This window comes from Anser cygnoides, chromosome 1 (assembly GCF_040182565.1).
Source record: "Anser cygnoides isolate HZ-2024a breed goose chromosome 1, Taihu_goose_T2T_genome, whole genome shotgun sequence".
NCBI classification, from domain to species: Eukaryota; Metazoa; Chordata; class Aves; order Anseriformes; family Anatidae; genus Anser; species Anser cygnoides.
The window spans coordinates 109,564,270-109,852,627 of NC_089873.1; positions in this window are offsets into that span (position 1 = coordinate 109,564,270).

The window sequence follows — 288,358 nt, forward strand, 5'->3', positions numbered from 1 at the left end:
TAACATAAAATTGCCTAAAATTCATCAAGCAGAAAACTCTGAGAACAACTGTTTGGGAAGGAAGTCTCCTCATGAAATGTAATATTCACTGGATCTGTATAATGTGCTACAGAATTCACCTATCATGCTAGGACTCTCTCTGTTGATGTGAATCATCGAATCAATCGAAGTTCAATTCAAGTTAGCTGAATTACATTATTGTTATTATGACAGCAGCAGAAAAAAATCTTTGTTTTATTAATAAAAAAAAATAAATTAAAAAAATAAAAAATTGTTTCATTAATAAAAAATATTTGTTTATTTTGCTGGTAAAACACCTGTGAGTCACAAAGTTTGGTTATAGGTCAAGTAGAATTAAGATTTAAGCAACGACTCTGAAACAACCTTGCCAATCAAGTTTGTGGATGACTGAATTCAGGCTTCATGCTGTAGAACTTGAGATCTTTCATGCACAAATCCTCTGTCATTAATACTCGTGTAACTTACTTATAAAGAAAGAGCAGACATTTTTGGAGTTTGGAGGAAAAGTGTTTGTTACAGAGAGTGCTCCTTTTGATGTTTATAGTGTGGAAAAAAATATTATAAAAAATTTTAATAGCAATTATATAATATCTGTATTTGTGTAATATTAAACTTTTTAAATATTTCATCAGCTTACATATCTTATATAGTTCAAAATTTCTCTAACTTCTATATTATACATTTTTCCCAAATTTACTTGTGAGTGTAATGTGATTTTGTTCACCCAAACAATTATTTTAAGATTTGAATGGGATACAGAAAAAAAATGCATCAGAGAAAACAGTTAATTGTAACTTCTTTGATATACTTAAGAGACAGATAAGTGGGTTTGTACTCAGAGTAATTTATGCCTGGAAACATTTGACCTCACACATTTGAAGGGAATAAAAGCTCAGTTGTTCAGAGTTAAAAACTTGGACTACCATATTTTCCTGACATGAAAGATAAATGGACATGGCCAAATGATAATTGGTGCTAATTTATTTATTTTCTACTTTCATTCTTCTCCTTTGCATCCTCTCTTCCTTCTTTCCAAATCTTGAAACAGTCTAAACAAGAAAATAAATATATATAATATGTAAATTAAAAATGCACTATTTCTGCAAAAATGGTTGCTCTTGGTTAAATATTAAACAAAACAAACAAAAAAAATCACTCTGAAATGCTGTCAGCACAGGTTGTCGAAAGAGGCTATGAAATTACCATACTTTGAGATATTCAGAATGACTGGATAAGAACCTGAAAAACTTTCTACGAGAGTAGTTATACAAGATTACATCCAGAGATCATTTCCAACCTACTTTGAAACCTACATGGATCCTATACAGGCAGTTCTTATCAGTGCACTGGGCTTCCATTGACATCTGTAACTGAGCTTCATTCCAAGCAGAAGTCACCATCTCACTAATGATTACTGACAATCTCTGTAAATACACGACAGTATTGGTTTGTCCAAGACAAGAAGTGCTTCTATGACCTTCTATTAATGGAAGTATTACACTCAACATATTGTTATGGATAGGAAGCTTATTTATATACATATTGTTTTCTTCCTTCATACATATACATATATGTATACTTACACATAGATATTATGTACTTACAAATGTAGATAACAATTTACATAAAATTGTAATAATCTAATCAAAGTGCAACAATTATTAGCCCGGTCATGGTACAGTTACTTGTTCAAATTCTACAGAATAGCCTCATTAATAACAGTAGCCTTAAAATGGTCGTACAGAAACATATTAATCTCTACCGTTTTTCTCCAGTGTTACGCTCATCTTTCTAAAGGCCCTCTAGGTCCCAAGGCTGACAGGGCCAGTTTTCCTAAAGCAGAGAGGTGGGAACTTCATGGTGTAGGTCCCTTCATTCTGGTTCAATTTGGATTTCTTTCTATACACTTTGTCATTCCCACCTGCACCCTTGCCTCTGCTCCAAAGGAAGAGGTGAAAGCTGCCCCAGTATGCCTTCCCCCGACCCCAACCCCAATGCCCTTGGTTCCAATTACCCTTCAGAGTTGGCCTGTGTTGTCAGCCCCTTCCCTTACCACGGCACTCACAGAGCTGAAGTTCAGGCAAGCTGGGCAATGAGCACTTGGCCAGTGGTAGCCCAGCCATCACCTGAAACCTCACATAGCCTATGAAGAACAATGGTAAAAACATATTTACTGGTCATATTTACTGGAGTTTGAAATATTTTCCTGCTTAGAGGAAACATCAGTAGCTTAGACAAATTTTCAATATGCATCTGAACATATAGATTTGTCTCCTGAAGCTGAACACTCCAAGTTTCTTTACTGGTTGCAGAGGTATGAGTTCATATATAGCTCTTATAATAGAGTCACTGCATCATTATCTATATTCACTATATCTGAGGAATTTTGACCTATTTCAGACCTATCATTTTCTGTCTGACTTGGCAGAAAGTGGCTGAGAAGGTTAAAATACATTTGAAAAGACAAACAAGCACAGAATGATCACAAAATGTTACTTCATGAAGCCACACTGAAAATCTAAAATTGTGATTTCATACTCTAATCCCCATTTTAAAACTTATTTTCAAAAAAGTGGGGGACATTACCTTATTCAAAAGCAAGCTTGCTGTCTCAAAATAAATGCTTTTTATCAGTGTGTATTTAATCAAATAATGCAATCATAATCTGATTTTTATACAATCATAATCTGTTTTGTGACTGTTAATACTTGACATTCAAGCTTTGTTCTATATTGTTCTCAAATTTCTTTAGGAAAACAAGATCATATCAAAAGATATAGAAGCACCTGTAACATATGTCTTAATCTTTTTATTACTTTTTTTTTTTTTTTTACACTTCCTTGGTGTCTTTACATCTATCACTTTTTAAGCATTTCTACTACTTTTTTCAGACTTCTACACTGCAGCATCAGCAATGACTGATAACCAGCATGGAAAAGAATCAAACATGGAATAAGTCAACTATCTGAACTGCAGATTTGCAGAGAACTTAACTTTAAAAAATGTAAAATCAATAAAAAGATCTGATGGGCTAGGTAAAAATCCTTCTGAAACAGAAGTTCTTCAAATTGTCTGAATCTGAACTTTTAGTTCAGAACTGTCTTGACATAACTTGAGAAGACTTCTTTTTTGTTCAGGACCATTTTCTTATTTTGACTTTTCATATTCTTTAATCATTTGAAAATTCAATTCAAGACCTTATGCGATCTAGCATAATAGAAAATCCTATGTCAGACATCAGAAAAATCAATATGAAAATATAGACGTCAAAATCCACACCTAGATCATGTTCAGTATGAGTCAAAATATGCTCAGTTATCTCATGCTTTCAAGTACTGTGCAGGAAAAGTATAATTACACATCCCATGCAGTAAGATAAATGCGTTAATTGAAAAACCTCAGGAGGACTGGGCTGCAGTGAGCCAGGTAATGAGGGTGACTGCAGTACCACCAGCCAAGCAAGGACTGCTGATCAGGGCAAGTGACAGCAAGCAGGTCCTCTAGCCACACAGAGTTGTCCACCACACAAATACAAAACGACAAGCAGATCCAGCTAAGAAGACTAGTGAGTGAGCCTGGCCTGTCCAGAGCCATGGCTGGGCACAATCTGCCTGTGAGACCAGAGCTGAAACAGGGCTCATGTGCCCCTGGGAGGGGGACTTTAAGGAGGTCCCAGATGGGGGCCACTTAAGGTAATACAGGCCTGCTGCTTCACTTGGGGATTCAATATTGCCCTATTTACACACTTGTGTTGCTTATTTGAAGTAATCCTTAAAGAATCATATATAACAGTGTATATATATGTGTATATATATAGTTAAATATGATTACTGTATATGATAAATATTTCCTTATAAGAGATGAAGAAAGTTTGGATTTTTCTGCCTTTATCTTACTTTAGAAATAGAAAAAAAAAATCAAAACATATATATAGTAAAGAAACAATCACTGAGGAAGACAGAGCTATTATTTCTGAAAAAAAAAAAAAATAATCAAGTTACGGGTACATTCAGAGTACTCTTCTGAGTTTCATAAATATACAGTTATGTGGCAGCTTTCCTACAGTGAATGGTCAAAGAATTTTTGGTGTTACATGTACTATAAGTGCAATATATCTGGTCAAAGAAATAGGAAATCGAAATATTTCCATAAGGGAAACTGATTTTAAGAAGTAAATTTTGAAATAATGTTTACCCAAAAGGCATAACCACAAATCAGAATATAGCACCTGCAGAGTAACTAGTAAGAAATTATTCTAAAGCAATATTTGTATTCCTTGCTATATTAAGTTCTACAAGTTGTTTTTCTATAGTTTACAGACTCATTCACATAAAAATCACTCCTTATTAAAGAATTAGAATGCATTTCCATTAATAGCAGTAGAACTGAAAAAGCAAAATAATAATAATAAAATAATCCCCTAGGAAACATCTATATTGTCATTCAAGGACTATTTATGCAGGGTTAAAAATTTACATTTTAACTATTGCAGATCATTTGCAAAATACATAGGGAGTAGCTTTGACATGCATTCAATGAATGTACAGTCAATGTGACAAAATATAGGTCAATGGGAATGTTTTCCAGGAAAACAAATTGCTTACAGAAGAGTTGATTTATGAAGTAGACCATTGTGAAATTTAGAAAAACAATTGCAATGCAGAGTAATGACTCTAAAATGCAACAGTGTCTTACATCAAGTTAGTGTTTATCGAACTATATCACAACCTAAGAGAAATTACTCCAGATTTCTCAAAATGAAAGAAAACATCGAAAAGGAGAAAGACATAGATGGTGAGTGAAGATAGAGAAATATAATATAACATTTGAAAAAGAAGTTATAGATTTCTTCTTACAAGAACATGAAATAGAGTACCAAATCCCTTTTTAAAAATAGTAATAGAAGTACTTTCAAATGCATTTACTTTGGATTGAAAAATTTATATTGAAGAAATGAGGAATAATAAATTCAATCCTGAAAAAGGTTGATTTCTGTTGTAATCATGATTGTAAAATTTACTCATATAATACTGCAATGAAAAAGCCGGACAAAATAACATTATGATTATTTAAAGATTTAAGAACAAGTTTCCTTCATTTGGCTTTAGGGAGAACTTACCACTTGCTGCGAACCACCTTGAACAATTATGGCAATATGAATAACTTTCTATTCCCCCATTTTCCACAGAATTCAAAATTCTTCTCATATGATTTAAGACAAATATATATATATTATTTTTTTTAACTTAGGACTGTAGTATTTTTATATTTATAAAAAAATCCTTTATAACTTCTCTTCACAGAGGTACACCTTCTTAGAAATTTGATTACTATATAACCCTCAGGCCCAATGGGAATAGTACTCAGTTCCACATCTCTTACTTGCAATGAATCCATTTTAATGTGAATATATTCAAACCTATTGATATGAATTTCGAGCCCTTGCTCAAGCCTGAGATTTAATTAATGCCCTTAATTAACTTATAGGAACTCAAATTAAACTTTATTATAAAGTATCCTCCTTCCTACCATTTTTCAATTAATTAATTTCAATTAAGTTTTTACAGTCAAAAGAGAAATCAGGCTGAAATTGATAAGTGGTCATAAACATTAAAATGGGAGAATTTTACAATTTTGTGTATTGTAAATAAAAGATTTGAATTACATATACAATCATTGTTTCTTGTTTATTCTTAGTACCTTTTTACTGCAGAAAAATCTGGGGCTTGTCAGTCATATAGAAATAATATATCAAGGAATAATCTAGAAGGCAGAAAATATCTGATAAACTAATTCAAAACCATGGTTCCCTTTTTCTAGATAAAGGTAGAATAATATAGAAACAAAGTTTCCAATTTGGATCGACAGAACTGAACAGAAGGTTTCAAATATATTTTTACAGAAAATGTCCATAGTGAGAAAACAACAGATCAGTTCTGTGGCAACTAAATCACATCCTTGGTTGCCTCAAAAACAAATTGTATAGCAACTGCTGTACTTAAGCATGAACTCTAGATATTATCTCAAGAATTTATGTCTCTAATACTGTTCCACAAAGGCCTTTATTCAAAGAGAATCACAGAATCACACAGAATCACAGAATGTTAGATATTGGAAGGGACCTTGAAAGATCATCTAGTCCAATCCCCCTGCCAGAGCAGGAACACCTAGATCAGGTCACACAGGAACGTGTCCAGGCGGGTTTTGAGTGTCACCAGAGAAGGATATTCCATAACCCCCCAGGCAGCTTGTTCCAGTGTTCTGTCACCCTCACCATGAAAAAAGTTTCTTCTCATATTTAAGTGGAACCTCTTACATTCCAGCTTGCACACATTGCCCCTAGTCCTATTATTAGATGTCACTGAAGAATGGAAAGACACTTTTGTAAAGTTTTTCTAAAACATATTTTCAATGTTGTAGTCCTTTTCCCCAACAAAATGAAGTTATTTTTTTCACAGTTGTCACGTAGTAAGAATATATTTTAAGAACATGGTCTGTTGAAGAAAGAATGGCTTGAATGTAACTACCGACCTTAGGCTGAATATTTTCATTAGCTTTATTTTTATTTTTGACTTTATAGCAAAATCACCTAGAATGTAAAACCTTCTTTCTTCTTCTTCTTCTTCTTCTTCTTCTTCTTCTTCTTCTTCTTCTTCTTCCTCTTCTTCTTCCTCATCTTCTCCTTCTTCTTCTCCTTCTTCTTCTTCTTCTTCTTCTTCTTCTTCTTCTTCTTCTCCTTCTTCTTCTCCTTCTTCTTCTATTATTATTATTATTATTATTATTATTACATTTTAACCTCCAGAATGTATTTTCAATACAATAAGCTACATTTTTGTATCCCTTTACTCAAGGTTGTCTCGAGGCAGGCAATCTGTAATAGCAGAGGTTCAATTAGTTTTTCTTCATGTTATCTATATTGATTATCATTTACTCTGTCTTTCTAGTGCTTTACATAACTGTTTGTTTAGCATTAAATATTAATAAAACTTTTTTTTTTTTTTAACAAACAATCAATACTTGGATCATCACACTATCCTTCAACTGTCTACCCTTTAATTTATTAGAAATGCTATTTTCATTCTTGACTATACTGGACTATTTAATAATTAATGCTGATTATCAGTTATTTTCTGTACAATTTCTTAATTGCATTTAAAAAAAAATAAATAAATCCCTTGAGCTTTGAACAAATAAAGCACTATTATTATTATTTGCCAAAATCATTATTTTTTTTTGATAAATGTTTCTAATGTTTTCACCTTCAAGAAACAGAACCAAGTGCAAATTGTTTTCTGGTCTTTGACTAATTCTTTCATATCCACTGTAAGCTTTTGGCCTTGGAACTGTACTTGAGTGTACTCAAGTATTGACAGATCAGAAGTGTTATCATGACCACAGCCCCAGCTGTGTGCTGGGGAACACAGATGTTCAGGAAGAGGTACACCTCTCACCTCAGCTCCTTCACCTCTAACCACCTCATGATATCCTCCAGATGAAGGTTCCTGTCATAGTTGTTCATTTGTTCATCTGTATGCATTGTCTTCAAGGATATCCAACACTAGGGTGTGATCCCCATTTTCATAAACTGGGGCTCCACTCATGCCCACCAGAGGAACTGCTCAATTCCTCAACTTCATGCTGTATACTGATGTTTTTCTTATGGCCAGAACCAGCAGGGGTGGTCTAACCTCTTGCTGTATTTCTGCTTAAGATGTAAAGTGTAGCTGCAAAGCACAGAGCCAGTGTTTTATGTTGCAGTGAGTTATGGCCAATTAGCTGATTGGCATTTTTTCTGATCATCTGTCTAGTCATAACTTCTCAAATGAAAGTATGTGCCATTGGTAGAGACAGTTGTCTCAGTATATTGGCAAAGTCAGAAGAAACTATTGCTGCACATTGTGACAGAGTTGAAAACTTAAGCTTAGGTCAAAACTGATCCATAATGAATTGAGCTGTCCTGAAAAGGAAGAAAATGCTATTCTATAAAGAAAGTGTTTTGTTTTGTTTGGTTTGGCTTGGTTTTTTTGGTTTGTTTTTCCTAAGTCATTTTCCCCTCTCTTGGCTAATAAATATTTGGGAAAGCAAAAATTGTGTGTCCCATGCTTTCTTTTTTAATTGCAGCAAGCATAGTAACAGAGGATCTGTAGCTAGCTTTGGTGTAACAGGTAATACAGTTAAGACAGTTTGGGATGAACAATACCAATATGTGAGTTTTTCCAGTCATTAGAGAATCGGTTTTGATCTATAATCCCTTTGTCTGGAACCAGTACTGAAATTTTTGATGGACGCTCTGTGGGATAGCATTAAAATTACAGCGTTGATCTCTGTGTAATGTTCACTCTCCGTTATTAGTTCTCAGTTTTACCTCTGAAATTCTAAGAAATATATAACAGCATGACTCAGTAGAAAAATACACCTGTAACTGTAAAGCTCACTAGATTTCAATTGAGTGCACCCTCAGCAAGTTTGCTGACGACACAAAGCTGGGAGGAGTGGCTGATACCCCAGGGGGCTGTGCTGCCATTCAGAGGGACCTCGACAGGCTGGAGGGTTGGGCTGAGAGGAACCTCATGAAGATCATCAAGGGCAAGTGCAAGGTCCTACACCTATGGAGGATTAACCCCAAGCACCAGTACAGGCTGGGGGATGACCTGCAGGAGTGCAGCTCTGCAGAGAGAGACCTGGGAGTCCTGGTGGACAGCAGGCTGACCATGAGTCAGCAATGTGCCTGTGTGGCCAAGAAGGCCAACGGTATCCTAGAGTGCATATGGAAAAGCATTGCCAGGAGGTCAAGGCAGATGATCCTCCCCCTCTACTCAGCCCTGGTGACACCACACCTGGAGTGTTGTGTCCAGTTCTGGGCTCCCCAGTACAAGAGGGACATAGAACTACTGGAGCAAGTCCAGAGGAGGGCTACAAAGATGATTAGAGGACTGGATCACCTGTTGTATGAGGACAGGCTGAGAAAACTGGGCCTGTTTAGCCCAGAAAAGAGAAGACTGAGGGGAGATCTCATCAATGTGTATAAATATTTGAGGGGGGGAAGGGGGGGGGGGGGGGGGGGGGAAGGGGGTGTCAAGAGGATGGACCCGGTCTCTTTTCAGTTGTGCCCAGTGCAATGGACACAAACTAAAGCACAGGAAGTTCCGTCTGAATATGAGAGGGCACTTTACTGTGACGGTGACAGAGCACTGGCACAGGTTGCCCAGAGAGGTTGTGGAGTCTCTTTCTCTGGAGATACTCAAAACCCACCTGGATGCCATCCCATACAATGTGCTCTACGGGATCCTGCTTGGCAGGGGGATTGGACTAGATGATTTTCAGAGGTCTCTTCCAGCCTCAGACATTCTACGATTCTGTGATTCTGTGATTTTTAATTTAGAAGGAAACATTTTGATCATCTAATTCACACATCAGGCACACATATCTTGTGCTAGAATTTGTTCTTTAGAAAGACATTTACAATTGATTTAAAGACATCTTCTGACAGACTGCATCTCTAGATATGTTTCCCCAAGTGACTAATTACCTTCATTCTTCATGAATAAAGAGTCACACTCAAATAAACAATACTTTGTAAATATTGTAAACAATACAATACCTTTTAAGATTTTGATTTCAACAGAAAAACACGCTAATATACTTGATCAAGCAGGGGATGAGAAAATAAACTTTTTTTTTTTAAATCAGTAGGTAAATAATCCCATGTATACTGTTTTTTGTTTGTTTGTTTGTTTGTTTGTTATATTCTGTGAATATATATAGTACTTAAATATTTCAGATTGCAAATGCAAGGAATGACTTGCATTTCCTATGGCAGTGGGGCTGGAGTTAGATGATCTTTAAGGTCCCTTCCAACCCGAGCCATTCTATGATTCTATGATTCATTCTATGACTAACACTGGACATTCTTCAGAGAACCTGGGGAAATGGGTAAGAGATCTTTGAATCATAGAGTCATAGAATATCCCGAGTTGGAAGGGACCCACAAGGACCATCAAGTCCAACTCCTGGCTCCAGACAGGTCTACCCAAAAATTCAGACCATGTGACTAAGAGCATAGTCCAAACACTTCTTAAACTCTGACAGGCTTGGTGCCGCAACTATGTTCCTGGGGAGCTTGTTCCAGTGCATGACCACCCTCTTGGTGAAGAACCTTTTCCTGATATCCAACCTGAACCTTCCCTGTTGCAGCTTGACTCCATTCCCTCAGGTTCTATCACTAGTCACTAAAGAGAATAAATTGGCACCTGCCCCTCCACTCCCCCTCATGAGGAAATGAGAAAAAGGTAATCTCGCATGAGAATAAACCAGACCAAAGATGTCTCACTGGATAAATATATTAGTACCTAGTAGACTAGTTTAAGATACACACAAATACATAGCTATACCCATAGACTTAATCAAATATGCATACACAACTGTACTAGGCATTGTTGCATATAATAGTACAGGATAACTTATTTTGTTCTAGAAACAATGCTTGTATGACTGGTACATGCTGAAACTTCATGTTACTGTGCTCCCATTCTTCCAGACTCTACATATGTGGAACAGAACTTTTTTACATGTAAGTAAGAACATTTTGTCCCTTTCCCCTCAACCCCACATTTTTTCCACACATCTTCACAAAGGAAATCACAAAGTTCTCTAGTACAGGAAATACAAACTTTAGAGAAGTCCACACTAGGAAAGATAAGACCTAAGAACTATTATTTTCTAACCATATCCTGGAAAATTGGAGGAGACAATGTGATTTCCTTTAATTAGTACTCTTTTCTTGGCCTTGTAAATAATTAGAGGGCTAAGATCAAGGCAAAGTCAAAGCTCTACACTCAGTGTAGCAGGTAAATCTTTCTGTGCATGATGTCAGCTGCCTTTTTAAGGATTATCAATAAAAAGTGCTTCAGAAATGAAACCATATATACATTTGAATGTGGTTTTTACTTAGGATATTAAACTGTGTGTGTGTGTGCGTATGTGTTATTACACAAAATGGTTCATCCCTAGTTACTTGGATACCAGTAAGTGAGTTTAAACAATATTGTCCCTACTTCTCATTTTTACAAAAACATTTGGAAATAAGAGGGAAATCTTTTTATTTTCAAAGATTAAAATACCAAGATAGCACAGTAATTACTCTTATTGATACTTAGCTAGATGGTAATGGTAAAATTGGTTGCCTTAATATATATAAATATATACATAGAATGTAATGTATTTGGGTATTTGTACACGGAGGTCTGCCTATTCATCTTTGTTGATACCTTTAGCAAAAATAAAATGTAATCAGATTCAGACATTTCTATCTTTCTTAAGTTATAAACAAAAAGGGATGTTTGGAATCTTTTCATAACATATTTCATAGATTTTCCTCTCTTTTCCCCATTCTTGTATTTTCATTTAAAAGTATACATTTTTTTCCTACCTATTACAAAAAATGTCAAGACAAGAAATCCCCGGATGATACTATGCCAGAATACTCTTCTGTACCTGCTGAGCTGTAGTACTCATTGGTCATCTCAGATTTCCCTATTTTCATTCTGTGTTATTTTTTTCTTGATCATTCCTAGTCATCTCTCTTTTTTCTTTTATCCTCAAGTCCTGTCTATATAAGTTTGCATGGTTTAGAGGATTTGGATCACTTATCTTCTAAAATGATTCATTAGTATTATAAGTTCAGTCAAGTTTGAAACATTTTGGAAACTTGCAAAAGTTTATACGAATTCAATTTCCCAAGCCATATCTCTTTTCTTTTAATAAACAGAAATCATGGAATTTTGATAAACATTCATTAGCTACACAAAACAGTCAAACTAAAATAATAATAATAATAAAAATTACATACTATTCAGTATATGTTAAATTACTTACTGTAGCTTTTTCATATTTGGGCAGAAGTTTGCCTCAGTCTTCTTTGAGACAAAAGAAAAAAAGTATTCTAGTGATCAGGGAAGATAATTCCTTGACACCAGCTGTTGACAGCTCATGCAAATAAATAAATAAATAAAATATGTTTGTATGTGCCTGTATATGTGTGAGTATACAGTTCTTGGCATTTGCTTTAAGTACATCTTGAAACCAAGAAACAGATAAAAGCCTGCTTCATACAAGTAATACTATATATAAAATATTAAACCTGGGTGATGCTAAGAGATTATACATCTGTTTTATAGATTATAACTTGGAAATCAGTAATTATGATTAATTGTTCTTGCAGTGGGCTGACCCTTGTCTCTAATATGTCTTTTTCATGGATAATCCTTTTTTTTTTTTTTTAATAATAATAATAATGATTGACTAGCTGAAAATTATTAAAAAAATCTATGTGCAGTTATTTATCAGTAATTTATCTGTTTCAAAGACAACAAATGATCCCATGTAAAACAAATAACTTGAACTTGAAAAAATTGATAGAATTAAAAACAGCTAAAATAGAATGACTCCTTAAATGCTTCTAAATGCCTGAATAAATATTCAGATACTTCTCTGCTCAAATTATTAACTAGCCAGAGATATCATAAAACTGAAAAAAAATAAAAATCTAAATTGATCAGATCACAGGTTAATTTTTAATTTCACTAGACCTCATTTGTAATAAAGATGCAAAACTGGATGATGAATATCTGCAGAAATATGCTTTTGTAATGTGAGCCACTCTGTAATATAAACTAACCCTTTGCCAGGTGCTTGGCATTGCCCATTACAAACTCTTGTCTGTTTATACTTTGCACCCATTCTCACAGGAAACTGTTTTTTTTTTTTTTTTTTTTTTAAAGAAATACCAAGTATTCCAGACAAGAAGAGCACCAACAATGGAAAGTGATTTGAAATATAGCATATCCTTTGACAAACTGAAAGATATAGACTATGACTGTGATGATAATTCTGTTAATTTCTATTTTGAAGGAAAAACATAAGAACATATGTAGTTGAACAAAGCATTTCTAAATTTGCCAGTGAGTATTAACAGGCATAACTACCTCTGAAATTCAAGCTGATCAAGCATCACTTTGATCTAGACATTCTGGATTCAGTCCCCATGAGAAAGTATCTCATTTGAATGTTTCACTCAGAGTTAAATGCTTCTGTATTTGACATGCAGCTTTTAAATACACAACATTTCTTCAAGAAAGGTGATTTTTTTTTTTCCCCAGCATTTTAGGATATGATCCTGTGACACTGAAACCAGTACATGTACTGTTTTCTAAAATAAAAAGCATACAAGGTTTGCAGCCGTAAAAACAAACCGCAATGAAGTATTTCTTCTACTGAAGTACTTAATGCCATATATTCATTGCTGCTTCCTTGTTCTTCTAATATTTCTAAATATTTAGTACAATTTATTGGAAATAACAAAAAAATATTCCTAAAAACTAGTATTATTGTAAAGTACATACAGACATTGGCTTTTGTTTTAAAACATTGTAGCTAGGTGTACAATTAATAGAACTTTACTGGGCAGGTGCTTAATATAACATAAAAGAAATTACCAAGTTGACTTCAAAGAGACTAGTAATAGGTTCACAAATCGCTTCTCTGTGAAGACAAATAATTATAAATTTTAAGAAACATACTGTTAAAATGACACAATTGTAATGACATCTCTGTAGGTGGCTCATATCATGCACTGTTTTAAATGCTATTAGGAATGTAATGGCAGCATTTGCACAATAGGCCGACACAAGGATGAGGTAGCATAATTGCAGCATCACTGAAGCATGAATATAGACTAATTAACAAAATTGGAACTGCTGCACTCATGCTCACATTTCATCTATCTTATTTCATTTACTTTTACATGCTGTTGTGGTCACAGAATTGCTGTGTTTGTTGTCTGAATATTGCAGATAATATTGTCCATTTGCTGCCTCCATCTTACTGTTTATTTCTGAATGTATCAGTAATACAAACAGGACTCCATTTTTTGGAGCCCTCTCCTCTAATATTTTACTACAAAATATACCATGGAAAGTGAAGTTTCCCTTGCATATGCAGAATGTTTGTACTTATGCATAAATAGATATATACAAACAAATCTCTATACACACATATTTACATACACACATCTCTGTTTTTTCCATACTTTGCCATTGGCCTACTGCTGTTATACAGCATGTGTGTGTGCATGTATATGTATACATATGCACACATATGTGTATATGTGTATGTACACACATACTCTCATATGAATCACAAACTGTTTTGTGTATGTTTATACATAACAAAGGTAAGTCAACAAGGCAACATGCAAGGATAAGTACAAAAAAATAAATAAAAATAAAAATAAAAATAAAAATAAAAATAAAAATAAAAATAAAAATAAAAATAAAAATAAAAATAAAAATAAAAATAAAAATAAAAATAAAAATAAAAATAAAAATAAAAATAAAAATAAAAATAAAAATAAAAATAAAAATAAAAATAAAAATAAATACCCTCCAGGAAATTTAATCAACTAATTACAAGCTATGACAGACATCTGAGGAGGAAAAAAAAAATAAAGTATGAAACAGATATTCAATATTAAGACATGGTGATGTGCACAATAGGTGGTACACAATTTCTGCTCATGCTGCAGTAGAAAAAGCAATGTTTGCCACTGATACTGCTTCTGGAGATGAATGTGCTGGGATACACTAGAGAGCGTATTATTTTTCTTTTCTGCAGTATGCGTAGTGCCACATCCAACTCTAAATACATCATTAATTGTCAAATGTGGGGAAAAAACAGCCAGGGATATAAACAGTCAAAAGTATGTTCCTGGAGTTATGCTATTCTTTAACTTATAGATTGTAAGTGGTGCTAAACAGGATGTTTAAGGTCTAAGAAATATACATCCTACTAAGCAACAATTACATTTTGTTTTTCAACAAGCAGTGGACAACTAAAGCATTGCCAGATTTCTCATCTGCCTTAGGGAATATGAATCTGCATCATCAGTAGTTAATTTGCTGATACATTCATTTAATATTTCAGCAGAGACCTCAGTGTTGTTCTCAAGGAATTCATTTGTTCTAGGCTTCAGCCTAGACTTCAGATATCTCAGTCTGTTACAGATATTGTCTATCTGAAACCTTCTTGAGTGAAAGAAACCACTTACTAATCTTTGTAACTTTTCAGCAACAAAAATGTGATCCTGTATTGAGTTAATAGAAAGATTATTCTTAGGGTGTAAATCATTATAAAGAAGAATTTGGGATAAAACAAAGAAATTAACACCCACTGAAGGAAAAAAGGAAACAACCACAAACAAACCAATCTCGTATGGAAGATCTGTTTCATAGATCTATATAATCTATATTATATCACCTGTAAGAAACAGGTAAAGCCTGTCTTTGCATTAGTATTGCTGATAAATCCAACCACAGCAACACCGTGTGCAACTGGAAAAGGCACACATGAACAGTACTGAATATTAAATTAAATTAATAAGATAATTATACACATTAACTCTGCTCATATTATTTTTTAATGGTCATCATAATGCCTAGGAGAGAAGGTTAGTTATACCATGTGAAATGCTTCTGGAATTTAATAGCATGCGTTGCCATGCAATAACTTAACTAATAACAATGGGTAAGCACAGAGGGCCTTGGGCCTCTGCAATTTTCTGCTTTACCATTTGCCACAGGTTGACTATTACTTCGTGCTAACTTTTGCACTGTATATCCCCGCTTGTGTATCACACTGGATTCTTCTTCATATTCCCAGAATCAGATTACATAACAAATTGCAGAACAGGGAGGGCTATGTGGAATAAATTTGCCAGACTAGTATAGTTGCTTTACCTAGGATTAATTCTGGGTTTTCTAGTAGACTCTCTGTAGATCTCTCATTTCAGATTTCAGTCACCGTCTGGTCTCCTGTTGGGGATTTAGCTTTCAATAATTCTGAGAAACTTAGATCATACAAATTCTTCTATTTTCACCTTTTCTGAATTTTATGTTTTAAAACTTTTTTTTTTTTTTTCACATCTCATTATATATGGATTCTATGCTAAAAATATACATATAAAATAATATACTCTGAATTCTCCTCTTAGTGTAATTATGAAAAATATCTCTTTAGAACCAGTTATTGCTGGACATAAATATATTTACTTTCTGTCATCAGCATCAGTCATCAACTGCTTACAAACACAGTTTGAGGCTTCCTTTAACTTTCTTTGACACTCATTATATTTTTAAATTCTTTTGGCTATCATGAACCTTTTGAATCTCTATTTTTCCATGTTTCAGTAGATAGTTTATTCATGATAATCTATGTTCAGAAATCACTCAGCCAAACATAATTAAGGTCTATATCTATTAGTAATAAGTTTTGTTAGATCAGGAGTAGGACTCGATGATCATTGTGGGTCCCTTCCACATCGGGATATTCTATGAGTCCAGTACTCCTATGATTCCAGCAGCATGGTGAAACTTACATATAATCAAACAGTCACTACAAAAGAACTGAAACTCTTTTTTCTCAGTTTTACATTAAATACAGAATTAATTTCAAGACAAAAGGCTAATGTGCAGGAAAGTCTTTATCCTTGTGGCTAGGACAGTCCATGAAAATGCTTTTGAAAACGATAATTGTAAATGCTTGAAGGAAGGTTTAGTAGATAAATATTTTCCGTTTTATTAATTATTACATACATATGTTTTAATGAATGTAAAATTATTTTACTTAATTTCTTTTACCTCTATCATGTTAATGTTGCTGCTCTACATTAACACCACTTTGAAATCATACCATGAAAGTAAAAGACATAAGTGTTATTCTTCCGGACATATAAGGAAAAATACTTAATGACGACAGAGACATGGAGCTCCTGGAGTGAGTCCAGTGACGGGTTACTAAAATTATTAATGGACTGGAGCATCTTTTAGAGAGCCTGAGGGAGCTGGGCCTGTTCAGCCTAGAGAAGAAGGGCTAGGAGAGATCTTAATAATGTGTATAAGTATCTGAAAGGAGGATGTCAAGAGGATGGGGCCAGACTGTTCTCATTGGTACCCAGTGATAGGACAAGAGGCAACAGGAACAAACTGCCACACAGAAAGTTCTGTTTGAACGTAAGGAAAAATTTCTTTACTGTAAGGGTGACTGAGCACTGGAACAGGTTGCCCAGAGAAGTTGTATCTCCATCCACGGAGATACTCAAAAGCCATTTGGACACAATCCTGGGTAGTATGCTCTGGGGTATTCTGCTTGAGCAGAGAGGTTAGACTAAATGATCTCCAGAGGTCTCTAACAACATCGATCATTCTGTGATTCTGCGATTCTGTGAATCTGTGATGAAAAACACAAATAAATCAGTGGCTGTGAAAAGGTCTCTTTATGACATTTATAGTAACATGAATTCAGTTTTCTTGGATGGAAGACATTCTCTTCTCAAATGAAATTCACTTTCAAAAGGGAAGAGAGGTAAAATAAAACAATCAATCAACCTAAACCATTATTTTTTACTTCACATATTGTAAACTATAAAGTGTAATGTCAATATGTTCTGCTTGTTCTGCAAACAATTCTCTGTTCCCACTCTCATGTAACAGTAGTGGTATTTTCTGGAGTTGAGAAAGAATTTTCCCCATTTTGAGAAGAATTATGAAGCATTTATTCCTTTGGGAGGGAGGAGAGAAATTCAGTTCAGAGCAGCTTTGATACAATTTGATGAGCTTTACTAAGGAGCTCAGCTTACTGAGAGAACAACAGCCTTAAAGAACAGACTCAGGTCCTTCTGCACATCCAGATACAACATAGATGTACATCAAATGCAGTCCTTTCCATAGTATACTCACTGAAATGATCATAAATTAAATTGCATGGGGGGATAAAAAATGTGACCTTGCCAGTATTTATTTTAGAATAATGTGCTGTATCTTGTATTTGATGTGAAACTTGCTCAGTGAGGCAGTCTGAAACACTTTTTATTTGTATTATTATTAATAAAATTCACTGTGGTATTGAAGACGTATACACTGTTGACATCTCACTTCACACACATATTAAAGGATTGTACTGGATTACACTCACTGCCCAAATCTTGAATGAGAGCATGACTATAAATTACAACTCAATATGTCATTTGAATCTTACGTCACTAGAATAGCCTGCAAGGTGAGTGGGGTCTTACTATCTACAACAAGAAGTTAGATGAGATAGAAATCAGTGCTAAGGGATTTAATCTCCCCAACAAAACACAGTTTTTATAAAGGAAACTGAGTAATAGCAAAATAAAGTCCCCAGGCAAATTCTAATCTCTACTGAACTACATTATGTGAAGGTCAATCAGTAGGGAAGTGAGGAAATAGAACTGTGGTCTATAGGGACACAGAGATACCACTACAATAGCCTCTGAAATTGCAGCAAGTTATTTAGGTCACAGCAGTAGAAGAGAAAAACTTGACTTGAAGAATCAGCTATGGCTCACAGTAAGAACCACGATAATGTAGGCCCAGTAATTTCATGACTACACTGTTCAAATAAGCATCTTAATGTCTACTATTTCAAAGGATTAAATTGTTTAAAGTGAAATGATGTACCCAAGAAAATAAACCATATTGCTCCTAGTTTCTAAGCCGGTAACATCAGAAATATGAAATGTGAGTCTAGTATTTGAATAAAACATTCTTGTTATAATTCCAGTGTTAGTTCTCTGAATTATATCCATGTCTCACAAATATTCTTCCAAAGCTCCTCTTCGAAGGGACACTTATGATTCACCACAGTTTTAGCATGATTCTCCTGGTCATTGCTCATACCAACTACAGTTCTACATGAAATCCCAAAGGATTTGACACCAATTTAAGAATATCCCAGACAAAAACGAATCAGTAAATATTTGACTTACTGTCCGACTTGAGCTTGATATTTTCTCTTGAAAGTTAATGAGATACACCTTATGGTGGCAGTCTATTTTTCTCTAGGATACAGAGAAAAACATGCACATATGCATGGAGCACATGTCCATGTGCTCCACATATCCAGGAGCACTGGCTTAGTAGGAGGACAGAGGACTTACACAGTACCCTCTTGGAAGGAACAGACACTGGATGAATCCATATTCCCCAGCTATACCTACTATGTTGACTCCACAAAAATTCTTGCAATTCTTTATCTATTAAACTTCATTTGTATAAGCTCTGATAGAATGGATTTTAGTTTTGCATTGGAAGGGTCACAGAATATATCTTTCCACAGAGCAATATATTTTATGTTAAAATAATTAGAAAACAAAAGAGGAAATTTATAAGTAGCATCTCCTATTTAGAACTGATTTTCTGAAATAGACTTCATATTTATTTATTTATTTTTAAGTTAACTAGTTACCAAGGTTTTTACAACTCTATACTCACCAGTGGTTCTGTTTTCTAAATCACCGCTATTAAATTGCTCTATATCTCGTTATTCAACGTTTTCTCTGGACAATTACTTACTTGTAACTTTAAAATTGTAAAAAAAATAAAAAAATAAAAAAAATGCAAAAACAACAACAACAAAAAAACCACAACACCCCCGTCCCCCCTTGCGCACACACACAGAAACATATTTAAAATCATTAGCTGCTTTTCCTTGCATGGCTTTCCATTGTCTGTCTCCACTCTCTGTAAATACTTTGGGATCTTTCCTCAACTACACTTCTACCTCAAACTCTATTTTCAAGCATGCATTATTAGCAGGTTCTCAATATAGAATTCTTAAATCTGTTCTGGTTTTACACAGAAAGTCCTCTGTCAATTTAGGAATATAAAACCACAAACTAGATTACAAAAAAAAAAAAAAAAAAAGTCTTTGCTAAGATGTCCTGGCCAAAACACCTTGTACTGCAAGGCATTGATCTCCACAAACTGAAACATCATATGACCTTGTTTCTCTCGTTGGATAACATAGAGTACCAAACACACATGTTAATATAATCAATTAAATTATTTTACTGCATAAAATTAATGGGATAAGGACAGAAGACTTTATATATATATATATACACATATATATATATACATACACTAATAATGGAAATTTTGCCATCTCCACCCCTTGCAATGATGTCGTGAGTTTATAATCCTGGTCATAAGAGAATAAATGTCAACAAGGGAGAATGAGTCATGAATTTCATCAATTCATCCTCTGTATTTTCAAAGATTAGGACAGGTGTAGGTAAGAACAGTAAAAAAGGACTGTGAATGGCTAGCCTCTGTGAAGAACAGCATATTTCAAAAATATGGAAAGGAAAGAGATGGCAGACACTGTGTGGTATATTGACCTCAGCAGGTAGGTAAACTTCCACCCAAGCAAAGTGAGTTGCTTGCTTACTCTCCCATCAGTGGTATAGGAGGTTAGATTTAGATTAGACATTAGGAGGAAATTTTTCACTGTAAGGGTCGTGGGGCATTGGAACAGATTGCCAAGACAAGTTGTGGATGCCCCATGCCTGGAGGTGTTCAAGGCCAGGCTGGGTGGGGCCTTGTGCAACCTGATCTAGGAGGTGGCATTCCTATGGCAGGGTGGTTGAACTAGGTGATCCTTAAGGTCCCTTCCAATTCAAACCATTCTATGATTCTATGATTCTATGAATCACATTACAGCTGGCAACTGCCAAAGACATTTATATTAGAAGGTAAGTTAAAAATGACAGCTTAAATATAGTTCATTGATAAAATATGGGAATGATTTAGTAGAAGATACAAAATGTTTACAAACTATTACCTTTGTCTTTTAAAAAGAGATTCCTTATTACCAAATAAGGATACTATTTCATTAACTCAAACCTGGAAATTATTTCTTTGGAGGTATTAGTCTTCAGCAAGTCATTCTTGTAACAAGCATACACAAAAGCTTTTTAAACAGTATGATTTGAAGCAATACATATCATAAATCTGAACTCTACTTTTAAATTCTACAATAGTTGGAGCAAAGACAAAACCAGTTAGAAAGCAAGATGATGCTAGGAGGTGGCCAAACCAGTATTCAGGCATTAGGGAGATCTGTTATTATTATTTTTAACACATTGTGGAGAAATCAGTCTATGTTCTGCATGATTGATGCATTACATCATCCAAAACACTATGATACAGCATGTCAAAATTGAATTTATTTTTTTCCTCATGTAAATTATAATTTTATTAAACACACACCCATAAAAAATATGTAAGATCACTTATTTAAAATTAAATTAATTAAAAAAAATCAGGCACAGAAAGCCAAATCAGGTTGGCATGCTTTCATATTTATGAATTCCTTTTCTTCCTTGAGAATGTGATTTGATGATTTTTTTTGTAAATTCCCAGAAAACATAAAACTGAAGAGTTGCTCAGAAGTATTATAGCAACTATTATTTTTCCACTAGTATTAGTTTAATGTACTGTACTGCTAAAGTCAGGACTGTAAATGGCATAAGAAAAACTATTGGCACGTATATGTTCAACAGTCCTATGAAAATGCACATGCTATAAAATATCATTTTGCTGTATGCTAACGATGTAGGAGTAACAAAGTCTTAAATTTGTGTCTCACTGACCATATTTCATATTTTCAATTGTAGTCAATTCTTTCCTTTTGTTGAACCGGATTTTTGAAATCAAACAAGAATCCAGACATATTAGGGGTGTCAGTACCAGTAAACATGTTTTTCTTATTCTGCTGTTTTTTACATTTCTTGATTTTGAAAAAAAAATAAAATGTTGTGACAAAACATCTTACAATAAGACTGAATATTTTTCTTTATATTTCTAACTACTGCAGTAAACTAATGAATTATATATAATTTAGTTTTGTAAATCAATATCATTCCTTAGACTTTTCATGGAATTATGCAGCATATATACTGGAAGACATCTTCATAAAGTTGCAGACACATTTAATTAATAAGACTGCTGAAAAAAGTTACACTATTGTAAGCCCTCTCTCTGCTCAAATTTGCATCTATTTCAGCTAAACTGAGTATTTGAAACCACAAACCAGAGAAACTACAGTTAAATAAATAAATAAAGTTATTTAAGCAAGTTGATATACTGTATATTTATTGTTAAACCCAAACAACAACAACAAAGTTTCTTTGTGCAGTTTTGCATTGAGTTAACTAAACTTAGGTTTTGGTTCCTTCTTTCACCCTTGCTTTTATATTTTGTCCAATGACTGGCTAAAGTAAAATACATACTCCTATGTATCACTTATCTAGTTAGGTACTTCAATTGCTTAAATATATTTATCTTACTTGCAGTTCTTTCTCCCCTTTACTCCTTTTTACCTGTAAAAGTTGCATTTCTTCCTGACACGAAACAAAACCTATCCTGTGGAAGAAAAGCCCCTCAAATTACAGTAACTCTCATCTCACACCACAGCATTTTGTTCCTAGCCTCCGACATTTCTCTGGAAGAAATGAATCAGACCTCTGAAATAGCTCATTTAAGGTGTAATGAGACACAAAAAGAAAGTAAGCAGTAGAACCTGGCAGGAGAACAACCCCAATTGCAATTCTTCCCAATTCCTCTGACAGAAACAACTACACTGCCAAACCCAGTGCCAAGTATCTGCATAGAGAGTACCTAGCTGAAGGACATCATCAACTAAAACCCAAGCAACTGCTTGAGAGCCTCACCCTCCTATCTCATCTATCGATTTCAACATTTCTGCAATAGATGGTAGTAGACACTGACAGGAAGCTCACAGGGCAAGCTAAAGACACGGAAATTGCCTAGCAATTATCATTTGTGACCTAATGGATTTGACTTGGGGAAAATCATCTTAATTTCTTGCTAATTAAAATAGATGTGGGTAGTGAGAAACAAGGAGATAAACATTAAAACAGTATCTTTCCTCCCCTATTTCCCATGGTCAACTTCACTGCTTCACTCCTGACTTTTCTGCCTCCTGTAGCTGAATGGTACAGGGGAAGACTGGTGTACGGTTACAGTCACTACACAATGTTTTCTGTCTGTTACTCCATCCTCCTCACACTTTTCCCCTGCTCCAGCGTGGGCTCTCCATGGGCTGCTGTTCTTCACGAAAAAAATCTGTCCCAGCATGGGGTCCTCCAGCACCTATAAAGAATATTTTCTCCAGCACCATGGAACAAAGGGAGGATTTTATGTGCCTTCTCCTTCTTCTCCCACCTTGGGTGTTTCCTCTGCTGTTTCTCACACTTTTTTGTTACTTCCTCTTCCCTCTGTCTAGCAGCCTGTGTTCCAGGCTGCCCTCGAGGCGAGGCACCGCCATCTTGGCTGTGGGGCCCGGACGTGCCCTGCGGTGGGGCCGCTGGGGCCGGCTGGGGCTGGCACAGGGCAGCCCCAGCATTGCTTCACGCAGCAGTTCAGGAGCACCCTCCACCCCCACCCCTCCCCACCCCCCAAAAAAACAAAAACAAACAAACAACAGAAAAAAAAACTTGACACTTAAATCCTGTAGAGATATTTAGAATTTGACTTTCCTGGTCTCACGAAGCTATAGAGGTTTCAGAAACAAAATTTCGGAAGGCAGTTGTCATCTGGACACAGAACAACGCAGAGCCAATGCTATTGTTTTTTCTCAGATAAATGTTTTAGTGGCTGCCTATCAGAGCTGCCATCTATATCAGTGCAAAGACAAAGAACCACTTTTATGAGCCCCACAGATCAGGACGGCACATTTTCAGACACGAAATATTGCTACAAAATGTATTGGACTGCTGGGTCACATTAAAATCTTGACAAGAGGGGATGCTATCTTTGTGATTTTTAGTCACTCAGTGGAGGGTTCAGTCCCCAGACCCTACTGAGCCTTAAACTATAGTGGGATACTTAAATCCATTGCAGCACTTTTGTAAATCTAGTTCTGAAGCTTCTCAGCTATATTTCAAATTTCACTGTTTTATGATCTTTAATTCTGGAAAGTTTTGTCAGCTGGAAACAGGCAGAGAACGTAAGGAAGTCTCAGGGAATTAGCTTAACATGAGCCTGTATGAGCAGAAATAAAGACATCTTCAGTGTTTGCAAAAGAACGAAGTCCTACAAGAGCTAGTTGTCCTTTCACTGTACACATGGAGCATGACACATGTAAGAGTCATTCCCAATATTTAGGTTACATTTCCAAGGACTTTGAATACTATTTCACTACTAAAACTGCCATGAAGGGGAAGAGGTATTCATTCTTTGTGGTCAGGTGGCTACCTGATTAAGGAATTCCCTGGAATTTAATGGAAGCTCTGTGGGAGAATTTGGACAACTTAGCAAGAAGGTTCCAAAGGCACTGAGGATTCACTGACATGCTGCCTAATGTAGACAGCTGGAAAAGCTTGCAGCGTGAGGGAGGAGCTGACCTTTCCCAGAAGGAAGAATGTATATCACTGGCCTCTTTTGAAGGCAGTGGATAGTTTCAGGCTAGTTGTAATTGCCCTTAAATTTCACAAAAAAAAAGTTACAATAAATAATATGTAGCTAAGCTATTTTGGAAGTGGAAACATTCCGTTTAAAGTTGGCAGATTGAGTCACCATTTCAAAGGGAAAACAAAAGCTTATGGTGTTTGAGACACCGTCCTCAAAATGGGAATGAAGGGAACTTCTTCCAACCCACTAATACGTATAGTATGAATACAATACTATAGTATGAAAATGCAATAGAAGCACTTGGTCTCATCTTGCACACTGGACAGATTCTGATCATTCACTTGGCAAAAATGGTGCTATGAATAATACTGAGCAGATAAAAGCCCTGCAAAGCTCTGGGAGTAAGTCTGGAAGCAGTGCAGGCAGAGTCCTAAGGATGGAGAAGGCAACAGATGCTTCTTGCAAATTAAAGTATCACTAGGTGTAGCTGTGTCAGCAAGGGGGCTTTATTTTTCTTTATATCTACAAATTATGTTCCAAGGAAAACTATAAAACAAGGGGAAATCTATCTCACAGAGAAAACAAAGAGCCTCTTCAGACGTAAGTTCTGTGGAATCTTGAGCAGGACAAGTGAGAAAAAATCACAAACAAAAATAAGCTGTATAAAGATTTCAAAACGGGGAAACAGGATCATTTGCAATAAGAACACAAAGCGCCATGGTGAATTAATTTGTTTAAATTTTATGTATCTGTATACTAATGAAAAACAAATTTGTAAATAAACTGAAGGAGTTGAAAGAGCAAATTTTTGATCAAAACTACTACTTAATTTGCCAAATAGATTTATCAGGATAAAGACGTGACTAGATTATTAATTTCAAAGGACAGAACTTGCTCATGTAGAACAGGAAGGGGAAAAAAGAGTTTCATTAAAAATTAAATATGCATGTTTGCTCCATGGTTCAAAATAAGTAGGGAGACAGCTTGAAAGATGTCTGGTTGCTACCATGCTGTGGACTGATACAAACCAAATCAAGAAGATTTGGTTAGAATGAGTAATTGTCAGAATCATTTAAAACACATAAATTGAGGTATATGGAAGACTTTAACAAGAAGTGGAATACAGGACAGCCCAGACATATTTTGTTGATAAAAAGGTTCATAAAGAAACTGAACGAGAAATTCTTCACGACTGAAGTCTATCTAGTAAGAAGGACATTGTGCAATGCAATCTGAGTGAGAATGACTATGAAACAGTATGAACTGCAACTTCTGGAAGGGGAAAGAAGAAAAACAAAAAACATTGGACTTTAAAGAAGGACATCACAATGAATCTTAAAATTGGTAGAAAATGACCTGTGTGAAATAAATGTAACCTGTTGTGTAGTTCTTCATTCTGGCACACAAGAACAAGCTCAGTTCCCCTAGATTCTGCATGACTACTTCAATTTGAACCCCAATCTGGCAGTCCAAGAAAAGTCAGTCAGTCAGAGTGTACAGTGATCTATGTCTCCAAATAATCAATACAAATAATCAAGCTGTGTAATGTAATAGATGGAAGTATTTACAAGAAGCATTAAAAGAAACACAGAAACATGAAAGGTCTGAGAACTGCTCGCCCTGCTAAGGAGCTGGGGACGAATGAGATTATTTCCTGAGATGCCATATTTTAAAAATTAGATCTTGGAATAGAAGGAAAAATATAGAAGAAATCCTGAAATACATTTTCTTAATAATGACAACAACAGAACAACAACAGCAATAATAATATTGGTAGTAGTAATAGTAGTAGTAATAGTATAATGTCCTCCACAAATTAAGGAGACTATTAGGGTAGCAGAGTGACTTGTTATACATGCAGATTCTAAGCTAAGATTTCATTAACATATGCAATATCCATTTTTTAGAGTTCTCTTACATGAATCGAACAGATCCATGTTTAGCTCCTCAGTGATAATTTATTTGCATTTCTCCATTCATGCTTTATTATCTGTTTATGCTTTCGTTATCTATTTATTAGAGCTTTGCTGAGAATTAGTTCATTTTATATAAATCTTTTGGAGGCAAAATTTCAGCTATCCTTAATGCTTAGAGGCAATTATTCAAACATGTTGCCCTATGGCTAACAAAGCAATTACATGTGAGACCTACTTAATATGTGTGATAAAGTAATCTGCCACTACACAACAATTGTTGCATAGGCATTCAACAGTGAAAGAATCTAATCATAGTCATCAAATTATGCAAATGGCAGAAGTAATGACTGAAGATGCTCCCAAAATGAGTATTTCCAATTTTAGAATAAGCATCCTAAGTGAACTCACATTGGTTTTTGGAACTGGATTTCTCTGGAGGTGGTTGACTGGTAAATGTTAAGTTGCTGTCACCATTTTCAGATAAGAAATAATGCTAGTGTGTACATTTTCTTAGTCTCTATAACCCCCTTAAATGTGAACACATAAACTGTCTCAAAATTAGTTCTTTTGGAACGTTTTTCTTATGGTCTGCCTATTAAGTAGTAGTCAGCAAGTGAGCCAGCAAATTCTTGGTTAGTCAAAAGAAACCACTGATAGTATAGCCAATAGTTGGACAGCATAGTATAGAAAGTATAGCCAATAGTTGGATAAAGCTAAACTGCTTTGAGATAAGCAGACCCAGCTGAAGAAAAATGAGAGCATGAGCACTACAGAAGATGTAAGAAGGCGATGTTTCATGGTTTCATATTGAAAACTACATCTGTAAAACCTATATTCCAATTCCATGAATTGTTCTCATGGCAAAGCTTATAATGAGAACAGCAAATGGCAAACATAAATCAATTTTCATGGTTAGGAAGAAACAAACTTCACTTACTCCCCTAGCTTTCATGCTGCTTTCTTAGATGGTGTACAGTCATTCAGGAATTTCAGCTGAAGTCCGTGGCTCAGCTTGTGTGAAGCTGAGCACAAGTATTTGCAGCATTTTGCAGGGACAAAATCATAAACAAAAGAATTGGGGGAAAAAAAAATGCAAGTGTTTTTTGAAGAGGACTTTTTGGGGAGAGAAAGCGTGAGAGTTAAATTATTTTTTCCAGACTTCAGTTTCCTAATTCTAGTAAGACTTTAAAAACTGGCACAGGAATATGATTAGTACGGATCCTCTTTTTTTAGTTCAAAATCATGTGATTATTTTAAAATATGCTACACATTAATGAACTTGCAAACCAGAGCAGTAATGAAGTAAAAGTTACAGAAATTGATTTTATTTTTTTCCCCTTGCCTATATGGGGATGATGGATAGCCTTTATTTCTTTGGCTTTATTGTTCACTGTGTCTCTTTGAATAAATGCTGAAGACCATAGTAAATTAACATCATATTTGCAGAACTACTTTCTGAAACTAAAGGTTATTTGGATGTTAGACTACCAAAAATTTCCAAAAGGGCACTCTCTGTCTCTGTTGTCTAGATGCCAATTAAACTGAAATTTATCAATTAGTTTATGTTCAGTATGGATCCATTCTAATCTGACAGAAGCAAATGCCTCCTTTCTGATATATAATTTTATGAAAGGAATTTGTTCACAGTGCAGAGATATTTTGCATACCCAGTTTACACTGTGGCTTTCTTTGGCATGCTGCTACATTAACCTTTTAGTCTTATCAGTGAATACTAAAATTGTTGCATCCATTAATAACAAATAAAACCATTTTGTCCTTCATTGTCAAGGAAATAATGTAGGATCACCTTGAATTCATGAACTACCTTCTTACAACTCAGCTATGTCTCGATTATTCATTATACATACAGAAATGCACTTGTTTATGAAATCCTAATGTGATGTCTGACACTACACTACCTTGTGGAAGCCCTTACCTTGTCCTAAGTTTAAGAACTTTAAGAAATCCCTTAGGTTTAAATGCCAAGGAAATACAACACTGATTTAAGAAGAAAAGCATTTCAAAAGAATAAGTAATAATAAAATAAATCTTTATTGCAATATAAAAACAAACAAACAAACAAACAAAACAGAAATGTCAAGGCAGAAAATGCTCTCCACCCACATCAATTACCTTTTAAAAACAAAATCAAGAAAAGACTTCCTAACATCTTCTGTGCTCAAATACTCATTGTTCTCAATACAAGGAATTTCTTATTAGTTATACATTACCTTTTTACTGAAGGTTTCTAATTATATAGGGTCCCAGAGATGAAATGACATAGATTTTCTAATTTTAGATAGTGTGTAGACCACTACCAAGATATGTATATGGGATGTGATGTGAGATATTAATTGCTTTAGACATAACAGCTGCAACCATGATCTTACTGATCTCAGTGCTATACAAACAATCATGGCGTGAGGTTCTGGAAGGTGGGAAATAAAAGTTGGAAAGATCTATGCATTATGAGTCTTTCTGTGCTGATATTAAGAAGTCAGATAAGCATTAGTACCTGATTTACAATGCTGCTGCAAAGCAGCTTTCTAAAAAGCTCTTGGGTTTGTACCCATTATAATGAAACATACAGTATATCTGGAGGATATACTAAAATCAGATCCTATCAGGAAAACACTATTGGAAGTGTTTTTTACTGACATTATCAGTATCAAAGAGATGGAATTTAAATAAATATATAAGTAAATCCAGTCAGCTCTTATCGGTTTGCTTACATACAGGGTTGTAAATATGTATCTATCCTGAATCTCTTTGTGGCTGAGTAGGCTTGTGAGACAGACACAACAGATCAATAAGCAAATAGATAATTTTTATAAACAAGTAGAAGAAACTAATTCAGAATATAATAACAAGCACAATAATAAAAAATCAGTTCTGTCTATTAAACACACCCAGTATCATGACTTTCCAGTTACTTTATCTTTTCATTCAACTATTGCAGGGTCCAGAAAGGGAGTTTGAAAGTCTTGGTTATATATGACTTAGAATAAGCAGCCACTAAAACAGAATCTTTGGTTTAAAAATATAGTAAAGAACTCTACAGATCTCTCTTATTTTCTGCATTTCCCTCCTTCTGATATTATCATCTTGCAACATATTTTGGGCAATAATGGAATATATTTCTCATAACCCCAATTTATATGTATGCATACAGTTACAAAATTCATATTTTTTCTATGGGTAATCAAAGAGATTCATGAGGTCTTACAGACGATTCCCTTCTATCAGATCACTCTTGAAGTATGTTCTTCAGCCCCTGCCAAAACTACTTTAATGATGTTTCCAAAGACTAGCTAACTTTGCCATATGAGGTATTTTCTCTTGGGTTTCTACTTCAAATTATTCTGGATCATTTTGCTCAAAGGGATTTTTCTTTCTGCTGAACATATTTCCTGTAGGAGTATATTTCATCTGGAAAAAAAAGAGGGATGATGGGAACTTTGTTTTTTTTTTTTTTCTTTTTTTCTTTTCAGTTTCCTAGTATTTTGAAAATGACAACACAGAAAATTAAAAGAAAAAAAAAAGATTTTATTTATTCCTCTGGCAATAACAGCTCATCCCCTTCACTGTAGATCTAGCAAGTAAATAAAGTTACAAATAAAATTTATAAATCTTAAAAAGCTTCACTCAAGACTGTCTTTAGTTAAATTTTTGGCTCAATTTTTCCAGCTGCTACAGCCATTCTAAGCTGTTTAATCAGTGAAAAGAGACTACAAAAATTAGGAAAACTGGTGACTTAGATGAGTGGTTCTGCTCATACCTATTTGTACTTCACTATAGGAGCAGTCAGTGTACCCAGGAGAAAAAGTAACACAAGGAAATATAATAATTTGACAATTAACAAATTTAATACATATATTGTGTTAATGCATCAAAATAATATTTTAAGTCACATAAATAAGACTGATGACTGTCAAAAGCCTTGATTCTCCACTGGAGACCTGAAAAACATGTTTTAATACACTGCATGGAGGCTTATTTCAAGACTGTACCAGTCTATCTAAAGGAGTACAAGCAAGGAGCTGTTAGTGTATGCCTGTGTCCTATAAGGTCACTTGCACTTCTGTTTTTAATTGAAGTCTGAGCAGTGGACTGAAGTTAGCAATGTATTCTAGTAAGCCTTGAGGTCAAGAAAGATTAAAGGTTTCGGTTTTGTTTTTGTTTTTAAAAAGACATTTCTCCTTTTTCTTAAGTAAGGAACATATAAACTGAAACAGGTTATATTACCTTATTTCAAAGTAAGAAACTAAATAACTTAAAAATCAATGAGACAACCTTCTTTTCTTATGGCTAGTTGTGCCTATTTTTTAGTTTAGACCAAAATTGGAGCTGGCTTTGGGCTCTCCCCAGATTTTAGCCATTTGCTTCAATGTGTAAAGTATTTCTCATGTCATTATCACCTGAATTTAAATGAAAGTCTACTCTTAGACTTTAAAAACTTGACTGAATACTGCAAACAGAAGCAGTAGAGAAAGTGTGTCTATGTAGCTAAAAACCTTATTATTCTCCGTTACCCTTCATTCCTAGCCCTTGAAATAGCAATATTGGATTGAAAAGTTGATCACACTGAAGATGTGAAGAAACTTCGTTTTCTTAGTCATCTTAGAGTAAGCTAAAAGCAAATGACAAAAGTAAAAGACAAATATAAATAAATAATAAAAAAGAAGCTTTACGTCATATAGCACTGGGAACTATGAGTTAAAATGGTAGACAGACATAATAGTATCTATTTAAGAACTCATTAATATAGGTATATTTCTTCTAATCTGCTTTCTAAGTTGCCTGGATGGGAGTCCATATAAAATTTATAATTTTTACTTAACTTCTTCTGAGAATAACTAAGCAGTTCTTGCTAAGTTCCAGCAATCATCTAAGCTTAAACAGTGCTCAGCTATTCCTGCCTGTATTCTTTTCTAGGGTTCCGTCATCATAGTTTTTTTGGTTGATTGGCTGAGGGTTTGGTATTCTTGTGTTTCTTGTTTTTTTTTGGTTTGTTTGTTTTTTGGTTGTTGTTTTGTTTTGTTTTTGAAGGAAAAAAAAAAGGCATTTTGTGTACTTCTTAAGTACATCTTTTTTAGTAGAGACATTCTTGGTAGAAATAAACAAAAGGTATATAGAGAGACGTTTTCACAGAAGTTAATTTTATTAGTGACCCAAACTCAAGAAGATGTTTAGTGAAATAGAGGCTAGACAAATAATTAATGGTTACCTCTACTATTTGTGAAGGATATCTGAGTCACCAGGGATAGTTGTCTGCAAAAGAACTTCAATGCATCATAAAAAGGCACTGCAAGAGCAGGATCAGTCCAACCACATTGTATGAGTAGCTATGACTATCCTATCATACCAACTGTCCTAGTCAATTGCCAATTTTACCTTGACTTGAGGGATGCCAATCAATTATATTATAATTTTACATCTACTCTCACTTTAGCAGGGGACTGGAGTTTCATTCAGTCTGAGCTTCTGTACTTAGTTTCATTGCTCCACTTAATATCATGCATTACAATTATTTCTAGAAATTATTGCAAGTATTATAAAGAATGATCTCTTTCTTGTTGTATGATTTTCTTTCACTGAGAGGTTTTCATTTGTCAACAATAAAAAAAATCTTAATTATAATTTATTTAGGGGAAAAATTGACTATTCACAAGGCACAAGGCCTAATAAAAATGAAACAGGTAAATAACGTCATTACTTAAGTAGGAACTACTTATTACTTTACAGTCTTCTGAAGATATAAATAGAAATATACAAATTTGGACAAAAATTATTTGCTTTTTAGTTTTTTGTTTTGGTTTGGTTTTAGATTATTACTTTCATGCACATAACAATTTTTGGTTTAATTTCTAGTTGAGCAAAAAAAGACAGAGCTAGATTTGTTCTCTGTGTTGATGGGCAGTTTTATGTAAAATGTTAGATTAATGATAGGTCTGGATGCTCAGAAATACTGGACACTATTTCAGTACCATACAATAGGTACTTCACCTTTGATTTCCATACAGCATTTTGCCTGATTGCCTGATGGCAATCTCAAGCTGACAATTGACTCACTGTATGGATTTATCTTCTGATGTCAATTTGCTGTAGTTACAATTGTGAATAGCATGTACCTTGAAGATGGATCTTATGAAGGGTCTCAGCTTAATTTATGTAAAATGTCTCTTTCCTAGCATCATGGTGAGGTCAACAATGAATATATGCATAGACCTCTGAAATGCATTCTAAAGGTATTATATGAGCAGGAAGTCCGTTACATGAATCTTGTCATTGCAGCTTGAATCAAGCACAAAGCACTAAAGAGTTTCTTTAGTACCCTCACAAAGGAGAATATTTTGGCATACACTTATGGCAGTTGGCAATAGATATTTTATTTAGGATTTTAGTGAACGTAACTTTAATTTTTTAACACGGACTAATAATTCTGCATTTTTTTAACACTATATTTCCTACATAATGCTTCAGTTCCCCTTGACCTTAACTCTCTTGCCACAAGGGTCAGTTTATAAATATTCTATGGTAGTCTGTAAAAGAATAGATGTGAAAGCATCTTCATAATTTCTGAGTAACTGGGCTACCTAGGATAGTTTAGGATATTTATTAAAGAAAGCTTTTTCATTTATAGGTGTTTTATAATTCATTTTTCTTCTTGTCACAGAGAACTTCTTTTCTTTTTTGAAAACCCAGTATGCTACATAATAATGTTTCTATTCAACACTAAAAAATAATATTATGATGTTTATAGGCCCCTAAAATCAGCTCTGTTGGATACATGTCTAACATTTTTTCTAGTGAAAGAGAATAATTTCTAGAGTTACATTTGTTTTTAGTAGACAACATTTGTCTGTGAGTCATGTCTCAATTTGCAATCTGTTCTCCTTCCCATAAACAAATGCTTTAAATGTGTAAATGACGCAAACATTTTGAAGAAAACAAAACAAAACTCTCCAATCTCACAGAAATTATATGATCTGTAAAAACTACAGGCAAAACTTTTTGGCTGCATTTCCTGAGGGTGTTGAGTTGTTTTTATTGCTTCTGAGTGTAACTGAGTCCTTTCCTCCATTGAGGTACTGATAAATCCAGTTTTACAGCATATCATTAAAACACCTGTAGGCAATATATTCACAGCTCCCAGAATCAATACTTCCACTTACCTATAAAACCAGTGCTTTTAAGTTGTTCTTCACAGTTTCCTGAGACATGGGACAGGGAGGAGGAAAGCAAGTAAGAGCAAGAGCAGGCAAACATACAGTCTTCTGACAGTTATGGGATCTATTGAAAGGGCTCTTAAAACATAATGAACACCTTCATTTCTTATATCTTGCTTCTGCTTTGTTCTGCAAAACATTGAAATCTTTTACAAGAATGAAAGACTTTCCCTTCTGACATAGATTTCTTGTAAGGAAATTCTTGTATTTTAAAAATGATTAAAAAAACACCATCACACCTAAGAAAACAAAACAAAACAAAACAAAACAAAAACGTTCTGACTCAAGGAGATATCATTTTCTGAGATCCAATAAGCCTGATGCAGAGTTGTTGCATTTAATCTTCTGTGCACCTTATCTCACAGTAAACTCAGTGTAATATAGGTAAAGTATATCAGTGAAGGTTTTCCACCCCCATTCCCCTTCCTCCCCCTCCCCTCCCCCCCCCCCCAATATAAAGGCATAAAGGCTACAACAGGCACTATCATAATTAGATACCAGACTTATTTTTTTATATATATATATATAAAATGGGAAGAAAAAACTACTTAGGAATTATTAAACATCAGAAAGTAAATGGTTTTTCTGCAACCTGCATAGCACATTCTGGTAACAAACAACAACATCAGCAAATATTTTCACATTTCCTTACACACAAACAGAGTCATTAACTTAAAGTTAATGTTGCTTGAATTCAATTCCTATCAACAGGCTTGGCAGAAAAGCAAGGAAAATTAAAGTGTTAAGCCATTCTAACTCCAAACATGCTGGGTAACTGGACAACAGTAGAAAGGCAAATGATCACTTTTTTCCCCCTTCCCTGTAGAAAGGTACAGGTAGCTCTCTAAGACTAATGAGATTTTTCTAACTCAATAAATGGGAGAAAAAATTAGAATAGAGTGGGAAATCTAACATTTAGCTCACTATGTATAATTAATAAGAAGGATTAGTGAAGCTAAATGCTTAAAGCAAATACATACAACATTGCAATGGACAATGTCAAAAAAAAAAAAAGTCCTTCTGTAGCTGCCAATTTTCACCTATTGCTTCCAATCTTTTAAGATTAATGTTCCTCCAAACATCTTCTAAAAGGGAAAATATGCACAACTCTACTCCATGAACATATGTACCAACAGCATCCCACTAAGAAAACAAAAATGACTGCTCGGGCCAAGCACCCAGGTTTAGACCCTTTATGGACTATGCCACATTGTTCACTGCCAGCAAAAAGAATTGTTATCAAACAGTTCAGCATAAAATAAGAGGCCAGTTGTAGATAGAGGCCACTGCAGTCAGGAAACCCCCACTGCTTTAATGCGTTTGGTCACTAATAGTTTATATTGGTCCTCTACTGCAATTCTGCAATATAAGCAAAATTCCATATTCTATTGTTTCCAGACTTTTAGAGCTCCCATTCTAGCAGCGCACGTACTTGCACTAGCCTAGGATGAGCTAATTGCATGTCAAATGTGCAAAAATATCTGTGAGGAATAAAATAAGCTTCAACTTGTTCAAACAGTACAATATTCACGACTGGAGTGCTGCAATGCCTGGCTATCGGCTCTTCAGGAGGGACAGGCAGCACAAAAGGGGTGGTGGCGTGGCTCTCTACATTAGAGAATCTTTTGATGTTGTGGAACTCCAGGCTGGGAATGATAAGGTTGAATCCCTGTGGGTTAGGATCCGTGGGAAGGCCGGCAAGGCTAGCATCCTGGTGGGGGTCTGCTATAGACCGCCGAACCAGGATGCGGAGACGGATGAGGAGTTTTATAGGCAACTGACAGAAGTTGCAAAATCGTCGGCGCTTGTCCTCGTGGGGGACTTCAACTTCCCGGACATATCCTGGAAACACAACACGGCACAGAGAAAGCAGTCTAGGAGGTTTCTGGAGAGCGTGGGAGATAGCTTCCTGACGCAGCTGGTCAGTGAACCTACCAGGGGTGGTGCCCCGCTAGACCTTCTCTTCACAAACAGAGAAGGACTGGTGGGAGATGTGGTGGTCGGAAGCTGTCTGGGGCAGAGTGACCACGAAATGGTAGAGTTCTCTATTCTTGGCGAGGCCAGGAAGGGGACCAGTAAAACTGCTGTCTTGGACTTCCGGAGGGCTGACTTTGAGCTGCTCAGGACGCTGGTTGGCCGAGTCCCTTGGGAGGCGGTTCTGAAGGGCAGAGGAGTCCAGGAAGGCTGGGCGCTCCTCAAGAAGGAAATCGTGATGGCACAGGAGCGGTCCGTCCCCACGTGCCCAAAGATGAGCCGGCGTGGAAGAAGACCGGCCTGGCTCAACAGAGAGTTGCGGCTGGAGCTTAGCAGAAAAAAGAGGGTTTATAATCTTTGGAAAAAAGGGCGGGCCACTGAGGAGGACTACAAGGATGTAGCGAGGCTGTGCAGGGAGAAAATTAGAAAGGCCAAAGCTCATCTGGAGCTCAACCTGGCTACTGCCATTAAAGACAACAAAAAATCCTTTTACAAATACATCAACGCGAAACGGAGGACTAGGGAGAATCTCCATCCTTTACTGGATGCGAGGGGAAACCTAGTTACTAAGGATGAGGAAAAGGCTGAGGTGCTTAATGCCGCCTTTGCCTCAGTCTTTAGCGGCAATACCGGTTGTTCTCCGGACACCCAGTGCCCTGAGCTGGTGGAAGGGGATGGGGAGCAGGATGTGGCCTTCGCTATCCATGAGGAAATGGTTGGCGACCTGCTACGGAGCTTGGATGTGCGCAAGTCGATGGGGCCGGATGGGATCCACCCGAGGGTACTGCGAGAACTGGCGGAGGAGCTGGCCGAGCCGCTTTCCATCATTTATCGGCAGTCCTGGCTATCGGGGGAGGTCCCGGTTGACTGGCGGCTAGCCAATGTGACGCCCATCTATAAGAAGGGCCGGAGGGCAGACCCGGGGAACTATAGGCCTGTCAGTTTGACCTCAGTGCCGGGGAAGCTCATGGAGCAGATTATCTTGAGGGTCATCACGCGGCACTTGCAGGGCAAGCAGGCGATCAGGCCCAGTCAGCATGGGTTTATGAAAGGCAGGTCCTGCTTGACGAACCTGATCTCCTTCTATGACCAAGTGACGCGCTTGGTGGATGAGGGAAAGGCTGTGGACGTGGTCTACCTTGACCTCAGTAAGGCTTTTGACACCATTTCCCACAACATTCTCCTCAAGAAACTGGCTGCTCGGGGCTTGGACTGGCGTACGCTTCGCTGGGTTAGAAACTGGCTGGATGGCCGGGCCCAGAGAGTTGTGGTGAATGGAGTCAAATCTGGTTGGAGGCCGGTCACTAGTGGAGTCCCCCAGGGCTCGGTACTGGGGCCGGTCCTCTTTAATATCTTTATCGATGATCTGGATGAGGGCGTCCAGTGCACCCTCAGTAAGTTTGCAGATGACACCAAGCTAAGTACGTGTGTCGATCTGCTCGAGGGCAGGAAGGCTCTGCAGGAGGATCTGGATAGGCTGGAGCGATGGGCTGAGGTCAACTGCATGAAGTTCAACAAGGCCAAGTGCCGGGTCCTGCACCTGGGCTGCAACAACCCCAAGCAGAGCTACAGGCTGGGAGATGAGTGGCTGGAAAGCTGCCTGGCCGAGAAGGACCTGGGAGTATTGGTGGATAGTCGGCTGAATATGAGCCAGCAGTGTGCTCAGGTGGCCAAGAAGGCCAACGGCATCCTGGCCTGTATAAGAAGCAGTGTGGCCAGCAGGTCGAGGGAAGTGATTGTGCCCCTGTACTCGGCTCTGGTGAGGCCGCACCTCGAGTACTGTGTTCAGTTTTGGGCCCCTCGCTACAGGAAGGACATGGACGTGCTCGAGCGAGTCCAGAGAAGGGCGACCAAGCTGGTGAGGGGTCTGGAGAACAAGTCTTACGAGGAGCGGCTGAGGGAGCTGGGCTTGTTCAGCCTGGAGAAGAGGAGGCTCAGGGGCGACCTCATCGCTCTCTACAGTTACCTGAAAGGAGGCTGTAGAGAGGTGGGGGTTGGTCTATTCTCCCACGTGCCTAGTGACAGGATGAGGGGGAATGGGCTAAAGTTGCGACAGGGGAGTTTTAGGTTGGATGTTAGGAAGTACTTCTTTACCGAAAGGGTTATTAAGCATTGGAACAGGCTGCCCAGGGAGGTGGTGGAGTCACCATCCCTGGAGGTCTTTAAAAGACGTTTAGATGTAGAGCTTAGGGATATGGTTTAGTGGAGTACTTAGTGTTAGGTCGGAGGTTGGACTCGATGATCTTGAGGTCTCTTCCAACCTAGAGAAATCTGTGAATCTGTGAATCTGTGAATCTTTTCCTGTGTTTCAAAGAACAAACAATCAATTATTAATGAATAATTATTTAAAATAATAACACTTAAATACTTTCTTTTCTTTTCAATATTCTCCTACACTTCTTAAATTTGATTCAATTAAATTTTTGACTAGTTTCCATTGTGATGAACAGATTCTATTTCCAAAAATAGCCCTCTGCTTTGCATAGGCCTCATGTTGAAAATGCTGCTTAGAATTCCAACCTAACATCATACCTTTGAATTTCAATATGAGATGTCTGCCTGAGGAAATATTCAGCTGAGGGGTCAAATGATCTGGTTTGTCTCAATCAGAAAGCATGCTCCTTCAGAAATTTGGGGTGCTTAATGGGTAAAGCAAAAAGTGTTTCCCTAGGTAGTTCTTTCTATTCTACATAGATTTTTAGGGCCTTTAAAACTGGACTTTCATATTACACTTAAAAAAATATTTACAAAGCTTTGGATAGAATGTAAACTTCTCTGGAAAGAATACATACACAGCCTCAGAATTAAATCTGTTCAGGAGAAATGTGTTTTTAATGCATTGATTTTTAATTCTATGGAGTCAAGTGTAAACAATCAGTCAAGATTGTTTATATTTTTATATATTTATATATTTTTGCTCTTGCTTCTATGTGAGGAAAAAAGATCATGATACCACGATCTGGCATCTTTTTTTTTTCCCCCAAGGGTTTTTCATATAGAGGTTCTGTAAGTGTTTGTTTAATGTAACCTATTACACATTTTGACATTGTGCATGTGCCTGTCTTTAGTTACAAAGGTGTTTACTAGTGGTTGTTTCATGTGGGCTTTTGCAATGCTACTATGAGCAGGTTTGACTGACATGATAAAGTCTGGAGGTTAAAGTGATACTCTTTCCAACAGAAAAAGGGGCTCTTGTGGAGCTGAAGGTTTCCCAAGTAACTGAAATGGCATTTGTACTCTAGTTAACTGTCAAATCGTTCTGAACAGGAATAATGCTATCTAACCAGATGGTTATAATGCATATTGATGGACAATGATTATGTATGTACAACAGTTGGGGTTGTTGAAGATTTCACTGTCCTCAGCCAGGAGGATTAAAATGACAATCCATCCAGTGCTTTCATGCATAAGATTAGGAGGATAAGGTTTCCCTTATGCTTCATCTCACAGCTACTATGGATTAATCTCCTTGCCACTCTGTCCTCTTTCACAGCAGGTTGGCAAGCCAATGTTATCCACTGACATTCCAGTTAAGCACACCAGGTAGTAATAAACCATGTCTACTATATTCATCAAAAAATACTGGTCTTCCCAGGAGTACTAATTTGAATTACAGAAAAAAAAAAAAAAAGAAAAAAGAAAAAAAAAGTTATGAAAGGCAAACAAGAGACTGATTATTTTAAATTTCCTCAAGATGCTCATAAATTAATCAGAAATACAGTCTGTTCTCAGAGAATGTTCTAATTTAATTTTATTTCAATACAGTGCAGTATCACGATTGAGAATACGGAAGAAAGTGGAAATAATATAGTCATTAATGCATTAAAGCAGACCACATTTTAAAGATCAGCTCATCTGATTTTGCTAACAAAGTTTGGTGATACACATGTATTAGTGGATGTATTGATATTATTTTTTATCTCATAAGTGAGACTTGAAGGTATGTTGTTTAGAAGATTTGAAAACTAAAGGTTTTGCTAAAGACTGGGACATCTGAACGACAGATAAAAGAGATGGTCCAGGAACATGTGGAATAGCTTTTGAACTTCAGAGAATCCATATAAGTTTTTGTACTACACAGGAAATTACTTCCTTTGTCAGCTCTTTACAGGTGCAAGTATGACTGATGCTATCAATATTCAGAGACAAGAGAAGAAATATAGAAGTAAAACAGAATGTGATCAAGAAAACTATCATACTCTGTCTTATATTTGCATTCAAGAGCTTCCAAGGATATTAAAGGTGGACCATAGAGACATAGGAAAAAACAATGCTATGATATCAGAAGACCAACACAACCAAAATGGTAGGCAAGCAAGAGGGTACTGTTAGTGTCATTGCCTGTAGACCTGATAAGAATACTGTTAGTATCAGTGAGATAAGCATCTAAGGATAAAAACTAAAGTGCATGGACCTGCAGTCTGTCAATAGGGGAAAAAAAGAAACAAATTTTAGAAGGGTGCTTTACTTACTGTCTGTATACACTGAGGAAAGGAAAAGAAAAGATAGAATCCTAACTGTTTTTTGTTTTAAAGACAGGAAGATTGAAACTTCATAGACAGAAAAAAAAAAACAAAAAACAAAAAACAAACAAACAAAAAAACAAGTATATACTCAATAAGGTTTCAGGAAGAAAATTAGATCTAATTTGACCATGTTGGCCTTCTGGGACAGAGAGAGAGATTCTGAAGACCAATAAAATATAAGATTGAACATAAGGAATATGAAAGATTGATAAGTTTAAGATTAATTTATTTAGAAGTGGAGTTTAAATCCATGTTAGCTAGTGGGCTTGTTCAGGAAGAACTTGAAAAATGAAAGGAGATAGTAAAAAATTGATATGAAGATAAAAAAAAGAGAACTATTAAAAGACATAACAATAAAATTCCAGAGAGTACAGAATATGAGTGAGGAAAAATAAGTTATTTTATCAAAAATAGATAAAATTAGAATTGATTATAGTCTTAGAAGTCTGTGTGACAATGAGGCATTTGAGACACTGACACGATAAGTTTTGATGACATAAACAAAGAGATAAGTTTGTCTCGATCATTAAGCAGTGACTACTTTATAATTAGCCAGTAATATCAGTAACCTCAGAAGAGACATGGATATTGGCTGCAAAAATATGACTTAAGATATGTGGAGACTATTTATCATGTGATTGACAAACTATATTAACCCAAAGTCATTGACAACATAACAGTCAAATAAGCAGATTTTTCTAAGCCATATTTAAAGTCACTGAAAATGTTTAACTGTTTCATATACACAGGAAAGGAATTAGTGCATAAGAAACAAGAGATACATTTGTATTGAGTAGATTGAGATGAGCAGTAGTTGATTGGAGATGAGCAGATTTCCTTCAACCTGCCTATACTGCAGTTAATCTTATGGTAGATGTCTAAAACATATCTGATGAACTATGTGAGAAGTGACAGCTTTTCTCTGTTGACTAGACAAGATATCCAAAATCTATCTCAAATATAGGGGTTTATGATGTAGATTTGTAAAACTATCTTAGAAGAATTTCCCTGTAACTATTTACAGATCTTTTATTGTTAACCAAACAGTAAATATATGAAGTATTTGAAAATTTAAGGAATTAAAATTTAAAAAGCATCTAAAAGATAAATAAACCATTCTGCACTGTCAATCTACATTTGCTACAGGGACATCAGAACAAAATAGCTTTTCTTTTCATTTTTCCCCTTTATTGTTTTAAGTAAACCATTTTAATGAATTTCCAAAGTGGCCAAAGAATAACTTCTTCCTATTTATTTCCATAGCACACTCTAAAAACAGACAGAACAATCTTCCAGTCTAACTATTAAATTTATATAAATGTAAATTTAATCTGATAAAGATTAAGAAATAGCTTTATAATTGTTTTTATTCATAAAGCAGAAAGAGAAGGGGTGCAAATCTGCAAGCAACAAGTTAGTGCTAGAAAAGCATGCAAGGAAACACAGTAAACTGGTTGACCTAGCAGTAGACAGAACGTGGCTACATTAAAACAGAGTTAAGCTGTTGGTCAAAATATAAAAAGGCAAAATATTTATTAATTTAGTGAATTAAAATCCCTGTGCACTATCTGAAGCTCATGATCATATGAGAACTCATCTTGTACAGTAGTCACACATGAGTAAATAGGTAGTCACACTGAAAAGACAAACTTTGTAGCAAGATGTTGGAACACTCAGACTTAAAAGGTTAAAGTGCATAGCTTTTTTTTTTATGTCCTTTTTTTTCATTTTTAAAAACTCGCTTGATATTGGCTCTAGAATTTGACTATATATATATTAATTTCAGTGAATTCTACAATGAAAGTAGATAGTTGAGGAGATAAAGAATAATAATAAAAACAAAAATAGCAATGGATGATTGAACTAAGAATAGTATTGATATGTTAGAGAAATATCAGCAAAAATCAAAATGCATCTAGGGCACATACTGAGCTCACAAGTAGGGCTGAAAAGTCATATAACAATAAAGACAAAACTAGAATAGCAAATAAATAACTGTTGGCTTGTTGTTTGTTTGTTTGTTTTTAAATAAGGAAATCAAATCCTAGAGGAAACTTAATTTTTGTCCATATTCAACTTTCAAGAAAATTCCCCATCAATCCACTGACCCAGGGTATCTCCATAGCTGACATTTTATTTTTAATCATTAGTATTCTTACTTTTGTGCAGGCTAGCTTTAAGTTTATGATTACAGACATCACAGAAAAAAATGGAAAATGGATGTGAAATACTGGGAGATTTCCCAGGAAATATTAAGGGAAACATAGCAAATAGACAAACGCTTTACCAAAAGAATGGACAACTTGGCTGGTCTACAAGATTTGAAATTGCAGCACATAATGCTTGCCAGCATTTCCCTCTTCCCCAAACTAAAGAACAACTATATATAGTTTTTTTGTTTTCTCTTTAGAACAAAAACCTAGTTTTTCTACTACTGTAGAATCAAGCATGAAAGTAGAAAAATTATTGAAATTTTCACTTCTCATATAATTCCTTTTATTGGCTTCGAATGCTGGCCTAATATTCACTTTGAATCTTTCAAATCTTTAATAATCTAGTAAATTCAAGAATCTAAAACATAGCTTTTCAAATTTAAACAGTGAATTTATTAAACTCTTCAGAATGGAGAATTCTTAAAATACAGGAACAATACTATGAAATTCTGAAAAATTACATATTTTATATTTTATAGGGAAAAAAAGTTTTGTCTTTCATCTCTGTCTCCACATTATGTAAGTAGGTTGGCCTGAGACACCAGTTCTATTAAAACAATCTTCCAAGTCCATGGTAATAAAACTATGACAGTGGAATATATGCCCTCTTTCATATTCATTCTAGATTACTTCCCTTCTATATCCTCATTCCACGTTCAGAAGTGATGATCTCATTTCTTTGTCACAGTATTATCAGGGGTGTAGAGGCATGGGATATGAAATATGGGGAAGTTTTATTTTTGCTTCTGTGGTCTGCATTGTTTAAATTTATTTTTAAACTGCACACAAACATCTTGTTATGATCTTCATAACAAGACATGATAGGTATCAATAGGAGCTCTCTCCAGGCTCCTCTTTTACAATGAGCTGATCAAGTTTATCCTGCACCAAGGACCTGTGCAACACAACACAGCCTGAAGGCTATGTGGGACCATAGCACATGCCTACTTATGCTAACTGTTGTGTGGATCGCTAACTCCTTGCTGTACATTTGTCTCCTAGTCAGGATCACTATGTTCCACCCTTTGCTCCATATACAGTTTATCTTTCCCTAGGATATTGTAAAGTACAGATTATATTAATCACATACAAGTTCTCAAACCCTAAGTACAAGGTCCAATTGATCAGACGTGACTTGTTCAAGGTAACTAACTCCTTGAACATGCCTTCTGCAAGGCTACCAATGCACCATAGCACTATTCTCTGCTATATAAGTAACTTAGTTGAAAATAATTTTTAATATAGCATACATAAATGTGTGTATAGCACATACACAGAAGTTTTCTCCTAATTTACAATAGAAAATAAAGCAAAGAAAAAGGTTCAATCATATGTATATATATATACACATCTACTAAGACCTACTCATTTTTTAAGTTTCTGACCATACCCTGCCAAGTTCATCAGGAGATTTATCTGTTTTTAGGTTTTAACTGACTGTGAGTTGAGAGCATACTGTGAAGGATCTCCAGTAGAATAACATTCTATACATTCCTCTAATTCTCACTAGTATGAGGTTTTAACTGAAAATGTCATCCTTCCATAGATTTCTGATACGCATATTGTGAGAATCTGTCAGTAGTAACAAAAAAGATGTAAGCACCTCAAGGTAAGACCATGCAAAGAACACAGAGAGAAGAGAAGGTGAGGTTCAATCTGTTTTTGGAGACTGCTTATTAACCAATATCTGAGAGATGTAAGGGCAGTTTTTACTCTAGCAGCTAAAACAATACCCGTAGGTCAAAATTTCCCTTGCAGAACAAGAAGTCTTGTGAATCACTTTACACAGGTTTTCCTGAGTATAAGGTATTTTATAAAAGCAAAGCAGAGCTCTGTGTGAGAGCTCCTCTGTAACTGAAGACAGAAGCTTGGATATACCTGTATTCAAATAACTGTCTGAAACAAGGAGAAACTGTATGATATGCTCTATTTTTTATGATGAAAGAGAGCAAATGCAAAGAGGGAACAGCTAAGGTAGAACTAACACAACAAAAATGCCTGAAGGTGGAAAAAATAATAGAACAGGACAATGTGTTTTGATAAAAATGGTGTGTGTGGGGGGATTACACCAGTACATTCATCAGCGAAGGGGTGATATGGTCACATATCACACAAAGTTCATATGCAGTGATTTGCCTATAACAAGGGAGTTGTTTAGCAAGTTCTTGTTGCAGAAAATATATTTGTTTATATTCAGTATAGGACGTACTTGAACATAGGAAATATTTCAGCTAGAAATATTTGATTCAAAAATCAAATAGTGCTCATATATCGTTTACAGACTGTGAAGTCTTACTGAACTTGTAGTCCACCTTTCTTATTCTCTTGTTCTTTTGTATTACAGTATAGCAAAACTCATTTCCTGTTGTTTTGAATACAGAACAAGGATGTTCTTGTCTGTGACATGTGAGAAGGCTATGAAGGAAAATACACTAATAACTAGATAATAGTCTGAATGTATTTGTCTAGAAATAATAACTGTATAGTGTGATCCTGAGTGACAGAAAGGTGGAGGAAGCAGTGTAATGAGGGAAGGTAAGAACTGACTATATTTTTATTTGTTTGCTTTCTTCAAGGAAACAATTTTAATTTCATTAATTCTAAAATGAAGTCAATGTCTAAAAGGCACAATGAGAGAGATAAGATACAGGAAGGAGCAGAAGACGACAAATTGTAATAGAACCATTCATTGTTAAAAATAAAAAGATTGTCTTTCTTCAGAGAAAGGTATATACCTTTTCTCATTTCAGGTATTAGTTAACAAAATTTAGCAGAATTCTTGTTTCCGAAGCTGCTTACATTTCGAGCTCACATTTACCTGCTTGCAATCTGGGTCATTTTTTTTTTCTTTTGTTATATTTACATATATTTCACGAAGAAAAAATATATATATATATATGGCACTGAAGCACTTATTTCATAAGGACTGATAAATACTAATAGAATATTTATCAAAACACGAATGAAAGTTAGTAGATTTGTTTTTGCACCAATACAAATCATTTATTCTGTTCACAATAAATATTTTTGTCCCAGTCACCAGGGAAATCACACCCAACTACACATCAATGGTCTGAATACCAGTTCTAAAGAGAGAGAAAAAGGGTGTTTTTTTAAAGTTGTGTTGGGAAAAGATGTAAGACAAAATCTGAATATAGAATTGTTGTAAGGAATAGAGCTCAGACACTACTTTCAAGATCCTTACATTGATTCATGCACACATGCAAGAATGAAATCCATGCCTGATAAAATTCACAATACTGATTGGCACTGAGAAGAAGAAACACTGGGCATTTTGCTAAATGCCCAACCACCACAGTTCAACAAAGACTTCCAGACAGAAAGAACTGTACCCATTTATACCTGCAGAGGATTTGGCCTTGGCTGACTACACAAGCTTTTCTGGTGAAGAGAAAATCTGTAATATTTGGTACTGTGATGCCATTCACAAAATATAACATGTAAAAGGCTGACTTTTAACAGTTTCATTACAGTTGTAATAGCTCGTATTACTGTTGAGAAAATAAATGCCAGGAGTGTTGTTTCCAAAAAGGAGGCTATACCTCTTATGCTATTGCGAAACTGGAAATGCTATTGCAAAAAGTGGAACCGCGATTTCAACTGCATGTTCTTTTAGTACAAATCATCATAACTGCAATAATAATTTGAGTCAGTTCTGTTCAGTGTTACTACAGCCTGGTAAGAAACACTTTTCACTTTTCTTTTACTGTCTGCACGATTGCGCTTCCATATTTAAACATATATTGCTACTATATTCACTACTTTTTTTTCTTTTTTGTTTTTTTTTTCCCGGAAGAGTTTGCAATTTATTTCCAACAGAACACTGTATGCTTTCAAAAACAAAGAGTTTACAAGATTTCAGTATGATTTGCATAGCCCAGTATCATAGGTACAGTCCAGTCCTTTCTACAAATTGAATCCTAATACTTAACTGCACTAAACTGGTTAAAATATTTATAAAATAATGCTTCCTTATACTTATAAATAATATTTCATTATCATCTCTATAATTACGCTGAATTTCACTATAAACATCTAAATTTGTAGAGGTCCCATATTATGCTGAACAGTATTTCTCAAAGTAATACCTTAAATCTAAGCAAACAAATTTTATGGCTATAACTCTATTGCTGTTTACTATCCTATATGATTCCAGTATTACGGAATGGTGCATTTTTCTTTCTGCAAGAAATTTATAAATTTACAAAATCAATGCCTTGTCTAATATGTATATACATACACACATATACATATATATGTTATATATGTATATATATATATATTTACCTATTTTATCTTATGGCATCTGATTAATATTTCCCAAACTGAATATGAAGTCAGTCATGAATCCTCAATATAAAAATTCACCATGACTTTCAATCAAGACATAAGGAACAGTTAGAAGAGCCTTACTTTACAGATTTGATTTGCCAAATAAGCACAAAAACTGTCACTTAGTTAGCAGACAACATAATCTTTTTAAAAACTTCTTTTTAGGGTAAAAACAACAAAAAAAATCCATTCCTTCTTTAGTTTTGAGGAATCTAAGAGGAAAGCCTCAAACTTTTCTGCATGAGATGACAAAAGAATTTGTTCTCTACTGTGCTATCAGATTTTCACTCCATTAATTTGCTGTTCCAGGAGTGCAGTAGCGTTTAGAAATCTTTTTCTTTTCTAATTGAAATGCAAAGTACAATCTTACGTGCTTTTAATAGGATTAAAAGGTTTGTAATTCCCTCCTGCCTAGCTGGGTAATTGTACAGATGTACGTTAGTTATTTGTTTGTTAGTGTTAGTGTCTTCTGCTGGTTCTGCTTTGTTTACTTGGCTAGATATTCTGTGTTTTGAGGTTGGGGACTGGGGGACTGGTTCACATGAAATATTCAGCTTCTATCATAAACCTTAAAAGTAATAAAAATGTTAAAGAGTACTTTACCTCAACTTCTGAACATTTTCCTCAAATCAATGATTACATGTGAATAAACAAGCTTATGTGCAATCTTAAAAGTATATATTTTTGGAGGCGATATGGAAATAGAAAGATAGGTGATTGCATATTATTTCCAGTTTCATTGTTGTAGCTATGATAGTGTAAGAACTATCAGTTAATCTGTGGAATTAGATCGCTTTCACATTTTTATTTTGGTTTTCTTTTTATACTGACTTTAATGACTTGAGTCTGATCAAAGGCACCTAAAGCTATTATGTACCATTGTTTATATTAGTATCTCCAGGCTATAGTTTCAGTTTAACCTGAGCTAGGGTTGTTTCAGTTGGCACTGAAATTTCAATTTCAATGACAGCTCAGGATCAGATTTCAGAATCAAACCAAAAAGCAAATACCTATTTATACATACTTTTCAGTTTTTCTAAAGTTGGTGGTTTGGGTGCTTCATTTTATATGTATTTAATATACAGCCATTTACAATGGAGCCTTGATGACAGCAAGTGCTAAGCAGCTACCAACAGCCACACTTCTGCAAATGATTTGCAGGTCTCTATACATAAACATAAGCACATTTTCACTTATCTTTATATTTGGAATAGGTCACAGAAAGACTACTTAAGAGTTCAGCTCTTGGGGGAATTCATTACTTACTCATCTAAACAAGCCTGTGTTTTCCTACCATTTTAAGGTAAATCTCTGCTACTTGATGTATTTGTTGTGTTTGATAATACTGAAGAATTTGATGAGAAAGAAAGAAAGGAATGAATCATTGGAAGCTATCCTATATCAGGTTTAGAAATGAGTTCTTCAGAAATCATCCCTTAAAAGACTGTAATCAGTGGGGATCATATAGTACTTAAAATATATAGCTGATATAACTTGAATGATCTATCAATCAAATAAGTAGGACAAGGATAGAAACAAAGTATTAAATAAGACTGACACAAAATCTGGAGCCAGTGCAATAGTCCAATTTTCTTTATCATGTCTAAAACAATAGTATATGATCTAAAGGAAAGTACTTATTCCATAGCAAACCAAATCGTAACAGATATTAATATGAATTTCTTTTGTCCAGTTCCACATTTTCAGTTGACTTATCTTTTGTACAGAACCTTTATCTTAACCAGAGTACCAATAAAAATCACTTTCTTAGTATTCATATAAAAGTTTTTATTCGGTGAAATTATAATTTCAACAAAAAAAATGTGGTCAGTACCTTGACTGTTTAATCATGGCCACTGTAATACATATATATATATTTGTCTTTTATCAGTTTTGAATATCTTGACTTTTAGTTTTACCGAGGACCTCCTTGGATCTTCTTGTTCTTGTACTATGGGTGAGAAACAGCTACGAAGATTAGGCAAATGACTTTTATTGTTCTCCCCTGAGCACCAGCCATAAGCCATGTTATTCTTTCATGACATTAACCTTTAAATAAAATGAAGTAACTTTGGCACTGTATTTTCCACATTTCCCCACAATGTTAGTTGCCTTTCTTCCAGTTGCTATTTCTTCCAGTTCTATTTGTTTTGGAAAAGGGTCATTGAGAATTCACTTAACATTATGTAATATGAGATTTTTTTCCTGTAACAATATAACAACATTTCCTTATTATTCTTCTTTTCTGAACAGAAACTAGCAACTTCACTCTTTGATAATGAACAACCTTGTTATTATTGTTATTATTATATACCAGAATTAGCTTGTTTTTATTGAACATCCTATCACATCACTGAGTGCTTTTTTTCCTGAGCAGTTACTGTTAATTTACAATTTAACATTTTGCATGAGTTATTAAAATTGTCTTGTCATGTGGATTACCTTGGCTAGTACTGAATTTAATCTGCCTTCATGTTGACAAACTAAGTAATGCAGTAAACGTGCCTCAGAGCACACAGAGGAAAATATTTACAGTGTAAGAATATGCTATGAGTACAGCCACATTTCTGATAATAACCATACTCTAAAGACCATTTAACGAGTGTTTGCATCTACAGGATATAAATGCATTGTAGCAAAATTTTAATCATTATTGGAACTGAATGACAGGTAAAGTGAACAACTGTAAGAATGAACTGATTGAGAACATAAAACTATTCTCTTTCTCTAGGATCAATGGTATTTTAACATACAGGAAATATAGTTTATCTGAACAATAGCAATAGATGCTTACACACAAACACATATAAGTGTATAATGAATGTGATTCATATATACTCTTAGAGATATATCTAATTATATGTTGTTGGAAAAGGCAAAAATAGGATGAATAACACCTGAGCTATCTGTCCAGAAACTCTTTAGCTATTTGTAGAGAAATGCTGTTATTTTAGGAAAATCACATAGGATCATAATTTCTGAGCTGAAATATTATATTAGTTAGAGTACCATTTATTTGCTGTAGTGTTTTAGATGCTTATAAAACTAACGTGCTTTTTATGTTGTTGCATTTGTATATTTTTCACAAAAGAAGAGAAAAAGTGATTTTTGCCTTTGCGGTTAAAAAAAAAATATTTATTTTCAGTGGGTGGAGAAAGCAGACTAAAACTTTAACAGCAATTTGTTACTTTTATCTGAGGATCCATAAAAAGACAGTTAATGGACTTACAGCATGAAAGTTTAACTATAAGGATCTAAAAGTCAAAGGTTGTTTTTATGTTTATGTCTATGTTGCAAAACGATGTTAAACTCATCCCCAAAGGAAATAACTATTAATCATCAATAACACTTAAAGAATGTATATTTTCTCATCAGAAAGTAATGGTTCAGTGCCATGTAATTTAAGCCCATACTGAATTACGTAACATACCAGTGACAGATATTCTTTCCCTTTGCTTATTCCATTTACATGATATATTTATGAATCTGTATCTTAGTCATCTTTGCAATTTGGAAAGAGATTAAATATCTCTGCTTCTATTAGGAACAGTAACCCATTGAAAACCATTTAGAAATAAAACACTACTTGATACTCAATCACAGGTAGGAATATTGGCCACAAACAGCAATTATGTTTAATTTAAATCATTTCCTTTGCAGTTGACTGTAGTTCTTTTAAATATTGAATTTAATAATAGTCTTCCACCTACTAAATCACATACTTATTTCCCAAGTTAGAACGTTCGATGGCTTACAAAATATAATTATTAAGTAGAAGTACATGTATCTAAATTTTAATCTTTGCGCACCTTTCTGAAAAATGTAGATGCATATGTAATGATGTTTGATTAGAAATAACAAGTTGCATACAGCATATTTTTTCAAAGAACTATTTCCTTCTCATTACCTACTTCTGAATATATAATATTTGAGTTATATTATAGAAATGTGAGAGACAAATTATTGAAAATGTTGAACATAACAACACAAAAGAGTTTATCAAACCACTTTGGACAGAAATTTAGACCTTTCCACAGATTTTTTTTTTTCCCTGTGAAATTTACAATTTACCTGTGAAAAATCAAATTCTCCATTTAAGAACTATCTTAGGCACAAATTAAATATTAAGAAATAAATAGCCCTCTTTATTATTTTGGAGAAACTTCTGTAAAACTGTTTCATATTCACACTCTGATAAAATCCACAATCTACAACTATTCGATATAAAATATGATCATGAACATTATTATGTACCATCTCTGTTTACTCACAAGTTCACATTAAAGTGTCTTAAGAAACATACTATTCAAGGAGAGATCCTTATCTACGATGGGAAAAGATAATGACACATCCAAACTGTAATTTACTACATAACTACATAATCACGGCATCTCGATGAATTTCCTGAATAAAAAATGTGTGTTTTCATGATAAAGAGATTTGACTTCTCATTCTTCTATTTGATGAAAACTATTGTGTTTGCTTGTTTGCTGAGGTCTGCAGTGGAGGTCTGAGGTCTGCTCCAGAACAATTAATTCTAATCAGCCAGAGATGGCTTTAAAGAACAGATCCTCAAATGATACTAATGAACATACTTCAAGGAATCGAAATCATGTATAATTGATTTTCCTGTACTAAAAATCTCTGAAATGATCTAATTATTTTTCAAATGTTATACTATGCATTTTGCCCTTAAGCTCTATTTGCTGTTAGATACAATTTCTGAAATTTCAGAATTAAAGTTTGTAGAATCATGATTCTACATGAATCCAAGATCTATTTCTTCAGTTAAACAAGGAACTTAGAGGTGAAAATTACAGAACTTTACTCTTAGTCCACCTAAGATATTATTTAGCCTCATACCTTACTGAAGCTTTCTGGTTAAAAAAGTCAGGCTGTCACTTAAGCTATCTATCAGCAAATAGAACAACACATAGAAATAGTGATGAACACAGAAATTACTATATTATTAATATGTTAATCTAAACATTTTAAGGATTAAAATACATTTAAAAAGCTAAACTGCTATTCCAAGGCAAGAAAATCAAAATATTTGATATTTCTCTTCTTTTCTAGCATATTGACATACATTTCCAAGGGAACTATTGAGGATTTAGTGACTCACTTGGACTGAAAGTTTGATGTGTGATGTTATGTTACATGTAAAGCTGAAATCAGACCAACGGAAGGATGTGCAGAATTTTTTTTTTTAAATTATATTTCTGAATGCAAAAACTGACTGGGGTTTTGGTATTTTTTTTATTATTATTATTATTAATCAAACCCTCAGAATTTTATTTGTTTTTTCCCCAGAGCAGTTTTTAAACAAAGCAACATGCCTCAATAATAGGGAGTATACATGGAAGTAACAGTTGTCACTGGTTATTAACTCAGTACTGAGGAATTTGCCCTATATTTTTTGGTGGACTGATACCTGGAACAACTCAAGAACCCTGCTCAGCACATACTTTAGAATTTTCTTACACTGTAAGAACATTCTACAGACTGAGTGTAACGTATATAGTGCAACAACTCTGCATACCCGGACAAGTCAACAGAGAACAGGATTGTTCACTGAAATTAACAGAGAAGACTAAAAAACTATAAGAGAAGGGAAATAAAAAGGCAAGCCAAAAGATGAGACAGTGCAATTAACAGTTCGAATTGAGGCAACATTCATTCTTCATAAAAGATTCTTATATGCCCCATGAGAATAATCAGGTTGTCACCAGCTCAGCACTTAGGAGAGCTGCATCCTGTATCTGTGCCAAATTTTCAGTGCTTCAGAGGATGATGAGTGCTCTCCCTCTTTTCTTCCTTTTGAAGTTATATTATATACCAAGGAGGAAGAAAAAATTCCCTGAAGCATAGAATTACCATGATACAGGTTTGATGCAAACAAACATAATTATAATGGTTAACACACATACACAGGTAAAACATTTATATTAATTGCAATACACAGTCAAATGGATCGTGGTACAGAGAAACTCAATTAATAGTTGCTGGATTATTATTCTCCTTTCTATTTTTATATTCAAGTATTTCAAGTTTATTGGTGTTGGAGAGGATCTGACTACCACATGTAATGACATTCACTTAAAATTTCCAAAGCCACAACAAGTTAGAACAATGTCATTCTTTCTCTAAATCACCATTAATCCAGAGAATCTTATTAATTCTTCCTGCTTGGAAATAGTATCAAAGGAAAGAAAAAAAAAAGAAAAAAAAAAAAAAAAAAAAAAAAAAAAAAGAAAAAAGAAAAAAAGGAGAGAAAGTCTAAGAAATTCTTGGAGGAATATATATTTTTGATCAGACATTTTTAAAAACGCATATCCTTTTTTTAAAATGAGTGCCTGGGAAATTATATACTCAATAATAACTGTCAAATGGTCCTAGTTCTTATTTTAAGACTAAGGGGACATACTAATGTTAAATATATTTGTCTCTGGTTCTGAACAAATCATTCTTCTCTTCTGACAGAGTAATACTATTAGAGTAATATGCTCCTGATGCCTAAGCTGCATCTAACTGAAACACTGCTTATTACTGTCAAGAAAAGCAGTATTCAAATGTATATAATTTGTTTCAGCTCTGTCATCTAACACAGTATGGAATGCAAAGTTAGTGTCTAATGTGGAAAATGTAAATCAGACTATAAGTAACTTTTAAAAAAGCAAGCATAATGAAAGCAATTTATGTATTGAACAAGCATTAATTTCACAGTGCTGTTAAACAAATAAAAGAGAATCTCATTACATGAAAATACGCCATTTGCAGATAACTTCTTTTTATTTATTTATTTATTTACTTACTTATTTTAATGTGAGGTTTGTAAAGGTGCAGAGAGCTGCCATAGCCACTTTATACATCAAAACCTTGCCAGGATCTGTTTATATGTTGGTACAGACAAAGTCCTACCATCCATAAAACATAAATCACATTTCCATTGATTTTCTTGAGGTAAGATTCACCTGAGAAAATTCATTTTATCTGTAGACAGTTATATAGGGAATTCCTGAAGTGGAGTGGCTTACATAGATACTGGTACCAGCTGTTCCTGCCTTCATCTCTGTTTATCACCTCTTCAGTTCTGGCAGTGAAAGTATTAGCTAACCCAGCCATAGCCTGTACATCTGAAATTATTAGGATTAAAAATCAGAGTGGTTGCACTGCCTGGAAAATCAACATCTGCAGAATCATGAGGTTTGAAGAACAAGCCTGGGAATCCCTAGAGTTGGAGAAGACCCCTGGGGGAGGAGAAACCTCATCTGTACCACAGGGCCATGAAATTCTCAATGCATACTTTGAGCAAAAAGTACCTACCAGGACTGCAGGTAATCTGTAATCTTTGCTTTAGTAAACTAAAACGTATGAGGCTAACATACAGCTTCTCAGAAGTCCAGGTAGGAAGCCAAGGTCTGGTCCCAAAATACCCAGACTGCAGACTAGTCTACAGCTACAAATAGGGTCCCAATGTATAACCACTTTTAGATTGTTATGGAGTCCCTCCCAAGCAATGAAAACCTTGCCTGAACTTTGGCAAACTAGAGTGTTTCTGTGAACCATCTCAGCTTTTAATTGTTTTGTTGGGCATTCTCGACCAGCTGCAGTTATTCTTGTACAATTTGCCTTCTATTGATATGTAAATGACTTTGATATTCAGCTTTAAATACCTTTTTCTAGATACTCATAGACTACACGTTTAAGAAGTTTACTAGGAATTCCTTTATGACATTATCCATCACAATTATTGTATCACACTTTGCAATTATACCTTATAAATGTGATTGCATGTATTTACACTACTTACGTAATTAAAGATAATTTCATGAATTATGGAAACACAAGAAGAGCAACTAAGTTTTATTAAATCTGCAAAATACAAATGGCCTTAACTGTGGGGTGAAATGATTCACAGAATCACAGAATAGTTGGGCTGAAAGGGACCTTAACAATCATCTAATTCCAAATCCCTGCCATGGGCAGGGATGCTTCCCGCTATATCAGATTGCTCAAAGCCCCATCCAACTTGGCCTTGAACACTTCCAGAGATAGGGCATGCACAGCTTCTCTGGGCAACCTGTTCCAGTGCCCCACCACCCTCTGAGTAAACAATTTCTTCCTAATATCTAATCTAAACTTACTCTCTTTTCAATTAAATTTATTTCTCCTTGTCCTATCACTACACTCCCTGACAAGAGTCCTTTCACAGCTTTCCTGTAGGCCCCCATTAGGTACTGGAAGGCCGCTCTAAGGTCTCCCTAGAGTCTTCTCTTCTCCAGGCTGAACCCCAACTCCCTTACTTCCAAACTACCTTACCATAAGCCAAACACTATATTAGACGCATTAATAGTTAATTTCACAAAAATGAATTTCTTTCATTTACTAAATCTACTGCAAGCTTTTCTATACAGAATAGTCTTCTCTCCTTGCAGTCAACTCTGTTATGAAGAGTTATAAATATAATGTCAGGCACAGTGCTTAATTCTGTGAAAATTTCATTCATATTAGTTACGTACTTATGTTATAATACTTATGTTAGTAACAGTGTTACTAATTAGGAAAATCTACTACTTCACACACTTTCTTAAAAGAAACTGAATATAATTAGAAAGCATAAAGTTTATTGTCATATAATTGGCATTCTTTATCCACTTGCATCTCCTGTAGTCAATTAAATCATAACAATCCAGAGGAGAGTAAAAAATATGACCAAATTGAGCATGGCAGTATATCCTATACAGTGATTGTGACAGTAACATCTATAAGGATAAATACAGTCATGAAAGTTTTAAATTGGAAAATGTTCACTGTGATAAAAGTGAAATGTCAAGCAATGTCTTTGATCTCCTTTCTAATGTACAGTGTATTCATGTTATGTTCCCATAAGTATGAGGGAATGAAAAATCCTTGTGTTTTCTTAAAACGCCATTCATTATATTTGTAAGTCTTTGTGGAAGCACAGAAAACATAGTGGTGAAAAAATGCCATCAAATGACTAATGACAGAATTTGGTCAAAAATACTATAATCCTTTAGATCTCTGTCTCCAAAGAAATACATACAACTAAGAAACTTTGTATGCTGAGATTTTTTTGGAAGGGATTTTACTGTTCCCCCTACTTTAATCTTCATTCAACCCCTTGTCTTGTATATCCAAGTACATCACCAGTCTAGTCATACCTAACCTTTTGGTGCTGCTTTTGTAGATGAACTCTTCTAATACTGTTAAACACACTTTGACTTATGGACTTTGAGGAGTCCTCCTGAACAGCAACAGAAAAAGAATATTTGTGCAAATAGTCTGTTTACTACTATGACACATCCCCTAGCATTAGTGGGGAGAAAAAAAAATAAAATCCCTCCATCTTTAAATGTTTTCTAGTATTTTTCCCAGGCTACAGAGCATTAAATAATTCTGGCACCATACTTAGAACAAGGCATTTTTTCCTCCCAATAAAGAAATGAATGAATGTTCATATATAAAATTTTTATTTTTATCAGGACGGAGATTAGCAATAAGTGGCTATTTTTCCCTTTTAATTAAAAGTTTTATTTCCTAGTATTTTGATTCTAGCTGTATGATAGGTAATTCTGAAAATATTTTAACTGTATTTTGTAAATAATTTTAATGCTAAAATAGTGAAGGACTTGAATACTCTCTAATCTCCAGTATCTCTGTCAAGAAAGTTATTTAATGCTACTAAATGTAGCGGATATGCAGTAACATACCAAGGATTTAGCATAAGAATTAAAAAATCACTAGGTAAGAAGAATATTTTTGAATAATGTCAACTGCTGAATTCTGGGACAGGCTGGTATCATACAGCACACATTACAGAATCCTGATGCAAAATGCATAAATCTGGGAAATAGTCTGGCTAAAACATAGGTGTGTGATCATTTCTAACTAATAGAAAGTCAATACTTTTGTCCTTTCAATTATAATAAATACAACTTATAACATGAAACTAAGTCCACATGAAGCAGTACATCCTAAATAGAAAACCACAGGTCACAATATACAACATAGAATTGAAAATAAGATCCTCACCATGTTAACCTTTTCCTATAAGAGTAAAAGATTAGAGGACTAAATGAAAGAGATTTTTCCACTAAATATCTATTGTTGGAAACAAGAACAAAACACTGCTCAGCTGTGAAATATGATTTGCAGAAAACACAAAGTACAAGTACAAAGGTATATAAACAATGCATCTTTAATGAAGGCATACATAGGCAGGTTTTATCTGAATCTACAAGAAGTTCTCCCAGCTCTTTTCAAGTACCTTTAAATTCTAATTGAGCAGAAATTTTTGCTGACCTGCTTTAACTGTTTTATCACACTTATACCCTGACCAGGCATATTTAATACCAGAGGTGTTTACTGCTACAGAAGCTTGAGAGGTTCTTGAAGATTCTCTGAAGCAGCAGCTGTAGAAAACACTAGCAGATAAAGCAGATAAATGAAGACTCGAGAAAGGCTCTCAAGTTATTCAATCAGCAGTGAAGTTGCTTTTATAAATTATATGCGTGCTCTGGAACAAGACAGAAGTGATGATATCTATTCTACAGGTCAAAAATAAAATAAGAATAAAAAAAAAGTATACATAATCCTAATAATAGTCAACTGGAGGCTAGAAGTAGTATTTCTGAAATACTAACTGAAGGAGAACTAGGTGACTACGTTAAAAATTATCAAGCAGGTACACAAATGGTTCCTTTGAAACAGGCATCATGTAAAATAGCAGGCTGTCAGGAGATAAATCTATGATAGCATTTAAGGACATGACAATAAAATGATAACATAGCCAAAGCTCACTTATAATTGCCAAATTGAGTTATTCAGTTATTGATGCAACAATGTTCACTGTCAGTTTATTTTTCCTGTTGTCACCCTGTCTCTCTGAATGATCTCTGCTATCTTTTTGACTTTTCATGTGGTAGGAAGATGTTAGCAAAGAGTAACTACAATGTTTTTCACAAATCATTCAATTAAGGGATCAAATATTTGTATCTGTTTTCTGTAGAAATATATATATATACATATATAAATACAGGAAGAGATTACTGGAGAATTACCTACTGTAATAATTTCCTTATTGAGACAGAAAACAATGTTATAATTGCAAACATTTTCCTATATTTTTACATTTTCTGAGATCAAATCCTTGGTTGAGTAGTTCCAGTTTATATATTGTTATGGTATCAATGCCATAATATATACATATATTTAGCATCAATCAATCAAATATATACTTTAAACTTCAGTTAGGTGTCAATTTCCTGTTAAATGTGCATTTATACACTCACACACATATATATATATTTACATATATATATATAGCTTTATCAAAAATCTACTGTTATCAACTCCCTCATCTTTAGCACTGTGTAGTTTGTATTTCACATATTCAACAGAAATAAATTCCCATTTATTGAAAGTAGGCATATATCTCATGCTTCATATATAACTTTTCATTTCAAGCAATATTTAAAACTTATAATCTTCATATGTCATGATCTTCACAGAAATAATTATCTATAATTATCAGATCTGCCCCAGTCAGGGAAACTTATCTTTGCACGGTTAAGATATGGAAATCAGGCCCTATGTGCCCCTAAGATCAGATACATTCATGACTTGAACATTGTTTCATAAAATATATGAGACTAAAGATTTTAAAAATGAAACATTTATTCCAATGTCATGTTCAGAATAGTATTGATCAATAACCCAATCAGAGTAGACAGGACTCAGCAGAAAGGATCCAGAGTCTACTGTATCCATTGCCTTGCTGGATTAATATTTGAACCATCAGCTAAATTCCAGACTGGTACATAAAAACTGCAAGCCATTATAATCTGAATGATATTTAATATGCGATATGGAGATATCACTCGGTGCCCAGTATTTTTTACAAGTATCTATATGAAGAAAAAAAAAATCATAATCCCAGCTGGCATTTCTAAGGCTATTCTAAGACAGACATTATGAAAGAATGAAACATACTGATGTTAAAGGCTTTTATCTGGAGTAGATAGTTTTCCTTTAAAATTCCAATGTCATTGTGATGATTGCAACTCTGATCATACTTTATCTAGTACAAAATGATTGATGCCACGTTAGCTACCAGAATGTTTAAATCTAGTTGTTGTCAATTCTTTACCCTCACAAGGTGATCCTTCTAAGTAAGCAAAAAGAAAAATCAATCAGTAAGCATGGAAAATCATAGTCATTTCTGTCCATGATGTAACTTCCTAACTTTCAGAGTTATTTTTAAACATGAAATTCACTTACATGAGCTATACAACATTCTTTCCTTGTGAAGGATCTTCAAAAGCACCTAATATGACATATGGAACTAACAGTAACAATAACTACTGAATATCAGTTTATAGAATATGTGTGTGTTTTGTCTTTGAAAAATGTTTATGTCATGTGGTTTTATTAAATAGGTAGCCATTTCTTGGTTTCCAGAAACTTAAAATGTTGCAGCACAGAAGGATTCACACTATCCCTACAAATCAAGAGAAAGGAAAACAGTGATGGCTTTCAACATGAACGTCATATGAAAGTATTTTACCTAGACTGACAACTATATGACTTTCAGCCATTTGATGTCATTAAAAATCTATGAGAAAGTGGTTGTATTAAATGGTTGTATTAAGTACTCCACACTCCAGTCCATCAGAAACTTTTTCTCCTGTGACTCGTGGTAGCTTGTGCTATGTTTTCCGGTGCTCATGTTTTCTGAAAGCTGTAATTCCCAACAGCAGTTGCAGAAAGATTTAGCTGTGTATTAGATGATAGGAAGCCATAAAGCTCTTAAACTGGGGTAGAAAAGTTATAGCTAAGTATGTTAAAAAAGTAATAATAATCATAATGAAGAGCATTTCAAACACTGTATTAATTGCACCTTTCTTACAAATCTGATAGAAATCTCATGATATAATATATGACATATAGCCAATAAAATACAGTTAGGAAATAACTAATCTCTGACAAATCCCCATGACTTCCTCAGGTACAGTGGTTTGTTTGTTTGTTTTTTTGTTTGTTTGTTTTAAATTTAGAATGCTTGTGGCCTGATGTTCACACTGCTAAGGAGTTGAGTATGCTAGACATCTAACATATTGCTAGACAACAGACTTGTCAAGTTCAGACTGCCAGTATTATTATTGCACACTTTTGGAGAGGTGTTCTGTAACATTTTATATTTCAAAACTAACACAAGTATTTTATTATTTCTAGAATCAAGCAATTGATTCAAACAATGCAAGCAGCATTTTTTCCCGAAGAGATAGTATGTTTGTGGTTATTTTCTCCCTTTTACTCTCCCATTTAAAGTTGCGTCCTGATACCAAGGAAACCACTAGCGAAAATTCTGGCTGCAAACTGTTTAGTCCTACTGTTTGGTCCCAATCATAAGGAGTAAAACAACATATTAAAAGAGCAAGAATAAAAAATTCTGAACATACAAGGTAACTTTTAATCTAACTGGTAGAACAGTAATAAGCATGAGTTTAATCTGCATACCACTTAAAACTGCAGGTTGATTGAGACAGAATTAAAGATGTATACAAATCTTTAACAGTGAAGTTTAAAATCAGTAAGAAATTTGAAACAGAACAGATGATAGAAATGTTGAACATAAAAAGAACAAATACAGAGCACATGTCAAGAAATTCTAAACACAGTTGGCTAACAGTCTTTTGGATAACCTAAAATCCAAATTTGTTGAGAGAAATGCAGCTATGCAATCAAGTAGGAAGGAAATCATGTATCAAAATGTATAAATTTAAATAAACTTAAATCATGCCCAATCATTTTTCCTTAGTTATTAACTGGAAATACAATACATAAAGGTATATCATCTTCCTGAAATTCAAGAATGTTAGGTTTTATATTTTGTATTATGTCACTAATTGATAGATTGAAATTGAAATTGATTCTGATGTCTAAAAAAAAAAAACACAAAAAAAAAACACAAAAAAAACACCTGAGTTTGTAGGCTGAGTGTGTGCTGCAACAATGAATGCAATTACAGTTTTTACAAACAGGAGTGAAAATAAAGGTAGAATGCCAATGAAGTTCCAGGTAATGGAAGATAAAAAGTACCTTATGTGCTAGTATCCATATATATATACTGAATTTTGAGACAGTCAGATATACTGAATTTTGAGACAGTCAGATATACTGAATTTTGAGACAGTCAGTTTTTACTTCAAACAAGTTTTGTCTCTAAAACTGAGGCTGTCTGGGAGAATAAATTATGAAATTCCCTCCAAAGCATACTATATCTCAGTGGTGTTGCTATTAGCCACTGAATGGGGCTGCTGAGATAAACCGTCTTTTGATATGACTCTCTGTGCAGTGAAAATAAATTAAAGTTTCATTTTCCAGGAATTATCCAAAAATTGCATATGTGCTATAATAGTCTCAGATTTCATTATGTAATAATTGTAGAAAAATAGTATTTTTATCCCCAGTTCTGAACTATGTGCTTTGAATAGAGTGGTACTTTATTCCTAGTTTTAGCTGCCACGACCTATCTACATCTAGCAAAATTCACAGTATCACAGATTTCTAGGTTGGAAGAGACCTCAAGATCATTGAGTCCAACCTCCGACCTAACACTAAGTACTCCACTAAACCATATCGCTAAGCTCTACATCTAAACGTCTTTTAAAGACCTCCAGGGATGGTGACTCCACCACCTCCCTGGGCAGCCCGTTCCAATGCTTAATAACCCTTTCGGTAAAGAAGTACTTCCTAACATCCAACCTAAAACTCCCCTGTCGCAACTTTAGCCCATTCCCCCTCGTCCTGTCACCAGGCACGTAGGAGAACAGACCAACCCCCACCTCTTTACAGCCTCCTTTAAGGTAACTGTAGAGAGCGATAAGGTTGCCCCTGAGCCTCCTCTTCTCCAGGCTGAACAATCCCAGCTCCCTCAGCCGCTCCTCGTAAGACTTGTTCTCCAGACCCCTCACCAGCTTGGTCGCCCTTCTCTGGACTCGCTCGAGCACGTCCATGTCCTTCCTGTAGCGAGGGGCCCAAAACTGAACACAGTACTCAAGGTGCGGCCTAAATTTAATTGTTTAATTTTAATTTTAATTTAATTGTTAAAATTTTATTCTGCATGGAGGGCTTGTGTGAAGACTACAATGAACTTTTAAGATATCTCTAAGTAATTTCATACTTAACCAAAATCGTTCAAAATCTCTTCTTTTCTCTAATTCAACCTACAAGCACCTGCTAGATGGTTACTAATCTTTCCTCTGAAATATCCAGTATATCTGGTATTATATAGAGAAGATGGAACTAGAGAAACAACATTGAACTGAATAAAATTTTACTTTGATTCAGGGTGGCAGTTTACATATTCAATGTTACAAACTGTTTTGACCTAAAACTGTAGTTATCAAATTGAGGAATTATAATGAAAGCCTTGTAAAAAGTCTCAGTATAAATACTCTTATAAAAGTTTTATCAATAAAATGTAAAACATTCCACTTTGTATACCTGAGGATATTGCTTGTAGTTTTTATGATGAAGATTGCCATGGTTTGAAAACTGAAATGGCTATTATAGTTCAGAAATGGAAATCCACCTATTTCAGTGTAGAAAGGAGCTTATAAACAGAGAAAAATGAAGGTCTTGTCCACATATAGGAACTCAACTTCTTAAAAAAGAGGCATGACTTCCAGTTACCAATATGTACACAGCTCCACGATTGTTTTGATCAAAACAAACAAACAAAAAAAAAAAGTAGATATATATAAAAAAGGGAAAAAAAAGTTGAACATTAAACCCATGAAATAAATAAATAAATAAATAAATAAATAAACAAATAAATATTACTGTAAGGGGCATTTTCATTTGAAGATAAATTAGTGAAATGCTGTGGAACTCAGTATTTTTCATTACTCTGAAAGCAAGAGTTTTATTTAATTTCTTTTTTTAGAGTGGTTTCATATTCATATTTAGAGTATGTTTCATATTCCTTTATAATTTAATTTTAAATATATGTTTCCCTGGGAAAAAAAAATAATTATTTTTTTTTATGAAGTAGTTCATCTATTTACTGTTTAGCATTAATTCCACTAGTTTTATTTCTTTTCTTCTAATTAATTTTGTAAAGAAAAATGCCAAGCATTGTTATCTTGCTGCTAAAAAATGTGTATAATTAAAGTTTAACAGATATACATTTTTGATATGTTCAATACTTAAGTACTCAACAAAATTAATCTAATATAATCATTACATAAATATATTTATCTACAGACTGAGTACATAAAAATGCCTCTGTTAATCTGTAAAGAAATACATGTGAAAATTAAGAAATGCTTATTCACAGTTTTTATCTAACTTGGCTCTTCCTTTACAACCCTTGCTATACAATGAAGAATCAGGTACTGTAGTCACTAATTTTTCCATATAATTCAACATTATCATGTAGACAATCATGGACATACGCAATGATAGAGCTGTTCAGTCAATGAAAACCTGCCATTTTCTAATTTTCAGTGCTTCAGTTTGTGATTCGATTCTCATCCTTTCCACTGAATGAAGGTTTCCATATTAACTCCGCAATCATTTCATTAAGGAAAATGTAACTTACATGCAGCACAACACTTCCCACAACATGAGAAAGATTTGAACCATACATTTTTACCGCTGCAACACAGAAATCTTTCTGCTAGCTACACGACTGGCTATCAGAGGCAGTGACGGACTTTGCCATAGCATGTTATGGCTTAGATCTAAAGATGCTACATTTTAAGATATATGGGATGATTTTAAGGACACGGTCCTGTTTGCTCAATGAAGTAGAGGGAAAAGGGATGTTCTTGTCCTTTTGCAGAGAAAAGTGAGTTACCGAAGTGGAAGTTAAAGTGGAAGTTGTGAAGATGTCAGAATCCAATACTCCCTTACCAGGTTCTATTAGATATTCCACAAGTGGAGGAAATAATGTTTAATATAAAATTTACTTATTGGAAGATAATTGATGTTACAGACATTTTGATTTAGAAAAGTAACAAAGTAATGTACTGAAATCACTGTACAAGCATAATATTGTCGTTTCAATATGTTGTCGGATCACAATACAAATGTGGTTCCCATTACCTGTCTATACATGCTTACCATCATGATGCTGGTTGTCTCCAGTCACAAGGAAGGAAGATGTAGGTTGAAGCCAGCTGAAGCCCATTGCTTTCTTTGAATTTCTTTTGTGAGTTCAGTTTTTATACTCCATGTTGAGCTGAGCCATGTGTTCACTGCCCCTATCCTGGTCTGGCTAACTGGGAGACAATCACACGCTTAAAAAACTCAGGGACAAACACAGCACCAAGTGATGCATACAACTGCTGCTGTCAGTTTGTCTAAAGCAAAGACCACCCTCTGTTCCCCTTTGTGTTGAGACAGCTTCTTTGTAGTCAGTCACACCTGCTTTCCTGGGCTTCACAGGCACTTCACCCTTGCCCATCCCAACTGAGCCTTCTTCCATTTGTAGGGGTTTATTCAGTGAGGCACAAGCCACCACTAGTGTGTTAATCACAGAACTAAAGCCCAAGTTGGGTTTTCTTCAGTCTCCTACTGTGAGTGCTGTAGATTTTTAAAGGCACGGCATATACTGAAATGCAAAACTGCTCAAGCAATTTGTTTTTACTTTTCAGCAAAAGCTCAGTAAGTCTAAAAATGAGCAAATGATTTTGGCAACTTCAGTGTCTTCTTCCCTGGAGAGAAAGAAAAGAGTATTTCTGAATGCATTAAACTCAGGTTAGCTGAGTTTTAATTTCATGGAACACAGCAAAAATTATTTTATGTCTGATACTTGCTTGTGATAAATATCAGACACTAACACAAACAAGGTGATAATATTCCTTAACAATAAAAACAAAATAGTTCTAAACAGGAAGCTATAGAAAAACTACATACTAGAAGTACTAAATCTTTCTACATTACTTTGCCACCAAGATTGATTAAGCATAGAAATATTTTAAAGAGATGAAATATTAATTTGTATTAATATGTCAGATTAATATTATATTGGTTTGAAGTTTCTTTGAAAATTATTTACAAATGTCTTACAACCAAAGTTTGAAGTTATGCAAGTATAATAATTTGGTATCTTATTCATGCAGAAGACAATTATTAATGACTTGCATTACTGCAGTTAAAATGCATAAAGTCAACGTTACTTATGAATTTGAATGTACTCATTTTCCAAGTTAAAGTTATCGCATATAAAAGTAAGGGAGGATTTAAAATTTGTTGAGAGAAATATATTCAAGAGTATTAATATTTAAAATTGCAAGAGAATTATAATATTTCAGAGACATTAGAATCTATCTAAACACCTATTTATTATATTTTTATTACCATCTCAGTAATCCAAACATAAGAACAGACTTGAAAAATATTTTACAATAAGCCTTTGTTTACTATATGAGATCTTTTCTAGCTCTTCATCTGGTAATGTCACATCTGTTACCTGAAGAATGTATTTCTGTACTTCATCAGAAACCTCAGCATTCCAAATTCAGCCACCACTCTAAAAGCACCTCAACAAACTTTTTTTTCTTTTCTTTTTTTTCCAGATGGGACCTCTTGTGTGCCAGTTTGTGCCCATTGCCACTTGTCCTGACACTGGGCACCACTGGAAAGAGTTTGGCTCCAACCTCTTTGCACACTCCCTTCAGGGGATACTGTCTATCAATATAGGCATTGATAAGATACCCCTGACCCTCCTCTTCTCCAGGCTGAACAGACCCAACTCTCTCAGCCTCACGTCATAGGACAGATGCTCCAGTCCATTGATCATCTAACGTTTTCAGTTAAGAACTGGATTACATACATTTTAGTTCTGTTCATAGTCATTTGAATGTGACTAGTTGTCATAGCAACTCAACTTTCACAAAATCCAGCCTAGTTTTCCATTAGGAGTATCAGGAATCTAGCATGAAATCAGTGTAAATAAAGAAGTATTGGGAATGAATCAAGTTCAGCACAAAGGTCTGAAGTTTTGGATTGCTGGGCCAAAATAATAGCAATGAAAGAAGTCATCTTCAGCTCTATTCAACTGAATTTTGGGCTTATCCACATTAAAATGGACATGTAACTGCAATAGTCAGCAATTTCTGCATTGTCATAGTTTCGGCTGGAATATAGTTAATTTTCTTCAGAGATGGTGTGTATTGGATTCTTAATGAAAATAGTGGTGATAACACATCAGTGGCTTTAGTTGTTGCAAAGCAGTGCCTACACAGAACCAAGGACTCCTCTGCTTCTCACGCTGCCCTGCCAGTGAGGAGGCTGAGGGTGCACAAGAGGCTAAGAGGGGACACAGCCAGGACAGGTGACCAAGACTGACCAAGGGTATATCCCATACCATATGGTGTCATGCTCAGCAATAAAAGCTGAGATAAAGGATGAAGGGAGAGACATTCAGGGAGATTGTGTTTGTTTTCACAAGAAACTGTTATGCATGTTGAGCCCTGCTTGCCTGGAAGTGGCTGAGCACCTGCCTGCTGATGTGAAGAAATGAATAAATTCCTTGTTTTGCTTTCCTTGCACACACAGCTTTTGCTTTACCTAGTTGTGTTGGTTTTACCTTGATGGGCAGCCTAACTCCACCACAACCACTCTCTCACTTCTCCTCCTGAAAAGAAGTGGGATAGAAGAAGAAAATATGTTGGGGGGAAAAAAAGAAAAAGAAAGAAAGAAAGAAAGAAAAGAAAGAAAAAGAAAGAAAGAAAGAAAGAAAGAAAGAAAGAAAGAAAGAAAGAAAGAAAGAAAGAAAGAAAGAAAGAAAGAAAGAAAGAAAGAAAGAAAGAAAGAAAGAAAGAAAGAAAGAAAGAAAGAAAGAAAGAAAGAAAGAAAGAAAGAAAGAAAGAAAGAAAGAAAGAAAGAAAGAAAGAAAAAGAAAGAAAAAAAAAAGGCTCACAGCTTGAGATAAGGATAATTTAATTAAAGGGAAAAGGAAGAGGGAGAAAATAAACAAAGGCTGCATAGAAGCACAGAGAGAATTAAAAAAAAAAACCTCTATATCCCATCAACAATCAATGTTAGGCCATGTCCTGTGAAGCAGGGTCTCAATACTCATAGCAGGTGTTTGGGAGGACAGTGTTTTCATAACAAGAGCCCCCCCCTCTCCTTCCCCTTTCCCACCTTTTATTGTTGAATGTGACATCACATGGTATGGAATATCCCTGGTGATGTCCCCTCCCCACCTCTTGCCCACCCCCAGCCTACTGGCTTTGGGGGGGTTGGAGAGAGTCTGGATGCTGTGCCAGCATTGTTCAGCAATAGACAAAACATTGGTGCAATATCAGGGCACTTGTAGCACTAGCTACAAGTGCAGAGCATGGCACTACATGGGCTGCTGCAGGGAAAGTTAACTCCATCCCAGCCAGATCCAGTAAACTAGCCTTTATTGACATAAAGAAAATATGACCCATGAGTTCTCACACTTTTACCTTTCCAATTCTCTCCCCCATCAAACCTGAGGAAAGTTAGCAAGTGTCTGTGTGGTGCTTAGCTTCCTGCTGGGGAAGGCAGCCAATTAATCAAATAAAAGACTAACTTAGATTTCTCAAAGCATGCCCCTAAGAGGAAAATAATTGAGTGTTTAATATTTGCTATTTGAACAAAAAAGAAAGGCCTATGTTGTTTACAAGTGCTTATCTATTTTGTAAGAAACTCTTTACTGCTTAGTATTCAATTTCCATTCAAGATCTGTGTTGACAGATTAAGAGATGTAAAAGTGTTAGCATGGTCAGTGCACACTGGTGACCTCCATCCTGCATGAACAAAAGAATCATCACTATTTCCAAGAAACAACATATCCCAGATCCATTAAATGGCCTAATCAGAAGAGCTTGTCTTCTCTCATAACAAAGACCATTTCTAGTTATTTTTGTTGTTGTTTCTAGGGAAACAGACTTAGGAATTCTGGGAAAGAACAGCTGTCACTGTGCCCACCCTCCTATACAACATCTTCTGTAGATGGCTGGCTGAGCGAGCTACGGGGGAAAAGGCAGTTCTGTCCCTGAGCACTTCCACCACAATCAGGGGAAATGCTGTGAGAGTCCAACATGAGAGCTTATCCAGAAGCAGTGAAAAGACCTTAACTCCTCTTGATGGTTTATAATGAAAAAAAAAAAAAGATATCTTTCCTATCTAAACAAAAGCACTAAATTGCTGTATACTTTTTAAATAATCATCTGATATATTGCTTTATGAGGATAAAATTGCTCCAAATCAAAGGAGTAACTGAAGTGAAAGTACCACTTCAGTTAGCTTATCATGTCCACTACTCTGTCAGATGCATTTTCTTTGTATCTGCTCAAGAAACTGGGATTTGACAAGAACTATGTAGGCATTGCAATTAATTTCATATAGGGAAAAAATACATATTGTTGTATTTTAGGTGCCTGGTAAACTAGAGACAAAACAAAAACATAGGTAAGTATTACATAAGCTGGGGGCAAACACATTGGCTATGACAAACAGATGAATTCAGAAAATCAAGCATTCTGGCACAAAGGACTGAACGCTACCAGTTTTTAAATGTATCACAAACATTTAAATATATAAAGCATTGCATGTATACAGAATCTACAGTAATTAGATTTCAGCTTCTCTGTAACATTCCTGACGTTGGCAAGCAAATAGTACACATTCCCTGTGACTGTAATTTGCGTGATTTTCTTTCTGAATATGCAATGACCAAACATTTTAAGACCATGCAACAGTAAACATGGGACTAGACAATGACCTTTAGTGACTTTTGAAGCAAGGCACTCTGATGAACATATACTTTATTCTTAACTAGGTGTAATAATTCTGGAGTAATACACCTGCATGTAATCATTACTTATTTAAAGCATAAAGTAACTAGACTCAAAGAATCATAGAATATCCCGAGTTGGAAGGGACCCATAAGGATCATCAAGTCCAACTCCTGGCACCGCACAGGTCTACCCAAAATTTTAGACCATGTGACTAAGTGCACAGTCCAATCGCTTCTTAAATTCAGACAGGCTTGGTGCAGTGACTACTTCACTGGGGAACCTGTTCCAGTGTGCGACCACCCCCTCGGTGAAGAACCTCTTCCTGATGTCCAGCCTAAACTTCCCCTGCCTCAGCTTAACACCATTCCCGTGGGCCCTATCACTGGTGATAACGGAGAATAGGTCACCTGCCTCTCCACTCCCTCTCGCGAGGAAGTTGTAGACTGCAATAAGGTCCCCCCTCAGCCTCCTCTTCTCCAGGTTGAACAGGCCCAGTGACCTCAGCCGCTCCTCAAATGTCTTACCCTCTAGGCCCTTCACCATCTTTGTCGTCCTCCTCTGGACACTCTCCAACAGTTTAATGTCCTTTATGTACTGTGGTGCCCAGAACTGCACACAGTACTCGAGGTGAGGCCACACCAGCGCAGAGTAGAGCAGGACAATCACTTCCCTCGACCGACTAGCAATGCCGTGCTTGATGCATCCCAGGATACGGTTGGCCCTCCTGGCTGCCAGGGCACACTCGTGGCTTATATTCACCTTGCTGTCAACCACAACCCCCAGATCCCTCTTTGTGAGGCTGCTCTCCAGCATCTCATCGCCCAGTCTGTACGTATAGCCAGGTAGCCCCATCCCAGGTGCAGGACCTGGCACTTGCTCTTGTTAAACTTCATGCGGCTGGTGATCGCCCAGCTCTCCAATCTGTGCAGGTCTCTCTGCAAGGCCTTTCCACCCTCATCCAAGTCCACAACTTCTCCAAGTTTGGTGTTGTTGGCAAATTTGCTCAAAAGGCATTAATGTGATACAGGAAGGAAGGAAGGAAGGATGGGAAAGGATGGAAAAGATAAATTTCTAAGGTAAACTCTGAAGAGAGGTAATTGGCTTATCAATTGGCCACAATTCTCAGATCACAATATTGAATGCATACCTTTACTTATATGTTCAGAAGCACCAAAGAATGTCAGGAGTGTTGAAATACAGATATAGTACTATAATTCAGTAAATGCATTATGCAAATGTCAGCCCATCAAAACCTGTGCCAAGTACCTACCAACATAAAAACAATTGCATAAACTTTTTAAAAAATATATTTGAATAACAAATATTTCATTAAAAATAACAGATCTATCTGCAACTAGCATATTGTATTACACAGTTTGAATATCTCTCTTAAAAAAATTACCAGGAAAGTAAATAATTTTCCTAAGCAAGAACATTTGTTGATTGAACGATTACATATGGAAAAGTTAATTTATTAAATATGTAACAAACATAAAATATATTCATTGAATGATAATTTAAAATAAATGAATTAAAAAATAAAAATTAAATGTTTAAAAAATTCATAATTTATATTAAAAAACTCCAAAATATCACTTGACTATGTACTTATTTGGAATTTTTTCACATAGTTTTCATTGGAGTAATAAATGAATATTCTCCAACATGCTAATTTGTTTTTAATCCATTTAAGAACATATATTTTTTATCAATTAATTCTTATATGTTCTTGTTATATAATACATATAATCAACATATACTAATATGAAAAACATTGGATTAATGTAAAACAAATTGTTTTTCTCTGAGTTCTTTTTCCCTAAGTATTCATGACAAGAAGTTGGATGGTTCAGGTTGCTGTGAATCCAAACACTTATTTATATGTTCTATCATATCTGGGGTGAACCTCACTGAGGCCTTTCAGTACTTAAAAGGGTCTTATAAGAAAGATGGAGGACTCTTTACTCAGGAAGATAATGATAGGACAAGGGGATCTTAAACTAAAAAAGGATAGATTTAGACTAGACATTAGGATGAAATTCTTCACTGCAAGGGTGGTGAGGCACTGGAACAGGTTGCCAAGAGAAGTTGTGGATGCCCCATTCCTGAAGGTGTTTAAGGCCAGGCTAGATGGGGCCCTGACCAACCTGATCTAGTGGGTGGCATCCCTGCCTATGACATGGGGTTAGAATTAGATGATCTTTAGGGTCTCTTCCAACCCAAGCCATTCCATGGTTCTATGATAACTGACGACAGTGTATTTCTACCCAACGTTCTCCCAAACTGGGAAAATAAAAATTTATGAGTATCTTTGTGTTGGATCAACTAAGCATAAGGAGTATAATTTTATTCCCACCAACTTCACTGACTCTAGCTTTGACAATTTACAATGCAACTGTTGTCCTCATGAATTCTGCATGTGATTAGATATTTAATCATAAAGTTATAGACAGAATGTACTTGAGCAACTCTATGTACTTTTCTGTTGCACTAGGATAGCATTTATACTCAGTTTTCTGAGTTATCCTTAGATTTTCTCATAATTTCTTAATATGACCACCTGACCCCCCCCCCCACACACACACATATTTTATGGTTGTTTTTTTGTTTGTTTTGTTTTCAATAATATTTCAATATCACTATTTGCATTTTTCTTTTACTGGAATGGCTATAGAGAAACATTGGGAAGAAAAAAGCATGTGTTTTAAATCAGCATAAGGAAGGTAAAGGACAAGCTATTAGATTTTCTTTCATATTTACAGAAGAAAAAGAAAGATCTCTTGGCAAATCCAGTCTAAATATGAGAACTCATTAAATCTTCAATGAGCAATTGCTATGCTAAGAACTTTGCATCGATAATTAAATCAATTTGTGATTTAAGGTCAAAAAATCAACTGAATTTTAATGTATTGTGTATATATTTAGCAATGGATAACTGAGACAGATGTTAGTTGATAACAGATGCTAAATTATTCTCTCTTTTTATAAGACATTTATAAAAGACAAACAAAATTAAATGTCAAAATGATAGAGCTACTCTCAGTTCAGAGATACTGGCCTCCCTAAACTCATTAAACTGAAAACAACAGCTAGAACAGGTGTTCATATAAGTAGGATTTAAGTTTACATTACTGAAAATAATAGTATTTTTTTTATTATTATACTCAGATGTTCCAGTATGTCTACTGTTTTCTTCTTGAAACTAAAACGTATATTATGTTCTGTGGGATATTTTATACTAGGTCATTTAGATCAGTCTGTAAGCAGTTGATGTTCCAGCTTCCTCTTCAATTTCTATTTGGATACTAAGTTTAATGATAAAATGCTCAATGAGTAATTAACTCCACTCACTCCTTTGGGGGGGGGGGGGGAGGGGGATTTGTGAAAAAATGTATAAATAATATCGAGGAGAAAAAAGGTAATGAATTTACAATTGCTCCTGATCTATATAATATGTAAGCATGTGGATTGCACAGATGGAAGACAAATATATCTACGATTATTAGAGGTATTAGAGGGTTAACCTCAGCTGGCTGCCTGGTGCACTGGTTGCACCTTCTATAGCAAAAACACAACTCTGTTTCTCACTCTGGTGCCCACCAAACCAGTCTCTCACTCTCCCTTGTAAGCAGGATGGTGGCAGAAAACAATACGCAAAAAGTTCATGGACTGAGATAAGGACAGGGAGATCACATACCAACTATTGTCATGGGCAAAACAGACTCAACATGGGGAAAGGTTAATTTGATTTACTGGCAATTAAAAACAGAATAAGAGGGTAAGGAAAACAAACAAACAAAAGCAACAAAAAAACTAAAACTGCCATTCTCTCATCTTCAATTATTCCCAGACTCAACTTCACTCCCTCATTCGTGGCTCCTCTACCTCTTCCCCCACACCAAGCAATTTAGGTGGGGTGGGGAGCAGAAATTACAGTCAGTTCATTACAGTTCTTCTCTGCCACACCTTCCTCACACTTTTCCCTTGCTCCTGTGTGGGGTCCCTCCCATGAATACAGTCCTTCATGAACTGCTCCTACAGCTGTCTCTATGGGCTGCAGTTCTTCAAGAACTGCTCCAGCATGGGGCCATTCAACAACATACAGCCCTTCAGAAACACACTGCTCCAACATGCGTCTCCCACGGGCCACAGTTCCTGCCAGAAAAACTGATCCTGCATGGGCTCCTCTGCAGGTTGCAGCATTCTTCAGAACATACGCACCTACTCCATGCTTTACATTTTTATTTTATTTTATTCCCCTCTTAACCACTCCACCCACCCACTTCAAGAGAAATAAAAGTATGCTCTCATGCTCTCATCATAGACTTAAATAAGTCTTCAGTTTCTGCTCTGTTCCATAGAATCTATTCTGTAGCTTTGGGCCCTAATATCCTATGAATTGAAAAAGGGTATGTTAGGAGATCAAGAGATCATCTGGCTCCATAGGCATCTGCAACTTGGCAATTTATTAAGTTCTGTCTATCTCAGAGGAAGTATTTCCTAAGAGAATGTGGATTATATACATCAACAGCTCATCTGGATCTGAAATTAAAAATCTAACATCACAAGATTCATTCTTTATGAAATAAAACTCTATCTAAATTACTTATGACAGGTTTAGATTAGAACACAAAATAAGTTTGTTATTGCAAGAGAACAAGAAAAAGAATGGCACAATAAGCAAAAGAACTGGAAAAAAATACACAAGTCAATTTATATTTGCTTTACCTAATGAATCTATATTGACAATTCAATTTTTAGTTGATTGAAATTTTACAGGTTAAATTGTCTTACAGTTTAGAAGACTTTTTGTGGTTAAAATGACTAAAATAAGGAAAAGAACCTAAAGACATATAGCAGCTGTTTGAAAGCAGAAAATTTTTATTAGACTTTCTAGTAAAAACCCTGCAATTTTTCATTCACAAAACTTAACACTTTTTTCCTGAAAAAAAGGGTAGTTTTGGACCAAAAACATTTTTCAGGTGCCAAATAAAATTTCAAAAGAGAAAGAATTTATTTCTGTATAGTTACATTTATGTTGTGGTAGGCAGGCATAAATGTACATTTATGTACATTTATAGTTACATTTACCTATACTTACAGAAATAGTATTTAGCATTATTTTTGAAAATAATTTTTAAAAAATTGAGTCATGTTTCCCATATCCCAGTAAGTAATCAGATGGACACTTGAGAGTTAACTGTTCTTTTGCTCTCAAATTGTTCTGTTTTGTTTAAATAATGCAATATTAACTGGCCCTCAGATTGGACAGCTTTATCACGGCTATTATGAAATGTATAAAGCTGAGTACTTGAGCAGCTCAATTAAAAATCCCTAAAAAGGGAGATGCATATGAGAAGGTGGTGAAATACTGTTTCCTTTTAAACTTTGTTCTTTCAGAAATCATAAAAGTATTTTGATTTCCTTGTTTGTTTGGTTGTTTTTTCATTCCCTCCATTTTCATCCAAATTGATTTTAATGCTTAACAGTCCAAACCAATAAAAATGATGCACTAGACTGAGAAAATCTGTAAATGAGACAATGTTTACAAATACGCTGCTTTTAAATGCTGCTTCTTGTGATTTTGAGATTATTTTTCTTTGGTCATAGCTATGTTTTCAAAATCAGAAATTGCTAACAAAATGTGAACAAGCAGGGTCATTCATTCAATACCTCATTTGCTTTAGGGACAGAAAGAAAATATCACAAACTTTTCTACAGGTTTGGCTAGAAGCCCTGACACTCAGCAGTACACTTGACTATTTTAAAGCTTTTTGATTAAACCTGCTCAGCTGAATTAAACCTTTTCCCTCCACATTTTTTTTTCTTTTATGCATGTGTATATGATTGTCAATAGAAGCCAAAATGTCAACTATGCAGCTACATATATTCCAAGACAAAGGATATTCCATTTCTCTCAGACATAAAACTGTGGCATAAGGCTTTTTCATATTGCCTTCCAAATAATACACTTCCAGTTCTGTGGCTTCTCTTTCTTTGATCTTTTCTTTTAATAAGATCCTGAGGAAAGGAACTATAACTCCTGCTGTGGTTTGGATGGGGATCTCAGCCCAGTGGGATTTGTCTAAGAGATACAGAATCACAGAATCATCTAGGTTGGAAGAGACCTCCAAGATCATCTAGTCCAACCTCTCACCTAACACTAACAAGTCCTCCTCTAAACCATATCACTAAGCTCTACATCTAAATGTCTTTTAAAGACCTCCAGGGATGGTGACTCAACCACTTCCCTGGGCAGCCTATTGCAATGCCTAACAATACATTACAGACATTTTTATTATGAATTTTATAGTTAGATAAATAGGTAGATAGTATTACTTATAATACTCTGGTTGGCGAAAATAATTTATAGCATAATCATTAATTTTAATTACATGTTTATTCAAGAGACAGTCTGTATTCTTGCATGAGTGCAAAAGATATATTGAGCTCATGTGCAAGGAAGCCACAGGTCAAAACAACAGCCAACTGGGATATGTATGCAAAAGAGAGAAGTAAATCAGTCTAGGCTATAAAACACCTACTTTCTGCAGAATTTTACCCTGGGTTAGTTCACTGATACAGTTACCGCAGGACCTAACATTAGTGACCATAAATACATATGTTTGCCTCTGTGGGTGGGGGAACAGCAGTGATTACTGGCTATTCAAGTGTAGTGCATGTGGCATACCTTGCATTCAGTAAGGCTTCATCACCCATAGCACTCTCCTTTGGAAGATGAGGAGGTATGGACAGCCAGTTGCACTGAAACTTGGCTGGATTGCTGGGCTTCGTGGTCATAACCAAAGCATTTAATGTTTGCTGGCAGAAAGCAATGAGCAAAGTAGCCCAAGGGATGGTTCTTGGGCCCACCCTGTTCAGTATGTTCAATATTTTCATCAGTGACCTGGATGATGACAAGGCACCCTGAAATGACTCTAAATTATGGAGAATGACTGACAATAAACAACGGAGCTTCAGTTGACAGGGACCTTGGTAAATTTGAAGACTGAATTAACATAAGCATGACAATGTTTGTCAGTGAAAAGTGCAAAAGGCTACGCCTGGGGACAGCCTAACCCAGTGCCTAGAAACTGACTGGATGAATATCAGCCCTGAAAGAAGAAATGTGGACATTATAGTAGATGCCAGGCTGAACAGAATATTCTGAGCTACATTACAACACCAGGAGATCTAGGGGAAACTGCTGTCACCTTCTACTTAGCACTGGTGAAGATGCCTCTGGAACATTGTTTTGTGTCAATGCTGGTTCAAAATGAATGTTGAGAAACTACCAGCGGTCCTGCAGAGGACTACTGGAATTGTCAGAGGGATTAAGCACAGGAGAGTATGCTGCCTAAGGTGTCAAGATAAACAACTGCACACTTTAACAATATGTACTGATAATTACTTAATCATTGCTGTTGCTTCCTTAATGTATTTTAATTAAGTGCCTGAACCATTTGTTAAAACATGAATGTACTGTTAAAAATTTAAATCTGGATTTATTACTTAAAGTACAGCTAAGGGTAGAGCTACAGTGATTATATTAATCAATCAGTTGCACACTAAACCTCAATAAGAGCTTACTAATACATATGCAATGAGGGTGATACTAAACAAAAATAATTGCTTTTTTTTTAGAGTATAACATTTACCAGACTTATATACATAGAATCATAGAATCATTAAGGTTGGAAAAGACCTCCAAGATCATCTGGTCCAACCATCACCCTACTACCAATGTCACCCGCTAAACCATGTCCCTAAGCACCAGGCCCAACCTTTCCTTGAACACCCCCAGGGACAGTGATGCCACCACTTCTCTGGGCAACATGTTCATATATATAGCCTTTGAATTTGAATTTGAAAAGTAATGTTTTATGTTTTGATGAACTGAAAGTTCTCTCAGATATGACCATTAATTTAGACACCAGATTAGAAATACAACCTTCAGGAAAATTCTAGGGAAAAATGCCTTCCAAAGAGCATACCTATATTGGTCAGCAGCACATATACAGCTAAGTTGGTGCTGATCAAGGCCTGTAAATTTACACAGTAGTACCCCTCAATCTTATGTTGTTTATACAGTTTTCAGTTAAAAATAGGCCATTTACATTAATTCTATACTGAGGTCACTTTTTAACAGCCTACCTACAGCAAAATCAATGCTACATAAACCAGGCTTTCTACATTTATGTTGTAGGTAGGCCCTAGAAAATACAGAACTAGAAGTTCCTGTGTACTTCAAACAACATTTCTTCACTCCTATAATAAACTACAGAGAGCTAGTTTCACACTGAGTATAAATATTACCTAGAGAAAATTTGAAAACTTTCATTAATTTATAGTTTCAGAGTGCCCTCAAAGAGACAAGATGAGACAACATGAAAATGGCTGCCAAGATCAGATTTCCCTGGAACTTCTGTATATATATTTTTTCCAGATCTTAAAAAACATGACTTTTAGGTAATGAATCCAGTTAGGATATACCGTCCTTATACAGTCCTTATACAGTGGACAAACTTCAGGCAAATCTCTTATATAGCTTTATAAATATCATAGAATCATAGAATGTCTCGGGTTGTAAGAGACCTTAAAGATCATATAGTTCCACTCCCCCTTCCATGGGCAGGGATGCCACCCACTGGATCAGGTTGCCCAGGGCCTCATCTACTCCGGTCTTGAACACCTCCAGGGATGGGGCATCCACAACCTCTCTGGGCAATCTGTTCCAGTGCCTTACCACCCTCTTAGTGAAGAATTTCCTCCTAACCTCTAATCTAAGTCTCCCCTCTTTTAGTTTAAAACCATCCCCCTTGTCCTGTTATTATTTGATTGAGCAAAGAGTCACTCTCCATCTTTCCTATGTCCCCTTTAAGTACTGAAAAGCCACAATGAGGTCCCCCTGGAACTGTCTCTTCTCCAGGCTGAACATCCCCAGCTCTCTCAGCCTCTCTTTGTAGGGGAGGTGTTCCAGCCCTCTAATCATCTTCATGGCCCTTCTCTGGACCCGTTCTAACAGATCAACATGTTCTCGTGCTGGGTGCCCCAGCACAAATATATATCTTGAGTAACGCCTAATAAAAATCTAAAATGCAAATTTTGAAACACAGAAACCAAATGTGTTTTTTTTTTTTAAAAAAAGAAACAAATCTTGTTAATTTTTTTTCTTACAGAGAACCAAATAACAGAATTCTCCTAGAATGCCTAGGTTTAAATGCCCACTAAAATAATTTATTCATCAATACTTCAAATATCAACACTTTATTAAAACAAAAACAAAAAAAACCCTGAGGAACACTTTGATTTAAACTTTTAGCAGGATATGTAGATGCTTTAGTGCTCTAAAAACACAATCTAAAAAAAAAAAAAAAAAAAGAAAAAAGAAAGAAAGAAAAAGCTTCTACAATGTAAAATTCATAATGAATTTTGGATTTTCAGTTCACCATGATCAGGAAAATCTCATGCTTAACTGTCATTGATTAGAGGAGCACTAACAGATCCACATCTTTATTGTTGAAATTTCTAATGCATCTGTCAGAGCATATCATCACAGATGTCCCACTTTAAAACTTTACCTCCATCTCATTCCAGAGATCAAAGGTGTAGGTGTTTGTCTGCAAGAAAGCCCTGTATATGACAGTCGTGCATGGTACACAAAACACATACTGATGGACTCACACTTTCTATAAAACTGTTGTTCCTGTTTTAAATCACCAACAAAGAGAAAAGTGCATGTATTTAGGGAGGGAGGATGCTTATGATACCTCTCTTAAATGCAATTTATGTACTTTCCATTACTCTTAGGGTCTTCTCCGTAAGGGAGAGGTGGGGGGAGGGGGGGGGGGGGGTGAAGGTTTGGGGGGGGGTGTCAAAGGCTGAACATTAGTGTTGTGGCCCCCTAGCAACTTCTCAGCTATCTTGGTCCAACACAAGTCCTATGCGTTTCCCTGGTACAGCTTTAACAAATCACACAAGGAACATCTCACTTAAGACTATCCAACTGCTAACAGAGCAGTTCAGTCATCCTCTTCAGTGTTTCTACTAACATTAAGTTGGTACTACAAAAAAGTAATAATTTTTGCCCACACACCTACTTGTTAGAAACTGTTGGCATGCATCTTACCTAGAAGGTTTTTACATGGCCTAAGGAGCTCTGTCCCTTGAAAAAATATGTGCGACTCCACACGGAAGATAGCAGATGTGGGGCTCTCAGAGGATCGTTCTTACAAGTCCTTCAGTTCTAAAAAGAAGTTAACACTTCCAGCTCACTTTTACAACAGATTTAGGCCTTTCACTGTGAAAGATGTTACAACTCCCATCTTTAGGCACTTAGCAGACCTCCTGATTTAAGAATATCATGGAGAAAGCAATGCCTCGGCCCAAGGCCCCTTTACTGGCCCTAAATCTTTGTCTGTTTGGTCAATGAACATTTAAAGAGAGCAGGACAGCTCTCTCTTGAATGATGAGCTTTGTACACATAATCAAAGAATCTAAATCACTGTGTTTCAGTAAATTACCACAATTCAGCTAAAGCTGCGAGACTTGGCTACACACTTTTTCTTTCAGAAGTGTCATGCTTGTTCTTCTCTGAGAACACATATGGGAAGTTACAATTGAAACAAATCATTTCGGGATTTGTAGGTGGTTTAAACCACCTTTTCATTCTTATTATGCCATAATCATACTGAAGTATTTCTTTATGATTTAAAACTGAAAGTTGAATTTTTTCATTGGCATAGTTCATGGTGATAGACACTTTTCTATATAATCATTAAGATATAAATCCCGACAGTCAAAAAAAAAAAAAAAAGTAAATAAAGTAAATGATCATGTTATCAAATGCTTACCAGCACTAGTACTGTACTAACCTTTTTTGTTGATTCAATGACCAATTCACAAAAGATAGATAAAATTTTCAGTACACAAAAATACAATATTTTGACACAGAAAGCGTTTTTTCTAGGTCTTGTTTCTAGTATATTTAATTCTATTTTTTATACTTATTTTTATACTGGAGTTTCAAAGATCAAATGTTATTCTGAAATGAAAGCCTAAGTATTCACTTATGAAACAGTAAAATTGAAAAATAACTCTTTTCCTCAGTTTTGATTTTTTTTTTTTTTTTTTGGTCAGACAATACCTCCTGCATTTAAACTTAATTCATAATTTGTTTGATTCCAAATCATTTTAAATAAATAAATTATTGAATATTTTCTTTATATTTGTCTAATAACATATTTAAAACAAAAGTCTCTTAATCCTTTACTGTAAATTCAAAACTTTTTAAAGTTAACTGCTTTGAAGTGACAGAAATAAGTACTTATCTTGAGGAACTCTGCATATATTAACATGAGTATTTATCCACTTTTTTATACTATTTTGAGTTTTCATTTGTAGTGAAAGACCACAAGTGGGGTGTATGTTAAGGGGAAAAAAAAAAAGAAAAATACACCCTAAGAATACAATAACCTTAAACTCTTAGGTTAACTGAGTGGCAAACTGTCAGACAAACTCTTTGTAGAAATACTCAGGTTTGTGTTCAATTGTTACACCTTCAAATCACTCCTATTTTTGTAAAGAAGTTTTCACAAAAAAATAAGCAAAGCTTCAATATTATTTTAGTACTTAAAATAGATTCAGAGATGAAAAGCCCTGCAGTATCACGGCAATGAAAAGTAACACAAGAACAACCAATTCTTGAAGCCTGGCATTTACGACTATACACAGACAATGTTTTATTCAAAACCAGAAAGATAACAGTAATGGATATAAACTTGTTTTAGAATACAAAAAATTCAGTCTGAATTTTTTTTTTTCTCTGACACTACACAAAGAGAGAATCTGAACTCCAAAAGGACGAAAACGTTATACCATAGATACATTTCTTATGATTGCATAACAGCTGATTTCTTTTCCTAATTATTTTATCAGGGTTATGCTGGGGTAATTAAACAGTTTACAGATTCCCCGCAGTCAAGCATTTTTGACATATTGTGGAAAGAGTAATAGTTGGCCTGTACTGGTTATTTAAAAATCTCACAATCAACACAACTTTGTGCTTTTATGTGGACCATATTTTTGAACATTTTATTTCTTCTTATTAGTTTTGCTCTACCTTTATCTGTTATTTACACAGCTCGTCCGTCTCCTGTCTGAACTTAATGTCTATCTTATCAGAAACAAGGCACAAGCAAGAAAACTGTACTATTTGTGACAAATTTTCTCTCCTAAATACCAGAGAAACTGGAAATATTATTTTACTAATACTATTTTGTGTCTTTATTAATATTTTGTCTTTTACAGTACCTTTAAATCTTTTAAGGTGAAGCCTAAACAAAAATGAGAATATGAGAAAAATAAGTTATTTCTATAACTGTTACAGAGAATGACTCATACGACTTCATACTTTTCCTCTGTCCACTCCAATGAATTTGGTCCTAGTATATGGCTTTTATACTACATGTTCTACTTACAACACCAGTCTTTTGTTACAGAAAATAAAGTCCTGATCCACAAAGGCAGCTCTCAAGTTTCCAAAATTGGGGATTATTATTATTATTATTATTATTATTATTATTTACATTTGCAGCTTTTATAAATGTCACTCCAACAAAATAACTTTATGAAAACACACATTCATCTCTGAATGTGGCAAAAATTTTAGAAGAGCAAGAGTGGTGAAGTAAACAGTGACTGCAAAAGGGGAAACATTATCCTCATATTCAAAAAAAGAGTAAAAAAAGAGGACCCAGGGAACTACAGGCTGGTCAGTTTCATCTCTGTGCCTGGTAAGATGATGGAGGCAATCCTCCTGGATACCATAAGGCATATAGAAGACAGATTGAAGAAAGTGAACATGGCTTCACAAAAGGTGAATCATGCCTGACTAACTTAGTGGCCTTCTAGGACACGAGTGACAGCATTGATGGACAAGGGAAGAGCAACTGACAGCATCTACCTCATCTTGTGCAAAGCCTTTGATAAAGTCCCATACAACATCCTTGTCTCTAAAGTGGAAAGACATGGATGTGATGGATGGACCATTCAGTGGATAAGAAATTGGCTGGATGGCTGTATCCAAAGAGTTGCAGTCAATGGCTCAATGTCCAGGTGGAGATCTGTGACAAGTCGTGTCCTTAACAGGTCCGTATTGACACCAGTACTTTTTAGTATCTTAATTAGTGACACGGACAATGGGATTGAGTGCACCTTTAGCAAGTTTCTGGATGACCACAAGTTGAATAGTGCAACTGACACTCTAGAGGAAAGGGAAGCCATCCATAGGGACCTTGACAAACCTTAAATTCATGCAAACCTCATGAACTTCAACATTGGTTGGAACAATCCCAAACATCAGTACAGATTTGGTGACAAATAGATTAAATGCAGCCATGTGGAGAACTTGGGTGTACTGTTGGATGAAAAACTGAACATGAGCCATTAATGTGTGCTTGCAGCCCAGAAAGCTAATCATATCTTGAGATGCATGAAAAGAAGTATGGCCAGCAGGTCGACAGAGGTGATTCTTTCCCTTTACTCTGCTCTCATGACACTCCATCTGGATTACTGCATCCAGCTATCCAGCTTTGGGGCCCTTAGTACAAGAGAGACATGAGCATATTACATCAGGGCCACAAAAATTATCAAAGAGCTGAAACACCTCTCCTATGAAGAGAGGCTACGAGAGACTGGTTGTTTAGCCGAGAGAATAAAAGGCTCTGTGGACACCTTCCAATACTTAAAGGGGGGCCTACAGGAAAGTTGGGGAGGGACTTTTTAGGAGTGTATAGTGATAGGACAAGGCATAATGGTTTTAAGTAGAAGAGAGTAGATTTAGATTAGATAATAAGAAAGAATTTTTTTACTATTAGTGTGTTTAGATTCTGTAACAGGCAGCACAGAGAGGTTTTGGATGCCTCCTTCCTGGAAGTGTTCAAGGTCAGGTTCGATTGGACCTGATCTAGTGGAAGGCATCCTTGGCCAAGAAAGTGAGGGTTGGAACTAGATGAGTTTTAAAGGTTGCTTCCAACCCAAACCGTTCTAGGATTCTAGGATTTACTCTTGTAGGAAGTAAAGGAAGAATTAGTCAGCAATCCAGGAGTCAAAAAGAGATGATGTAATGAAGAGAAATGAACTATGACATTATCCTACTTCACTTGTTTTGTTTCTTTCAGAAAATACTGGAGTATATTTACATTTGACAGAGTGAAATTGGATGGCTGTGCTAACATATGCTGAGCTGCTTGTGAAAGAGAAGACACGTCTCTCTACATCTCTACAGATAGGTCTAAGCTTTCATCAAACCATTGCTAACTTTTCTGCAAACAGAAAAACAAACAAACAAACAAACAAACTAAAACGGTTTATCAGAATTCTATGTGAAAGTTGAAAGTTGAAACAGACTTTTGGGTTGTGTAATTATTATTTTTTTCCACCAATTTATCAATGACTTTACAACTGTATAGCATTAAATTGCTTAAATGCTTCTTAGATGCTTTTTCCATTCTGGTCAACAGCAGTTATAAAATCATTTTTCCAAGGAAAATCATAATTGTTGTATTTAGATGAAGTTGAAACAACACTCATTCTGTCTTTTTGATTTTCCTGTTGTAGACTGTCTTTGAAATGCATAGCTTGAGGCACAGGGAGTCTACATCATGAAGATTTAAGCCTATATTTTGCACTGTGCCAACAGAGTAGCAAGTTTTTTCATTTGCCATTTCTTCCTCCTGCACAATTTCACTTGATGGGAACTTAGAACTTTTCATATTGTAAATTGTCAACCATTCCATGCTTGCATAGCCACAGGATTTTAGAAGGAACATTTTGAGATCTTTAACTCCATATACAAACAAACTAGAAATTATTGTGAAATTAACTAATTAATTCTTTTCTGTGCAAAAACAATTTAAATACCTACTTCAACATAAATAATGATCTATTATGCTAAATAATCCATATGTTGATCAGGAATATTATAAAAAAAATAAACAAGTCCTTAAAATCTAATGGTTAATTTAATATTCAAAGCATCAATTAGTTTATTTCAAAATAGCATCTAGCACATTTGGATACAGAGTTAAAGAACTAAAAAAAATAATTTGAAATATTGCTGTAGCACATTTAAAATTACTACAAATGTCTTCTTTGGTCTCTCATGCAGATAAAACTCTCTATAAAGGTACAAAATTACAACCAACCCAACACTCTTATCTGCAAAATTTACAAAAATGGCTTTTTATTCCATCTCAAGGACAATGACCATCTAGTTTTATATAGATATATATTTTAAAAGCTATTTTTAAAGGGCAAATAAATCACTTCATTCAATCTACTACCTCAAACTTGCCAGAAGTTTGTAAACCTTTTTATTTTAAAGTAAAACTAATCCCACCGAATCTGAAATGCTAAAGGAATAGTAAGAAGAAATTAAACATGAGTTTTGGAGAATCTGATTTTCATTCTCCACAGCTTGATCAATTTTTTTTATATTACATTAAAGACTATTCAAATTAGTCATCAAAATGCAGAGTTACTTCTTTGTTAATATATTGTGGTAAATCATTCGTATAAATACCTGTTTTTAGCATATTTGTGGAAAGAACCGTCATTAAAAAATACACTCCAGTAAGAGAGTAATGTATTTTTGCTATATGCCCTGAATATTTTACACTGGTTTTCTAAATCCTTTTACAGGGAATCTGACTGAAATCAGTTACCCTGACCAACTGGGATAAGAGGATGCCTACCAGAGCTGTGGCAGCACTGGTGCAACAGAAGATGTTGTATTTAGCACAGAACACCTGCTAAAACAGAAGTGACCACAGACCCATACCAGTGTAGGATAAGGTTGGCGTTGAGGAGGGGCCCAAGCACTTGCAAACTTGCAGATTGCCTGCTGCCAAGCAGCACTTGTGACTGATTTTGGCCTGTCCTTAGTTTCCACTGTTCGTATAAGCCTTGTTTCCTTAGGGGAAAAGAAAAAAAATGGATGGAGGTATGGAGGTTCTGGTAAGTGTCTCATCCTGCCACATAAAGATTTCTCCATGAGTCCTAGGAGACAGATTCCCTCTACTTCTTCAAATTAGGAAGCCAGGAAGAGTGCCACAGTAAGGCAATGTGACAAGTAAGACAATTTGTCTTCAGGACACTATTAAATTTTATTTACTGAGGCTCAGAAGGCAGATGGTTACAGACTTTGGTATGGAGCAGAAAAGTAACTCAATTTCAGTGTGATCCTCCTGTTATCGTTCTAGCATGTGAGCAGTAGCATATGCTGCTTTAAACCTTTCTGTCTTTGGATCCATACAAACAGATGAAGTCAAGAGGAAGTAGAAAGTTTAAATCAATGGCAGCAGCTTTTTGTAATCTGCTCTCCCACTGATAGGTACAGGGGACATTGAATAATAAGCTGTAATGTAAATTAGTTCAACAAGGGGAAGAGAAAAGTCCTGCACCTGGGCAGGAAAAAACCCATACACCAGTATTCATGGGGGACGACTGGATGTAAAATGGCTTAACAGAAAAGGATCTAGGGGTCTTTATGGACAGAAAGTTGAACGAGAGCCAGAAACGTGCCCTTGCAAAGCAGGCTAATGGTGTCCTGGGCTGCATTATGAAGAGAGTTATCAGCAAGTCAAAGGAAGTGATCCTTCCCATCTGCTAGCACTGGTGAGGACATATCCAGAGTACTGTGTCCAGTTCTGGCCTCTCCAGTGCAAGAAAGACATGGAGCTACTGGTGAGAGTTCAGCAAAGGACAACAAAGACGACAAAGGGACTGAAACATCTCTCCTATAAGGAAAGGCTGTGAGAGCAGTGACAGTTTAGCCTAGAGAAGAGAAGGCTCTGGGGAGATCTTACTAACGCATACAGATACCAGATGGGAGAGGGTGGAGTCAGGCTCTTTTCAGTGGTGTCCAGTGCCAGGACAGGGGGCAATGGGCACAAACTAGAACATAAGAGGTTCCATCCGTACGTCAAGAACACTTCTTTACTGTGCAGGTGACAGAGCACTGGAACAGATTGCCCAGAGATATGGTAGAGTCTCCTTCCTTGGAGATCTTCAAAAGGTTCCTGGACATGGTTCTCAGCAACCTGCTGTAGGTGTCCCTGCTTTAGCATGGGGGTTGGACTAGATGATTTCCAGAGGTCCCTTCCAACCTTAATCATTCTGAAATCCTGTAATTACAGAATCTTTAATTTGTTCCCTTTCCACAGATAAGAGCAAGCCAATCGTAAGACCCAAAAGCTTGAATGAAAATCAAAGAAGCAGAAATCTGTTATTTGTGTGGTTCATATCTCTACAGGTCATTAATTGTAGATATATTTTTTTGATTGTAGTTATTTTGGGGTTGTTTCTTAGCTTTGTCAAATCAGTGATGGTCTCTGGCTCTGTTTTCAGATTGCCTCTGCTTCCTGGGAAGGTCTAAGGCATCATTCCCGCCCTTGGAATTAGCTATGTGTAATGGCTTAATGTTGGACTGCAGTCAGATGCCCACCCAGATGCTTGCTCACACTCCCTACTCAACAAGAGGAGAAAATAAGATGAAAAAGCTTGTCGAAAGAAAGTCAGGAAGCTTACAACAATTACTGTCATGGGTGAAAAATACTTGATTTGGAGAAACAATTTAACATATCGCTATTTAAAAATAAAATAAGATAGCAAGAAACAAAGACAAAAACTAAACCACCTTCTCCTCTGCCACCTTCACCACTGCTTTTTCCCAGGTTCAATTTCACTTCTTCACTCCTGACTCTACTACTTCCCTACCCCAAGTGGCGCAGGGGGATGGTGCATGGGGGTTGTGGTCATAACAACTCCTCTCTGCTTCTCTTTCCTTGCACACTTTTCTCCTGCTACAGCGTGGGTCCTTTCTATGGGCTTCCCGGAAATACTCCAGTGTGGTCCATCTGTGCTTAAGCACCCAGATCACCTCCTGCCCTCCTCCTCCTCTCCCCTTGCTGTCTGTGCACGGCAGCTCCTCACACCGCTCCCCTCACTGCCCCCTGCTGCGCAGTGTTTGCCCTCCCTTCCCCAGGCTGCCCCCGAGGTGAGGCGCCACCATCTTGGCTGCAGGGCCCGGCCGTGCCCTGAGGTGGGGCCGTTGGGGCCGGCTGGGGCTAGCACGGGGCAACCTCAGCTTTGCCTCATGCAGCAGCTCTGCAGTGCCCCTGATGCCAAAACCTTGACACCTGCATTCAGTACACCATAAATTATTTTTTTCTAATTATGTATTATTCTTCTATTGTTTAAGATTTTAAATATGTGCTTGTTGCCATTTTTTTCAGTTATTTATTTTCATTAGTAAAAAGGCGCAAAGGAATTTTTGGGGGGAATTCTCCACGTTACAAGTAATGGCAAATGAAGCAGAGTTGTTTGTCCAACTATTAATTGCATTTCAGATTTCCTTTTTACACCTTCTCTACTTTAACCTCCTGTAACTTGAACCTTCAAAGCTTCCTGCAGGTTCCTGAATGTTCAAATTTGTGAAACTATAGTAAAGGCAGTAGTTGGGGTAGTAGTCCCAGGGGTCTCAATCTTGGCTCTGCATTTATACACACAGCTGATAAATATAAATCACTAGATAAGTAGGTGTCAATGAATTCTGCTTTTACACAAATAAAACCAGAAAATCTGACTAACAAACAAACTATAAGCATCTAGTAGAGCTATTGAATGAAATCTCCATGGTTCCCAAATCTTTCATCCCCAACTTTCTGGGAACAGAGAAACCGTGGGTATTTGTGCTCCTTGTTTATCAAGGCTCAGGCTTCAACTAGAAAAGTGACAGGAAATGTTTTTCTTTCTAAAGCCCTTCTGCAAGCATAGAGTTGCAAAAGATAGCAAAATTTTCATTTTCACAACACCTTTAAGAATAGTGGCATCTCCTTCAGAGATAGAAAACTCAAAAGCTCAGTTTTTGTATGATTTTTTTCAATATTCTGTACATAAAATACTGCTGAAAGATAATATCTTTTCTTACATATCAAACTATGCTTTTAGCTTTCAAACATGGGTAGATGCTTATTCACAAAAAGAAAAAAAATCCATCTCACAGAAGATCAGTTATGAATTTTAAAACATCTGGGTATAAAATCTGTTCACTATTTTTGTGCAAAACAACTTTACATTGAGATCCTGATTATGCCAGTGATAAATTACTGAGTAATATTTGCAAAGGTGCATCTGTAATGGCAAGAACATGATATAAGATACAGAGATCTCTATGAAAGACAAAGACCTGAGCTTCTCCTTTCTTTGAACCTAAGGGAATGCAATTTTTTTCCCTTAGGAGATGCAAGATGAATAAGAAATCACTATTACAGGAAGAAATAGCAAAGCTGCTAGCAGAAATACAGAAGTCACATGCTCAGAGAGTTCTAAATTCACTCAACAGCCTATCTCTGATGTATGGGGTGCCAAGTCTACTGTATTGACACTTTAGGCTGAATGACCTCTGTGGATCCAAATGAAAATAGAGTACAGTTTGCACATTCTACTGTTCACCCAGTGATGCCTTTCCTTTAGATAATTATTCTGGAATTAAAATGGCCAAACATACTAGCCCACCCTCTTACAATAAAATCCAACATTGGAGGAGATGACAAAGTCCACAGAGATGGAGGGAAAGCTAGCAGTGTAGAAGAGCTTGCTTATTGGCCAACTAAAGTCATCATTTTGTTAAGATACCTGCTCAATTACAGTAATCACACAGTACAGAATTATGTTGAGCAGCTTTGTGTACAGGTGATATATTTCAATCTGATACTTATTACATAAAGATTAAGAACTGTAAGTAGTGTAAAACAGCATTGACATTAAAGGAACAGAAGTTATCCCTACAGATAGAAACAGGCTATAATAATTTTTTGGATATTATTCAGTTCTCTGAGAGACTACATAACAAAAATTGAATCCTCATTTCACGTTAAAAGAATTACATAATTAAATTATTAATACTTTTACAATTTCATTCCTATATGAATTTTAATCACAGAATCACAGAATCACAGAATCGTCTAGGTTGGAAGAGACCTCCAAGATCATCTAGTCCAACCTCTGACCTAACACTAACAAGTCCTCCACTAAACCATATCACTAAGGGCTACATCTAAACGTCTTTTAAAGACCTCCAGGGATGGTGACTCAACCACATCCCTGGGCAGCCCATTCCAATGCCTAACAACCCTTTCGGTAAAGAAGTTCTTCCTAACATCCAACCTAAACCTCCCCTGTCGCAACTTTAGCCCATTCCCCCTCGTCCTGTCACCAGGCACGTGGGAGAATAGACCAACCCCCACCTCTCTACAGCCTCCTTTAAGGTACCTATAGAGAGCGATGAGGTCTCCCCTGAGCCTCCTCTTCTCCAGGCTAAACAACCCCAGCTCCCTCAGCCGCTCCTCGTAAGACTTGTTCTCCAGATAGCTCACCAGCTTCGTTGCCCTTCTCTGGACTCTCTCGAGCACCTCCATGTCCTTCTTGTAGCGAGGGGCCCAAAACTGAACACAGTACTCGAGGTGCGGCCTCACCAGAGCCGAGTACAGGGGGATAATCACCTCCTTAGACCTGCTGGCCACACTGCTTCTTATGCAAGCCAGGATGCTGTTGGCCTTCTTGGCCACCTGAGCACACTGCTGGCTCATATTCAGCCGACTATCAACCAGCACTTCCAGGTCCTTCTCCGCCAGGCAGCTTTCCAACCACTCATCTCCCAGCCTGTAGCTCTGCTTGGGGTTGTTACGCCCCAGATGCAGGACCCGGCACTTGGCCTTGTTGAACTTCATGCAGTTGACCTCAGCCCATCGGTCCAGCCTATCCAGATCCTCCTGCAGAGCCTTCCTTCCCTCGAGCAGATCGACACATGCACCTAACTTGGTGTCATCTGCAAACTTACTGAGGGTGCACTCGATCCCCTCATCCAGGTCATCGATAAAGATATTAAAGAGGACCGGCCCCAGCACTGAGCCCTGGGGAACTCCACTAGTAACCGGCCTCCAACTGGATTTGGCTCCATTCACCACAACTCTTTGGGCCCGGCCATCCAGACAGTTTTTAACCCAACAAAGCGTACATCAGTCCAAGCCACGAGCAGCCATTTTCTTGAGGAGAATGTTGTGGGAAATGGTGTCAAAAGCCTTACTGAAATCAAGGTAGACCACATCCACAGCCTTCCCCTCATCCACCAAGCGCGTCACTTTGTCGTAGAAGGAGATCAGGTTCGTCAAGCAGGACCTGCCTTTCATAAACCCATGCTGACTGGGCCTGATCGCCTGGTTGCCCTGTAAGTGCCGCGTGATGACACTCAAGATAATCTGCTCCATGAGCTTCCCTGGCACTGAGGTCAAACTAACAGGCCTATAGTTCCCTGGGTCTACCCTCCGGCCCTTCCTGTAGATGGGCGTCACGTTCGCTAGCCTCCAGTCGACTGGGACCTCCCCTGATAGCCAGGACTGCCGATAAATAATGGAAAGCGGCTTGGCCAGCTCCTCCGCCAGTTCGCTCAGTATCCTCGGGTGGATCCCATCCGGCCCCATCGACTTGCGTTCATCCAAGTGTTGTAGCAGGTCGCCAACCATTTCCTCATGGATAGCGGGGGCCACATCCTGCTCCCCATCCCCTTCCACCAGCTCAGGGTACCAGGTATCCAGAGAACAACTGGTTTTGCCGCTAAAGACTGAGGCAAAGAAAGCATTGAGCACCTCAGCCTTTTCCTCATGTTTTGTAACTAAGTTTCCCCCCGCATCCAGTAAAGGATGGAGATTCTCCTTAGTCCTCCTTTTTGCGTTGATGTATTTGTAAAAACGTTTTTTGTTATCTTTAACGGCAGTAGCCAGATTGAGCTCCAGATGAGCTTTGGCCTTTCTAATTTTGTCCCTGCACAGCCTTGCAACATCCTTATAGTCCTCGTGAGTGGCCCGCCCTCTTTTCCAAAGATTATAAACCCTCTTTTTTCTCCTAAGCTCGAGCCACAACTCTCTGTTCAGCCAGGCCGGTCTAGTTCTGCGTCGGCTCGTCTTTGGGCACATGGGGACAGACCGCTCCTGAGCCGTTAAGATTTCCTTCTTGAGGAGTGCCCAGCCTTCCTGGACTCCTTTGCCCTTCAGAACCTCCTCCCAAGGGACTCGGCCAACCAGTGTCCTGAACAGCTCAAAGTCAGCCCTCCGGAAGTCCAAGAAAGCGATTTTACTGGTCCCCTTCCTGACTTCGCCAAGAATAGCGAACTCTACCATTTCATGGTCACTCTGCCCGAGACAGCTCTCGACCACCACATCTCCCACCAGTCCGTCACTGTTTGTGAACAGAAGGTCTAGCGGGGCACCTCCCCTGGTAGGCTCTCTAACCAGCTGCATCAGGAAGCTATCTTCCACGCTCTCCAGAAACCTCCTAGACTGCTTTCTCTGGGCTGTGTTGTGCTTCCAGGATACGTCTGGGAAGTTGAAGTCCCCCACGAGAACAAGCGCTGATGATTTCGCGGCTTCTGCCAGCTGCCTGTAAAACTCCTCATCCGTCTCCTCATCCTGGTTCAGCGGTCTATAACAGACCCCCACCCAGGATGCTTGCCTTGTTGGCCTTCCCACTGATCCTAACCCACAGGGACTCAACCTTATCATTCCCAGCCTCAAGTTCCTCAACATCTAAACACTCTCTAATATAGAGAGCCACACCACCACCTCTTCTGTGCTGCCTGTCCCTTCTGAAGAGCCTATAGCCAGACATTGCAGCACTCCAGTCATGAGAGCGGTCCCACCACGTTTCCGTGATGGCAACCAAGTCATAGCCTTCCTGCTGCACGATGGCTTCCAGCTCGTCCTGTTTGTTGCCCATGCTGCGTGCATTAGTGTAGATGCACTTCAGCTGGGCCGTTGCCATCTTCCCCGGCTCTGCCATTGTTCTTACATATAATTGTGATTATTCATGTATTTTTCTTTCAATGCACGTTAGTACACAAGATATACAGAGAACACATTGAGAGAATAATTTGCCCCTTAAATGTGCAAATCCTATTACAATATTTGTCTAAAGGCTAGATTAATACTGAGTTGCTGCTTTTGCTAGCTCATCATAATTTTGTCAGTGCATATACTTGAACTATGAGAATGCAAATGGCTCACCCAGAAGGCACATGTTATAATGGAGTCTAGTTACTTTTGAGTCTTCAAATATGTTGCAAATTTCAAAGACAGTTCCCACCTAACTACTTTATCAAGAAAACGACGAGTTACTAAGTCTTCATCTACTTAAAATAATATTTTTTTAAAAGGATGAGTAGTAAACCACATTACATTATTTAATTTGTACCTAACTGGATCATAATCGTATTTAATTCTTTTTTTTTTCTTTTACATCATCTAATTATTTCTAAGTGAATTTCTTATGCAAAAATATCCAGAACACCCGTTGTTTATTTTGATAATGAATTCCACATTATCACTTCTTTCCATATTCAGTCACAGAAAGTATCAAAAGAGAGATTTTTCTATCAAGATACTTTTCTGAAAAGATTTTTTTGTTTGTTTTGTTTTTTGTTTTTTAAACATCATTTTAGCACTAAGTTATATGTGGTTCTGTCTTAGGTGGAGACATCAAAATTCAACCTTATTAAGTATTTCTCATACCTTCATACCTTATTAAGTATTTCAAAAATTCATCTGTCTACCAGGTCTACAAGCAGGTAACAAGTCTGATACCTACACTGGGACAGTATCAGATGGCTCAAGAGCTGACAGAGACTTTTCTTAAAGACTCACCCAGACTGTGGATTCAAGTTAGCAAATGTAATCCAAGCCTGCATACACCAAAAGTAATGATCAACTATGGCTAGCTGTAAAAAATGATAACAGCTTTTGTGAGGAAGTTGAGGGCAGAGAGGATATGAAAAGTTTAATTCTAATTACATTCTTGTAATCTTGACAAGACTTGTACTATGCATGAAATGTCAAAGACAAGATCACTGCAAATAATTAAAAAAAAAAAAAAGAGATAATATTTGGCACTGTTATTAATACAATAATTTTGGAACACAGACCAAAGGTAGTCCTAGTGCTGGCCAAACATAGCCATGACAATACAGTACTGCACATGAGCAATTCATCACAATACTTGGGATGAAATTTGTACTGGCCTGGGTCTAGTAGCAGCATCTTCATTATGTTACAGCGTACGTTAAGATACATCTTGAGCTAACACTAATTATTTAGCAAATAAAGATGTTAATGGCACAGTACAGAGATGCCCTTAGATAATATATGCCATTTTAATAAACATATGTTTCTAAGCCCCTTTAACTGTCAAGATCATGCAAATATCCAACTGTGCATACATAAGACACAATAGCCTGATTCACTTAAATAAGTCTGACATGGCTACACAGACTTTTGTGGTGTTATACTTATTTCCATTACTTGATGGCCAGAAAGGCTCAGCTATCTTGTCTTGATTTATTCTGGATGTGCAGACACCAGAATAACTCTCCTTTAAGCATTCATCAATTAACAACTAATTATTATGCCAGATGGGTCTGTATTGGCTGGTAACTCCCATGTGCTGAAAGTTTCTTTTGTATCATATATGCCACAGTAATACATCTATGGTTTTCATATCTTTGTCAGGGTGTAATCGGCATGTAGACAAATTGTTCTGAAATATATTCTGATGGAATATATTTCTTTCCTGGCTTTTTATCATGCCACATTCAAGATAAGAAATTCTGAATGCCATCCCGGAGTATTTTGGACTTTTATATAAAAACAGTACATGAAAACAATGTTTATGTTGTGAAGTCAAGCATTTCAAAATTAAGTAATAATCAAGATTATGATCCATTTTGCAATTTGATTTCAGTTTCCCTGTTTGTTGATGTTTTGATGTCATTTTTTACTAATAAGGTACTACTTTTTTGTTTGGTTGGTTTGGTTTGGTTTTCCGTTCTTAGTGAAATGTGTTTTTTCATTCAGTGTGGGCAGAGGTCCTACAGAGGATAGGGATTCTCTGACCAATCTGAAGCTCTCCCTTTCATTCCTCAACCTTGTCCCTGCTATTTTTACTTCCACTTCTGCCTATTCTTGAGCGTCTTCCTTGTACAGTACCAAGCCTCATACACACCTTTTCCATTTCTGCCAGGGTCACTCTGCTTCATCCTTTTCAGAAAATAAATTAGAAATCAGGAAATATGGACAAAATCCTGCATCAATCATCACACAATCGTTACATAATATTCACACAATTTATTTTGAACGTTAGCACAGACCTATGCTTAAACCTAAATTTGCCCTAAATCTAACAGCAGCAAGAGACATACTTGTGTTTAAGTGACCTTGCATGCACTGGACTATCATGGAAGAGAAAGTTTGGGAAGCGTAGCTGTGTACAGTGACATCCAGGCAGAGTGTGACATGCCTGGTCAGGCCCTCCCAACCACCTCCCACAACACATTGTCAGAGTGGCTGTCTGTCTGAATTTAAAACAACAAACTGGGTGGCTGATGATGTTAAGCTCTAAATACGCTGGAGTTTTTTTTTATGGTCAAAATAGAAAACATCGTGTGTGCTGAGCTGAGGATATATTGCCAATCAATTAATGTTTTAACAGTCTAGTAATCCGTACTATTAATTGTCATTTACAATTACATTAGCAGTCCAAACTAATATAGAAAAGCTCTGTTAAAAACACCCTTAAAAATGTTATATCAGAAACCTAACTAACATGCGATGCTGATCTCTCCAGTGTCCTGTGGGTCCTGTGGCTGATGGTGATTCGTTTTGTTTTGTTTTGTTTGTTTGTTTGTTTTAGTAGTAGTGTTTTGGTTTTTTTTTTTTTGGAGGAGAGTTGGTTTGGTTAGTTTGGTTATATATTCATTGCTGTATAGGAATGCAAGAACTTGTTAAACAGGAGTCTTCAATGTAGATGTTGCAACACAGAGTGGAGGATATGTCCTTTTTCCATATTTCTGGTGTTCCTGTTAGCATGTCATGCTCAATGTTTCAGGAAAGAGCCATTAAAATTGATAGGAAAATAAAACAACCACTATAAATGAAGTTTCTAAATAAATATTTTAGCTGCTAGGTAGAAGAAACAATAGTACATACAAATATTAGAAGTATTTTAATACTGATATGTAAAGCACTTCTCCAGAGTCAGAAAAAAATATATATATAATAAAAAAATAATAACTATATAATAAACATTTAACTTCAGTAAAGAGAAAACTAAAAATTGCCCTCCCCCATCCACCCCAATGAAAAAACAACATAAAAAAAACACCCACTATGAAGACTGGAAAACATACAATGGAATGATCCCTTTTCCCTCTTTCATTTAGCTTGGCATTGTCACTATGGACCATGCACCTTCATGCAAAGGTTCATCTTGCTGCTGACCTCACACTTCTGTAGCAAGTGGCACATGACCGCTACAGAAGCCTTGGCTGAGTCTCCTGTCAGGTCTAAGCTCTGCTGGAAAGAACCAAATAGCACACTGGAGTCTACACGTATATATTCAGGATAAAGAAAGCCTCTACCAAGAGAAAAGAGAGACCATGGAAACAAGCTGAGGCTGAAACATGGAAACAGGCTGAAGCCCTCATTGAACCTACTTGCAAGGGATCAGATCCTTTCAGGTCCTATGCTGTATTGCCAGACCCAAGAATTATGTCCTATTAGTCCCATGTTCAGTTTGAAAGGTTAATCTGTTTAAACTGTTTAAGGACTAAATGGCTGATATGACTGATGAATGAGGAAAAATTTCTCAAATTAGCTAAGAGGGAGAAAGAAAAACAACAACAACAAACACACACACACAAACAAACACACACACACACACAAAAAAACAGAGAAACAGTTCCTTAGTTAGACATATATTAGACTGATTAAAATTTCAGATTGAGAAAGATGAAACCCTAGCATATTTGGATCTTTGTTATTTCTAACAGCATGGAAAGATTTTATCTGTTCTTCTTATTGTCCACGTAGAATAGAAGCAATGAAATGTTTACAGGAGACATTAGATGTGATCATTTCCATATTAAATATGGGTATTAACTCTCTAAAATGTGATTTCAATAGCTATTTCCCCATCTAAGTAACTGGCTTTATAATTAAAATATTCCAAATAAGTTTCATATTTTAACTTAATACGCATGTCATTTACTGGCTTGCTACTCAGAAGGAATTTTTTTTTTTTGAAAAAGTCCTTTCAGTGATATCAGTTATTTTCTCTGTTTTATATTTTCAGTAGTCCTACTGAAGGCAGCTAAAATAGTGGAGAGTCTACTCTCTGACTTCAACACTTGTATATAGAAAGATGTTTTCATTTACTTGTTCACACAATGCAAAATAAATAAATAAATAAATAAATGAGAGCAAGGAAATATTTGTCACTGCCATCCTTTGTATATATTTTCCTCTATAGCGTGCTGAAGTTTACAGCAGCACTGATGTTTAAAGTGTTTTCTCTAGGGATGTCAAAGACCTGTGTGCATTAAATGATCATGACACAAGTTTAATTATAATCATGGTGGTAGAAAGAGTCTATTCTAGTCTCCATTCTGTGTTTCTGAAATTTAAAAAATAATTAACAAGATTCCAATATAAATTATACTGAGATGGGAAGAGAAAACAAGCCTCACTGCACATGCACAGAATTGAGCATGAACCCATTGCCAACTATTGATCCATTAGAATTAGCCTTTGTAACTATAAGCAAATATTAATTTAATACTTCAATAATTTGTATCAGTCTTTGTGATCCTGTCTCCCACCTCATCCTCCACAGTTGTAATTTCCTCCCTGATTAATTCTTTTCTTTGATAATAATGAAAAATCTTTTCAGTTATGGTTTCCATTTCCATCTATAGCAATTTGTATTCTGTTACTTTCAAATGACATTAAAAAAAAAAAAAAGTTTCTTATTTTTTAACTATGATACTGAAAACTTCAGGTTTTTCAAGTATTAATTTTTATTTTTAGGTATCCATCTGAACAAATCAGTCTGGTTTTGATCCTTTTATACTAAGGCTTGTATTGCTACAAATTACAAAAGATTTATGGTGGGTTTGTTTTGTTTCCTTGCTTTGTTCCCCCCCATCCACCTCTCACCCCCCAACGGGTGGTTTTTAATACATCTTAGATTCAGGAAGCTATGATTTCATAGATTGGCTTGGATAGAAAGGGACCTCAAAGATGATCTAGTTCCAAACCCCCTGCCACAGGCAAGGACACCACCCACTAGATCAGGTTGCCCAGGGCCTCATCTACTCTGGTCTTGAACACCTCCAGGAATGGGGAATCCACTACCTCTCTGGGCAACCTATTCCAGTGTCTCACCACCCTCTAAGTGAAGAATTTCCTCCTAATCTAAATCTCCCCTCTTTTAGTTTAAAACAATTCCCCCTTGTCCTGTTATCCAATTGAGCAAAGAGTCATTCTCCATCTTTTTTATAAGTCCCTTTTAACTACTGAAAGGTTGCAATGAGGCTTCCCTGGAGCCTTCTCTTCTCCAGGCTGAACAGCGACAGCTCTCTCAGCCTTTCTTCGTAGGAGAGGTGTTCCAGCCCTCTGATTGACTTTGTGGCCCTCCTCTGGACCCATTCTAACAGGTCCACATCCTTCTCGTGCTGGGGGCTCCAGACCTGGATGCAGTACTCCAAGTGGGGCCTCAGAAGGGCAGAGTAGAGGGGGACAATCACCTCCCTTGACCTGATGTCCACCCCTCTTTTGATGCAGTCAGCCTTCTGCACTGCAAGCATGCACTGCCAGCTCATGTCGACTTTTTCATTCATCAGAACCCCAGAATCCTTCTCCACAGAGCTTCTCTCAATGAGTTCTTCTCCTGGTCTGTACTCATGTCCAGGATTGCCCCGGCCCAGTTGCAGCACCTTTTACTTTGACTTCTTAAACTTCATTCGGTTCACTTGGGCCCAATACTCAAGCTTGTCTCCATCCCTTTGGATGGCATCCCTTCCTTCTATTCTATCAACCGCAACACTCAAGTAATGCCTGGCAGTACCATATTTTTATCACTGAAAAAAATTTTGCTGCCACCTATACTACTCTTCTAAATTCTTTAAAAGGTCTCACTTGATAAGACATTGTATAAAATATGATACTATAAAGGCAGTAAAGGCCAAACGGATGAGCGGAGTTCTGCATGAAGGTTTCCTCCACTAAATATATTTAAAACAATAATTCAAATGTTATACAAAACAGATCTTTCTCCTCAGGCAGAATGTCAGATATTTCTGTATCAAATAGTTATAATATATCTGATTATATAATTACAGTTCTTCTAGGACATGTTGATAGATGCTTAGAAGAAAAGGAATACAAACCCAGTGATTTTATCTTTTTAGGCACTGACAATTTACTATTCTGGCTCTCCAGGTTTGATTTTTAACACACTGGGTAGGACAGATGTATTAATTGTTTGGAACTGCTTGGAATAGTAGTATTATAGAATGGAATTATTTATTTGTTGTGTTATAGAACTATTTATTTGTTGAAACTTTGTCTCTTTTTCATATTTTGTCTCTGTGTAAAACATTTGAAAATTCTTTGCATATACTTTGACACTTCTATTCACAGCAACTACCCTTAGCTCACTCTAAACTCTTGTGATTTTAGTTTTGTTGTTGTTGTTGTTTATTTTTTTATTTTTCTGCTTTTTACAAGGCAAGCCTATCTTTCATCTACATGAAATGAAAAACATGTTTGTATAGATTTGTGATGATTAATTCTAGCTTAAGCTCTAACAAGCTTTTCTCATTATTGGTACATTTATAGATGCACTTAACCCATCTTTGTTCTCTGATTTTAATAACAGATTTTCCATTTGTCAGAGGGATTGAACAAAGGCTTCCCTTCCTCTGCCTGAAAACCTTTTCTCATAAAATATACAGGAAATAAGTTATCTCCAAGATTTGTAGCCCCCCCCCCCCCTTTTTTTTTTATCTGAAAGAAACTGATCAAAAAGTTACTAGGAGGAGAAGTGAGGAGAAGTAAGAGAGAGACAGACAACCATGCTCTACAGATCTACAGATGTGCTGTCTCAGTTTAGTTTATTACAGTACACTGAATTTAAATTTGAGTGAATGAAGTAGTAAATCTTATATGTAGCCTGTATACCAGTGTTGTGGGGTACAGTGTGTCTGGGGTACACCAGATATTTTCAGCTTTGCATTTTTTCAGGTAAGTACTATAAGTTTTACAGCATCCTTTTGTAATTTTATATTTTCTACAAGTTCAGACAAAGAGTAAATTATGGGCAGTTTTGTCCATCTGTAAGTGTAGAATTGTTTCAAAAATATTCTTTTCCATTTACAAAGATGAGAAACTTAATCTGACAACAGGAACAGAGGGTAAGCTTGATGATTAGAAACAAGCAATCATTATGACATGTTTTAGCTTTTGAAATATCATCTGAGTAGGGTTCTTGGTAAATATGGCTGAAAGAGAATCTATTGCACTGTGACAAATTAAATGACCATTGCTTTTCTCAGAATGACAGATTATTTACAGAGCAATCTCATGTCCTGGAGTATGAAATTACTATAAATTGTAGTGTCTGTTATAGTGGTCAGTAGCCAACTGAACTATTAATAGCTATAAATCATCCAACACAACTACCAATATCTACAAATTGGAACAGTCATTTTTTCTTACAGTTTCTGTTTTCAAAACCATATTATACTGCTCAAAGTCGAAGTTCAAAAAAGTATTTTACATAAAATGTTTCAGAAAGACATGCTTCAGGAAGTACACACATAATAATGAACTGACCTCTCCATTTTTACTCTTCACCACAACTGCAGGACTGGTTGTACTTCTGTCTTCTTTTTGATTTCCTGGAATGCAGAACATCAGGTGTCTGCATTCTTGCCCCAAGAAGTATCCTTCCAGATTATTCAAGGACGTAGATTTCATTCTCCATGCTGCTTTCCATGGACAAAGATCTTCGCTTTCTCTTTTTAAGCTTCAGCTACATTTCTCCTCGTTTCAGAAGAAAAATAAATAAATAAATAATAAAAAAAAAATCATACATTTAACGTAAAATGTAGCATTTAACACACAATGACATTTGGCATACAATAACCATAGCATGAAGATAATTTTATTTTAACAATTGAGAAATATAATTTTAAGTTTAAAAAGGTAAAAAAAGGTTCAAAATTATTTATAAGCATGCTAAGCTTTAAGCAATTTTCTCACAAAACTAGATTTTCCTGTTTTCTCATGACTTGTCAGAGAAAACTTACATTTTTAGGATCTAAAGGGCTTAAAATCTAAATTAGACTATTTTGGCTACAGATTATCCTGCCCTTCCGTAAATCCTATTGCTCAATGGTTTTATCAAGCTTAACTAAGTGGAAATGTCTTCCATCTCAGACTGTCTGTCTGAATCTTCAAACTAAACCCCTTGAGAAAACGTGTCAGTAAGAAAGTCATTTAACCTTACTGGTTTGTAACTGGTCAGAGACAGAGCTTGCCAGCTGGAAGAGCATGCATGAGTTTCTATCCCTCCCACTGATAAGCTTAAGCAGCAAGAGAACACCCCTTAACGTGAAGTTCTGTGGTCACACCCTTCCTCTCTGATTTTGTCATGTCCTCTTGTTACTCTTACCTCCTACTGTGTGATAATTCACTATAATCTGCAATGCACCTATGTATCTTTCAATAAGGCTCTTTTATACAAATTTGTGCATCGTCTTGTCCAGATTTGGAGTGGGGTCTTACATTTCCAGAAAAAAAAAAAAAAAAAAAAGACAAGGTTTATTTACTTATGTTTCAAATGTGTCAGTAATACCCTTGCAGTACCTAAATACCACTAAGATGAGCAGTTTTCATTCATGTATCTTTGCTCCCTTCTCTACTAAGGAAAACAAAGAGAGATAAGCTCATTAGATATTTATTATCTTCTTTAGAAGAACTGTGTGGTAGCTTTCATGTCTTACTCTTATCCAATCTTGCTTTACTTTGAATTTATATCAGCTCCGCTCATACATTATAGGATGAAAACAACCTCCATAAAAAACAATAACATTTTTTTGTTTGTTTGTTTTTTATGAATAGAATAATTATAATGTTATCCTTTTGCTACAGCTACAAGGGTAAATTGATGTCACATGTTAAAGCTGAAAAATGACCTTTTCAACATCAGCTTGACAGGATTCACACTCAGGAATAATATTTTCTTTTGTGCTTTAAAACAGGTTTAAAACAGGATTTCAGGGTGCCCTTTCCCCACTGCCCTAATCATATGTTTGGACTGCCAGGTAAAATAAGAAACACCAAAGACATTTAATTGAGTTCAACATATCAAAACATCTTCAAGTGCCTGAGCTGACTTGTTTATGAGTGGCTTGGGGATCTTCATCCTGTTACAGAGCCAGGTCAGCAAATTAAGAACATTAACAAATGTATCCTTTTTTTTTCTATATATAATCCACTATTATATCCCATTGACTGCTTTCTGGGAACCTCAAATGCATCACTATATGTACAGTATAATTTGGTAATTTACTTCAATTAGAGCACTTAATAAAATATTCATGAAGGTGGCCTCTTGTTGAGATAGACCATCCATTTGCTTAAAGACAGGTCTGTAGCACTCACAGGTATAATCCATTAGGCAAGCTAATTGACATTTTGACCAATAGATTTTTCATGACCTCTTCCTATGAATCTTGACAAAGGCTACTGGTCAAAGTATCAATTCTCACACCTGCTGGGTGACACCTACAAGTAAATGAAATGTATTTTTAATAGAACACTCTGTCTAAGTGACTGTATCTCAATAAGTAGATACTGCTATGAATATTTATTTAGTACTGTGTTTAATGGAACCTAATAGTGAGGGACATTTACATTACAAAGAAGTCAAGCCCTATTAATTATCCAAAAACCACCACTTACATTAGATTGCTGGGAAAAAAATGTTTTTGCTACAGTTTGCCAGATTTTTATCTACCATCTGATGATTTATTGATATTAATAAAGTGAACTGCATGGCAATTTTTGTGGTACAAATATAAATTGCAAGTATGATAAATTTCTTATCTGAATTAAGCCATGATTCAGAATACTTTTCCTCTTGTGTTTATCTTTAAGTATTCATGCAGCATCTGAAACTTTGTATGTGAAAGTAGGGTTATATCTACACAAGCATAGGGTCTTAAATTGGAAAGTACAAAATCTTACCAATATACTTTGGCTGCACTTTCCCATGTTCTAAAAAATAATTCATTCATTTAGTTGGAGGGACAATTACCGTCATCTAATAGAGTGTATAATCTTAAAATTTAAATTCTGGTAGTCTCAACTGATTATAGCACCTGGGTTCCTTTGCCAAGAATAGGAAGTTATCACTATTTCTGTATATATCTGTGCAGATCTTATTGTCTTTATTGCTACATGTGCCATCTATGCCCAATCACTCCCTTAATCAAAGGATTACAGGGAATCCAGATATGTCTGCAGGAAGTATCCTACAAGTAATGTTGAGTTATGTAGAAAATTAACTAATTTTATCACATAAAGCTTTTCTTTCTTTCTCTCTTTCTTTTTTTTAAATGTGGATGAAGTAAGACCAACTGTAAAAGAAAACCTTTTCTTAATCCTAAAACACGTTTTTTTTGTGTGTGCAGTTATTAGCAGCATTCTTTATCTGAAATGATGTTAAAAATATACACTTACTTGAGTTTACACTGAGTACTGAAATAACACCACCATTGCATGCTTTATCGAGACTATCAGAAAGTGTCTTTTTACATGGCACTACATTTCCCCAATTACAATACCTTGACGGCATTTCCACTGCAGAAATATTTCTTTTCCATTTAGATGAGGTAACGGATGTGTGTGTAGGGTCATTCAAGAAGTGTTTACTTTCTGGAAACAGAACGAATAAATATGTATGTTATGTACATGGAAAAAAATATATTTTCCATATTGAATTGCATATACCAGCAACTCTTGAACAACTAATACTGTTCATTATAAGTATACAAATATTTCATTTTGACCTCCTTTTATTAAGGAACCCTTAAAAACAGAGATCAGCAACTTGAATTTCTCTTACATAATGAGATTCTCAAGTGGGTGGAATATGCTGGAAACACTATACAGTTCCCTTTCCCATGTGACTAAGTGGGAAGGGGAAAAGGGAATTCAGCTCTGAAGGAAGAAGACTCAGAACTTAGAAAAGGGGTTCACAGCTGGGAAAGGCAAGAAAAAAATGAAATGCAGGAATGAATAGAGAACAAAAAGGGTGCTGTGATACAACAAACAGGGTATGAGGGCTCTAGGGAGAAGACAGATAAGAGAAAATAAGACAAATCTGAAAGAAAACAAATAAACAAATAAAAACCCACACCTCCAGCTGACAGTAAAAGTAATGGAATATGACCTGTCTGAAAAACAACACTTCAGGAAGGCAGGAACAAAGACAGTTTTGACCCAGTTATTTCTGATTTCCAAAGTTTATAACGGTTTTAGTTGTCTACCAAAAGCTACAGAAGAAGAGGGAAGGGGGTTGCACTGTTTTCCTGTGTCCCAAGATTTTGTAAAGAAACTATAGCTCAGCCCTGCAGGAAGGAAAAAAAAAAAAAAAGTCTTAAACTTTTACAAAACAATAATAAAAAATACTTCATAATTATTTTTATGGAGAATTGTAATCCTAGGATCCTTGATAGCATCTTCTCCAAAAAGAATACTGAGATCACGGTACTCCGACAGTCTTTTTGAAAGCAATGTGTGTGCTAATTTACTCTCTCATACCAAGTGGAAACACAGCTGGGTGATGAAAGAATAATGTTAGCATGGCTGCTCTGAGGCTTTCAAAACTGACCATTCAATAGAAAATATTGATTATAAACCATTTCTCTGGGTCAGCCACTGAAATTTAAAGGGTATTTAATTCTTTGCATTGCCTCACACTAAAGAGACAGAGACAGATATCCTGTGTTTTAAGCCATCTATGGATATTTGTAGCTTGATAACATTAGCAAATTATTTTGGCAATGAAACACAGTCAGTATGACATGACAGGAAAAGAAAAACAACTTTTTTTCTTATCATAAACTGCAAAAATCCGTAAATGTACAAGTCAATGCTTGCTGTTAAATTCAGCTATAATACTTTTGAAGATACTATGAATATTTTCAAAAACATTTTGATAAAAAAGCAGAGGTCATGGCATACACTTCGGCTCTTTATAGACTTTAGCAGTAAATTTTAACTCATTTTAAATTAAGAAGGTGTGTAATCCAAATATTTTTGTCAAGAAGTGCATTAAATTTTCCTGTAAAGGCTATTAATAGGATTCTATTCATAACAGTATTTAAGTAAAACTATAAAGTGTTGTGAAACTATGTAGTTAAAATAAAATGCAACACTCCAATTATTACATGTTTAGGTGTATGTGTACACCTTTCATAGTATCTGGCTTTGTGTTTACGTAGACATATTACGTCATTACGACACATTACGTCAGCTTATCCTAATAGCTTAAACAATAAGCACTACAGCTTCCATACAATTAGAACTTACAAATTATTGCCTTAAAATTGAAATCTTTTTGCTGTCATTTACAGCAGTTAACAAAAAAAAATCAGTGACAGTTCATATGGTGCAAATTGCTCAGATTCTTTTTCACAAAACTACTCCGTCCACTTTTAATATATATTTATATGTAGGAAGAAGGAAGTTGATAAACAGTATGAGTTATTTTAAGATAGAAAAATAGGACTAGCAAAGTGTTAATTAACAGAATTGGGTTGTATCTGTGGAAGCTTATATGAAGTCCAACATTAACATTACATTAGTTCACCATGATTAACTGTGTTCCACTGAACCCTGGACACTAATCATCCTCCTAAGAGTGAAACATCTCTTTTAACATTCATGAGACGTTAAAAGACACTTTGAGTTTACAGTTACTGTTTTTCCATTCTGAGTGTTGCAGAACAAGCACTCATTCTCATCATTTCAGAGTGTAGATGGGTGCCTACTTTTTTGATGTGGGAGAAAGTGTGGATCAGGTGTTGCCACCTAAAAGAGAAAAAAAGTAAAAAAAAAAAAAAAAAAAATAAGAAGAGATCCCTGTCACTTAATTGTCTGGCCCTCAGACTCTAACTCTGTCCTGTAGAGAGACACAGAGGAATCACTGCAGTGATCAATATTGCATCATAGCAGCACCTGCTTAAGCAATTTCAAACCAAGGTGTTGTGACTGTGTCACACTTTTTAGGGGACTATGTTTCCCTGTTGAAATTTGCAAACAGGAGACAGTACCATTAAATCCTAGAAATATGTACTTTATTTGGGACTAAACATTGATAAAATCTGTCATTTCAAACACTTATTGAAGTCACAATTGTAATACTTAGGATATGAGGTGAAAAATTTGAGTTAACATATGTGCTAGCCAATGAAGTAGCTAGGCATGCTCATGTACCTGTGGTATTAGACTGAAAAACAACAAATTTAATGGATCTATCATTCATAGTAAAATACATGTACACGAAATCTGTCATGAGACAAGGACTGCAAACTATAGTTAGTTCTGTGGACATGTCACGTCAGTTGTATATTAATGAATCTAAATTAATTATGAGTTCTTGTCTTCCTGTTTGTTTGTTTGTTTCCATTTCAGTTTTATGTGAATGCTGTTTTATAGTTACTTGTAAGATATTTTAGGTACTGATCTTTCACTGTTCAATATAGTAAAGCCACAGTTCCTAGTGAGATCTTTCATACAATACTGTCTTAGAATGGCTGAAATTTATCATTTCATTACAGAGCTGTTTCGGTAAAAGGAATATTTCATTACTACTATACATATCTGATTAGGAATGCAAAAATTAAGTATTCAACTGAAACTGATTTCCTTTAAAACAATCAGAGTATCTTCTGTCAATAGAACTTGAGGTTTTGATTAATTTCTCATTTCAGAAGAATATCTTTATTTTCATAAATTTTTCATACATTATATTTGGGCTTTGAAAATTTTAGGATGTTGGGGGAAGAATGCCATTTAAACTCTATTATTTTAAGATTCAACAATTTTACACTTTATTTTTCAGATTTTAAAATAATATTTATAATATACTACTTATTTATTTATTTACTTATTTATTTTTCAGATTGACATAAGCAAACAGGAGGTTTCAAGGTAATAGATGAGTGGGACAGAGAAAGTTTTCAGAAGAATTCCCAGGACAGAAAAATTTGTACCTTTTTATAAGGAAGGAAAATTACTCTTCTAAATATGTATTCGTTAGTTTACATTTCAAAACTAGCCAAACGAACAAATAAATATAAAAGACCATCTCTTTCACTACCCACAAGTCCTCGTGGACTAAATGAATAGCAAACTTTTTTGGTATTTTTGTAGATAAAATCGATAATCAAATGTAATGATTTTGAAGTCCCTTTTTCAGTTGATTTAATGGCCACTTTCTTCTCTAATATTGTCCATGAAAGTACAGTGAAGGCTGTCAAAAATGTATTTTCTGAGACATTCTAAAGTTGATTTTGATGAACTCTTCATCATAATGAATAGTTTTATAATATATACCACTTCTATTCTAGAAGCTCAGTACAGCTCTATAGCCAAAATATATTTGAATGACAAAATTAATGATTGTGTTTGAAACTTCAAAAAAATTTGCTCTTCTCTCAAAGCCCTCCTACTTTCACCATCTCAAGAGCATAAGCTCCATGTTTACCTCTCACTGTCTGCCAGCAGGCAAGAACAGAGACTTCTTGTTTCTGGTGCAGAGCTGCCTGTATGTCATCAAGCTGGTGTACCTCTAGAACAGAACTGGAAAGTGCCCTGCCTTTCATAGAAATTTAATAGTCTAATCATCTCCCAGCTTAGAGCGACACTATATAGTCTGAGACAATTTTTTTGATAAAGGAGGGACAACTGACCGGTGAGACCAACTACACTTCTTTCCCATAAGTGACATTTTTATCATAAACAATTCATAATATAATAAGCCAGTTTTACTCAGTAACTTCTGAGCTACCTCTGATTATTTTTTTTAATTTATTTTTTTCAATTTCAGGTCAAAAAAGCTTTGAAAGATTAAGATCCAGACTGATAAAACAAGATTGTTATCCTAAGTTTAGAATTTAGCTACATTTAATAATGTCAGAATCATTATTTCTCCCATTGATAAGACAATAAATAAATAAATAAATTAATTAATTAATTAATTAAAAAAAAAAAGGAAGAAAAAAAGAATGAAAAGGAGAAAGAAAGATTCCAGTAAACCGGGAACAGGCTGCATAAGTCTGAAGTTTAGAGGAACACAAAAATCCTATATTTTTTCTTGTGAACACACTGTGTGAACTGGGATTGGTTTAAGAAGTACTTTAGTTATTTAGTTCCAGTTTCTGGCCTACTTCCATCAAAAAGTATATTGTTGATATGGCCTGGAATGTCAGCTCTCAGTTGATCACCATGCTTTAAACTCAGTGATTCAATCAAGGTCAGAGTTGTCGATCAATATTATTATTATTACTCACTTGAAAAGCAATATTTTTGAAAAAAATGCTTTTGCTGTATTCTAAAAATTTATTTTTTTCTCTTCAATACTGGAATTAAAGTTCTAGATTTCCATGCACATACCATGTTTCTTTAGAAACTATTGTTCTTAAGGTAGGTCAGTAACTATATGAGCTTCTCATCCCACGGGTTACACTTTGAGGCTACCCTGAAGTGAACTGTATTTTGAAATGCTTTGTACTTCCTTTGTTCCTTGATTTATTTGCATTTGATGAGACATCATCAAGGGAGTGTTGCCTTCCAAGAAAGTCTTAAAAATATTCAAATATCCAAGAGTAACTTTCTTCATGGTTTTGAATCCTGGAAGTGGCACAATAAGAACTGCAACTGCTACATTTTGCAGGTCTCTAATATGATTTATTTTTCAAGAAAGAGGGTCCAAATATATCTAAATACATTATCTGACTTTTCAAACCACGACTCCCTACCACCAAAGTACCAGAACACTTAATAGCTTAACCCAGAACCCTCTGGAGTTGATGAAAACATCCAGTGTAGCGTCATCCATTGGAAGATCAGGTCCATTCATCCACTGTAAAACATTTCAAAGCATCCTAGAGAAACTGAATAGAGAACAGCTTTAAAAGCACACTGTTATTAATTTCTGTTTCCAAGTTGTCCTGTATAATCCCACTATTTAAAGAAACAAACAAACAAACAAACAAAAAACAACAAGAGCAACTAAATACAAAAATAACAGTGTTCTTAGGAGTCTCCTAATTATTTCGTGGAAGTGAAGTATTTGACTGAATCCTTTATATGATGGATATGAACGGAGTAAAAGAAGATTGCATCATAAACACTTCTCACTTAAGTTGAATGAGAAATAAACTGGATACGAGCACACTCTAGTTGGTTCAGACTTCAACAGGTTCAACAAAATTAATAGCGCTAAGCTTTCCAGATGAAGAATTTGCCATGTTTATGTTGATTGATAGCTGTGAGTTCATACCAAGCTCAAAAACAAAAAAAAAAAAAAAAAAAAGACAATACCTGAGTAGCATCATACAGATGAATGACAACTATGCAGATCAATCAAAGCAATACCTCATTGCTCATGAGACAATGATGGGAACTGATGTTGTATTTGACAGATTCAAAGACATCAACCCTAAAACAAGCACAGTTCAGTGTAAAAGCATTAGCCAGCAAACTGCTCTGCTGCCTGTTTGTAGTCCCTCAAGACATAAAATGTGATGTGCGCCACAGGGCATAGGACAGATGGGTTCTGGGATGTTGCAGGCTACACGTAGTAGAACTGACATGCTTCAGCTCTTGAGTAAATTTCCCTTTGTAAATTAAGTTTGGATAAAAACAAATATCTAGTGAAAAATACTGGACCACCAGAAAAAACAAACCGAACCAAACCGAACCGAACCAAACCAAACCAAGCCAAACCAAACCAGACCAGACCAAACCAAACCAAACCATAAAAGCATGTGGCTGAAGAACTGTTCCAAACAGAGTAAAAACTATTTGAGCAAGAATTCAAGCCTTCTTATTATCTTGGTGGAAAATATTCAAATATGGGGTAATATGTGACCTGAATAATAATGTGTTTTCAACAGACCAGTATTTCTACATAGGAGATGGTTTTGATATTGTCAAGATTTATAGGTTTCATGAAGAGAATGTTCCTAATTTACAAGGTCAATATCCTCAGAGAGGCTTAAACAGATTATAAAATATGTCATTATTATTTTTCTTTATCATCATTTGTTATTTATATAGCATCATGCCATCTGCCAGAAGGATCATAGACTTATGATAAAACAAGTGATGCTAACTAGTGCCCTTGTTGACAAGTTCAGCAATGACACAATCGGATAAAGAAAGGAAGATACTGAAACGTTTTTCTGCTCTTTTAATTACTGGAATGCCAAAAGCACACCTTTATCAGGAAAGATAACATCCTTAAGGAAATAAATCTCATAAAAGAGGATTCCTCTTTTAAAGCAAAAGAAATCAAAAAAGAAGTATTATTGCATCATGCATATGTAACAGTGCAGTGAGAAAGTTTGTCTGTTATATAGAAGTTAATCCAAAGGTGTATTATTCTTATTGTCAACCTTGTACTTTTATGACCTTTTAAAGCACTGTACAATTATATAGGCTAGGTTATGAAATAAAAGCTGGACAAAAAGGAATTGCAAAATACTCTTGGCTTACAAAGACTGGCTCTGAAGATGAGAACTGAAATTAAAGTAGCAGAGCAGAGAAAGAAGGAGGCTTCCACCTATGACAATCAAAACTGGAGCGGGGCACATTCTGGTTAAAATTTTTGGTGAAACACGTAACCTTTGCAAGACTGCATTTTTCAGTCAGAAGTGTACATTCTCTGCAAAGAAGCTTGCTTCTAATAGAGAAAATTATGATGAGTTATTCTACCCCACCCTACATTTACCTCATCATAAATGTCAATATTTTATTTTATTATTTTTTTTTGGTAGGGAAGGGAACATAGATTTGGTGCTGTGTTTGTACTAACCAGAATTTCAAAAATTCTCCTTATGGCATCACCTTCTAAAGCTTCCCTGAAATTTAACTTATATTTTGAGTTCAGGTCTTGGATTTGTTCATGAATCAGATCTATCCTTAGCTATATGTTTCAGTAAGTGGAGGAAAAAGACCTACCCCTCTTCTGTCATCTGCTTTTTTGCTTTGTTTTGTTTTCTGAACTGTTAAGCAGGGCATTAACTCATTTTTTCTGCCAAAACTTCTTCTTGTTTTTGCTATATTTTTTCTTACAGCACTGATTTAACTTGATATAAATTCAGAATTACGCTTCATTGAACATTAGTTAGTACACAAATGAAGGATAATATTCAAAGTGACACTGAAATTCATTATACTGATCTCAGTGCTACAAACATAGACATGAGTTGTTCCACTATATCAATTAATCAATTTACTAAATAGTTAAAGCATGCAAATATTTGCCAGTAAAAAAAGGATTGTGTTAAAATTGTTTCTTCACATATTCTAGCAAAATGCTTACCTTTAATGCATTTTTGCTAAAACATGGGCATTTCTGTCATAGATTGCTTTGGCCAAGAAAGCTCCTTCACAGGTTTTTGAGCATACAGCTTCCAGTATCAGTAGCTATGGGGAGACTCCTGAGTTTACAGTCTCTCTAGGATTTGGAAGAGTTTAGCATCTGGCCTAGAAAACTACCAAAACAAGTCCTGGCCAGATACCTGCATAATGTCGCTCCAGAGAATTAGAACCGATTGCAGGAGAAATATCGGATTTTTGAGAGATTTCAAAAGTGCAAAAATGTACTTTGTGCACACTATGAAAAATGAAGATTCATGTGCATGTACATGTGCAATGAAATGTATATGTTTTGAACTGACTTGTAAATTAAAAATCAAAGTTAAAAAAATGTGCATATTGTACATATTGAAACAATATTGTACATATTAAAACATATTGTACACAATTGTACATATTAAAAATGTGTTGTTTTATTTCTGCAGTTACTATTTAGTTGTAACTGTTTATTTGTAACCTTTTAAAAAAAATCCTTCTACTTCAGTACATCTACTTTGCTTGGCTTCATAGAAAGTAATGAAGCCTAGAAATATAAAACCTCATTGTAGATATTTTCCATTAAAAGTTTGCTGAGATGTTACAAGAAAACATCTTGTGGATTATGTCAATGGATCAGAGAGCTTTCATTGTATACACCTAAAAAGCACTCTACTATTGCATCATTTAAACTTAAAAAGATTAAGCTGAAACACTTCAAGAGCAAAAGTTAATACTGGCATTTTACACTTTTTACAATTTTTACTTTTCTCTTGAAAATCCACATTATCTTTTGTTTCTGTGTAGTTGCTTGCTTTCCTATTCCTTTTTGTTTTGATGTTTAGCATGTTTCTCCAGAAGTTTTTCATCTTAATGAATATTTTAAGTACCTGCTTTGCTTTGGCAAAAATATTTATTCATCAGGCAACTTCTCCTACATGCAGAGAGTCTTAATTATAACTTTTCCCATAAACTTTATTTGGCTTCTTAAAATCAAAAATCCTTCAGTAAACTGTTGTATTTGTTCATATCAAAGGCTTATAGATACAAGCACTTCATTTTTTAATCTTAAATAATCTTTTAACTCTAATATATCTCATGCCCTTTTGTCACCCAACATTCCTATTATGGAAATCCAATTTTAGTATGAGAGTATGCAATATTAAAAAGAATCACATATTTTCTCCTACTCAGTATTACTAAGGATATAGAGACACAGTCTGAACAAACATCAATATGAATGGAATCATACCTAATTAAACTAGAGATGAAGAAGATAATATAATCCTGTTTCTAAGAAACAAGGAACATTCTCATTGAAGCTTTGTTACTTTCTTATGATCATGATCATTTTTAAATACTTAATTGCAATCATTTACATTTATACTGGAACATAAACCTTTTCTCTGTAAGAGGGTGCATTACAAGTGAAACTTCTACTCTGATTTAACTATTTCATTAGATGACATTTTTGCATTAGCAATACTGTCATACCTCAGTATGCGTGAAGAGTTTAAGTTCTAAAAGTTGACTTATAAAGTCTTTGAGAATGAGGTGATGAAAATGTTTCTCCTGAAAACGAAAGTGCTACTGAAAATGTTGCTGCTGCACCAATATTTCTTTCCACCTGTAGTCACACAGGTTAATCTACCACAGTGTCTTCAAATGACTGTCAATTGGCTTTATTATTGTTGCTGTTGTTGTTATAATTATTGTTATTATTATTTTCCTTAGCGTGTATTTTCTGCTGAGAAAGCCCATAAATGTCTTTTCAACACATAACTCTGTAAGCTGTTTTCTTTTTGTTTGTTTCTGTGTGCATTTTCCTGATATTTGTCCTTCTTTTTTTAATTTATCCCCCAAACTTTTCCTTTTAATTCATATTTACTCGATATAACATATATCAGTAAGCAAGAAGATAACTTCATGAGAGGTTTGAAATAAACTTTTGCCTTGAATAAAATCACAATTTTCACTTAGCCTTTCTATTTCTTTTCTGCTGTAGACTAGAGTAACTAAAGCAGAAGTGAGAAGTATTGCACATCATAACAAAATGTGTCTGGATGGAAAATCTCATCTACAGATGTGACTTGTGAAACACATGGTATATTTGAGTATGATACTTATGAACTATAATTACAGTTTTAAATGCTATGCTTTTATTGTAACTTCTTGTGTTCTTATGCTCTTTCCAGGTAGGTTTCAGTATTTGTAATTCCTACTCTGAAGCTATGGAGAGTTAAGGCCCTTCTCATCTACAAAACTGGCTTAAAAGATGTAGCACAAATAATGGCAGTATGAGTTTTTCTTTCTGTGTCATGCAAGGGTCTTTTGTAAGGGTACACACCCAGATATGTCTTTTTATTCAGAAATTTTCAATTAAGAGACTATCTGTACTCTACAACACATTTTCTGTTGTGGACAGTGGACATCATGTGATACTGGTCCTGGACTTAAATTTGGTCAAATAACAACAGCTATTATTAAACAAACCAACCAATCATAGATCAAATGGCAACTACTAGGGAAAGTGCTAGCTTCTGTGTGTTGAATTTAAATACTTTCAAAAGACATAAATGATGTACTAGCTGGCAGACACTGCTCATTCTCCTGAAATTGCTTTTTGGCCATTGGCAATTTTTCTCAAGCATTTCCTCATTTCCCTGCTCCAGCTGTTGTAAAGGTTGCCTACGGCTTAAAGTAAGCTAGCTACTTTTGGAACAGAAAAGTTAGTTCTCTTTTCTTCTGTCTTATAAAACAGCATTCTGTGATATCCAAGTAGAAACAAGTGAAACTGAAATGCTAAAAGGCTACTGTAAAAAATCCGTAATAATAATAATAACAGAAGCTAGTATTTCTCATGAGATAAACACACTTTCAGAACACAAAGCTAAAACATTCTGCTTGAGCCCAAATTAAAGTCCATGACTTTGTTTTGTCATCATCTCTTCTTTTGGTTTTCTTTGTAATTAATCTGATTTAACATATAACAAACCATAAAATGCACCAAATTACAATTTGAATTTAAGTTAAACTTTTCTACTCAGTTTTAACTTTTTTCCATTACATTAGTTTATAGTATACACTACCTGGAATGTGCACCTATGTGAGAAAGAAGGCTGCTTATGACCATACAAGATCCTCTTTTTCCTGACCACAGGCAGACAGAATTTCATTTATGTAATCTATGTGTAAGATTTTGTCTTTTTCTGTAAAGAGGGGAAGAAAAAAAAGAGGTAAACCTGCTGCACATAGTGATAACAAAATTGTGAAGGGCTAGGTTATCTAAGCAAGTGTGTTTAATGTGCCAGGAACTAGATGGATGTGACTTGATTTTACTTTGTAAGCTTCTGAAAAGGTGGTTCTGAATGACAGATCAGTCTATATCTCTTGTACTTAATACTTAAATATATTTGCTTAGACACAAGCTTTCCAAAAAGGGTACAAAACATGAAGGCATCTGAGAAGAAAGCAAAAGAAATGTTTGACATTTCTGCTGATAAATTTAACTGAATTTTAAAAAACAGCTGCAAGCATGAAAATGTCTTTCTGCTTTCCATGGAAAATTAAGATTCAGACCATATAGTAATCACTTCAAATATGAAATTAAAAAAATAATAATAATGAAATTAGAGTTTTTTACTTAAAAGACTCTTTCAAAACTGTCACTTAAGATGTAATCTTTATGGCATTAGATCCAATTAGTACTTATCACTATCTACTTAGCAAAAAACTTCATTCATATTACCTGTGATAATAGAAGATGTCATATACTTAACAAAACAAATCAGCAGTAACTATGACTGGAATGAGAAAGTATTTAGCGTCTTGATACAGTATGAAGGCGCTGTCTGCAAGTCCTGCTATGAATAAGCTACTACTGATCAGCCTTTACTTAAAAAACGACCCTGACTCTAAGATATTGCCTATCATTTCACTATACTTGATTTCCAAGAACAGCACTTTAGTCAATTGCACATGAACTTTTTAACAATTAGACAAACAAATAAATGACCAAAAACAAACAAACAAAAAAAACACTATTGCATTGGTAATTGGTAATTCGTAATTGGCAATGGCAAGGGTTCACAATTGGCATATTTTTCAAAACGTAAATTATTTATAATCATTTTTCTGTTTCCATTTGTGTCACCCTGGCTTTTCCAATCTCCTCACCTATGTTTTGGTAATCCGGGAAAATTTCCCTGCTAAGGCTAATTCTTGGCCCCTCAGTTCAAGAAGGACAGGGAACTGCTTGGGAGAGTCCAGCGCAGAGCCATAAAGATGATTAATGTAGTGGAGAATCTCCCTTATGAGGAAAAGCTGAGGGAGCTGGGCCTCTAGATTGGAGAAGAGGAGACTGAGGGGTGACCTCATTAATGTTTATAAATATGTAAAGGGTGAGTGTCAGGAGGATGGAGCCAGGCTCTTCTCAGTATCATTATCCAGTGATAAGACAAGGGACAATGGGTACAAGCTGGAACATAGGAGGTTCGACTTAAGTATGAGAAGAAACTTTTTCATGGTGAGGGTGAAGGAACACTAGAACAGGCTGCCCAGAGGGGTTGTGGAGTCTCCTTCTCTGGAAGCATTCAAAACCTGCCTGGATGCGTTCCTGTGTGACATGATCTAGGCGTTTCTGCTGTGGCAGGAGGATTGGACTAGATGATCTTTCTAGGACGCTTCCAATCCCTAACATTCTGTGATTCTGTGATTCTGTGAACAGAAGAATTACTGGTCATCTGTGTAGAGTCACATACTCTATATCATAAAAATAAAGTTTGCTGATAGATAGAAGGATTTTGGTGCCTTTGTTCCTTTTTTTCTTCCCGGAATAAATCAGTGTGATTTCTACTTTAGCAGAAGCAAGTGAGAATCAACAGCTAGACTATTTTTAGCTTGTGAGCTCTGTTTTTGCCAAGACAATGGCAAATATGAAAGGCTAGCCTTACACTTTATTTGGGAAACACACTGGTAAAGCAAGCAAAAGCAAGCAAGCAAAATAACCCTAAACAACACAGAAATGAATACAAAATACCAGCTGTAGAGTGACAAGATTCCACTTGTCTCTTGTGGCGGTAATCCTTACCCTTTGGTTCACATCACTACAGTCCAGCTACTTCTTTGTCAGTTTAACCATCTTCCCCAGCATGTTCTTTCCACCACCTTTTTTCTCAAAGTACTAATCAAAACATTATTAACCCTCTGTCTGAATCCTTCTACTGCCTTTTTGCAATGCAGTATGAATGGATGGTTTTAAATAGGACTTACGTTTTCCAATTTTGTACCTATATATATGGAAATATACCTTTCTGTGTAAGCATATGTATTGAAAGTGCAGCTCAGGACCTGGATAGGTTCATGATCTACAAAAGTAGACAAAGTAATGATTTTTGAAATTATATCTATAAATTATACAAGGAGAAACTGCTAAAAACAACACATTAGCATTGCAATTTAAAACATGTAAAACACAAGGCTAGACACAAATTAATAGCACGAAGCAGTGTCATGATAAGAACATGTAATTTCTTCCACTTTATCATCACTCAGAACTGAAGAAGAAAAACAGATTTTAACATTATCAAGGGCTGCCTAGGCTGCTGTTGACAGACTAGTTGACAGACTGCTGGAAGTCTCCCCATCACATTGATCTGGGAACTCTTCCTGTCCCTGCACTGTAAGAATACGTGTATGTGTATCAGCTGGCCATATAGCTATGCTCTGCTCATGCATCATGAAACACAAAACACCTACATACAAAATAAACCCAAGTCAATACATTATAGAACTAATGAAAAAGGAGATGGTGAAATGATCTACAAATAACACTTGCGGTTTGTTATGAGTGAGGATTCCTGTTATAATATTACTTATCAGCCTTCTGCCCACTATCCATATTGTGAATAGCTTTAGGTGTTTAATAGTCACTGCTTTGAAGGATATCTTATCTTTCTCCTTCTCATGAGTTATTGTTATTTATCTGTGTGTAATCCTTCTATTTTCATGTGCATACATATATATATATATATAAGCACATGTACGAGCAAGTAAAATCCCATTATATATGTGAGCTCCACTAATATATCTAGAAAATAGTTTCTACCTTAACATATAGAAGGGGTCTACTTGAGCAACCCACATAAAATCAAAGACTGAACCTTTAACTTTGTACCAATAGATTTCTAATCCTGGTGGAGGCATTGCATATTACTGTGATTGAAATGGAAATATCTTATATGATAAGCCTTTTCCAACAGCCATTAGATGAAAACACCTACATACAAATTTTATGGTCTTTTAAGTGGGAGACAACAGTCCATTTTATCTACACCTATAGACTTTTGACAGATAATGATCGCTCTTAAAAATTAAGCTATTCTTTTGTGAATTTGCTCTCTAGTATGTTGAATTATTTGCCCACTGGCCTCTCACAAAAACTGCTACTTGGCTGACTATTTCAAAAAAAAAAAAAAGTCACAATATCAAAATGGAAATTAATATCAATTTCCTAAAGACCTATGGCTAAAAGCATTTACCTAAGTGACATTGTCCCCAAAGGTGTTTTTCCCCTTTAATTAACCTAATATTTAATTCCTAGAGTTTCACTGCAGATAATCATGATTATCTATTAGTCATGCAAAAATAAATAAATAAATAAATAAATAAATAAAATTGTTAGACTCACCCATTCTATTTTCTACTGGTAAAGGCAAATCAGCAAGCAAGATGACAAGAAGTTTCATAAAGATATAGCTCCAGACAAATAAACAACCAATGCACCTTAATATATATATACATTTTAAACTCCAGTGCATTTCTCTGTTCTTTTAGACAACTGGTAATTCAGAGCCCTATTCATTACTCTTAAGGAACAAGAAAAAAAAAAGTGTATGTTTCCTATCATATTTGATCAACATTTAAAACTCAACACTCAGTAATACTTATTGGAAAAATGAGAGGTGCGGAGTTCCCTTACCTTGTTTGACTGTTGTGATGAGGTTTTTGACAGAACAGATATGAATTTATCATACATGAAATTAGAATTTTTCAAGCCTTTCAAATATTTATGTTCTATTTGTAAATTAAATGAAGTTAAATAAAATTATCTGATATTTAATTAATAACAATTTAAAATCTACAATAATATTCCTGCCTGCACTAGAAAAAATATACTGTTATACATTCTCAAAAGCATGGACCTATAGTGTACCAGTGAATCAAAACTATTAAACAACTTTAGCATTGTTACATCCAGACAACTGATCAATTGAAACTAGAAGATAATCAATTATGGTCATATCTTTTTCTTTTCAGTTTTGTCTTGTAAGCAACATGACATAAATCTTATTTTGCTTTCTAAAAATCCATTTCTTTGGTGTTATAAATATCATGATCATGATCACTTACTGTCAAGTCTATACAAAAATGGGGAGCATATGAGAGTACATTTACTACAGTGACATTGGCAAGATGTATAAAGAATTTCTAAAGACGGATTACATTTTATCTGATCATTCAGCTATTTACCTTGTATCATCCTCTTGTAATTTATCACTACCATAATATCATTTATGTTCACACCATGACACTTTACCAAAAAATCCTGCTGCCACATGCATCTGTTGATGGCAAATGCATAGCAGACATATTACTGGACTGATATTCCTGATGTGGGTGGAAGTGATCGTAATTAGTTTTCATTGTTCTAATTGAAAATGCTTTAGGTTAGAATTTAATCACATACACCGTAATTTTAAACAAAGAATAAATTACTGACAAAACATTTTTTTAAAGATCAGTTCAGAGTGAAATTATTCATTTCATAAATGTGCATTATTTTGCTATATATATATATTTTTAAATAGAATACTGAGAGGGACACTCCACTAATCTGTATATGTTGATGTAGATACCAGCAGGGATCATATGTGAAATACAAGAAAAGTAAGAAACCCTTGGTATCTATTAGGCTAGAGCCAACGTTGCCTGACTTTGGCTTAAGTATAATTGTAGAATATATTTACACAGAATATATCATCACACTGTTGGATAAAAGCTTAATAAAATTATTTACAGTATTCAAGTAAACTTACTTGAACATGGCATGACAACTTAAAATTATGAAACTATTACTTACTATTTTTATATTTAAAGTGTCATGTCTTTCATGGAATTTGAGTATATAAAAATATGAAAGATGGTGAAAACATGAAAAACTCATGGCAACCATTTTTAAGTAGACCACTATTCTACTTTACACACTTTGCTAACAAACACAAACTGCAGTGTTATCTTTACCAGCTACACTTTCCAAAGGCTTCTTTATAATAAAAGATGACAAGGTTTTATATACTTGGTTTCAGCATTTCTTGGAAGTGTTCTGGGAAGACCATTACTACTGTATTAATTCAGTAAATAGTTTCCACATTACGTGATCACTCAAACTAAACTAAAGAGTTATTTTTTTATATATCCTTTTCTGATTTGGGGAGCACCTCAATTTGTAAGATTTACTAAAAGTTAGTGAAAAAAAAAAAAAAAACAGAAAAATATTAGAATGATTGTGTTACACAAAGTGCTCTGGAGAACATTAAAATAATCCCCACTGATGCAGCTAAAAGTTTCTTAACTCTCTTAGAATACACAAAGTGGTTATTAACAGGAAAAATAAATCACCCTTTTGGGGAAGATAATGTCTAATTGAATGAGAGCAGAATTTTGTAAAAATTAAATAATACAAGAGAAAAAAAAAAAAACAATTTTTCAATTTGATTTTTAATTTACACTCCATTACCTAAAGGACGCTGTGTCCATAACCTAAGTAATGGTTATGTTAGAACTGTCCAATTCTTCACTTTTAAACTCCTTTCAGTTATGATTGCAATGTGTTCTGTATCAGTCTCCTGCTTGCTTCTCCTCTGACAAGCCTCCTCCTACAAAGACTTACAGGAGAAGAGTGAGAAATAACAGCTTGTGTCAGTGTAATTACTGGGAGAAGGCAGTGTCATGGTTATAGAGACACATTCCAGATAGAGATCAATGGAAAATGAAAATGCTGGATTTACAGCAGTTAGGAGAATATAGAAACAGCATAATGAATTCTTTTAAAAAATTTGAACAAAAATATTCTTTTGTAAAATTTGAATTGAAAAGAAGTTATTCAAGTCATTCTATCATTTCTTCAATATCTTTTTGTTGTTGTTGCTGTTGTTAGTTTAAAGTCAAAACAGTGGTCTGAACAGGGTTAGAAGAGGAACAAGGGGAAAAAAAAAAAAAGTGAAGTCAGTTGTTTTGCTGCTAGAACTGAAATTAAAACATGCAGTATGTGTAAACTGCTCACAAGGGTTCACAGGTTTCCCTTAGGTTTATTTTGGTAAATACTGAGAGGTGAAAGAGAAAAAATTATGGAGTGCAGGAGCGACATAATTTAAGGTAATATAGAATCATAGAGTCATAGAATATCCTAAGTTGGAAGGTCCCCACATGGACCATAAGTCCAATTCCTGGGTACTCATAGGACCACCAAAAAAATCAGACCATATATCTAAGAACATTGTACAAATGCTTCTTGAATTCTGATTGGCTTGGTGCTGTGTCCACTTCCCTGGGAAGCTTGTTCCAGTGCCCAAAGACCCTCCTGGGGAAGAACCTTTTCCTGATATTCAGCCTGACCCTCCCCTGTTACAGTTCCATGCCATTCCCTTCAATCTTGTTGCTTTCCTCAGAGAGCAGAGCTCAGCGCCTACCCCTCCACTCTTCTCCTCCCCTCGTGAGGAGGCTGTAGGCTGCCATGAGGCCTCCCCTCAGTCTCCTCTTCTCTAGGTTGAACAAACCAAGTAACTTCAGCTGCTCGTCATACTTCTTCCCCCCTAGACCCTTCACCATCTTTGAAGTCCTCCTTTGGACACTCTCTAATAGTTTTTTTGTACTTTTTATACTTGGCACCCCAAACTGCACACAGTAATCAAGGTGAGGCCACACCAGCACAGAGTAGAGAGGGACAATCACTTCCCTCAACCAGTTAGCAATGCTGTACTTGAAGCACCCGAGGACACGATTGGCCCTTTTTGGCTTCCAGGGCACACAGCTGACTGATATTCAACTTGCCATCAACCAAAACCCCTAGATACCTTTCCATGGGGTTGCTCTCTAGACTCTAGCCCCATTGCAGTACAATTTTTCATATGCAGTTTTGAAACTTAAATAGCCCGAATCTCTTTATGTTGGCACAAGGTAATTGTAGTCAATATAGCTGTTTGATTTCCATCAGTAGAAGGTCTGGCCTATTTTTCTTCTTTGTCAGCAATTTGCATATACTTGGAAATAGAATATGAATCACTGTTTTTTTCCTTGAAAAGCCTGGCTGAAAATTTATAAAACACAAGACTATATGAATTAAAACTTACATGTACACACACAAATACATGCAATTGCAAATACTACAGCCTTATCTTGGAAAATCAAACAAACAAAAAACAGAAAAAGTTAGAGATGTAGGTTTTAAGAATAGAAGGAGCAAAATCAGAAATCCCCAAATTTCTATTTTGATTTTCTGTGCTCTATGCCATATGACATTTTTATCAACATTTTTCCATATTGAGTACACCTACACTTAGCATGCAGTGTGTTGAACCATTCTCACAAAGAGCCAGCCACCAAACAAGACAATATACCTGTGTAAGGGAAAAGAAATTAAGTAATTAAGATTATACTAATAGAATATCCTGTTTTCAGCTGGGATAAAGTTTGTTTCCTTTCTAGTAGGTTGTATGGTGTTGTGTTTTGGATTTAGGATGAGAATAATGTTGATAATACACTGATGTTTTAGTTGTTGCTGAGCAGTGCTTACACTAAGTCAAGAACATTTCAGCTTCTTGTGTTGCCCTGCCAGGGTTTGGGGAGGCTGGGGGTGTACAATAAGTTGGGAGGGGATGCAACCAGGACATCTGACCCAAACTGGCCAAAGGGATACTCTGTTCCGTATGGCATCATGCTCGGCAATAAAACTGAGGGAGTTGGCCCAGGGAGGGAGAGGGAGACTGCCAGTGCCCAGGGACTGGCTGGGAATCAGTTAGTCAGTGGGTGGTGAGTAATTGCATTGTGCATCATTTCTTTGTATATCATTGAATATGTACATCATTGAATGGTTGAATATTATTGTATATTATTTTACAGTTATCATTATCAATATTGTTACTGTTATTATCCCTTCCTTTTCTGCCCTATTAAACTGTCTTTATCCCAACCCACGTTTTAACTCTTTTCCAGTTCTTTTCCCCTTCCTTCTTGGGAGAAATGAGCAAATGGTTGTGTGTTGCTTAGCTGCCTGCCAGGTTAAACCACAACACAGAGCATGCTAATGTGACATCCAGAAAGCTACAATGATTTCTCTGTGTAGTGTTATGGCATTCTCAAGGCTAGCTCTTATGTTTTTACACTGGCCAGAGCAGCCATGAGCTTGCACTCTCAGTTTTAATTTATGGCTCCTCTTCTTATATTTCATTACCCCTTTCCCCAGCAGAACCTCTGTTGCTTTTAATTTAGTTTAACCCTCAGGTGAGCCTCCCATCATAAACAGTAACTCACAGAACAAGCACACTTTCTGTCTTTGCATTGTTCATAACATGTCTATTACTTCATTGTATAGCTGTTGTTTTTCCTTGAGGTTGCAATGATATCAGGCAGAGGCCGTTCACTACTTTGTTAGTCTATTCCTAACACACTAGTCCACATTTTCTTGGTTTGTCCTTATGCACAAATATAATGTGTGATTTATCATCATGTTTAGCATTGAAAAGAAAGCTCTACATCTTATAGTTGTTTGGGCTTCTGCATCTCCACTTTTCCTTCCAATAGTTCTTGATGTATTTTATAATGTGAACACTTATTCAGAATAAATAAATAAATAAATAAGAAAAATAGACTTTGATGTTCCCAGTAGTACAGTTACAATATTTCACAGCGTCACTAAATAAGCAATGTTCTGAGTTGCCTGTACATTCATTGCTGAAGAAAAGTTATTTTTCTTTTCACTCTAGAACAAACCATAAAGGTCTGTTTAACTGATACTGAACCACTTTGCTTTTTGAAAGAAAATGATCAGAAAATGACATAAGAGTTTATAAACTGTATTTTTCCTCACAAAGCCACTGTCTCCTTCATAGCTAATCTTTATTAAAAGACATATTTCTTAAAAGGAGTAATATTCACAAAGCATTTCCACAGAAATATGAAACAACTTTCTGTTCTTCATAGTGGTTTCCACAAGACTTCCCTTTCCTTGGTACAACAAAAAAATTACAAATTCTGTGTTAGTATTGCATTGTAGCACCTGGAAGATTCCTACTTATTATAAGGTACTTGTTATATTAAATACTGCACAAACACAAAATGGTATTCTTGCCTATATTGCCATCTGATAGATGTTTTCTGAACACATAAGACTACTACCTCTGGAGCAATTAGCACAGTTCATAAGCATAGAAAACTAATGAAGAGTCGGCAGAAGAGAATCAAACAGAAACAGATGACAAAACTCCTGTGAGCATAGCTAGTGATCTGGAAACTTAAAAAGAATTTTAAAAGGATCACATAGAATCTGTACATACAGCTCAAAGAGATTAGTTCATATATTTTTATTGCTGTAGAACATAAACTGAAGAAACTGATATACTAATAGAACATAACTGACAGAATATAACTGATGGAGCATAAACTGATAGAACATAAACTGAAAAAAGTGGATCTTTGTTATTACTTTCATAGAAGCAAGTAGTTTGAGGGTATATATTTTTTTTTGCCTGTTTTTAAAGAAAAAAAAAAAAAGAAATTCTTAGGTGGTAAAATATTTCTCTGAAAACATACACAAAAGATTCAGTAGATTATCATACCAAATAAGAAGAGGAAATAAAACTGAGAATCATGTGAGCTAACTAAATATATATGATGGAACTGAGAAACAGCAATAAAATCAAGAAATAACAAGAAGTTGAAAACAGTAGAATTATAAATTATAAATTTATATGAATTTAATTATAAATTAAATAATATAAATAATAATAAATAAATAATTATAATTATTAATTATTATTAATAATTACAAATAATAATAGTAATAGTAATAATAATAATAATATAAAGAATTATAAACATTGATTCAAAAGGTGAAAACAACAGTCCCTGCAAGAAAGCAATACTTGTATTCAGAAGGCTGAAAAAGATGAGGCTTTGTCAGAAATCAAAGTGGAATACAGGCAAACATCCAAAAATGTTTTTTGTTGAGTTTACATAAGAAAAGAATATATATAAATTTTGGAGCAGTAATGAAGTTTGAAGATGCTGTGAAAAGTACAAATAACATACAGATCAGTAAAAGCTGAACTTTATTCAATACGGTCAGCTAGATTGCCAAGTTGGAAAAATGGTAACTGTAGGAGAGGAAGCTAGCAGAAAGCAGTAGAGGGATGGGGGAAAGGATGAAAAATTAAATCACAATTAAATTAACCAGAAAACATTAACTATTTTCATGTCCATGAATCATATTACATTCCTGGAAACATTCAAATTACATGGAAATGCTTACATTTGTAGTGCAAGTTGGCACAGTGTATACACCCCGGGGAAAAAAAAAAAAAAAAAAAAAAAAAGAGCTAACTTTATAGTTAGAATGAATCACTTCAGAATAAATGAGCTCAGTATTAAATGTAAGGGGGATGGAGCTTTTCATGATTCAGGATAGGAGTCAGAGGACACAGAACTTGTTCATCTGTATACTGAGTACTTGCAGGTTTAGACAAAACTGGTTTACAGATTCGTCTTATGAAAACACAGACCCTAAGAATGTCAATAAAATAGATTATGAGCTGTTTCTTGGATGCACTATTTCTATGCCATAGTGTTTTCAAAAACTGGAAGAAAGGTGTTCTATTTTAACTTCTGTAGAATTCAGGAATTTTACATGAGATTAATACTCATCTCAATTTTTAGTGAATTCATGCTTAAATTTATTCATTGTTTTTTCAAATGACATCATTATAGTCTGAAGAAAATTATAGAACTAGGCTTCCACTGAAGCAGTGTAAAATCCATTGCAGGAAAATAATATCCATTGGCAGCAAGTGTGCCCATGTAAAAATCCACTAAAGACTCTACCCAACCATTACAATACTATCAAGAATAGACACTGTGTATATTGAGATATTTGCCTGTCAAATAAGTCTGAAAACCACAGTTCACTGTTTTCCTACAGTCCACATATATATATGAATTATTTATTATAAAATAATGATTTAGAAAAAAAAAATCAAGCAAAACTCAGAAGCAGTTGTGAAAACAAAACATGAAAACATCAAAACATGAAGGATGATAATATTTTCAGGTAGAACACTTCACATACTTGCAGTTTTATAAATTATTACTCTTTAAAGTTGTTTCAAAAATAACTTTTTCATTTGTAGAATGATAATTTAAAAAAAATATTTCATCATTTTTGAGATAGTAAATTAGTTGAAGTTAATTCATGAACAATTCCAGTGAATCAGCTAATTCCACTAACTATTTGTCCCTTATCAACTCTCTTGGGAAAAAAAAAAAAAAAAGAAAGAAAATAAAAATTAACAATAATCTTTGCATTTTGTATTAAACTATGGATTCTCCCACACTGAAAGGTTGGTAAAAGCCACTATTGGTTTGCCAGAAGGAAACAACAGAATAGGCTTTCTGAAAATAAAGTGGCTTCTGTACATATAATCACAATGTTCATGTATATACAAAATCAAAAATACAGGAAAGTATAACCAATGGTTATCATATTGGAAGAATACACCAACTTTTAATTAAACATTTGAAACTGTATGTATAATTTTATTATTTTACTCATTTGAAGATAATTGTGCATTCACATATTACACAGAATCTGGAAGAAAATATTTTAATTTGTTCAGTTGGTATGACTAAAGGGTATTTTCTAGGAGTTTTGGATTTCTTTGGGATAACAGGATATGATACCATATACCATGAAAATAAAAAGTCAAAGGAACCTCAACGGCTCCGTTAGATAACCCTCCTGCTTTGAAGTAGTATTTGCTGCCATTAACAGTTATGGCTGAGGTCCAGTTCTGAGTGGCAATACAAAAGTGCTTGTGGAAAACTGATGCACATAGATTTTGGACAAGGGCCAACCAAGGTAGATACATTTCTGGAAGATGAAGCTTTAAGACTTCAGGAAAAAGAAAAAAAGAGTGAGAGAGACGAGAGACCTACAAATTAAGATGAATCTGGTCTCCCTCAATCTGATAGGATTCACGCTTAACAAAGGGAGTTGATGTAGGTTCTAAAATCTAGCACAGGTCATTCCCAGGGAAAAACAAAACAAAACAAAACCCACAAAAAAATCTTCACCAAAAAGCATATCTTGTCATTCAAATATATTCTTTTTATTGATTATCAGTCAAATATGTTTTGCACATTTCCCCGTTAAAAATATATATACTCAAATCAGAAACTGATGAAATTAAATGAGCAGTATCTTTGAGTAAGAACTGTACAGAGTGCATTCACTTTTTTTCTTTTTTTTTTTTTTTGTAACATGCGTCCAATAGAATCAAAGTTTTATGATTTATTTTCATATTTTTTTCCAGTAAAAGAAAGAACATGACTGTGAAGGGAAGATATATGAGACAAATTTTTGGACTCAGTCATGTGAAAAAACAATCTGCAACAGCAAAAAAAAAAAAATAATATATATATATTATATATATATTTGAAGGTATGTTTTGCTGAAAAAAACAGTTATGACTGTATGACTGTGGGACTTTGTAATCAGAATCTCATATACAAAGAGATAGTATATATTATTTTTGATGGAGATATTTTAAGCATTTTAATATTTTGTGGATATTTTTGTACATATTTTTTCTCTTGTGTAATGTATTTCTACAAGTTTTGTTCATAATTATGTTTTTGGTAGCATCTGATTTCATGGAAGACAAGAGAGATGAAAACAACTTGTTTCATTCTTAAAAAGAGGATGTTCAGAAGGTCCACTGCAAAAACTGTTAAGATTTTTTTTAGAGCAAATTAGCTTATTGAGGTTGTTCATTACAAGTCCCTTGCATTTTAAGAGCAAAATATTTGTTCAGCACTTTAACAAACAAAAATAATTAGGCAAATTTTCTGCTAGTGCCAATTCAGAATCTTATAATTATTTAAAACTCACTATTGCTCTTACAAGAAAAACAGAATCATCATCAGACAGACTGCCATAAACAGAATGTGTGTCAAGCAGACCAGAAAAGTGCTAATTAATGTTAGGAGTACACAGAAAACCTTAATTTATTTTATTATTTCAGTTTAGTTTAGTTTAGTTTAATTAAGAAAAAAATGTGAAAATATTAAGCAACAGTATGTTCTGGATTTCTGGTAAGGAAAAGAGGACAGGAAAATCACCAAGGTGAAAAAAAAAAAATGATTTGAGTGAAGGAGTTAGAACACTGCCATTTCACTTTCAAAAATATTGTCAAGCTGATATTTCCCATCCTCTAAAACAAAACAAAACAAAACAAAACAACAACAAAAAAAAACTATCAACATTTGAAGCAATAAGGGATGTTTGAATATTAGTAAGATATCAGAAATGCTTATTTTGATTTTGAGGGGATTTCATTACTGGTCTTTCAGGAACAACTCATGAGGAGACTGGAAGATCTTTACAATGGAATGTAAAATAATAATAATAATTTAAAAAAATTTGAACAAGCAAGTACCATATGTAAATAAATCTCTAAGTGGCACAGGATGATATTCTATTTATTTAATGAAAAATAGTGAAATAATTTCTCTAGGGTGTTCTGGAGTATGGTTTGATCATTTGTCCTTGAAATATAAAAATATATTTACTTACAGTCACTAAATGAAGGCTTACAGAAAAATGATCAAAAGATGTAAAAAAATAGCAAGTGTACAAAAAAAAAAAAAAAAGAGAGAGAGAGAAGCATTTTAAGAAAGGCATATTAAAAAAATTTTCATGTTCTTTGGACACCAGTGGGCAGGAGGAAGTCTGAAGAGAGTTCATAACTTATTTTAATCAATGAAACTTAACATCCAATCTCAATGAATCATTTGCTTTATTTCTCATAAACTCTACCTTTACATGTGTCCTAGAAAATTTAATTCAATTAATGGACAAATACTGTGACAACTCTTTCCAAAACCTGGTCTTACGTACCACATTGTCTGAGAATGGTTGACATTGGAAGGGATATCTGGAGGTCATTTGGTCCAATCCACTGCTCAAGCAGTGGAAGATAAGGACAACAACAAAGAGGCTTCAAAATTATTCTAATGGAAGAATTTTATTTCTTTTTCAATGAAGTTATCTTCATAGTAACATCAATCAGCTTCTCATAAAGAGGAATAAAGTCATAAAGCTCAATGGTTTTTGATATGGTTAATATTTCATCATTCTTCTTCTGAATAAGTTTGTCAATTCTGAGACATATTACTTTCTCTTCCCTGATAGATAAGCCACAATATATCATGAGAAATATACTGCCTATAGAAACTTAGTTCTAATGAGACAATCAGTATCATCTTTTAAACAAAATATTCTGGTTTTGGAGGGCCAAAACATTCCAATGAAAACTTATTTTCATCACTCCTATTAATACAATCTTTTCCCTTCATTCTAGTTAGCAGAAATTGTAGTGGGTTTCAATTTGCACTGGGGAAATTGAGTTTATTTTGACTCAAGATGAAAAGGGAAAGGGATAAAATTGAGTCCAGCGGAGGGCCACAAAGATGATATGGGGCCTGGAGCATCTTCCCTATGAGGAAAGGCTGAGAGACCTGGGTCTGCTCAGCCTTGAGAATAGAAGACTGAGAGGGGATCTTATTAATGTTTACAAATATCTTAAGCGTGGGAGACAGAGGGATTTGGCCAACCTCTTTTCAGTGGTTTGTGGGGACAGGACAAGGGGCAATGGCCAAAAAGATGGATCACAGGAAGTTCCACACTAACATGCGAAAGAACTTCTTCACGGTAAGGGTGACGGAACACTGGAACAGGCTGCCCAAGGAGGTTGTGGAGTCTCCTTCTCTGGAGATATTCAAGGCCAGTCTGGACGCCTACCTGGGCAACCTGCTCTAGGGAACCTGCTTTGGCAGGGGGGTTGGACCCGATGATCTCTTGAGGTCCCTTCCAACCCCTACAGTTCTGTGATTCTGTGAAAAAAAGTCAGAACGTTCAGAAGATAAAGTCAGACATGGTTTTACAACATGTTTTCCAACCTACTTTCTACATGCAATTTTTTTTTCCCACTGCATTGAAAAAATATGAGCGAAAGATAAATCAGTCAGTCAAGAAGAGCAAACATTTACCACAAATAATGAAATAGCAGTAATGGTGACTTGGAAAAAAAAATCCCTAACTGCTTGTGGTTTTGGTTGGTTGGTTTATTGGTTGGTTGGTTGGTTTAATTTTTTAAGTGGTTAGCATTTTAATGATTTACATTGAGGATATAAGTATACACAAATGTGTAGGGTATCTTTGTATGCTGTTTTAAAGAAGATTTACATGGTAAAACATTGTCTTACTATGTTTGTGATTTTATTTTTTATTTTTTTAATCATTTTCCGGGACTTTTACCTGTGTCTTGTGTTAATTGCACATCCACACTCAGAAAAAGTGACAGCCAAATTTCTACAAAATGTCTTCTGTCTATTACAACAGAAGTTTCACATATCTGCTTCAGATTTAGTGTCTTGGATGTGGCTATCACCAGATAATATGGAGAACAAATACTAAATAAATAAATAAATAAATAAGTCTTGACAAGATAATAATAATAAAAAAAGGTTTTCTATATATCCCTGACATTAAAATCAACTTTTAATTTTCAGAACATTTGGAAATCTTTAGTCTTTCAAGGTTCTATTGTATTAGCAATTCTAAAATTAATATGCTGGCCAGATTAAAATATTTATTTCAAGTTCTACTTGTCACTGTTCTATTTTCCTTAAATCACGCAGAGCAAAAAGAATACAGCTAAATGTATCTGTATAAAAAATACAATTAATGTAACTGAAACCATATAAACTTCAAAAGAAAGAAGAAAATTTCTGATCTTCCTTTTTTTTTTTTTTGATAATGTAATTCAATTTATTATCATGACAGCACTTTTGACTTCAGTTACAGCAGAGCTGAAGACAACATAATGTCTTCAATTTAAGAATAGGACAGGGAACAAATGATAATTTTTGTACTTCCTTTCTTTTTGAGCAACTTGCTTAAAAAGTAGTGAAATTAGAAGACATAGAAAAAGAAGGTAAGAGTAAAGTTGGAAGCATGTGACATCCTAGCCTTCAATCGTGTTTAAAAATCTTCATAAAATTTTGCATTCAAAAGAAGAGGCAATACTGTGCAATGTAAGATTTTAATTAGCAAGAAATCAAAACATTTGAAAACAAAGATATGGTCTTTCAAAGTTACCTCAAGAAAGAAAAACAGAATACAAGTTTTAATTTGTAATAGATTTATCTTCTCTTTTTAAAAAATAAACAAACCACTCCCAAACCCTGGGAAACCATGATCTCTCTCTTGAAATCATTACATGCAAATCCCCCTGAAATCGTATTCTAAATCAGGCTAATTATGTTTGCATGGACATAATATCCTGCCAGAGATTGCCTTCAAAGAGGTGTGGGAGGACAGCAGAATCATTAAAAATGGCACACTGAATCTTTGCCTCATTAAAGTATCCATCTTTAGCATCTCACAAGATTGAGCTGACATACTTTTAATTTGCTATTAAATCTACAGCCAATCTACCTATCTCATGTACTTATGAAAAGCAAAAGTCCGAATATTAGCTTACCTTATATCATAGCCAAGCAAACATAAAAATAAAATAATTTCTCTGACTCTGTGAAGATTTTTAATATCTCACCCACAACAAAGAAGAATTAATGTTTTTGTGGTGCTTTGGTTAGCAATATAGATTTCTGTGACTAAACTGCATTTTCTACTTTGCAAGGATGGTCCACTGGTCACTTCATTAAATATTTGCAAAGTGCTTTGTAAAAGCCGCATGGAAAGTGTGATTCTTGAATTAAGCAATCAAGTGAATAACATAAGATTTACCTCTATTCCCGGCAGAAATATTTGGGAATTAATTTTTGTTTGCCTTTTATCATGGTTTTCAGACATAAAGGTGTTCAGGACTGCGAGTATCAGGAACTGCACAATGTCACAACAGGACACAAAAGCAATGTTTTTTGTTTTTTGTTTTCCACTGGCTATCTATTAACTACAGGGTTTCTCTAGTTCCATATCCATGTTTATATCAATAATCTATTTTTGCATCAGTCTTTACTCCACTTCGAGTTTGTATTCCAGTTGTCTTCCGTGTTCATGTAATGATTATTTTGATTGTTAAAAATGAACTGAAAAGGTAGAATTCTGAACCTTTTTCAATCTTCTTTTATCAAACTTCATACAAGTATTCATCATACTTTGGCGTTCAACCAGTGTTTAAATTCTGTACTTATCTCAGGCAAGGACAAATGTGGAGTGTGTTAAGTAGTTAATAACATTTTAAATTCCTCAATAATCAGCTTTCTTCAAAATTTTATGCTCATTTCACTCTTTCTTTGCAAATGTGGACAGATTATTTTACAGTTTTCCTTGCAACTATAAAATTAGAAAATTATTCAAGTTAGGCTCATATCCAGAAGCAAAGTATAAGATCAGCTTGGATACCAGTCATAAAAGGACAAAAATGTTACTTAAGGAACATTGAATTATAGAATCATTTAGGTTGGAAAAGACCTCTAAGATCATCTAGTCCACAGAGAAAAGTTAAAAATAATTTTATAGTTTAATTTGAAAACAACTAATGCAGAAAATTGTTAAAACAGTACTGTCCTGTTTTAGTTGCACAGTGTCTGAAAGAAAAAGAAAAAAAAAAAGGTGTTAATATGAACAGAAACAACAACAAAAATATAAAGTACAATCAAAGAAGTAAATTAATATGAACGCCTGCCCTTATGACGAAGAAAAAGAACACTTCTGAAAGTATTCAGAACTGATCACCTGCAGGAACAGCATATCTCATCTTGCATTTCATCTGGTGTATCCTTAGCATAAGGACAGATCAAATGCCAGTGCTTTAGAATTTTTTTCAAAATATTAATATTTTTTAATTCAAAAATTAAGATTTTTAAATGTTTCCCCTCACCAGATCATATTATCTTCTTTCCTGATTTCTTTAAGGATCACTGAAGAAACTAAAAGTTTGGCATCTGTAGGATGAATATCACTCAGAAAAAGTGGGGCAATCTAAACCTCTCAGAAATGGTGTCCTATGATACATAGGCTTAAGGAAAATGGATTTGGCTGTGCAGACCTACTATAAGGAGTCATTTTACACCTCTGAATATCTAAAATAGCAATAGCTGGAAGAGAAGATACTGGACTATTCAAAGAACAGAGGCCAATCTGCCTTTGTCAGGCTGCTGCTGCAGCCCTGAGAACCACACCAGGCTTTATAAAATGCTTGTTCAGGCAACTGTCAATAAGATGTGGAGTTTCTCGCTTCAACTCATTGCTTCCTAGTGCATAAAGAATGCTTCACATTCTGCTGCATAAAATTCATGTTCTACTAACATGAGGTCTTTTCTGGTGGCTCACACAGACAGGCTTGATAGACTGTCTACTGTTTAAGGTGAGCTACAGCTTACATTTCTGTGAGCAGCAGAGGAAAGAAAAGCTGAGGACTAAATGGCAGGATATTTTTCCCCCACAGCTGGAGCATAATATTTTGCCACTACTTTCTGTGTTACTGCTTTCCTGTGAAAAATTGTCTAGATTGCAGAGACACATTTCCCAAGCGCTAGAATTAATCAAAATCAGTTATAGAAATAAGCAAAGGAGGAAAGGAAACAGGCTTATAAAATGAAAGCAGGAAAAGAAATAACTTACTTTCTAAACACCTTTTTCCCTTCTTCATTTCCTTTCCTTTGTTTTCCATAAATAAATTATTTAATTGCACTTTCTCTTTGTTCTCTGGACAGTCATTTTCTTCCTAGGATTCACCTATGATTAAGTTTTACGTAGGGCAAGAGGCCAATGTGGCTGTGGACAGAGCTGCCAGCAAAACTACCAGCCTATGAGGAAATGAGAGAACTTTGCATCCTCCTTTGGACCTGAGCAGAACAAACTGCAATATCCGTTTACACCATCACTTGCATTAAGCATCAGAAAAACGTGGTTTTCTGTGTTCTTACGAACAAACATCACCTTCTTGGGTATGGAGTAACTACTCAATACTCCCCAAGGAAGAATTGACAGGTTCTACTATCCTCTGCTGAATTAAAGTACTCAGAAAACAGGAACAAAATATTACTACAGGAAAAGAAAAATATTAGTATAATATTTTGGTAGGAAGGAGGAGGAAAGGGAGGAAAAACGTGCCTATCTTCTTATTTCAGGCAGAAATAAAGAAAGCCACTCAAGATATAGAAATATATCAATCATAAGGGCCCGGACTTAGCAAATATCCTTATTTTGGAAGGGCAATAAGGCAAGTATCTAACTTCAATTAAGCTGGGGCTTAGCCAGAGCTTTTAAATTAAAGATGTGTTTAATTCCTTTATTCCCTTCATAAACTGAGATAGTAATTTTTCTTTGCCAGTTGTATACGTATATATATATATGTATAGGGTGGACACTACAGCAGAACGGACAACTCCTGAAGGAGTCAGAAGTTGTCCTGAAGGGTCAGACTGTCAGTGCTGATTCATCTACTGAATTCCTGCAAAACTATTTTATTGATACTAATATATTTAATATATTCCATAATGTAGTAGTAGTAGTAGTAGGTTCAATTTTTACCTTTTTTACATTTTCAACCTATAATGCTGTTTCAGACATTTAGTCTTTGAATATTACACAAAAATCAATCATCTGTGTGGTATGCTAAAGGTTATATGTTCTTCCTTGGGTCAGTACAATTTAATGCTGACAACAATTAAGTAGCCATAATGTCTACTTTTTCATTGCCTGTTATTTTTACTAAGTAGCATATTCAGAGGGCATTTATTACATTTAAATTCATTGGCTCAAAATACTCTCTAGAGACTTATCTTTAAAATAATATGCATATTTTCCACACACAATTGTAAGGTAACACTGCCCTCTTCTGCCAAAATAAGATGAATCTCCTTAGAGACAGGCTATTTTTTTGGAAACACAAACTAGATTAGAGCAAATTAAAAATATTACTTTATATATAAAAATAAGAATATGTGTTATGTTCAAACAGCATATTTTGAAATGTTTCATTTTTTGTTTGTTCTACTCAGCCAGTAAAATTCTTTTTCCCTATTCCAAGACACATTTTAGAGCACTTACAAACACAGAGACATATTGCAAAGGTTCTGGTTAATAAACAACCAGACCAAATTCTTTAGCTGCTTTCCTCTATGAGTAGGTGTACATATGGCAAAAATTTCACAAATCCAAGGTCTAATTTTTTCTTTAGAGATTTATGTATTGCAATCTCTCATTTATATAAGCATGTTATTTTTGATACTTTTCTCCATTTTCCTACACTATGCATTTATTTTATTTTATTTATTTTATTTTATTTATTTTATTTTATTTTATTTTATTTTATTTTATTTTATTTTATTTTATTTTATTTTATTTTATTTTATTTTATTTTATTTTATTTTATTTTTATTTTATTTTATTTTTTATTTTATTTATTTTATTTATTTTATTTTATTTATTTTATTTTCATTTTTTAGGGCAGGGAACGAGGTGTGCTTAAGATCTTGTGCAAACCCAACAGTTTTGCTAAGAATTCTGTACAAAATTTTGTTTTTCCGAAATAGAATAATATTGCATTTTTCAATTAAAAAATATATATATATTCCATTTTCAAAACTTGCATCCTTATCTTTTATCTATCCTGCCTTGAATAACCAGTGTCTAAACTGTGTCACTAATACTATTAGGTGCTTGTATTTAAAAACAACTGATCTTTTAAGACAGGGATACTGTACTTTAAAAAATAAAACCACTGGGAGATTTAATTCTGTAGAAACCTATCCAGGGCCCCATGCTATCTGAAAGATCTATACAGCTAATGCAATTTGGCAGTCTTCTTCTTTCAAACCTACCATTCTCATCTTTTCTTACTGTAGGAATTCCTACATGCTCATGTAAAAAGCAGCAATTCTTTGCTACTCCATTCTGCTCTTTGAAATAAGAAACTGAAACTACGACCAATAAACTGAGTTTTAAAGTTTTTTTTGGTCTGTTGTCTTCTGCAACTATTAAGAAAATTATTCTGTAAGAAGAATCATCTTTGCTCTTAGAACATCAGTGAACCTCTGTCACTGAAAAGGATGCCATATTCCATATTTCAAGTTACATAAGATAATCTATCAAAAAATATATGTATATATAAAAGTATCAGAAAAAAAAATACATTAATTACCTAGTTAGCTTTTTTTTTTTTTTTTTATACTTAGAAAGATAAAACAATATTAAAAAGACTAGCACTGGACAATTATTTTCTGGTCCTATTAGTATTTCGGTAACAGAGTTATCATTGCAGCATTCAACACAGGTAGAATAAAACAGATTCACTTCTTTTGCTGAGCAAAAGAAACAACAACAATCAGTTTTACAGATAAAAAAGTATGCTTGAGATGCCTTTTAAAAAACATGGGAAAACCAAGATTATATGGAAAAATTCAATGATGTAAATGATGTAAATGTAAATTCAAATATTTACAAACTAAAAATTAAATACATTCCCACATAGTTTGACACGCAACTTTATAATTTTCCAAAAGACAATTTTCCTACATTACTGCACCAATTTATTTTTGATGCCAGTTGTATCTCATTTCTCAAAGACTTCAAATTTAACTTCACTTAGTAAAATCTTTGAGACACACCTCTTTGGTTCAAGATGTTCTAACAAAGCACCTCATATTCTCCAAAAGAGATGCTTTTCATAAACCTAACCTGTCTGCAGATGTTAGGTTGAAATTTTGAAAATTAAAATGGAAGTTTGTCACAAAGAAAATGCCAAGTTCTGTACTAAAACATATATTTATATTTAAATATTATATAAAGAAATTGTAATTAAAAATTCATAATCATAGAATTGTAGAATTGTAGAATCATAGAAAACCCCAAGCTGGAAGGGACCCACAAAGATCATTGAGTCCAACTCCTGATTCCAGACAGGACCACCCAAAAATCAAGCCATATGTCTGAAAGAGTTGTTCAAATGCTTCTTGAACTCTGACAGGCTTGGTGCTGACCACTTCCCTGGGGAAAAACCTTTTCCTAACATCCAACATGAACCTCCCCTGTCACAGCTCCATGCCATTCTCTCGAGTCTTGTTGCCATCACTAGAGAGAAGAAGGGCACTTGCCCCTCAACTCCTCCTCATAAGGTCTCCATTCAGTCTCTTCACTAGGCTGAAATAAGTGATTTCAGCTGTTCCTCATACGTTTTCCCTTTTAGACTGTTCACCATATTTGTAGCCCTCCTTTGGATACTCTTCAGTAGTTTTATGTCTTTCTTACATTCTAACACATTAAACTGCATACAGTGCTCAAAGTGAGGCCACACCAGCACAGAGTAGAAAGGGACAATCACTTCCCTCAACCAGCTAGCAATGCTGTACTTGAGGCACCTGAGGACACGGTTGGCCCTTTTTGGCTTCCAGGGAACACTGTTGACTGATATTCAACTTGCCATCAACCAAAACCTCCAGATCCCTTTCTATGGGGCCGCTCTCCAGCCCCTCATCATCCCCCAGTCTGTATGTATAATCAAGTTTGCCCCTTCCCAGGTGCAGAATCCAGTACTTGCTCTTGTTAAACTTCATATTGTTGGTAGTTGCTCGGCCCGCTAATTTGTCCAGATCTCTCTGCAAGGTCTCTATGGTCAACACCTCTGCCTAATTTAGTATCATCCACAAACTTACTTAATATACCTTCACATCCTGCGTCCAGATCATTTATGAAAACATTGAAGAGAACAGTCCCTAAAATGGAGCCCTGAGGAGCCCATTAGTGACTGGCTGCCAGCCTGATACAACCCCATTTACTATAACCCTAAGCCCCTACCCATCAGCCATCATATATTATGTATTTATCTAGGTGTATGCTCGACATTTTGCCCAGAAGTATACTGTGAGAAACAATACCAAAAGCTTTGCTGAAATCCAAAAAGATTACATCAACTAGCTTCCCTTGGTCAACTAGGTGGGTGACCTTTTCATAAAAGGAAATTGAGTTTGTTAAACAAGATTTTTTCCTTGTCAACCCATGTTGACTCTGACCAAGGATTGCGTAGTCTTTCAGGTGTTTTTCAATAAATGCCAGAATAATTTTCTCCATAATTTTACCAGGCACTGAAGTAAGACTGACAGGCCTATAATTATCAGTATCTTTTTTCTTGCCCTTGAAAATTGGAACAAATTTTGCCAGATTCCAGTCAACTAGGACCTCTCCAGATTCCCAAGAGTATTGAAAAATTATTGAGAGGTCTCACGATAACATCAGCCAGCTCTCTGAGTACCCTAGGAAGAATCCCATAGAGCCTCATAGACTTACATGCATCCAGCTGGAGCAGCAAATCCTGCACAAGTTCGGGGTTGGCTGGGAGTTTATCATTACCACAGTAACGGTCCTCCAACTCAGGACTCTAGGAGTCCCAGAGCCCATCACCTGGGTTGAAGGGAGAGGCAAAGAAGGCATTAAACGTCTCTGCTTTGTCTACATCCCTGTTTTTGATGTGACCGTATTCATCAAATAACAGACCAATGTTTTCTGTGGTCCTCCTTTTTGTTGCTAATGTATTAAAAATAATATTAATAATACCAAAAAAAAAAGGAACATGTTTGATTTAATTTTCATAAAAAGCTCAATATTCATGCTTCAATCATGAATCTAAACACTTTTTCAAACAACGGTAAGCAAATGAGTTTAACTGAGTATACACTGAAGCAGGTAGTTTCAGGCTGATCTAACAAGCCAGGGAAAAGCCATTTCAAATCTGTTTTGCTTTTAGCATGACTTTTTTTTCCCCAGATGTTTTCAACCTACTCCAAAATACTTGAATAAAATGACAGAATATTCCTTCTACAATTTTCTCCATATAATTTTAAAAAGTTGCATTTCTTCTGGTTGCTCATGAGAGCCCTGTGAAGCACAGATTACATATTTTTGGAGAGCTCTATAGAGAGTAAATGCAGGGCAAAGACTGTCTTATTTTCCTGGTCTTTCTCTTTGTATCCTCCGAAAGTAGTGGGACTGTATTTACCTCCTATAGTTTCACAGTGGCATTCATTGCTAGATCAAAACATCCCTTCTATCCCAGCCCATCATAGGATTATAGTGTTACAGAGCTATATGAGGCCAAGGAAACAAATTCTGGAAAGGATATCATATTCTCTCTTCTAAAATTTGTCTCCTATTACTTATGTCCGTTAATGTAAAAGCTTCATTAACCTGATACTCTAGCAGGACACTTCCTGGTATTGGCCAATGAACAAATTATGACTGACACCTGAATTAGGATAAAAGCAACATAGATATCATCCCTATCTATACCTTCCACACTGGACAGAATAGCAGCTGTTTAATGGAAGTTATGTCAGAAAGGTCTAAGCAAACCAAAAGCAAAACCACAGCCTTATGATTCACCTTAAACACACTAATGAATCACCTAAATAGGGTAAGAGACTGTTTGAACAGTGTTAGACAACAACATTGCTATTCTGTGACTGTTTGGACAACGCTCCCAGACATACGGATTAATTTTTAAGGTAGTCCTGTGTGGAGCCATGAGTTGAACTCGATGATCCTTGTGGGTCCTTCACATATCATATTCTATGATTCTATGACTACCATTTCCAAGTTACTGGCTTTTACAGCTTTACCCCCAGTGGTCCTCCCCCCATCCCCTCACCAGAAGTACAATTCAAAGATATTCAGCAAGGAACTACTGAAACCTCAATAAGAGACATTCAACTATTCTATAAAGTATGCTTTTAAAGAGAAGAGGCTAATGTGCAGTTTATTTTAATGCTGAAAATAATTGTACATGATGTTTCAAGGTTTCTAAAGTAGAAAACCATGAGTGCTCTGTTCAAAATTCCTAGGGAACAAGTGCCATCTTTCTAGTAGTGTACTTAGCATTTATATCTAAAGTGTAAAACATTTCTAGAATGTTAATTCTATGAAAAGTTATTCTTTGTAATACATTCCTTGAAGAATATATTTGAACCCAGGAAAAACAGAAGAGAAACCCAAAATCTAAAGAATAAAATAAGTCTTGTTAGTGCAACTTTTTCAGACAAACTTCTAAGGATAAGGATTGTAGAACTGCAAAGCATGACAGCAATAATTGACAAAATAAATTGATTTGAAATAGCTAGACAAAATATGGTATACAGCCAGAGAAATGGGGAAACTATGCTGTAGTAGTGAGGAAAAAAAAAAAAAAAGAGAGAGAGAGAAAGAAGAGAAAGCTTCATGTAAATCTGGAAAAGCCTCAGATTCCAACCTGAGAAATTATTTAGATATTTGAGGAGCTGGAGAGCACAAAGACTGTCTACAGATGTATATATTTTTTCAACTATACAATGCTTTCAGGTTAAGAAAGCAAGCAAACCAGGACATGTCCAACTCTAATCATCTAAACAAATTCTATCCATTGTAAGGTCAATAGGGAAAACTGCATAAAAGGTAGATAACAATAAACACACTAACTAAAAGAAACAAAACAGTACAAGAGATTGTGCCCTTTTTTAGCTTGTTTTGTTTTATATAACTTTATATGTGTATATATATATATATATGTTTAATATAACACCTATTTCAACTTTCCATAATGTCTGCTTAAGGCATGACTGAAAAGTTTATGCTGTTTCCCTGTTCTTAAATGTTAGACTAAAGAAACAGAGTAGATCCATTTCTAGCAAACAGGGAGACTGGAAGGTACTCTTGCCGAGGCGACCGGCTCCGGGGCAGATGCGTGCTGCAGCGGAGCGCGGGATCGGGACAGGCAGGGCTATTTTTCGGGCATCGAGCCTATGTGAGGGAGCCGCCAGGCACCGGCAGACCTCGTGAGGGAGGCTGACGAGGCGTAGGCGGAGCCAGCAGCGTCAGCGACAGCTCCTCCCCCCGGCCATTCAAAGGCAGCCGTTAGGGAGCGCGAGCGACCAGGAGCGCGGCGAACAGGGCCTGCAAACAGGGAGTGACGCGGCAGTCAGCGAGGCAGTTAGCGCGGGCAGGGCGGGCAGGAAGGGCGGAGCGCTCACACCCGCCAATAGGGACAACTCCTCCAACGGCACTCTCCCGTCAGCTGGGCTGCGATGGTCTCCACCAGGCACGGTGCTTTCTCTAGGAAGTCAGTACACACCCAGACCGACTGCCCGTCCAAACATGCGGCAGTTCAGGTCTCCGGATGCGGGGAGTGTCTGAGCCTCTTGCTGCCATCGGCGGGGGGCAGAGAGACTGCTTGCGTGAGGTGCGAGCAGGTGGACGACCTGGTCCGCATGGTGGCAGAGCTCAAGGAGGAGGTGCAGAGGTTGAGGGATATCAGGGAGTGTGAGTGGGAGATAGACTGGTGGAGCGACTCCCTGCAGGACCGGAGGGAGAGGGACCAGGGTGAGACGCTCCAAAGGGGGGTGGACCCCCTGCCCTGTCGCCATCGGGCAGAGGGAGGGGACCTGCGAGTTGAGGAGGAATGGAGACAGGTCCCTGCTCGACCTCACAGGAGATGCCCTCCCCTTCCAGTGCCGCCTTCCCAGGTGCCCTTGAACAATAGGTTTGAGGCCCTGGAGCTGAAGAGACCGGTGGGTGAGGATGAGGTAGGAAGCCTACCCAGGAGGATGCCTGAGGTGAGGAAGTTGACTCCACGCCTCAGGACTGCCTCCACCAAGAAAGAAAGAAGGGTGATTGTTGTGGGCGACTCCCTCCTCAGGGGAACGGAGGGCCCTATTTGTCGGCCCGACCCCACACATAGGGAAGTCTGCTGCCTCCCTGGGGCCAGGGTCAGAGACATTACCAGGAAGCTTCCAAACCTGGTTCGCCCCTCTGACTATTACCCGCTTTTGATAGTCCAGGCTGGCAGCGACGATGTTGAAAAGAGAAGCCTCAAGGCTATCAAACAGGACTATAGGGGGCTGGGACGATTGGTGGAGGGAGCGGGAGTGCAGGTGGTGTTCTCGTCCATCCCTACGGGGGAAGGGAGAGGCACAGAGAGGACATGGAAAGCTCGCATGGTTAATAGGTGGCTCAGAGGCTGGTGCCAGCACAGAAATTTTGGGTTTTTTCACCATGGGGAGCTTTACTCGGCACCCGGCCTGATGGCCCCAGACGGGTCCCTATCTCCAAGGGGAAAACGGATCCTAGGCCAGGAGCTGGCAGGGCTCATAGAGAGCGCTTTAAACTAGGTAAGAAGGGGGACGGGGCTGAAATAAGGCTTGTTGGAGCTGTGCCAGGGGGAAACAATGGCTAGGCCAGGGAAGAAGGCGATGGCCCAGCTGAAGTGCATCTACACTAATGCACGCAGCATGGGTAACAAACAGGAGGAGCTGGAAGCCATCGTGCAGCAGGCAGGCTACGACTTGGTTGCCATCACGGAGACGTGGTGGGACCGCTCCCATGACTGGAGTGCTGCAATGCCTGGATATCGGCTCTTCAGGAGGGACAGGCAGCACAGAAGGGGTGGTGGCGTGGCTCTCTACATCAGAGAATCTTTTGATGTTGTGGAACTCCAGGCTGGGAATGATAAGGTTGAATCCCTGTGGGTTAGGATCCGCGGGAAGGCCGGCAAGGCTAGCTTCCTGGTCGGGGTCTGTTATAGACCGCCGAACCAGGATGAGGAGACGGATGAGGAGTTTTATAGGCAACTGACAGAAGTTGCAAAATCGTCGGCGCTTGTCCTCGTGGGGGACTTCAACTTCCCGGACATATCCTGGAAACACAACACGGCACAGAGAAAGCAGTCTAGGAGGTTTCTGGAGAGCGTGGGAGATAGCTTCCCGACGCAGCTGGTCAGTGAACCTACCAGGGGTGGTGCCCCGCTAGACCTTCTCTTCACAAACAGAGAAGGACTGGTGGGAGATGTGGTGGTCGGAAACTGTCTTGGGCAGAGTGACCACGAAATGGTAGAGTTCTCTATTCTTGGTGAGGCCAGGAAGGGGACCAGTAAAACTGCTGTATTGGACTTCCGGAGGGCTGACTTTGAGCTGTTCAGGACACTGGTTGGCCGAGTCCCTTGGGAGGCGGTTCTGAAGGGCAGAGTAGTCCAGGAAGGCTGGGCGCTCCTCAAGAAGGAAATCGTGATGGCACAGGAGCGGTCCATCCCCACGTGTTCAAAGACGAGCCGGCGTGGAAGAAGACCGGCCTGGCTCAACAGAGAGTTGCGGCTTGTGCTTAGCAGAAAAAAGAGGGTTTATAATCTTTGGAAAAAAGGGCGGGCCACTGAGGAGGACTACAAGGATGTAGCGAGGCTGTGCAGGGAGAAAATTAGAAAGGCCAAAGCTCATCTGGAGCTCAACCTGGCTACTGCCGTTAAAGACAACAAAAAATCCTTTTACAAATATATCAACGTGAAACGGAGGACTAAGGAGAATCTCCATCCTTTACTGGATGAGAGGGGAAACCTAGTTACTAAGGATGAGGAAAAGGCTGAGGTGCTTAATGCCGCCTTTGCCTCAGTCTTTAGCGGCAAAACCAGTTGTTCTCTGGATACCTGGTACCCTGAGCTGGTGGAAGGGGATGGGGGAGCAGGATGTGGCCTTCGCTATCCATGAGGAAATGGTTGGTGACCTGCTACGGAGCTTGGATGTGCGCAAGTCGATGGGGCCGGATGGGATGCACCCGAGGGTACTGAAAGAACTGGCGGAGGAGCTGGCCGAGCCACTTTCCATCATTTATCGGCAGTCCTGGCTATCGGGGGAGGTCCCAGTTGACTGGCGGCTAGCCAATGTGACGCCCATCTATAAGAAGGGCCGCAGGGCAGACCCGGGGAACTATAGGCCTGTCAGTTTGACCTCAGTGCCGGGGAAGCTCATGGAGCAGATTATCTTGAGGGTCATCATGCGGCACTTGCAGGGCAAGCAGGCGATCAGGCCCAGTCAGCATGGGTTTATGAAAGGCAGGTCCTGCTTGACGAACCTGATCTCCTTCTACGACAAAGTGACGCGCTTGGTGGATGAGGGGAAGGCTGTGGATGTGGTCTACCTTGATTTCAGTAAGGCTTTTGACACCATTTCCCACAACATTCTCCTCAAGAAAATGGCTGCTCGTGGCTTGGACTGATGTACGCTTTGTTGGGTTAAAAACTGTCTGGATGGCCGGGCCCAAAGAGTTGTGGTGAATGGAGCCAAATCCAGTTGGAGGCCGGTTACTAGTGGAGTTCCCCAGGGCTCAGTGCTGGGGCCGGTCCTCTTTAATATCTTTATCGATGACCTGGATGAGGGGATCGAGTGCACCCTCAGTAAGTTTGCAGATGACACCAAGTTAGGTGCATGTGTCGATCTGCTCGAGGGAAGGAAGGCTCTGCAGGAGGATCTGGATAGGCTGGACCGATGGGCTGAGGTCAACTGCATGAAGTTCAACAAGGCCAAGTGCCGGGTCCTGCATCTGGGGCGTAACAACCCCAAGCAGAGCTACAGGCTGGGAGATGAGTGGCTGGAAAGCTGCCTGGCCGAGAGGGACCTGGGAGTATTGGTTGATAGTCGGCTGAATATGAGCCAGCAGTGTGCCCAGGTGGCCAAGAAGGCCAACAGTATCCTGGCCTGCATAAGAAGCAGTGTGGCAGGCAGGGCTAGGGAAGTGATTGTGCCCCTGTACTCGGCTCTGGTGAGGCCGCACCTCGAGTACTGTGTTCAGTTTTGGGCCCCTCGCTACAGGAAGGACATGGACGTGTTCGAGCGAGTCCAGAGAAGGGCGACCAAGCTGGTGAGGGGTCTGGAGAACAAGTCTTACGAGGAGCGGCTGAGGGAGCTGGGCTTGTTCAGCCTGGAGAAGAGGAGGCTCAGGGGCGACCTTATCGCTCTCTACAGTTACCTTAAAGGAGGCTGTAAAGAGGTGGGGGTTGGTCTGTTCTCCTACGTGCCTGGTGACAGGACGAGGGGGAATGGGCGAAAGTTGCGACAAGGGAGTTTTAGGTTGGATGTTAGGAAGTACTTCTTTACCGAAAGGGTTATTAAGCATTGGAACGGGCTGCCCAGGGAGGTGGTGGAGTCACCATCCCTGGAGGTCTTTAAAAGACGTTTAGATGTAGAGCTTAGCGATATGGTTTAGTGGAGTACTTAGTGTTAGGTCAGAGGTTGGACTCGATGATCTTGAGGTCTCTTCCAACCTAGAAATCTGTGATACTGTGATACTGTGATCTGTACACAATTAACCAGTCAATGTAAAAAGAAGAATTTGCAATTAAAGTTCTTTCTCATAAATAGAAATCCTTTACATAGCATGCCTTACAGCACAGTGGTAGCACACAAAAGTAAAGTTGCTAGTTTTAATAGGTCTCCTAAAATTACTGCATCTCAAAGATCAACATTTTCATTCCTATTGTATATTAGCTTACAAACTTAACTGAACAATTCATGTAAACTTTGTTACCAGCTGGACTGAAGATATTGATACTGAGATATCTTTTATACTTACATTATTCAAACACACCATTTTTTCCAGATTACCATTGGACTGCATATTTTTTCCCCATCAGAATTTCTAGACAAGAATTAAATTTTGGAAAACATGTGCAGCATTTTATTCAGGAAGGCTCCTAATCATTGATATTAACTAGAGCATGGAGGAATGGTTTTAAATCAAAAGATGATAGAAATAGATTAGACATTAGGAGGAAATTCTTCACTGTAAGGTTAGTGAGGCACTGGAACATGTTGCCAAGAGAAGTTGTGGATGCCCCATTGCTGGAGGTGTTCAAGGCCAGACTGGATGGGGTCTTGGCCAACCTGATCTAGGGAATTTTCCTGAGTGTCTGAAAGAAAAAGAGAGCTTATATCCAGTGGAAGAAGAGACAGGCAACTTGGGGAGAGTACAAGGAAGCTGCCAACATATGCAGAGAAAAAATCAGGAAGACCAAAGCACAGTACAAGCTCAACTTGGCCACTATGGTTACAGATAATAAAGAATGTTTTTACAAATATATTAATGGCAAGAGGAGGGCCAAAGAGAATCTCCATCCTTTACTGGATGCAGGGGGGAACATGACTACTGAGGATAAGGAAAAGGCTGAGGTTCTTAATGCCTTCTTTACATCTGTCTTTACTAGTCAGACCACTTATCCTTGGGGTACTCAGCCTCCAGACCTGGAAGTCTGGAACGGGGAGCAGAAGAAACCTCCCACACTCCAAATGGAAAGAGTTAGAGACCTGCTGCTCCACACGGACTGTCACAAGTCCATGGTGCCAGAAGGGATCCATTGAAGAGTGGCTGAGGGAGTAGGTGGATGTGATTGCTGGGCCGCTTTCCATCATCCATCAGTGATCACAGTCATCTGGAGACGTCACAGATGACTGGAGACTTGCTACTGTGATGCTTATCTATAAGAAAGGTTGTAAGGAGGATCTGGGGAACTACAGGCCTGTCAGCCTGACCTCAGTGCCAAGAAAGGTGATGGAACAGGTCATCTTGAATGCAATCACACAGCATATGCAGGACAACTGGGGGATCAGGTCCAGTCAGCATGGGTTCATGAAAGGCGAGTCCTGCCTGAACAACCTCATCTTCTTCTACGACCGGGTGACCTGCCTGGTGGATGAGGGAAAGCCCGTTGATGTAGTCTATCTAGACTTCAGCAAGGCCTTTGACATGGTCTCGCATAGTATTCTCCCGGAGAAGCTGGCAGCCCATGGCTTGGACAGGTACACTCTTTGCTGACTTAAAAACTGGCTGGACGGCCATGCCCAGAGAGCAGTGGTCAAAGGAGTGAAATCCAGCCGGCAACCAATCAACAGTGATGTTCCCCAGGGGTCGGTGTTGGGGCCCATCCTCTTTAATATCTTCATTGATGATTTGGATGAGGGAATTGAGTGCACCCTCAGTAAGTCTGCAGATGACATCAAGTTGGGGGGAAGTGTCAATCTGCCGGAGGGTAGGAAGGCCCTGCAGAGGGACCTGGACAGGATGGGTTGATGGGCAGAGGCCAATGGGATGAGGTTCAGCATGGCTAAGTGCTGGGTCCTGCACTTTGGCCACAACAACCCCATGCAACGCTACAGGCTTGGGGGAGAGTGGCTGGAAAGACATGCAGAGGAAAAGGATCTGGGGGTGTGTCCTGGTTTCAGCTGGGGTAGAGTTAATTTTCCTCCTAGTAGCTGGTATGGTGCTGTGTTTGGGATTTAGGATGAGAATAATGTTGATATCATGGTGATGCTTTAGTTGTTGCAGAACAGTGCTTACACTAAGCCAAGGACTTTTCAGCTTCTCGCTCTGTCCTGCCAGCGGGCAGGCTAGGGGTGCAGCAGGAGCTGGGAGGGGACAGACCCAGGACAGCTGACCCAAACTGGCCAAAGGGGTATTCCATACCATCTGATGTCATGCTGAACAATCAATATGGGGGGGCTGGCTGGGGCGGGGGGACTGGTTGCTTGGGAATAGGCTGGCCATCAGTCAGTGGGTGCTGAGCAATTGCATTGTGCGTCACTTGTTTTGTACACGCTATTATTACTACTATTATTATCAATATTTTCCTTTCTTTTCTGTCCTAATAAACTCTCATTATCTAACCCACAGGCTTTCATTTCTTTCTGATTCTCTCCCCCATCCCAGAGATGGAGGGGGGAGGGTAAGCAAACAGCTGTGTGGTGCTTAGCTGCCGGCCGGATCAAACCACAACAGTTCACCAGGACAGGGTGCTGATTGATGGTCACCTGAACATGAGCTGGCAGTGTGTCCAGACTGCCAAGAAGGCCAACAGCATCCTGGCTTGTATCAGGAATAGTGTAGCTAGCAGGACCAAGCAGGTGATCATCCCCTTGTATTCTGCTCTGGTGAGGCCCCACCTCGAGTACTCTGTCCAGTTTTTGGCCCCTCACTACAAGAAGGACATCAGGGCATGTCCAAAGAAGGGCAATGAAGCCCAATGAAGTGAAGGGTCTCGAACGCAAGTCCTATGAGGAATGGCAGAGGGAAAAGGGGTTGTTTAGTCTGGAGAAGAGGAGGCTCAGGGGAGACCTTATTGCTGTCTACAACTACCTGAAAGGAAGTTGTGGGGAGATGGGGGTTGGCCTCTTCTCGCAGGTAACTAGTGATAGGACTAAAGGGAATGGCCTCAAGTTGTACCAGGGGAGGAAATTAAGAGACATGTCTTCTCAGAAAGAGTAGTCAGGCATTGGAACGCAGCAGGGAGGTGGTATCGTCACTGTCCCTTGAGGGTGTTCAAGGAGAGGTTGGACTTGATGCTTAGCCACATGGTTTAGTGGATGACTTTGATAGGGTAATGGTTGGACCAGGTGATCTTGGAGGTCTTTTCCAGCCTCTAATGATTCTACGATGTGAGCATATTCTATGATGTAATTACCACGTCTTGGGCCCGGTCTTGGGCAGCCTGCTCTAGGTGGCCTTACTTGAGGAGGGGGAATGTCCACATTCTCCCACAAAATGCTGCACAGACAGTCACAGACATAGTGTATGGTAACATGAGCAATTTATTGGCATCTGCATAGGCTGAAGCTCCTGGATAGAATGGACTCTCTCTGAGAGTCTGGGTGGTCACTGCATGGCTGCTAACAGCTGTCTCTTTTGCACTGCTGGGGAAACTGGTGTTGTGCAGCTGCATCATGCGGCTGGTGAAGCTGGCCGCGGCCTACTCCATGCTCAGGAAGTTTTCCAAGTTGTCTAGCTGCACCCAAGCGTCGGCTCAATGGAGAGGGTGCTCTCAGAGGCCTTGGCCAGCCTGAGCTTGCAGGAGCAGCGAGAAGGTAGCACCATCGGGCTGTAGTGTCGTGACTGCAGCAGAAGCTCCCGGGTTGCTTTCACCAAGGTCTGGAACCAGCAGGTGGTTTCCTCCACTTTCAGGTAGGAGCTGGTGCAGAGGGTGCATAGGAGGCTCGGCTCCTGCTTTTCCCTCAGCTCGTCCTCAAGATGGTGGAGGAAGCACAACATGTCCCCCACCAGCTGCTCCCTCACGCAGGTGCACTCCAGCTCCATGTGCAGGCAGGAGTTCCTCGCTGGCATCTCCCCTGTGGAGTCCAGCCAGGTGGAAGGCGTGCCTGGGGGGTGGGGCTCAGGGGCACGAGCAAGCAGCAAGGCTTTTGGCGATGCCCAACACAGACAGGGTGAGGAAGATCGACATAGCTGTGGCCTGCAGAAGGTGCGAGCTGCACTCACCAATGGCCCAGGCCACAGTGTGGTGGCCCTGCCTGCTGATGGTCGTGATGACAGCTCCCCCGTTGTGACTTGTCCTCTGTGCTGCCACAGGTACCACAGCCGCAGCATAGCAATCCTCCTCTGTCCTGTCCTGTCCCGTCCCGTCCCCTCCTCTCCCTTCCCCTCCCTTCTGCCCCCCCACCCCCCCCCACCACCACGGCCCCCCACCCGAACACACACTTCTATATTTTCATTTCTTCTCACAGGCAGTTCTGTCTTCACAACATCAGGATGCACACTTGTTACTGGGAGAATGACCAAGCACTGGTACGGCCTGCTCAGAGAGGTTGTGGAGTCACACACTGGAGACAGTCAAAAGCCATACAGACATGGTCTTTGGCAGTTAAATTTCCCCACAAAGAAACTTAATTCTGTCCCAACCAAAACCATGATAGAATGCTTTAAACAAATGTTGTTTTCTTCATCTATTGTTCATAAACTAGAATTATTTCTACTGCTCATTAAAGCAGAGAAAATCTGAATATGGTATTTTACAATGCACGTAGCCAATTGGTGAGAATCCACAGGCTGCATGAAACACACCATGTTCGCTTGTTATTCTCCTCATAGTTTCACAGAGAGAAATACAAACAGTAAGATGCAGGTTTTAGGATCTGCTTTGGTTTTTACTCAAATATATTAAAAAAATATATGTTCACTGACTCTGCTGAGAATGATCATGGACAATCAGACCCAACATTTATGAAATGCTTTCTGTTAATAACTTCTTCATAAATCTTTGATGATTAGGTTTTTCCACCTCAGAAAATTTGCACAGCTCCCCACGGGGTATGGGACCACAGCAGCATAATAAATATTACTTCAAATCAACTTCCAGAGGCAAAGTGGTGCAATCAACAGGGTGCTAGATGGGGACAAGTGTATCAGTTTAATTCTTGCATTGCTATTGGCCTGATGGGTAACCTTGAGCAAGACACTTCACATCTGTGTGCTCCTATTAATCTTTCAATCTATTTAAATTGTAAGGTCTTCGGGAGGACATTGTTCCTTCCTTTGTGTTGGTATGGTATTTAGCACAGTAGGACCTGCTGTAATGTGCTGCTGTTGTAATTCATAAAACCAAATAGCTAATACAAAAAAGCAAACAGTTCTAACAGACCATACAGAGTTTTGCAATTACTAAGGACAGAACTTGACCCAAGGGATTATTAGGTTTCTATTACATAATCAGATTCAGACCAGACATTTTACAGGCAAAGTTAACCCTCTCTGCAAATAAATTTAAAAACATTACTCTTCTTATTACCATATTACATTAAAAAATGCCTAGAAAGTAGTGTGATGTCTGTCACCTCCCCTTTTAAGTTTATATTCTAAGTTAACAAACCAAAAGATTCCATCTTTTTCCCTTCTCAGCTATCAGACTTGATAGTCAAATTAGGACTGAAAATCAAAGTAGATTGTTTCTGTCTAAAACGTAATCAATACAAGTAATTGCTGCACTTTCAGCACACTTGACATGCAGTCTACCACTGCTAATCATTCATAAGCTAGAAAATAAATTTGTGATCCTACCATAACAGCCCTGTATTGCTAATAGCAGAAGGTGATACTAGAACTGACAGAGAGGACTCAAATATTCCTTTGCATGCACACACTGTTATCTTTGCAAGGGTATCTGTTGTGGTTTAACCCAGCTGGCAGCTAAACACCACACAGCCGTTCGCTCACCCTCCCCCCTCCCTCTCTGGGATGGGGGAGAGAAACGGGAAAGTGAAGCCTGTGAGTTGAGATAAAGACAGTTTATTAAGACAGGAATATAATAATAACAATAATAATAATAATAGTGATAATGATAATAGTATTAATAATAATAATGTGTAAGAAAACAAGTGATGCACAATGCAATTGCTCACCACCCGCTGACCGATGCCCAGCCTATCCCCGAGCAGCCGGCCCCCCCACCCCGGCCAGCCACCCCTATATATTGTTTGGCATGACGTCAGATGGTATGGAATACCCCTTTGGCCAGTTTGGGTCAGCTGTCCTGGGTCTGTCCCCTCCCAGCTCCTGCTGCACCCCCAGCCTGCTCGCTGGCAGGACAGAGCGAGAAGCCGAAAAGTCCTTGGCCTGGTGTAAACACTGCTCTGCAACAATTAAAACATCAGCATGTTATCAGCGCTCTTCTCATCCTAATCCAAAACATAGCACCCTACCAGCTACTATGAGGGAAAATTAACTCTGTCCTAACTGGAACCAGGACAGATATCCACCCCTTATTCCATACCATTTATGTCATGCTCAGGTTACACTCTTTCCAATACATTCTACTTAATCACCATTTTCATCTATGATATATAGCAATCATGGTAGTGATGACATACAGTATTATATAATAATTAACATACTACAATTCAACTCATGGGCTATTCTCACCCAGTATCAAATCCCCTTGAGGTACACACCGGACCTCCCCATTCTTTTGCATTACCCACCAAGTGCATCCAGGTCCCTGAGCAAAAGCAATTCCACGAATGGGTTTGCCTTTTCCTGAGGCAGGAGTAGCCCAGACTGTTTTACCCAGCATGTTTCTTACGTGCACTACAGGAACTTTAACCCCTTCTACAGTGCGTAACAGGTTTGATTGGGCAGGTCCAGCTCGGTTGGCAGATCCCCTGGTATTGACTAACCAGGTGACCTTTGCCAAATGTGTATCCCAATTTTTGAATGTCCCAGCACCCATTGCTTTCAGTGTAGTCTTCAACAGTCCATTGTATCGTTCAACTTTTCCAGAGGCTGGTGCATGATAGGGGATGTGATACACCCACTCAATACCATGTTCTTTGGCCCAACTGTCTATAAGGTTGTTTCGGAAATGGGTCCCGTTGTCTGACTCAATTCTCTCTGGGGTGCCATGTCGCCATAGGACTTGCTTTTCAAGGCCCAGGATAGTGTTCCGGGCGGTGGCATGGGGCACAGGATATGTTTCCAGCCATCCGGTGGTTGCTTCCACCATTGTAAGTACGTGGCGCTTGCCGTTGCGGGTTTGAGGGAGTGTGATGTAATCAATTTGCCAGGCCTCTCCATATTTATATTTCAGCCATCGTCCTCCATACCAAAGAGGCTTTGACCGTTTGGCTTGCTTGATTGCAGCACATGTTTCACAGTCATGAACAACCTGTGCTATAGTGTCCATGGTCAGGTCCACCCCTCGATCACGAGCCCATCTCTATGTTGCATCTCTACCTTGATGGCCTGAGGTGTCATGGGCCCATCGGGCTATAAATAATTCACCTTTATGTTGCCAGTCCAGGTCCACCTGAGCCACTTCAATCTTAGCAGCCTGATCCACCTGCTGGTTGTTTTGATGTTCTTCAGTAGCCCGATTCTTGGGCACATGAGCATCTACATGGTGTACCTTTACAACCAGGTTCTCTACCCGGGCAGCAATATCTTGCCACAATGCCGCAGCCCAGATGGGCTTGCCCCTGCGCTGCCAGTTGTTCTGCTTCCATTGCTGTAACCACCCCCACAGGGCATTTGCTACCATCCATGAATCAGTATAGAGATAGAGAACTGGCCACTTTTCTCGTTCAGCAATATCTAAAGCCAGCTGAATGGCTTTCACTTCTGTAAACTGACTCGATTCACCTTCTCCCTCAGCAGCCTCTGCAACTCGTCGTGTAGGACTCCATACAGCAGCTTTCCATCTCCAATGCTTTCCCACAATACGACAGGACCCGTCAGTGAACAAGGCATATTTCTTCTCATTTTCCGGTAGCTTGTTGTACAGTGGGGCTTCTTCAGCACGAACCACCTCCTCCTCTGATGATATCCCAAAGTATTTGCCTTCTGGCCAGTCCATAATCACCTCCAAGATTCCTGGGCGACTGGGGTTTCCTATTCGAGCCCGCTGAGTAATCAGTGCAACCCACTTGCTCCATGTAGCATCAGTTGCATGATGCGTAGAGGGGACCCTTCCTTTGAACATCCAGCCTAGTACCGGCAGTCGGGGTGCCAGGAGGAGCTGCGCTTCAGTACCGACCACTTCCGAAGCAGATCGAACTCCTTCATATGCTGCCAATATCTCCTTTTCAGCTGGAGTATAGCGGGCTTCAGATCCTCTGTATCCCCGACTCCAAAACCCCAGGGGTCGACCTCGAGTTTCCCCAGGTTCTTTCTGCCAGAGGCTCCAGGTGGGACCATTCTCTCCGGCTGTGGTGTAGAGCACATTCTTTACATCTGGTCCTGTTCGGACTGGCCCGAGGGCTACTGCATGAACTATTTCCAGCTTAATTTGTTCAAAGGCTTGTCGTTGCTCAGGGCCCCATTCAAAAGCATTCTTCTTACGGGTTACTTGGTAGAGCGGGTTTACAATCAGACTGTAATTTGGAATATGCATTCTCCAAAACCCCACGACACCTAGGACAGTTTGTGTTTCTTTTTTGCTAGTTGGTGGAGACATAGCTGTTATTTTGTTGATCACATCCATTGGGATTTGACGACGTCCATCTTGCCATTTAATTCCTAAAAACTGGATCTCTCGTGCAGGTCCTTTAACTTTATTCTGTTTTATGGCAAAACCGGCCTTCAGAAGGATTTGGACTATTTTCTTCCCTTTCTCGAAAACTTCTTCTGCAGTGTCACCCCACACAATGATGTCATCGATGTACTGCAGGTGTTCAGGAGCTTCCCCCTGCTCCAGCACAGACTGGATCAGTCCATGGCAAATGGTAGGGCTGTGTTTCCACCCCTGGGGCAGCCAATTCCAAGTATATTGGACTCCCCTCCAAGTGAAAGCAAACTGTGGCCTGCACTGTGCTGCTAGAGGGATGGAGAAAAATGCATTAGCGATATCAATTGTGGCATACCACTTGTCTGCCTTTGATTCCAGTTCATACTGGAGTTCTAGCATGTCCGGCACTGCAGCACTCAGTGGTGGCGTGACTTCGTTCAGGCCACGATAGTCCACTGTTAGTCTCCACTCACCATTAGACTTTCGCACTGGCCATATGGGACAAATAAAAGGTGAATGAGTCTTGCTGATCACTCCTTGGCTCTCCAGTTGACGAATTAGCTTATGGATGGGAATCAGGGAGTCTCGGTTGGTGCGATATTGCCGCCGGTGCACAGTTGTGGTAGCGATCGGCACTTGCTGTTCTTCAACCCTCAGCAACCCCACAACAGAAGGGTCCTCTGAGAGACCAGGCAAGGTAGACAACTGTTTAATGTCCTCTGTCTCCAAGGCAGCTCTGCCAAAAGCCCATCGGAACCCTTTTGGGTCCTTGAAATATCCTCTTCTAAGATAGTCTATGCCAAGGATGCACGGAGCATCCGGGCCAGTCACAATACGGTGCTTTTGCCACTCATTACCGGTTAGACTCACTTCAGCCTCCAATACAGTTAACTGCTGGGATCCTCCCATCACACCATAAATACAGATGGGCTCTGGCCCTTTATAGCTTGATGGCATTAGAGTACATTGTGCACCGGTTTCTACTAAAGCCTTATACTTCTGTGCGTCTGGCGTGCCAGGCCATCGAATCCACACAGTCCAATAAACTCGATTGTCCCTTTCCTCCCCCTGGCTGGAGGCAGGGCCCCTCTAGTCCTGGTCAGAATCTTCGTTTCTGTGTTTAAAGGACTGCCTGCTGGAAGTTGGAGCAGCAAGCTTTTCAGAGAACCCCTTTTTCCCAATTGTTTTCTTTTGCAACTCAGGTACCCGTGCCTCTAGGGTCGCAGTAGATTTTCCATCCCATTTTCTCATGTCCTCTCCATGGTCACATAGGTAAAACCACAGGGTGGCGCGGTGTGTGTGCCCACCATATTGTCTTCCTTGCATAGATGAACGTTTACCCCTAATAGCTGAGACACTGGTTTGTACAGGTGGGGAGGAAAATAATCTCTCTTCAAGTTGGTGGATCTTTTCAGAAAGTTTCTCCAAAGTATTCTCTTTTAGCTGGTGGACACTGGTTCGTTCAGGTGGAGGGGAAGATAATCTTTCTTCAAGTTGGTGGATCTTTTCAGAAAGTTTCTCCAAAGCATTCTCTTTTAGCTGGTGGACACTGGTTCGTTCAGGTGGAGGGGAAGATAAATTCTCTTTAAGTTGGTGGACCTCTTCAGAGAGTTTCTCCACAGCCGAGACACAGGCCTGTAGGGAAGAGGAGAGATTTCCTTCGTACTGCCGGAGTAATTTAGCCACGTCATTCACTGGGGGATTCTCCTCCGCTTTCCAGGCTAGTATTGCCAATGAGCTGGCATATGATGATGGTGCACTCTGTACAAACTTCCGCCACATGGGTGGTGTACACCGGACTGCATCTGGATCTGCGGATGTTTGTGCGTCGTCTAGGTCCTTATAAATGACTTCCCGTACGGCCAATTCCCTCAGGTACTGAATTCCCTTCTCCATGGTGGTCCATTTGCCTGGTAGACATACAAGTTCTTCCTTGAAGGGATACCTTTCCTGAACAGCTGACAGGAGACGCCTCCAGAGGCTGCGAGGTCATGCTCCATCTCCAATTGCTTTGTCAATGCATGCGTCCCTAGCAAGGGATCCCAGCCGCCTGGCTTCCTTGCCCTCTAATTCCACATAATTGGCTCCCGTGTCCCAGCACCGGAGCAGCCAGGTGACAAGCTGCTCACCTATACAGCGACCAAAATCTTTTCGCACATCTCGTAGCTCACGCTGGTATAGAGTCTGGGTAGTTACTGTTGATTTTTTGACATCCTCATCCTCATCTTCAGTCTCCTGCACCTTTGATGGCCCAGCCTCGTCTTCACTATGCCCAGACTTAGCAGAAGACTGTCTGCGTTCTAAACGACCTGAGCCTCTATACCATTTTTTCACCTTGTCTACAGGGGCAACTTGCACTGCTACAGCTCGTTTCTCTAACCCAGATACAGGGTCTGCCACAGGGGTTGGAATACCCTCTGCGGGGTCAACTTGCACTGCTACAGCTCGTTTCTCTGACCCAGACACAGGAGTGGGAGCAGCTGCAGGAGCTGGAGCTGCTGCAGGGGCTGGAGTGGCTGCGGGAGCTGGAGCTGGAGCGGCTGCAGGAGCTGGAGCGGCTGCAGGAGCTGGAGCTGGAGCAGCTGCAGGAGCTGGAGCGGCTGCAGGAGCTGGAGCTGGAGCGGCTGCTGGAGCTGGAGCTGGAGCGGCTGCAGGAGCTGGAGCGGCTGCAGGAGCTGGAGCGGCTGCAGGAGCTGGAGCTAGGTTGATAGTAGCATCAACTGCAGCTCGATAGGCACAAGCCAGACCCCAGCACGCTACAGTGATTTGTGTCACTTTGGAACTGCCAGAGTCATGACACCTTTTTTTCAAGCATTCTGCCAGCTTTTTAGGATTTTGCAGTTGTTCAGGGGTGAATGTCCAAAACACTGGAGGTGACCACTGCTCTAGAAACCTGCCCATATCCTCCCACACTCCCTGCCACTCGCAACTATCCCACCTCAAGACAGATCTCCGGATGAGATTCCTAAGTAGTTGTTTAACCTTCAACAAAACCTGAAGCGCATTCAGGAGACATAACAACAAGAGCAGGCTGGTCTGAGTATCCCAAGGATATTCAACATCTCGGAGAACCACCGTAACCAGCTCGGGGGATAAGAGGGTGGTGAAGGAGAAAGGGAGAGTGAACAGGTAGGGAAACATGTCTTCCACTGTCCCCTTCACAGATTGGCTCCCTAACGAAAACAGGCAATAGGTGTAATTGCTAATAGTTTCCGAGATATGGTTTCCAAAGTATAGAGTCGACGTCAGTGCTGAGTACAAATACCAGGTTAGAGTCGTGACCAGATATTTCATCATTTCATAAGCCATTGTTACACCGCACAGTACCATAACAATCTTAAACCAGGGCCCGGAAAGGATAAACAGTGCAACAGGGAGCACATACAGAAAGTAACGCGCTATAAAACTCAATTTGGAAAACAGGCACAGCAGACTTGAGATTAAGGCAATCAACATCGTGACTAGCAACTATTAAGCAGGTCCAATACTTATACCAATTTTAGTTTAACACACTCTGGTCAAATTTGTCGATATCTCAACCCTTCGAGCCCCACGTTGGGCGCCAAAAGGACTGTTGTGGTTTAACCTGGCTGGCAGCTAAACACCACACAGCCGTTCGCTCACCCTCCCCCCTCCCTCTCTGGGATGGGGGAGAGAAACGGGAAAGTGAAGCCTGTGAGTTGAGATAAAGACAGTTTATTAAGACAGGAGAATAATAATAACAATAATAATAATAGTGATAGTGATAATAGTATTAATAAGAATGTGTAAGAAACAAGTGATGCACAATGCAATTGCTCACCACCCGCTGACCAATGCCCAGCCTATCCCTGAGCAGCCGGCCCCCCACTCCGGCTAGCCACCCCTATATATTGTGTAGCATGACGTCAGATGGTATGGAATACCCCTTTGGCCAGTTTGGGTCAGCTGTCCTGGGTCTGTCCCCTCCCAGCTCCTGCTGCACCCCTAGCCTGCTCGCTGGCAGGACAGAGCGAGAAGCTGAAAAGTCCTTGGCCTGGTGTAAACACTGCTCTGCAACAATTAAAACATCAGCATGTTATCAGCGCTCTTCTCATCCTAATCCAAAACATAGCACCCTACCACCTACTATGAGGAAAAATTAACTCTGTCCTAACTGGAACCAGGACAGTATCCAAGGAGGGCAGTTGGCCCACATGACAGAAATATATTGACAGTGAGAAGCTGCAATTTTTATATATAGGCCTGTCACTTTTCTCATATATCCATAGTTAAAATTAGCATACAAAACTCCATATAGCACAAGTTGAATGCCACTGATAGCAGAGAAGTCCTGCAGGTTAGACCTGCTTTAAGCAGAAAGTATGCAAATCATTCTCAACATACTTTCAAGCCTAACTGCCTAATAGCAAGTATGAAACTAGTAAGAAAGAGTAGCCAAGAGAACCTACAAAACTATAAATATATTACTTGATTTTTTTTAAATTTAATCCTATTTCATCAAGATACCAAAATGCTACCAATTCATTAAATGTTGATGTCTTATTTAGAATATCTGTTCTTACAAAATGCAAGAGGTATTTCTGCTTAAATTGTAACAAAAAGAACCAAAGATAAGCTTATCTGAATAAATAGAATGGCAGTGCTAAATAAAGAAGTGCTTATTTACTTACAGAAAATGCAGGAAAAAAAAAAAAAAAAAAACATACTCCAGAAACACAAAATTAATATCTGGCAATCTTCATTTTAATTTGTCAGGAAAAAAAAAAAAAAAAAAAACTTTACATATATATACTTTCAGAACTGTTCCCGCAAACCATTAACTTCTAGTCAACCAGTTTGGTTCCTGATACTGTTCATTACGTGCATAAAAGTTTTTTTCAAGGACTATTTTTTAAGTGCTTAAGAACATATTTTTCATATTCTTCTGAATTATTTTGCTGGAATTACAATTTTAACAGTCATGTATAAACAGCACCCATACAAGCAGTTTCTAGATCACACAGCAGCATCTGCAAGCTCAGTTTTGCTTTGTGCTAGTCCACTCTCCTGACTCCTTACTTGGTGAAAATGAGTCCTACAAAGATAGGAGAGACAGGGAATTAAAAGCAACCAGAAAAATACCATGGAGAAACATTCTGGCATACACTGAGTATGGAAGCAAGCTGCTGTTCCTCTGAGTAAACCTTTAAGATGATCCTGTTGTTTTTGCTTTTTCTGTCAGAATTCATCCCTTACTTTAGGCTTCAAGTTTGAATATACTTTTCCTAAAGTTTAAATATTTTTTATCTTCATTTTTGTTTTCTATGAAGGATGAATAAAATTCATTAGACAGCTAGACAGCTACCTTTTCTCATATGACATTTCATCAAAAAATACTTTTTTTCATATTTGATTATTTAGATGCAATCTTTTGCAATCTTTGGTTGATTTCTCTGCCTTTTTTTTTTTTTTTTTTTTTTTTTTTGAATGCTTCTGGGCTACCAATCAGTAAAAATAACCATATTAAAGTTCCATATCCATCTTTATATAACACACTGGTACTCTTCTTTAAAAGGTGTCTCAGCATATACAGTACAGCTACACTGTATTTTCTTTGTGGTTAGACATAGACATAGAATAGATGTAGACACAGAATGGCTGAGGTTGGAAGAGACCACTTGAGTTGATTTTGTGCACCCCTCCGTGCTGCTTTCCATCTAGTTGGCACCCAGCATATACTGGTGCATGGGGTAGTTCTTTGCTGGAGAGTAAACCAAGCATTTGAAGACTTTTTTCACATATGGAATTAGTTCTCAGCAATCTGATCTAAGCTTAAGTTCTCTTTTAAATGTCATAGAATTTTCCTGAATAGTATAAAGACCTTTTTCTGTATCCACCTGTAAGCTTTGACAGCCAGAAGTAGAAAACCTCATCACACTTCTATGAGACCTGAAATTTTCTTTGGGAAAGATACTAACTTCAGGTTGTAGGATATTTGGGGGGTTGACATGTATTAGAATTACAAGAGCTTTTTAGAGTTTCTAAAACTAAAGTAGCTATTATTTCAGTATTGCCACTAGGCAACAGATTCTATGTGGAGTTTTTAGACAGCTTTCATAGTTTGAAACTGTAAGTTCTTCTTTCTCTCTTTCTTTTCTTTCTTTTTCTTTCTTTCTTGCTTTCTTTCTTTCTCTCTCTCTCGCTCTCTTTCTCTCTTTCTCTTTCTTTCTCTCTTTCTTTCTCTCTTTCTCTCTCTTTCTTTCTCTCTCTTTCTCTCTTTCTTTCTTTTTCTTTCTTTCTTTCTTTCTTTCTTTCTTTCTTTCTTTCTTTCTTTCTTTCTTTCTTTCTTTTTCTTTCTTTCTTTCTTTCTTTCTTTCTTTTTCTTTCTTTCTTTCTTTCTTTGTTTCTTCCTTCTTCCTTCCTTCCTTCCTTCCTTCCTTCCTTCCTTCCTTCCTTCCTTCCTTCCTTCCTTCCTTCCTTCCTTCCTTCCTTCCTTCCTTCCTTCCCTCCTTCCTTCCCTCCTTCCTTCCTTCCCTCCTTCCAAGTTTTATAACTATCCTTCAACTTCCATATCACCATGATGTTCTGTAACATATACAGCTGCTTGATGGAAATTTTCCAAACGAAGAATTTGTTACTGGTTGGTACTGTTCCCCAAAGTGACCAAAAGAGTTTCAGCTTGATTATGTGACTACTTTTGTGATTTTATCCACTCTTGGACAGTAATTGCTCTAAAGTATTAACACTTTTTGAACTGGATTGCCTACCCAGTCTCCTAGAAACATAGCAAAAATGAAATGAAATATTAAACAAATAATCCTACTTTCTCGCTGCGGGTATTTCAAGTTATAATATGTGTATTTCTTATTAATATTTGTAATAATTTTGACCCCAAATACTCTACTTTCTATAAATTCTGTAAATATAAAGACCATATATTTGCAAATATAATAATTATATATATATATATATATATATATATATATATGATTATAGGAAGAGTTTCAGAGTATGTTTTCCAGCAAGGAGACAACAAGATCATCTCTGTGTAGAAGCACTACAGAAAATATTATATTTCTATACTGTAAGTTCATTAAGTACAAGTATACTAACGTCCTGCAAAAAATTTTTTTGGGTGAAATTCTGATCTTATTGAATTAATTATTTTTTTCTTCGGTGGAGCTCAGATATTACACATTGACTGCATGGGTTTTGTTTATTACAGTGGATTTATCCATGTAAAAAGTAGTTCTGAAGATCAGTCTATTAAATAAGGATATACAATAACTTATTCAGTTATTGAAGATAGGAATTTATTCTGGTGCAATACTGTCAGCTTGTCGCTACTTTACAACAGGCAATTAAACCCATATAAGATAAGTATGAAATTCATAGGAAACAAACTCTGTTTAAACATCAGTGATTTCAAATGTTTTAAGAACAGTGCGCACAGTTTGCGAGTATTAAAAGAACTACTATTCTACAGCATATAAGCAGACCCTTAAGAAAAAAAAATAATTTTAAAAAATATTATTTCTACTAAATTTTGTATTACAATAGAACTAAACATATTTCTGACAGGTAAATAACAGGCACATCTTGAAATAAACACCTCCCTTAAAAAAAAAAAACAAAAAAAAACAAAAAAAACCACTACTGTTTATGATTGTAATCCGATTTTTCATACCCAAACAGATTGCAAAAAAAAAAAAAAAAAAGCTTGGGTAAACCTTCAGACAACATCTGATTAGCTGGGTGTCTATGCACTCTGAAGCATTTGACCTTTTGCCTGTCATTAGCTTACAACATCTTTCCCCACCATGGGAAACAACAAGGGGCCTATAAAGATTTCCATCAGCAGCACTGAAATCATTCCCTCCTCATGCGATTTCTCTGATTTAATGGCCATAGAAAGTTCCATGAGGTCATTAAACCCCTGTAGTTTCTAGAATCCTTCAAATGCCACAGAAACAAAGATTCTACAGACCAAATAGTTACTCATTATCCTCAACTTCTCTGCTACTCAAGTCTTCCTTTTAACATTGCCAGGATGACAGAAAATATTTCCTCTGCCCCAAAACACCTTCTTTTACATGTCCCTGAAAGTTTTAATAAACCATCCATTACCTTCACCTCATACTAGAAAGAAAAAAAAAAGAACTGACTCAGTTAATGTGATTAGGTTCATGAAACATCTACAAAACGGTCACATTATTCCCACTTTATATGCAGAATTACAGCTGTTTAATTTTTGAACAAGAAATAGCAGGTAGTGTTATTTTGTTGTTATTACGACTATTTCCTATTCTTGGGATAGTACATAAACTTCAAAATGAAGAATAATGCAATCAAATAGCAAGTTCAGTTCTTTTCATATGAAGACCTGTATATGAGAACTTTGTTCAGGCTAAATTCCCTTTAAAACACTAACAGTTCTTCAAGATGAAGCATAATTCCCCTTGTCAAATAGAAGCAAGATGCAACAGGTAAATCTGTATTAGTTCTTCCCACCACCCCTGTTACGATCACTTTCCACGCTCTTTCAAGAAAAGAATGTTACTACTAACAGAAATGTTAAAGAAATCCAGAAATCATAAGGTGGAGCTCGCTATATGAACTTTCGGGACTATGTGTTCATACAGATGAAAAAGAATGTAAATTTTATATATACACACAAACAAATTTTCCTGTTCATAGACATTGAAAATGCATGCGTTTTGCTCAACTGCTTTGAAAGTGTTACTGGCATATCAGTACTGGACAAATTTGGGATCTGCTGGCAGGTGTATTCTTGTGGGAGACCCTGCAGTATCAAGAGGCTCCAAAAATACTTTGTTTGACATTCTAGTGCTCAACATTATTGATAATGCAGCAAAAACACCAGAACTTCAAAATATAGTTTTCAATCCTTCCTTCTTTTTAAGGTCATCTTGAGCTGCAAATGTTGAATGCAAACAATTATTAAATTTCAAAATATTAGGCATATTAATCACTGAAAAGGCTAAGATGTAACTTACATAAACTGTATTGCAGCAATACAGATGAGACAGGCCTTGTAAAATAGCACTTTGTCAGTTTTTCCTCTGCTAAGATTACTACAGGAGTCGTGGGTTTGCTCCAAAGAAAACTAACAGCTATAATTTATCACTCTTTTATAACTAAAAATTAAAGAAGTTGTCTTACTTCAAGAAATCAGAAAAACAAGGTCAGATGAGCCAAAGATATATTTTAAAAGATAATATTTAAAAAATATATATATATTAAAAAAATAAATAAAACAAGTGTTCCTGTTGCTGCCTTGTGGTGGCCCCTTTTTTTCCTCACAGCACTCTCACCCTCATCTTTCAAAAAATCAAAGAGAAAACGTACACATGCCTCAGAGATTGGTTATGCTAACTAGATAAGCCAGCTGCTTGGCAGTGTGGTTGTATATGAGGCATTTCCATCAGGAAAGGGGGCCAAGTCTGAGCAGCACTAGGCTTTCATGTTGTGCTCCTTGGGGAGCCCCTTAGTGTGCACAGTCGAAAGGTGGCTTGGAGGTAGAGCAGTACTTCTGTAATGTTCCCATCTCCCCACAGTCTTCTTCCTTTGCTGCCTCAAGCAAATGCAAGTGAAGACTGAAGCCATCGTTTGAAAATCTTTACTACAGCACATATTTGAAAATTTGCATTCATATCAGATATTCCCCTAACTAGAAAGAAAAGCCCTAGAGAAATTATTCTTGGAGAAGAATAAATGAAACAGAACACAGGTTTATATATAAGGTTATATGGTTTACAAATACTATAATACTCAATCATTTGGTATTTCCATGACAAAATGGTAAGAGGAAGTCTGTATGTTTTGAGGAGTTGCTTTTAATAGGCTTTACTCTGTATTCAAATACTGGGTTGAACTTATTGTAAATGTCTTTAACATTGTAGAAAAAAGGAATGAAAACACTGTCTTTTCATCCCTTCTTTACAGTACTGTTTATATGTGCTCAGCATACACCTCCTTTACAAAGAAATACTGTTTATTAAGAGGCACTGCAGGCTTTTTCTATATGTTTTGGTAATAACATCAGGTACAGTTATCATTATGTGTCTTGTTTTACCTTAGTAGGTTTTCACAACATGTCAGCATAGTTTTATGACCTTACAGTGATAACATGCTTAACCTGTTCTGGAGCAAAAGAACACTGTTATTTAATTTCAGCACTGTTTCCACTCACCTGATTAGAAATTCAATGTATTTTTATATATTGCACATATACATCCATATCTGTGGAAGAAATGTTATTCTAATAATATTTTTTCTTTAACAATGAAAATATCTTGACACTGGTCAAAAGACTGACTTAAAAAAAAAATAATGTTAATAATATATACGAACTTTCAATTATGTTTTAAAAAATTACATATATATTTAATCTTTCTTTTTGCCTTTTCCTGTTGCATTTCAAGTCCTGATTACTTGCAAAATTCAATAAAGGACATTGGCAGCCTCACAATATCACTCACACTGTTGTTGTGGTTTACCCGGCAGGTAGTTAAGCACCACACTGCCATTCACTCATTCCACCCTCTCAAATCCTCCACCCGTGGGATAGAGGTGGAAAAAAAAAAAAACAAAAACTTGTGGGTTGAGATAAAGATAGTTTAATAGAACAGAAAAGGAAGGGATGATAATAATATACAAAGCAAGTGATGTACAATGCTCACCACCCACCGACTGATACCCAGCCAGGCCCTGAGCCATGGCAGCCCTCACCCGGCCAGCTCCCTCTATATTTATTACTCATCTTGGCACTGTATGGTATGGGATACCCCTCTGGCCAGTTTAGGCCAGCTGTCTTGGTTGCGTTCCCTCCCAACTTCTTGTGCATCCCCAGCCTCCTCACTGTCAGGGCAGCATGAGAAGCTGAAAAGTTCTTAACTTAGTGTAAGCACTGCTCAGCAACAACTAAAACACCAGTGTGTTACCAACATTTTATTCTAAATCCAAAACACAGCACCATACCAGCTACTACAAAGAAAATTAACTCTATCCCAGCTGAAACCAGAACATCTGGTAATATTCCACTTATTAGTAACATTTTGTTTTCAGCACATGGAGTCAAATTCTCAAACTTCACCTTAGGGATGCACAGTCTTCTGTACATGTACAGAGAGAAAAATAAATAAATAAAATAAAATAAAATAAAATAAAATAAAATAAAATAAAATAAAACAAAACAAAACAAAACAAAACAAAACAAAACAAAATAAAATAATAAAAACTCACAAACTGCAGGAAGAGACTTCCAGACTAGTAATGGGAAATGTTTATCCCAAATCTGCATATGAAAACTTACATTCACCTGTAGAGTTTATGAAGGACTGTAGAAGAGTAATTTCATGTATTAAGAGAAGGAACAACTACAAGAGGAAAGATGGAGTCATACCAATAATACCATCTTAAAGGGAAAATAAATAAGGTTTTGATGTGAATACATGCCAAGAATACATTCTCTTCCACAGGGAATAAGAGTTTTTCTAAGATTTCACTTCTCACGGATTTGCCTTACCTCCCTTTATTTTTCCTGCATTTAGTTCCTGTCGCTAAGGATGTGTTATGATAAAAGTAATTTAAAATATATTAAAGTTCCTCCCTAGTACCTATTTGACCTTATCTGAAGGTCAGTACATTGCCAGATTGTTTCTGTACATTTATAAAACCACAATTTTTTTTCTGATAACAGAATATAAACACTGTTAAACAGAAGCGAAAAGCTCAGGGCTGTCTGTCTGTTAATAGCACCTTTGGATATACTGACAAATTTTCAGAAGACATTGTGTAGAGCTAAGCATTAATGTTGCTACAAAACAAACAAAACAAACAACAACAACAAACAAAACCCACAGGCTGTGTAATTACCTTAGTGTAAAAGTCACGCATGAAAATTAGTAATCCTAGCAAACTATCTGCCAAATTGGAAATGTCAAAATATGTGAACTCAAAATATGTGAACTCAGTACTCAAAATACACGAACTTCTTTACTGATGTCTAGCAGCAACACAGAATGTTTATCACCCCAAGACGTAACATGTTGATGGAAAATTTCCATGCTACAGAGAAGTAACTTTGCTGTGTAAATGACCCAGTGAAAGGCATGTGACTATATCCTTTCTTCTTCCATTTCCATAAAGGTGTTGGCATGCAAACAATTTTGCAAGACTGGTATTGTGACAAGACAACAGATTTTTCATTATGGTACTTGTTCACCACTTGGCTTTCCTAAATCTCCTACGTTGTTTTGCACAGTACACATAGTGAGCTTTAACGTGCACATAATATCCTATCATATGTACTTTGCGTGATACAATGATGGTTGTAGATCATTGATTGTTTTTATTGCATATTAGAGATTCAATACCGTACTCAATGGTTTTAATGTTAAGAGAAATGGAGGCAAGAACTACCTTATTTCACCTTGGATAACACCCTTTTATTTCAAGTACTTAAACTGTCATCCTTACTCTAATAGTGTCCCTGACACCCCTCCCCCAGTCCTTCTCTCTGTGATGTAAAATGTAGTTAAAGTAGACTCAATCTACAACCCAGATCATTTTTTATATTGCATTTTTACACTCCTTTGTACGTATATTTGTATAATATATAAATTTAAATATATTTTTGTTTAAGCACTTCCAGGTCCAAAGAAAGCAGGCTGTCAATCACCAAGCTAAATGAGAACATATGGGTATAATGGTATAAAGAAATGGCCATCAGCTACCACAGAGCAGAATGACGTTTAACAAAATGGCAGCTACCTGCTGTAAAGGGTGGTGCCCAACCATAACATGGTGGCCAAAATAAAATGGCAACCCCATGTATGCAAGAGAAGAGTCTTCCTGTTCTGATGGGTGTCACCCTTCCTGGAAGGGTGGTCAGGCATTTCAGGCAATCGTGACAGAGCATGTGACCAGAAGAGAGTAATGGCATGCATTGAATCAGGATAGGTTATCCATTGGATAACCGGAAGAGGATAAATGTTCCCTGAGGCTGCTGGGACAGTGCAGGTTTTATGCCAGAAGGTGCGTGGTGGGACACCTGTCCCTTCTGGTCTTGTAGATGGGAGGTGTAGCTAGGTCTAGCTAGTGCAGAACATCAGAGGAAGCTGCCTATGCCATCCTCGTTGTACTGAATGCCTGAGGGGGATACAGAGCACTTCTATTCTGCTGTTGCTTGGAGACTGGAGAGACTCTAAAGTACCTGAGATGTCAGGCAGCAGAATCACAGAGGTTATCTTAAGTTTACACTGTCTAACACCCCTAAACAGCCAAAAAGGTGTATATAAAGACTCTCTTATAAATAAATAAGTAAGGTATGGTTCTGTTAATATCTGTGCCACAGGCCTAGCAGTCCCATTTATATTTCCAATTGTCAGAAAAGGGGAAGTTAGCCTTGTGGCCTTGGTTGGTGTTGAAGTCAGCATCAGTCCCTTTTCTTTAGCACAGCCAAGAAGAACAACCAAACCCTGATCTCCCTTTAGAAACAGAATAATATGAAGTCTGATGAGAAGCTCTAAGGAGCTCTGCACTGAGTTCTCTAGAGGGTAGTTCACATTACCTAACTGTAGGTAGACTTCCTTCATCTGATATTAATAATATTAGTTTTCATGAGAACACAGATCCATTGATCAAATTCCAAGCCTGAGCAGCACCTTGCTGCTCCAGAGGAGGACATTAGTATTTCTTAGTATTTGCATTAAGCAGTAAAGCACCTAGAAATCTTAAAGCAATCAAAAATAAACCCCAAAATATACAAGTTTTCTATGTATTTTTAACTTTACCAATACTTTATTGTTACATTCCAAAGCCCTTAACTGCTATACAAAAGGTCTAAATACATACATAAAATAGGTCTCAAGACATAAAAGGTAATCATGAAGTTCTCGTGTAGCTAGAAAAGCCAGGAGAACATTCTCCCCAGACATCATGACAAAAGTACAGAACCTTAGAGAAGTTTGTTCCTTACAGATGCATGAACAGACAAACTGAGTCAGGTGAGGACTCATCTCTTTGGGAGAGCTGCATGAGACACAGATGAACAGCCAGCATCTTGGGGACCTAATGAGAGCTGGGCAAGCTTAGAGAAAGAAAAACAAATATGGCTCTGGACCGTTGTTTAGTAGATCCTTCTTTAGAAGATCCTTCTTTAGAAGATCCTCTTCTATAAATGGGAAAATCATCTTTTTTGTCTAATTTGTCTAATAAGGAAGGCACAAACATGCTGGGGTGGGTCCAGACAAGGGCTATGCAAATGGTCAAAGGGCCAAAAAAATCTCTCCTATGAAGACAGGCTGATACAGTTGGGTTTGCTCGTCCTGGAGAAGAGAAGACTCCAGGCAGACATTATTGTGGCTTTTCAATACTTGTAGGGGCCTTATTAAAAAGATGGAGAGAAATATTTTACAAGGGCACATAGTGACAGAACAAGGGATAATGGTTTTAAATGGAAAGACTATGGATTTAGATTAGATATTAGGAAGAAATTCTTTACTATGAGGGTGGTGAGACACTGGAACAGGTTGCCTAGGGAAGTTGTGGATGCCCCCTCCCTGGAAATGGTTGAGTCCAGGTTGCATGGGGCTTTGAGCAACCTGGCCTAGTGGAAGGTGTCCCTGCCCATTGCAGGAGGGTTGGACTAGATGATCTTTAAGGTCCCTTGCAACCCAACCCATTCTATGATGACTTTCCTGACTAGCAGTAACCAGTCCAGAACTGATTATCAGATATGGAATATTTGGATTTTTCTGTGTTTACTTGTTAGATAAATCCCACCCTAGATATTGGGGAGGAAAAGTTAAATGCGCTATAATGCAAGGTTTTAGGGGTAAAGTCTAAACAATGGAAATTTGCAATGTTATTTTTCGCATTTTTTTAAGCATAATCACTTCATTGGTTTTTCTCTCTTCCTTTTTCCCCTTACAGAAAAACTCTTCATGCTTTTATATAACACTTTTACTCAAAAATAAATAAATAAATAAATAAATAAATACATAAATAGACTGAAGGCCCATAAACTGCAGAAGAAGTAGAGTGTAATCAGCTTGTGAGTTCTTTCCTTAGAGCTTAGAAAATTGTTCCACAGCTCTGAAGTAGCTGCAATCAGACAGAAGCTGTCTCCTTAAGCAAAAACTCCTTGAAAGCCAGAACGCTCTCTACATGATTCTTGTGAACCTAGCAAGAACTCCCTCCTCCCACGATCATCCCTCATATTTTGTAGAGATTAAAACATAGCACAAGAAAAGAGACAAGGTATTTAAAAAGAAGGTGAAACTCATGTTTAAGGTCCAAGTGACAATGAAATTAAAGTCAATCTGACGTTGTTGAACTTAACCTTTTTACTTCGTTTGCATAGCATTTTTTTTTTCAAATTTGCAGCTACTGGATGAGTTTGTTTTCTACCTCTCCAGTTGCTAACATGAAGAAATGTTCATATTACCTTTCCAAGAGTGTTCTGTATGATTGCAACAATTTTGCAGAATTGCATTCATGATGAAGTCAGTAGACTCAAGAAGAGTCAATTTCTAATCACTTGGCTTGCCCTGTGTGTTCTCTTTGGTTTGCCAGAATACTTCTAAAGAACAGTAGGATAGAATTTCTATCTATTTCATCTCTAATTAAGTATCTGTTTAAAAACAGAAAAAAGACTTTTTTATATTCAGCCACAGGTCCAGACTTTGTGAGTTAGAACATGGGCAGAGGGATGGGAACACAACAGTTGCCTTCTTATAAAGGCAGGTCAAACCTGGGAATTTATTTTCCTTTACCAAGAAGTCTTGAAACATAAATTCCCTGCAACCTTAAAAAGAACAGAAGCAGATTTGTCACAACTAAATGGAATAAAATTGTATGTCCAATCAGTTACTTCTATTCCTTTTCTAACACCTTGTAGCAATAAATAAATAAATAAATAAATAAATAAGCTTAACCAAAAACGTTTTAACTTTAGTCCTATTTGAATCCAAAATGTTAAATGCTTATTTCATTTCCACAAATAAATGATCTTGTTAATCAAAGCCATAAATTTGTGAGAATTTAAACACAAGTAGGTTACCATTTGAAAATGTAAAAGTTTTTTGTATAACCTTTCACTATATATGATGAAATTGTAAATGGGGATTTTACTTGGAAACTACATTCATTGACGATAACACAGTTACATGTTTCTAATGAAGGCATAATGAAGACATACCTTTGTAGTCTTCAGTTAATCACAAAGATTACAGAGGGCAGTGGAGGAACGTTATTCTTTAATCAGCCTTCAAACAGTACTAAGATCATTGCTTATTTTGATTACTGTCTACCAGGGCCCAGACTGTCAGCCTTTGCCTGCTGTCTAATTGCAAGGATTAATCAGCAGTATGGGTTACACCACTTGGCCAAAAGCCATATTCATGATATTCTATTGTTACATGACCCATTTGTAAATTAAGTTGATTATTTTTTTCTCTGATAGGAAACCTCTGAGAAGTTACCATCCAAACTCAGAGAACGACAACCCTCTATGGTGAGTTTATCATGACCACTTGCCAGATGCATACAGACACATCCCCCTCACTTCTGACACTCCTCTTCACTCCTTCATCTTCAACTGTTCTACCTACTCCCCCATGAGCAGTGCAGGGGGATGAGGAATGGTGGCTGTGTTCAGTCCATAACAACTCCTTTCTGCTGTTTCTTCCTCCACACATCACACACTGTGACTCTCCATGGGCTGCAGGGGCATCTCTGCTCCAGTACCTTGAGCACCCCCTCCTACTTCTCCTCTCCCCTTGGTGTCCAAAGGGCTGTTTCTCGTAGTTTTGTGGGGTTTGGTTGGTTGTTTTTTTTTGTTAGTTTTCCCTGTGATGGGGCTGTTGGAGCTGGCTGGAACCATCTGTGTCTGGCATGGGGCAGCCATGCCTTCACCTTACAGAAGAGCTCTTCAGCCACCCTCCACTCCCAGGCCCTCAAAATCTGCACCCTATACAAAAATGAACATGTGATTTCCTCCACTTCCCTCTGGAAACCCCCTTGGAAAGGATGGTATGTATGTAAAGGAGTCCCACAGAAATTATACAGTGAAAAAGAAGTTGCAGTAACATTAGACTATGTGATGATTGAATTGCTGAAAAGAATAGAGTGTTCCTGTGCACAGGACTTTTATCTTTTTAATTTAAAATTTGAATGGACAGTATTTTTCTTGAAGTAGCTTATTTTTTTGTAAAAGTTGTAGCTGTGGTTGGAACAGACTATGTAACAAGTTGTTTTAAAATGGTGATGTATGACTAAGTGGAAAGAAAGGAAAACATTTAAAATACACATAGAAAAACACACAATGCTATAAATATTTCTCTAAGAGAAACAGGTATCTTAATACTTGCTTACTTTATAGGAGTTAGGCACCTTTTGCATAACTTTTGTAAAAGGGATGGCAGAGGAAATAGTTTGCTACCCTTCTGTCCACCCTTCTATCCCTAGTCCCCTGTGACCTTGAGAAATCTCCTGAGGCAAGTACAAGGATCCATTCCTGTCTTTTCTCAATTCAGGGCAGGAATATGTATCATCCATGACTACAGACTATATAGCTCAAGATCCCGGGATATTACTAATTTTCAGAAATACTTTTTTTTAATTCTAATCAAAAAAAGCACTTTAAAGAAATCAGACACTAAAAGCAAGGGCTTTTTCAGAAATACCTGGCAACTTTGTCACTATGAAAATATCTACCACTGTATTATTTTCTTACCCAGTACCTGTTTTTCTTCATCATTCCACACTTCCACACCAGTTTGGGTGGTGAGTTATAGACCTAGTCGTAGGCAGTTTATCATTTGCATATGATCCTTGGAAGGACAGAAACAGAAAAAAAATATATATATATCACTACACAGATTAGGCAAGTCAGTTTTCACCATCTCAAACTGTCAGCCTCAAAGCCTCAGCAAAACTAGTAGAGCTAACCACACACAAAGGGTGAAAATATTGCAATAATAGCCATCATCTCAGGTTTGCTATCTCCCATCCAGAATACAAGGCAAAAAGTATCTATATACAGAAATATGCAGTCTGTATGAGCCACAGTGGTTTGCACTGGAAGCTTCTTGATTCAGCATGAATAACAAGAACTTTAAAGAACTGGATTAAAAATCAAAATGAGTCTACTAGACTGACATACTTAGCTCCGACCATGGGCCTCTTCTGCTTGCATATTCAGGACAGCCTTCAAGGTCATAAGTATATGCTCTGTATACAATTTTTGTTTAACAACATTTCTGGAGATATGGTACTCTTCTGCTGTTCCCGTGGAGGAAAAAATGTCTGGAAACTGAAATTACTTGTGTTTAGTAGTTTCTGCTACAATAGTGTAAGACACTCCCAAGGTTTGAGGCTGTGAACTTCCATGTTGCAGTTTTCTTTCCCAGGGCTCAAATTTCTTCCGTTTTTCAGTTACCATTAAAACAAGCAAGACCTGGCAACAGTATTTTACAAAACCAAGATAATTGCACTATAATGTGAACAATTTGAGATATACACAAAAATAACACTTTAATGCAAATTTCTCTTTATTTTTTATATTCTCCTAATCATTCACTCTCCATTAGCGCTCTCCTGCATGAAGTGCGATTCCTCTTCCTCCACTTTGTTCTCTTTTGATCCTTCACATCTCTTCAGTTTTCTCACTACCTGGGTTTCATTACAAAGGCACAGTCAGAAAGAGCTATTTTTTCGGACAAGAACAAGCTAACCTGTGGACTTCCTTTTGAATTGAAAATCACATGGATTAGTGTTATTAGTGTGTTATAGTGAACACTGGAATGCATCATCCAATATGGAGTACAAAACAAAGTATGCACAAATAATCCATACTTTAACATATATATGCTAAGACATGACTGTTAGGTAAAAATATATACTAAAGTTTGTTACTTATCCAACAGTCACTACTTGTTGATTGCCACGCCATAATGCATAGCTAACCTCCAAGAAATACTGAGTCAGACAAGAAGAAATTTGCTTAATGTACTGTAGAAGAGGTATCTTGGTAGAAGTCTGTTAACGTATACAGTCCAAAACAAATTCCAAAGTCATGAAAACCAAACCACCAAAAAAAAAATAAATCTCCTCCCTCTTCCTTCCCTGCCCCCCCAAACCAACAAAACCACAAAATCCAACTTTAGAAAAACCATGAGACATAAACATACTGGTAACTATGTTCTGAATTCATCCTGACAATTGAAGAAACTAAAAAAATATCTGCTGATACTTTGTCATCATCAAATAAGGCTTGATTTCACACCCTTAAGCTGGGATTTATTTTCTAAACAGAAACTTTGACACTAACATTTTTCACATATAAGCCCTAATAAACATTTAATTAATGATTCTGATAACTGATGAGGCAGTTGATGAGCTCCAAAGTTAACTATCTTCTTCAGAATTTATGTAACTGATTAGGAAAAAAACTTTGGGCAGAAATGTTGCCACTCTTACAAGTGATAGGTTATTTATCACAAACAAACACATGCAGACTGTAAAAAGTGAGATTTAAAAAAAAAAAATGTATTATGCAGCATTTACTGAGAGAAAGATAACTGAAGAGTTTAAGCTTAAATTCAAGGAATAAAAAATTTCCAAAATGGAAAGAAACAATTTGATACTCAGCAGAACACATGTTGGGGAATAAACAAGCAAACAAACAAACAAACAAACAAACAAAAAATCCTAATATATTAAAACTGTGATCTTTGAAGAGAAGAATTTTCTATAAAATTGCATATAGTTCTGAATTGCTATGGATATTAAAGCCAAATGAAGAAGCCAAAAAGATAAAGTGAAGCAATTGTTAAAAAGGAAGGTTTGTGTATGTCAGACTATGGGAATTCATGTCTGAAATGTATGGCCAGTTTCCAGTACAGTTAAGTTTATTCGTGAGCAACAAAAGCAGAAGTTTCTTGAGAATACTTAAAATCTATAGTTTACAAATTAATAGGTTTTCAGGTACACGTAGTTCAAATTTGTTAACAGATTTGAAATTGCAGTCATCCAATAAAAACACCATGTACAAACTCATTGCTGCCGGAAATGACTGTGTTTTTGTTTGTTTGCTTGTTTGTTTGTTTGTTTTATAGAGCAAGTCAGATTGAATAACTAGATGTATATGCAAAATATAACTTCATATATTTCTTTAAAGGGGTTCTTTCCCCTTCTGAAAATTACAATCATTGTCACACACAAATGAATATGCAGATATAAACAGAAATCAGTCTAACTCATTGCATTCTTTGCTTACCATATACTCTCTGTGGTACATGTGCAAGGATTCCCTAGGGGTATACAAGGTTAGTGCCAGTACGGACAGGAAGCATTCAATGGAAGAATTAAATCTTAGTTGTAACTCATTACTCATTACAAAATCTTAGCAAACACGCTTTGTTGCATAGTATATTATCTTTAGCTTGCATAACATGCCTGACAAACCTGTGAGAGTAAATACAGAAGAGTGAAAGTAAATATTTTTTCTACTTACATCCAGATTCACCTTATTATGTGCTGTAAAACCCATATATCCTCCTTTTCACAATGACATACTGCTGGTATTGTATTCTCTTAAAATTTGTTACTCTTTTCTAATTTTCTGTACACTTTCTGAACATTTTTTTTATTATTTCAGAAAGCACTACTCATTCATGACAAACAATAAGCAACCTCATTACTGAGCTCTTTCTGGATGGACTGAATGCCTGTCAAGTACGGCTTTAACTGATAAAATGTGTTGTCATGTCCTGAAAAGAAAAAAAAAAAAAGAGATTGGCATCCTTCTACCTTGCTCCACAGATCTGTCTGTTTTTACACTTCTTTTCTGGGGAGGGATGGTGCTTGAAAGCACCACTGAATTTCAAAAATTGGAGATTTACAAAACAATGAACTAAAAGTAAATGGAAAAATGTTACCCAAAATAGATATAAGCTGTATTACAATTTATATGATGCTTTTATCCATTGAGTAAATGAACGTCTAGGAAGTTAACTGTTCCAAAATGATAGAAATACTATTCCTATTAGCAAGTCTGGACTGCACGAAGTACAGTAATTCTGAAATGAAAGAATATGAGCTCTTGAAAATAGTAATGATACACAGAAAAATTACATCAGTTTTTAACACTAAGCTAAATAAGCATAAGCGTAACCACGGTGAATATATTCAGATGTACTGAATATATTCTAAATCTTCAGTGAAGAAATAGAAAAGTCACATGTTTAAAAAATTTTGAAAGAGTCAAAGTATTGAAGGACTTAAAAATACTTAGTTTGTAACAATCTTTGTTATAGAACTGAACTTGCTATTGGGAACGGGTGTGATTTTATGTGCATTGTTTGATGCTATGCATAAGTTTTAACATATTCAGATAGTTCAGACGGTTTGAATAAAAAAAATGATTTTGGAGACAGAGAAGAAAATATTTATAGTAGTCATTATAAAGCATGGTTTTTGTCTGATAATAGAAATACAAGTCTTATACAAGTCAATAGAAATTACAAGTCTTACGAGGAGCGGCTGAGGGAGCTGGGCTTGTTCAGCCTGGAGAAGAGGAGGCTCAGGGGCGACCTTATCGCTCTCTACAGTTACCTTAAAGGAGGCTGCAGAGAGGTGGGGTTGGTCTGTTCTCCCACGTGCCTGGTGACAGGACGAGGGGGAATGGGCGAAAGTTGCGACAGGGGAGTTTTAGGTTGGATGTTAGGAAGTACTTCTTTACCGAAAGGGTTATTAAGCATTGGAACGGGCTGCCCAGGGAGGTGGTGGAGTCACCATCCCTGGAGGTCTTTAAAAGACGTTTAGATGTAGAGCTTAGCGATATGGTTTAGTGGAGTACTTAGTGTTAGGTCGGAGGTTGGACTCGATGATCTTGAGGTCTCTTCCAACCTAGAAATCTGTGATACTGTAATACAGCTTTTTTATATAACATTATGACCAATATTAATCTAACAACAACATATGGACTGTCAGCTTTAAAAATTATAAAGAACTCTGGAAATGTGATTTAATCTTACATGATCTCCATTGCTATTATTATGTATTTGATGGGAAATCTAGAAAAAGTTAGAGGGGGAGATATTTCTGTTGTTATAGAAAATAAACAGTAAGTAAATGCAACTTAAAGTTAGAATTAAAGTTGGTAGCATATTTAGGGTATCAGTTTGTAAAGCACCTAGTGACATGGCACTTCTTAAATAAAAAATTGGGAAAGCAAGGGTAGAGCAAACAAAACTCAGTGTTATTTTTATTAGAAAAATAACAATGGTAAATTAATCCTGAAAAAAAAAAAAAAACCTACTTATCCCACAAATCGAGACATTACATCAATAAGAAAAGGATAACAATTTTGTGAAGCACCACTGTCCTTAAACAGTTAGAGGATTAATTTATCATTTAATACCCAGTACCTTATTGCTACCATGATGGACAAAATTAACACTGAAAGCACAGATTGAAATTTTGCAGATATAATGCAGCTAACAGCAGTTATTCCTTCCACACATACCTTCAACTATTACTACAGAACTGGATGTCAAGTTAAAGTTAATCAAGATTTATACAGTTTTATAAGAATTATGCTTACAGTGAATAAACACAGATTTATAACTTGTTAGGACGGCAAGAACACTAAAATGTCCCATGGTTTCATACACTTATGTTGAAACTGTGTTGTGAAGAAGTATTCTACACTGTCTACTCCAATACAGAATTTTAGCTGGAGCATACTTTAGCAGGGATTATTTACGAAGATGTTTCTGAAGAGGTTAGCTATGTTACAACCAGTACATTTTGAAATGAAAGTGATGTGAAAGAGGTAGGTTTGTAATCACTGACTTACAAAGGCAGATCTTAACAGCTTATCTAAGGTTTTTTCTGGCCTTCACATTTTCTGGTGCTCATAATTGATAACTGTAGTAGAGGTATAACAGGTAGAGACAATTCAGTATTCAAAAACCAATTTGGAAATTAATGATATTGTTTGGACTTCTGCATGTAGCTTTCTAAAATGTAAACATACGTAGCTAAATGGTCTGCTGATGCACCAACTGGGAGAATATTCATGCACAAAACATTGGGAACATGAATACAACCATATTGCTTACTCCTGGAGATACATATCTACATTATAGATCAATTATACAGATATTTATACCAACAGGTTTACTTCTCCAAAATAAATTGAACTTTCACAAGCACACTAGATTCACAAATTGAAACATTTCCACAGACAAAAAACAAATGAATGAAGATATTGATCACACTTACACTGATAAAAACACACACACTACATTCATTTTTGCACAGCTGAAAGAGGGGAATTGATTCATCATAAACATATATTTGCCTTGGAATTGTTTGAGGGCAATGGAGTTTCCAAAGAATTAAAATATTAATAACTACACTATATTATTAAACAGTTTTTACTGTGAATGCTTCAGGTAAACGCAAATAAATATCGGCTCTGGCTTCTGAGATTAAGATATAGGAAAATAATAACAGTATAAAGTAAAATAATAATTTAACATTTCACCTCAGTGAGTTAAGGGTACATATCCTCACCCTGACTCAGAGACATACTACAAGTATTTTGACACAAACGCAGAATCCAATCTAAGTTTAAACTGAAAGAACCATGCTGTGTGCAGATTCAACTAATTAAAATTTTAAACATAGCTACCCTATGATCTGTAAAACATTTTCAATCAATGAACTGTTCTAATTACATCAAATGCTTTTATAAAAGGGGTTTTAATTGCAATCTACTTTAGCTCTCTGTTGGTTAATACATTCACATGTAACGAATGTAAATCATAATTAGGATATCTGGATTACATGGCCAACACAGAGGTCTCAACCATGCTGATGTTTGCAAAAAAATTATCTTTATCTCTACTTAAGGAGACTGGAGATATTTTTAAGTATTTGGTGAAATTTTATTCATGTTCTGGTTATTCAAGGGTATTGTTCTTGTGTTTCAAGGGTAAACATTCAATAAAATAAATAAATAAATAAATTAACAGAGTCATAGAGTCATGGAATGGTTTGGGCTGGAAGGGACGTTAAAGAACATCTGGTTCCAACACTCCTGCCATGGGTTGGGAACCTTCCACTAGACCAGGTTGCTCAAAGCCTCATCCAGCCTGGTCTTGAACACTTCCAGAAAGGGGTAACCCAAAAATTTCTGGGCAACCTGTTCCAGTGCCTCACCACCCTCACAGTAAAGAATTTCTTCTTTATATCTAATCTAAATCTACCCTTTTTTCAATTAAAACCATTATTCCTTGTCATATCACTGCATAGTACCTCTTTAGGTACTAGAAGGCCACTGTAAAGTCTCCCTGCAACCTTCTTTTCTCCAAGCTGAATAACGCAAACTCGCTCAGCCTGTCTTCATAGGAGAGGTGCTCCAACCCCTTGATGATGTCTGTGGCCTTCTTCTGGACTCGTTCTAATACTTCCATGTCCTTCTTGTGCCAAGGGTCCCAGAGCTGAACACAATACTACTGGTGGGTTCTCACAAGGGCAGGGTAGAGGAGGAGAATCACCTCTCTTGCCCTGCTGGCCACGCTTCTTTTGATGCAGTCCAGGATATGGTTGGCTTTCTGGCCTGCAAGCACACATTGCCGGCACACATTGAACTTCTCATTGACCAACAACTCCCCCCCCATCCTTCTCAGCGCTGCTCTCAATCCATTTATCACCAGGTCTGTACTGATGCTCAGGTGGCCAAGAAGGCCAACAGCACCCTGGCTTGTATCAGGAATAGTGTAGCCAGCAGGACCAGGTGATGTCCTCTCCCCACTTATTGCTCATCCCCAACCTACTGGCTCTGGGGAGTTTTAGAGAGAGTCTGTATGCTGTGCCAGAATTGGTCGGCAATAGGCAAAACATCGTTGTGATACCAATGCTGTTCTAGCTACAAATGCAGATCACAACACTACATGGGACACTGCAGGGGGTTAACTCCATCCCAGACAGACCCAGTACAGACATGTGGCTAGTGCTTTTGCTGGTGAAGACTAAGGCAAAAATGTCATTGAGTACTTCAGCCTTCTCCATATGCCAGATGACCAGGTCTCCCATTTCCTTCTGGAGAGGGCCCACATTTTCCCTAGTCTTCATTTTACCACTGATGTAGAAGCCTTTCTTGTTGCTCTTGATGTCTCTGGCCAAATTTAATCCTAACAGGGCTTTAGCTTTCCTAACCTGACCCCCGGATGCTCTGACATTGTCTCTGTATCCCTCCCAGGCTATCTTTCCTTTCTTTCACCTTCCGTAGGCCTTGTTTTTCTCCTTCAGTTTGGACAGGAGCTCCTTGTTGATGCAGACCTCCTGGCGTCTTTTTCACAAACTTCCCCTTTGTTGGAATGCGTTGCTCCTGAGTTTGGAGGAAGTGACCTTTGAATATCAACCAGCTTTCTTGGGCCTCTCTTCTGTCCAGGGTTTGTCCCATGGTACTCTACAGAGCAGATCCCTGAAGAGGGCAAAGTCACATCCCCCAGAATCCAGTATAGTGAGCTTGCTGTGCTACCTCCTCACTGTCCTCGGGATCCTAAACTGAACCATTTCATGGTCACTGTTGTCAAGGCTGCCCTTGAGCTTCAGATTCCCCACCAGCCCCTCCTTGTTAGTGAGAATGAGGTCCATTTTGGCACCTCTCTTCATTGGCTCCTCCACCACTTGGAGAAGGAAGTTGTACTGTTTCAGCAAAGGCCTCGTAGAAGCACAGAGAGAGAAGAAGGAAAAAAAAAAAAGAAAAAAAAAAGCAGTTAATCTCTACTTCCCATCAATGGGTGATGTTTGGCCACATCCTGGGAAGCAGGGCCTCAATATACATAGTAGTTGTTCAGGAGGACAGACACTTCCACAACGAGAGCACCCCCCTCTATTTCCACTTTCTCACCTTTTCTTGCAGAGTGTGACACCACATGGTATAGAATATCCCTTTGGTCAGTTTAGGTCAGCTGCCCTGGTGATGTCCCCTCACCATCACTTGCCTATCCCCAGCCTGCTGGCTCTGGGGGGCTTGGAGGGAGTTATGCGGTGTCAGTATTGTGCAGCAATAGACACAACACTGGTGTGATACCAGTCCTGTTCTAGCTACAAGTGAAGAGCACAGCTGTATGGGCTGCTACAGGGAAAGTCAACTCCATCCCAGCCAGACCCAGCACACTATAAGAGTTTCTGTTTTGTTTTGTTTTGTTTTTATTGTGTATTTATATAACATGATGTCACCTCAACATTTGTGATCTTAGATGTTACCAAAGAAAGAATCCTTTCTTCTCTGTTATTATTCTTTTATTGCAGTGGGTGTAGGAGTCAGCAACAGAGAAGAGGAGATATTGTGAAAGATCTATAGGTCTTGTATGTATTATAGGTATTGTGAAAGGCCTATAGCATGAAGACCCTGAATATGACTTTATTGCTTGACTAGTGCATTAAACATCATCTAATTCAAGGTTGATTGAACTTGACTGCTTGGTTTTTAAGAGACACTTAGTTTTGATTGACCAAACAATCTCAAAAAAAAAAAAAAAAAAAAAAAGATGACTCCTGTTTATGCATCACAACTCAAAGAAAGACAAAATGTTACAGGCTTGCAGAAATCAGTTCATCTGACATGATTGAAAAGGTGTTACAAAAAGTGTGGTCAAAGACTGATTTATATCTAAATAAGACTCACAAGCACAAAATGCTTTGCCAATTTTATCACTGCCTTTTCTGCTAACTCCTTGTCTAGAATTCTAGGTTCTATTTCAACGGTTCAAAGATCAATATGAAATAAATAGTTTATTAGTCTCTTGCTAGTGTATCTCTCCTCCCTCATTTTAACAATAAAAGATTATATATTGCTAAAAAATGTGGACCATACTTTTATTATGTAATTTTTGGGTAATTCCTGTCAATTTACAGAATAAATAATACAAAATAAATTGACTCATTGCTCAATACATTAAGCAACTACTGTATTTTTTCCTTATACACACTTACGCCTCCGAAGTTTTCAGAATTTTTTGATACTCCAATATACAAAAAAGACTTAATGGGACTTAGAGCACTTGTAGTAATTTACTGATATTTACAGTATAATGTACAACTATGCTCTTCAAGCATCATTTACCTTAAAATTCTATAATTTACAGGAGTTTCAGTTTCTTAGTAATAAACAGATATGGTATTGTTTTGATTGTTTGAAAAGGTCATAGAGAAAAAAATATATACATTTTTCTCCTAAATAAATAGTTTATGTATCCTTTTGAGGCCTGTATCAGAATTTAAAAAGTTAGAAAAGGAAGCAACTTAATAGAATGAAATAGAAAGAGTGCCAGTGTGAACTACAGAAAAAATAAAAATAAAAAAATAAAAAAATTAGAAATAACAGATCTTGCCTACAACCTAAAAAGAGATGAACACAGTAGATTTACCTTCTTGGATACCTATACTGATACCATTGAATTAATCTTTCCCACAGAAAGATCCACATGCTTGGATTTGTAGAGATATTTGAGATATTTAAGGTATTTGTAGAGATATTAGAGATGTCTGCATGGCCATCAGACAGATAATCCCCTAAACATAGCCAACATTTTCACAGAATGTGACTCCATAACAAAAAAGAGCACCTTTACAACATTTGCTTTCCCAGTAACCTCAGTGACTGAATATGTTTGCACAGTTTGGGTCCTCATGTTAGCTTAAACACAAAATATCTTTTTGATGAGAGGAGGAAGATAATCCCTCAGACACCTAGTCTTTTACTATATCATTTGTTCTACATTGTTGAATGGTTCTGGTTCTACTCACTTGCTGTGGCATCTTCGCTGTAGCAACTTTTGTTGAAGATAAAACCAACTACTCATCTAGAAAATATACACAGTGACAACTGTCTGAATAGAAATTGGAAGTGATGACAAATTCATCTATACAAATTATGGGAGTTTGAACATGAAAGATGAAAACAATTATGTTTTAAAAGCTGTGTTAATTTATTCCACAATTACAAACCCCATGTAAAAAGTGAGGTAAGTTGGTTCGTTTTTATTTGGTTTATAATGCACAAAACCTTTTCTATAAGGCCTGTGTTCATATGAGATGAACATGAATAATTCTCATTAAAAAAAAAAAGAATACTGTATCATATTTCTTAATAGCAAAGCTTTACATGACTCGATGCAGTAATGCTATTCCAGCCATAAATCACTGTTTTTCTTTTTTTTTTCCCAGAAATATAAGAAATATCAGGAAAAAAAAAACATTAATTTGCCATAAAGGTGAATTATTTATAAAATTTAGTTAAACAAATATAAGATGTCAAGAACCTTTTCAAGTGTATTTTTGATGGGGTAATATAAAACCCTCTCTTTTTTTTTTTCTTCTTGTATTAGTAAGATAAAACTTTTTAAATCAGAAACACATATTTTAGCATTGGTAAAATATTTATTTTTACAGTCTATCAGATGCAGGATAAAATCCCCGATGAAATGATGGACATCATCCTCACAATCATGTTAGCTTAAGTTTTAAGCTGAACCCAACCCTGAATTACCTAATCATCATCCTACTGCTTGCTTCTTTCTCTCTTGGCTGCTAGTCCAGATATGCAGGTCTGGAGACTCATACATTTACCAGGGACTTGACCTTACTTCAGCGGTATTTGCAGGGGCCATATAGGCAGTGCAGGGCAGGCTGGTTTGGTTGTGCCTTTGACTCAAGCATGACTGGAACAGTCATCCCCAACACCTTAACACTCTGATCTGGTTGACTTTTCTTTTGACATTGGTGAGAAGTTATACCCTAAAGTTGAGGCATAAGCACAAGAAGAGCCTGTCAGAGAAGTGCATGCACTTGATGTAGAATAGAAACTGGAATGATCTCCTTACCTAACACAAGTTTCCTAAGCATAACACCAGCACTCATAGAAAGTCATCCTCATATTACAGGCTACTTTGACTGGTCTTTTGTGGTGGTTTTACTTGGGTGGGCGGCCGAGCTCCACCACAACCGCTCTCTCACTCCCCCTCCTCAAAGAGGAACAGGGAGAAAATACAATGAAAAGGGCTCAAGGGTTGAGATAAGGACAGGGAGATAACACAGTAATTATTGTGATGGGCAAAACAGTCTCAGCATAGGGAGATAGTAAGATTTATTGCCTATTACTAACAAGCTAGAGAAGCGAGAAACAAAGGAAAGAAACCAAAAGCATCTTCCCCCCCATCCACCCTCTTCCACCTTCTCCCCCCGAGCGGCGCGGGTGAATGGGGGTTATGGTCAGTCTATAGCGCTTCCTCTCTGCAGCTCCTTCTCAGTCACTCTTGTCCCCTGTCCTGTGGGGTCCCTCCCACGGGATGCAGTCCCTGGTGAACTGATCTGGCGTAGGCTGCCCACAGGCAGCAACTCTTCAAGAACTGCTCCAGATATGGGTCCGTACCACGGGGTCAATCCCTCAGGAGCGAACTGCTCCAACCTGGATCCCCCACGGGCAGCAGCTCCTGCCAGGTCACCTGCTCCTGCATGGTCTCCTCTCCATGGGCTACAGGTCTGGCCTGGAATCTGCTCCAGCAGGGGTATTCAACAGGCCGCAGCCTCCATCGGTACAGGTCCACCTGCTCCACCGTGGTCTCCTCCATGGGCTGCAGGGTGGAACCCTGCTCCACCATGGTACTCCGTGGACTGCAGGGGGACAGCCTGCTCCACCATGGTCCTCACCACAGGCCGCAGGTGACTTCTGCTCCGGCACCTGGAGCACCTCTCCCCCTCCTTCACTGACCTTGCCACCTGCAAGGCCGTTCCTCACTCCACTCACTCTCGCAGCTGCTGTGTGGTGCAGCAATTTTTTTTTCCTGTCTTAAATATGCTCTCACAGAGGCGCAAAGCAACATCACTTATTGGCTCAGCTCTGGTCAGCAGTGGGGCCGTTACCAAACATGGGGCAGCTTCTAGATCCTTCTCACAGAAGCCACCCCTATGGCCCCCTGCTACCAAAACCTTGCCACGTAAACCCACTACACCTTTGTAAAAACCAAGTATTAAATTCTTACATAAAGGAAAACCTTCTTTACTGGAGTTATTTAGGTGTTCAGATCTCTGCTGCATTATTAAAAATGTAAAAGATCTGTTTCAAAAGATGTATTTTAAATACACTCAGGTGTTTAAAAGCTATATTTTCAAATTGTTTTTAAAAGAAGTAAAGACACTGGCACTAGATATATGAAGAAAAAAAAAACAAGCATGTTTTTAGATGTTCAGTAAGACTGAAAGATGATGATTTGGGGTATTGACTACACAAGTGCCTTTACTGAACTGACTGCAATACCTATTATTTCTGTCATTAGAGCAAGCATGCATTACAGTTTAGAAGCTGAATGCTCATCTGATATGCAATATATTGCTTCTGACAGAACATACATGATCTTTTATGGACCAGAGCCTCAAGAGAAACAGACGATGTGATAAAGGAATACAGGGCAATGAAAATATTAGCAAATGTAAACCTTTACAGAAACTTTAGCCTCCTTCCATCAGCACACTGAAATCAGTTTTCTTAGACATACAGTAAGCAAAACAGTGCTGAATGCAAGAACCATGTTCCCATTGCCCAGCTGAGCACTTCCACCCCTGCTTCCAGGAAAGTGGTAAGAGTCTGAAGACAATGGCTTTCAGAGCATAAAGACCACTATAGAACAAAATTGGAGGAAAAAAATAAATAAAAATAAAACAAAACCAACAAACAATAACAACAACAACAAAACACCTTCCAATAGCTTCTCTCCTGGTTTTTAAAGGAATATGCTAACACAGACAAAACAAAAAAACAAGCACAAGATACTCCAATATGTTTTCATTACTGACAGAATTCTTACCCTGAAAAGGCAGGAATAGATTTGTGAGAACTGGTACCCCTGAAATTTGATTTGTCTTTAGATCCTGCTGCAATAACTTCAGCTTCCATCTCCTCTAATCCTGCCTTCTGCACTGTCTTTCTTTTACTCTGTACCTCAGAATTGTTACTCCTTTTAACAAACAAGATGAGCACAGAGCTGCTGCACAGGCAGTTTCTCTCTCTCTCTCTCTCTCTCTCTCTCAATCTCTCTCTCTTTTTTTTTCCCCGATATTGATTTAGGTTAACCACACACTTGAGGTACAATAGGATTTTGTAATTAATATGTCAAAAAGTTTATTTTACTTAAAAATCAGCTTTCCTTCTTGAAGCAATCAAGATATTTATTTAAAACTTGTTTGCACATTTATACCTAAATCAAAGTAGTGGAGAAGGGGACAGTTTGTCTCTCCTTTCTGCTAATTTGGGAACAGTATTTGAAATAATTCCTTTGGTGAATGATCATGGCAGAAATACATTCAGGCTGATCATTGTACCCGTTTGATCACTAGGACCTTGTCTGGGGTTCTCTTTTTTAATTCAGCCTTTCTTCAACTTGCACGAAATCTTTTTGAGTTAAAAAAAGAAAGAACTAAGATAAGACAAATGTCTGTATCTTGACAGATATCAATAACCTATATTGAATTTAGTCAAAGTAGTCTAGGAAAGGTGCTTGTTCTGTTATATTTTTGTCTTTGTTTGTTTTGTGGTGCTTTCCAGAACAGAAGCATAATGTGGGAGAAATTTGTTGAACTGATTTTTACAGCATGCTTTTGTGCAAAGTTTCAAAGATGATTTAATGAACAAAACCACTTAAAAGGGAATTAGTAAAATCTACTCCTTGTAAAAGGTCAAGTGAATTTCTTTACACTGGGCTCCAGCCTTCCTCAGTATTGTTCTATCTGATCTGTGTTGTAATAGTGTGACTTCTCTAATTGTTCTATTAAGAATCCGTTTAGATTCTGGGGACCTGCTGCAGGTGGTTCCATCATAAAGCTGGATCATGGCATTCATAGGATAAAACAAATACTCCAGAATTTTTATTATGACAATGGATCCTTGAGAAGTAGATTTCATACCTTGATATGATTACCTTGGACTATGACTCTAGCTATCTTCAAGTGAGTGTTGTAATTTTTTCAGCGGCTGTAAACCAATACTCTCCAAAATCCATAGACTCTTATGATTTAAGCAGTGTTTAGATTATTCAGCTCTTGAAATTAATTCCTATATAAATTATGTCATGTACTGAAGAATCCTGATTACTTTATCCATCCTGAAAACTCTGTATTTCACATTTATTTTATATGACTAGAGACATTTTCTTCCCAGCAATTTATCATATATCTTTCTGTATATGAAACAAGCCTGGAGGTAAAAATTCCATGCTGTATTTCTATATAGATCACAAACAATGCAGAGTGCGCTTTAGGAAAACAAGCTGCGAGAAAGCTTTAACCAAGATGACAAAGATATTATTTTCATTCTGTGGCTGTCAAAAGTGTTGCCAAGGTTTTCAATATTTTCAGCTCATTAAATAATATGATTATGATTTCATCCCATTTCCTTGAATTTCCCTTGACAGGAAGAAAAAAAAAAAAGATTAAATAATAATAATAATAAAGACTCAAAACAGTGACATACACTTACAGAAGAAACAGTGAATAGTAAAAGCCATATGCATCAGAAAATGTATCTACATGACATATTAGAACAAGAGCCACAAAGATGATCAAGGGGCTGGAGAACCTCTCCTGTGAAGACAGGCTGAGGGAGTTGTGGTTGGTCAGCCTAGAGAAGAGAAGGCTCTGGGGAGACCTTACAGTGGCCTTCCAGGGGACCTACAGGAAAGCTGAGAAAGGACTTTTTGTCAGGGAGTGCAGTGATAGGACCAGGAGTAATGGCTTTAAACTAAAAGAGGGCAGGTTTAGATTAGATATGAGGAAGAAATTATTTACCCAGAAGGTGGTGAGGCACTGGAACAGGTTGCCCAGAGGTCGTGCGTGCCCCATCCCTGGAAGTGTTCCAAGGCCAGGTTGGATGGGACACAAAGGAAATGGGAGGTGTCCCTGCCCATGGCAGGGTGGTTGGAACTAGATGATCTTTAAGGTCCCTTCTTAACCAAACTCAAATCATGATTCTATGATTCCATGCACAGGTCAACAAGCAGATATGAAACTTACACCTGGCTATGTTATGATTTGAGAGGATTCAGTGTAGTCAGGATGCATGACATAATATCTGTTTTTCTTAAAATTGTCATACTCTTTTTGATTATGTTTTCCAACACAAGGGTGTGTTTCTAATTGTTATATATATATATATATGTATACATATATACACACACACAGAGAATTACTGTACTGCATTTCAGAAACAAGAGGACAGAAGACAGAATATAAACCTTGCCTGGAAGCCAAGTTATGTTACTGATTGTTACTAAAAGTAAAAGTTGAAATTTAAGTTTATCTTGACTGCTCTAATGCTGTTCAAAACAAATGCCTAGGCACGTTGTTTATGAAGGAAGCAGTCTGGTTAATTTTGATACGTTCCCTTGTATTTTGTATTGTAATGTATTTTTGTTGTTGTTGTTGTTGTTGTTTTGCTTTTTATTATTATTATTATGTAACTGCAGGTATCAATTTCGTAAAATAAAAAATGCAAAAGTTACCACAGGGAGGAAAGGAGGACGAGACTAAACGAGACTAAGATCCACCTGAACTGTGCAATACTATACACTAGAACAGGGAGATTGAGTACATAGATCCTTAAAGGGTTCAACAGCAAGTGTTTGCCAGCTCTACTTCCGATACATGGAACATGGAACTGGAATGTTGAAGATTAATACATTCATGACAACATACAGCCTTTTAACCATTCATCATTCATTAGACAGTTCTGAAAGAGACACTTTGAAGACTCAGCTGCTCAAGTAACGAAAAGATTGTTTATGCACATTAGTTCCATTCCATATATAGATATAGAAATAAATATGCACACGCATAAATGTGCTTGTGTGTAGATATGTACAGAGCAAGAGACAGAGAAAACAAATGTTACATTTCAAAAATTACTTATGCATGTTAAAAAGCAAACACAAGCTATCAGATTCATATAGAGAAGTGCTGTCAAAATAAGTACTGTTTTAGTTATTTTCAATCTTAAAACAGCATAACTTAAAAAACTTACAGGAAAAAAAATAGGCCAAATTTTGAAATGGTTTACATTATGAAAAGACACTCAAACTATGCAGAGAGGTGTGGAATTTAGCCTGTCTGATGTCTACTTTTAGGTTAAGAATAGAAGAGGGCAAGTGCGTTTCAGAGAAAATGTACAAGTACAGTTTTTTAGTACATGCTCATGATAACACCAAATAATTTTTAACTAGTTTTTGTGGATTTTAAGCTAAGCATCATATCCCATCCTGATATTCATTTTCTCCCCTCATATTCTTCAATTCTCTTTCTGTTATCTATGCCCTAATTAGAGGCAGAATGCACTGGAGTGTGAACAAGTACAGATGGCAAATCAAGCAAAACAAAAACTTGAAAAACTGCCTTTGCCAAGGAAGTCCTATTAACTCATGTTTACAAATTGTACAAAACAGAACCATATAAATAGCACTTCCCCCTACACACACAGATTTACATCTACATAACCAATCCAGTAAAATGAAGTTTTGTAAAAATTCTAAATTATAAATTTAAAAAATTGAAGCTTGTAAAAGAGGATGGCTACAATATAAATTATTTTTAGGAAATATTGAAACTTGTACAGCAAGTTTTCTGTTATTGCTTTTTTTGTTTGTTTTATTTTGTTTTTCAAGAGAATTATTGAACAATTCTGGGGAATACTGAGAAATAATAGGGTTCAAAAATAATGTCTGCTTTAGGAAATTTATGGTTCAGTTCAGATACAAAGTAATATGACGTGTGAGACACTGATGGTTTTCTATGGAAATAGGGGAAAAGATAAAATAATTTTACTGGAAGATTATTTGTCAATGAATTATTTAAGAAGAGATAGTACAACATAAAACACTGAAAAAGATACTCTTGGCTAAAAGGCCATCCTTCAACACTAACCCTTTCAAAAAAAAAAAAAAAAAAGGATGAGTAAACCCATATTTTTCAGTTGTGTCTAATTTTATTTTCAAGGTCAGAGACACTGCAAGGACGGGGCAGTGACTAGAGAACAGGTGTTTCAGCCATTACCACAGAGGATTCCATGAGTGACCTTTCAGCAAGTTAGTTATTAGCTATGAATGTCAGGAATGATCCCTAGACCTAAAACATTTGAGATTCCTTGTATAACTTAGAAAGAGTAGATAAACCCTCAGGTTCTTTTCATAAAATAGAAAGCAAAATCCAAAATCAGTGTAGCCACGTCAAAGATGGTGAAGAAGTAGAAATTTTAATTAATCATACTTTTATGACCTGGTGCCAACTAAGTTTTTAATTTAGACTGCCATAGATGAACTGAACTTGTAAAGGGTAAAAACTGGCAGAATTACAGAGACAAAAAAAAGTTTAGGAAAACCTGGTTTCTTATTAGTTATTCCACAGTAGTCTCTCTATATTCTAGACTACTAATTATCACAAAGAATTCAGCAGTTTGTGGAAAGTCAGATTAGAAGGAAATCTTGGAAGAGCAAGAAAGGGAGCATACGTACATGTTTTCTGTTTCCTACCTTTAATCCATTTATCTTTTTAGAATGAATGCTTTTTGGAAGGAAAGCTAAACCGATTATTACAAAGCCACATGGAGCATATTAAAAACTAACAGAACTATGGCTTCCAGGACCTACAGAAAATTTAAAAAAAAATAGGCAATTAAAAAAAAAATGTTAATATCGCTTATTTCCCTGTAGAAATAATCTGTAATAGTTGATGTCATAGTCTAGGAATAACTTTTAAAATGGCAAAAATTTCCTATATAATTAATAAATTAATAAATTAATAAATTAATAAATTTCCTATATAATTAATTTTAGAGTCCAGAGAAGGGCAACGAAGCTGGTGAGGGGTCTGGAGAACAAGTCTTACGAGGAGCGGCTGAGGGAGCTGAGGTTGTTTAGCCTGGAGAAGAGGAGGCTCAGGGGAGACCTCATCGCTCTCTATAGGTACCTTAAAGGAGGCTGTAGAGAGGTGGGGGTTGGTCTATTCTCCCACGTGCCTGGTGACAGGACGAGGGGGAATGGGCTAAAGTTGTGTCAGGGGAGGTTTAGGTTGGATGTTAGGAAGAACTTCTTTATTGAAAGGGTTGTTAGGCACTGGAATGGACTGCCCAGGGAGGTGGTTGAGTCACCATCCCTGGAGGTCTTTAAAAGACATTTAGATGTAGCCCTTAGTGATATTGTTTAGTGTAGGACTTGTTAGTGTTAGGACAGAGGTTGGACTAGATGATCTTGGAGGTCTCTTCCAACCTAGACGATTCTGTGATTCTGTGAATGCTATAAATAATTTAGCTTTTATGCTTTGGCCACAACAACCCCATGCAGCACTATGGACTTGGGGGGGAGTGGCTCGAAAGCAGTGCAGAAGAAAAGGATCTGGGGGTGTTGGTCAATGCTCACATGAATATGAGCCACCAGTGTGCCCAGGTGGCCAAGAAGGCCAACGGCATCCTGGCTTGTATCAAGAATAATGTAGCCAGCAGGACCAGGGAGCTGATTGTTCCCCTGTACTCTGCTCTGGTGAGGCCATACCTCAAGTACTGTGTTCAGTTTTAGGCCTCTCACTACAAGAAAGACATTGAGGCCCTGAAGCATGTCCAAAGAAGGGCTACAAAAGTGGTGAAGGGCCTGGAACACAAGTCTTACGAGGAACGGCTGAGGGAACTGTAGCTGTTTAGTCTGGAGAAGAGGAGGTTCAGGGGTGACCTTATTGCTCTCTATAACTACCTGAAAGGAAGTGGCGGGGAGCTGGGGTCCGCCTCTTCTTACAAATAACTAATGATAGGACTAGAGAAGATGGCCTCAAGTTACATGAAGGGAGGTTTAGTTTAGAAATTAGGAGACATTTCTTCTCAGAAAGAGTAGTCAGGCATTGGAACGGGCTGCCCAGGGAGGTGATGGAGCCGATGGAGTCACTGTCCCTGGGGATGTTTAAGAAAATGTTGGACATGGTGCTTAGGAACACGGTTTAGTGGGTGATGTTGGTGGTAGGGTGATGATTGGACCAGATGATCTTGGAGGTCTTTTCCAAGCTTAATGATTCTGTGATTCTATGGTACAGGGGAGCATTGCATTCATTCCTAATGAAGAAACAACATTTTGTCTGTGTACAATTTGTATTATTGTATTTTTCCTCATGCTACTTTGTACAGGTCTTAGCATACTTGCTTTAAATATATTGATACAAAAACATATGCATACATACAACTTTAATGCATGTAAATATTCCTATTATTTTTCCAATAAATGAAGTGAAAAGTGTTCCTATTTGGTAGTAAAAGAAATCTGAATTCTTCAAAAAACCTTTTTTGCTACTGTAACAATAATGATTTTAGAGCTGAGCATTACCCAAAGATCTATGTCTAGTTCCTGAATCTAGGCAACAACAAAACCAGAGGAAATTTGTCAAGTAACACTCTGATAAGTAAACCTGAAGGTCTAGACAGAGAGAAGAAAACTGTTCCATTCTACTGAGAATGGAGTACAAGGTATTCCCAGGAGATACAGCTCTAAAAAAAAAAAAATATGTAAGTTCTTTTTCCCCTCAAGATCTTGCTCAGAATATTGTTAAATTCAGAAAAAATAAAGAAACATGATGACAAAGTCTGTACAAGAATTCATGTTATTATTAGTGTATTGATGACTACTTTAAAGAAAGCGCTTATTAGACTATTGAATATTTTAAAGAAAACACTTAAAGTTCATCTGTTTGAAAATTAACTGAATGAGATAAATGTATCTGAATTGAAATAAAGTCTGAAAACTTATAGGAAAACAGTTTCAAAAAACAGAAAGGAGCTTTAGGAATTCTCTAGAGTAAGCAGAAGCTTTCTCTATTCTCTAGAATAGGGATTCTCTAGAGAAGTAGAAGCCATAATTTGAAACATTGAAAAGAGTAGACCTAAAGACTACGAGAGGGCACCTCTTTACTTTGAGGGTGACAGAGCACTGGAACAGATTGCAGTTTCCTTCTTTAGAGATTTTCAAAACACACCTGGATGACATCCCACGCAATGTGCTCTCGGTGATCCTGCTTGGCAGGGGGGTTGGACTACATGATCTTTAGAAGTCCCTTCCAACCTCAACCATTCTGTGATTCTATGAAGTGCTCTATATTTATAATATTAATTTACACCCCAAAATATTTCTAGAATAAAGAAATTTGAACAGAATAAAAGCTATTTAATATTAATTTCATCTGTGGATAATAGCCACAGATATTATGGGTATAATATTTGAATGAAAAAAAAAAAAGAAAGAAAAAAAGAAATTGTCAAAATCAGCTTAGAATGTAGGAAAAGAAAATCTATTTATTTTGCAATATAATAAAATATCAAAGGAGAATATCAAAATGCCAAAGGAGAATCTAACCTTGATTCACATACATTTATGGATGTTTCCAGGTTGTATTTGCAATGTAATGTGCACAGATGTCTGGTCTAGAAGATAGAATGTTTCCTAAATATGAGAAAAACAAACAAACAAACAAACAATCACAACATTCAATTCAAAACACTAAATACATTTCAGAAACAATTTTTAATAAGCTCCATAAGTCAAGCACAGTGAATTTTCTGACAGAATAGTTTTGATCTTTACAGAAATAAATCACTAATTGGATCCCAATTAATTATATTGTTCCTGCTAGGAAAAAAAAAAAAAAGAAAAAAGAAAGAAAAAAGAAAAAAAAGAAAAAAAAACTTCTTTATTTATTTGTAGATTTCCCCCCGGCACCCATGATGAACATTATATTTTTGCTCAATAGCTCATGCTTATGGGAAAAAAAGATGAAAGACAGGGATTCACAGCATCCAAACCCTCTAATCTGAACCAAGATCATCTAATTTTCAAGCTACTTCTCAATGTATTTTCGGGCAGACTGAGAACATTGCTAAGTGATTCTGTTCCACCTGCCTAGAAGGGCCTGCAACAGTCAAATTATCGGTAACAGTCATCGCTTCAACTTCCAGTATGAGATCCAGCATAAATTTCTGTATGTATACAGTATAGCATATATCCTAAATGCATTGGTGACCAGCAAATCCTAGACTACTTCTATTGGGCTCACTAAATATAACCAAGAAAAACAATTTTGTACATCCTGTAACAGCAATCTAGCTACGTAAAACTTACCAAGGTATTTGCATACCCACTCTAAGGATCCACAAATTGAACTGGAACTTTGTAAGAACATTATGACAATATTCAAAATTATCATCTCATTCCCATATGAACAAACACCTGAAAATCTGAGAAAACCAGAAGAAAAGCTGGATGATGAAATGAAGTAATTAGACATTTTTCTAATCCAACCCCAAAGCTTCAAAAAGTTTAAACAACTGCAGAGGAAAAGATAAGAATTTTTTTAAATTTCCTTCCCTGTACTTCAGGACTTACAAGAATACCCACATACAGCTTAGAAGACTGATAAAAGTAGGTATCATTTTTATGGCAAAGCTTAAGAAAGAGACAAATTGTCCATACTTCTCCCCAGAATTAAGGCAGAAGAAAGACATTTTTCATTTTCTAAATGTTTTCAGAAACACTAGGATGTTTCAAGGTCTTCCAGATACAGTTTCAGTCCTTCTATACAAGCTTGTAACAACTTCTAAGACTTTGATTTTGTTCTTGTTCTAACCATAAAGGAAAATAATTTTCTTATTACATTCCTCCTGTTATTTTTTTTGCTCTGAAGTAGCTAAACTCCACAATGCACGAGCCAATAACCATGACGTATGAATGAGATTTAAAGTTTTTATATTACTTATAAAAAAATATCCTTTTATACCCCTCAGTGACATGGTATTCACAGATGTTGTCTGTGTTAGAGGCTGGGTTAAACCTATGAGTGGAAAAGTGGCAGAAGCATCTTATTGTGCCAAACATGAAAGTACCAGTCCTTGGCACACACTATCTCAGAAGAAGGTACCTTAAAGACCTTACCAAGAGGTATTCCAAGAAAGTAGTAGTTGACTTCTGGTGTAGCCACTGTGGATAGAGAGAATATTAAGCAGTGGTCTACCTTTCCCAGCCTCTCAGATGATCCTTCTGTTGTGGGGTTGCTGTGTGTCAAAGAACAGCAGGTGCAAATTGTTATCATGACACTGCACCAACAGCAATATCACAGCGACTGCCCCTGGTTCCCATCCATCAGCTTATTTGTTAATTTGAGATTCTTAATCAGAAATACTCAATCACTTTTTAATGGTCCCATTTGGGGTACTGAAAAGGACTATAGTAGGTTGACTCCAGCCAGCAGCTAAGCACTACACTTGCCGTGGGAAAATGTATAAAAAATAGCCCCAAGCATCCCCAAAATAAAAGAGGAATGAAACCCCATGATACTACTCCTGGCAAAGGTCTTCGTGGTTTTTGTAACCTCCCTGCCCTGGGCTTCTTGAGGAAGACAAACTGCTAGCTTTCAAAGCCAAAGAGACATTGAAAAAGTGAGCTTAACATCAGAGAAAAGGTGTCAGTATTAGCAAGCTCTCTTGCACTATTAATAGGCGCTATTAATGAGATTGTTTTTTGTATTATTTTTGACTGTATTGTTAGTATTATTGTAACTGGATTAATAACAAGTTTTGAGTTTTGGTTGTGTTATTATGGTTTTTCTGTATGCTAACAAGAAATTCTTGGCTCTGCATAAAGTGTGTTTTCCTGTATGCCGTTAATAAGATACTGAGAATTTTACATATCTGTGAAGACTGAGTAATCTGAAAAATAAGTTAAACAAAAAACTAGTGGAAACTACATATCATTTAACTTGCATTTAAGCAAATAGGTGTGATAGATAACTTGTCAAGGTATGTTCCTTGAGAACTGTTTTTCTATAATTTTTTTTGGATCAGATCTAAGCACAGTAAAACTCTCAAAAGACATTCAGGAGTCTTCCTTCTCCCTCTTAAAGTAGCAAAATAGGTACTTTAACAAGTAGTCTTCAAGTAACATCAAAAGGAGAGCATGTAACATAATGCAGGACTTTAGGTACTACTTGGAATTTTGTAGATTGCTTGCCAGTATTAAGCCTTTTTAATTACTTTCATTTATATATTTCTATTTATATATTTCTATTTTTACTTATATATTTTATATGTGCATATAATTTATTTATAATTTTTAATTACTTATTAAGCCTATTGCCAGGATTAAGCCTTTTAGTCTAGAACTTTCTATCTTACTGAAATATTGTTTTAAGAAACTCACTTGTTAATATCCAGCTGAATCAGAGTTGTGATGTTAAGGACAGATTTAGCAGACATTAGTGGCAGCTCTAATCTACCCCAAAGTGGCCACATCAAGAATTTGAAAGCCCCTTAGTGTTTTTCAGTGTTTAATACCCTCTAAATATTATGGCTGTCCTGAGTATATTCAGCTTGAATGCTCCAGCTCAAACAATAGCAAAATTCTCATTAATGACAGTACATCTTACAATCCATCTTTTGCATCTTTGTCCATTGTGGTAAGCATTCAGCAAAGACAGAGAGTCTCTGTCCTGATGAGTTTACTGTTAAAACACTGTGGAGGCAATAATAAAAGTATGCAGTAAAGGTATGTTGAGAACCAAGAAGGCTTAAATAGGCATTTGTGGGGTGGACTGGTTCTTTTGCAGGTATGACAGTACAAGAGATTATTAAAAGAGATTATCCAGCTATGTGCTGAAGCCCACGATGCAAACTGACCAAACTATGCCTCTTCTCCTTCAGTGTTTGTTTATACACTGTGCCACACCAACTGGAACTTTCCTTGTTCAGGAGAAGGATATGTCTACACACTTTTGTCAGAGACTCATATTCCATAAGAGAGCTCTGATAAAAATCCTGCAGTGAATGGACAAGTCCAAAGACAAAAACTGACTGAGAGATCAGGAGACCATTTCAACACTTGTGTCTGGTTTGAGGGCAACTTCTTTGACAGCTCCACTCATGCCATTGATGACATTTCAAGTTTTTCTTTAAGCCTTCCAGGTTTAGAAAACAAGCTGTAAAGTGAGGCCAACAAAACTGTTCCAGCAATAATAAAAGGAGGGACTGGCAGACAGCAATATGATTTTCCTGTGTATCCGATCCCTTCAGTTTTGTATTTTCCCCTACTGCTGGCATTCCTCAGCTTTGCTATGACTTTAACCCATTATCTTCCATTCACAACAGCAAAAGTAACAAGAGCACTGCATGTATTATGCCCAAGACTTTTGATAAACCATAGTTCTTATAATGTAAATGGTTAACAAAAAAGTAAAGATATTTTGCTATTCTTTCCTCATAGAATCAGGGGGCTATTGAGTTGACCTGGATATTACCTTTCGCACTATTACTCTTCGTTTCCTGCAGAGCTTTCAATCCAATAGAGTTCACAGAATCATAGACTGGTTCAGGTTGGAAGGGACCTCTGGAGGTCATCTCCCCCTATAGCCCCTACTCAAGCAGAGCTACTTGCAGGAAGTTGTCTAGGACCACGTCCAGATCGCTTCTGAATATCTCCAAGAAGGGGCACTCTGCAACCACTCTGTTAAAACTGTGGTAGTTCTCAATCATCCGCCATAAAAAAAAGTTTTCCCTGTGTTCAGACACAGCCTCCTGTGTTTCTGTTTGTACCCGTTTCCTCTTGTCCTATCACTGGGCACTGCTGAAAAAAGTCCAGCTCCATCTTTTTTGCACCCACCCTTCAGGTATTTTATAGACATTATAAGTATAGTATACAGTTAATTGAGCTCTGCTTTCGTTGTAGATTCTAAAGATTATAGAATCATGGAATCACAGAATGCTTCATAGAAAGATGTCTTCAAACTCTGAATATCAATCAGTCAAACAGGATATTGAAGAGAAGACTGAAGATACTTACAAACTTAATTAGACCAAGTTTTTCAAATAATTGACTTACATGTTTTATCTTCAGTTACTGTTGCAGACATTACTGCTATGAAGTTTGAAATGGTAAAACTCTTTAAGTAAGGTTTTTGGTAAGTCAAAAGGAAGTTCAGCACCTCGTGAAATCTAAGTATTCAGAAACAGGAACATGAACCTTTTTTTTTTTTTTAAACTTGGACATTCTTAAGTAAGCCAAGGAAACCCACTAAAAGAACTAAAAACCCAGAGTTGCCCATTCTTTCCATCATGTCATATTCCATTCATATGATTTTCATTAGACTTTTGGAAAACATTTGTGACAAACATTCTCACATTTCAAAACATAGGAAGTTACAACTGACTGATAATAATATTAACTGACTGAAAACTGTTCCGTGACTAAATTATATTTCAGTCCCAAGAGAAGATTTCAGGACAAAAATTAATCAATACGTAGTACTTGAGATATGACAAAAGAAGCCATTATGACTATTTAACACACAACACTCAAAAGACAACTATTTATCTGCTTATCAAAACTTCTGGTAGTTATATCCAAAGACCACAGCTGATCTTGCAGGAGATAAATTCCTATTATAGTAGCAGTTCCACTTTTGCGTGAATATGTGAAGCAAGAATGTCAGCTACTTCAGTAAACCTGACAGTAAAACAAAAGCAAAATAGAAATAATAAATTGAGGATTAAATCAGGATACCATGTTGGATTATTGTCTTGGTGTGAATACTAAATGTGTTGACCATGTACACATTAAGCTTATTGCATTCTGTTCACAAAACTTACTCATGACATATTAAAACAGATGCCAAACCAAACAAACAACCTGCCACTCCTTAATTCTAAATACTTGATATTTGCCTGGATTATCTCATGAATAACAAAAACTGTTACACTTGTATGATATTTTAAGAGGAATGTGTAGAAAGGTCCCTCCCCTCTCCTTCCTTTCCCTTTCCATAAAAAGAGAGACTCGACTTTGACATTATCTATCTGTAAAGAGAAACAAATTTTTTATCTTAACTCATAATTGAAATATATAGTTAAGGAATATAACAGTACACATAATGGATACACTGTAATGGATATTACTTGAATACAGTGCAACAGATATGTTCCCTTGCCTTAAGAGTAAATTGTACTAAAGAACTCCTGCCTCTTTCAGTCATGTTTGCATAAAATAAATATGATGAAATGGGAATTACAATGTGAATAATGCAGTATTATAGCTGTCATTGTTGCAGTGACGAGGTATCACAGAATCACAGAATGGTTGAGGTTTGAAAGGACCTATGGAGATCATCTAGTCCAACCCTCCCTGCCAAGCTCGGTCACCTGGAGCACGTTGCACAGGATCACATCTAGGTGGTTTTGAATATCTCCAGAGAAGGAGACTCCACAACCTCTCTCGGCAATCTGTTCCAGTGTTTTGTCACCCTCACATTAAAGTAGAATGAATCCTTTGGTTTGCAGAGTGGTTGATGCATCTTGACTTCTCTTTCCAGAAAGTCTTTTTATTTTAGTAACTTAGAATTACCAAACTAAAACCAATTCCTATAGTTCCATAGTAAAGGATGCAGTAGTTTTCTTCTCTCTCCCTCTCTATTTGTATTATGAGCAGCATAAGTTTTTTTAATTGTAACAAAAGCCATTGGTTCCTTATTCATGCTTTGTATGCAAACAGTGACTTATATCAAGTCTTGCAGCTGACTAGATTTATTTTTATTTATTATTATTTTATATTTATTTTAAACCCCAGGACTGGAAAACCGCTCTCAGGCCAGAACCATCAGAGAGTATTTAACAATAAAGAGAAATGTATTCTGTTGTGTACCAGCTGTACTTCTAGTTTCTTTAACCACAGGCACAGGGATAGAACTGTGAGTGAAGCGACTACTTCTTTACTTAGATATTCCAGTAATTCTTTCCAAGCCTATGACAGAAATTAGCAGAACACTTTGCAAGTTTACTGGAGAGCTAGAACTGCACTGTTAGAAAAAAAAAAAAAAAGCTGCTGGAGGAAATAAGAATTCAAAGCACTGCTAGTTGCATATTGAATATATCAGTCTACACATGCATAGCCTTGCAGACTTCCAGATATCTTGCAGATATCACACTGTAATTGCATAATTCATGAGAGCAAAAAAAAAAAGTAAAATATTGTGCTTTTTATTTAGATTCATCAGCAATATGCTAATTTTCTGTGAACACTGAAAAACAAACAAACAAACAAAACCACTAAAACTCTTTTTTTCTTGAGAAAAAACTTTCAGTGAGAAGTTGGTCTTTGATTGTTAATGCTGACTTTAACCTTAAGGAAGCAGTTGCCTTTTTTACATTGAAAATAGCCACCTTTAATGACTGTTTAAGGTTGCATACGTTTTTTTCCTGCTGACATATTACCACCACAATTAAAAAAAAAAAAAAAAGATTGTTCAGGCATAATTTGCCCATGGTGAAGCCATGCTGGCTGTCTCGAATGAACTCCTTGTCTTGCATGTGCCTTGACAGTACTTCTAGGAGTATCTGTTCCACAATCTTTCCAGGCTCAGAAGTGTGGCTCACAGGTCTTTAATCCCCTGGGTCCTCCTTTCTACCCTTCTTAAAAATGGGAGGGAAGTTTCCCTTTGTTCAGTCACCAGGGACTTCACCTGACTGCCATGACTTCAGATATGGTGGAAAGAGGCCTGAGAACTCCATCAGCCAGTTCCCTCAGGACCATGGTATGTATAGCATCAGGCTCCTCATTTCCTTGGCTCCTCCATGGGCCACAATGTGGGGATCTGCTGTTTTACCCCATGGGCTGCAGGGGGGCAGCACAGGCCTCCCCACAGTCTGCAGGAGAACTTCTGGTCCAGTGCCTGATCATCTTCTCCCCCTCCTTCTTCACTGACCTTGGTGTCTGCAGGGCTGTTTCTCTCACATTTTATCACTTTCTCCTAGCTACTACATCAACAGGTCCCTTTTAGAGAGGACTCTTCTTACAGAGACGAACCCTGAAGACTACACCCACCCCCCCAACAAAAACAAAAACAAAACAAAACAAAACAAAACAAAAAAAACAAATGGAAAAAAACAAAAACAACAAAACTTGTCAGATAAACCCAACATGGTAATACAAAGCAGGAGGTAAAATCAGTATATTCAGACATTCATATGACAGAGCCTTCATTCAAAGGCATTTAGACTGGAGAAACAGACCATGAAATTCAACAAGGATAAATACAAAGTCCCATACTTGGAATGGATTAACCCTCTGAAATGGTACAGAGTTGGGACAGACTGGATGGAGAGCACATTTGAACAGGTCTACAAGTCTGTCCTGCACTTGTGAACAGGATGCTAAACAGAAACCAGGAGTGCATGGCCAGCAAAGAATAGATCTAGACTTAATTGTAGTAACAGAGGTATAGACAGTAGTTTAAAGGAAGTGATTATTCTGTTTTACTCAGCACTCTTTTGACCCCATCTAGAATATGCTGCCCAGTTTTGGTCACCTGGAATAAGAAAGGACACTGATAAACTAGAACAAATTCAGAAGAGGGCTCACAAAGATGATTGGGGGTTGGAGGACTTGTCCTGTAAGTAAAAGGCTGAGGAATGTGGGCTTGTTCAGCATGGAGAACAAGACAACATTCCTCAGCCTTTTACTTGTTCAGCATGGAGAAGACATGACTTCAAGCAGACCTAATAGTTGCCTCTCTATATCTATGGGAAAGTCATGAGGAAGACAGTGACAGACTCTATACGGTTGTGCATGGCAGAGGGATAAGAAACAATGGGTGTAAATTGATTCAAGAGAGGTTCAGGCCGGATATAAGTTTAAAAATTACTATAAGGACAGGCAGGCAGGCAGTATAACAGGTCCTGCACGCTCCATATCTGGATGTTTTCCAAGGTCTGATTGGACAACACTCTGAGCATCCTGGTCAGAGCTGATCTTATTGGACTAGAGACCTCCCTGGGTCCCTTCCAGCCTGATTCTCTGTTTGAAGAGGAAGTTTGCACGTTCTCCTTGCCTTCCTGGAAATAAATAAATAAGTAAAATACTTAATTAAACTGACAAAGCTAATGACCCAGTGGAAGAGCAAGAACAACAATCACAAGGTGTAATATACTGAGAACTTAGAAGTGAAAAGGAAGAACTTGCATTTTAGTATAGGGGGTTGGCCATATTGCTTTGTTCCCACACTAAAAACATTGATCAATGCATCTATTTCAGTAGATCAATACTGATGTAAATTTACTTTTCACAATCTTCTTATAGGCAGAATGTTTTAGAACCACAGACAACTATGCCTTTAATCATAGGTGTGATTTTCTCATTTACCATGGTTGTCTTAAGCGTGATTCCTAGTAATGGATTTTCTACTTCACCACTCATGGGTGTGGTCAATCCAGCCCCATTCAAGAATATTCTGTAGATGTAGATAATCCTGTTTTGGAAAAAGGGACTCAAGCTTTGCTACAGGAATCTCACTGTCAGGCACTTCGTGATATTGAAATATATATATATATTACTTTTAGGACAAGCAGTTTAGCACTGCACAAATCTATCTGACATCTTTAGTAGAACAACAACAACAAAAAAATCTTTTTACAGTCACCTGATTTTAAATTTACCTTTGCAACCCTTAATTACCTAGGGACCCAGTGGAACAGGTGTTAAGTAGGTGCTCTCTATTAAAAACCAGGGTCTCTGACCTTCACATATTCCAAATTCTCGAACTGTAGAGTTTCTATAGCATACATTTGTCTGATGAAGAACAACAGTTCATTAACCTAAACATTCTGCCTAAAACCTTTTTAGAGAATGAGATTAATGAAGTTTTGCCATGCAGGAAGTATTTCTCTATAGCTGCCATTTTTTAGCCCATGATTCCAAGGTACAAGAAACTTGTCACACAGCCTAGATTTCTGCATGTTTTTGTTTGCTTGTTTGTTGTTTTCTGAATTATCTGTTTTTCTCATCTCAAAAGCAATGACTGTTACTCTTGGAAATTCAGTTTCTTCATCACATGAACTTGGAAGTATGGCTGTGAAAATGTCTGCCCCAAGAATATCAGCTGTAGAAACCCCCAGTTTTCCTAGCCAAGGAGATCTCTGTGTTTATTTTTCACACAATGCTCTTCTCATATCATGAAATAAAGCAGTATTTAATCCAGGCAGCCTTTGTCTACCAAATACACATGACACCATCCACCTTGATATTTCCTGAACCTGAAGAAGCTGAACAAACATGGAAATTGCATCATCTTTAACCATATTTATTTGGATTAGGTCCTTGAACTAGTCCTTTACCTAGCATACACTCAATTTCTTGGCATTTCTACCAAGTTTGTCTTTCTCAACAAATAATGGCATTGACAAATTAAATTACAATCAGAGTTAATTTATTTGCTGCAAGTATTGGAATGAAACTGATTCCTTTCCTACAAAATAGCTACAGCCATTAGCCTTATGCTGTACAATTGTTTCCACTCTTAAATAGGTTTAATAAGCTGTTGACTGAGCATATTTTGCATGTCACATTTGTTCTCATTGTTTAAAGTGATCAGACTTTGTGCAGATCTCACACTCGAATATAATGAAGTGAAAAGAAATTGAAAGAAAACATTTTTATTAAATGACAAATATTACTTCTTTTTAACAAAGCTTTTTCCTATCCAATTTATAAAACAACCATATAATTAACAATTGCTATATTTTCACCTTTTTCTTGACTCCCACAAAATGACTAAAATCATTAAGACGTTAACTTTTAAAATGCTTTTCTCATTGATAAAATTGCTGGGCACTTATAACGCTGAGTTTGTTGTAATTGCATTACTACTCCAAAATGCTAAAGGCACTTAAGCTAATAAACTCATTAACATGAAATAACTACCAAGAGACAAGTTTCATAAATGAATGTTTTATTTAATTCTTCTCCGTATTGTGATAATATGAAGTTAAATTGATTCCCCATAAGTCTTGATAGCAACTGATGATAACAGGTTTGCAATCTACCCAGATGAAAGATAATTCATTCTTAATTTCTCTTGAAACAGTTCATGCTATTTGTTATCTGCTGTATGAATAATAGCATTCAGTGATATAATTAGGCAATTAAGTAACTTCTAGTCTTAATCTAATTTTACTGACACTAAAGCTGTTACCTGTGAATAAACTGGAAAACTCTCATGTGTAAGCCAGTGTTTCAGATATGGTAAGTAGTAGTTTCAGTGTTTTCCTAAATTTCCTAAATTCTTGGTGAAGTCATTCAGATCAGTCATATGTTTCATATCACATTCTCCATAACCTGTATACGATATATTTTCCATAAACCCCACCATTAATCATATGACTGGGCTTCAGAATCTCTGGCTTCACATCAAGAAGGAGGGGAAGAAGGACATATACCAAACGAATCATACAATGATACAAATGGCCTACATCTGCATATAGCTTCATAAATAAATAAATAAAATCACCACCACCAAAACAAACAAACAAAAAACTAAAAAAGGCCACAAAAAACTTGCAGCAGCGTGGTCTGCCATATTCCATAATATCTATTAATTACATTTCATTTGCATTTCCCTGTAATTCAAATGCTAGAATTTAACCTATATTATTTTTATAGGAAAGTCCAGCAAACAGATTGACTGTCTAAACAATGGTATATTTAATGTCATCTTGCTTCATTGTTAATAGCACTCACTATTTTACTAGAAACACTTTATGATATTACTGCTTTAACAGTTCAGTGTGTGTGTATGTCAGCTTTCATTATCTTTGAGTAAAAAATACTAGTCAATAGCAATAGATTCTCAATTTTTTAATTACTCTATATTATGTATTTGACTGCAATGACTGAGAAGTTGGTCAAGAATGCTCACAAATTAATTCCAAGAATACCATCTGTAACATGAAATCAAGAGAGAAATCCTACCTTTTAGGTAGGAAAGAACATAAAACCTGTATTGTCATGATTCCTGACTGCAACTGAAGGGCAGTAAGAGATAATGTGACAGGTTAACCATGGTTAACATCCATTTATCTATTGCTTTTTCATACCCCCTCCTCAACAGGACAGGGGGACAAAATAGGCTGACAAAGATAATGGATTCAGACAAAGACGAGGAGGACACTGGTCACTTACCACTAATTGTTATGGACAAAACAGACTCGACCTGGGGAAAAATAATTTAACTTATTGCCAATTGAAATTGGTTTGGATAGTGAGGGGGCACCTTCCTCCCACCCCTCTTTTCAAAGGGGAAACTTCACTTCTTCATTGCCAGCTCCCCTTCCCCCTGTACCCCGAGTGATACGGGGCTGAGAGGGCTGCAATAAGTCCACAACAGCTCCTTTCTGATGCTCCATCCTCACACCTTTCTGCTGCTCTATGATAGGCTTTCCACAGTTCCTTCAGAATAAATGTGCTCTGGCACAGGGTCCCCCACAGCTGCAGTGTGGATACCTGCTCCAGCATGGCTCTGTCCACAGGCTGTAGGGAAATACGTGCTCCATCATGTGTCTCTGTGGGCTGCAGAGCCTCTGCTTGAGCACCTAGGGCACCTCTGCCCACCTTCTCCTCTACCCTGAGTGTCTTCAGGGCCACTCCTCACACTGTTCTCCTCACCACTCCTTGCCATGTGGTGTTCGCCCTCCCTTCCCCAGGCTGTCCCCCAAGGCGCCACCACCTTGGCTGCGGTGCCCGACCGTGCCCTGCGGTGTAGCCGTTGGCCCCAGCTGGAACCATCTGGGGCCAGCACGGTGTCCACAGCAGCCCCACTGCCAGCACCTGGGCACCTGCACATACAGATAACCATCACCTTCATTGTCTTAGAAAATTGAAAGTTACATTTTATCTCTTCATTGAATTAAAGGATTGTAACAATAAATTGGTTTTGAAATCAAATTGCAAAAGTACTGTCATCAGTGAAATTATTTCTTATATGTATTCTTATCCTCCATACTAAAAGAAAGCTAGAGAAACAAATTGACTCTTACTATAAATGGGTTCAGTAAATGACTGGACAATCATTTTCTTCCCCCTTTTTTAACTTGATTCCTTTTAAGGGAGGCATTGTAGCTCATGTTTATTACTACAGTCACCAGCTTTTTCAGGTTGGTTCCTAAATTATGGTATGACGCTTTCATTTACAGAGTCATCAAGTCTTCTTAAGGACAACTGTATCTCCTCAATGAAATGAAAACATAGTTTAAGTGACTAATTTTAAAGGGGGCATTAAATACTTTTTAATATTTATATTGTAAATAAATGAGTAAAATCCTTCTGTAGTTTATGTGCTAATACGCATTACATCCTCCAAATGAGCCATAGGTGTAAAAAATGTCATCATAAAAGCCTTGGAAAGACATTTTACTACTAGCTGAGAAAGACTTGAGTGTCAGTGTGTTCTTCTAAATTAAATCAAAGCCCGTGCATTCAGCAGCAGCAAAATAAAATAAATAATATGATAAAGCAAATGCTCAAAACTTGTTAAAATAAGGACCAACAACATGGATGGAGATGGACCCAACTATAATAAAGACCCTCATCTGTACTCTGCAGTGTCTTCAGATGAACCAAGGTTGTACAGCTGTATCTGAATTATAAGTTTCCATGTTCTTTATTTTGCTGGTTTCCATTGTTGTTATCTGCACTGGATTATGGACAGGGTCAGTGTTTCTGAATTAAACTTTCTATTTTACGTATGGCTATACCTACTATTCAGACAGCTTGTACACATACTTTCTTGCTATTTGAAGATGTAACGGAATTTCCAGGGATAAATAATATCTTTGGCATTTACATTAATTTGATGAACTTTTTAATGTAAATGGATTAAAAACGAAGGACCATTAATTATTTTGTTCTGTGCTATGTGCCATTTAAAATTAATTATTTGCTTAGTGTGTTGAATTTTTATGGCCTCACTGTGGTTATGTCTTTCGTGATGGCTGTAACTGACATTTCTTTAATTTTTGAAGTCAATAAATAAAAAGGCAATATATTTACTTTCTCTGCCTTGCACAAAACAAAGAAGTTCTGATTTAGTTTACAATTTGCACATCTAAGAAAACACAAGATTTCTTTCAGAAACTCTTAGATTGTTTGAAGTGTATTTTTTCAGTATGTCTTCTGTGCATTTTTAGTCATGCTTCCAAAGAGTTCTCTTTTGAGATGAGTCTGGGCATTTATCTGAGAAATTAAATAGACTGCCACTTTTAATTCCCAAATTCATGCTGTTTTGTCAACAAAATCACCTTAATAGAAATGGCTAAAAGCTATGTGAATTTCTGTTCTACTTGGAAGTTTTATTCCTGCCAACATGGTAACTTTTTCAGTATTTAAAGACCTTTCCAGGTCTTATTCTTTTGTGGTTTATTGCAAACTGTGGTTCAGGAAACATTTATATACTCTTCAGTGACAGTTGTTCTACGTATGCATTATGAGTGTGAATTTCCAGTATTAAATTTTTTTTTTTTTTGCTAGTGTTCTTTTTTCCTCTGGGCTTTTAGTTCAATTTATTAATCTGTTAACACTGTTTCTTAAGTATAACAGAACAGGCTGTCAGGTGTTAGATCTCAGTATCAAATAGTATATAATTATATAATTTTACTTAAATTGTAGAGTTCTTCAGCATGTCTGCTGTCCAAACAAAACTACATAGCACAAATACAGGCTAGGCAGAGAATAGATTGGAAGCAGTCATGATGAGAAGGACCTGGGGGTATTGGCTGACAAGAAGCTTGACAAGAGCCAGCAATATGCACTTGCAGCCCAGAAAGCCAACAGTATCCTGGGCTGTGCCAAAAGAAGCATGCCCAGCAGGTCAAGGGAGGTGATTCTCCCCCTCTACTCAGCTCTCGTGAGACCCTACCTGGAGTACTCTGTTCAGCTCTGAGCTTAGCTAGCACAACATGGAAGTTATCCTTCACCTTCAGTTTGCAATCAGGAGGCCAGACCTGGAAAATTAACTCCAGTTTTCAGTCCCATCAGTAAAAGAAAGACATTGACAAACTGTAAGTTTGTCTTTTTTTCCACTTTGTCAAGTGGAAGATCACCATGAAGACCAGGGTGTGGCAGGAGCACATGGTATGTACAGAAATAATTGAATTGGCTTGTTTAGCCTTGAAAAAAGGTTAATGGCAGAAGTCTAATAGGTATCTTCCACTATGTAAGGTGAGTTATGTAGAAGATGTGGGTCTTTCAGTGATGTCCACCAAAAATGCTGGAAGCAACAGACACAAATTACAGCAAGAGAAATGCCTTGGACATACAGAGAAAAACAAATAAACCACACTGGGAGAGTTTGAGCATTGGTGAAAGTTGCCTAGAGAGGTCATAGAATCCTCCCCACCTGGAGTACTATGTTCAGCTCTGGGACCTCCAGCACAAGGACACAGAAGCATTTGAACAAGTCCAGAGGAGGGCTACAAAGATGATTAAGGGATTGAAGCACCTCTCCAATGAAGAGAAGCTGAGGGTGTTAGGGTTGTTCAGCCTGGAGAAGAGAGGGCTCCAGGGAGACCTTCCAGTACCTAATGGGGGCCTGGGGAGGGACTTTTTGTCAGGACTGATTGGATAAGGAGTAATTGTTTTAAACTAACAGAGTGTAGGTTTAAATTAGATGTAAGGAATAAATTCTTTACTCAGAGGGTGATGAGGCACTGGAATAATTTGCCCAAAGAAATTGTGGATACCCCATCCCTGGAAGTGTTTCAGGCCAGGTTGGATGGGGCTTTGAGCAATTTGTTTTAGTGGGAGGTGTCCCTGCCCATGGCAGGGTGGCTGGAATTAGATGATTTTACACTTCCTTCCAACCCAAACTATTCTATGATTCTATGATTCTATGATTTTATGAGTACACGTAGGTTAGTTTTGAGAGTTAATGATTTTGTTCCAGAGGATCAAAAATAATAACAGGGATAATTAGTCCCTCCAGTATGTAATTTTGCTTAATTGTCATGTATTCTGTCCATAGCTAATTTTTATTGGTTCTTACATGTTCATATATAATTAATTCTATAAAGATAAGTAAACTTCAGCTGTTTTTTACTAAAACCAAAATAAATTTCATCTACTTTCCTGGGACTAGAAAATGGAGAAGGTATGCACTGTAAGCAGGATCTATCTGATCTTCATGAGTTTCATGTAAGACCTGTGTTCTGGCATCTTCTGTTATTTCATTATACTGTTCTAGAGCTTAAATTCTGTGAAGACTTAAGTAGGTCAAGCATTATCTTACAGGAAGACCTTACTGTCACCGTGGGCTACACTACCTTGTAGTATTACTGCCATAATTGAAAAACTGGTGGTTAAGTTTTTGGAACATTTCAGCTGCTTTAATCAGCACACACCAGAAAACAAGGCTAGTAGAACATAAGGACATGCAAAGATATTTTGGAAAATCTTTCTTTATGATCCATGCATTTCAAAATTGATCCATGCTATTTTAGTGTTATTCTACATGTATGGTGCACATTTCAAAATAAAAAATCAGCAAAATGTTGATTTTCTGCCCTTTGTGTTCCTACTGGCAGCTGTTTCAAAGAGTTCAGCAGATTTTGAACAAACACATAATAACAAAAAGCAGTTGGGCGTGCGTACTGAAAGGTCTTGAAAAGATGCAAGGTAAAGTAGTTTCTATCTCAAGTGATTTACACTGAAATGTATCGCTTGGTTGTTTTGCTAACAATGCAAAGAATTTAGAAGGGTGTGGTGAAAAGGGAAATATGCCCTATTTTTGTCCTAGTTGTTTTTTCTGCTTGGCGAGAATATTTTTTCCATTTTGAAAGCTTGTAAAAATGTATTCAAGAAATTAGTACCTTGCATTTTAGGGGTAGGGCAATGGTTAAAGTAGCAAGGATAAGTTTAATTCTCCTAGTGTGCAGAAATGAATGCTAGTTAGTTTGCTGCTGACACTTTATGCACAGCTACTGAATTTATTAGTCTATACAGGTATACAGGGTACAGAACTCCATCTAAGGCTTAGGTATACTAGTTCTAGGTTCATCTGTTAAATGAAGCACCAACCGAAGATAAGAAATTAATCATATAGGCTGATCTAATACCTCACAAGGTCTCAGGTACTTCCTCTATGCATTAAACAGAAAATGAGCATAATGCATCTAGGTACTAACTTATATTTATCAGTCAGCTAATAATAACTAAGGCAGATCTGTCCATGCATATCTTATAACATCTAAAAATGCATTATGACAATTTTCATCACTGTTATTGCAAGTATATTGCAACGTTATGTTCTTCACTGTAAACAGATGAGAGATGAACGACCAAAGATGAACAAGACCTTGAGGAGAAATCACTAAAAAACATATTCAGAAAATTATCAAAAGTATGATATCAGTAAGTGTTGGCTCTCACTGTTGAAAATCTATTTCAAGAAGGACACTGATATGTTCATTTTTCTGTAACTAGGAGCATGATTGTGTAAATAACACATTTTTCCCCTTAACTGAACAATCACAAAACTCTGGCTTCGATCAAGCCAAAAAAAAAAAAAAAAAAGTGTTTTTACTTCTAGAAAAAATGGAAACATGAAAGCACTAGTTTCAAGTTAAACAGAATGTGTTTTAAGGTTTGTATATGTATGTGTGTAAAAGTAACAGGAAATGAAATATTTGCTCAGTAGAAGAAGGTAGTGCTGCTATTCTCCTTTATCAGATTGTCCTGCTACGGATAGTCGCCTAAGGGACATGATTAAGGGTATGCTTCAGTCCAACACTACTTATAAATCTTGTTGATGCTGTACTAACTTATACAGATAATTAATCAAGTCCAGAAGTAGAGGGTGGAATTTGGCATCCCACATCACCATTAGAGACAGAAAGGCATCCTTGATTTTGTCTCTACATGAGGAAATCCATGCAGAGTGGGGAAAAAAAAAAAACAAAAACAATACTGAGGAAGAGAAACAAGAGACCGCCAGTTCATGGATGGTTAAATATTCTCCTAGATGGAGAAAAAATGTAGATTCAAAAGTTTTCCAAAAGAAAAGGGATTTGAATTTGACTTCAAAATTTTCAGCATGAGTGCCTTAAACAGAGAAAATAGGTTAAAATAAATTTCATTATGACTTAAGAAAAAATTGGGTCCAATACAGTTTTTTTCAGAGGAAAATTTTGACTAATTTAGTTTGCATTGATAAGCAACCTTTGCACAACTGCCATCACATTTTTGGATAATTTTGGACTCACGTAAGTGTCAATAAAAATTATAGAATCATAGAATGGCTTGGGTTGGAAAGGACCTTAAAGATCATCTAACTCCAACTCCCCTGCCATGGGCAGGGATGCCACCCACTAGATCATGCTGGCCAAGGCCCCATCCAGCCTGGCCTTGAACTCCTTCAGGGATGGGGCATCCACAACTTCTCTTGGCAACCTGTTCCAGTCCCTCACTACCCTTACAGTGAAGAATTTACTCCTAATGTATAGTCTAAATCTCCCCATTTTTACTCTAAGACCATTCCCGCTTGTCCTATCATTATCTACCCAAGAAAAGAGTTCTTCTCCATCTTTTTAAAAGACCCCTTTAAGAACTGAAAGGTCACAATGAGGTCTCTCCAGAGCTTTCTCTTCTCCAGGCTGAACATCCCCAGCTCTCTCATGCTTCTTCATATGAGAGGTGCTCTAGCCCTCTGATCATAAAAAAAAAAATAAATAAATAAAATAAAAAAAAAATCCAAGCTCTTACTGTAATTATACTGCTGTCTTTTTTGTGTTTTTTTGTTAGTTTTAATATGCAGAGACAAATTGCGCTTTTTTTTGCCTTTTTTTTTTCTGGATGAATTTTACATATGTTAGTTGAAAAAGCAGATGGAGTTTTTGCACTCTAGATCACTCTTCACTAATCAGCATGCCCACTGACCATGGACACCACAGTGTTCTAGCTAATCCAGCAGTTTCCAAGTTTTTAACAGTCACTGTCCTATTTTCCCTATTTCACTGTCTACTCTTTCATTCACCCTTCTACCACTGTCCCAGTATCCCTGCCCACCAGCTGCCCACTCTTCCCCTACTTGCTGCAGCAATGATGTCCTACAGCCCAACTTAGTAAACAGAGTCACAGAACCTCTCTGTGAAGTACATGCAGCAGCAAAAATGTTCCACCAGGTGAGAACTACTGAGTTAAATCTAAGCAGACAAGAACTGCAAGGGTGGAGAATTGCAGCTGTGGGGTGCCACTGGTTATGGTGTGCACAATCTACAGGAACATAATGCTGCTGCTTTTAGTGTAGGTAACAGTAGTGTAAGCACCAAGAAGCGCCCTTTCTGTTCTTCTGTTTGAACTGTGTTTTTCTTGTTAAGAGGTTTCTATCTTTAGTTTGTTTGTTTTAAAATATTGAAGGCTACTATTAATTTCTATTGTTTTATTCAAATAAAATTATTCATTGTTGCTCTATGATGCTTAATATTGGTATATTAAAATATATGTCAATGAAAAAAACAGAAACTATTAGAGCTGAAAACCAGCACAATAAAAACAATACATATCTAATTTGGCAACTGCAAAGCTTCCTAACAGCTATTCACTTTTAATCACTCCCAGATAATAACAAAACATTGTTTTTAGACTTATGCATTATTCATCCAGAATAATAACTCTTTGTGGTTATCTACTACTTGCACATCAGTACTTTGCACTTATCAATTGTAGCAGAAATCAGGTAGGTGAGTAAGAGAGGGCAATACAGAGAGGTGAACTAAAATAAAACATTCACTTCTTATTAACTGAATATAATTATTCATCACAGCAAACAAATGCTGAGGAAATCATTTGCACCCTTTGCCAGAGGGAAGAGTGAAATGGAGGTGATTAATTAGAAAAAAATACAATGATACAAAAATGCTTCAGCATTAGAATTTGTTTAACCAAGGGGAAGTGTGAAATTATGATTGTTCATATAATTTGTGTACGTGTTGAAACAGTCCTGTAGCCTATCATGCAAGCCACTAAATCTCATTTTGACTCATATCCTGGAAACGTTTCACAAATGCTGGGCCTGACTCTACTCTCATTTGCATAAGTACACATGAAGTATGCTTATTTACAGCTATGGTGCTGTAAAACGCCCCAAAACAAATGCTGTACATACAATACCAAAAATGTTACATTTCTCTTTTTTAAAATGGATGCTTTCTGCTGTCCTCTATTTAATACTGTTTTGCAGTATTTAAAACATATGATAAAACTCATAATATCATTACTGTAGTCATTCAGGAGAAATTGTATGCAGCTACCTTGCTTTGCTCTGTAATGATAATTCATTGTCAATCAGAATTTATTTTGTGTGTTATGTATACCATCTCATGGTCATCACAGGTAGCTCCCATGAATGGAGTGCTGCCAGTGGGTGGATAGAGTTGTTTTAGGAATGACAGGAAGTTGCCCTTTGTGTGAGAGAGCAGTGGGAATGCATGAAGCCCTGGAGATGATGAGAAATTTGAGAGCTGATGGGTCAGGATCAGAGGGCAGACCAGTGGAAGAAAGATTGTGTTGGGTATCTACTACAGACTGCCTGATCCAGAAGAAGATGCTGATAAAGCCTTCTTGTGACAGCTGAAGGAAGCCTTACAATTGCAGGCCCTTGACCTGCAATTGGGGACTTGAACCACACTGATATCTGCTGGAGAGGCAATACAGCAGGGCACAAGCAAAACAGGTTATAGGAGTGAATTAATGAGAGCTTCTTGACACACGTCAATAAGGAGCTCATGAGAAGAGATGCTCTTCTGGAGCTTATAATTAGAAACAAGGAAGGACTGGTTTATGATTGAAGGTTAGGGTTGACAGCCTTGGCAGGCGGAGTTCAGGATTCTAAAAGGAAGGGGGGGAAAATATACAAGAATATCACAACCCTGGACATCAGGAAGCTGGACTTTTGGCCTGTTCAGGAACACATTTGGAAAGATCCCACACAATATGTCCCCTTCTTTCTTCTGGAGAGAAGACAGGTCCCAGAATCTCCTCCTCCAAGACCAAGAACAGTCCCTCTCCAGGTATAGGAAGCCTAACGTGGCAGGAGGCCTGCTTGGATGAACAAAGCTCCTGACTGAATTTAAAAATAGAAAAAGAAGCATACAGCAGATGGAAACAAGGACAGGTGACCCAAGAGGAATATATAGATACTATCTGAGCATTCAGGGATGGGCTTAGGAAAGCCAAAGCCCACCTGTAATTGAATTTGGTAAGGGATATGAAGTGTATGAAGAGTAACAAGGACTTCTACAGGTTTATCAGCAGCAAAATGAGGACTGGGGAAAGTGTGGGCCCATTGCTGAATGGGACAGGGCAGCTGGTTACAAAAGACACCAAAATAGCTGAGGTACTTAGCGCTTTATTTCCCTCAGTCTTTATTCATAAGACTGGCCTTCAGAAATACCATGACCCTTAGACCCAAAGGATAGTCTGGAGGAAAGAAAACACCTGCAGAGGAAGAGGATCAGGTTAAGGAGCACCTAAACAATCTGGATGTACACAGTCCCTGGGACCTGATAGGACACTCCTATGAATGCTGAGGGAGCTGGCTGATGGCACTGTGAGGCCCCTCTCAAACATATTTGAAAGCTCTGGGCAATTGGAAAAAAGAAAATGTCATCTCTATCTTCAAAAACAGAAAAAAAGAAGATCCAGAGAACTACAAGACAGTCAGCCTCACCTTGATCCCTGAAGGAAATAATCCTGGAAATCATTTTCAAATGTAGAAAAAAACAAGAAGGTGACTACGTACAGTCAGTATGGATTTATGAAGTGAAAATCATGATAACAAACCTTCCACAATGAAACAACTAACTTCCTGGACAAGGTGGGGACAGTGAATGTTGTTAATTTTGCCTTTAACGAGGCTTTTGATTGTCTCCCTTAACATACTCATAGACAAATTGATGAAGTGAGGAGTAGATAAATGAACAGTGAGGTGAACTGAAAACTGGGTGAAGTCCTGGGCTGAAAGCATTGTGATCAGTATCACAAAGTCTAGCTGGAGGTCCATTCACAGTGGTGTATCCAAGGAATAGATACTGGTTCCAATACTGTTGAACATCTTCATTAATGACCTGTATAGTGAGACAGAGTACACCTTTAGCAAGTCTGAAGACGATACAAAATTGGGAAGAGTGATTTACAGGCCAGGTGGTTGTTCTGCCTTTCAGAGAGGCCTTGACAGGTTGAAGAAATAGGCCAACAGAAATCTCATAAAGTTCAACAAAGTGGTAGGCAAAGTCCTGCACCTGGGGAGGAATAGTTCTATGTACTAGTACACAGTGGGAACTGAACTGACTGTCTGGAAAGCAGATTTTCTATGAAGTATCTGGGCATCTTGGCAGACCCCAGGTTGCCCACGATCTAGCAATGAACCCTTGTAGCAAAGAAGGTCAGCAGCTTCCTGGGCTGCACTAAACAGAGTGTAGCCAGCAGATCAAGGGAGGTAATCCTTCCCCTCTGCTTAGCACTGGAGAGACACATCTGGCTTGCTGGGTCAAGTGCTGTGCTCCCCAGTAAATGAGACACAGAGTTGTACCATTGTGAGACCAGAAAAGGGCCATAAAGGTGATTAAGGATTTGGAGCAGCTCTGTATGAGGAGAGGCTAAGAGAGGTGGTACTGTTCAGCCTGGAACACAGAAAGCTCAGGGGGATAGTACTAATGTATATAAATATCTGATGGAAGGGAGTAAAAAGGAGCAAACCAGACTGTTCTTGGTAGAATCCAGTAATATTAAGGACAAAAAGCACAAACTGAAGTACAGGAAATTCCATTTAAACTTAAACATTTCAGGATTCCCTGAGCAGTTGTGGATTGTACATCCTTGGGTATATTCAGAACCCAGATGGGCACGACCCTAAGCAACCTTCTCTGGCTGACCCTGCTCTAAGCAGGGTGGGTGGACTAGATGATCTCCAGAGGAACCTTCCTGCCAAGAGATTATAAATTTTCCAATCTGTTCCTGCTTCATACAGGAGAGTAACTTGCCTGATTTCATTGGACATTTTACAACCTTGGCTATGCCCAGCTAGCTATTCTGTTCATGTACTGAAGAAAAACACAGTTCCTCAATTTCATGGCCTCCATGTTACAAAGGAGAAGACATTAGGTCTCTTCCCCTACAATGTATATTTTTCCCATTTACTTTCTCTTGACTCCTTTTTTCTGTAACTTGCTTCTTTTTCCAGACGCATTATTTCTTTGCTTTTTTGATCCTTCCCACTCTATTTTTTCCCCCTCATTTCATATCCTCTTTTCTCTAATTGCCCACCAGGCTTAATTGTTTATATGACTCTACTAGCATAATATCTGAACACTTCTCTATCTGGTCTTGTATTATCAGTATTATTAAAGGGGGAAGCGTTATCAGTGGACCTGAAACTGGTTTGTTAAAGCAATGGAAAATATTGTTTCAACTTTTTGTTGTTATTGTTAAAATTGTAATGAGTTTGATGGAATTTAATCTGAAGGGGAGAATGGTTTCAAAAAATTAGGCTATTACTTTTAATTTTGATGCTTAATGGATCAACAGACCATTACTAATCATTTTCACAAAATGATCAAATAAAACCAAAATAGTTAGAATACACTAAAACACATTTCAGTTTGCTCAAATCAGTTTTTTTCCTACACTCTTCTTTTATTAAAAATGTTAAGCTCTCATTGCAATTAATTATGAAAAAATATCTCTTGGAATCACAAACATAATAGCACAAAAATATAACAAATACAAAATAGCAAAAATATAACTTACCTTATCAGTTCTGCTATTGTTACTGTTTTTTTCCCTCTACATACATATATATGTACATACATATGTATATGTCATACATATATATATATGTAAATATATGAGAAAAACTAAAACACGGAAACTGAATGCAGATTGCTGAGAAATACAGTGACAGAGAACGTGCTCCTAATTCTCAGACTAGAATACTGTATTTTGGATCTTCCCTTAGCCTGAGAGAAGTTGATGACTCCTCAATGATTATTTCACCACATTTTCTTATATCTCCTTAAAGACCATATTTGGTCATAAAGACCAAAACCTGTCTTTTCTGTATAATCAAAAAAAAAAAAAATTCTGCCTTCTGAAAAGAATCTCAATAGCATATGCTCTACTGAATGATATTTTGAGACATTTTTTTCAATATTTAATTCTCATTAGGTACAAAAAGATGATATTTAAATCTTTGCACCCACTGAGTAAATCAAAGAGGTGTTTCAATGTAATTTCTTTTCAGTACCAGTTGACAACTTAGTTAATAATTCTAGTCCCAACTTAATGAACTAGCAGTGCCGTGGTATTTAGGAGGGATCTTTACCTTTTGCTGTCCTTCAGATCTCATCTCAGGCTTGACATTTCTATTTTAATGAGATATTCTTCTACATCTCTGATTCCTACTTTGAAGCTGAAGGGCAGTCTGATAAACAATGGAAGGTTTATTTTATTCTTCCCCCTAATCTCTCTAGACAGGAAGAGATAATCTATTTTTATTTTTTTTCCCTTATGATCATTGATTAAAGAAAACATTTGTTTCTTATTTTTAATAGCATGAAGATATAGTAAGAAAAAATCTTAACGCTCATCATAGATACAACTGGAAGCAGTTAATGTAGTCCTTTCATGGATCACTCCACTTTGAATGACTGTATAAGTATCACTTCTTTTTATGAAGGGACAAGTAAATATAAAGATGGGTAGGAAGCAAAGACCCTGTTGAAATAGTCTTAAGCTCGTGTATTAACTGTGTTTCCATTTGAAGACCACTTCTGGCCTTAACCTCTGCAGTAACACCCATAAATTCTTAAACCCAAGTTTAAGAAGGATTTGAAAATTGTAAAACTACTCTACAAAAGGGAAATAACCCCAGAGTCCTTATGGCTCCTACGACAACGCAATAACTGTCAATTGTGTGCAATAATAATGCTCAAGAACACAAAAAATATCCCTTATGTCCTGGAATTTAAAAGCTGTTGAAGCAATCTACATTCATGTATTTCATTGTCATTTGATAAAATATTCTCCCAATCACTATTGCTAGTTCATTTTAAAGAAAGGTTAGATAATTTTATCAAAACCTTAAAAAACAAAATCCACTTTGACCCTTAGTACGAACTTTCAATTATTGAAGGTATATGCAGGCACTGAGAATTTGGATTCATAGATTCACCACTGTTTATTATAAACTATGGGAGAGAAGCATTATAAGGCAGAATAACCTTAATGAGACAGTTTGAAAAAAGAATACCTCACAAGAAGTTGGCAATTGTTTCTGCCAGCACTGTGACCCTTATAAATTGTGCTCTCATCTACTGTAATCATTTATAATTACTTACAGCACAAAAGTGTATCTTAAATCATCTCCCACATAATGTGCTAATTGACATACAGGCACGACCAAAGGAAAAGTATTCAGTGGCAATGAACATTTCATCCATATGAGATCATTTGTTATTTCCTCCAGACGTTCCTGTGAGCCTAGACAGACAACACCTTATCGAAAATATGAACAACATAACTATAGGAGCAGAAAACATTTTCTAAGAAAGGCAGAGAACACTTTCATTTTCTAGTCTAATAGTACTTATGTTCAAGGAAGAAATATAATAAATAAATGGGGAAGGGAAGGGAAGGGAAGGGAAGGGAAGGGAAGGGAAGGGAAGGGAAGGGAAGGGAAGGGAAGGGAAGGGAAGGGAAGGGAAGGGAAGGGAAGGGAAGGGAAGGAAGGGAAGGGAAGGGAAGGGAAGGGAAGGGAAGGGAAGGGAAGGGAAGGGAAGGGAAGGGAAGGGAAGGGAAGGGAAGGGAAGGAAGGGAAGGGAAGGGAAGGGAAGGGAAGGGAAGGGAAGGGAAGGGAAGGGAAGGGAAGGGAAGGAAGGGAAGGGGGAAGGGAAGGGAAGGAAGGGAAGGGAAGGGAAGGGAAGGGAAGGGAAGGGAAGGGAAGGGAAGGGAAGGGAAGGGAAGGGAAGGGAAGGGAAGGGAAGGGAAGGGAAGGGAAGGGAAGGGAAGGGAAGGGAAGGGAAGGGAAGGGAAGGGAAGGGAAGGGAAGGGAAGGGAAGGGAAGGGAAGGGAAGGAAGGGAAGGGAAGGGAAGGGAAGGGAAGGGAAGGGAAGGGAAGGGAAGGGAAGGGAAGGGAAGGGAAGGGAAGGGAAGGGAAGGGAAGGGAAGGGAAGGGAAGGGAAGGGAAGGGAAGGGAAGGGAAGGGAAGGGAAGGGAAGGGAAGGGAAGGGAAGGGAAGGGAAGGGAAGGGAAGGGAAGGGAAGGGAAGGGAAGGCATCTTTTCATGACACAGGAAATGGAAATGCAGATGCTTGACAATACCATCTTTTTTCATGACCTTTCTGTGAGTGTTAAAAATTTCATTGCATATGATAGTGTATTGGCCCTGTCTGGCAGCCAAACACCCACATAGCCCCTTGCTCACACACACACACACACGCACACCTCCACACACATGCACACAAAAGCACCATGGGATGGGGGAAGAATTAGAGGGAGAAAAATCATGGGTCAAGATAAAGACAGAAAGAACACTTAGTGATTACTGTCATGGGCAAAAAAGGCTCAACTTGGGGAAATTAATTTATTGCCAATTATTATAGCTATGAGGTATTAGAAAGAATGAAAGAAAGGAGGGAAGAAAGAAAGGAGGAAAGAAAGGAGGAAAGGAGGAAATGAGGAAAGGAGGAAAGTTACCAGAAATTAGGGTTTATTCAGCCCAAAGAAAAGAAGGCTCCAGGAAGGCCTTATAGCAGCCTTCCAGTACCTAAAGGGGCCTTACAGGAATGTTGGAGAGGGACTCTTTGTCAGGGGGTGTAGTGATAGGACAAAGGGTAATGGCTTTAAACTAAAAGAGGTTAGATTTAGGTTAGATATAAGGAAGAAATTCTTTACTCAGAGGGTGGTGAGGCACTGAAACAGGTTGCCCAGAGAAGCTGTGGATGCCCCATCGCTGGAGGTGTTCTAGGCCAGCTTGAATGGGGCTTCATGCAACTCAGTCTAGTGGAAGGTGTCCCTGCCCATGGCAGGGTGGTTGGAACTAGCTGATTCTTAATAGTTCCTTCCAACCCAAACCAGTCTACGATTCTATGGTCCACTCATCTATTACAAAAGGTTCTGCTGAGATCCCAACGTCTGTAAAGCATTAGAAGTGCCATTGTTCCATCCAAAAATGAGCTGCTTCATGAAGGGATGGACTATATTTGAGAGAAAGACAAACCAATACAGAAAACTTATTGAAGAGAGAAGTTGGCTATTTTAATAGAGAGAGAAGCTGACTATTTTAAGGGAAAGTATACTGTGAAACATATGTTCCTCATGAAAAAAAAGAGGCAGTGGTGCTTATGCAGATTCAAATATTTCTTCAATGAATTAAACATATTTTTTATTTTGCATTTTGCTCTAAGAATTGCTACGCTCTGCATTGTTCAGTAATACTTTTTGATTAGAATACTTTTTAGGCCTGCTTGGCCTAGAAGATTTCTTTCTTAGTTTTTACATTTTCTTAGTTTTACATTTTAAGTCACCTCTGAGCATTTTCTGGCTTCTCCAGTTTCACTTTTCTTTCTTTGACCAGATTTTTCATATAAATCCAGTAAATTATATTTCCATCACAACACCATAAAAGAAGTTACTGGGGAACCAAAAATGTGTGGATGTACATAAGTAAATCAGTATATAAAAGAGGGAGACAGATATGCTAAATTTCAAGTGAAGGGAATGGGAAAAGTAGTAAGAACAAGGATGTGTAGTGAAATTTATGAAGAAAGAAAAAGTGATAGAATACTAAGAAAAAGATGTTGTCTGGAACTCATTTGAACAAGTATTAAAGAAAGTGCAAATACTGCTGCAGGTCAGTTACTGTTTCCCATTAAAATCTGCAGAAATACATTTAAAACAAACAACTACTTAAATGACTTACTGAATAGGATTTCTCATTTAAGATATCCTTCAGGACACCATTTTGACACTGAAATTAATTAAATTTAAACATGTGCCAATAATAAAGAAGCAGTTGCTGAAAAGGGCTTAGAAGAGGCTAAATCAAAATATGTGGTATGATGCAAAACATGGTGACAGACATATAGATAGACGTATGGTCTGATTTTAAATTGTATGCTATGGATACAATTGATTTCAGTCTCAAATTCACTGAACCAGCCAGCTTGAACCAGCTGGCTACACTTAAGGGCATAGTTGTCTGTAATTCACTGAATCCATCCTGCATTTATGTCTCAGGATGCAGTTATTCATGTGCTTTGCCCCTAGACTTAGAGGACCTATTAACATTTTTGCCTCAGCTGTACTCTGGTTAAAATTTCTGGTCTGGCCTCTGCAAGATGGCTATCTGACGAGTTTCATGGAGTCTATGCTAAGCTGAACAGCCTGATGGCCACTAATGCAGTTGAAAAATCTTGTGGACTAGCAGTAAGGAGCAAAAATCATCCTCCACAAAGTCTGTTGTGATACTAAACACGTTAGAGAACGGTGGACAGAGTGAGTCAATGGTCTCCACTGTGCTCTTAGCACTGGGATGAAATATAATGAGAAAGTTTATAGGCATTATACTTACTTTACTTAGCTCATGGTAGTTGGGTTCAAGGGTATAGCTTTGCTGTCTCTACCACCCACAGGGTAGTGCTTCATTACTGGTAAGATCACACTACCTCTGTTAGAGCTACTTGATGACATTTTTTCTCCCTCTCAGCATAAGTTTCCCAACTGCTTGGAAGCAAAAAGTAGCTTTCATGTTCTAAGCCACTGCCTGCTCCTAGGTCCTGTTATACCACAACAAAAGATCAAATGCTATTAGGCTATTTATGACTAATCCAAGAGCTGACCCTGTCCAACTGTGTAACAACTTCCTTGAGCACCATATCTGTCCATAGTATCTGTTTTTTCAGAAACTGAAATATTGTTGTGCAGTGCCCCGCACTCTCACTTCACCTTCACACCGGACTTGTATTGTACTGACTATTGCCATCACTCCTGATTCTTTGGTTCATATATTCATACTTGTCAAAAACAGATCTCATATTTCTTCAACCAGCTTATGAGCTCCCTGCATATTGTCTATGATTTCTGCATACTTACATGAGATAGCTAAAAAACAACAGGCCTTAAAAGGTGATATTCTTTAAAAGGTGATATTCTTTAAAAGAATATCACCAGCATATCCCAATATACGGTGTTAATTCAAGACTCCTAGTGCTCTCAGAGACTCCAGGCATTGCTCAGGAGGACTGTTTGCACTCCTTTCCCTGTCAGATATACACAAGTACTGATCACACAAGTACTCCAAGCTTGGCATCTTGTGTTCTGACTACAGGAGCTGCAGCAGGGCCTTGCAGCATAGGTAAGATGCTGTCTTATCAGACATTTTCTTCTCTTTTCTCTACCTTGAAAGTGTCTGTATGTTCTTCCTTGTCTCCCTCACAAGGTAATAAATGCATAACTGTGCTTGCAAACATGCCGTTTCTGTCCAACATATTGTCTTATGCAAAAAGACCTGTCAGGGATGTTTGTCAAGGCATTCAGATTCTGAAGTTTCTCCCCTTTCCTTTCCTTTCCTTTCCTTTCCTTTCCTTTCCTTTCCTTTCCTTTCCTTTTCCTTTCCTTTCCTTTTCCTTTCCTTTCCTTTCCTTTCCTTTCCTTTCCTTTCCTTTCCTTTCCTTTCCTTTCCTTTCCTTTCCTTTTCCTTTCCTTTCCTTTCCTTTCCTTTCCTTTCCTTTCCTTTCCTTTCCTTTCCTTTCCTTTCCTTTCCTTTCCTTTCCTTTCCTTTCCTTTCCTTTCCTTTCCTTTCCTTTCCTTTCCTTTCCTTTCCTTTCCTTTCCTTTCCTTTCCTTTCCTTTCCTTTCCTTTCCTTTCCTTTCCTTTCCTTCCTTTCCTTTCCCTCCCCTCCCCTCCCCTCCTCTCCCCTCCCCTCCCCTCCCCTCCCCTCCCCTCCCCTCCCCTCTCCTCTCCTCTCCTCTCCTCTCCTCTCCTCTCCTCTCCTCTCCTCTCCTCTCCTCTCCTCTCCTCTCCTCTCCTCTCCTCTCCTCTCCTCTCCTCTCCTCTCCTCTCCTCTCCTCTCCTCTCCTCTCCTCTCCTCTCCTCTCCTCTCCTCTCCTCTTTCTTTCATCTCTTTTCTTATTCCAACTAGAATATTTATAGAAACATATAAGTTACTTTGAAATGATAGTATGACTGTAGGAAAAGTTACCTTGTAGATTAAAATGCCTCCCCTTGGCTGAACTATCAGCTTTGCTTCTGGCTTATGACTGAGAGGGGAAAAGAAAAAAAAAAAAAAAAAAAAAGAACAGAAAAAAAAAACACTCTTTATTATTGTGGTGATCTGTGATCTACTGTATACCAAGAAAGTTCAGGTGGATGAGGCTGTTCATAAGTATATTAACCATATGGAGAAAAGGATGTGGTGGTAATGGAGGATTTTAAATGTTTTGACATCTATCAGGAAAAGCAGATAGCACAACAGCCTATGGAACAATTTATCAGAATTAATTATTCACCATTATTGACTGGATAATTGAAAGCCAAACAAAAACTTATAGCAGCATATGCTTAAGGCTACAATAATAAAATCCAAGGCTTACAATCCTGTGCAACAAGCAGAGATCAAGAACAAAAAACTCTGTCGAAGTACTGGAGGTAAGAGAAAGAACAAGGGAAAAGTCCACACATCCATCATTGCATTGGAAAAAAAAAAAACAGATAACCCCCCAAAGCCAAAGCACTGATGGCTTCTGCATCAGTCTTGACTGAAAAGGTCAACTGCTGACATACAGCTTACACAGTTAGCATCAGCAACAGCACTGAGTGAGAAAGGAAAAGCTTAGACAGTACACAGACAAGTCAGATATGTGACACAGATGGCTGGGTCTAGAGAAGCGGCTGACAAAGTCTTAGAACCACTGAGGACAACTCAGAAAAGTATGAAAAGTTATGAAGTGAGAATACATAATGCACATTTTTGATTAGGTGAAAAGATGGAAATCATCTTTTGAGGAATAATTTTAATTCCCAGAAATATATTGGAACAAATAATCAGATTTATGTTTGAAAGCATAGAAGAAAATAGCATAGATTTGTTAGAAATGTATCAGGTTAGACAACTGTAAGTGAATTTATACTATTCAGAGAACAGTCATTGGTAGTTCACTATAAAAATGGAGGACATTATCAAAAAGGGTTCTGATGCAATATGTCCTAGATCCATTGGCATTTCCTTTTCCCCTTCTTAATGGTCTGGAATATATATATGTATATACATATATATACATATCACAGAATCACAGAATCATCTAGATTGGAAGAGATCTCCAAGATCACCTAGTCCAACCTCTGACGTAACACTAACAAGTCCTCCACTAAACCATACCACTAAGCTCTACATCTAAATGTCTTTTAAAGACTTCCAGGGACGGTGACTCCATGGTATGTATGTATGTATGTATTTTCAGAAGATCACAAGCTGGGAAATATTTTTATTGTGTTAGAGGACAGGAATGGAGTTCAAAATGACCTTTGTGAATCGAAAAAAATGGTTTGAATACATGAAGAAAACAACTTAAGAGTTCTATAGAAAAGACTTGAAGAGTCCTACTGGATTACAAATTGAAGAAGCACGAAATCTTATATAGTTGCAGAGCTACATACGTAAATATGCAATCTCGTAGCAAGTCATAGTTCTGTTCTACCCAAAAGTGTTAAGGCCTTGCTTGGACTTTCATGTCAAGAAGGACCCATGTGCAGAGAATCTAGAGGCCAACAATGAGGTTCTGCAAAAATATGTATTTATTCACATTAGAGAACATCATTTTGAATAGCTGTAATCATACCATATCAGAGTATTACACTGTCAAGTATTACTAGATGCATCTGGCCAAAATAAGCACTTCATGCTGTAGAAAGAATGGAATGTATCATATATATATATTTCTAAGTGGGAAACAATGTCAATAGCAAATAAACTTGCTTAGTAGCACTTGCTATATCAAGTTGTCCTGGTTCCAGTTAGGACAGAGTTAATTTTTCCTCATAGTAGCTGGTAGGGTGCTATGTTTTGGATTGGGATGAGAGGAGCGCTGATAACATGCTGATGTTTTGGTTGTTGCAGAGCAGTGTTTACACCAGGCCAAGGACTTTTCGGCTTCTCGCTCTGTCCTGCCAGCGAGCAGGCTAGGGGTGCAGCAGGAGCTGGGAGGGGACAGACCCAGGACAGCTGACCCAAACTGGCCAAAGGGGTATTCCATACCATCTGACGTCATGCTAAACAATATATAGGGGTGGCTGGCCGGGGTGGGGGGCCGGCTGCTCGGGGATAGGCTGGGCATCGGTCAGCGGGTGGTGAGAAATTGCATTGTGCATCACTTGTTTCTTACACATTATTATTATTAATACTATTATCATTATCACTATTATTATTATTATTGTTATTATTATATTCCTGTCTTAATAAACTGTCTTTGTCTCAACTCACAGGCTTCACTTTCCCGTTTCTCTCCCCCATCCCAGAGAGGGAGGGGGGAGGGTGAGCGAACGGCTGTGTGGTGTTTAGCTGCCAGCCGGGTTGAACCACAACACAAGTATAATGAATGTTTATAAAATAATGATCTGCTTGGGGTCTCTATTTAAAAAAAAAAAAAAAAAAAGTAGAACAGAAAAATCAGCAATATGAATATTTCCTCAGAAGATGTTATGAAAGGCCAATGCCAATATAAAAGTAAGATTTTATATTCTTAGCTCTGAAAGAGATGATGTGCCACCAGTTTCTTTTTCATTAGTTGGCCTAAATTCCTTTCTTAAACACAGCTTTGCTAAAGCATGCTGAAGAGTTACATGCTCAATTACCAAACTCTCACTCCTCCTTCATCATACTGATGTGAATGGAAAAACAAAAAGGCCTGTCATTATTCTTATGTTACTATATCACAGTGCTGATTATTTTGATAACTAAGAGGGTCTCTGAGCTTAACAGAGCTTCACCTATGGCTGAGTATTTGGAAGATTTTCTTCCATGTGTATCATTTCAGGTTTTATAAGATGAAAGTTCACCCCTTACAGGATCTTTTCTCCCTACACATCCATTTACTTTATCATACTTCCAAAGATGTAGTTAGCTTTGAAACCTCTGTTTCTTCTATAAATGCAGTTTAGGCTTGTCTGATGGAAACAGGCTGTGACACTCACAAAAAGTAAGACAGCTTAACATTTGCTTCCACTGAGAAGTATGCTAAGTCTGTGTATTATATATATATATATATTATGAATAACAAAATGTATAGGGTTTTAGAAAGCAATTTTATTTAACAATAATTCCAGTTGCCAGAAATTTGGGTAGTATTTCTATTATCAGAATGACATGGAAAAGTAAAAATCAAGTTAAATGTATTTTAAGCAATTTTATCATACTTTCAAAGGAGGACAGTCATATCCATCTTGTGACCTATATGAATTATTCATTTGTATAGCATTTTAAAACAGATTTAATATTGAAACACTAATTCCATAAGGATGCGATTCTTCTCCATGTAAAGGGACAGCTCAAGATGTCTGTATCTCTCACATAATGCTTAAACGTTATGCATACGTGCATAAAATATGGTGAATAAGGTGGTGTTCTGCATAAGAATAAATTTCCCTCTAGATGTCCAAAAGGAAATCATTTTAAAGTAACCTCCATTTCTAATCATGAGTCCTTTAAAATAATAATAATAATAATCTTCCTTACTTGGAATATGTTGGACCTACTTCATGAATTTCTCTCAAATACAAAGAGTTTCACTGTAGTTGGAAGAGAAGGGCAAAATTAAAATCATAGATGAATAAATACAAATGTGAAACCAAATCTTATTTCCAGGAAAGTCAATTGATGTTTTGACATTGATTTCAATAACACAGGATAACACTCCTAAAATCGTGAGAAAATCTTAAAACTGCTTAGATTCCAACTAAGATGAAAGCGCTTTTGTTCAAAGAGCCAGGAAATAAATAAATAAATAAAAAACTCTCACCTTTGTGTGAACAATGCATATCTTTCATTGTCTTTGTTTTGGGAGGACCGATAAAAAGGTAGTTGAACACTGCTTCTCTAAATTATCCAGGTAACTCATGGATTTTACATTAAATTTAAGTGAGTAAATATTTATTATGAAAGTTCTACAGGTTCAGGTTATCTGTTCTTAAAATCTTACATTTTTCATGAGGCAATACTGAAGGGTGAAAAAATGCTTGTTTCATTCTAGAGTCCAAGGGAAGATCAGCACAGACAAAAATTAAAATATGTACAAAGGAATATTTTATTTTGCCATAGGTAATGCCATTACAAATCAAGAGATTTCAGAAAATAAGTTCAGGAATCTGTTACAAAAGAATTGGTTAGAAAATAAGGATTCTATTAGCAAGAGTAGAATAGAAAAAGTCAAAATTTTTGACATGGAGTTACAGTTTGGAGTTACCTTTAAACTGATGTATCTCATCTAAGTTGTATGATCCAAAATGTAAGATAACTTGATTTGCCACTTTGCCAACAGCCCTTGCTCCTAATATAAATAAGATTTATTATTCCAGGCAGAGCAATGTTTAAACATAATTCTGATCCTGAAACCTGAGTGAATTCTGTCAGAATTGGCGTATGTCTCTGTGCAGCATTGCATTGTACTTTAGAGACATTTGCAGGGTACACTGTATAAAAAAGCTCATTTTAAGAAAACACTAAATGTTAAGAGTGCGGAGAGGTCCTTTTACACTCTACTAAAATATCCTTATCATTTATATATATATATATATACACACACACATATATATATACATATATATATACACATATATACATGTATATATATATATATATATATACATATTAGAACACAGTTAAACCTGATTTAGTTCATTGTCAGCCTCCTGACCAGTGGGTAAGGACAGACATATGCCACCTGATAAGGTGTTCACAGTTCCATCTCCTTGGTATACCGAAGATTGAGTGTCATGTGTGTAGTACTTACAAACCTGTAGTGACCAGGCAAAGGTACCAGAAGGGAATAAGATACCCATCAACCACCCTGATGTAACCTGGGGGTCCAGAGTACAAAGTATGGATATTTTTAATTTACTTGCTCTACACAAAAGAAGACAATTTGCAGAATAGCCTTGATATCTTTTATCACAGCTCTGCCAGTGGTGGATTTCCCACATCATACCGATTAAGTAATTTCTGGTAAGAATCAATACGTATGAGGCTACCTTATGCAATGGTCATTCTTCTGAACATGGATTTATGCTCCCAAAATTTGACATAAACATAAACATGTTAGGACATGAGTCAACAACACAGGATCTCTATTTTATCCTTTCAAATCCAAAAATTTTGCTGCTGCTGTTGGTTGTGCAGCATAACAAATGAAAAGCTGGACCATCAGTCCACATTTGCCTGTCAGGCCTAGACCTTTCAGGTGAGCCGGAGGAGCAGTCTTCAGACCATCCTTGCAGAGTGGCTGATGCAGCTACAGGATTAAGCCCATCATTTCCCTTTACAGTATATTTCTTTGCAAAAATGACCAAATTCAGAGGCAGTTTAGGCAGCTGGTATCATGGTGTCACTAAGAAATGAGAAGGAACAGAGTAAGGAGGAAAGGAAAAGAGGGGAAAATTTCAGCAGGAATGGAAATCAAACTTGGAAATCCTAGTGGCAGTAATAGTCATCAGTGTCAGGTGGTGAAAGGACAATCTGGTATTTCCATAGGCAGCCTTCACAGGACCCAGAGTTATGAACAGAGGTCTGTGGGACAACTTTTCTTCAGATAGGTTGAACTTCAAGTATTGAAGGGTATTCCACACAGAGGAGCAGACTATGTTTAGTCAGACATAAAAGTCCCATAATGCTCACAGGCACCCCAGCACAGTCACTTCAGTTTGCTAATCCATGTATACTGTACCAGTTTACAAAATAATGTGGGCATAGCCACAATATCCATCTTGCTCTCTAACTTTGCTCTCACAGCTGCCATTAGCAGATGTTTGGGAAGGAGCTCAATTATAAAGTAACACTTCAGTATACCTTTCCAGCTTCTGTCACTCACTCATTATGTGGCATTTAGATCATTGTTTTTAATAGTTAGTAGTGTATCTTCTGCGAAGTTGCCTTTTGGAATCCAGTTATACTTTTGTCCTCCACTACATGCAGTGGTAGTATAATCTGACTTTATTAAACGACCTCTTCCAATCATTTTGAATAAAATACTCACTATTTTCAATAATAATTTAAAAGTTCGATAAGAAACAAAACCCCTAAATTTAAATTTGAGTTATTTATATAAATAGTCATTTATATATTATGTTTAAATTTATTTTTCATGTGTTTTATATTATGCATAATATATACATATTATATATATATGTAGATATATATTTATATTTAATAATTGGAACTTATTTGGATATTAAAACTGTTATATACCAGGAGCTGATAATGAATTTTGCAGTTATTTTTGTCAGGGAAAACAATAAAATACACTGACCTACATTCTTTTTTTTTTTTGTAGGCACAAAAAATGCTGACTTACTAAAAGGCTTTATGCTGCCTCCATAGAACTGTTTAACTTTTATTGATGTACAGTGAAACAGCTATTACCACCTGCATATGTTAGTGCAGTGACAATCATTTGTAAAGTAACTTTGTAAAGTAAAGGCTTTGTAAAGTAACAAGTGGAGATTTTAATTGGCCACTTACCAAAAATAAAATAATAACGATGAAGAAGAGGAAAAAGAAGGTTCCGTGTTTTGCATCAAGCTGGAAAGATTAATTACATAATTTTCTTTCTTCTCATTTTGGATCGGTACTAGAAAAAATATTAGAACTAATAATGAATAAAATGTCTGCTATTTTGTTACATATTGATATAGACAGCATAAATTTCAAAAGGTCTGCTTAACTTATTTTTCCTAGTTCTCATTAAAGTTTCTTATTTAAGCTTTAGTAAGCATCCCTGCTATGATAGGAAAGAGAGAGAGGTGCAATCTGTCTTCAGGTGAAATGGTTAACAAACCTTAAACTGAAACGTGTAACGAACTCGTTTGAAAACTATCAGTGTGAAATATTCAAATTTAGCAAATAAATTGAGCCCAATCCTGACAAAATTGCATGTTTTAATTAGCCTTGTCTCTTATCTCTTATACAATCAGGATTTATAACCTGAAAAGAGATCTCAAAACTTTTACTTTTAATGGATTGCTTCTCCATGAGGAAAATTACACATACTCAATTTATTTAAAATTAATTGGAGGGAAAAAAAAGAAGAGGCAGAGGTTGGACTAGAGAGGGAAGAAGAAGTAACTGGCATGTGTTGAAATAAAAAGGCACGCTGATAATAGAAGGAAAAGAAAAAATTACCAGAGCCCCCAAAGCTAAAGGAGGTGTTCACCCATTCCTGCTAATCATTCTAACTAAGAAAGCCTGAGGGAGTAACAAAATGTCCTCTCAAAACACTCTGCTTAAGGAGTCATTTTAATTTTTCAGAGAGAAAATAAATACCCTCTACCTCAGAGCAGAAGAAGAATCTTCTCTTCCCCTTCTGTTTTTTGATGAAAATAAATAAATAAATAACACCTAGCAGATCCACGAGTGGCTTAATTTGAGGTGATTCTTTGCCAGACTACCTTTTCATGTTTTCCTTGTCAATTTCTCTCCTTTACACTGTTGCAAATAACGGCACAAGTTTTTAAAAATTGTTTTAACTGGTACTGCTAGTTAAAAATCAGTAATCAGTTCAGATTGATGGAATATAAATGTTGCAGGGTAATATCAAGGGCATCTCAAGAAAATCTTATCTACCTAATTTGTCTTCTCTACGAATAGGGTTTCTTTCTCTTAGATGTGGGCTATAACAACATGCTAGGAAATGTTCTTAAATAGGCAGCGGTCTAAATAAATCACAAGAAATGTCGTTTGCTATGAGCTGTATTAGGGCACACAGCTTGAGTGGTTGGCAAGGTCAAATAAAACTCAGTTAGGGCTTCACTGTATGTATACAGGAAACCTTGTAGTTCTGTATTTTTCTGGTAGTGCCCACTTTATTTTGATCAATACCATGCCCAAATGATATCTGCTGCAGTGTTAAAACATCAGAAAGTTCTTCCCAAGATGAAATCACTACAGTTTTCATCCAAAGGAACTGCTTTAGGTAGTTCTATGTTAGCTATTGTCCAAACACTAGATGAGCTTTTCTGCCTTTTTTGTACTTTATCAAAATAATATTGAGGGCGGATATTTCAGCACTTTGTGCTTGCACAGCTCTAGAAATCAGTAGTATGCAGTAATACGTTTTATTTTTTTCTTCCAAATGCTGTTCACAGTTCTTTAGCTGTTTTTTTTTTTTAACCTAGAATTGTCTTGCAGTACGATCACAGAGACTCATTCTCCTTTTCTCTCCTCTTTTATTATTTTCTCAGTTGTACTGCAAGAACAAAAGAGGAAATAGAATGTGACATATTTCTGATGTGATGAAAGTTTATTCCATCAAAAAATGTCTTCTAAAATACTGTTTTTCACTTAGTGATGTTTTCTCAGAACACTTTTCAAAGAACTTTGGAAGAGTTATCTGAGAATTGAAAAGGCTTCATTGCCCATCTCTGCCACCAGTTTAACAAACTGTAGAAATACCGCCAGTTTCTGAGACAGGTGTTTTTATCTTAGTGTAGGTAGAAAGCGCAATATCTAATGTGCTCATGCTTTTAGTTTGACCATAACAGACCATAACAGTGCCTTGGACACCACTGGCTACTGGGTGCTATGTCATGTGTCTATTATTTATTTAAATATTTTAAATTTATAGTTGAAGAGATAAGAACACAGTGGCATGATGTAACAATACCAATGCTTAAGTGTTTTAAAGATTTTCAATATGATTACACAAAAATCTATTGGCAAGAGTGTTTATGACCAATATTCCATGGAAAATATCCATAGAGTTGGATGTGAAAATTCTGGTTTCAATTCACATTTATTAGCTGTCTCAGAAACAGGAAACATTGGTCATTGGTAATGATTTCAGAGTGACCTGGTCCTGTTATTATTTGCCGAAATAAATTTCCAACTCCAAGTTAGGATTATTTAGCAACAGACTTTTATTTTTCCCCCGTGGCATCTTCCTTATTTCATATAAGCCTGTGCTCATTTTAATGTGAATATATCTTTTAAACTTCTGGGATTTAACTTAGTGCCAGTGCACAGCTATTTATTTCTAATAGAAGTTACAAAATTTCATGTCATGTCTGATGTTTGAGATATCTGATGAAGGTAAGAGTACGTTATGACTCAAAAGACTAAATTAGAATAAAAAGTCTTTCAGCTGTAGGCTGTCTGATCAATTTACACCAAACAAGTACTATTTCCTGCTAGTGGCTAAGCACAGAATAGGTGTGAAAGCAACTAGGAGAGTCAGTCTAAAACTTTTGGTACATAATCTATTTTAAAATGCTATACAGACACAACACTGTGGCCAAAGAGTGAATTAATCTTGCCCTTCACAAGGAAGATTGTTCTGTTAAGTTAAAGCTCAATGATACAACAGTTTGAAGATGCCAAATTATCTCTCTTCTATGTTTACTTAGCTAAATAGTAAGTCACATGGAACTATACTGTAGTGTGACCTCTACACAAGAGAATAAAAGGAAAAAAGTGAGAGCATCGTTCATGTTGTTATTCAGCTATAAAATCCTACATGTAGTGATAAAGATGCTGGCAAGCACTGTACACTTATCTGCTCCCTATAGCAGTGAGATAAAGAAAGGCCAAAAAAATGAAGTAAGGAAGCTCCTACAAGCTAGTCACTCCAAGTAAGCTGCCATAATATGTTTATATGGTTAAGATCTTCAGTGAGTCATGCTTTAGAATATAAACATATGTGAGATTTGAAGGTGAAGAGCAGAACAGCAGTAAAGTCAGAAACATTTTTATATCTATATATAAAACTGTATAACATATAGTTCTAAATTATGTTATTTACATATATAACATAGCATAAACATAAAATCTAGTTCTTCAGCCAGAGAATTATAACTAGAGAGACCTGAGGCCAGCAAGTCAGAGATCAGTTTGTTAAATCAAGCTTGAAGTAAAAGGGACTTTCCAATTAGATTTCCTGTTCTTTATTTCCTTAGAGAAAAACCCATTCTAATGAAATATATGACACCCTACTTTCCAAGATCAGCGCATTCATCCAATATTCTAGAAATACATTTCAATTTAGACAGAATTTTAGACTAGCAAGTGTACCAGAATTTCGGAGTGCAAATGTGATACTTCACAATGTATGATTGGCTGTTTGAAAAAGAAATATTGTCTTACAAGACACCACTTGGAAACTGAGCAGGGCAAATCCAATGTACATTTCAGTGGAAAGCAGGGGGAAATAATAATTAGGTATCTTATTCTGAAAGTAAGTTTTAGATATCATAAAATAACAGCTTTTACATACAAATCAGAAATGAGGTAGAGATGGAAAAAAAAATCTGTAGGAAGTTTCACTTCTTTTCTGTGAACCACACTACAAAAAAAAAAAAAAAAAGACTGACATCAACAACAACAAAAAAAACTAACACTAAAACAATCGTCCAAAACCAAACAAAAAATCTGTGCCATTGTGCCCTCTATTATTTCTATGTCATTGTAGCATTGCTTATTTCAACAGAGCTACTTATATTACTTACACAGTGATTTACATTACACTGAGAACATCAGGTCAAATGCACTGCTAGATCTTATATCCTTTTCCTGGTACTTATAGGTTTAACCTACACTGATACTGTGACTTGTAGAAAATTCAAATACAGTATTTTCAAGGTGAATTGAAACACAAAAATAGCTACACTAGGTCAGGCTGAAGGTCTGGCCAGCCCTATACACTGGCGCTGTTCAGGGATTAGTCTAGGGATTAGAAGTCAGGGATTAGAAGTGTATCAGAGTATAGGGAATACACAACAATATTCTGTTTATTCTTCTGAGCTGCTAGCAATTTCAGCATAGGCACTTCCTGTACAACAAGATATACCCATATCTCTGTGTTTAACAGTCTTTAATAAGCCTTTCTTATAGAATTGCCCTCACTACTTCAATAAACAATTCATATTTCTGGCATCTACTATACTCTGTGCCAGTAAGTTCCATATTTACAATTAAACAACATTAAAGTACTATGTGAAAAAGTATGGCTTTTTATTTTGATGTCATCTGTTTTTTGTGTTAAGACAAAAGAATAACTGTCACAATTTTTCATTGCACGTTTTACATCTAATGACTATCAATATCGTATAAACTGGACAAATATGTGATTACAAGTATTCTGTGACAAATCTGTCCATAATACATAATGCATGACAAAATACTGAATTTGCCTCAAATTCGTTCAAACAATAAATCATGTTAGCCTACTGGCACATAGGATTGTTTCACCCAGAATGCACATTTTAAAATTAATATATATATATGTATGTATATTATAAATATATACATTATACTATATGTAGTTGAGATAATCTAGAAGTTAATAACATAAACAGAAGACTAGCTTGATATACATGCTTTAACCCATTTCTGATTTTATAATAATAAAAGAGAAAATGAAAAACACTTCTACTTTTCACTTCCATTCAGTTTATAAATATTGAATGACATCTGCAAGCCATCACAGATTTCACTCCTTCCAGTGATACCTGATGGATTCAGCTATAATTTAAAGAAGATCTCTGAGACTGAAGGAGACTGAAAACAGGTATATAAGTACTATTGAGATTTCATGCTTTATAGAGAATTTCAGTGCACACCCTAGCTTGGCTTCCCTGCCCTACATCACCTCTAGGAAAAAATGGGGAACATTGATGTGTCTAGTCATGAAAATCTTCTCTGCTGCTCTGTTTATATGTACTCCTCAGCTGCAGACACCCCCTTTTGTGGAAAAATATTTCCACACCTTCACCCTGTATTGCACAGAACTCACATATTTCTTCAACTTGCTCTATAAAAATTTAAATCTTTCACTGAAATTGTGGGAGTGAATCTGATGGAGCTGTCCAGTCTTCTAGAGACAGGTTACTGTTGTCTCCCTATGCCAGGCTATGAAAAATGATTTGACATCTCAGCAAGGAGTTCGTCATTGTCTCACAGTGAAAGACTGATATGAAAGGTTCATGCATTCTCCCTCACCAACATTAAGTGGTGATGGTCTACTTTTCTGTCTTATGATATCTCACCTTTCTGAGGCATATTCAGTCAGTGTAACAACTGTGAAAGATTTGTCTCAATTTTTTAGCTAGTGATCGAGGTGTTGTGTGCTAGGTTTTTCATGTGCACGAAATAGGAGTTTCTTCATCCCCCCCCCCCACTTTGTCTCTTACTCTGTCTCACACACACATTAGACAGAAAATAACAGTCTGTTAAACAAATAATAATGATATGCATATTCAGGAATTCTTGTCCTTCAATCTGCCATCTTAACATAAATACATTAAACACATAAATGAATTAATATACCTATAGTTTTATCAACTCATTACATAAAATATAGAAGGGAATTATCTGGAAGAACGTGTGAATAGCATGCCAAGAATCCATGATATAATTAAAACCAAATGACTACAAATTAAATTGATGTCTCCCTATGAAGACATTTACCAGAGAATGTTACCTCAGCAGAATGCATTAGTTATATATACGAGTGTTAAATTAGTGTTAAATATACAATTTTCTAAACATTTTGATGTTTTGATGTTCTTTAAAATCTGTCTTCTGCTTATTATTGCCTAAAGAAAATTTGAAGGCAAAGGAGTACTGTAGTGACAGTGATGGGTAGAGTTTTGAGGATACTGTGAAAAGAAATAGTGCAAGAAAAGTTTTGTTGCATTCTCTTAGATTAAGCCATCTTTTCATCTGCCAAAAGCAGCACTCCTTTAAAAAAAAGTATTGTTTGTATCTTTGCTGAGCCATGCAGAAATAATAAATATGTGAATTGCTAAACTTGAATTAACAAAACCTCTTTCTATTTCCTCCAGTATTTATGGGTTTCTTTTGTTTGTTTGCTTTGTTTGTAATGGATTTTAATGTTTAGAATTACTCTAGTGACAAAACTAGTGTCATTTTTTTTTTTTTCATTTAGGTGACTTTGGTCAAGTTTAAATCCTTGAATATAATATGATAAATGCAAATTGGTATTTCATGAGACGATCAATAAAATTCTTCTCTTATTGTCAAATAAAGGTATGGCAAGCTTTGTGATATCAACATGGATCTGTCATTTTATAGCAGTATTGGATGTGACAGCAGATATAAAAGACAGAACTTTCTCTATTTCCAAAGTATGTCTAAAAAACACCAGAACAGGAAAAGATTTTTAGATAGAATGAAGACATTTCCACAGAACTACACCATTCTCAGTGATTTCTGAAGCAGGAATGGTTTCACAGTACCCTAGTCTTTTAAATAACCCCAGAGGGGACTGAGTTTGCATATGCAAAATATAATGTTGCACAGTATTACTATTATTTTCTATCAAATTTAATGCTTTGGTTTTGCTATGGCAAAACATCTTTTGTGCCATTAAATAGATCAGCATCTGCCCCTCTGCTCCACTTCGTGAGGAAGTTGTAGACCATGATGAGGTCTCCCCTCAGCCTCCCCTTTTCCAGACTGAACAGACCAAGAGACCTCAGCCACTCCTTGTACGTCTTCCCCTCTAGGCCCTTCACCATCTTTGTAGCACTTCTCTGGACACTCTCCAATAGTTTCACATCCTTTTTGTACTGTGGTGCCCAACACTGCACACAGTGCTCAAGGTGAGGCTGCACCAGCAGAATAGAGCGAGACAATCACTTGTCTCTACCGACTAGCAATGCTGTGCTTGATGCACCCCAGGATACGGTTGTCCCTCCTAGCTGCCAGGGCACACTGCCGAATATAATCATCTTGTTTTGTTTTAGCATAAAACCTCACTGATACTTCCAAGAGTACTGCTTTTAAGCAAAAATTTATGAATCAGACTTCCCTTACTTGATCAAGCAATCTAAATTTTAAGAACATTATATTAGCATATTTAAAATTCATAACAATAGAAACCAGTATCAGGCCATCTCTGCCATTTCCACACTGTCTCTCCAAGTAAAAATATTTAGGAGGTACTTCATGCATACTTTAGCTTTTATTTACTCTTTGTTCTGTTGTTGATACTAGTCTGCTAGAGCTATTCATAGGAATCAAGATAGTGCCAAAACACTTTGGTAATGATGCAAAGGTCTTTTTTTAGATCCTGAATTTCATCTCTACTATTTACCACTTCAAAGTTTCTTAGAATGCATGTACTTTCATTTTGTTTCCTTTTCCATATGTAAACTTATAAAAATAAATAAAATAAATGCTATTAGTTTGTCAGTTCAAGATAATGAATAATGTTATATATTATTTCCCCTGTACTCGGCTCTGGTGAGGCTGCACCTTGAGTACTGTGTTCAGTTTTGGGCCCCTCGCTACAGGAAGGACATGGAGGTGCTTGAGAGAGTCCAGAGAAGGGCGACCAAGCTGGTGAGGGGTCTGGAGAACAAGTCTTACGAGGAGCGGCTGAGGGAGCTGGGCTTGTTCAGCCTGGAGAAGAGGAGGCTCAGGGGCGACCTTATCGCTCTCTACAGTTACCTTAAAGGAGGCTGTAAAGAGGTGGGGGTTGGTCTGTTCTCCTACGTGCCTGGTGACAGGACGAGGGGGAATGGGCTAAAGTTGCGACAGGGGAGTTTTAGGTTGGATGTTAGGAAGTACTTCTTTACCGAAAGGGTTATTAAGCATTGGAATGGGCTGCCCAGGGAGGTGGTGGAGTCACCATCCCTGGAGGTCTTTAAAAGACGTTTAGATGTAGAGCTTAGCGATATGGTTTAGTGGAGTACTTAGTGTTAGGTCGGAGGTTGGACTCAATGATCTTGAGGTCTCTTCCAACCTAGAAATCTGTGATACTGTGATTATAGTCAAAATAATAATAAATACCATGAGTATAACTTTGAAACGTTGATATATTTCTAGCAATATGAATTGCATATATTTAATCACTATGTTTTTCAAAATAAAACTGTATTTTCCCTATTTTCTAGAAACCAACATGCATGTAAACTACAATCTTACCAAAGGGTGTTAAATGAGCACATATGTAAAGTCTATTTAAAGATATCTTTACACTTTTGTGCCAGTGTAAGGAAGCACTTGAAGTATAATTTTATATATCGTTTCACAAAGAACTTAATGAAATTCCACTAAGTCAAGGAAGCTTTCTATTGGATTTTGTATGTTTTAGACCATGTCTATACCTGATGAATTTAATCTTCAGACTAATTGAAGAAGCAAACAATATATTTCAGTTTATTCTTGTTAATGTATCCTTTTATAGATAACAAGAGAAAAATAAATAAGAGTTCCAAACGAAGGCCCTCAACCCATGAAGTCAAAAATCCTGTACAGGTGCAATTGCTGTACATGGGCAAAGCATTAATTACAGGTGCATTCTGATGAGAAAACAATTATGGATAAAAAACATAGGCATGGAAGAGGAAAAGGAAGAGGAAAAGGAAAAGGAAGAGGAAAAAAGAAGCACAGCAAAAAGAAAACAATCTTTTATTATAAAATATTATGTCTGCACAATCCTGAGTTCAAATTTTTTGACCATGACACAACCAGATTGTAAGTGCAGCCTGCAGTAGGTATGCCTCTTTTGCTTAGGTCAGGGAGTAGCAAAACAACATCCAGAGACAAGTCTGGAAACAAGGCTATAGCATAGGAGTTATTACCAAAGACACATTTGGAGGCAAGGTCATCCAGAGGCAAGGTTCATCCAGGTTTATCCAGGAAGCAATACCAGTGACAGGGATGCAGATAAGCATACCCACAAGGAAGCTCTCGAAGGGGCTGAGCACCCATGCCTGAGCTGAAATGCAGCCTGGGCAAAGGCACTGAATGAGGCTGGTCAGGGTAATTAACACCTGTTGGAGCCCTCAGGGCCCTGACAGCTTAAGACAGCTGTGTGTAAAAGAGGCAGCCAAATCTTGGGAGTATACCTATATTATAACATTACCTCAAACCTCTAATTAACGGTGATTTAGTTGTGGTCATGCACTCAAAATAAAGATAATAACCACTGGCCCAAGGGTGTTTATATGATGGTGGTTGCATGGAGCTAAACTGAATATTTTTTTAATTTCTATTAATACTTCTTCATGTTACATTTCACTAAGGACTTACTTCAAAACCCATTTTCATAGAATTATTAAATTATTCAGGTCTGAAAAGACCTCTAAGATCATCTAGTCCAACTTTTAACCTAGTACTGACAAATCCACCACTAAACCATGCTACTAAGTTCTTGAACGTCTACACGTTTCTCCTCCAGGGATGGTGACTCAACTGTTTTCCTGGACAGCCTATTCAAATGCCACACAACTCTTTCAGTAAAGAAATTTCTCCTAACATCCAACCTAAACCTCCCCTGGTGCAAGTTGAGGCCATTTCTCCTTGTCTTATCACTTGGTGCTTGGGAGAAGAGCCCGATCCCCACCTCCTTAAGATAATTGTACAGTACAAGATCTCTCCTTGAGCCTTCTTTTCTCCAAGCTAAACAACCCCAGCTCCCTCAGCTGCTCCTCATAAGACTTCTTCTCTAGACCCTTCACTAGCTTCATTGCCCTTCTTTGGACACACTCCAGCATCTTAATGTCTTTCTTGTAGTGAGGGGCCCAAAACTGAATGCAGTATTCGAGCTGCAGCCTCACCAGAGCCAAGTACAGAGAGACACTTCCCTAGTCCTGCTAGCCGCACTATTTCTGAGAGAAGCCTTGGCCACTTGAGCACACTGGTGGCTCACATTCGGCTGGCTATTGACCAATACCTCCACGTCCCTTTCCACCAGGCAGCTTTCCAGCCACTCTTCCCCCAGCCTGGAGCGTTGCATGGAGTTGTTGTGCCCCAAGTGCAGGATGCAGCTGTTAGCCTTGTTGAACTTCATAGAGTTGGCCTCAGCCCATTGGTCCAGCCTATCCAGATCGCTCTGCAGAGCCTTCCTACCCTGTACTGAGGGTGCTCTCAATCCCCTTGTCCAGATCATTGATAAAGATATTGAAGAGAGCTGGCCGCAGTACTGAGCCCTGGGGGACACCACTAGTGACAGGCCTCCAGATGGATTTAACTCCATTCACCACAACTCTTTGGGCCTGGCCACCCAGACAGTTTTTAATCCAATGAAGTGTATACCCATCCAAGCCTTGAGCAGCCAGTTTCTCCAAGAGAATGCTGTGGGAAAGAGTATCAAAAGCCTTACTGAAGTCTGGGTAGACCACATCCACAGTCTTTCCCTCATCCACTGAGCATGTTACCTTGTAGAAGAAGATCAGGGTCCTCAAGCAAGACCTGCCTTTGATAAACCCATACTGAATGGGCCTGACCACTTGGTTGTCCTTTAAGTGCTGTTTGGTGGCACTCAAGATTGTCTGCTACATGAGCTTCACTGGCAACAAGGTCAGACTGACAGGCCTGTAGTTTTCCAGATCCTCCTTCCAGCCCTGCTTGTAGATGGGCATCACGTTTGCTAGCCACCAGTCAACTAGGACCTCTCCTGATAGCCAGGACTGCTGATAAATGATGGAAAGTATCTTGACAAGCAATTCCACCAGCTCGCTCAGTACCCGCAGGTGGATCCCATCTGGCCCAATAATCTTGCATAAATCTGAGTGGAGTAGCAGTTGCTAACCATTTCCTCATGGATTTTTTTAACCTTTACATTGTCATTGTACAGTGCAGGAGTGGGGGTGCTAAAATAGTGATTTACAGAATGAAATCTGGATGCAATCCAGATATATAGAATAATCAAATGGTCTAGATGGGTTGATCTCCTCCTTTCAGAAAAGGACTAATTTGTAGACAAAAACATGTGAATCAATATTTCTTTCTATTATAAACCTCCACTGCAGTGGCTGGCATATTTTAAACTAGTGTACTACTTTGACTTCAGTGCAGCTATGTCAACACAGACCATCTGGATAGCTTACACAATACATTAATCATATCACATAAACATCATCTTTCATTTTAAAATATTGAATTTCTTAAACTAATGTTTAAGACAAGGTGAAACACTTGAGCTGTATAAAAATTAGTCTTAGCAAAAATAGTTACTGAAAGGTTAAATATCCTGCTCCAAATATTATGTTTATGAAATATTCCCCTTTTTCTGCTGTATTCCCTGCATGAAAATCCTTTAGACAGTAGCCAAGAAACAGTAGAAATACAAAGCATGAAGTGTATTACTCTCTCAACAAACTAGTAGAAGTATTTGAATTGTTAAACAGATTTTTCCCAGCATTAGTATTCGACCATTTTCTGAGAACAGACTATTCTCCAGTGGGAGATAATAAGCCTTTTTACTTTCATATTACCATGAATTATTAGAATGCTGTGGAATATTTTTTGCTATTCTGAATAGAGTAATGCTGTAGAATTGATGACCTGTAACTACAAACTGATTTCCTAAGAGTAAGGTTTGCTTTGCATTGTTTGAACAAAAGAATCTTTCTTGAAAAAGAGCAGCACTTTTTTTTTTCCTCTTTATGTAAAGAAAATATTTAAATTCAATGGCTGTGGGTAAAGTGAGGAATCAGAAAACCCAAATTACATATTTGACACTAGCTACTTAGCTTTGGAAGAAGAGCTTGTTAACATGTAAATAAGCATTTGCTGTGGTTCAGTGGTATTGCTGGCTATTGAGGAGAGCTACTGGTAAAAGTTTTCAATACTTCTTTATTCTGTTGAAAAACTAGTCACATCGTGATCTCATGAAAGTAAAGGTGGCAGTACTGAACCTACAAGCTACATGACATCTTTAGGAGAAACTTCCTAGTGGTAACAGTCCTTTGATCATTACTTTTTCTGTGTACTACTGCAAGGTCTACAGAAACATGATAAACAAATTCCATTTACAGCATAAAGATTACCCAAATCTCCTGTCTGCTCAAACGAGAATTGATTAACTTTTAAAAATCAAAACTAATCCATATGGAACTTGTCTCATATAAATTATGTTTCAATTTGTTTCCATTTCACTTTGCTCAAAACAAATCTCCCTTGATGATCAAATTTACTTTTAACATGAACATTGAATTCTTTTCAAATGTACAGACACATTAGAAAATTCATCCACAAAGCCATCATTGGTGTCTTACTTGATGATAAATCTCATCCAAAGACGCGTGTGCCCAGACAGGTACTAATCATATTCAATCTGACAGAATTTATATCTAATGCTGTCTTCAATTTACATCCCAGTGTTACTTTCTCAGCAAAAATTCTCCATTGTTCAGATCAAACTCAGATATTTGGTGTCTAATATTGATGGCAGGGAACAGTTGAACCAGATGATCTTGAAGGTCTTTTCCAGTCTTAATGATTCTATGATTTTCTGAGCACCAGTAATGGGTCCATATATAACAGACCCCTTCATCCATGCTCTAAGGAGTAGCACCTGCACCACAGAGTACCTTACCATTATCTATACTGTGATATAAATTCATCAGTAAGAAACATACTTTATGTTTTAAGAGAAAATATACAAAATTAATTAGAAAAAAAAAAAAAAAAAGAGAGAGACCTATTCATGTACTGGGTGTAGCTGTTGAAGTGCTGGTAGCAGGGCTGCAGAAGTGGCTTTTGTGAGGCAAGACCAGGGCTGCCCCATGCCAGACACACCTGGTTCCAACTGGCTCCAACAACCCCACCTCAGGGCATGGCTGGGCCCCACACTCACCCTGAGGGAAGACATCTTTAAGAAAGGGCAAAAAACATTGTGCATCTGTTGAGGGAGAGGAATGAGAACAAATGTGAGAATAACAAGCCTGCAGACCCCAAAGTGAGAAAACGAGGCAGGAATCTCCAAGTGCTACAGGAGAATTCCTTTGTGCCCATGGAGAGAGGTCATGGTGGAGCAGGTCCCTACCTGCAGCTCGTGGAGAGGACCACAGTGGAGCTGATACCCACACTGCAGCCCATGGGGAATGCCATGTCACAGCAGGTAGATATACCCTGAAGGAAACTGAAGCATGGGGAGAACCCATGCTGAAGCAGGTTCATGACAGGAACTGTGGGGAGAAATCCATGCAAGAGCAGGTATTCTTGCAGGAACTGTGGCCCATGGAGCACTTGTGCTGAAGCAGTCTTGTCCTGAGGGACTGTAGCCCATGCAGAAGACCCATATTGGAGCTGTGGAAAAATGTGAGGAGGAAAGCTCAGCAGAGATGAACTGTTACGGACTGATCGCAGCTGTTCATTTCCTATTCTCCGTGTGCCACTTGAGGGGTAGGAGTAAGAGGAGCTGGGGATGAAGGTGCAAAGTTCAGCCTGGGAAAAAGTATGGGGGAGAGACATTGTTAGTTTTTGTTTGTTTCTCATAATCCAATTCTATTTTTAATTGGCTATACATTAGATTATTTTTTTTCCCAAGACAAGTCTGTTTTGCCTGTGACAGCAGTTAGTGACTAATCTGCCTGCATTTCTTTTGACCCAGGAGGTTTTTCATCTTATTTTCTCCCCTGTCCTATTGAGGAGAGGGAGTGAGAGGGCAGGTGGATGGGTGTCAGGAAGCTGGCCAAGGTCAATCCACCACAATTTATTAACAGCAGTACTTACAAAGATCTTTTTCCTTAATAACTCTTGATTTCAATTAGGTTTTTCTAAGTAGACACAAGTTCATGCCAAGCTTTCTGCGGATTGGAATTTGTCTATGTTTGGATTCAAAAAGTATATTTTATAAGCTGCAAAATGACTAAGGACCCCAAGTTCTCTTTTTAGAAAGGATTTATGAACTTTTTCCTCCATGGACATAATTTCAATTTAGAATCATAACACTTCAGATTAGTAAGTGCTCAGCTTTGCTATTTTCTTAGCTTCTCCTGATTTGCTATTGATAACAAAATGATATCAGAGTCATGAAAATTTTAATACAGAATACATTCCAAACTTTTTACGTGAAACATTTGATTCTTTTCTTACAGTGGCTGAAAACAGGGTCATTTCTTGTGAATGGACTAGAAAACAAGATTTATGAGGAGCAACTGAGTAAATTGGAGCTGTTTAGTCTGGAGAAAAAGAGGCTGAAGGGAGACCTCATCTCTCCCTTCAATTTCCTAAACAGCTGCAGTGAGGTGGATGTTGGTCTCTGTTCTCAGGTGACAAATGATAGGACGCAAGGAAATGGTCTCAAGTTACACTATGAGATATTTAGATTGGATATTAGAAAGAATTTCTTCATGGAGAGGATGGTCAAGAATTGGAACAGACTGCCCAGGTAGGGGGTAGACTTCCCATCCCTGGAGGTATTTAGGAGATGTGTGGACTTGGCACTAAAGGACATGGTCTAGTAATGAGGCTTGCTAGGTAGGGGTTGGTGGTTGGACTTTATGATCTTTGAAAGCCTTTGATTCTATGAACATTTTTCAACTAGTGACTCATTTCAAGAGTGCCTGAGGAGATGGAAACTTCCAAGCCTGGGAACCTGTACAGTTCTGTGCTGTTTACGTCTGCGTTCTTTCCACGACGTCATTACATGTAAAACCAAATAACTCCCCCAAAAATGCTTTCAGATTTTTTTTTTGTCTGAACACACACAAAAATGGTATTTATTTACCCATTGTTAAAAGTAGCAGAATTCACTTTATTCATTCAAGAAAACTGTCTTTCCAAGAAGGTGCAATTAAAAAGGGAAAAAATCCAGAACACTAGAAGCACACAAAAATCAAATTGTAATCAGAACCCCAGATATATTTTAAAAATTGAAGTGTACAGATAAAAAGACAGAAACAGTTTTCACTTTGCCCTCTATTGCAATAAGCTCCTATTCGCTCATTTTATTTCTGTATTATCCTAGTCACACAGTATAAATTGCTAATGAACACCTCTTTACTGACAAGAACTAACACTGTAATATGTAAAACTTATTTGTAAGCTTCAGATAATGCCTGTACTTCCACAATTTTCTCAATTTGGGCTATCTTCTACAGAGAAACTATTTTACTATTCTAAACAAATATTATTTTAGTAAAATAATAATAGCTATATATTTGCCATACAAGTCTTTATAGGTGAGTATTCTCTCTCTTTCTCTCTCTCTCTCTCCCTCTCTCTCTCTCTCTCTCTTTTTTTTTCTGAATTGTTCTAGAACAAACACTACAAGGCAGAATAACTATACAAAACTAAGCAGATACAGGACTGGAGAGGTCTCCAGGTCTCTGTGTATATTGTGTTATACGATGGCTTATTATACAAGTGTTATGGGCTCCATTCTGAAAATAATTTTGAATTGTTATTCTTCTCCATGCTCTTCTGATTTGATTAAACCTGCAGAAACATGCTGCTTTATTTTCTAGGGGATTCCTTCTAATGTCCGAACCGAACTAATTTATGAACAGTTTCTATTCACTTGTTCTTATGCCAATATGACTTTGCTCTTCCTTCCTGGGGTCTGTATCACATTCTTACCATGCCCCATTGCACTTTTACTCGATAACCAAGTCCTTCTGCATCATACTGAACTAATTAAAGCATTCCCACCTACTTTTATTATGTATACTCTTCCTTCTCTTGATCATCTTATAATAATTTTCTTATTTCTGTAAAGTTTACTCATTCTTGAAGATGGCCAATCAAAACTTTCTTCAGTGTTCAAAATTAGGTAAATCAATGCTTAATACAGGAGAATTAATCATTTCCTATCTCTGCTGAGTATACCTCAAATGATATAACTCATGGCCACATGTGCTTTTATTATTGATGTGGATTATTATTTTTCTGCAAGAAAAGGGCTATAGCTTCCATTGCTGTTTTCTGTAAAGAATCTGCACTTTGTAAAAAGTCCAGTGCTTTATAATTCATTAAGAGCAAAAAGCCTGATCCTTAGGAGGAAATTTTTTGATTTGAAGAATTTGATTTGAAATCTAAATTTCAAAGCTCCAGCATTAAAAAAAGGGCTTCAGCATCTAAAATACTGAGCATCCAAAGAATCTCTATTGTAAACTATAGGATCTGAAGAAGTTTAAATCACATTTAAAATTTATTTTTTTTTAATCTTAATTTCACTTTCCGTTTATCTGTCACTGGCATAGATCTGAGTTTTTGATTACCTCTGAGTCAGTACAATTAAAAAAAAAAATGGGACTAACCTCTGACATTTGATTTCACCAGTATTTGCTACCTCCATCATACGCAAGATTGTGAGACTATTAATGGCTTTCCTGGAAAACTCAACTATCAAAATACAGCATGAATCCTATAAGACAAGCAGTTCTGGATAATAAATAAAATACCTCAAAAACATCATGGATTGCTTTCTCAGTATTTCAGCAGTAGCAAAACACTATAATTTCCTGACTTGCTGAGTTTTTTACATCCTATAGGCACACTGTGATGTCACTGGACTAGTACAAAAATAAATAAATCAATAAATAAAATCGTGTCTCTGTTGCTTGCTTTCTTCCAAAAAGTTTTAGGACAGTCAGTATTACTGGACACATTTACCTCCAGATTACTCAATCTAACCATGTACTTTACGATTTTTTCCTTTAATGAAGTAAAATGTTATAGGCAAGATATTGGCACTTCTTGCCATACAATGGCATCAAGGAAGATTTATTTTACAAATTTCCGGAGGGAAGTCTAATTTTAATTAATTAGTAAATGATATTTTCCAAGTCAGTTTATTTGCAGCCAAAAGGTGAGAGGATATTACTATGGAATGTGAGAGCATTAAACATTCATTCATTTACTGTGACATAAAAGCCTAGTGATATGGGAAATATTACTATTACTTTACAGTAGGGAAGAAAGCACCATTCTCCTTGTCCAGCCAAATATATGAAATACTTCAAGGAGACGTCTCAGTTCACTTGGGGTTACCCACCTATTAAAAGTCACATACATTAAAGAATTTTACTTGAATGTGGTCCAAATTAAAAGGATTTACTCATATAACATTCAGGCTGCGATGCACTTATTCTGACTTAATTGTTCAGATGAGTTTTCTTTGGTCCAAGAGGGAAAGGTATTGCAAGAAGTGCTTAAAAGATAGAGTTCTAGCTGCATGATTCTACACAAAAAATAGAAGCTTAAGAAATATATGGGAGGAATAATCCCCAATCTAGATACTGACAGTGAGAGAAACAGAAACTTACTACAAACTGTACAAGGGTACTAACTTGTTACAAAAATTACAGTAGATCATGTTATTAGAGGTGATGCATATTAAAGCAATCTTAGTTATATACTGTATTATATAGATTTATATTATATAACATATATAACATACTGTATTATTAATATCAGCAATTATATCAGCAACTAACTCAGATGCCCTCTGGACTGATAATACTAGACTTAAAGAGGAAAATACCAGCATTATTTCCCTATAAAATAAACAAATAAATAAATAAATAAAAATTATTTTAGCTGTTCAAGCAAACATCTAGAGAATTATGAACAACCAAGTCAGATGCCATTACCAGGAAATTAGTGGCAGTTGCTACAAACAGTTGAAACTACAATCACCTGGACAAGTATGAATTGGGAAAAGTAAAATTCAGCTTTGCAAATCCATGGAAGCGTGCTCTTTGAAGTCATGTGCCAGAAGGGTGTGAGTGAGTGGGGAAGTCTGTCTGGGGGAGATAGTTGCTGCAGTGGTTTCTAGCTAACATCTACCAAAAGGACGGTGCCATAGGAAAAGAAGGAAGGACATAAAGGGGAAAAATAGTAAGTAAAAAGTACAAAAAAAAAAAAAAAGGGAATAAATAACATTTTTTCACAGAGAAGGGTAGAAACTAGAAAACATAGTTTTGTTCAGGGCAGTGCTATTCAATATAATCATAAAAAAACTGGAAAGGAAATATGTACTGCAATGACTGAATTTGCAAACATAACATCCAGCTGAGAAGAATGGTAAAAGGGTTTCATTATGCTGACACATCAATAGAATAAAACTGTAGGCGAAAATTCATGTAGGTAAATGTAAAATGATGTATACAGTGTAATAATAATAATAATAATGCTTTGCTTTTCCAGAGCTGGATGCTCTGGATTATAATCACTGAGTTATTACATCTTGTCATTGTAATAAATTGTCATATGAAAGCACTATCTTAGTGTCCAGCAGCAGTCAAGTTAAAAACTAATAGAAATGAAAAGGGAGAATACAATTAGAATGATCATATGGATCAATTTTCCACTTATATTTGTAGGACTGTGTGCATTCTAGTCTTCTCAGTCTCAAAAGAGAGTAAAAAAGTGTGAAAAGAATGAGTCAAAACACGATCAAAGGTATGAACTGACTTCAATATAACAAACAGCTAAGGGCTCAAATGTAACAATGTAACAAATGTAACAAGGTAACAAATAGCTGAGGGCTCTTCCATCTGGAAAGGAATGATAATTAAGAGGAAAGGTATAAGAGATGTCTGTTAAATCTTGGATGATCTTAAATTCTTGTGAAGAATTTTTTCTTATGATGAAGCTCAGATGACAAAAATGAAACCAACAAACAGGAAAGTCAACACAAAAACACAACTATTTCTGCAGAGTTTTGTAACTCCCAACTTCAAAGCGCTGTGCAAATTTAAAGCTTTTACTTGGCTGAGAAATTGCTGGACAAATTTCTTGAGAATAACCCATTTGGGATTAAATACAAATACACTGCCATTAAACTACAAATTGTTATAGGCCAAGACAATGTTCTGGGTAAGTACTGATATACACTTGTTCTATTCCTATGTTTTTTATTGCTGCTTGACAGATACTGAGTTAGACTGCTCTTTCCATGTCAAAACCTTCACCATGAGGGAAAAGTGTACACATTTCAAAAAGTAAGAATAGTTAAAAATAGAATAGTTTAATAGAATAGAATAGAAATAGAATAGAAAATAGAAATAGAATAGAAAAAAAATAGAATAGTTAAAAAATATAAAAAATAAAAAATAAAAAATAAAAATATAGAAAATATAAATATAATAAAAATAAAAATAATAAAATAATAATAATAATAATTAATAATAATAATAATAAATTATAAATAGTTAAAAATAGAATAGTTAAAAATAGTTAAATTGGGAATATCTTTTCCTTGATATGTGATGATTTCCCTCGATTTCAGTCTCTAGTAACAGCAATAACTATATAAACACATTCATGGATATCTTATGAACAGAAACACTAATGCTGTACATTTCCTTTTTTTTTTTTTTGTAAACAGCATTTACACAGTATGAGTATACTGTATTGAAATGACATACTCTGTTATGGTTATACAAGTAGAGATGGAGATGCTGTTTAGCAAGGTAATTCAATCTTTAGGTTTGACTGTGCTGCATTTGTTTCTTCCTACTCATAAGAGATAAATCTAGACCAACATCAATAAGCTATTTTCTGAATTAAAACAAACAAACAAATCAAACAAAACAAACAAATCACTGCATTTTACATAAATTCAGAATTGTTTTCCTTTTTAATTTTATTATTCTATAGAGAGATGCTAGGTGTAGGAATTCATCATAAAAACAAATGAAATAGATGTATGGAACATCAGTCTATTTACACAGCTGTATATTTCTGGAGGGTAGAAGAGTTTTTCTAGAGAAAGTATGCTCCCTAGATTGGATGAATTTATATGACATATATTTTCAACCTATGTTTCTTCTAACAAAGATTTTTGTTTCCAGATCTGCTTAAAGAACAATTCAATATAGAAAAGGCCTCAGAAATACCAATGTAATACTTTTAGTTCTCTCAAAGTTATTCAGAAATCACTCAAGTGTATCAAATTTTTCACCTCCAAATTCTGTTCAATATACAATGCTCCATAACGACTAGTAGAACGGCAAAACCTGTGGTAGGTAAATGTACGCTGCATGCATAGTAACTACAGAGATCTAATATTAATATTAGATCTAATATTATAATATTAATTATATATATATAATATTATGTATATATCCAATATTATAATAATAATCTAATGTTAATATCTAACATTAATGTCACATGTATTTCTTTATTTTTCTCTGTAAACTTGACAATACCTCCACCTGTTTCCTTCCACTTTCTCTTATGCCTTTAATAATGTTGCTATTGTTTATCTTGTCTGACAATTTTGCATTCAAAAAGCTCTTTCAGAAACAGTATCAATACTCACATATGACACTTGACTTCATTTAGGCTGGAGATTTTCTAGTGCTGCAGTAGCACATTTACTGTGTCAGCATTAAAATTCATGTGGCTCCTTGTACAGTTCATATAAAAGGTGTTAATTGAGTATATTTTCTGTCATAACCCTAGGTCACCTGTAAAGAGATTGGAAAATTGCTCCCAGCATCAGTTTAACAGCTCCAGAAAGTGAGGAAAAAAATAATGATAATTAAAACAATAAAGTTAATGTCATGGAAGAACATTTTCTTTCACAGTAGGTAACACATCTGGAAGACACTTCACATCTTTAAATAAATATATATATATATTAAAAAAATAAAAAATAATAATAATAATAAAACCACAATGTTGAGAAGATTTCCTGGAAATAAATACTACACCAACGTAGCACAACTTCTGGTTTTATGGTGAGTTTATGAAAACAATTCTCCACAATGCAAAATTGAGTTTAAAAATGTACATGCAGTGATGTGGTGGGTTGACCCTGGCTAGCAGCTAAGCTCCCATCTAGTTGCTTGCTCACCCTTCCCCCCCTACCCAAAGCAGGATAGGGGAGAGAAACAGGAAGGCAGAAGGGAAACAAACTCATGGGTCAAGATAAAGATGGTTTAATAACAGAAGCAAAGCTGCACATGCAAGCAAAGCAAAATAAGGCATTCATTTGCTGCTTCATATTCAGTATGCATTCAGTATGCAAATGCTTAGCTGCTTCCTGAAACTCAGGGACTCAGACCATGTGGCAGTTACTTGGGAAGACAAACACCAGAACCCCAAATGTCCCCTCTTCCTCCTTCTTTCTTCAAGCTTTTAATGCTGAACATGAGGTCACATGGTATGGAATATCCCTTTGGTCACTTGGGGTCAGCTGTCCAGCCCGTGTTCCTTCCCAGCATCTTGCATACCACCACTCTACTTGCTGGGTGAAGAGTGTGAGAAACCTTGCAGGCTCTGATGCAGTAAAACGCTGTTCTACAATAGCCAAAACATTCACGTGTTATCAGCCATTGGTGTGTTCTAGTCACTAATCCAAAACACAGTACCAAACAGGCTGCTATGAAAAAAATTAACTCCATCCCAGACATAGTCAGTACATTCTCCACCCCTTAATCCATACCATTTATGTTGTGCTCAGGTCCCACACTATCCAAGACATTCTCATTAACCACTACTTCCTTCTTGTCTTTTGATACATACACGGATTTCTTGAGTCTAAAGACCGCCTGTGTAAAATATCCATAAAATATCCATTAAGTCCACTTATTCCGTGAGTTGGGTTCTATTTTGTCTGCTCTGGTGGTCACTCTGGAGAGGAAAGGCAGTATGTTGAGTTATTAAGTGCTGAAATCAGCTCACATTGGGTCACTGTAACATTTGCCTGGCTTCTTGCAAGGCTTGTCCTTTGTTGATGAGGGTGGTTCCTGCTACAGTATTTCCTGTAAGATACAGCTCAGATCATGAGTTACAATAATTTAAAGGTATAGCCATTACAAGTGAATAAAGTGAATATGTAACTTCTTTTTCAGTGGCTTCTTTTTGTTGTCTTCATTTCCAGTGCTAGTAGATGTTTTATTCCCTCATCCTATCTCACTTAAAATGACCACAATTTACCTCTCAAACGTATCTCCCATTTTATTTTATTGTTGTTGTTGTTGTTTGTTTATATAATTGGGCAATATGGTTTTATTTTTATTAATATGTTCTAACTGATTTAGCACTGTTTTGCTTCACAAGTTCATTTCTAACATTGCTTGTGCTTACTAAAACAAATACACACTTGTAAAAATAAGCAAATCTATTCCTTTCTGCAGGAAAAGCTCTCCAACATGCTTTGAAATCATACGTGAACAATCAGTGTAAGCTATTTACATTTCTGTTGGCCTGTTATTATATCCACATTCCTATGTTAACTTCCAGCTCTGTTGCTGGTGTTGCCATTTGATACTTGACACCAAAATTTCTCAGGTGTGCTTCCATCAACATATTACTCTTTGTCACTTTGTGATAACAAAGAGTATTCTTTTACATGATTCTTCTTTCCTCCAGTAAACTTGAGTTAGTAGTCGTCAGACACTGGAATAAATTTAAATTGTATTTACACATGTTTATGATCTTATTCAAGGTCATTGAGATATGAAAATAATCATATTATACTGTCTGCTTCCTTACTTCAGGCAGTTATCATTAAAGTTAGAGTATCTTTCTGTCTTCTTCCAGAGGGCAAGATAAACATAAATGTGGTTCAAAAAAATTGAGATAGAGTCGACAAGAGTTTAGACTTAGGTCTTCAGTTCCTATTCACTTCTCTGCTTTCCTCCAGGGAAAGCTTCTGGTTGCCTTTTACTCAGGTTTCCATCAGCTCTCATTTTCTTTCAAAAGCAACACATTTCTTTTTGAAATTTCTCCTTGTCACATTGCTGCTGGTCACAATAACCCTTTAAGAAGAGAAGAGCAGATATGATTAAAATATCCCTTAGTGGGCTTGATGAAGACATGGTAATGGCAGCAATTTCCATGCAATTTTCATAAAATACCTCAGCACTTACTGAACATCTAAGAAGCTCTTAACTGCTATAAATTTTAATTCACCTTGTCTAATTGTACACATTCCTATTAAGAAATGTTCTTAACAGTTCTTACAAAAAGTAGAATGTTATAGAAATAAATGCTGGGGACTATGCAATATCCTTACTAAAACGGGGTACATTCTGCTGAACTATGTATGTGTACATGAACACGTGTGCACTTATAGAGACTATTGCTTGCAAAAAGAAACGTGCAATATTTCATAGAAAATTAAGTTAAAAAAATAAAGTAAAAAATAAATAAATTCATAACATGATAAAATGGATCTGATTAATTTGTTTGAACTGGGAAATCATCAAGTATATCTTTTTTTAATTTGGTCAAATAATATGATATAGACATTTTCCATTGGTTATTACTGTATATCTCTGAAGCATGCTGAGGAAATAAAATCTTTTTATTTCTGTATTTTCAAAAGGGGTACTACATCTGGCTTGCAGACTGTATTATTGCTGTTATTTTTACTAAGGATGTGCAAAGAGAACTGACCTGTCAAAATATTGAAACAAAAGGCAGTGAAGAGCAATATCTCAGCAGTTTAACTCCGTTATGTTGAGTGTATTTGTTCATACATTGGTTCAGGTTTTCTTCAAATGCATTCAACTGTAGGCTTTCCATTGACTTTTGTATGAGATAGATAAGAATTTCCAAGGGCGAAAGCTATTAAGTTTAATGTGCATTATTAATGTGTTTATGTCTCCCTGACTATATTTATTATAACCAGTTTAATGAAAGTGCCATGAATATTAGGACTGATTTATAAGAATAGGGTACTGTTTACAGCCAGATTGCTGAACACTAGAAATATTTTATTTAACTAAACTATATGCATTTGCAATTTATTAAGATGCTTGTATCACTCCAAGGAACAGTATCTGTTAAGAAAATCAATGGCGTACAGATTTGCAATGTTTTCTTCTGAACACCACTATTGAGGGGGGAAAGATGTTCAAATTTTTATTGGGAATCTCTTTTTATGCAAGGAATTTACCAAATAATAAAAATACACTCACAAGTTATGGCATAATCCATTTAGAGATAATGAAATGGAAGATAATAACATTAACATGTATTTAAATAAAGCATGTAGGGTTCAAATCATTATTTCACTATGAAGAACAGGAAGAATGCAGAGAACATTAACATATATGTAAATAAAATTTGTACAGTTCAAATCATTCTTCCTGTATGAAGAGCAGACAGAGCACTGTCTGCTCTCCACATTCTGTATAGGAAATCACAACCTTCCAATGTGTACAGGGGATGTCTCACAGGTTAATACATTTCTGAGAGTCTGGATATGAGTGCTCACTAGAGTTTATAGAGTTAAAATCACCTCTGTCTACTTGTTCATATCATCCATTCCTCTAACCAGGGTTATTTTAGTTTTAATGCTCATATATAATTAATTCACCCATGCATGAAAAATAAGGTCATTTTTACATTTTTGTCTGATACACTTAATGCTAGATCGATAGAATTTGAGGACACGCCTAGATACTTGAATGAACTAGGACAGCATTCTACAATGTATACATATACATATATATCATAGAATCATTTAGGTTGGAAAAGGCCTCCAAGATCATCTGGTCCAACCATCACCCTACCACCAATATCACCCACCAAACCATGTCCCTAAGTACTACATCCAACCTTTCCTTAAACAGCCCCAGGGATGGTGACTCCCTGGGCAACCCATTCCAATGCCTAACCACTCTTTCTGAGAAGAAATTTTTCTTAATTTCCAACCTAAACCTCCCCTGGTGTAACTTGAGGCCATTTCCTCTAATCTTAACACTAGTTATTTGCAAGAAGAGGATGAACCCAGCTCCCCACCACTTCCTTTCAGGTAGTTATAGAGAGCAATAAGGTTGCCCCTGAGCCTCCTCTTCTCCAGACTAAACAACTACAGTTCCCTCAGCCGCTCCTCATAGGACTTGCATTCCAGACCCTTCACCAGCTTCATAGCCCTTCTCTGGACATGCTCCAGGGCCTCGATGTCCTTCTTGTACTGAGGAGCCCAAAACTGAACACAGTACTTGAGGTACGGCCTCACCAGAGCAGAGTACAGGGGAACAATCAGCTCCCTGGTCCTGCTGGCTACACTATTCCTGACACAAGCCACTGGCTTGTACACTACTGGCTCATGTTCAGGCAAGCATCCACCAACACCCTCAGATCCTTTTCCTCTGCACAGCTTTCCAGCCACTCTCCCCCAAGCCTGTAGCGTTGCATGGGGTTGTTGTGGCCAAAGTGCAGGACCCAGCACTTAGCCATGTTGAACCTCATCCCATTGGCCTCTGCCCATCAACCCATCCTGTCCAGGTCCCTCTGCAGGGCCTTCCTACCCTCCGGCAGATTGACACTTCCCCCCAGCTTGATGTCATCTGCAGACTTACTGAGGGTGCACTCAATTCCCTCATCCAAATCATCAATGAAGATATTAAAGAGGATGGGCCCCAACACCGACCCCTGGGGAACACCACTGTTGATTGGTTGCCAGCTGGATTTCACTCCTTTGACCACTGCTCTCTGGGCATGGCCGTCCAGCCAGTTTTTAAGTCAGCAAAGAGTGTACCTGTCCAAGCCATGGGCTGCCAGCTTCTCCGGGAGAATACTATGCGAGACCATGTCAAAGGCCTTGCTGAAGTCTAGATAGACTACATCAACGGGCTTTCCCTCATCCACCAGGCAGGTCACCCGGTCGTAGAAGATGAGGTTGTTCAGGCAGGACTCGCCTTTCATGAACCCATGCTGACTGGACCTGATCCCCCAGTTGTCCTGCATATGCTGTGTGATTGCATTCAAGATGACCTGTTCCATCACCTTTCTTGGCACTGAGGTCAGGCTGACAGGCCTGTAGTTCCCCAGGTCCTCCTTACAGCCCTTCTTATAGATAAGCATCACAGTAGCAAGTCTCCAGTCATCTGTGACGTCTCCAGATGACTGTGATCACTGATGGATGATGGAAAGCGGCCCAGCAATCACATCCACCTACTCCCTCAGCCACTCTTCAATGGATCCCTTCTGGCACCATGGAATTGTGACAGTCTGTGTGGAGCAGCAGGTCTCTAACTCTTTCCATTTGGAGTGTGGGAGGTTTCTTCTGCTCCCCGTTCCAGACTTCCAGGTCTGGAGGCTGAGTACCCCAAGGATAAGTGGTCTGACTAGTAAAGACAGATGTAAAGAAGGCATTAAGAACCTCAGCCTTTTCTTTATCCTCAGTAGTCATGTTCCCCCCTTAACAAATAGGTGTTATAAAAAAAAAATAAATAAACTTGTTATCAATTAGAGAAAATTATAAGATGAAATGTGAGCTAAAAGATATAGAAAAGTACTACAATTAAACACCCAGATGGACACCAACTTCGAAGCTGAAGAGGTTGAAAGAACAACAACAAAAAAAAAAAAAAAAAAAAAAAAGACCTGTTTCTAGAATTGTACTTCTGAGGGTATCAAAATTCCTACTTTCATCTTCACCAATAATTATGCTGTATCCACAATAGGATGATAGTGTCCTTTCTTTCTTTATCTTTCTTTCCTTCCTTCTTTCTTTCTTTCTTTCTTTCTTTCTTTCTTTCTTTCTTTCTTTCTTTCTTTCTTTCTTTCTTTCTTTCTTTCTTTCTTTCTTTCTTTCTTTCTTCCTTCCTTTCCTTCCTTCCTTCCTTCCTTCCTTCCTTCCTTCCTTCCTTCCTTCCTTCCTTCCTTCCTTCCTACTTTCCTTCTTTCTTTCCTTCCTTCCTTCCTTCCTTCCTTCCTTTCCTCCATTCTTCCTTTGACAATTAGCGTAGAATTAGCTTCCAATGACATTAGCGTAGAATGACTGGACATCCATTCAAAGGCAAGTGAGCAAAAATTGCTATACCTTATGCTTAGGTTAGAATAATTAAATGGTACAGCAGCTATAAATATGGCACACTGTGACTGCAGAATATGTTCCATAAAACTTCAGAGATAACATCAAAATTGATATTTTATAAGGTGCAGGATTATATCACATATTCCTATATGTTAGCTTTATTTGATTACAGATTATTGAAGAATATATTGCCTTTTTCCTTGGTCAACGCACTTCAAATTTTATAAACAGTCTTCACCCTGCTGCAAAGTGGCTACAAGCTTTTTCCACTTTCAGTAATAACCTTATACTTCTCAAGAAAACAATCACCTTTTTTATAGATAAATATTTATTTTAAAAGTCATTTAATCTGTTAGACTACTGCCTCTGAGACCTAATAATTATAATGTTAATAATAAAAAGTTGCAGCTATAGTGCATATAATTAACTTTTTATTTTTCATTTTTTTCCCACTACAGGTGTAATTCTAAAAACTTTTTATAGAAGCCATCCATGTTATGGGCAAAACTATTAGCCCACATTTTATAGGAAGTTTATTTTATCCTGCACTCCTATATTCTTATTTTCTTAATATAGTGTAATGCTTAATTGTATTTAATTAAGTGGATAAGAGCTCTGTTAAAGTTCCTATCCTCAAAGAAAAAAATTCTAGCAGGTTATAAATAATTAAAGCTATGGTGCATATGACTGAATGATGAACAGCTATTGTGGGAGTGAAGTAATGAGTCTGTCCCAGACTACTTATATCTTACAAGAAATGCTGAGATAATTTTCCTTTCAGCTGGAAGTTTTCAGAGAGGTTTTTTCTTTGCTAACAGGGAGTGAGAGAGAGCCTGGAAGAGTGAGAAAGGAAGCTAATACTAAATTTCCTCTTAGATAAAGTTTTGGAGAAAAATATCAAACCCAGTCCAGATAAATGGTCAGTCCACAGCTTAAAGTGGTGCCAAGACCAGATCTATCAAGACGCCATCTCTTTGGGGGTATTTTTGGGTCAATTTTATTACTCTTTATTAAGGAATTTTATTACTTTATTAAGGAAGGTAGAGACAGAGATCTTTTTGCTATGTGCCCATCCTCTGTAGTATGAACAATCTGTAGTGGTAGTATAGGCACTATCCTTAAGGAAATGTCATGGACACAAGATTTTCAGGATGAGGTTTAAACTTAAGGTTGCAATCACACACACACACATGCACACAAAAAGTGTATGACCCAAAATGAACATACTGCTTCATGTCACAGTATGGCAAAATGTGAAAATCTAGTTTATACTTTCTCACTTCAGTTGAGTACACCAGTCCCTCTGAGACCGTAGTTGCCATGCCCATAACTAGTAAAAAGTAGATCACAAATCCTGCTATAATCCATATTAAATAAATCCAGCAAAAATAATAATACAAATATATATTTATATATATTCAAAAAATAACTATACATATCTATTTCTAAAATATCTGTTCAAAGGTTGTCATGTTTCTTGAGTTAGGTAAGCATTTTCCAGAAGCTGATCTCCCTTTGTTCTCAATAACATAATTTCAAAATGAATAGAATACGGGGTCTGGAAAACTTCCACATCAGTATAGGCCTCATCTGTATCGTGATCCCTTCCAACTTTCCACTTGCATGAGAAGGAAACGTGGAGACATGGCCTATTAAAGCCCAAAAAACACAGAGTTTGCTCCAACCACATCTCTAAAGTAAACTGGAAAAAGTAGACTAGCACAGCACTCATCAGTTCAGGTCAGTTTCCTGAAACCATTAAGAGCAACAGGAGAGAGCAGCCACACACAAAAAAGGCTGCATCAATCTCCATCAACAGATTATTATGAAAATTAGAGGGAGAAAAAAAACGCATTGGGATACCGAACACTGTTTTCCAAAGCAATCTGTTGTGCCAGTCTAATCAGTCTCAACATCATGGGTTGAAGGTATCACAAATTTACATGTGTATGTATGTTGCTCTGTAAGTACATAGCTGTTGTTGAAATAACAATCTCTTGTAGCTGTTTTGAGTTACAGTAAAGTAACATAAACCACAAGGATCATACTAATGAATGTGGCAAAGATTTAGATTTGAAATACTGATTTAACATTATTTGCGTTGTTTGTATATTTCATAGAATCATAGAATCATTAAGGTTGGAAAAGACCTTCAAGATCATCTAGTCCAACCATCACCCTACTACCAATGTCACCCACTAAATCATGTCCATAAGTACTACATTCAAGCTTTCCTTAAACACCACCAGGGACGATGACCCTACCACCCCCCTGGGCAACCGATTCCAATGCCTGACTACTCTTTTCTTTTTCTCCCAAACTAAACTTCCCCTGGTGCAATCTGAGGCCATTTCCTCTAGTCCTATCACTAATTATCTGTGAGAAGAGGCCAACCTCCAGCTCCCTATCACTTCCTTTCAGGTAGTTGTAGAGAGCAATGAGGTCTCCCTTGAGCCTCCTCTTCTCCAGACTAAAAACCCCCAGCTGCTCCTCACAGGACTTGTGTTCCAGGCTCTTCACCAGCTTTGTAGTCCTTCTCTGGACATGCTCCAGGTCCTTGATGTCGTTCTTGTAGTGAGGGGTCCAAAACTGAACACAGTACTTGAGGTGCAGCATTAAGGCTTTTATAACGTTCTGTTAATGTCCACTTTGAATGAGTTATTTTAGAACCTTCATTATGTCTTTAACAAAGAAAACAGTAAAATATATTTCCCTAACAAAAAATAAGATGAAGTGGAAATATAGATCATGGTAAGAATTCAAGGAAATCACAACTGTGTCAAAGGTAATTGCTATTCACCCTGGATATTCCATTTCCATTTTAAGTTCAGAAAAAACATGTGTATATAACATTTCAAACAAGTACACTTTATGTATTTTAATAATAATGTTTGAGAGGCAGAGGGAAATTGCCTACGAAGGACTGTTTACCAAAGACCTCTATCATACTCAGCACTTAAAAGCTGTTGCACCTAGCAAAATATGTACGGTCTAAAAGAGATCTTGAACAGTAGAGAGTGCTTAAAGACCTGTGCTGGGTTGGACTCTTGAACTCCTGTTTTAGGAACCTTGAGGTCTTGTATCTGTCTTGTCCTGATTTAGAGTTTTTTTCTGAAATTTATTTATTTTGATTCCACTGGAGGAGTGCAACTTTGCAAGCCACAAAATAGAAGACACCGAAAAGCCGATTTTCAAGATCAAAAGCTACCTATATGCCCTATATAGCAGTGTCTCCTTTCACAAGATGATCAAAGACATACACGAAAGCAAAAGACAAACAAATCTGAACAAGCATGCCCTGCAGTAGTTACAGAATTAATTTATTAGTTCAGTGGAGTATGAAAAAAAGGTTCATAAATATTCACTTGACTGACAAAGCCTGATCTGTAAAAAGGCTGAAGTTAGTAAGCCTGGAGAGAGACACAAATCAGAAAACTTAGGAGAGGAAAGTTTTGCTAGTTTTTATTAGAGCAGGTTGTGATACAGCAATAAAAGTCCAATCAAAATCAAAAGACCAATTTAGAATATGGAATCACTACATCATACTGAACACTTGTTAAAAGTAACAAAAGAGCACAGGAAAAGAAAGGACAATTTGAATTGAAAGGACAAATTTGGGTTTAGTAGTCTGAAACATTAGTTTGAAATGAATAAAAGTGTGGGTGTTTTTTTGTTGTTGTTGGTTGGTTTTGTTTGTTCTTGTTTTTTTTTTTTTCAGTTCTAAATAAAAGAGATGATCCAAACTTAAGTTTTCAATTCAAATCTCAAAGTTCTGTCACATCAAAGCACATTGCCCCAAAGCAGAGACAATACTTTGTTCTATAGTACCATTCAGCCCTATATTGTTTAATGAAAGTAAATGAAATGAAATGAAATGAAATAAAGTAAAATAAATAAAATATAAAATAAAAAATAAAATAAAATAAAATAAAATAAAATAAAATAAAATAAAATATAAAATAAAATAAAATAAAATAAAATAAATAAAATAAAAAATAAAATAAAATAAAATAAAAATAAAATAAAATAAAATAAAATAAAATAAAATAAAATAAAATAAAAATAAAATAAAATAAAATAAAATAAAATAAAATAAAATAAAATAAAATAAAATAAAATAAAATAAAATAAAATAAAATAAAATAAAATAAAATAAAATAAATAAAATAAAATAAAATAAAATAAAATAAAATAAAATAAAATAAAATAAAAAAATAAAATTCCTGAGATACAGTGGACTTTGATGGTAATTTGGGAGTGAAAATTATCCATAGGACCCAAATTACACAACAGAGCAATGGAAGGAGTTAATGCATGCAGGATATATAAATGAACATTTTGTTTTGGAAAACATAGTAGATATTGTCAGAGACCTTTTTCAGATAAAAATAAGCAAGCATAAAATATCACAACTAAGCACTTTTAAATGGGAGGCTTAAATAAACCAGATCTCACTAGCCAATTAATTAATTTATTTTTTTAGACAAATATTTATGCCTAAGATTTCAGAAAACTTCAAGAAAATTGAAAGCCTACATCAACAAATCAAACCATGCTTATAAACATGTGATTACTGAAACAGAGTTCTTTCTATGTTCATATTCTATGTAGAACATAATTAGTGCTACCTACATATTTACTATTAGGACTAGGGTCAGAAAAAGAAAGTGAAGCCTACAGGAAATATACCTGATTTTACAAACACATGTAGGTATACTGGCATAGTACACCTACATGTCTCCCACATGCACAGTCACAGACTTGTTGACATGACACACATACACCTTCTCCCTAGTTTGTAGTCAGCAACCACTAGGAAAATAAATAAAATAAAATAAAATAAAATAAAATAAAATAAAATAAAATAAAATAAAATAAAATAAAATAAAATAAAATAAAATAAAATAAAATAAAATAAAATAAATAAAATATAAATAAAATAAAATTAAATTAAATTAAATAAAATAAAATTAAATAAAATTAAAAAATAAATAAAATAAAATAAAATAAAATAAATAATAAAATAAAATAAAATAAAATAAAATAATAAAATAAAAATGTCATGATACAGAAGTACAACAGCCTCAGATAGAGCCTGAATATCACATTCCAAGAGCTCTGTGAGATGAAGCAGTAGGTTAGTTCTTTGAATTTTATTTTATGTGCTTAAAAGCTTAGGCTAAAATTGTTCTCACAGCTTTGACTGACAGAGAAGGGATTCGAGTCCCTCTCCCTTCATTTTAAGCAGGTAGAATCTGTTTCTAGAAGAGCCTCACTGCTAAAAAGAGCTGGACTTCCATAACTGAAATCTGTCCTGGAAATACATTTTTGAGAAAAATCAAATGGAAAGGGAGTGACACATAACTGCATGTGAATGGCAGAAATAGGGTTATTTGGACTCAATTATTTGAAAGTTTTCAAGAAATAGCTGGTACCCTGTATAATTAGAAGAGAACAGGATGAGTGTGCTACATTTTTAAACAATGTATAGTAACTTGAACTAATTGATTAATGCTAACGCAGAATATTGATGTATATTCAACTGTTTCTGACTTTTTCATTACTTTATTGGCATTTCTGGTTTTCCTGCAGCAGGGGAGTTTCTACTACAGCTTCAGGTTTTAGGCTGCAATGGTCTTCACCAGGCAGAGCGCTCTCTCTAGACAGTCTGTAACCACCCAGACCGACCACCTGCTCAACAATGCGGCAGTTCAGGTCTCTGGGTGCAGGGACTGTCTGAGCCTGTTGCTGCCATCTGAGGGAGGCAGAGGCACCGTGTATGTGAGGTGCAAGCAGGTGGATGACCTGGTCCGCCTGGTGGCAGAACTCAAGGAGGAGGTGGAGAGGTTGAGGGCTATCAGGGAGTGTGAGCGGGAGATAGACTGGTAGAGCAACTTCCTGCTGGGCCTGAAGGAGAGGTACCTGAAGGAGACACCCCAAATGGGGATGAACCCCCTGCCCTGTCGCTGTCGGGCAGAGGGAGGCAACCTAGGAGTTGAGGAGGGATGGAGACAGGTCCCTGCTCGACCTTGCAGGCAACGCCCCCCCTACCGGCCCCACCTTCCCGGGTACCCTTACACAACAGATTTGAGGCCCTGGAGCTTGAGAGGACAGTGGGTGAGGACGAGGTAGAAAGTCTACCCAGGAGGATGCCTGGGGCGAGGAAGCTGACTCCACGCCTCAAGACTGCCTCCACCAAGAAAGACAGAAGGGTGATCATAGTAGGCGACTTCCTTCTCAGGGGAACAGAGGGCCCTGTTTGTCGACCTGACCCTACCCGTAGGGAAGTCTGCTGCCTCCCTGGGGTCAGGGTCAGGGATGTTGCCAGGAAGCTTCCCAACCTGGTTCGCCCCTCTGACTACTATCCTCTTTGGTAGTCCAGGCTGGCAGTGATGATATTGAAGAGAGAAGCCTGAAGGTTACCAAACGGGACTTTAGGAGACTGGGACAGTTAGTGGATGGAGCGGGAGTACAGGTGGTGTTTTCGTCTATCCCTGCAGTGGCAGGGAGGGGTACCGAGAGGACACGGAAAGCCCACCTGATTAACACGTGGCTCAGAGGCTGGTGCCAACACAGAAATTTTGGGTTTTTTGACCATGGGGCGCTTTACTTGGCACCCGGCCTGGTGACCGCAGACGGGTCCCTATCTCTAAGGGGAAAACGGATCCTAGCCCAGGAGCTAGCAGGGCTCGTTGACAGGGCTTTAAACTAGGAAAGAAGGGGGATGGGGCTGAAATTAGGCTTGTTGGAGCTGTGCCAGGGGGAACAATGGCAAGGCCGGGGGAGAAGGCAATGGCCCAACTGAAGGGCATCTACACTAATGCACGCAGCATGGGTAACAAACAAGAGGAGCTGGAAGCCATCGTGCAGCGGGAAGGCTATGACTTGGTTGCCATCACGGAAACGTGGTGGGACCGCTCTCATGACTGGAGTGCTGCAATGACTGGCTATAGGCTCTTCAGAAGGGACAGGCAACACAGAAGGGGTGGTGGTGTGGCTCTCTATATTAGAGAGTGTTTTGATGTTGAGGAACTTGAGACTGGGAATGATAAGGTTGAGTCTCTGTGGGTTAGGATCAGCGGGAAGGCCAACAAGGCAAGCATCCTGGGTGGGGGTCTGTTATAGACCACCAAACCAGGATGAGGAGACTGATGAGGAGTTCTACAGGCAGCTGGCAGAAGCCTCGAAATCATCAGCGCTTGTTCTCGTGGGGGACTTCAACTTCCCAGACATATCCTGGACATGAAATACAGCCCAGAGAAAGCAGTCTAGGAGGTTTCTGGAGAGCGTGGAAGATAGCTTCCTGATGCAGCTGGTTAGAGAGCCTACCAGGGGAGGTGCCCCGCTAGACCTTCTGTTCACAAACAGTGACGGACTGGTGGGAGATGTGGTGGTCGGGAGCTGTCTCGGGCAGAGTGACCACGAAATGGTTCAGTTCTCTATTCTTGGCGAAGTCAGGAAGGGGATCAGTAAAACCGCTGTCTTGGACTTCCGGAGGGCTGACTTTGAGCTGTTCAGGACACTGGTTGGCAGAGTCCCTTGGGGGGAGGTTCTGAAGGGCAAAGGAGTCCAGGAAGGTTGGGCACTCCTCAAGAAGGAAATCTTAATGGCTCAGGAGCTGTCTGTCCCCATGTGCCCAAAGACGAGCCGACACAGAAGAAGACTGGCCTGGCTGAACAGAGAGTTGTGACTCGAGCTTAGGAGAAAAAAGAGGGTTTATAATCTTTGGAAAAGAGGGAGGGCTACTCAAGAGGACTTTAAGGATGTTGTGAGGCTGTGCAGGGACAAAATTAGAAAGGCCAAAGCTCATCTGGAGCTCAATCTGGCTACTGCTGTTAAAGATAACAAAAAATGTTTTTACAAATACATCAACACCAAAAGGAGGACTAAGGAGAATCTCCATCCTTTACTGGATGCGGGGGGAAACTTAGTTACAAGAAATTAGGAAAAGGCTGAGGTGCTTAATGTCTTCTTTGCCTCAGTCTTTAGCGGCAAGACCAGTTGTTCTCTGGATACCTGGTACCCTGAGCTGGTGGAAGGGGATGGGGAACAGGATGTGGCCCTCACTATCCATGAGGAAATGGTTGGTGACCTGCTACAGCACTTGGATGTACGCAAGTCAATGGGGCCAGATGGGATCCACCTGAGGGTACTGAGCGAACTGGCGGAGGAGCTGGCCAAGTCGCTTTCCATCATTTATCGGCAGTCCTGGCTATCAGGGGAGGTCCCAGTTGACTGGCGGCTAGCAAACGTGACGCCCATCTACAAGAAGGGCCGAAGGGTAGACCCGGGGAACTATAGGCCTGTTAGTTTGACCTCAGTGCCAGGGAAGCTCATGGAGCAGATTATCTTGAGTGTCATCACGCGGCACTTACAGGGCAAGCAGGCGATCAGGCCCAGTCAGCATGGGTTTATGAAAGGCAGGTCCTGCTTGATGAACCTGATCTCCTTCTACAACAAAGTGACACACTTAGTGGTTGAGGGAAGGGCTGTGGATGTGGTCTACCTTGATTTCAGTAAGGCTTTTGACACCGTTTCCCACAACATTCTCCTCAAGAAAATGGCTGCTCGGGGCTTGGACTGGCGTACGCTTTGTTGGGTTAAAAACTGGCTGGATGGCCAGGCCCAAAGAGTCATGGTGAATGGAGTTAAATCCAGTTGGAGGCCGGTTACTAGTGGAGTCCCCCAGGGCTCAGTACTGGGGCCAGTCCTCTTTAATATCTTTATCGATGACCTGGATGAGGGGATCGAGTGCACCCTCAGTAAGTTTGCAGATGACACCAAGTTAGGTGCGTGTGCCGATCTGCTCGAGGGTAGGAAGGCTCTGCAGGAGGATCTGGATAGGCTGGATCGATGGGCTGAGGCCAACTGCATGAAGTTCAACAAGGCCAAGTGGCGGGTCCTGCATCTGGGGCGTAACCCCAAGCAGCGCTACAGGCTGGGAGATGAGTGGCTAGAAAGCTGCCTGGCAGAGAAGGACCTGGGAGTGCTAGTTGATAGTCGGCTGAATATGAGCCAGCAGTGTGCTCAGGTGGCCAAGAAGGCCAACAGCATCCTGGCTTGCATAAGAAGCAGTGTGGCCAGCAGGTCTAGGGAGGTGATTGTCCCCCTGTACTCGGCTCTGGTGAGGCTGCACCTCGAGTACTGTGTTCAGTTTTGGGCCCCTCGCTACAAGAAGGACATGGAGGTGCTCGAGAGAGTCCAGAGAAGGGCAACGAAGCTGGTGAGGGGTCTGGAGAACAAGTCTTACGAGGAGCGGCTGAGGGAGCTGGGGTTGTTTAGCCTGGAGAAGAGGAGGCTCAGGGGCGACCTTATCGCTCTCTACAGTTACCTTAAAGGAGGCTGTAGAGAGGTGGGGGTTGGTCTATTCTCCCACGTGCCTGGTGACAGGACGAGGGGGAATGGGCTAAAGTTGCACCAGGGGAGGTTTAGGTTGGATGTTAGGAAGAACTTCTTTACCGAAAGGGTTGTTTAGGTTGGATGTTAGGAAGAACTTCTTCACCGAATGGGTTGTTAGGCACTGGAATGGACTGCCCAGGGAGATGGTTGAGTCGCCATCCCTGGAGGTCTTTAAAAGACGTTTCAGATGTAGCCCTTAGTGATATGGTTTAGTGTAGGACTTGTTAGTGTTAGGACAGAGGTTGGACTAGATGATCTTGGAGGTCTCTTCCAACCTAGACGATTCTGTGATTCTGATTCTGTGATTCTGTGATTCAGTGTGACATCTCTGAATCTCTAGCTGAATGATTTTAAAATTTTAAAAGTTGGAGTGAAAATAAAAAATAAAGTATGCATTTTTCATTCTGAAATCTATATTATATAGAGAAAAAGAAAAATATAAAATTAAAGTTCTAATATTTTGACATTTCTGATAAGTGAGATTTCTTCTTGTTTCAAAATATATGAAAATAAAAAGAGAGAAGAAAGAGTGCCTCGTAGATATATATGGCAGTAAATAACTCCCAGGATTCACATTATTGACCATTAACCACCACTCTAAAATAGTTTCTACAGTACGTTGTCTTATTCACTTACCCTAGTAGACTGAATATGTAAAATCCTTCTCTTATAATGAAAATTGTAGTTATTAAGCTCCCGGTTGAGACCATTAAAATCTTGCTTTTTAATTTAAAGAAAATTATCTTTTTATCTTCTTCATTTCTATCTTCTTTTCTTTTCTTTTCTTTTCTTTTCTTTTCTTTTCTTTTCTTTTCTTTTCTTTTCTTTTCTTTTCTTTTCTTTTCTTTTCTTTTCTTTTCTTTTCTTTTCTTTTCTTTTCTTTTCTTTTCTTTTCTTTTCTTTTCTTTTCTTTTCTTTTCTTTTCTTTTCTTTTCTTTTCTTTTCTTTTCTTTTCTTTTCTTTTCTTTTCTTTTCTTTTCTTTTCTTTTCTTTTCTTTTCTTTTTCTTTTCTTTTCTTTTCTTTTTCTTTTCTTTTCTTTTCTCTTTCTTTTCTCTTTCTTTTCTCTTCTTTTCTCTTCTTTTCTCTTCTTTTCTTTTCTTTTCTTTTCTTCTTTTCTCTTCTTTTCTCTTCTTTTCTCTTCTTTTCTTTTCTTTTCTTTTCTTTTTTTTCCTTTCCTTTCCTTTCCTTTCCTTTCCTTTCCTTTCCTTTCCTTTCCTTTCCTTTCCTTTCCTTTCCTTTCCTTTCCTTTCCTTTCCTTTCCTTTCCTTCCTTTCCTTTCCTTTCCTTTCCTTTCCTTTCCTTTCTCTTTCCTTTCCTTTCCTTTCCTTTCCTTTCCTTTCTTTCCTTTCCTTTCCTTTCCTTTCCTTTCCTTTCCTTTCCTTTCCTTTCCTTTCCTTTCCTTTCCTTTCCTTTCCTTTCCTTTCCTTTCCTTTCCTTTCCTTTCCTTTCCTTTCCTTTCCTTTCCTTTCCTTTCCTTTCCTTTCCTTTCCTTTCCTTTCCTTTCCTTTCCTTCCTTCCTTCCTTCCCTTCCTTCCCTTCCTTCCCTTCCCTTCCCTTCCCTTCCCTTCCTTCCCTTCCCTTCCTTCCTTCCCTTCCCTTCCTTCCCTTCCCTTCCCTTCCCTTCCCTTCCTTCCCTTCCCTTCCCTTCCTTCCTTCCTTCCCTTCCCTTCCTTCCCTTCCTTCCCTTCCCTTCCCTTCCCTTCCCTTCCCTTCCCTTCCCTTCCCTTCCCTTCCCTTCCCTTCCCTTCCCTTCCCTTCCCTTCCCTTCCTTCCCTTCCCTTCCCTTCCCTTCCCTTCCCTTCCTTCCCTTCCCTTCCCTTCCCTTCCTTCCCTTCCCTTCCCTTCCTTCCCTTCCTTCCCTTCCCTTCCTTCCTTCCCTTCCCTTCCCTTCCTTCCCTTCCCTTCCCTTCCCTTCCTTCCTTCCTTCCTTCCCTTCCTTCCTTCCTTCCTTCTCCTTCTCCTTCTCTTCTCCTTCCTTCCCTTCTCTTCCCTTCCTTCTCTTCTCTTCTCTTCCCTTCTCTTCTCTTCTCTTCTCTTCTCTTCTCTTCTCTTCTCTTCTCTTCTTCTTCTTCTTCTTCTTCTTCTTCTTCTTCTTCTTCTTCTTCTCTTCTTCTTCTTCTTCTTCTTCTTCTTCTTCTTCTTCTTCTTCTTCTTCTTCTTCTTCTTCTTCTTCTTCTTCTTCTTCTTCTTCTTCTTCTTCTTCTTCTTCTTCTTCTTCTTCTTCTTCTTCTTCTTCTTCTTCTTCTTCTTCTTCTTCTTCTTCTTCTTCTTCTTCTTCTTCTTCTTCTCTTCTTCTCCTCTTCTCTCTTCTCTTCTCTTCTCCTCTCCTCTCCTCTCCTCTCCTCTCCTCTCCTCTCCTCTCCTCTCCTCTCCTCTCCTCTCCTCTCCTCTCCTCTCCTCTCCTCTCCTCTCCTCTCCTCTCCTCTCCTCTCCTCCTCTCCTCCTCTCCTCTCCTCTCCTCTCCTCTCCTCTCCTCTCCTCTCCTCTCCTCTCCTCTCCTCTCCTCTCCTCTCCTCTCCTCTCCTCTCCTCTCCTCTCCTCTCCTCTCCTCTCCTCTCCTCTCCTCCTCTCCTCTCCTCTCCTCTCCTCTCCTCTCTCTCTCCTCTCCTCCTCTCCTCTCTCTCCTCTTCTCTTCTCTTCTCTTCTCTTCTCTTCTCTTCTCTTCTCTTCTCTTCTCTTCTCTTCTCTTCTCTTCTCTTCTTCTCTCTTCTCTTCTCTTCTTCTTCTTCTTCTTCTTCTTCTTCTCTTCTCTTCTCTTCTCTTCTTCTTCTTCTCTTCTCTTCTCTTCTTCTTCTCTTGCAATTTGCTTTTCTCTGTGATTCAAATTAACTTTCTTCATGAAAGCAGAAGGTAATTAAGAAATTACGCTTTGAAAACTCTGCTAGTAAAAAAAAAAAAAAAAGTTAAAATCTACCTCAATATTAGTACGTATCAGGTTAAAGGAAATAAGTTGCATTCTAGAATAAAAGCTCATATTTATTTTAAAGTAGTGTGGGATCCAGGATTTTTATTAACCCTTGAACCTACAAATATTATATGGGAAAATGTTAATGGGAAAAAATGCAGCAGATTAGTAAACAATTCTAAACACATTTTGAAAGTGACCTCCCTGACTTAAAATTTTGCCTGTTCAGTAAATTTGGAAAAATTGCTTTAAAATAAACAAATAGAAGATGATATTATGTATAAAATTAATTGACATTTTTATCCAATGTCCCTGCTTCATTTCAGTCTTACATTATTCTTGCTTACCTCTGTAATGTGTGGAACTAAGTAATGCACTTGTAGGGTCTTTCTGGAACACAACAGTCCAGCTGTTATATCATTAATAACCTTCATATAAGGAGAAATATCTTGGCTCACTCAGTTGAGCACCCTACTTATTATACATAAATAACTCATATAATCAACTTCAAAATATATGGATCTCTATCTTAAAATAAGCTAGGTTTTGTTTTCTGCAGCTTCTTTCAATTTCTGTGACTCCACTGATGGCTAGAAGCATCCTCTAATTTCCAGCCTAATTTTTTTCATTGCATATTTATGCTCATTTGTAGTGCCTACATATTTTCTGAAGTTCAAACACTTACCATAATTATATATTCTTATATATCAGTTATATGCCATTTAGCTTTTTTTATTATTATTTTTGTTAGGAAAAACGTCAATTTTCCTCACCATTCCTGCCAATTATTTTAAATACCTTTTTGAAAAAAAAGGGGATTTAGTATTTCTGCTTCATTTTATTTTTCTTATGGTAGATTACAAAATCACTTATGGTATTTTGAATGGGAACTAATCACTACTTTATATATCCTACTAATACATTCCTACCTGTAATGAAGATACAGTACTGCAAAGGATACTAAATATTTACACCTTCAAAAAATTTCCCCTTTGGTTTTAAGATACTTTAAACAGGAAGAATGTAAACAGGGATGCCTTCTTACAACAATATGGGTTTTCTTTCTATTCTTAAAAATATCTTTATTTCCCTCTACAAGAAAAAGCAAAACAAAACAAACAAACAAAAAACTTAACCAAATCTGCAATGATGTAGCAATGCAGTACTTCAGAACACTATTTTCTTACAAGTTTCTGAAGTTCTTTCTGCACTGCCTAAGATAGCACTGAACTTATTAAGGATTTAAACTTTTTCCTTGTTAATTTGATGTATCATGATGGAAGACGTGTTTTTCTTTACTAGGAAGCAGACAGAAAATACACCAAAATAGTGTATTTTCATGCCATAGGATTGTTAATAGGGTGAAATTCTTGAATGGCAGTAATTTTATGTAACACATGTTTTATGTAGGTATGTATTGTTGACTGCATGCATGTGTGAGACAGGAGATGTGCTTTTTTTTGTGAGGAATATGAGCTTGCCTTTCTAGCTTGCTGGCTGGAAAATAATGACGAAAACTATTCTCATGATGTTTGAACTATGAATGTTTGCTGCTGCCTGGCACTTGATTAAATCCAAAAGGGAACAACATCTTCAGACCACACGATCTTTGAAACAGAGCTCTCTGGCTCTGCACCAATTTTGGAAAACTTTTCTATGGGAAGATTTACATTTTATAGTAACATGGACATTTATCCCACTGTCTCTGAATAAATACTCCCTGCATTTTCCTTTCACTGTGTGAATGTGCAAAGTTTTCTGTAGCCTTTCACACAAAATTTCTGTATTGATTTTCTTTGTATATATTAGGTTTAGAGTAAAATAGTTCTGACAAAAAGAAAAAGAGTGTGGGAAGTATTTTGCCTCTAGTCTTTTAATTGCCTCAGTACCTTTTGGAATTGGAGAAACAGGACTAGATGTTGCATCAACAGCTAATGTACCTTCCAGTGGAATGTTGTTAATGAAAAACAAAACAAACAAAAAGAAATTAAACAAAAATATTACTAAGGGAGCACCCTGCAGCAGACTCATACATTTTGTTAAGCTAGTTTACGTACTGTATCTGCCAGCTCTTGTTGCTATAAAGCTGAGATGATTCACTTTATGTGGTGATCTGTGATTCTCAACAATTTTCAAAGACTCAGTTTTAAAAAGATGTCATTCTAGCTTTGAATTCTCTGAAGTGTGCCTCTTGGCATTCATCATCCTTCACTGAATATGGAATTAAAACTAAAGACAAAGAAATAATTGTATGAGAATATATCCATATTTTACAAATAAAAAATCAGGTAGTCATATTCCCAAAGAGTCTATATGTACAGGTAGCTTTTAAAAGCTCTATGGCTAAAGCCAATTCATACCCATTTTTAGCAAAGTTAGCTAGTTGTCCTAGCACATTTGGAAAGAATGCACAAAAGAAGCTATTTGTGGCTGAGCATATATTTGATTTGGTGCCGTGTACTAGCATAAAATTATTTTGAGTTTCAGCAATATATTTCTTCAATAAAAACATGAGAAGGAAAAAGAACTTGACTTTAGATCAATTAAAAGAATAGTATCATAACATAACGACAAAAAATTATTGTGCATTATGAGGAATATATATAATCTCCTACTGATTTCTGAGAATGCCAGAAGAAATTAGGGCTGACATATGACCCTCAGGCAATATTCCTTTTGTGTCTGTGGTGAGGTTTGTAGTAAGGTGTTTTTATACTGTGACATTTCCTGCCTTACTGATTTGAAAGAGTATCTTCTGCTACCTTTTCTCTTTAGGTAGTACACTACCACCACAACAAGCAAACTATATTTATAAACTGCTCTCAACAGTCCTCTCTTCTTTTTGCTTTTAAGGTAGTAAAGGAACTGCTTTCTTTCAGTGTTTATATCTGAAATAGAACTCTCTTCTTTCCCAAGGATATGTACTAAAATAGTCTTCGTTATTTCAAGCTCTGGTGATATACACAATATTTATTTTTTTTAACAAAACCATGTTAGCTTTCTTTTTGTTGTTGTTGTTGCATAGTATGAAAACAAATAATCCAGCTTTTTTTTTTTTTTCCCTAAAGAATCCTGTGTCACTACTTCTGTATACTTTCATTACATTTTGGTCAACTGAAGACAAGTATAAAGTAGGAAATGATTGTGATCAAATGTGCATGTTCCAGAGTAAACTGTCCGTCTCAAGTCTTCTCCAGAAAGGATGCCAAGAAGGGTGGGAGAGAAAGAATTATCTGTATGGTAGATGGAAACCTCCAGTCAAGACCTACAAACAGTTATAAAAGATGAGCTGAGGTGATAAAGTTCAGAGACAAAGAACAGAAATAAATTCTGCCTTTGAAAATGTATGATGATACAAGGACTGAACAGAATGATAGTATCACTTATCATCTGGAAGGAGTTGTCATTTCCCACATTGCTCTTAGTATTTCTCAGCAAAATGGTTACATCTCAAGCAAATTCAAAAATGGCACCTATCCTGCCCCAAAAAAGTGTTCTATGATGTTATGTTCTGTCTCCCTCACATGTTCCCAACATATGGGCAGACTGAAAACACTCTGCCTGGATAGCCCTGGTAGCAATCTCAATTTTTAGGAATACACAGACCTCTGGATACACATCCTCTTAACATACTCTCCATCCATTTCCAAATTGTGGGTTTACTTAAGTGACCTAAAGTTTTGAGAATGGCCATTGGCTGGTCTAAACCCATGGGTTTATGGCCAGTCCTCCTCTTCAGCCACAGAAGGAACCAAGGAAAAGGAGCTATGAAATCCTTGTGTGACAGAGCAATTCAATAGCATTGTCAACTGCATCTCCACAGAGAAGAAAAGCAGGGATGTGCAAGCTAGTGTCAGTTCATTCCCTTCAAAGATGAAAGTTATCTCAACAAAAGCTCCTGGTTAATGAACTCCAAAAAGCTGTTGAGAGATGTAAGAGAATCAGCATGGTTATCTGGCATCCCACTATAATATGAAAAATCTTCAATCAGCAAGAGCAAATTAATTTTTATTTCATATCCAGATCTAAAGCAAAATGAAAGGACTCAACAGCCACTGCTTATCCTCAACTTTATTAGAAGTCTTCTTCCAGAAAGAAAGGTTAGAGTGAATGATGTGAATGATAGAAGTCAAGATTGTCTTTACAAAGCAATTTTTGGTTTTGAACTGAACTATATATTTATGCAATGCTGGCATTCTATCTGCCAAAAAAAAAAAAAATAGTTAAGGACTTTTTGAGAGTAACAGGGAAAATGGTAGTTTCTATCACAATTATTCATAACTCTCTTCTATACTTTAAGATCAAAACAGAGTGGGTGTCTAGATTTTTTTTATTATTATATATATATAGATTTCTCTTAAGTTAAATCTCCATTGGATAATCTAGACACTAGCATGATTTGTGAATAGTCTCCAGAGTTTCTCACCAGTTCGTTCCCTTAACATTATCTCAGCTACCATAGTTAAGTATACAAGGAGCTATAACATTGGATAAAGTCATTAGTGATTTTACTAATGGTAAAGTGGTCTTAATAATTAACATTTTTACTGCTAACTATGAAACTTCTCAATTCTAAATCAGTATCTTTTCCCAGTAAGTTCTGCTTCTGTGAGCAAAGTTAGAAACATTTTTACCTTATAAATAGGGAAGGGACATTCAACCTCTCTCTTAGATGAGTGCACAACAGCAAAAAGAGAAAATAAAATCACTTTTTAGCCCATTCAAAGGAATATATTGGTTTTTCTGTCAAAAGCAACATGGATAGAAAACAAAGATTTAATTTATTTCATACAAAGCAGATGATGAGATTACTTATTGTGAAACATAGTCACAGCTGGTATAGAAAGCATTTATTGGTAGGTCTTATGCAGCTATGTTTTATTGTACTATAAAGTTGAAATATCTTAGTCATCCATTTAGAACACTAGTGTACAAAACATTGTTTCTCCTGAGATTGTATTATTACTATTTCATCTTTTTAAAACAGTAAAAAAGGTAATAAAACTGTCTAGATACTGTCATGAAATTTTACATTTTAATCCTGATGATTACATAATGCAGCATCTACTTCATGTGTTACTCTGTTTCCAACATGCTTTTGACTCCTCCACATGTTCCACTTCACAAAATAAAGTTTGAATAAAAGATCTTCACAGCCTAGGAAAAAAACAGACAGAGGTTATTCAAACTCCTTCATCTGTGCACAGTTTAGCTAGCTATGTATTATAGTCCTCCTTTATGAGAAGGAGCTGAGGAGATAGATGGTGTGTGAGAGGTCCTGTTGCAGAATGACTCAAAGCTGAGAAGAACCATGGGATTTTGCCATTAACTCATTAATTCCTATAAAGAACTTTGCCCCTCAGTGTTCTTAAGAGATCTACTAATGCCGTCAAATTTACTATGATGCAATATAAATGTATTTAGCTGAGAAAGTCCTGATTATCTGCTACCTAGACTTTTCTGAAAAAGATGACAGGTTCTTTATTCTTTTAAAGGCACATCCTTACTTGACATTAGGAATTCATTCAGTGATCCTGAAAGACAGACAAGAACTATCCTACTTTGCCTTTTAAAACTGTTACTATCCATAGAGATTGTTGTTCGGTATTAATAATGTAAAAAAAAAAAAAAAAAAAAAAAAAAGATTCGGCAATGTTTTATTCCAAAAATCATAATTCAATCTGGTTAAATTTTAACTCTCTTATCACCTTCCTTCTGTTCTTGTATACATGGTATCACCATGTATATTTGAAGAACTCTTATAAGCACAACAGGAAAAACAGTGGTGCATAAAGTGTTCAAGAATGGGCAAGTCCTATCAGGTTTTGTATACTTTATTGGAATGCAAAGCAGAATACTGAATTTTTTAAAAATACATAGGGTTGGAAGAAAACTCCAGAAATTTATTCCACATTTAAAATGCAATATTACAGAACATTTATATTGTAGAAGTCAAATTATTGTTTGTCACTTCGTGACAAGCTCTTTATGACAACATCATATACTTATATAACGCTTACCATATGTTGTTAAGCAAACTGTCCCCCAAGTGATTATCACTCTGGACCAAAAGCTTGGAAATTGTTCTGAGCACCCACAAATGTCCTAGAAATAAAGATGTGGCTTCCTATTTCTAAATATGGTCTGTTAATGTCAGTGATATGCACAGAATCAGTGCTCTCTGACAGAAAAGAGCTCATCTGCATGTTTGCTGAAGCTGACATTCTGTCCACGTTGCCCATCATTGCCATGCATCTTTTACATTGATCTTCCTTTCCTGGTTGGTTTTGTCCACTCTTGGCATTTTAACTCACCCTTTAGCCTGCTTCTAACTGTCTGATTCCAGATATTTTTATTAGAATTCAACTTTTTCTATTTATTTAATTGCATGGATCCCTGGCTGGCTAGTTGTTTAATGAATAGATTAATATACTGATCCTTCCCCTAATTAATCTATTTTGTGACTAATTAATTAGCTAATATAGTCTGTGATTTATACACTCTGAATTTTTGGTTTCATTGTTTACCTTAGTCTTTGATTTCCTTCATCCATTGTTCCACTGATTCTCTCTTTGATCACTGGATTTACACTTAATTGCATTGATTTCCTGCATAAATAAGTAGCTAATTCAGTAGCCATTTCCTCCTCTGTTTCTCATTTCTCAACTATTGTGCTTATGATATATAGCTGCTGTTTCATCTTCTCTGTGATGTCCTTCTGTCCCTTCACATCTGCAAATCCATTCTCCCATGTTTTACTTTTCTCTCATACTTTTCTACCAGCTTTGATCAAATATAGGTTGCCTGTATGCTTCAATTAGATTCTAATAATCTTTCAATATCTCTCTAGTGGAAAGAGGACCAAAACACTAAAGAGCGATTATATCTTTTAGAAAATATGAAGAAAAGGTAGGACTGAAACTCAGCTGTACATGTCCACATATATACACAAGACTGATGTATCTATATATATCCTAATCTGTCTCCTTTTTTATTCTACTTCCACATTCTTTATTTCTTTTATTTAATTTGTTTTCTTCTGACAACTTTGTTATGCAGTTTTCTGGAATTAAAAACAAAATGAAAAAGAATTTCAGGCAACTGCATAGCCTAGATTCTTGTAAGCTAGTAAAGTTCTGACAAAATTTTTAAGTCAACCGATGAGATAATTAGATGAATATGATTTTTTAAGACTTCCTGCCTTCAAGTTCAGAAGGTGTACTGTAGATCTTAATGAGGCAACACACTCTATCATCTTATCTGCTACAATCAGTTTACTAGAAATTGAGTAACAAAACCAGAATATTTTGTTGGACTCCGAGTTACCTGTGGTTTTCTGCAGGCTACAGAGGAATTATTTCTAGTTATAGAGAATAAAAGTTATAATATAGAGAACATTAATTCTTTGGAATGCAACTAATAAAAAAGTCCACCCAAGTCAATGATTATCCCTGTGTATCACTGTGGGAACCTCACCTACATTCGACCTCCTAGACTTAAGTAAGGACACATTTCAAAACATTTCCAGAACATTGCCAAATTCAAAATAAAAGGCAAAAGTGAGAAGTCAGTTTGAAACCCCAAAATTTCTTACAGGTAATTCACTGTTGGTTTTCCTTCAATACAATAATGAGAAGCACCCAGTTCATGAGCCACAGCCGTACTGTTGAATAAACTTTGCACCTACTCAGTTATAGAAAAAAAATAATAATAATTACAGGTCTCTGAAAATTTGCTGCTGATGATTCTTGGTTAAGTGGCTACGAGGTGTTTACTCCTGAATATTTTCAGGAAAAGGCCGAGTATCCTAAAGATGGTGCTGAATATGTGTTGTTTGTGTAAATAGGATTTCTGTTCTACTGGTACTTCATGTACACCTTTGCTTCCCTGGATGTACTCTTTTAAAAAATCATTAAACATAAATTCCTTCTCTTTCTCCCACAGACACACACAAGAGCACGTGCAGTCCATGTTTAGTTGCTGCCAGTATCTCAGTATGCCAATGTCTTGGACTGCACATAGGCTGGCTTCAGTGCAGATTCCTTGTCTTTCCATTTAGGGTGTAAAGTTTGGAGTGCATTCTTACCCAATTAAGTTTTTATAAGTTATAAGGGACAATGGGTAAGAATTTAATTATGCCAGCAACCAGGGACACAATTTATGCATTAATAAATTGGCATTTAATGTGCCCAATGGGAAATGCTGAATCTGCGGGGTTCTGCTTTAATTGTCTTAGTCTTAGTCTTTTAATAACTGGACAGCATTGAACTTTCTGTTTACCTCAAGCTACAAAACAGCTTTAACACGATTGTTATAAGATGGAACAACTTGATCCAAAGTTCATTTGGTTTTGCATACATTAGGTCTACAACTCGCAGAAGGAAATTAAAAAACACAGAGAAAGTGCAGAAACAAATCAAAAAGAGGTAACCAAAAGGATTCAGTGCTATTACATTCAACTAAAATGCTTCTGTAAAAGTCATTTCTACTGTTTCCTAATAGACTCCCTTGAAAGCAAACTCTAAACAGAAAGAGTGCAATCTGAAATTCAGTCTCAAAAGGTATCCTAAGAGATTGAGAAGAAATGCATTAGTTAGCACTAGCAAAGGGGTAAGTATTTCCGATCCTAAGAATACAAATACAGATCCATAGAACTATTAGTCCAACTTAATCATATACAGGAATCTATATAACTCAGTGAGTATGACAACCCTTTTACTTCATGTTTCATGAGAAATTCCATTGAAAAAAGAATAGTTCACGAACTGATTTTAATTTTTGCAAAATTTTGATTATGAAGCACTGAGAGAGATGGTCATTGGAAAAAAAATCAGGCCGTTTTTAAATTTATTTTTATCAAAACACTTTGAAGAGAAAAAAAAGATATTTGATTTTAATCATCAAGATAGGTGTATCTTTGATTCAAATGACAGAATTGATGTATGTCAAATGTACTTTTCCAGTAATGCAGTCAGTTTAGATTTCTGTTCCATTCTGTGCATTTAAAGTGCAGTTTTATTCCTTTAAGGGAAGGTAGAAAAGCCTATTGGACATTTGTTTGTTTATTTGTTTGTTTGTTTTCCAGTTCTTATCTGTCTAATAGATTATCTTTATTAGAAAGGAAATAAGCTAGGAAGGGACATTTAGTGCCATGCAGTTTTAGATTAGACTATTAATTTTTTTTAATTTTGGATCAAGTTTTGTATTATTGTTATCCATTTCCTCTTTAACTTAAACTAGGCAGAAGTATCTATTTTTAACTTACTGTTTTATTCAATGTGCTCTATTTTTCTTATATAAAATATATATATTCAGTAGCAGTTGGAGAGGTTAAAATTTATTTTAATATGTTATAAATTATAACAAATTTAATGTTAAATAGAAATAGAGGATTAGGCATCCCAGTACCCTCCTGCAATAATCTAAATGCATATTTAATGTTTATTCCTTGCACATGAGGCATATTCATTTCAGTAAACATTTTCTGTCTATGATATATACCATGTCCAAGCTTAAGTTAAATTCAAAACTAATATATTTTCAAGTCCAAACGAGGAGACAGGATCTTGCATCACAGAATCAGAAGTGTATAGTTAAATTGTATTTCACCCGTTAATGCAACAAAAGAAAGTCTGAAAGTTTTAAAATAGAAAGTAATAAGATTGGTGTTTTGTAGCAAATACCTTGTTTTCTGCATGAGGAGCTAAGTGTGTTACTTAAGGTATTATAGAACCTTATGCAATGTCATCAGGAATTAAAATGTAAAGGAAAGTGAAATACCAAAAGTGAACAGGGGCAGGTAGTATTTGAGAGGAATTGGGTAAAATTGAAAATTGAAGGAAGCAGGTAAAAAGTAACAGAAGTTCCTTGATGTGAAACCTGCTGTTGTTGCTGTTGCTGCTGATGCTGCTGCTAATAACAATAACAATTACTACTACTACTACTACTACTGCTACTACTGATGTTGGCCTCACTACCCAGTTAGCTTTGTACCTCCACCACAACTGCAAAGCAATGCAGTGGTGGTATTTTAGTGTCTCTGTTTTTCTCGGATTTCTCGGGATTTCTCCAGGACTTTGTATTCTGATGATTCTCACCCTAGAGGAAAGCAGTCTTAAAGTGATAAAACTGATAAAACTGATAAAAGCAATAGAAGTGATAAAAGTGATAAAGACTACTCCCATCTGGACTCCCACTTACTACTCTGCTATTGGAAAGATATATCAGCTGATGCCTCCAGGTGGATAATATAATGTGTTAATGCTAGCTACTCAGGACATCTTAGCTCCCTTCATAGCTGTGCTTTCAATTGCATGTGTAATTTAGAGCAAATTTGTGACAATTAATCTTCCTTTTCTACTCTGTTGTAAAACTAACAGTAAGTTCTTTCTTTCTGATACACTTTAAAACTTTATGAGTTACAAATGTTATATGATTGATTACTAGTAGAAACTGAAATAAAATGCGTATTTTGTTTTTATTTCTTTCCTTGTTAATTTAATGTGTGTCTTTCAATTGGGATTTATAATTTTTTTCCTGTTTTACTCTAGTACTTGTTGTAGTCTCCCAAATTTCTGCAATGTATTTCTAAGTGACTGTTTTAATACATAGTTTTTTACGTGCAAAATTCCATTTCAGAAAGCCATGCACAATTCTTTTCAACCATTAAAAAGGAAGGAAAGGAAGGAAAGGAAGGAGGGAGGGAAGGAGGGAGGGAAGGAGGAAAGACAGAAAGAAAGGAGGAAAGAAAGAAAGAAAGGAGGAAAGAGAAAGAAAGGAGGAAAGGAGGAAAGAAAGGAGGAAAGAAAGGAGGAAAGAAAGAAAGGAGGAAATAAAGGAGGAAAGAGAAAGAAAGGAGGAAAGAAAGAAAGGAGGAAAGAAAGAAAGGAGGAAAGAAAGGAGGAAAGAGAAAGAAAGGAGGAAAGAAAGAAAAAGGAGGAAAGGAAGAAAGAAACGAGGAAAGAAAGGAAGGAGGGAAGGAAGGAAGGAAGGAAGGAAGGAAGGAAGGAAGGAAGGAAGGAAGGAAGGAAGGAAGGAAGGAAGGAAGGCCCTAAATAAAAGAATAGTAGTATTCACAAAGGGCACACTCAGTTATTCATGCACTGTTCATATGCTATTTTTTTAAACTGTATAACCCTCTAACAATGTGCATTAGTCAAACGTTTTAAAAGGTTATAAAGACACAATTAATCACAAACTTGATTAAAAACACGGAGCTTGAATGACAAGGGGGAAAATGCTTAACCCAGTACTATACCACATATGTCTTTCCTTTAACTCGACTCCAACCTGAAAGCAAAAAGCTGTCTGGCAGTTCTTTTTCTCTTTGCAACACCCAAGGAAAACAAGTAATTTGTTACGGGAATATTCAGAATGTCTTTAAATGTGGTGAGAGGAAAAATTCAGCTTTAACTGGAACTCACACTCATTCTATGATTTCTTATGAATAGCAGAAATGTTTTTACTCATTTTACCTTCTCTAAAACAGAAGAAAATTTCAAACTTCCACAACAGATGAACTTTCTTAACATTCACTATGGACTTACAAACTTGATGCCTAAAATTACATTGTTAAATTGAAAATTTATTACAAGAGCACTAACTTTAGGAACATACTTATTTTCTGTTTGATGTTTTCCCTGAAGTATTAAATTCAAATAAATTGTAAATTAAAATAAAATTAATTGCATTTTCAACATTAAAAACCCAGGAAAATTCCCTTCTGAATGGGAGACTTATGGCTAAGTATGAGCTTTCCCCAAATGTTCTGTACATTAGATATAAACCTATTAGACATAATAATTCTTTGTATCTCAGCAGTCTAAGCAAGTTTGTAGGAGGAAATGCTGTTTCCTTTATGTAGAAATCCTAGTCTGCCTCCTGTTCTAATTCTTCCCAAATATCACAGTCATTAGAGTGGGAGCATCTCTGCATTTTAAATTCAGAACATTATCTAAAACATCACTGAAGTTAGAGGCAACAATTCCATTCAATTCCATAGCCTTCAGCATAGGTTAGATCAGGTCCAGAGGCCAAAGGGTACTGAATATCTGAATTCTCTACAAGCTTATAATGTGATTTTCATGACAGAGTTTTTGATCCTAAACCTCTTTGTTCTTTATTAATTACATTGAGAATTACAATGAATAACAAATCTACCAAGTAAATGGGTAAATGGGAAACAGAATACACATGCACTTTTTAGAAAGTTCAATCATCAGAACACATCAGAGCACACAGTCCAAATAAATAAATAAATAAATAAATAAATAAATTTAAATGCCTTTCTACCCTAAACAGTAAGAACAATTTTATCTTTCCTTTGTAGAGAAGCCAATGTACCTTTACCAATAATTCATCAGTTTTGTTTCAAGGCATTTTAATTTGAACAGTTAGTATAGTGTTAGTAAAGCAACTAGAAGTATTTTTTTTCCAGTTTGTTATTAGCAAGTCTTTTCATGAACTTCATGAAAATATATCATCTATACCAGATAAGTTATTAAAAAATAAATAAAAAATACCATGTAGACATCTTTAGATAATTGTTTTACATTACTTTGAAAGGCACTAACAGCTCATCTCACCTATTCTAGGAGAAAAAATTATTAACTAATCATACTTTTCAATGATCACAGCTCTGAACAGTAAGATTGAACTATTCTCAGTTTATGTGAAAGACTCTAGAAAGTCATACAAACCTAAGGTTATCTCAGTGTTGTTTAAATGTCAAAGATACATGTGTATGTTTGCATTTTGTTATAAAAAACAGTATGACATTAGAGTTTTAGATTCTAAGAATATCAAAAAAGAAGACTAAGTAAGTATGAAGCTGTTAATACAATAGTCATTTCTGATGGAGACCGAGTCAGCTTATAGCTCTTTTCTGAAGGTTTCAAAATGTCAGAAGACATTTTATCTGTAGTGACAGGACAAGGAGGAATGGTTTTAAACTGAAAGAAGGTAGATTTAAATTGGATGTAAGGAAGAACATTTTCATGATGAGGGTAGCGTGACCCTTACCCAGAGAAGTTGTGGATGCCCCATCATCAGAAGTGTTGAAAGTCGGATTGGACAGGGCTAGATGATCTGAAACCAAGCTAAGTGGTGCAGCTGATACACTAGAGGGAAGGGATGTCATCCAGAGGGACTTTGATAGGCTTGAGCAATGGGCCTTTAAAACCTCATGAACTTCAAAAAGGATAAGTGTAAGGTCTTACACCTGGGTAGGGACAATCCCTATGCCTGACCACTCTTTCTAAGAAATTTTTCCTAATTTCCAACCTGAATCTCCCCTGGTGCAACTTGAGACCATTCCGTCTTGTGTTGTTACTAGCTACCTGCAAGAAGAGGTCAACACCCAGCTCCCCACACTTTCCTTTCAGGTAGTCGTAGAGAGCAATATAATCTCTTGGTTGCCCAAGGAGGTGGTGGAGTCACTGTCCCTGGGGGTGTTTAAGGAAAGGTTGGATGTAGTACTTAGGGACATGGTTTAGCGGGTGATATTGGTTGGACCAGATGATCTTAGAGGTCTTTTCCAACCTTAATGGGGGGGGAGGGGGGGGTGGACACTAGATGATCTTTAAAGGTCCCTTCCAACCCCAAACCATTGTAAAATTCTATGATTCCTAGGATTCTATGATCAACGCAAATGGCAATATGGTTTCTAAATCATTGTACAAAATCATAAGCATAACTGTCTCTCTGTTCTATGTCACTTTCTTCACATACACACATCATAGAAAATGTGGGAACGGACCATTATGTTTGCCCAATTCTGCAGTTTTTACTTTAGATCATTGCAGTCTTTGTGCCTTAGAAAGACTTTATCTTTATATACTCTTAGAAAATCTTTCTAAATAGGGAAAACTAGGAAGTTTTTCTAAATAGGCAAAACTTGAAGAACCACTGAAGGGCCCCTAAAAGCAATCAGTCAGTACTGTAATCATGCTTAATGCAAACTCCATGTGTCACTAATCATCTAGTTATAACCAGTGTTGTTACAGTCTTCAAAGCAACTTTATCATCTTCTTTACTTTTTTATTTTTTAAATGTTTCAGGACAGTTTTAATCTGTCATGTAAAAATGAGTGTGCTGTGGTTAAATAAACAATTATATTTGCTTAATATAATATTAACTATCTGTATTACAGGTTAATAAATAATATCTGAAGGATGACAGCCCTTGGGATAAAAGTTCCCATTATGTTGATACATGAGCAAGGACAAAAATCAAAACTTGTATTCACAGTGATGAGAAATGAAGACAACCTGGTGGCTCACCATAGAAACCAAACACTGAATTGTTCATGCATGCTGTTAGCTTACCAAGGTAATTACTGATTTTGGTACCCTCAACACACACTGAGGCAGACCTGGTTCCCAGTTCTTTTACAGCTGCTGATACACTGACTCTGTTATACATATGCTTTCTGCTCATTTTCCACTTCTGAGACTTTGTCTAGCATAACTGATCGCACAGCTTACAGTTATGCTTCCATAGCAATCAGTAGGGCACCCTAGATGCACAAAAAATCCCTTCAGGGTCTGTAGCAATTTACCAGATAATATTAACAAATAAACGAGTTAAGGCCCTGGATTTAATGTCCCTTCTTTCTGTAGAAGTGCATGATGGCCTCTTCAGTTCAGGAAAGTGTGTGCCCCACTACGTTTCCTTCAGTTTTGGCTAATGAGTGTGGCCAAACTGATGCAGAGCTGCGGTTTGCTACCAATTCTCTTTCCGTTAGGTCTCAGCAGCGTACAAGCTGCAATTCAGAGGAAACAATCTGAGAAAGAGAAACATTCAGTTGTGTCAGCTCAGCTGTTTACTGGAGCACATGACAGAGGCGCTTGGGAAAGGACTCCAGATTAAACGAACAAGCAAATAAATAAATTGCAAAAGACATAGAGTTCTTTTAAATTTCAACAGTTCTCTAGCTTCATTCCCTGCTAGCTTCCTTGTAGCCAGGAACTGCCTGCTTTGGTAACATAGATCCACACATTCACAGCTACTTTTCATTATCACATTAGGTGAAACTGTCTGCCTGGGAATCAGGGGGCTATTGCTGGGTATGGGGTTGGGGAATCCTATTTCAATGTCAGAATATTCAAATTAAAAACTCATTTTCTCGTTTCTGTAATACAGTGTAAGTAGGAGGCAAAATGACAATAGATACTAAAGCAAATTTGCATTCAGATAAGAGTTGCTAGGCTGATGGAGATACACAAAGAAGTCTCCTAATATCACCAGGATATGCTAGCTGCACACAAATTTTTTGAGTTGTCACACAGTCATCAAGATATCAGCAATGTTTTATTATAGAGTTTGCATGTAAAAGAAAGGATATTTCATGCTCAAGAGTATTCAGATTTCACCATATTTTCCTTTGTAAATGAATACGAATATCTTGTATTCAAAATATATGTAGTTCCTTTTCACACTTGTCACAATAACAACAAAACTAATTTAATGACAATTTGGTCAAGCGAGAAGGAACTAGTTAATTAGTGCCTTATGAGTCATGTTAGACAGAGATGAACCAACATATGTACAAAATAACAGAAGGTTTGTTCTGGTGCTTTTTTGTTGTTGTTGTTGTTTTTGTTTGTCTTTTAAAGATCTTCAGTAATCCACTAGACCAAGTGGTGCTCTATAGCTCAATTCCCATTCTCTCTTTAGCTACAGTTGACAGAAGTATTGTCCTAACAGACAAAAACAGGAAGAGCTTTCAAATGGAGTAAATATGGATCAAGGAGCTCTCTTTCTCCAACTCTCATATCTCTCCAAATAAGATTTCAAAAGTGTACCTAAAGGAAGGGAGTGATCAGTAAGAACCTTGCCCAGGCAGCCACTGTAAGGGGACATTGCTACATGATAGGGATTGCATCTCCTGCAACTAGAGGTGTAAAAGTGGGGTTGGCACAGAATGTACCCCTAGGTGCCTATTGCATAGGGTCCCTGGTGAGCTCCCTCAGTCTTCCTTAAAGACAGGCAGTCACCTCTAGTAGAAAATGTAGGACTGGATATCTGAGTGAACAGACAAATTATACAAATTATATAGCAAATTCTTTTTTAATGCTGAGATAATCAGGTCTCCCAACACTGTTTTGACAGGGAGACAGTTCCTAGATGGTCCAAAAGCAGCAGGAGGACATATGTGCATGAAAAAGAAAAAAAACTAGAGTTAAGTGGCTGTTTTGTTCTCAGTCTTGTGCATGAGCAGATGACACTGGGGAGCCTCCAATGACAGAGTCTGATTAGCACATATTAAACTGATTACATGAAAGATCCATTACATACTATATATATATATATGTATATATACACACACACTATATATACACACTATATATATATATATGTATATATTCATTTCTCTGTTGCACCTGCCTAGTCATTTCTGGGTAAAGTAGTAACACAAAGGAAGCTTTGTTTTTTCTTCATCCTCTTTCAAAAGTATTATAGATACAAAACCAAATAAACAATATGCTTTGGGAACATTGTGGTCAGGACTGATTAGGTTTCTTGGAATCTAGAGGATTTGTTCCTTAAGAGGAAAAGGTTTCCACAGAATAGCACAGACCTTCCTTGGAATAGAGTAATATAAAGGAAAACTTCCTAAGAGTACTGTACAGTGAGCCTAGTGGCATTCTTTTTCTCTGGAATCATCTTAAAGGAAGTAAACACCCTGCTCAAGGATTTTATCTTCACAGTCTTAACACCTCTTAATACAGTTACCCCACAATCTCTTACAAATGACAGTCAGGATCACTAAAACCACTTTTTCTTTCCTTTGCATGGCAATATTAAGGTTTTATTTATATAAAGTCTATATAAATGCTCCAATATTCACTCCAATATTGAGCAAATGTACTGTTTTTATTTCTTAAGGGACATGTATGAAAACAATAAAAAAAAATTAATAATAGCAATTTATGGTTTTTATCTGGGACCTAATGGTGAGAGGTATATTTATTTATACTATTTATTTTTTCCATATACTAGTGATTTACTAGCCATTTACATGACTAGTGATAACCAATGTACTTTTGAAAAACAAAAAAAAATGGTTGACAAAACATCTCAGGTTTCAAATTTGCAAACAGGATATTCTTGCAAAAGAAAAACAGTAGTTTTAAGTACATTAGCAAACAACTTACAAGCAGAAAAAATTATAGCTAGCATTCATCAAAAGAAATAAATCTGTATTACACCACAGATATATTTGTTTCAGGAGATTATTGGCTGAATTTCCTTTTTATTATTTTAGAACTATTCAGAGTGAAAATTTCCAAAGTGATTCATGTGACTAGTAGCAGTATTCTTGAAAAAAAAAAAAGGGGGGGGGTGGGGGGGGCTTATCCATACAGAGCTAAACCAATCATTTACCAAGGTATATGAGTAGTTAGGTGCCTGTCTGAAGTCTATGTGGTGCCTATCACTGAGGCTCAGGCAGCTTATTCACTTAGATAGCTTTGAAAATCTTTTTAATCTTGGGAGATTTTTCAGAGATGCTACCATAGGTCTTATAGCACTGAAGTCTTATGCTACAGCAAGTAGCATTTGTTCTCAGAAGTATTAAACAATGGCACTGTAAACTGCAGAAATGTTATGATTTCTGCTAGATACCCTTAAACTACTTTTAAAGATGAAGCACAGAAAAAGACTGGGATAATGATCCAGGGGCAGAAACAACAAATAGTGTACAGTTAATTCCAGTGATAAATAGAATAGATTCTGCAAACTACCTCACACATATAGTGCTTTTGAATTGCTTGTTGTGTTCACTCACAGAGGTGAAAGATTCATTTTTCATCTAACCCTTAAGGACATAACTGCATTAGTCTCTCCTGCTTTAATCCAATCAGTGACACTTTTCCACTCATGGGTAAATGCTCATGCAGTGCCACTTTATATTATTATAAACAGGACATGGAAATTGTAGAATTTCTATTTTCTTCAGCTTTACTGAGCCTGAGGAAGCCTGAGAGAGAAGTGCATATTAAGGAAAGCAAGTTATTTGGCATGGATATATTTTACCTTAATTTCAATTTGTAACATTTGTCTTAAAGCTTGAAAAAAATTGATGGAAATAACTGAGGTTAAAACAGCAAAACACACACAAATACTTTCACAACTAGAAGTGGGTGATAAGTATTTTGGGTTGGTTTCTCAAAGGTCACTCTCACTTCTCATCTAAATTTCACACAGGGATATCTCTTCTGCATTTACCTTCTGTTCACCACACAGAAGATAAAAACCATCCACATCCCATATCCGATGCATCAAAGACTACACATACGTATGTATGTGTATGTTTATAAAACAATAATAAACACACATACATGGGTGTTGTTTATATACTTATAAAGATGAAAACCAGCTATATGTAAAATAGGCTTTTGTTGGGTACAGCAAGCTGTATAGCCTGAAATGTTCCAAGGCATTTTACCTGTCAAATGTAGACCACTTTTACCCAAATTGTCAAAATATCCACTGGAATCTATAGCAGTAAAAATGACATCAAGGAGCAATCAAGGTGGAAATCTTATATGGGGACTGAAAAGTCAAGTGTTTTCCTTGTATTTTGTAATAGTTACTCAGTAACAATAATCAAAGACAATAATGAAGTTTGAAAACACACCAACTTCTGCAAAATATCCTGTTACATTTAATTTACCTTATTTTCTTTAACCTGAAATTATTAACACAATAATTGTGCATTCTGTAAGAGCATCAACACTGATCCTAACTGTTATGTTCTCCTTTTCCATTATGCTTTATATATATAATCTCATATATATAATGTCACATATGAAGTAAAATTATACCTTTAAAATATTTGGTACCATGTTTTATTGATGTCACATACAACCAAAGTATATGAAAATATACATATATTTTAAAGATTTTTATAACACCACTCACAAAAATATTTAACCACTTTCTTCCTAAGTCCACTCTTCATAAACAACTGACTGCTTATGCTTTACTGATAAAAATGTGTGGAGAATGTGAAACTTGAAGAAGCATTTCTAAGTAACTATGGAAACATAACTTTATTCACATTGTAGTGTCTTTAGTAGATTTGCAGACTCCACCAGAGAATAGGAGCAACAACATAGGATGAAATCTGCCAGTTCCAGATTTGACAGAAATGAGCTGTTAATGAATGGTTACAGAAGAATATTTTGAGGTCACTTATTTGGAAAAACATACCACCAACAAAACACCACCACAAACAAAAACATGTAGTATATAAAATCCTATGCTTGTCTGCATGCTACAGTTTCACACCATCTGGTCACAAATATTCTGCAAGAAATTCTGCAGGAAAAAAATATATATATATATTATATTTGTATATATTGTTACATGAGTGTGTATATTTTGTTCTATTTCTTCACAGGGAAAAATTTTGTTCTCTAGACAGGAAATCTTTCTTCATCATTCACTTTCCTAAGAACACTATCCTCACCTTCTGCTACTTTCTGTGTTAGAGAGAAACAAAACATAACTAACCTCAACTTATAGTCATATTTTCAAATGCCTAGTTTTATTCTTATAGACTATTCATGATTCATAACAAATGGGACCTAAAAATGAAAGAAAACATTTTTTACATTAAATGAAGGTATATTTACATTAATTCTGATTCCTGACTTCAATGAAAGTAAATTTTCTTTTGTATATTTGCAACCTAGATTATCCAACATACCTAGAAAGAAACCATGAGGCTACAAACTGAGCAGAGAACCCTCAGGTTTGTCATGGCCTGCTATTAGCTACTGATCCTTAAACCTCCCTATTTCTTTTAAGAAAATACATTACACCTACTGTAAGATATAATTAGTTATTGCTTGTAGAAGCAAAGAACTAAACATTATTTTTTTGTGGTGTTAATGAATTTAGGAAATTCAAGAGACCAAATTTTATAGAAACTGCCCTTCTGCACCATTTATGTGTTTGGAACTGTTCAGAAATCCCTATTTCCTCTTGTTCACAATAAGGAAACAGAACACAAACAGAGCTATAGACATTTCTATCTGATTTTTTTCAACAGTCACAGATGAAGTCCTAGTATATCTTTGGTAAATATGATAACTCTTTAACACAAAGTCACAAAGAAGGACAAAAAGGCAGTTAAAAGCTCCTTGCACCTTTCTTTTCTACTCTTTCACATACTGTCATTATTGTCATTAGTAATTTCACGCAAGCCATATTCCAGATTTGACTTTGGGAGAGTTCGCATCCTTTAGATGTTCTGCCCAGTATTATACACCCACCAATTAAATAACATATTAAGAGTAGAAATATATCCTGAAAATACTATGGTTTGGACTTTTTATTATATTTTTCTCTTTTGTAGTACAATAACTAAAGTGTTTAAAGTGTATAGTGTTTGCCTTCATTTTCATTATACATTTCATCTGTTTAAATGTGTTTAAGATAACCTTGCTGTTATGTTATGCAGTATTTTTATGTTTCTGAAAGCAAGTGTGTATTACAAGGAATAACAACTCTAGTTAAAGGGTTCTCAAAAGAGAATTATAAGTGCAGAAACAATTCCACAACCATTCCTTGCTAAGTACATATGCCCTCTTTGCTTAGCTGCTTCTTGGAGGTGTCAAACTGAAAAATTGATTGGACTGCTTTTGTTAACCAAAATGAAAGCAACTGCCTCCATATCTATACAAAACAAAGGTTATGGATCATCCTATATTTAAACTGAAAAAAAAAAAAAATCTGAGCTTCTGAAGGGTGATTCTCCCGACTTCTATTTTCCTTCCTTTATGCACATGAAGGAGTATGCAAGTGAAGTAGTGTATTTATTATGATATTCATTTTTTTAGCATAAAACCATCTCTGAACTCAGTGAAGAATTACGGTAACTTATTAGGCATTTATTAGAAATTCATCTGTGAATACAGGTTTTAATGAAGGTAAGAATTTAAGAGTTAAAGAGCTATGTTAAATAATTACAGGACAGACAATTTTTTTTTTGATTTAGGGAAAGTTTAAAATTTATGTGTGTATCCTTGCCTACATAAGTAAAATACAAAATGAATAAAACACAACTAAATAATTGAGCATAATGTGACAGGTATTGGTGCTTTTTTATTCCAGGTAGAAATTGGATTATGTTGTTTTTGTTGTTGTTGTGGTTGTTTTCCTGCGGATTATGTGAACAGTATATTGGTATAAAATAGACTGAGGTTGATAAGCCATCTGGCAGAAAGAAAATTGATATAGCATACATAAGCAAATGGACCTTCATTTTGAAGTATTTCCCAGCATTTTGATAAATTCCAACATTTGTACCATTCTTTTTTTTTTGAGTTGTTTGCTATATATTTTTATTTGTATGACACATTTTTTCTGTCCTGTATAATAATATAAAATTCTAGCTTAACAGTAAAAAGATTTCTAGTATAGACATTTCAAAAAAAAAAAAATCAACAAAAAAACATATACATCAGCTTCTTCAGAGAATTTTGTCCTTGCTTTGTGAGCTCTTCAGAATGACACAGAAAAATACCAAAGCTTTATCAAAGTGGTTAAAAACAAGTAAGATGGAATCTGGTCATCATTTGGCTACTGCTGTACTGCAAAGCAATTTTAAGTTTATTTTTCTTCTGGAAGGAATACCTAAGGATACTTCAGATAGCAAAGCCACTACAGATTTGTACAATGTTACTGTGAAGAATAAGAATGCATAAGAGACTTAAAGGACCAATCTCACCTAAGGCATTCAAAACATTAGGAATAGAAATCATGCAAAAAAAATCATGAAAAAAAAAAAAGGGACAATTTTCAGTTCATAAAACACATTGACAATTTACAGAGAAATTATGTATCCTTTTTTCATCTTGGAAAGGAAATACGTCCTTGCTTTCAAAAATGTGAACCATGTATAAAAAATGCTAGGAATATTTGAAAGTAGAGGGAGACCTCTTGTTATGGAGATGTCTGTCCTCCCGGACAACTGCTGCTATGTATATTGAGGTTCTGCTTCCCAGGACCTGGTTGAACATCACTCATTGGTGGGGATTAGAGGTTTTTTTCTTCCTTCTGTGTTTCTGTGTGGTCTTTGCTTCTTTTTTTTCCTTCTTTCTTTTTTTTTTTTTTTAATTAAATTATCTTTATCTCAACCTGTGAGCATTTGTGGTGGAGTTTAGCTGCCCAGCAGGATAAAACCACCACTCCAGCACAGCAGTTACAAACACCCACTAGAACAGGCATGTAGACAAGCAGCCCACATTGACATTTTCTGTAAAACAACTGACTTAATAATTCCTAACAACAGAGATGTTCTATGAGATAATTAAATGTAGGTGATAGGACTATTCAAAATCTCACCTTAAGGGTTTAGCTGCTACTCTAAATGTTGAAAGACATAATGATAATCCCGCCTTCTTATGCCTGTTCTCTCATTTAAGCTCTCCACTTACCTTATAAAATCATTTGGACATAACATCATGATATATAAATGTAAGGTTATTGTTTTACTGGTGGATGTTTGTTAACTTTGCTAAAATGAAATTAGCTTTATATTCTAGGGAGCCTATTTTTTGGTAATTTAGAAAT